Source organism: Chaetodon auriga, chromosome 5 (assembly GCF_051107435.1).
Source record: "Chaetodon auriga isolate fChaAug3 chromosome 5, fChaAug3.hap1, whole genome shotgun sequence".
Lineage (NCBI taxonomy): Eukaryota > Metazoa > Chordata > Actinopteri > Chaetodontiformes > Chaetodontidae > Chaetodon > Chaetodon auriga.
Genome location: NC_135078.1, coordinates 20,285,633 through 20,529,425, shown reverse-complemented (window position 1 = coordinate 20,529,425; position 243,793 = coordinate 20,285,633). Strand labels below are relative to the sequence as shown.

The window sequence follows — 243,793 nt, the reverse complement described above, 5'->3', positions numbered from 1 at the left end:
TACAGCTTTATTTGTGGCAAACCTGCATTTGGTTTCAAAATCGCTTTGTGAGGAGGTGCTGAAGCTAAAATGCCTACATGTTTTTTATACAAAGCCCATAAAGATGCAGGTTCCTCTGCTAACTCTATGGAAGGCTGAAGTTGTTTTTGAGTAGCAGGTGAAAAATGTTGAATGAAGTGGTGCAGTTTTAGTCATAGTTTGAACAGTATTCAACGGTAGCTAAGAGGACAAGAGATCAGACTGAACTGATCAAACATGTACATTAGATGTTTGCAACAACAGGAGCTTGAAACAATTTGTCATCAGGAAGCTCCAGCTATAAACCGTCCGGAGTACCGGAAATCATAGCATTCAAAGCACACATCTGTAGTGTAGTAGTGTAGCACGTAGTGGAGCTAACGTATAAATTTTTAAATACTCAAGTAAAGGCTTAGGGTTAGGGTTAGCACCTTGTATTTGTTCTTAAGTACAGGACTTGACTGTACCTAGTTGTACCTAGTTACATTCTACCACTGGCAACAAGTTTCTTACAGACCCACCTTGGGTGGGGTGTTGCTTGTCTTTCTTATCTATCTTCGTACATGTTCAGTGCAGTAGTCGACTGATTTGGTTACTGTGTTGTCTACTGTACTGCATGATAACCATCATGAGTCATGAAGTCTATATTCTTCACAGAATTCAAGTGACACAAACTGGAGAACGTAGACAACCTCCACCTTTGCATGCTCACTGTCTAGGCTCAGCAACAGTTGTCATGCAGTATTATGCAAACGGGATATGTTTACACAGAGGGAAGTAGCTAGTTAATCATATTCATATCAGTGTGACAATGTAGATCTTGATAAAAACTTTTGTGTGGTTTATTATTTGTTTATATCTGAAATTCTACTCTTCTTGTTCCTTTCCTTTTCGTCCTCATGTTTCTAATAACCATATCTTGGATGACTGCCTGTCCAGTGTAAAGACAAAAACGTAAAAAAAAAAAAAACATGACCTTTGTTTTGTGGTCACTTTCATATTCTACACTATAAGTGACAACAGAACAGGTGTGTTTGTAGCACATCTGTTATCTTTCCAGGGGAAAGGCAACACAGAAGTGTAAGAACTTACATGAAAATTGAACAAAAAACAAAAACACTTGATTAACATTTTATTTTGGTAAAAGTGAAACTACTTGTTTAAAAATCTACTCGACAAGTAGGCTACAAGTACAATTTTAGAGAGGAAAACATATTTCACTTACTTTAGAAGACAAAAAAGTATATTTTACCTTTTGTTTATGTCTAACTCAATCTTTTTTTGTGCTCATGTTTTCAATAATACATTTACATTGCAAAGAGCATTAAATCAATTTTCTACATGGGAAACTACATGTTGCTTTGTGGTCATCTTTGAATGTTATACTTGCCGATTATAATATGTTTGATTAAACAATAGATGTATAGTAAGCCTAACTTTCTGTCTGTCTTTCTTATCTTTCCAGGGGCAATGACATGTGAATGACTAGTCTGTCTGGGTCCATAATAAGAGGAACTTATCTACACATACAGCATTACTCCAAAAAAAAATTTGATTTAATTTTGAGTGTGGAGTTAACTAGAAAATAATGTATAATGTGCCAGACGACTCATTTTTATCTTAGCTTTTAGATTTAAATAAATCTAAATATAACAACTCAGCATCGCACGAACCAGTTTTATTGTAATGACTCAGGGAGGCCTTAATTTTAAACACATAGTGTGTCACAGAGAGAAAAGTAAATCAGTGACTCGATGAAAGGAATTTAAAGGCTAAGTGCAGCTGGAATATTCACAGAAATCACACTGTAAAAGCATCAAAAGCAGTTGAGGTTCCCCTCTCAAATAATGAGGCTGCTGAAACGAGGACACCTGCTGCTGTTGCTGATGCTCACTGTTGTTGTATTGGGATCACTATCGATGCTTAACCTACTCAGTCGGCACAAAAAAAGCTGGGATCCCAACTACATTCTTGGGTACAGCTGGTTGGAGTATACAGATGCTGATGATGGTCGAGAGAACGTATACAACTGTCCAGCAATCATGCAGGGAGAGAAGGCGGCACTGGCGCAGGCTAAACTGCTCTCCATCACGAGAGAGTTCCGCAAGAGTGTTCAGATCCCCAATGAATATTATATCAATGCAACCCAAGACTGCAGGTGTGTTGCTTTAAACTACAGGTGTCTGATGTATTACTCTGAGCCATTATTAAATGCAATGAATTTAACAGAAATCTTAGGCAGTATGCAATTCCCTGTGATATCTGTTCAATATTATGTATTTACAGGAAATTCAGGAAAAGCAGGAAATATATACCATTCCCCTTAAGCCAAGAAGAAGAGGACTTCCCTCTGGCTTACTCTATAGTTGTGCATCATAAGGTACGCACATTCTACATATGAGTTCAAATACACTTTAAAAACAGTGTAGTAGTGGTCTAAACAATTCACTTTAATGATTAGTTAGAAGTGTGAAAACAGCTGTGTAATGGCTTCTGCATTTCAAACTGGAGGTGTGGAGTTTGAAAGAAGTTGGCATTTTGGCGGACAGTGGGTCGAATGAAAACTTCATTATGGGAGATTCTGGAATCTGGCATTTTCAGAACTTGCCCCATGCTGGGAACGAAAAGTCAGGATGTGTCGGCCTCTGCTTCTCCAATTTTTAAATCTTCTTCCAATAGTCCCCCAAATATATGGAAGATCAACATTAATTTTCTGGAGTGCCTCTTTAGATAGCTCCAAAAATAAAGCAAATATATGAAACAATGAATATATGAAAGATACACAGTTAGGATTGAATTCATTTTTCTGTCATTTTCTCTAGGTGCAGACCTTTGAGCGACTGCTGCGAGCCATCTACACACCTCAAAATATTTACTGTGTTCATGTGGACAAAAAATCAGAGGCCTCAGTCTTCTCTGCCATCAGGGCCATTACTTCCTGTTTCCCAAATGTCTTCATGGTCAGTCAGGCTGTGAACGTGGTCTATGCTGCCTGGCCACGTGTCCAGGCTGATCTTAACTGTATGGCTGATCTGTATAACTCCAGCACAAAATGGAAATACTTCATCAACCTTTGTGGCCAGGATTTTCCTCTGAAGACCAACTTGGAGATTGTAAGGATTTTGCGTTTATTGAGGGGCCACAACAGTTTGGAGTCAGAAAAAATGCCTGAAATAAAGAAGTGGAGGGTCTCAAATGTTCACCAGATAGTTAATGGACAAATCCAGGTACTGCTTTTGGAGATTTTCCCCCTGTGTGACTGTTTTGCGAAACATTTCTGTTCAGATTGACCTTAATGATGTCACCATTACATTAATTCTGTATTTCAACTGTCCCAGGGGATAGGGAAGGTAAAGGAGCCACCTCCATTCAACCTGCCTATTCTGTCAGGAAGTGCCTACATTGTGGTTAACCGAGGCTACGTCCGCAGCGTGTTGGAGGACACCAGAATACAGGCACTGATCGAGTGGTCCAAAGATACCTACAGTCCTGATGAGTTCCTCTGGGCAACTATTCAACGAATGCCCGGTGTTCCTGGATCAACGTGGCCTAATCCAAAATATGACATGACTGACATCAATGCAATTGCTCGGCTGGTGAAGTGGCAGTGGCATGAGGGGTCACAGGGTTCGCTGGAGGCGGTGTACCCAGAGTGTCAAGGTAACCATGTCAGGTCAATATGTGTGTATGGTGCTGGAGACCTGCAGTGGATGCTTGAGCAGCACCACCTCTTTGCTAATAAGTTTGACATAGACACAGATCCCATTGCTGTCTACTGCTTGGAGAGGTATCTGAGAGAAAAGGCACTGGCTGAGTTATATTAGATGTATGGGAACATTTTCTGAAGTAAATGATTAAAGTAAAACAAATTTAAAGGTATATTTAAAATCATTTATATTTGCAATATAATAAAAGCCAGAGTGAGAAGATAAACACAAATACAATGACCTATAACATCTCAGTCCTGTTGCTGCTAATCTACCAGTGTATCTGGTAATTTCATAGCTGTCCATCAGGGTCAGTTATATCAATCTTTAAAAAAGCCCAGAAGCATTTCACGTGAAAACAACATCTTATCAGATACCAGCAAAATGCAGGGAAAACCTGCAGTAAAACCTACTGTCACTTTAAGACAAGAGCAACTTTGGAGCAGATCTATGACCGCAAACATAAAGCCATACTACACAGGAATGACTTCAAAACAACAATGTCAATGCGAATGGCCAAAATGACCCTTTGCTCACAGTCCCCATGAAATCTGACAGAGTTTGAGCAGTTGCTTAAAGAAGAACAGGGAAATGTTTAGTGGCCAAATGTGGAGCTGGTATGAACCATTCCACATAGACTAAAGGCATATTTGGCGCTGCAAATGCTCTTAAAGCAGTTAAAACTGTGCTCTTACATTGTGTATTATTAATTTATATTCACTTTGACATTAAAGGGTGTTTTGTTTACTGATCAGTGTCAAAAAACAATTAAATAATTCACTGTGATTCAATGTTATAAAAAGACAAAAGTCAATGTGGATGGGGTACTTTTGATTGCTTTGCAATGTGCAACATGTGCACTGTGTAGTGCACATTTTCATTGCACATTTTGGCCTGCAAGTCCATTTGATGAGGTCCACAAGACAATTCATAAATATAAAAAAAGCAAAAAGTAGTAGGCTAACACGTCCCTCTGGGTGGTCCATGAATGGTAATGTTGATGTCATGTCGACATGCAGCATGGCGATTGTCATGAAAAGTAGAACATTTTTACTTTGGTGCAGTCGGGTGGCAATATCAATAAAGTTGAGTCTGTACTGCTGGTCTGTAAAGTCCACTTAAACTCTGATCAAAAGACCAACTGATACATGGGTCAGCCAATTTTATCAGCCAATAATGACTTGTCACAGTTATGTCTGAGATACATCGGTATCAGTGTGACCAATATGTGCTGATATGAAAACTGTATAGAACATAATGCAGAGAAAAATGGCTGGGGTAATTTATTATTTTAATAATTTGTATAATTTCTAATTGCTGTTCAGTGCACTGATGTAATTTTGGACAATAAAGTTTATTGTTAAACTGTTAAATATTTTTGCCTCATTTACATGTGTTTAGTTCTTGAGTAAATCTTCTAAAACAAAGTATTTGGTTTTGTGTTGGTGGGCTGCCACCTCAAATAAAAAGTACAAGGTTTCCTGACAGACTGTAATCCTTTGGTTATTTTGAAAGCTCACAGTACCACAATGTTCCGTAGGTGATACTGGAGATAATTTATTGCTGAATCTTATTCCCAGATCGTCCAGTACCGACGTGTTGGCCACCGGACCCAAAGTGTCGGCACTGGACGACTTGGAAATGACACTCAACAATCAATTGGCTCTGACTGGTAGTTTATTGTTCTGGGCACAGTGGATTCTTGCAAAAGCTTTTAGGAGCACTAGGAGGAGCCAGAGGGACTAGACTTTTTCACAGATTATCTAGCTCATATGCTACTGTCAGGATATGGTGATAGTTTCACCAAAAATTGCAAAAAGTTATTTTATAAAAGTTACCTGCTGAACCTTTAATGGCAAACAAACCGAATCTGACTCAAGTACACATTCATCTATTTAATACTGATACAGGCTGACTCAAAGTCGCACACATAATCATCTCCATCTCTGGACATCTAGCTGTCTATCACTATTTTCTCTCAGTGTGAGTGACTGAATAACTCTTTCCACTATCAAGTCACATGACCATTTAATTATGGGAAAATCTGTGATGTATGTACACACACACACACACACACACACACACACACACACACACACACACGGAAAAAGAGAGGGGAAGGTTTCCAAAAGAGGGGGCAAGACATCAGATTTACAAAGAGGGTCAAAACAAGTACTGTGATGCAACTACCAATGAGGAAAAAATGAAAAGTGCTGCCTCTCTGTGGTAAAAGACAGTAGTGCAGCTCTTAGGCCTTGGAAAACCTTTGCAGCTCTACTCATGATTGCTCTGTGTTTCACACATTTGCAATGGACAGAAAAGCCCAACAATCATGTTTCAGCTTTTAAGAAAGACCAATGAAAGAAAACCTCGATCTGAAATTACACAGTCCCTATGTTTATGCAGCGATATTGTATAAAAATAATAGTAAGGAAGGCAATGCTGCTACGTTTCATTGACTGTGCTTCATGCTCCAATGAAGTCAAACCCAGGACCTGATTTTTGTCAGAGACTCACTCATAAGCAGGATTATGAAGGTAGATGTCCCAGAAGAATGCAGGAATATTCACCAATCACACACAAACCAAACCTCTAGTATAATTTGAGTTGAGCAAGACCCAAAGAAAGCTGTTAAGAGCAAGCTCGTGTAACCAACCTCAGGCATCCCTCCCCTAAACCACCTGAGGAACTCAGTAAACCTCTGCTGTTATGGAGTGGTCCTTAGCTGAAGAGGCTGAAGGACTTGAGGCTTTTGATGAAGAGACGGAAATGTTTTGGAAGCAGGTGGCACAAGAGAGCCAGAGAACTTAATGGTAAGTATGCAGGTCGGCACTTATGTTCTTCAACTTGAATTTGAGTTCAGTTTCTTCTCAATTAATTGAAGTAAACTGGACAGAATTTATTTGAACTGAAATTATTTCAGTTGCTTTGAGCACAATTTACTGAACTGATTTCATTTGAATTCATTTGAATTGCTCGCCTAGCGCTCTTACAAAGTGTGGGTCTGAGTTTATACATACAAGCCTGTGTGTAAGTGTGTGTCGAGGTAATACCCAAAGTATCAAACGATAAAAGGTCATCCATGTAGCTTCAACTTTATGTTTTAAAGGGTACATATTTATGTCTGTGTTGTTTGTTTGTGTGTAATTACTTTAAAAATATTGCATTTAAGTTTGTGATGTAAAGTATGTGATGTTTACTACTCTCCAGATTATTCCAGACATGTATTACAAGGTGTGGTTTTATATGAAAGAATGGCATGTTGAGTTGTAAAACAGAATCTTTGTGCAGTGCTGCATTTCCTGTCACATTACCACCACCTGTTGATCAGTAGGACAATGGCAAGGATGTATACTATATTGCAAAACTTGCAAGCTCATATGCAGGCATGTGTCCTCATGTGCATTCAAGAGGACAAGTTAAACCGGGACACACTTGTAAAAACATTGCGCTGTAGTGCTACTATGATCAAAAACTCAACAGGATACCTTTAATGTGTACCTCAGATATTTAAAAGTTACCAGTCTATTGAACGAGATGAAAAACTAGCTATAATCCACAATCCAGTTTCAACCACTAGCCATGTGAGACGATGAAGCACAAAGACGAAGCTAAGGAAGAAGCTAAGATAGTAACGTGCCGTGGTAGGACATGACAGGGTGCAGGTGGAAAGGGAGAGAAAAACAGAAGAGCTTGGTGTATCATTGGAAGTCCCCCAACAGTTTAATCCTATAGCGGCATCACTAAGGGTCAAGGCCAGCCTGAGCAAGCCCTAACTGTAACTGTCTGCCTCACACACAAAGACTGGAAGGTGGTTTCACAGGAGAGGAGCTTGACAGCTAAAAGTTCTGACTCTGATTCTGCTTTGGGGACTTTAGGAACCATAAGTAAGCCTGCATTTTGGGAACGCAGTGTTCCAGTGGAGTAATAAGGTACTATGAGCTCTTTATGATAAGATGGTGCCTGACCATTTATGGCTTTATTAGTAAGTAGAAGAATTTTTAATTCTATTCTGAATTTTACAGGAAGCCAGTGCAGAGTGACTAATATAGGAGAAATATGATCTTTTTTCTTTGAACACGTGCTGCAGTGACTTATAGAACTTGAGGTACATCCAGGTAACTATTTTTTTCCCCCCTGTCCATCTGTGTATTTGTGTATGGTGTGGGTGTGGGTGTGGCTTCCCTCCTTCCTCTCCCAGCTCCCTCCTGATTGTGGTTCATTCACCTGACCTGCCCAGCCTGCATATCTGCCTTCCATCAACTCATAAACAGTAGATCTACCTCGGCTTTAGTGGTAGAGACACGCTTCAGGACTCTGGTTAGTGATCTATTCTTTGTGTTTCATTCCTAGATTGTACTAATTGTTGTTTCTTTATACCCAGCACTATTCCTCATCTGTCTGCTTGCTTGCTTGCCTGCTACCTGCTTGCCTGTTAATCCTCTTGCCATTGCAGCCTACCCACCACCGTCACTCCTCTACTCCGAGCAATCTTCTACCAATAAACTTCTCAAACCTCATCTTATCTCCTGTGCCTGTGCCTCCTGCACTTGGAGGTGCACAAAGACAATATCTTTGTCACTCATTCTTATTTTGAGAATGGAGTGTGTATGTGTCAATGTGAAGAACAGCAAGGCTCATTAACTGCCCACACCAAAAAACCCCCATCAGCATTGTACCTTTAAATGAATATTTAGATTTTAATTTTTTGTAAATTGTGGTAACTTCTTTAAAAGTTACTTTTTAACCCTTTCATGTCTCATAATCTTGACCACAGAATTCAGTGCCACTATTTGCTTTTTCCTCTGACACTTGAATTATGTGGCATAATGAATATTACAGCCCTACTTGAGGCATTGTAAGAGCTTTTTTTTTTTTTTTTAAATTTTCCTGTCCATATGCTATTCGACTCCCGTATATACTGGTAAAGTGGGCACAATATTCAGAAAATGGGTTTGGTGTATTGTCCATGTTAGAGCTGATCTTTCTGAGGACACCTTATCTGTCCATTTTATTTAGGACACATGCAAAAACTTTCTGGCAACTATCAATAGCACTAACTATATTCAGAGAGAATGATGTCAATATCAACAGCTAACCACATGTATGTGCGTCCTCGAAACAAAATTCAGATGAGGTGGTATGCACTAATCTATTAGAAAAAATTTGATCAAAAAACAAATGAATACAAATGATGAGAGTCCTGCAGTGTTTTGAAGCCATTGTTTATTTTATTTTAATTATCCATAAAGATTTGAAATCATGAACTTTGTTTCATGGTCACGTTTAGATTTTAAACCTCATAGGTCAAAGAACAGATTTATCATCTTGTTTAGCTGATTACATGGTGCAAGAGCACACCTGCCACTTACACACCCTTATAACTGATGCAAAAGAAATAAAGATGACATGACAATTGAACGAATTTTGATAAGCAACAAACGAAAATACAGAACAAGAAAATGCACTTTTATGATTGATATTTCACTTTGTAAAGGTCTAACTCCTTGTTGAAAAGACAACATGAGTAGTAGACTACGACTACAGTTTTAAAAAGGAAAAACACGTTATTTTAAGAGGACCAAAAGCTGTAGATCCCTTGTGTTTATCTCTAACTCTCAATCTTTGTTCCATTTCCTTTTTTTCAATAATGCATTTTTGATTGCTTTTCCTTTAAAATACAAAGAGCATGAAGTCAGTTCTAGCAACGTAGAAACATGAACTTTGTTTTATGGTCACCATTAAATTTTATACTAGGCAGTTATGTTTGGTTAAACAACGGGTGCACAGTATGCCAACTTCACTTTTCTTATCTTGTTTCCAGGGGCAACAACATACGGAGTGACTGATCTGCCTGGGTCCATATTGAGTGGAACTTATTTACACATACACAGCATTACTCTACACAATTTATAGTCATGCTGATGTGCAGTGAATCACAGAGTGTGGAATTAACTAGAAAATCATCTACATTTTTAGCTTGGCTTTTAGATTTAAATAAATTAAATTTGAACAACTCAGCATTGCATGTACCAATTTTATTGTAATGACTCAGAACGGTCAGGTAAAGACATAGTGTGTCACAGAGAGAAAAATAAATCAGTGACTCAATGAAAGGAATTTAAAAGCAGCTGGAATATTCACAGAAATCACACTGTAAAAGCATCTTAGTTGAAGTCCCCCTCTTAAATAATGAGGCTGCTGAAACAAGGACACGTGCGGCTGTTGCTGATGCTCACTGTTGCTGTACTGGGATTACTATGGATGTTTACCCTACAGAGTTGCCACAAAACAGGCTGGGATCCCACCTACATGCCCAGGTACAGCTGGTTGGAGTATACACATGCTGATTATGGTCGAGAGAACGTGTACAACTGTTCAGCAATCGTGCAGGGAGAGAAGAAGGCACTGGCGCAGGCTAAACTGCTCTCCACCACGAGAGAGTTCAGCAAGAGTGTTCAGATCCCCAATGAATATTATATCAATGCAACCCAAGACTGCAGGTGTGTTGCTTTAAACTACAGGTGTCTGATGTATTACTCTGAGCCATTATTAAATGTACTGAATTTAACAGAAATCTTAGGCAGTATGCAATTCCTGTGATATCTGTTCAATATTATGTATTTACAGGAAATTCAGGAAAAGCAGGAAATACATACCATTCCCCTTAAGCCAAGAAGAAGAGGACTTCCCTCTGGCTTACTCTATAGTTGTGCACCATAAGGTACGCAAATTCTAAATACAAGTTCAAATACACTTTAAAAACAGTGTAGTAGTGGTCTAAACAATTCACTTTAATGATTAATTACAGAAGCATTGCACCAATTTTACACATGAAGTTCAGTTTAAATATCAGCATAAATACTTCTCAGTCTTTTTAAGAGTGTCTCTTGTGAGTCCTGCAAATTAATGGAAGAGCAATTGTTGTGGTTTGGGGTTTTAGTTTGGTTATTTACTGTTATATGTTGAAAGGATTTCTCTTCATGTATTTTGTTTTACTTCCTGCTTTTGCTTGTCTCGCTCTTGTAATTGCAGATTTGTTTCACCTGTCCCTCGTTAGTCTCCTCTCTCGTGTGTTTAGTCAGTGTATTTTCCTTCTGTCAGTTGTCATGTGGCCTGCATTTGTTTTCTGCCTGTGCCTTATTGTTTTTCCAGTTAGTTTGGTAATTTGTATCTCTTTGTTTTTTGGATTTTGCCCCTGCTTGCTCCTGCAGTTGTTGCTTGGTTGTTGGTTTGTTGAGATTCAGCTGTAGTTGATGAGTGTTCTGCATTTTGGTCTTTTTGAACTGCCAAACATGACAGCAATAGGAAATTGCTGGAGTGCCTCTTTAGATAGCTCCAAAATTAAAGCAAATATAGGAAACAATGAATACATGAAATATACACAATTAGGATTGAATTCATTTTTCTGTCATTTTCTCTAGGTGCAGAACTTTGAGCAACTGCTGCGAGCCATCTACGCACCTCAAAATATTTACTGTGTTCATGTGGACAAAAAATCAGAGGCCTCAGTCTTCTCTGTCATCAGGGCCATTACTTCCTGTTTCCCAAATGTCTTCATGGTCAGTCAGGCTGTGGACGTGGTCTATGCTGCCTGGCCACGTGTCCAGGCTGATCTTAACTGTATGGCTGATCTGTATAACGCCAGCACAAAATGGAAATACTTCATCAACCTTTGTGGCCAGGATTTTCCTCTGAAAACCAACTTGGAGATTGTAAGGATGTTGCATTCATTGAGGGGTCGCAACAGCTTGGAGTCAGAAAGAATGGCTGAAACAAAGAAGTGGAGGGTCTCAAATGTCCACCTGATAGTTAATGGAGAAATCAAGGTAGTACTTTCCTCACGTGTCATATGATCAGATTGACCTTAATGATGTCACCATTACATTAATTCTGTATTTCAACTGTCTCAGGGGACAGGGAAGGCAAAGGAGCCACCTCCATTCAACCTGCCTATTCTGTCAGGAAGTGCCTACATTGTGGTTAACCGAGGCTACGTCCGCAGCGTGTTGGAGGACACCAGAATACAGGCACTGATCGAGTGGTCCAAAGATACCTACAGTCCTGATGAGTTCCTCTGGGCAACTATTCAACGAATGCCCGGTGTTCCTGGATCAACGTGGCCCAACCACAAATACGACATGACTGACATGAATGCGATTGCACGACTGGTGAAGTGGCAGTGGCATGAGGGGTCACAGGGTTCGCTGGAGGCGGTGTACCCAGAGTGTCAAGGTAACCACGTCAGGTCAGTATGTGTGTATGGTGCTGGAGACCTGCAGTGGATGCTTGAGCAGCACCACCTCTTTGCTAATAAGTTTGACATAGACACAGATCCCATTGCTGTCCAGTGCTTGGAGAGGTATCTGAGAGAAAAGGCACTGGCTGAGTTACATGAGACGTATGGGAGAATATTCTGCTATTAACATATATTAATATATTTAAAGTGTGATAAAAGCCAAAGTGATAAGAAACACACAAACATAATAACCTGATAAAGTTAATTTAAAAAAATCAGTTTAAGTCCTATTGCTGTTAATCCACCAATATATCTGGTAATTTCATACATGTCCATCAGTCGGTCAATTATACGGATTTGCCAAAAAGACCAGAAGAAAAAATTCTTTGTGCATTTCATGTGAAAACAGCATCTTTTCGGACGGTAGTTAGGTTTTTGGATGTGTGTATGTGCAAAATGCAGGGAATACCTGCAAAAGATCAGCTTGTCATCAAGCTCTGCAGTGGCTTGATAATGAGCCGCTCATTTGAATCAGGTGTGTTGGAGCAGGAAACATCTAAAACATGCAGAGCAGGGGTCCCCGATGACCGGAATTGAGGCCCCGTTTACACGTACAAGGTTAGGTTGAAAAACGGAGACATTTCCCTTCATTTGTGCCCTTCGTTTACACACAAACAGAGAATTCGCTTCTGAAAACGATGCATTGTGGAGTGCAGAGTGGAGATTTTGGAAAACTTCGGTTGCACGTTTGCATGTAAATGGAGAAAAACAGAGTTTTAGGTAGCTGACATCACATTATACGCCAGAACTTGCACCTGCGCCAAAAGTGCGCCCTATGTTTATATTTTCATCTGGCTGTGGTGATCATGGATGCGTTCAGAGTAGCAGTCGCATTTATGTTGATGCAAACCCTTTTCATATGTTTGCATTTGCAAATACAGCTGCTTACAGCTGATTATATCGAGGAGCAGAGACGAATGAGTGTTCGTGGCTTACTGCAGGTATACTGGAGATATATTGGTCTCAGTGTGTGACCAATATGTGCTGATATGAAAACTGTATAGAACATAATGCAGAGAAAAATGCCTGGGATAATTTGTCATTTTAATCATCTTTATTATTTACACTGATCAAGCATAACATTATGACCGCTGAAGTGAATAACACTGATTATCTCTTCATCATGGCACCTGTTAGTGGGTGGGATAAATTAGGCAGCAAGTGAACATTTTGTGTTAGAAGCAAGAAAATGGGCAAGTCTAAGGATTTGAGGATTTGTCAGTATCTACCAAAAGTCGTCCAAAGAAGGAACCGTGGTGAACCGGTGACAGGGTAATGGGCAACCAAGGCTCTTTGAGGCATGTAGGGAGCGAAGGCTGGCCCGTGTGAGCTGATCCAACAGATGAGGTACTGTTGCTCAAATTGCAAAAAAACAGTAATGCTGGTTCTGATAGAAAGGTGTCAGAATACACAGTGCATCGCGGTTTGTTAGGTATGGTGCTGCATAGCCGGAGACCAGTCAGGGTGCCCAGTGCTAAAAAAGGAGCATCAGAATTGGACCACGGAGCAATGAAAGAAGGTGGCCTGGTCTGATGAATCACGTTTTCTTGTACATCATGTGGATGGCCAGGTGCCTGTGCATCGCTTACTTGGGGAACACAGAAGTCAAGCCGGCGGAGGCAGTGTGATGCTTTGGGCAACGTTGTGCTGGGAATCCTTGGGTCCTGCCATTCACGTGGATGTTACTTTGACACGTACCACCTACCTAAGCATTGTTGCATACCATGTACACCCTTTCATGGCTGTGGTCTCTTTCCGCGTGATGCACCGTGCCACAAAGCAAAAATGGCTCAGGAATGGTTTGAGAAGCACAACAATGAGTTTGAGGTGTTGAACTGGCCTCCAATTTCCCCAGACCTCAGTTCAATCAAGCATCTGTGGGATGTGCTGGGTAAACAAGTCCGATCCATGGAGGCCCCACCTTGCAACTTACAGGACTGCTCCTAAAGGCGGATCTGCTCCTAATATTTTGGTGCCAGATACCACAGCACACCTTCAGGGGTCTAGTGGAGTCCATGCCTCAATGGGTCAGGGCTGTTTTGGCAGCAAAAGGGGGACCAACACAATATTAGACAGGTGGTCATAATGTTTTGCTTGATCGTGTATAATTGCTGTTTCAGTGCACTGATGTAATTTAAATAATAAAGTGTTTTTGTGAGTAAATCTTCTATTAGTATTTGGTTTTGTGTTGGTGGGCTGCCACCTCAAATAAATAAGAAGTGCAAGGATTCCTGACAGACTGTAATCATTTGGTTATTTTGAAAGCTCACAATACTACAAGGTTCAGTAGGTGATACTGGAAAAGTATACTTGGAAATGACACTCAACAATCAATTGGCTCTGATTGGTAGTTTATTGGTCCGGGCACATTGGATTCTTTTAAATGCTATTAGGAGTGCAAGGAGGAGCCAGAGGGACTGGACTTTTTCAGATTATCTGGCTCATATGCTACTGCCAGGATAAGTTATTTTAAAAAAGTTACCTGCTGAACCTTTAATGGCAAACAAACTGATTTCAAGCAAGAGGAACATGTCATTGTACAGATAGCATTACTTCCACCTTGTGTGGGCACCAAAAAGTGAAGTGCAGATTAATCTAGTCAATGCTGATACAGGCGGACTCTTTTGACAATGCTGGGTGGAATGTGGACATGGTCCACTGGGATGATGTCTCCAAGCTCCTGCAGACTATTCACATACTTGACTTTACTGCAGAACTTGGAGCTGTAGAAAACAGAAATCATAAAGGTTTGTCTCAGTAATGTGCTCATTCAAGTATTATGGGGTAATTTAGCTCTTTCCGCTGTAATCAGATCGTCTTATTGGAAATAGGACCATAAAGGGTGTTGCATCTAGTTGTCAAGTAGAACAGTATGTACACTCATACATGTGGGTAATGAAATATTGTATCCTAACAACTTTCCAATATGTACTGGCAGAATGCATGTAATTATTGGTAAGAGTTAAGAATATGAAATTATTAGGGCCTACAGTATGTGATGTAAATTCTGTCCTGTGTAATGTGTGCTCTGCAGTTGAGAGTTAATTATTAACTGTCACAGCTGGCAGGTATAAAGTTCACATTAGAATAGGAGCAGAATGCCAACCATAGTGAGATGAAGTGGTTCAGCTCAGTAAGGAGTGAACTACTGGCTGTCTCTGTATAGGGAGTACTGAATGAGTGAGTGATTTCTGACACACACTACATTTACACGTTGCCGGCTTTTTCATAAACGGACATTTCACCCTCTCTGTTTTCAAAAATAACATCACGCACACGTGTCCGTTTTCAGAAAACTTGTCGTTTACACTAACCCGTGTATGTATGCCGTCGATGCTGGCGGTGACGCGGACTGGCTCTTCGTGTTGGAGGGGGGAGAAGTTGACCTTTGAGCACTCATTCGTCTCTGCTCCTCAATATAATAGGGCAGCTGTATTTGCAAATGCAAACATACGAAAAGGGTTTGCACCAACATAAATGCGACTGCTACACTGAATGCATTAATGGTCACCATAGCCAAATGAAAATATAAACATAGGTCGCACTTTTGGCGCAGGTGCAAGTTCTGGTGCATAATGTGATGCAAATCTCGACTCTGGCCAGAGTTTTTAGAATGCATCGTTTTCGGAAGCGAATTCTCCGTTTGTGTGTAAACGAAGGGAAATGTCTCAGTTTTTCAAAATACAAACGTGTAAACGGGGCTACAGTTTATCATCATCAATGACATCATCACAAATGGTAAAACTACTTTCATCACAGACTTGCTGAGCTTTAGAAAAGCATGACCTCATGACCTGACTGCCGCACCCAACCACACACCTGTTCTGACTACCCTCATCTGCTCTGCAGTTGCCTGGACTTCTCAGCATGCTCACCTGTAACTCATTCCACCATCAGACACTCATTAAACTCACTCACTCAATAAATCAACCTAACCTGCACTGGCTCTTGCCATTCAAGGTTTACTTTACCATATTTCCCTGTTCCTTCTGTTGCCACAAGAAGCAAAGAAGAAAATCCCTGATGCATCAGCTAATGAGATGGTGGAGAGGACAGCCAACCAACATGCACGATGAATAGAAATGTTTTTTTTTCTCTTTTTTGGTAACATAAAAATACTCAAGTTACTTTTTTTCTCAATCAGTTATACTGTATAATTCTTAGCAAGGGCAGTAATCTTGTCATTTCATGTAACATGACCCAAACTTAATTTGGTGGGGAAACAAAATGTTTGTGTGTGATAATCCTTACAGTTATATAATAATATACATTACAGTTGCTGTGCACTTGTCTGTGTGACTATTATCTTCCAGCATCTGCATATCCTTTTTGACCTTTATTCAACTGAATTCAGTACAAAGACAAGATATTTAATGTTCGATTTTTATTGTTTTTTGTAAAAAACTTCAACTTTGGCTGCAACATGTTCCAGAAAAGTTGGGATGAGGGCCTGTGTGTTCTGTCACCTCCTCTTTTAACAACATTGAGGAAGAGTTTAGAAACTGAGGACACATATTGTTCAAGTTTTGAAAATTAAATTATTTCCTGTCCTGTCTTGTTATAGGACTTCAGTTGTTCAACAGTGTGGGGCCTGCATTGTCATATCAGTCTACCTCCTCCCAACCAAAGCCGATCTAACAGACTCTGATTGACATAAGGCCGAACAAAAGAGAGAGGCATGACAGACAAACCAGTACACATGAACACAGACACAAAGACTCACACATAATCATCTCTATCTCAGGACATCAAGCTTTCTCTCACTGTCTTCTCTCAGCGTGAGTGATTGAATCACTCTTTCCACTATCAAGTCACATGACCACGTCATTATGGATAGATCTGTCATATACTTACACACACACACACACACACACACACCCACACAGAAAAAGACAAGGGAGGGTTTCCAAAAGAGGGGGCAGGACAGCAGAATTGCAGGAGGGTCAAAACAAGTACTGTGACGCAACTACCAACAAGGAAAAATTAATCTGTAGCTGATTAACACATAATGGTCACAAGATGGGTGTGCAGATTAATGACTCACCCATTATCACCCATTGATCCCTATTGTGCCAGCTACACCTTGACTCATGTGACTCTAATGACAGGCATGATGCTGGGCAGAGCTATGATACTGATACTGAAAAAAGGATCTGTGCTGCCTCTTTGTGGTAAAAGACAGTAGTGTAGCTCTTAGGCTTTGGAAAACCTCTTTTGACAGTTTGACTTGTTCTTTTTGAGTTATTTTGTTATTATTATGACGGGTGCCAGCCAGGTCTCTCTCCTGGCATTTAAGAGTAGTAGGTCAGTTTATAGTTTAGTTGGTCACTTTGGTTTTTCTTTTTCTCAATTTAAAGCAAACCGCACAAAGGATGTACATACATATAATATGACACCCTGCACATTGAATGAGGCAACACAAAACACACAGCCCAACACAGTATATGATGCAAAAAACAGTGAAAATGTATTGAAAAGTGCTGTACACGATCCCCAAAACACAACAAAACAATGCAATATTTACAAGATACCCACAATCCCCGATCCAGTCCACAAACAGCGCAAGGCAATCAACCAAAAACTCCACCCCGGGTTTTCCTTTTGCTCAACCAAAAACGATTCAGTTCATGAAGAAAAACAATAAAGTTCAGTTCAATTCAATTCAGTCCAGTTATTAACAGTCAATCCGAGCAGGAACAGGGAAGAAAGAAAAAAAACCTCTACTGATGATTGCCTCCTGTTTCACACATTTGCAATGGACAGAAACCCCAACAATCATGTTTCAGCTTTTGAGGAAGACCAATACAGTTATTGAGTTGGCTTGAAATAAAGGCATGAATCACCTTTTTTCACACTGAGGCTAGCTTGCAATGTGCATGGGCCTACCAGTCTCTGGAACACTATATTCAGTAATCTGGGAACATCAACTCTGTGGATTAAAACCGAGGTAACAAGTCTGGGTGTTAGATTCAGATGTAAGGTTCTAGTCTCAACATCAACAAGGTGACAAAAACATAAATTTTCCACAACAACCTTAAGTACGACCATTTATAATACAAAAATGCTGAATAAAGGTGATTCATGCCTTTATTTCAAGCCAACTCAGTGACTGTAACACACTATTTACTGTCCAAAAAACAACACTGAGAGACTTCAACTCATTTAAAACTCTGAAGCTCGGCAATTATCCAGAACCAAGAGGAGAGAGCACACGAGTCCAGTCCAGCTCTGCACTGGCTCCCTGCCTTTAAGTAGTTATGACTTCCTGATACCGGCCTGAAATGTTTGTGCTTTGCCTCACACTTTTGCACTGCTACATGTTTTTTGAAATGTTGCATTTCATTGATTTTATACTTTCTTTGTACTCTATTTCTAACTTGATTTTATTTCTATGTATGCATTTGCTTTATTCTATTTTCATTATTATTTTGATCTTATTTTTGAGTAACAGGGTCCTCTAAGGGTATAGTGTAATGTGTGGTGGCACTGGAGGTATTGTTCATCCTGCAGCCTGAGGATCCCTCCTCAACACTTTGTTCCTCAGTTGGACCCCCAGACATTGCTGAACAGCTTTGCGGGTTGTTACGTTTAGTAAATCAAAGTAATTTTGATTTGGACCCAAGAGGCAGAAACAAACAGCATGAGAAACAAGGGAGCCGTTCAAAGACACAAATGGTTTATTACAAACAAACCAAAACCACTAAATTCAACCAAAAAGACCCTAAGTCCAAGAAAACACTAATTCAGCCCTAAACATAAATTCTACTACTCCGTGGCGTGCGGCTAGGAAAGCAGACAAACTCTACAGAAGAACTAACTAATGAAACCACAATGTGGGAACAACAGAAAGACAGTGGGAAGACAGAAAACCAAAACGAGATACGCACACAGGCGACTATGAACAGACAAGAGACAAGGTAGCTATGATACTGTCACTGCACACGGATGAAATGGCTTGAAAGTCAAGGTAAGATGCTTGGACAATCTGGCAGCGAGACAATGCCACCATGCTGCTTAAGTGCAGGGGAAATTAGTGGAGTCAGCCTCAGGTGCATCGTGCCCGCAGCACCGCTGGGCCACACCTCCACTGCAGACAGAGGGAGAAAAAACACACCCAGACAACTAACAGAAAGACAAGACAAAATCATAATCACACACCATAACACGGCTTAGCTTTTGAGCCTCATGGAGGCTCCGTCACTTAAGATGGGGCTCCTTTCAGCTCTGGTGTCAGCCAAGAGTGTGAGGGACCTGTGTTTCTTGTCTGCCCAATCGTCTTTTAAGTTTAGAGAGTGGGTCAGTGGAACTGGGTCTGAATCGCTCTGAAGTGCTTTGGAAACTTTCAGGTAGTCCAACCAGCTGGTCATCTGCCATGATGTGCCATGCTTATATACCCCCACTAAAAACATGCAAGAAGATCACCACCTGACCAATGGTGACGAAAAAAGAACTGGGTCCCCAGGCACCGCTGTCGGCTGGCAGCCCACCGCTCTTAGTCTGCCGCGGAGGAAGGACGGACGATGGATGGGTCAAATGCGGAGAAAATAATTTCACGAAGCATGGCGTGTGCATGTCCTGTGCATGTAGTGTGTGTGATCAAATAAAGTACGTTTCTTCTTCTTCTTCTTCTTCTTTCTTTATTGAATTTTTGGCAATGTTCGGACTATGTTGGTTTGGGCCCAGCTGGGAGTACATCTCATCCAATAGTTAGAGAGCTACACAAAGACTCATAGAACTGGAATTACATCCAGGTAACTAATTTTTTTCCACCGTCCACTGTTCCATCTGTGTATTTGTGTATGGTGTGGGTGTGGCTTCCCTCCTTCCGTAAATTACATGGATTTGCTAAAAAGACCAGAAGAAAAAAAATCTTTGTGCATTTCATGTGAAAACAGCATCTTATCGGACGGTAGTTGGGTTTTTGGATGTGTGTATGTGCAAAATGCAGGGAATACCTGCAGCAAAATCCATTGCAGTGTGCAAGAGAACCGCAACTTATGAGAAGATCTATTTTCCAGTAAAACTATGATCCCAAATGTAAATCCAAGCCTACACAGGAATGACTTCAAAACAACAATGTCAAGGTGAATGGCCAAAATGACTCTTTGCTCACAGTCCCCATGAAACCTGACAGGGTTTGAGCAGTTGCTTAAAGAAGAACAGGGAAAATGTTTAGTGGCCAAATGTGTAGCTGATATGAACCATTCCACATAGACTAAAGGCATATTTGCTGCTGCAAATGCATTAAAAGCAGTTAAAACTGTGCTCTTATATTGTATATTATTAATTTATATTCACGTTGACATTAAAGGGTGTTTTGTTTTGGGTTTGGTGTTTTGTTTGTTCAGTGTCCAAAAAAACAATTCAATAATTCACTATGATTCAATGTTATAAAAAGACAAAAGTCAATGTGGATGGGGTAATTTTGATTACTATGCAATGTGCAACATGTGCACTGTGGCGTACGATATACATCTACGTGCCTCCTACACTCTCTGCTGGCTCTGTCCAATCACCTGCACACCTGCTGCGCATCAGGCTCATCAGACCAGCAGTATATAAGGTTGGCTTTCTGCATCAGTGGTCTGCTTTATTGAGTCCAGTGAAACATTTAAAACATTTTATTTTGGTACAATCAGGTGGTGATATCAATAAAGCCACATAAAATTGTACATTGCCACGTGTCATGGAAAAATCTGTGAGAATATAAATAAAGTCAGAGACCCAAACTGTCTTTGATTTTGATTCTTTTGCAAAAAAAAGATCAAAGTCATTGAGAACAGAGGGTGGTGCAATCTGCAGAGTGAGAGACAAAGGAATATTTGAAGAAGGTTTATTTATAAAGCACACTGTGTGGATATTCAAGGCCAAGAAGGCTACGTGTGCAATAAGCATGAGTCAGGAGTGGTTTCAGTCAGTTCCACACCTTGGAATGGGGCTATAATCACAAAACACTTGACTGCAAACCACAAAGTTGCAAAACAGAGAAAGAGGCTTACATACAAGGTTGTAAAACAATGAAAGGTTGCACTACAACGTAAGTTTTCTATTACTTGGGGTTGATGATTTGGTTTTAGTGTTTGTTACTGGGTACTGATGTTACCAAAATACTACTTTCACTGGGAGATATTAGGCCGCTGCAATTATAACACTGTTGTTTTGCACTATGGGAACATTTTGCTTGCATTTAGGAGACAGTTGAATCTGTACTGCTGGTCTGTAAAGTCCACTGAAAGTCTGATCAAGAGAACGACTGATTCATGGGTCAGCCAATTCTATCAGCCAATAATGGCTTATTGCAGGTATATCGGAGATATACTGGTATCAGTGTGTGACCAGTATGTGCTGATATGAAAACCGTATAGAACATAATGCAGAGAAAAATGCCTGGAGTAATCTGTCATTTTGATTATCTTTGTTATTTACACTGATCAAGCATAACATTATGACCACTGACAGGTGAAGTGAATAACACTGATTATCTCTTCATCATAGCACCTGTTAGTGGGTGGGATAAAGTAGGCAACAAGTGAACACTTCACACCTCAAAGTTGGTGTGTTAGAAGCAGAAAATGGGCAAGTCTAAGGATTTGAGCAATTTTGTTGAAGGCCAAATTGTGATCGCTAGACCACTGGGTCAGAACATCTCCAAAACTGCAGCTCTTGTGGGGTGTTCCCGGTCTGCAGTGGTCAGTATCTACCAAAGGTGGCCCAAAGAAGGAACTGTGGTGAACCGGCGACAGAGTCATGGGCGGCCAAGGCCTATTGAGGCACGTAGGGAGCGAAGGCTGGTCCTTGTGGTCTGATCCAACAGACGAGGTACTGTTACTCAAATTGCAAAAAACGGTAATGCTGATAGAAAGATTCTGATAGAAAGGTGTCAGAATACACAGTGCATCACAGTTTGTTGCGTATGGTGCTGCATAGCTGGAGACCAGTCAGGGTGCCCATGCTGAACCGTGTCCAACGCCGAAAATGCTAAAAAGGGGAGCATCAGAGTTGGACCACGGAGCAATGGAAGAAGGTGGCCTGGGGGGTATTCCAGAAAGCGGGTTATATGAAAACTCAGAGTAAGTTAACCATGAGATGAGGGAAACTCTGATTTATCTGTTCCAGAAAGAGAGGTAACTGATACTCAGTCAGTCACCATGGTAACAGACTCTGTGAACATGACCTGCTCGCTGACAGGTTTTCTATAAGAAACCCTGAGTTTCCTCCTCCCACATGAAGAAAGCTGCTAGAAATGGATTGCCCATTCATTCCCAATTCGATTGATATCTTAGTCCAACTGATTAGAAATGCTTTACGTCGCAAGAGAATCTTCCGACCCAGATTAGATGTCCTGTCATTTCCAGAGGAATATCTGTTTGAACGCTACTGCTTTTCATCACACGGTTTAATTTATCTCAATAACATTCTCCGGCCATACATCACCAACCTCACACAACGTGGACATACACTCACATCACAGCAAATTTTATGCATAGTGCTACATTTATTTTTTTTTTTTTTTGCAAATGGTAGGTTTTTTTTTTTACAACATTGGGGACAGGCAACAGTGTGTAGAGCTGTGAGGAAAGTAACCCTCGCACTGAAACACTTGTTGCCAATGATGGTAGTGTTCCCCGGACACAAACCTGTTAGAAACATCAAAGAGGAATTTCACAGGATTGCAGGTGACTGATGTAGAAATCATATATTCTCTTATTTTAAATTATGATATACATTCTGCTGCGACCTTAGAGTGGGTTCAGTAGCTTAATTAGCTGTCATTTTGCAGGGTTTTCAAATGTGATAGGATGTGCGTGACACAGAAAAAGACAAGGGAGGGTTTCCAAAAGAGGGGACAGGGCAGCAGAATTGCAAGAGGGTCAAAACAAGTACTGTGATGCAACTACCAACGAGGAAAAACTAATCTGTAGCTGATTAACACATAATGGTCACAAGAAGGGTGTGCAGATTAATGACTCACCCATTATCACCCATTGACCCCCACTGTGCCAGCTACACCTTGACTCATGTGACTCTAATGACTGGCATGATGCTGGGCAGAGCTATGATACTGACTCCCCACCAGTCAGTTAGAGCTGAAGAAGCCTTTTGGATGGGTTAGGGTTAGGAAGTCCAGTTTCCTTCGGAAGCACTGAGAAGCTTACAAACACATATGCCCAGTGTTTTTGTATTAATATAAACACACTGAATTTTAATTCCATAACAAGACTTTTGATTTGAAGTTGTCAGTGATGAAGAGCACATCTTGTGTGAGATAATAATGGTAATGTGAAAAAAAAAGATCTGTGCTGCCTCTTTTTGGTAAAAGACAGTAGTGCAGCTCTTAGACTTTGGAAAACCTCTGCAGCTCCACTGATGATTGCTTCCTGTTTCACACATTTGCAATGGACAGAAACCCCAACAATCATGGTTCAGCTTTTAAGGAAGACCAATACAATTATTGAGTTGGCTTGAAATAAAGGCATGAATCACCTTTTTTCACACTGAGGCTAGCTTGCAATGTGCATGGGCCTACCAGTCTCTGGAACACTATATTCAATAATCTGGGAACATCAACTCTGTGGATTAAAACCGAGGTAACAAGTCTGGGTGTTAGATTCAGATGTAAGGTTCTAGTCTCAACATCAACAAGGTGACAAAAACATGCCTGATTCATGCCTTTATTTCAAGCCAACTCAGTGACCGTAACACACTATTTACTGCCCAAAAAATAACACTGAGAGACTTCAGCTTATTTAAAACTCTGAAGCTCGGCAATTATCCAGAACCAAGAGGAGAGAGCACACGAGTCCAGTTTTAGTGGCACTGCACTGGCTCCCTGTCACATTTAGAATTGAATTTAAGGCCTCCTCCTTGTATACAAAGCTCTTAATGGATTAGCTACATCGCTAACTTCCTTGTTTATTATTTGCCGTCAAGAGCACTGCAATCATCTGCTACTGGTTTATTGGAGGTTTCTAGAGAAAATTGGGGATGCAGCTTTTGTCAATTATGCCAGAACACACTACCTATAGATATCAGGGAAGCCAGCTCACTGAATATTTTTAAAAGAATGCTAAAAACTGATCTGTTCACTTTAAATAGTTATGACTTCCTGATACTGGCCTGAAATGTTTGTGCTTTGCCTCACACTTATGCACTGCTGCATGTTTTTTGAAATGTTGCATTTCATTGATTTTATGCTTTCTTTGTACTCTATTTCTAACTTGATTTTATTTCTATGTATGCATTTGCTTTATTCTGTTTTCATTATAGGGTCCTCTAAGGGTATAGTGTAATGTGTGGTGGCACTGGAGGTATTGTTCATCCTGCAGCCTGAGGACCCCTCCTCAACGCATTGTTCTTCAATTGGACCCCCAAACATTGCTGAACAGCTTTGCAGATTAGCTTTTGGGCCTCATAGAGGCTCCTTCACTTAAAACGGGGCTCCTCTTCGCTCTGGTGTTGGCCAAGAGCGTGAGGGACCTGTGTTTCTTGTCTGCTCAATCGTCTTTTAAGTTTAGACAGTGGGTCAGTGGAACTGCACCTGCACACCTTGTGCCCCATGCATGCACTCTGTTGTTATGTAGAGTGCATTGGAAACTTTCAGGTAGTCCAACCAGCTGGTCATCTGCCATGATGTGATCCACAGAGGATCTTTATTAATCTTTACTGATGCTGCTGTATTCTGAAATTTCCCCTCGCGGGACAAATAAAGGAATATTGATCTTGATCTTGATGACACAAAGGGTTGTGATCTTCCGGCAGCCACTAGGGATAACGCATCCTCGACGCCACTTTTCAGGTTTACGTCAGTGGAGGACATTAGTTTGGCCACCTCCTGGTCTTCCATGTCGACCTTTGTGCAGTCATTTCTCAAAGACATGACTGCCAGTTCTGTGCCCCATTTGCTGCTTGGTGAACTATCTTGGGAGAACTCATCTGTTGCACTGAGGTATTTTTTTTATGACATCCAGCTTTTGCTAGTGTTGTTTCAAAGCAGCCATGATAATCTGGCAGTGCCATGCTTATTGAATCTTTGGCAATGTTCGGACTATGTTGGTTTGGGCCCAGCTGGGAGTACATCTCATCCAATAGTTGGAGAGCTACACACAGACTCATAGAACTGAAATTACATCCAGGTAACTAGTTTTTTTCCATTGTCCATCTGCGTACTTGTGTATGGTGTGGGTGTGGCTTCCCTCCTTCCTCTCCCAGCTCCCTCCTGATTGTGGTTCATTCACCTGACCTCCCCAGCCTGCATCTGCCTTCGATCAACCGATCGACAGTAGATCTACTTTGGCGTCAGTGGTTGAGACACGCTTCAGGACTCTGGTTAGTGATCTATTCTTTGTGTTTCATTCCTACATTGTACTAACTGTCTCTTCCTTGTACCCAGCATTATTCCTCATCTGTCTGCTTGCTGCTTGCCTGTTAATCCTCTTGCCATTCCAGCCTACCCACCACCATCGCTCCTCTACCAATAAACCTTTTAAACCTCACTTTATCTCCCTTGCCTGTGTCCTGCACTTGTGTTCACCCTGCAACATTGCCACACTGTTCTCTTATGACATACCAAATCTTGTATGCAAGTATTTTAATCAAAACTTTTATTTCTAAGGAAAAACAGTGTCATGATTGTGAAAGGAGAGCAGGGAATAGAGAATAGCTACAGAAGTGTTTTTGGATCATTGATCAGACACATAGCAATTTATATTTTACACCAATGTTGTCGCCAAATTCAGGTCCCTACGATGTAAATCATTAAATTTTAGGATGAAGACCGGGGTTGAGTTTAGGATAAGGGTTAGAGTTAGGCAAATAGTGGTTTTGGTTATGGTTTGGGTAACTCTCCCGGAAATGAATGGAAGTCCATGTAATATCTCCATAAATGTATGTGTGTGTCAATGTGAGACAGCAAAGGTCATTAACTGCCCAAACCAAAACACCCCCATTAGCACTGTATCTTTAAATGAATACATTGAAGATTGATTACAAAAAAAAAGTTACATTTGTGACAACATTTTTAAAAATTAATTTTTCATTCTGTCATCTTCACAACAGAATTCAGTAACACTATTTGCTGTTTCCTCTTATGTGGTGTAATGGATTTTACAGCCCCACTTGAGGCATTGCTTTGAGCATTTTTTTTTTTTTTTAATTTTCCTGTCCATATGCTATTCAACTCCTGTATATACTGGTAAAGTGGCGGGAAATATTCAGAAATTGGGTTTGGTGTACTGTGCATGTTAGAGCTGATCTTTCTGAGGACACCATATCTGTCTGTTTTATTTAGGACACATGTAAAAACTTTCTAGGAACTATCAATAGCACGAACTACATTCAGAGAGAATGTGGTCAATATCAACAGCTGACCACATGTATGTGCGTCCTCGAAACAAAATTCAAATGAGGTAGTATACACTTATCTATTAGAAAAAAATTAGATCACTTTCACAAAACAGATGAATACAAAAGATGAGAGTCTTGCAGTGTTCTGAACCCATTTTTAATTTTGTTCATTTTTCAATTGTTCATAAGGATAGCTAAAGCTTTAGCTAAAGCTAAAAATCTGAAATGCAAAGGTGAAAAAAATGTGAAATGACAGAGGAATGGATTTAAAATAGATTAGTCGCATTTTACCTCAGTAGAACATTATTTATTTCATTTCAATTAGCCAAATGTATTTATATGCAAATCAGACTTTTTTCCTTTTCGTTCCCCTTTTGTGCTTATATTTTTAATAACGGCGTGTCAAGTTCAGAGATTATTTTTTATCATGAACTCTGTTTCATGGTCACTTTTATATTTTAAACATAGGTCAAAGAACAAATTTATTATCTTGTTTAGCTGATTACATGGTGCAAGAGCACACCTCTGCCGCACACCTGCCACTTTCACACCCTTATAACTGATACAAAAGAAATAAAGATGACATGACAATTGAGCAAATTTTGATAAGCAACAAATGAAAATACAGAACAAGAAAATGCACTTTCATGATTGATATTTCACTTTGTAAAGGTCAAACTCCTTGTTTAAAAGACAACATGAGTAGTAGACTACGACTACAGTTTTAAAAAGGAAAAACACGTTATTTCACTTCACTTACTTAAGAGGACCGAAAGGTTTAGTTTCTCTTGTGTTTATCTCTAACTCGCCATTTCTTTTTCTTTTTTTTTGTGCTCATGTTTTCAATAATGCATATTGATTGCTTTTTTCTTTAAAATACAAAGGGCATTACGACAGTATTTATTACACAGAACCATGAACTTTGCTTTATTGTCACCATTAAATTTTATACTTGGCAGTTCTAATATGTTTGGTTAAACAACTGATTCACAGTATGCCAACATCACTTTTCTTATCTTGTTTCCAGGGGCAATAACATACGGAGTGACTGATCTGCCTGGGTCCATATTGAGTGGAACTTATTTACAAATACACAGCTTTACTCCAGATACACGATTTATACTCATGCGTGGAAATAACAAGATTGAAATAAATCTAAATATAACAACTCAGCATTGCATGTATCAGTTTTATTGTATTGTATTTATTTATTGTCAGGTAAAGACATAGTGTGTCACAGAGAGAAAAATAAATCAGTGACTCAATGAAAGGAATTTAAAGGCTAAGTGCAGCTGGAATATTCACAGAAATCACACTGTAAAAGCATCTTAGTTGAAATCCCCCTCTTAAATAATGAGGCTGCTGAAACAAGGACACCTGCTGCTGTTGCTGATGCTCACTGTTGCTGTACTGGGATCACTATGGATGCTTAACCTACTCAGTCAGCACAAAACAGGCTGGCATCCCACCTACATGCCCAGGTACAGCTGGTTGGAGTATACACATGCTGATTATGGTCGAGAGAACGTGTACAACTGTTCAGCAATCGTGCAGGGAGAGAAGAAGGCACTGGCGCAGGCTAAACTGCTCTCCATCACCAAAGAGTTCCGCAAGAGTGTTCAGATCCCCAATGAATATTATATCAATGCAACCCAAGACTGCAGGTGTGTTGCTTTAAACTACAGGTGTCTGATGTATTACTCTGAGCCATTATTAAATGTACTGAATTTAACAGAAATCTTAGGCAGTATGCAATTCCTGTGATATTTGTTCAATATTATGTATTTACAGGAAATTCAGGAAAAGTAGGAAATATATACCATTCCCCTTAAGCCAAGAAGAAGAGGACTTCCCTCTGGCTTACTCTATAGTTGTGCATCATAAGGTACGCAAATTCTAAATATAAGTTCAAATACACTTTAAAAACAGTGTAGTAGTGGTCTAAACAATTCACTTTAATGATTAATTACAGAAGCATTGCACCAATTTTACACATGAAGTTCAGTTTAAATGTCAGAATGAATACTTCTCAGTCTGTGAAAACAGCTGCATTTCAAACTGGAGGTGTGGAGTTTGATAGAAGTGAGTATTTTAGAGGCAAGGTGGCCTCTGCTGCTTCAATTTTTAACATTTAACATTTAACATTTTAACAGTGTCTCTTGTAAGTCCTGCAAATTAATGGAAGAGCAATTGTTATTAGTTTTTTTTTACCAAACTAATAGTTTGGTAATTTGTATCTCTTTGTTTTTTGGATTTTGCCCCTGCTTGCTCCTGCAGTTGTTGCTTGGTTGTTGGTTTGTTGAGATTCAGCTGTAGTTGATGAGTGTTCTGCATTTTGGTCTTTTTGAACTGCCAAACATGACAGCAATAGGAAATTGCTGGAGTGCCTCTTTAGATAGCTCCAAAATTAAAGCAAATATAGGAAACAATGAATATATGAAATATACACAATTAGGATTGAATTCATTTTTCTGTCATTTTCTCTAGGTGCAGAACTTTGAGCAACTGCTGCGAGCCATCTACGCACCTCAAAATATTTACTGTGTTCATGTGGACAAAAAATCTGAGGCCTCAGTCTTCTCTGCCATCAGGGCCATTACTTCCTGTTTCCCAAATGTCTTCATGGTCAGTCAGGCTGTGAACGTGGTCTATGCTGCCTGGCCACGTGTCCAGGCTGATCTTAACTGTATGGCTGATCTGTATAACTCAAGCACAAAATGGAAATACTTCATCAACCTTTGTGGCCAGGATTTTCCTCTGAAGACCAACTTGGAGATTGTAAGGATGTTGCGTTTATTGAAGGGCCACAACAACTTGGAGTCAGAAAAAATGCCTGAAACAAAGAAGTGGAGGGTCTCAAATGTTCACCTGATAGTTAATGGACAAATCCAGGTACTGCCGTTGGAGATTTTTCTCCTGTGTGACTGTTTTGCGAAACATTTCTGTTCAGATTGACCTTAATGATGTCACCATTACATTAATTCCCTTTTTCAACTGTCTCAGGGGACAGGGAAGGCAAAGAAGCCACCTCCATTCAACCTGCCTATTCTGTCAGGAAGTGCCTACATTGTGGTTAACCGAGGCTACATCCGCAGCGTGTTGGAGGACACCAGAATACAGGCACTGATCGAGTGGGCCAAAGATACCTTCAGTCCTGATGAGTTCCTCTGGGCAACTATTCAACGAATGCCCGGTGTTCCCGGATCAACGTGGCCCAGCCGCAAATATGACATGACTGACATGAATGCAATTGCTCGGTTGGTGAAGTGGGAGGGGCATGAGGGGCCACAAAGTTCGCTGGAGGCGGTGTACCCAGAGTGTCATGGTAACCACGTCAGGACAATATGTGTGTATGGTGCTGGAGACCTGCAGTGGATGCTTGAGCAGCACCACCTCTTTGCTAATAAGTTTGACATAGACACAGATCCCATTGCCGTCTACTGCTTGGAGAGGTATCTGAGAGAAAAGGCACTGGCTGAGTTACATGAGACGTATGGGAGAATATTCTGCTATTAATGACTGAAATAAAACAATTTTCAAAGGAATATTTAAAACTGTATTTGCTGTGTAATAAAAGCCAAAGTGATAAGAAAAACACAAACACAGTAACTTCATAAAGTTAAAGCCAGAAGAAAAAAGTCCTTTGTGCAGTGTGCACAAGAACAGCAACAGGGAGGAGATCTATTTTCTAGTAAAACCATGATTCAAATATAAAGCCAAACCTAAAAAGGAATGACTTCAAAACAATGTCAATTTAAGTAGCTAAGATGACTCTTCACTCACAGTCCCCATGAAACCTGACAGAGTTTGAGCACTTGCATCAAAAAGAATAGTGAAAATGTTTAGTGTCCAAAAGTGTAGCTGATATGAACCATTCGACATAGACTGAAGGCAAAATGACTTAAAGCAAAATGACTAAGGCAGTGATGATTCATTTGTATTCACTTTGATGTTAATGAACATTTGTTTTGCTGTTCAATCTAAAAAAGGGCAAATTAATTCACTGTGATTCAATATTCTAAGTAAAACCAAAAGTCACTGTTGATTGGGTACTTTTCATTACTATGCAGTGTGCATTATAGTGTATGCCATTTTTTTTTTTTTTTTTTTTTTTTGAAGACCTTTGGGGAGGAACACACCTTTAATGAAGTAAAACATTTGACATATTTTACAACAAATGGATGTCTTGCAAGCCACAAACAAATGTATACAGATATCAGAAAAAGCTAATAAAAGTAGACACACCCCTACCTGCACAGTCGGCGCTCTCTATATTGTATCTCTCTAATCATCAGTCACCATATTTCTTCAGAACCCAATGATCAGAGCAATCTCAAACAGTAGCAACTGAAAGCATGCAACACATTACTGCAGCTACTGATAACTTATAATTTACTACCTTTATTATTTTAAGTATTTTCACAGTGATATACAGTGTTAAGAGTCTACTGACAGCCTTTTAATGATTGTATGAGATGGTGACATAATGTAAAAACCCGCTGTGACAGGAGCCGCCTACTCTATTGTATTCAAAAACCAGCTTGGTCAATCTGCTACATGCTATTAAAAATGGAACAGGCTTGTACATTACAATGATTCTTTTGTGTTTGTATTATATTTTTGCAGCTCCTCTGCTCTGGAATAGCCTGCTGGAGGTCGTTAGACAGGCTGAGTCTGTTAATGCTTGGTTTTAAATTGTGTTTAACCCATTTTTATTTTTATCTGATTCCTTGGGTTTTAACCCTTTTGATGTTAATCTTTCTTTTTTTCCCACGTTATGCACTTATATGACTTTATGCTTGTATGTGTATCTGTCTTTGTGACGCACTTATGTGCAAAACTTGTTTGCTTTTAAAGTGCTATATAAATTAAATAAACTGAAATTAATGTTTGACTACCTGCAATTACAGTCTAAATATTGTAGCCCCATTAGCATTCCAGTCTATTGACAGAGCTGCAGTATTTTAGCATCCCAACTTTCCTGGGAACACAGCAGATGGACTATAACACAACTTCTGTTTGCATGTTACTGGTTATTACGTAAGAGTCATGAGCCTTATTATTACCATGGGTTACAGATGGCAAGATTGATGACAGATTGATGCATGAATGTAATCAAGTCAGTAATTCCTCCAAAAAAGAATTACCTAAGAATTAAAGCATTGTTCAAATTAAAGATGAAGAAAAAGAAAAAAAAAAACAAAGCTACTGGATGGGGACACAGTCAAATGCTGTGTAGCGTACAGTAGTACAAAATAAAGCATCTTCCTGTCAGCACAGTGACTGTCCCGGCACCGTAAATGCAGTATTATGCTCAGCACCTTCAGGTTGATACACTCCTCAATGAACAAGCAACTGTCTCTTCCTTGGTACCACAGGATCTTCCTTTCAAGCCCATTGCTAGTTGTTGGTGTAACAACTATGTGCCGTACACATCATGCTGCAGGCTGGCTTATATTCAGGTATGCTGTGGAGTACAGCAAAATGCAAGGAGAAGACAGGCAGCAGCCAGGTATCTTGTCACTGTCAAACAACAGAGCTCCCCTTCTTGTCGGTTCTGATGGGGAGAGAAGACAAGACAGAAGCAATTGCTGTCTGATCCTAAAGCGAATGGCAGTCATTTAGTCATCGGTCAAAATTCTGCATAAGATCACTGGCAGATGATTTTATGAATATAACAGAAATGGGACATGAAATACACCTGCTGACATTCTAGTTATACATTTATTTCTCTTGTCTCTGTGCTGCACTCTTACAATGACAATAAAGTTGAATCTAATCAAATCTAACTGCAACATTGCAGAATCAGCATTTGCTCAGCGGTTACCAGCACCGCTGAGTGGATTCACTGTAGCATTTTAAAAGATGGTTTACTCTGCAAATAATAAATGATGAGTTTTCTGTGCTGAGGGCTGGTAATATGATTATCTCTACAGTCTGCTGTCTTTATCAGTTATCTTTCATTCATTCTTCATTCAACAGATTCACTCACTACAGCAGGCATTATGACTTGTACTGTAATACTATACACTCAGTAGTCAGCTGAGCATTTACCTGCTACCAAAGTCACTGTTAGTCAGGGATTGCCACTTGTTTGCATTTGGAACATCAATTATGTAAATTGAGCCAATAACTCTTCTTAAGGGGGCAAACTTTTCTGCCGGAAATATTCAGCAATCATTGCATTTTTTGTTAAACTCACTCACTGACTACTATGTGTTACTCACTTAGCTGTTGTGTCTTGCAATTCTGTATCCAGTCTGGATTAGCATTGGATTGAAAGGCAGAGAGCAATCGTTAGCGAGAGAGGTAAACAAAAGATTGGGGGGGGGGGGGGGGGGGGGGGGGGGGGGTCAGGGTCAGTACACATGCAGCTGCTTGTGATTAGTAACCTGTTTCCACATTGCCATAGGAGGGTGAATGGAAGGAAAGGAGGACAAGCATCAGTGCTGTAAAGTGGAAGTGTTCAAGGTCAAAGGAGTGAGGCAGAGATGCACTGCAATGCATAGGGTGCAATCATATTCCAACAAAACTCCAATATTCCAATATTCTACACTTAAACATTTAACCACTTTTTATGGAAGCCCATAAGAGGCCAGCTAAAAATGATAATGTGAACTTCAAAATGAAAATGTAATCATTTTGTCACCACAAGAGCAAGGTTAACATGTGAATATAAGTGCAATAGACTGAGGTCATTGTTTTGCTTATTTTCTTATATAAACAGCTAATTTTCATATGGTCATTGAACATTCATAAGAGTATGTGAAAATGGAAATGCAATTTGGATTATTGCATTTTCAGTCAGGTAACACATACAAAATGAAAGATTATAATGCTATTGAGGAATCTTCAAGTTTACATTACCATTTTAATATAGCCCCTTGTGGGCTTCCCTATATTTTGTAGTTTTCAGACTTGATACATGCTCAGTGGCACAAGGCATGAAGACATAAAAGTACAAAAAATGGTCTCTTGGATACTGGTCAGCATTAAAGTTTGAACTTGACAGCATTCAATTTTCCAGTGTCTCCACTCTACACCAAAGCATCAGCAAGTGTGTGCATGTTTTAGGGAGTCTGTGAGCTGAAGACAGACCCTTTTCCCTTTTTTTTGATCTGGATAGAAATGGCACAAAAATGAAAAAATGTAGTCAAAATACTTTGTACTCTTTTACAGTGTGGGCACATTCTGCAGGCAATTATGAAAAGTCCAGTCTGTGCTGCTGCTCTGTACAATCCACTGAAACTCTGAACCATTTGCATGTATTTACACTGACAAACCGAGAGATTTGTGTTTTCCAGTTCGGAGTCTGTCCCCCTATGCATTGCACCTAATTTTCTCAATAACAAACCATCAGACCAGCCAAGTTTTTTGAGTGACTGTGTATATCTGGTTGTTAGTGCAAGCTACCTGAGGGCATATACTGTGTGTTCATTAGCTTTCTACTATAATGTCACAGATGAGAGGTGAAACAAAGCAATTTACAGGGAAAGCCACACCACAGACTGAGAGAAATAAGAAAATCAATATCTGGCTCATTTGTTGTTGGATAAGGAGACAGCCAAAGGTCAGTCAAAGGTTAGTCCCAGCATGAGAAAATTCATAGTAGCTTTGAAGGATTTTTCAGGAAGATTCCACACAACCAACTGATCAATACAGGCAGGTTAGGGGAGTTACCTCAGGCATGCAAATTTATGTATACCCCTCTCCTCGTCATACCTTGGGGCAAAGTGAGAGATGTATAAGCATGCCTGACATAGGCATTTGAAATAAAAGTTTCCATTGTGTTTGTTTCCCTTTTCCAAGAAGAAATTTAGAGTGCAGTTCTTGAGTCAGTCTGCTAAAAAAGTATTTGGCTCTGTGGCATGATGTCAACAGAAACTGCAGTACTTGTCATTAACCATGGCCTCTAACACCTATGAAAGGACACAAAATATCTAGAGACACTTGCAGATCTGAATATAACATAACCACATATACTGTGCGTATTCAGTATATGTGTTTTGAACTTTACGAACAACTGCTGGAAACAAAGGGGTCTACTCTTGGTCATATCTTCTACAAGCTTGGCAAACAATTTTTAATAGCCTCTCATAAACATTTTAAAAGATTTGCAGTGCAGGAGTGGTTGGCAGGGAGGAGCTGAATGGGAAACCATGATGGCGATGATGTCACCTAAAATAATAAAAAAAAAAAGGCCACCACGTTTCCTGGTATTGATTCCATTATTTTGAAAGCTTATGATGCTGTTTAACGGCAAGCAAATTGTTTTCACATAAAGGGAAAATGTCACTGTGTAGATCGTACTGTTTCCACCTTGTGTGGACCTTATATATTTAATATTAATACAGGCTGACTCACTTGACAATGCTGGGTGGAATGTGGACATACTCCATTGGGATGATTTCTCCAAGCTCCTGTAGACTATTCACATATTTGATCTTACTGCTGAACTTGGAGCTGTAGAAAACAGAAATCATAATGGTTTGTCTCAGTAACATGCTCATTCAAGTATTGCTATGGGGCATGTTGGCTCCTGAATTTCAACTGTAATCAAACTGACCTCTTGGAAATAGGACCAGAAAGGGTGTTGCATCTTGATGTGCGGTAGTGTCAAATGCTAACAGGTCAGTAAATATGCTCATAGATGTGAATAATGAAATATTGTATCCTGGAAATAGTTGTGGAATTCCTTTCCAATATGTACTGACAGCATGCAAATAATTGTGATTATTGTGTGATAATATTGTGAATATATTGTGTATGGTTCTCTTATTGTGTTTTTTTATGTCTTTTATATGTATTGTCTTGCTCTTCTCTGGACCATTGAGTCTGTAATAAAGTTTATTATATTATTATTATAGCTGATAGAGTTAAGAGTGTGAAATTATTAGGACCTGTGATGTACATCCTGTCCTGGGTTCTACAATTGAAATATGAAGTACAACAATGAGACCTTATGAAGGGTCTGGTGATTCCCAGCAAAGTCCGTATGAACCATGAAGGATGGACGATGATGAACATCTTAAGGTTTTTCTTCAGTCTGTAGGACGAGAGGAGAGTGGTAGGTGGTGTAGAAAGTATTACTCATTAACTTTTACTGCTGGCAGGTATAAAGTCCACTTTAAAACAAGAATAATAAGACAAAATTACACAAGATAAAAGTTCAAGAATCCCACGCCAGGGAAATTAAATTGTTACAGAGAGCAAAGACGAAAAGAGACATAGAAATGAACGAAAAAGACAGCAAAAAAAAGATTCAGAATAAACTTTATATATGTACCTTCTACACAAGGGCGTAAGAATACTATTACCATAAAAATACTACTGCCATATTCAACTGCTCATGAGTCAGCTATGGACAATAAATTCAGCGTTTTGTACCATTACACAGTAGAAAAATATGTAATATTGCACAAGATATTTGCACAGATGTAATGGATATGGGCGAATGTTAACATAAATAGCAGTGGTGCCGACAGTAGGTTTGTGATGCTGTGATGTGAAACAACATCAACACAGTGTTATGTTAAATAATGCTGGAGTTAAATAGTCTGACAGCTGTTGGACTAAAGGACCTGCGGTGGCGTTCCTGTCAGTGAGCTCATGGTTTTTCACAGTGAAGTTGTTCAGCTTTAAGAGATAAAACCAGCACGGGTAGTAGTCTTGTGATAAAAGATCAAAAAGAGGATGGCTGCACACTAAGATCCAAGGATTTTAGTGTACCACTGACATTATTTACATTTTATTTGTGAGTGAAGTTTATAAAAAATGATGGTTCACAAGTGTGAGAAATCCCAATGCACTGCTCACCACGCAGTCATCCGCTGACTGTATATCACAGACTGTACATTATATTGGGAGCAGCGACTGAGAGAATGAATGAGTGATTATAATAAGTGGCAATATTCAGTAAAAAAGTACACCTGACTTCATCACACACAATCACTGAACTTTAGAAAAAAAGGGGAAAAAAATGTTTATCCAGAAGTAGAAAGAACTTGAGATAAGTATGCCCCCTACTGGCCTCTTTATGATACTGTTGACAAGTAGTGAGGGGACAAACATCCTAACTGGAACAACAATTGCCAACCACGATCTGAGTTATAGTTCTTTCTTGCATGATGGAGAAAACCTACAAGCAGCCTGCCAACAGCAGATAAAATCATTATGTGTTAATATGGGTCTGATTGATCATGCATGATTTCAAGCACATGAACTCTTTTTTTCTTTCCCCATTCCAGGTTGCTTTTCATAGTTTCTTTCTATTTCATCAAATGTGTTTTAAATTCTTTATTATCACCTGCTTTAGATATTCTGCATAATATAACAGTGTAGAATAATGTCATTTAAACTTGACATCTAGGTGATACATAATCAAAACCTTGGCCCTGTGAAATAAGACAGAGAAAAAACAAACTAAAGAGACTAAATGAACACTAATATTATTATTATTATTAGAGACAAATATTTTTTTCTACACTGTTTGAAGTCAAAGATCAACAGTGTTTTGGGAAAAAAGAAAGGTGAAGACAGAGGCTAGATGGAGGAACATGAATGCTCAACATTAAACACTGCAGTTGCTGTGCACTTCATGTGAATATTACCTTCTGTCTATCATTTGGTAGCACTTTTTCATCCAAGTAAAGCCGGGCATCCTCCTGCGAGGTGTCGCGCCATTCAAGTAAACAATCATGTAATCTTCTGCCACCATTAGTTCCAAGGTACTTATTACATATCTACACACACACACACACACACACACACACACACACACACACACACGGACAACAGAAAACATGATATAATTTTAACATATGGACTATAACCAAAAAAAAGTGATTTTCTTGTTAATTGAATGGAATAATATACACAATTAAGTCCAATTCCACATTTAATTGTGGAATTTTGGTCTGGGGCTGTTTTTCATGGTTAAGGTGATTAAGGAAAATCATGATATTTTACTCAAAAGCGTGCTTCCAATTGTGTGGCAACAGTTTTGTGAATGCATAAACAAGGTCCATAAAGAAATTATCCTTATTGGAAATCAGTGGTTGACCTCATGAGTGCTCTTGTAGCCAAAAATGCAAAGTGCAGTTCCCACCAGCCGCCATCTGACTCCACATGACTGGTCAACATGTCCACATATTTTTGATCATGTGGTGCAGCTTTACTTACAGAAAAAGGTTTTCCATTACATAATTGTAGTTGTCACAGTTGCTGTCCGGTAGGAAGCATGCCGCAAACACGATGATGGCATTCTGTTCAGCATAATAACCTGAAAACATGAAACAGGGGTTAAACAACAATTATTTTCTTCTCATATTATTCAGCCAAATAATTACTGCCAGCCACTCGCTCAAGCCCCACCAGTTGTCACACTCTTAACATGGATGCATGTTTCATAGTCAACACATGCAAAAGAGGGAAGTGCAGTTTCAAAACAAGGACCTTTCATTGTAGTATTTTCTAACATTTGGCTGGAGCTGATTTAGAGTTCAGTGATTCAAAGAAACAGGTAGGCGTGGATTTTAAGCAGTTATGATTGTGTACCTCCATGAGAAATGACTCTTTTGTATGGCTCGATGCACTTCATGTCAATGCGATGCTCCTGCTCTCCAATCACCACGCTCCTCCACAGCCGGCGATCCCTGCTCTCCTCAGCTGCTCTGTGTCCTGCCGCACTCGATGCTGCTCCTGCACCCAGATTAGACTCTTCTGAGTCCCCTGTTTGCAACATGAAGACAGCTGATACTGTGAAATTATATTTTTACTAAACTTCTTTTGGATTTATACTCTACAATGTGAGTGCGTTTCTGCCTGACTGGCCTGTGTGCACATGTAGACATGTTTATATTGCATCTTCAAGTGTGTGTCTGACCATGCAAGTCAGCCTCATCAGGCGAGTCCAGGTCATCTAGGTTGACATCCAGGTCATCACCGGTGTCCAAGGCCTCATCCTCTGTGTCCAGGGCATCTTCTGAGAGAAGGGACCCCTCACTGTGGTCTAGTGACACATCCATTGGTGGAGCTGCCAACTTTCTCCTTTGATTGGACCCACCTGACAGATCCGCAGAGGAGGTTGGATCTGCTCAAGGAGAGATTGGTTTACATTTTTTTTAGAGAAAGGTTGTGTAGTCACTGTAATTTCCCTTCATGTGACTATGTTTTAAGAAGCCTTGGTTTTGTCATTATAGATTAAGGAACATGTAGGTCTTGTCTTTAAAAAGAATTTTAGATCCTTCATGACTAATGTGGAAACAAGGGCAAGTCTACATGACATAAATTACATTATATGCCTATAGATTATCATGTAAGTGCATGATTTTATGACAGGGCTCAGAGCAGCAGAGAGGTTTTATATGAAAGCAGGAGTACATTTCCACCAAAGTTAAGCAATTGTATCAATAAATCCAATTAAATATCCTAAATTATTCCTTTAGATGACTAAAATGTTAAAAGTTTCTTTACCTACAAGATGAAACAAAAATCATCAGCACTCATATTCAAATATTTCAAATAACAGGAGCCACATATGTTTATCTTGCTGTTTATTTACCTTCTCTGTTATCCATCTCCTCAGCAGCTTCCTCACCAGAGGCCGTTTTCACCATCATCCCGACTGCATCTTCTCCCTGTTGGGAGTGTCTGTGCAGAGGCACAGAAAGACAATAATGAGCCACAACATAAATTATCATTGCTATCATCACTGCCACCATAGGCACAGCTACGCATAGTATTGGGCCAAACAAGCCAATCATCTACAAAGAAAAAGAATCTAACTTTTCCCATGACATTGAATAAGGACGAGTTTAAAATCTGTTCATTTGACGCCTGACATAAAAGATAACAGAAGTGACAAAGCAGACGGAGAGAAAGCGACTCACTGCTTCATTCCCAGGCTGAACGGGTGGGCTGAGGAAACAATACTGAGCAGTGTTGCTACCTCCCCCCAACCAAAGCCCCTCTAACAGACTCAGACTGATTAACATAAGGCCAAACAATAGAGAGAAGCAATACAGAGAAATCAGTACACATGAACACAGACACAAAGACACACGCACATAACCATCTCTAGCTCAGTACACCTACCTTCCCCTCACTCATGTTTTTCTCTGCATGAGTGAATGAATCACTCTCTCCACTATCAAGTCACATGACCATTAAATTATGGAAAGAACCACCGTGTATGTGCACACACACACACACACAGACAGGGGAGGGTATCCCAAAGAGGAGGCGGGTCATCAGAATTACAAAGTTGGGCAAAACAAGTACCATGATGCAGCTGCTAATCAGGAACAATTAAACTGCAGTGCACACGTGTCATGTATTCACGTACACACTGAATATTGACTCCAGATCATGACTTTTGATTTGGACTTTTCATTGAGAAAAAGTACATCTGTGTACATTATGAGACATAATGTAAAAATTGGCTGCTTTGGTACAAAGGACAAAATCTCACAGTTTTAAACTGGTCTGTGCTGCCTTTTTGTGGCAAAAGACAGTACTGCAGCTCTTTGGCTTTGGAAAACCTGTGAATACCTACTGTTGATGACTCTCTTTCACACTTGTGATGGGCAGAAAACCCCTATAATCATGTTTCAGCTTTTAAGGAAAAACTAAGAAAACTTTATCTGAAATTACACTGTCAAAGGGGACCAGTAATATATATTATTCGATTACAGAGAGCATTAAAAACTTAATTTTTACAAGTGCTCAACTTGTTGAACTTTCTGAGGGGCAAAAATGAAAGCTCACCTTTCCAGGAGAAAGTGAACATATTCCTCCGGCACATACCGCGCATGATCTTCCCTCTCAGGGTGGACATCTGATTGGTAGAATGGCTGTCCATCAAACTGGTAATGAGCATGGTCGGACTCATGCTGACTCTGGCCATCAGCTTGATACTGAGAGCACTGGAGTTCAGAAGCGCACATGGAGTTAGATTCATCTCCATACTGGCTTTCAGCTCCATATTTTAACTCGGAACCTGGATCATCCAAGCAGTACTTGGCATTAACTCCAGACCTGTACTGTACAGCTGTGGCGTCAGTGGTAAACTCAGCATACACATCTGTTGCGTTTTCCTGGCTGTTGGATTTAGCTTCTACGCAGGCTGGGTGGATGCTCTGGTTTTCAGTTCTTTGGTCAATGTGGTGATAGTTGTAGCCATGTTGGGTTTGACCCTGAGTTATATTCTGACTTTCTGTCCACTGGTATGCAGCATTCTCACTGGTTGGCTGGGAGGAAAATTGTGACATCACATCTTGGTGTCTTCTTTTCAGGGAATACGGGAGGGGGGATTAGTGCAGAGGGGAAAAATTCAGAGAGAATTGTAAATACAACTGGTATGCAGTGAACCTCATCCATCTGTGTATTTTTAAAATGTACATATAGGAAACAAACAATCAAACTGCCCAGTATTCTCTCATTACAATTTAGTGGCTTGCAAGATCAAAGTTTCATCGGGCAATTTCTGTTTTTCATCTCGATCAATAGACTGGTGAGTTTAAATATCTGAGGTACACATTAAAGGTATCCTGTGGAGTTTTTGATCATAGCACCAGCATGTTTTTCTGAGTTTATCCTGTTTCATTAGGTCTCCCGAATGCTCGAGGATACACATGCCTGCACATGAGTATGCAAATGTTGCTATTATCCTACTAATCGACAGGTGGTGGTCATGTGCCAGGAAACACAGCACTGCCCCTGTAAAAGCAGGGAAGAAGAGAACTGCTAGCAAGGACAACATAGATGTAAATAATGAAGGGCTGCGCTCAGGCCTCCTTTTTTTTTTTTTTTTTCCTTTTTACTTGTGGTACATGCTGCAGCTGCCATTACAAAGTATGTACTGTTGCGTGCAGTATGTATACAACTGCAATATACTACATAATACTACTAGTGACATTGCGCCTTGAGCTTTTACCCTCTTGCTCATACTTTGACACAGTCCGTTGTGTGAAATTTGAAGTAAAAAGAAAAAATATGCGTTTGGAATGGGTGTCAAGAGTTTGTTTGAATATTGCTCTCGGCAGCTCAGCTGATGTGATGCATCTTCCGCTGTGCAGAGGATTATGGGTCAGACTGAGCAGAAAAGCATACTGACTTGCATACTGCAAAATGTGACCGGATGCAAAAGGACATCATGGTATTTCTGGCATACTCCATTTGACATAGTATGCATTGGGGCATACACAATCTTTTTCTGCCACACTGCCTTACAACAGTATGATAGTATGGGTACTGGAATGCAGCACAGGTTTCAAACATTAGAAACAAATCTGCTGCAAATGTTTTCTGTGAAGGGAAATGCATTCAACACATTTGTTAGTTCTTTAGGACACGCATGTGTTTTGGTAAGTAACACTGAATGTAAAAAGTTTGTTTACAAGAAAACTCCACAGGGTACAATGTTACAATTCACAAAAACAGAATTAAATAAGAATCCATTCCTTCATATAAAGCCATACCATGTAATACGTGTCTCCAGTAATAAGAGTAGTAACCTTCACAAACCTCATGTCACAACTTCACATCAGTATAATTCAAGCAATTACACAAAAACAAACAACACAGACCTTCCTAAACATCAAGTTAAACCTGCATGGATGAACTTTTATTGTCTGATACACTGGGCTTTACCTCAGCACACACTCACACACAGGCTTGCATGTATACACTCACACCCACACCTTGTAAGAGCGCTAGGGGAGCTGTTTCCATTAGCTGTGGTGGGGCTCCAGCTGTAATGAGGCAGGTAATGCATATTTAATGAGGCGTAAACAGATTTATAAACACACACACAGAATTGCAGATCACATGACCACATGAGATGCCCACACACACATGCAGTTTGTTTCTCACACACACGCACACACACACACACACACACACACACATACACAAATAGACATAATCTGTTTCTGTCACACCCCTAATATTCTCACATCCTCTCTGTCAGTCCCAGACTGTCGCTCACCCATACAACATACACAGACACACGCACACACACACACATCATCAGACTCAATTCCTCAGCAGGGCCTTCTAGCTCCATTTCGACAGTCTGTTCAGCGATGTTAATATTTCTCTGATGTACACTCCTTTGAGAAAGCTGTAGAGACTCAAAAACCCAGCAGAAAACTAAGGGGGAGTGAGGGGAGGGGTGGTTGGCACATGTGTGGGTGTATGTGCACAATGGGCACATGTGCACAGGTGTGTTCATTCACCGGCTGCTAGCAGCTTAAGAAAAGAAAGTCTGTCATGAAGTCTGTCATGAATTTCCTGAACTTCCACTCTATTGGGTTGGAAGCAGAAATCTCAGAGACGGATATCTCGGAACCTTGAAAAATCAACCATATCTTCATGGCAAGATATACAGTAGACGCACATGAGAAAATATGTTGAATTAATTCATTTTCATGTTGCTGACTGACTTTTGAATAATTGTAAATGTGACAGAAGTAGTGCATTGCTTACCTTAAAATAGGTGAAGCTTGAGAAGCTTTGTGGTCTCCAATCTGTTGTTCAGTTGCCCATTTATCACGATCAACAGTCCTTATGTGTTGTTCACCATAGTAATCCACTGTATTCTGTAGGAATCTGTCCCTCTTTGGCTCAAACATTTCTAAATCTGTTTGTTGAACTGAAGAACCTTCTGTCAGCTCCTCAGTGAAACTTAGCAGATCAGAAGATCTTAACTGTTGTCCTTCTTCCTTCTCACTCTGTACTTCTGAAGTCCATTTTGGCAGGCGAGTGTGTTCTGTATCAGTTTCCTCCTCCTGCTCTTCTTCATCATTCTCCTCTTCCATTAAATCCCCAGAAAATGGTAATCCAAGTCCTCTTTCGGTAGAAATGCATGATTCACTTAATGGTGTACCAATCAAAGAGCTGGTGTGGGAGACTGAACTGTTGGTAAGTACAGGTGATTGTGGTTCAGATGAGGTTTGAGGCGTGTCCTGTCTCGCTAACTGACCTGTCCAGACTTGAAAGTTGCCCAAAGAAGTCGGACATGGTGAAGGTGCAGAGGGCGATTGCCCACCCTCATCTGAATCTTCCATTGAGATCTGTGAATGAACATACACTTCCTCTCTGGTTTTCAGGAAGTGATCTGATGGATATCTTAATGATGGAGACACACTTCTGGCCACAATGCTTGATTTATCATCATAGTCTCCTTCTTCTACCCGTGTTTGACTGCAATCTGTTGGTCTTGAATCTGACTGATGAAAAGCTTCAGACTTATTTTTTGATTGGCCGGGAGTGATTGTTTCTTGTACCATTTGATGCTCAGTGGAATTATCAAGACTTGTTCGGTAATGAGTGGATAAAACAGCTTGATTCTGGTCTGTATCTGCACTAAGTGCAGTGTCAATACTTCCAATCACTTGGTTTTGCCTACTGAGTTCTGCATTCTCCTGGTGCTCTCTATGTGCAGCTTGGGCCTGGGTTTGCAGTACTGTGGCAGCATAGGAAAGCATGCTAAATGTCTCCATGGACTTTCTTGTTCCTTTTGATAGTGTGTCACCCTGTTTAGGCCTAGAGTGCCAGTCTCTCTCAGCTTCTTTTACTGTGCCAGACACAATGATGTATTCCATTTCTAGGCCTGAGGATGAATCTCCATCAGAACTGGACCTGAGTTCGTCTTGACTTCCTGGGTGAAGGCTGTCGGGACTATACTTCAGTGTGTCTCTCTCCCCCCCAGAGCTTGAGCTCAGAGACATTGTTTCTGTTGTTTTACCCTCAACATTTCCAATGCGCTCAATGTTAAAGCAACCTTGGATTTCAGTGGCAGGCCTATCTTCACTGTGGGCCATCAGCAGATCATGTGATGATGAAGCTGATTCAGAGACATCATGTGTTTTGGAAACAAGATTGTTCCAATTAACATGGCTTGTGGATAATGATTGTTCAGTCTGTACTTGAGCCTCAATATTTTCTCCCGGACTCGAGTGATGATTAACTGAATTGTCCTGAGTGACAGTGGAATAGTCCACCAGAACAAATGGGGAATGATCACTGGGTTGTTCCATCCAATCAGCTTCCTCTGATCCTTCACCACTTTTATTGTCATGCTTACTCTGAATTGAACTTCCCCCACATCCGATCATGTGATCCAACTCACTAGTTCCATCAAATAGGAACACTTGGTTGGCTGGCCGTTCACGGTCTGAAATTACTGTTTTGTATTCAGTCCTCCCCAGAGAATCAGCTATCTGGTATTGATCATGCTTTTCATTTATCTGAATAGGTTTTGTCACAGCTAAAAAAGGGCTAGACTGTCCCTCTAACTGTATCATGTCTACTACAGGGCTGGCATAAGTCTCAGGGGTCGATGTCAAGCTCCAGGTGCCAGTTCCTACATTGTCATATTCTGAAGTGGAAGTGACCATGCCAGGAACAGGCAGGTCCCACATGTCAGTACCATGATAGGAGGAAGTCCCATCTTCTGAATGATCAGATTCCAAGTTCTGCAAGACAGGCCGCTGGGTCTCAACACTCTGGATGCCATCGTCACCCTGTGTATTACCTTCACTCATCTCTATGACTATTTTAACATTGTGCTCATTACCTCTCCTCCCTACATCTTCAAAAGTCTGACTAAACACTTTATGAATATCTCTCCCCTCTGCTATGACTTTTTCTTCCTCCACCTGTTTGCTGGTATGTGACTCAGGAGAATCACTGGCATCCAATGATCCCATGTGACTTAGGTCCTTTCCATTTTCAGGTCCTTCAGGACTTGTTATTGTGGAAGAGCTGTCTTCCTGTATAGTGGTGTTCCACATCACCATTCCACCATCAGAGAATCCTAGTGGACTTTCCACTGATGCGCCAGCCCCAACATTGGGGTTGACCCCACAGAAAGAACCTGAGGTTTCAGACAAGTTGTCAGGGGTTGTGAGAGGTGATAGACTATCATCTCGGATTGTCATATTCCACATATCTAGTGATTCTGGGTAAGATGTGGTGGTTCCACTATCTGATTTGAGAAATCCCTTCTGAGCTGAGTACGTCCAAAAGTCTAGGAGCTCCATCTGTCCATCTCCTTTTTTTCCTTGTGCCCGTTCATCCTCTTCTTTAGATGTGTCTGGGGTCAAAGTGTTTAAGATTGCTTTCTTTCTTGAAAATGAGGATGTTTTTTCTTTCACTCCGATGATACTCCTGCATTTTCCAGTTAAATCATCCTCTGGTGGGGTCAATTGCAGACAAGCCAAAGTGGTGGGGCTCAATTGATCCTTAAGTACAGAATCTGGGTTCCAGTTGTCGTATGATTCAGTCTGCTCAGTGATCAGACTGAGCTGGGGTTCGAGGCTCTTTCCTTTCTGGTGGGCACTCTCTAACTGTAAGATTTCCTCTCTGCTTTCTCGTCCAGTCATATCATCAACTGACTCTTTCTCTCTAACTTCCTCCACAATATTCAGCGGACTTTCAGTTTCTTTAGTCCTATTCCACGCATTATTATCACTTGAGGACAATGCTCCAAGTGTTTCAAAGCCAAGTTCATCCCAGGTCTCTGACAATGATGATGACACACTGTCCTTGTGTTGCAGGCCATTGATCCTTTCAACTACATCTTCTGGAAAGAACCTGACCCCACAACTGCTGGGTGGGCGGCTACCTACCACACTGTTGACTGGAGTTGGAGGAACCACAGTATCAATCATGTTGTTCCCATGGATTTGACCATGGTGGTCAATTGGAGAATTTGAACATTCAAGCCCTCTCAATGAATCGGGAGTAGAAAAATCCAGCAAGCTCAGCTCCTCAAGTTCTGAAAAGCTTGAGCTCTCTGCTCTTTTTTCTCCATCTCCTCTTACTCCAGAATTTGCCAAATCCCCTCCTGTTGGCATAGACTGGTCACTACTATGTAGTGGGTCAAAACTAAACAGGTCAAAGGTGTCACTCTTATTTCTGCCAGAGCGGTGCTTCCTCCTCTCGGGTGGGACAGGAGGTGAGAGGGATGATAATCCCAGGGGAGAGGGGTTTCTCAGGAAGAGTCCTCCTGGCCCTGCTGCTGGCCCTCCTCCTGCTATAACCTCACCGACTGGGCTGTCATCACTGAGGAACACTGAACTCTCCTTGGAGGAGCGACTGCTGCGGATGGTGGTCATACCGCTGTCAGGGCTAACGAGCTCACCGCCAGCACCAACCCCTACACCTCCTGTGTCTTCTTCACCATTTGCCATAACCCTATATACAGAGATAAAACAGCACTCATTGAATCGTGTCAATGTTTCCCTCAAAACCATGAATAAATAATATTCAATCTCATATTTCATGTTTTGATGACTTTCAATGAAACTGGATGAAACAAAATCAAAGGGATGCATTTAATCACCTTGCTATTGCCAATGCATCTCCACTGCCTCCCTCAGCTCTCTCTGTGTCAGAACCATCCATGTCATTGATACCAGACGACCCCTGGGAGAACTCCACGCTGCCTGCCACTCCCTCGGTAGAAGAGGTCCTACTGCTGGGATGGCAAGCTAATACAGAGCTACGCCTGTCAACAAAGTCCTTGAGGAGGCCCTGCATGTCTTCTACCAGCAAAGGAGGAGTACCAGAAGATAAGGAGGTGTTTATAGGAATGTGGTATACCTGTAGACTCTCGCTGGCCTCCACTTCACCACAAGCAGACCAGCTGGAAGACTCTTCCAACTCACTGCAGATCTGCAATGAAAATACTGTTGTATTTTTTTTGTGTGTTTTTTTCTTTTCACTTTGACTATAGTCTGACATTTTGGGAAACATGCTCATTTGCTTTCTTACCAAGAGTGAGATGAGAAGGTTAATAACACAGTTATGTCCATCCATTATATAAGGCTAGAGGCAGCTGGTTAGCTTAGCTTAGTGGGAAACATCTAGAAAGACTCTAAATGTCTAAATGTAACAAAAATCTGCCTTCCAGTTGCCTCTAAAGCTAATCAAATTAAAAGTTTGTTTAATTTGCACAAACCCTGCAGAGTTAAAATGACAAGCTATGATTCAAGGGCCCAACTTGTGCTGCCAGTGAGCATTGTCACCAGAGCTTGTCAAGTTGCTGTTGCAGTCCTTGTTAGTTCAGCAAGGAAAAAATCATATCTCGGGATCCAGGAAAATTGACAATAAGAATCATTACAATGCCTGTTTCCAATTATTCATAGAGTGGTGTCTATCAAAGAATACATACAGACATATTGTACATGGCCATGTCAGTGTTCTTCCATATTATTTACCTGGTTTAGGATATCTGTGTTGTTTGAGTAGACAGCCACCTGCTGGTGGGGATGATGAAGTGTATCACTGAAGGACAAGATAACCACAAGACCATCGTAGCCATGGCGTTCATTGAATAATTTCAGCCCGTCTACATAACTGTGCCAATCCTGGAAGAGAAAAAATACAAAGAAATGAAAAGAAATAAATAAATAAAAGAAAAAGTAGAAAGAGTCAAGATTAGAAATGTGGAAGGCAATCTGCTTGACAGATGCTCACATTTCCAATTTTTTCAAATGATATTATTCATGAACTAGTAATGAAAAAGCAATTATTACATTTTATTATAATCATCTCAAAATGATTAATAAACATTTCTGAACGTTTTGGTTACAGCTGTATGGGAAAGTTTGTTAGACCCCTGCCTTTCATTGCACATATGATTTCATTTTTTTGGAAAACTGAAGTGGTTTGAAATAAACCTTCATCTGTAGCAATGAGAGACGAAGCTGTCAAAGCGCACAGAGGGGTAGAGAGACACTTTGTGATTTATTGTTTGGAAATTAACTGTTTGCTCTTAAAACAGCCACCATGCACAGTTTATGGTAATTCAGTGACAGGCACAATGATTGATGGATGGAAAGTTACATTAATTAATTGTTTTGTTTGTCAAGGGAACTTGCTTTTTCTTTCTTTCTGAAATGATTAACAACAATGTTATGGAAACCATAATTTGCAACGCAGGGTTACACATAAAGTGTGCAAAGTGATACTTCTGAAAACATATTTGCTTGATTAATCTAGAATTCTTGTACAACTGTTTGTTTTGTGAAGTTCTCAAAATTGTTGTTGTGCTTATTTAAGTGGAACTTTTAAACAAAAGAGACACTGTAGTTTTAGTAAAGCTAACAGAGGACTTCTGAGTTTGATATTTGTGTTTGTCTGGTATTCTTGAAAACATATTCTGTTCATGTTGCCTGACTTGTCCAAGTGGTCTATGCTTCTGGTGGACCTTGAAAGTGTGTTTCTATATTTTTTTCTGTATGCTGCGTGTTACAGTGTGTGTGGTCCCTCTCTCTGCTTGAGCCTCTGTGTGTGTGAGCGTATTTGTATGGGTCCACTGAAAGTGATTGATGAGCGCTGCAGGCACTGTATCTGCCCAGGCTGTGTCAATATTAACCTGTGAGGATGAGGGGGCTACAATACTCCCCCCCCCATCGTCCCTCCATCCCATCTTTCTCTCTCTCTCCACAATATGGCTGCTGTCAGACTTAGCCCCATCAATCCTCACACACACACACACACACACACACACACACACACACACACACACACAACTGAACTGTCACTTCACTGACACTGCCATTTCTCAACACTGATATCCTGATGAGTGCAATGAAGCCTCCCAAGATTCGTTAAAACACACATATTCACTCACATAAGTACAAACACACAAGTAAAGGCACAAGAAACAATAACACGTGCAGATACACACATAAATTCGCCTGCAGACGTACTGTAATTTCAGTGTATGAACAAACATGTACCAGTATGTACACATATGAGCTCTGGTAAAGCAATAAAGTCTTCATGATTTACAGTACAATGTATAAAGAAATGCTCAAATGATGCTGATACTCTCAAGCTACTACCCAACTGTGTGCATATGCACACAAAACTGCACACACACATACTCACACACACAGGCAGAGAAATATAGTCAGAAAACGAGGAGAGTGCAAATCTCTGAGATAACACGCAGGGCGACAGTCTGTCTGCCATTTGGCTCTTAACAGAGTAAATTACTACTCATATTGCCTGCCCCTCCTCTTCCTCCCTCTTTCTGCCACCCTCAGATACACAGATTGCCTTTTCTTATAAATTACCAACATATTAGCTATAAAAATCCACTTGCTAACTGTCTTAAAGAACCTTAGCATCCAGATACAGAAACCTATTTCTAATATTTGTTGAGCTTGTTGTAAACCGAGATAATATTCTGCTGCAGCAGATATTTTGAATATTAACTGTTTAAATTCTTAAAAGTTCATCAGAGAAAAGCAGGCTGTTAACAACATTGCAGTTTTGTTATGAAAGTACATCAAATACTATATAATCAAATCAAAAAGCGAGGACTGTTATCACTCAGTATCAGTCAGTATGCTTGTTTTCAGTTGAAGTGTAATTTAAAAATGTTCTAAAAAGATGTAAAAAGAAATTAAATGTAAAAGAATAATGTAAAAAGTTAAGTAGTTGTCGAGGGCATTTATGGGTGGTGATGTTAAGTTTGTACTCAAAAAGACAAACTCTGAAACAACAGCAATCAATCGACAAAAAACAAAAAGGAAATTTAAAATAACTAGAACAAAGAAAATGTGCAAAGCAGCATGGGGAAAGTGGTGATCTCAACTTTTACACCCATGACTGAAGGAAAAATAATCTATTTACTGCTTCTGAGGGTGTTTTTTTAGAGTTATGGGTTTCGGTTAAGAAACCCTGTTGGTCGTGAGGTGTGGTGAGAGCTTCTCTCCTCTGTAGACATTCTTCTCAGCGTTCCAGAGCTGATTTACGATCCTGTTGACCGGCAAGATGCTTCACTGCGATTAGAGCAAAAGTTTCTGCATTAACTTTAAAGTGATGAAGTACAGGATTGAAATAGATGAAGAACAGCATGTGCACCGTCTATCACTGAAAGACAACATTTCACTGTCCACTTCTGAAGACAGAAAAACTTTGTGGAATTACATTTTCTGCCCCAGATCTTTGAGGACAGAACAGTCAAAAGCAGGTTGAACCCATGTTCAACATCTGATGTCATGAGGAGAATTTGTGCATCAAACGTGAATTAATTTCCCTTTAATCTTAAAAATAAACTTTGTGTATTACATCTCCTTTTTTTCCTAATGGCATCCTTTCCTCTCTGTTTCCTTTACCCAAATCTTCTCCGCTTATCTTATTTTTCCCTTCCTTCACCTGTGCACCTGTGTCTCTGTTTTGTTGTCTCACTTTGAGTCTTCGCCTCTTGCTCTCACACTTTGCAGCTTCATCTTTCTCCCACACTAGTCCCCAATCCGCACACACACACACACACACACACACACAAACACACACAGACACACACACACCCTCCCTCTCTTTTTGGTTGTCTTTGCTCCACAGGTAGCAAGTCTTTAGCGGCTGCTTGCAGTTCTCCCAACCTGCCATCATTATGCACAATAGCCTTAGGTACAAAACTCAGGCCTCATAACTCACGCCCCGTGCGCGTAAATTCCCGTGCAAACACAGTCAAAGCAAAAACACATTTCCTGCTGTCGCCAACATCTCCGGCAAAGAATTAATCAAGCGTTCATCCATTTAGGCTCTTTGCATACCCTTTCCGTCAGAACACAGAACGCTAAGAGAGTTGCGAGTTCTTCTCAGGCGATCGTTTCGCCACCCTGATGAATCCATCAAGCGAGGTTTGATTTATACATCTGTCTGTGATCACAGCGGTACAGCTACAGCAAATGGGGTGGCAAGGAGCGAGCTGATACCACCCTGCTCAAACACACACATGCAAATGCGCGCACACATGTGCAACATATAGCACTCACCACACACACATGCACAGCCAAACTCACACACGCATGTGCTCACAAAACCAGCAGCCACGCGCTCTCGTTCAGATTCACGCGTGCACACACACAAGTATTGCTTCTTATGAAGTTTTTCGAGAGGAAGAGAGAAAAAGGGAGGGGGGTAAAAGTTTGCAGAGGAAAAAGCCCAAATGTCTTTCTCTCTGCCTTTTTCATATGGGCCTTCTCCACACGCTTCATTCACTCTGCTCTAAGTGCAGGGATTTGGGGGCCAAGATGCAAGCACTGAGTATATAAATGTTTTGTTTTGTTTATTTGTTTGCCCTCAAAGCCCAAGGAAGCCACAGGGGGAGAATGAAAATGGGGGAAGAGAAAGAATTTTTCAGAAACGATGATGATGAGGAAGAAACATCGGCGCCAGTTACTTAAGATACAGTATGAGTCTTGTGCAGCAGTTTTCTAAACCTGTTTAAATAAATGCCATATTTTTGTGTACAAAACAATTCATACAATGAGTGTTACAGCCAAACAAGTTCCTTGCAAAGTATTTCCATGGAGCAGATCTTTGTACAATCCTTATGAGAGTCTGAATGTATTCCAGACATAAGAGACAGATATAATAAACAGAATAAGGAAATGTATATATGTGCTTTAGTGTCCTAATGGCATCAGCAAATCTCAGGCTTCTATAAATAGGATGTTATGCTTATGCATTTAGATTTCCAATTGGAAGATTTTAATTTCCCCAAAACATAAGTGGCTACAGCAGTATGTACTTTGTGAAAACTCTTGCCAAGAAACACCACCGAGGAGCAAGAAAGAACCGGGAAGTCAGAGAGGGCTAGACAGAGGGGTAGAGGGGCGGGGCAGCCTGACTTCCTGGTCTTCAATCTTAGTCCCTGGGAGGCCCACCCTGCACCTGCTGTCTCCTAGTGCCTCTCATCAGAAAGGCATTTACCGAGCGCCGTGGCTGCGGGCCCCTTCATTAGCAAGCATAATTATTTGTGCAAGTGGCGTAGGGCAAAACTGGCCCTGCATAAACAAACAGAAGGGCCGGAGGACTGTGAACAAACAACACATTAGAGACAATCAACGCCGCCAAAATGAAACCTTAAGCATACCTCAGATGTAGAGATGGACACCTACACACATGCACAGAAAACAACAGAACAAACACATCAACAACATCAAACTTTACAGCAATGAAAACAGAAAAATAGTAATCAGCGTCCAAAATAATGTTAACATATGCAGATACATTATCTTATAAGCACATACTTAGATGTGCACGTCTACACACACACACACACACACACACACACAGAGTCACAATATCCACACTCACACAGAACAAAAGATGATTAATTTTGTTTACCACACAGACAAAACAAACAGCATTACAATTTGAATATCTTGGTGGGATTAACTGAATAAACTGGCCTAACGTGTGTTCACATGAGACAAACTTTTATTACTTTCCCACTTTTCTCCTCTCTAAAGTCTCAACAGCGGAAATAAACTGCAAAAGACAGAAAACAAAGTCCAAATCACACTGTAATACTAAAAAGTCCATATTAACACACACAAAAAATATGTTATTCACATATTTGTGTGTGTGTGTGTGTGTGTGTGTGTGTGCCGCTGTGGGCTCCTGTCCTCCCCACAGTTCATCAACTCCACAGCATGACAGCTCTTTATCCGACCAATGCTTCATCTGCCAGTGCTAATTACTGAGCCATGAAAGCCTCTGATACACAAACACACACTCACTGGCATGAACACGTGAATAATGTGTTTTAGTGTTTGTTCATGTGGGCCTCATGTGAATGTTACACAAAACCTTTCATACAAGCAAGAAAAAGCCTTTCAACTTCTCTATTAGCCGCCATATCTTTTACAGCTACAGGTGATGCGGCACAATGACTGTGTGCCCTTCAGCGAGCCACTTGACCCCTTCTGGCTCCTGCAGAGCTTCCCGTGCTAGTCGACAGCGATGCTACCAAGCCATCAGAAAAAGCACTGTAGCGTACGGTGTGCTCTGTACGCAGGGCCAATTGAAAACTTTTCTACAGCGTGATACCAAGAAACGACAGACACACAGAAAACAAAGAAAATGTTACAATGATTATTCTTTCAGTCAAAACATAAAAGAAACTGCCACACATAAATAAATGTAAGCAATACATAATCATGAGAAATGATTATAAAGATAAACAGACTTTTACCAAGTGCTTTTATTTACTGTATTTGTGTTTCCTAGAAATATTTTAAATACCTAGTCCAAATAAAATTTAAGCAAATATGTAACCTATCAGGGATTTTTTTACATTTTAGTCGTCCCTAAAGTTCCCATTTATACAGAACATGTAAGCGGAAGGAAGTAAGAAGTAAGTTATATGTGAGGCTACAATTACAGGTCTGGGTTTCAGCTATTGAAGCAACAATAAAAACACAGCCTGGGCTTTGAATATGGAAAGACTTGCACAATGAGATGTTTAGTTTATTTCACTCACTAAGATTCAGTAACTTCATAGAGTAATTGTTAGACATACTCTGCTTCTGGAGAAGAGAAATACTCCACACAGGACCTTCAGAAAGTAAACGTGACAACATGCACACACTGTGGAAATGAGGACATGAGCTCAGTACAGCTGCAGCTGTAGCAGGGGCAGAACGAAGACAGAACAGAAAAAAACCTGAAGTATGTGCAGTGTGAACTGAACAGCAAACAAGCAGTTGCTACAGAACAATCTCATTCTGATGGTACAGACAGAGAATTGGCACATTGAACGCAACAATATTCACAATATGCAATAAAGTAAAGCACCATGTTGTATAGGGAATATGTAAGTTGCTGCTTTCACAGCTTTACCTCCTCTGTTCCAATTATATGCAGTCTAACATATTTGATAGAGCTGCTTGAATTAAAATCATACAATTTTTGGTAATTGTGCAGCATCACTAGAAACCATTTTCATGATCGTTCTTGAGCAGCATTTTTTGCTACTGCAGCCAAACGTGGAAATGATATTTGAAAAACTGATAGAAATTTGCCTTTGCGGTTTGAAAAGAAAAAAAAAAAAAGCATTGATGAGCACATCCAAATGACACACATTCAGACAGGCAGTGCGATTTTGAAAGAGTGAAGCTCAGCTCATTTCCACATTTCTCTTCCATAATAGAGGAGCACACAAGCTGACTAATGTATGCTTGTACAATATACAACAATACATTAGTCAGTCTTCACGATGTGTCCATATCATTATACCAAGCACACTGAAGCATTTTCTTCTGCTAACTAGGTAATCACAGCCAGATTTTTTTTTACCCCAAAATCTAACTCTGTCCTCTTTAACTGCTATCAAACACACACACACTCGAACACAAACCCACAGACAAAAAATACACTTTGACAAACACATAAACCATTAAAGACTAATTGAATCTAATTTATTTAGTTTTCTGGAAAGAATCATTTAAGGCAGAACTTCCCTAAGCCCCCTCAATAAATGACACTCTCATACCGTTTTACTCTCTTTTCAAACACAATTAAAAAATAATATATAAATATATACACACTGCAAATGACATGCATATAAGGAGTTCATTTTGGAGCCCGATCTCAGGTCATTAGTAACCCACCATGACGCTGTGGAGTTGGAGGGTCCGCTGGCGACAGAGGCCCCTGGCCATTTATTCTATATTAAGTCTCTAATGGGCCCTCTCTCTCTCTCTCTCTCTCTCTCTCTCTCTCCCTCTCTCGCTCCTGACACACAGCATGTAGGCACAGCGCTGGTAAAATATGCACAGAAAGTCCGGTGCGCGCACACACAGACAAAGCCATTCAAATGAATGGTTATTTATTCGCTAAACGAGGATCTGGGTGTTTAATGTTCCTTGGACGTTAGGTAGTTTTCTGGGGGAGGCAGAGCCATACCCCTACGGCTACAGACATCATTTATTTTACACATAGCCTAATACCGCACGCTAGGCAGCCGCTGAGAAAAATGGGCTTTGGAAGTGAGAAGGAGATATAAAAGAAATAATGAATGATTTTTTGGGGGGGGAGCAGTGGTGGTGGTGGGAGGGGGGTGAAGACATTAGAAGTTGCAGCAGGGAGAAAAGCAAGGGGTAGGCTTAAAGGCTTAAAGCACCCTGTATGTGTATGTGTGTGTGTGTGTGTGTGTGTGTGTGTGTGTGTGTGAAGATGAAGAGACTGAGACTGAAAGATAGGAAAAGTCAACACAAACATTCCACAAATGTGTCGGAAAATGTATGTATGTTTCAGCCTGTGTGCCTGTGTGTGCGTGTGTGTGTGTGTGTGTGTGTGTGTGTGTTGAATTTTAAGATATCAGTGGGGAGGGCCGTGATACCTGGTTGTGTGTGGGGCTCTCAGGCCCCCATCTGCATCTCATCCAAATGCACAACATCACAACAACAGAGGGGCTCCTCTGCTTACAGCACCTCTCCAAAATGACACAGCGCAGGTGTGAAGTATCCATAAAACCAAAGCCATCAAAAGTAACTTTTTAAAAAAGAGAAGCATTGTTTTGTTCTGTTTATTAGCGAAGTCTCTAAGTTTTGTCTCTTCTCTCAGTTAAAAGACAGTGGAAGTTTTCATACGCTTCCTTGAAAACAACTAACAAAGAGAAGTGGACCGCATTATATCCCAATATAATCACCATGATATATTAAAAAGAGCCAGTCAGGCTAATGAGGCCATTAATTGAAGTAATAAGTGTATAAATTAGCTAATATTTCTACATCAAAACATTTATCTTCACATATCACATGTGCAGAATTAATTTGTGGGATTTGTACGGTTTTGATTGTTGTCATGTCGTTAGAAATATCTCATAAAATACTTTTAATCGTGGTGTAAAATGTACACATTTAAAATGTGTTTGTCGAAGTCGTCTTTAAGTGCTACTGGCATGAAATGGTTCTTTAATCCTGAAACTGTCTCCCTGTTAAAACGATTCAACAACCGAGCTTCAGACAAATTAACTCGATCTTTATTGGTTTTTCTGCCTTTCACAGCCTGCTTCAATTTGCCCGAGATAAAACGAGGTCAGTACTGAAATCTTTCCAACATTCAAACATTCAGAAAGCTCATATTTCAAAAGAAGAAAACCCCTAAATTTCATTGGTGAATTGATTTCTATTTATCTTTCAACTGTCTGAACAGAAACTAAATGGAATCCGGCATTTTAAGCTATATTATGATAAAAACTTACCGCCTTATCTGTGGTCACTGAAGAGAGTGCTATGGTCATCTCTCCATCAGAAAACTCCTTCAGCTCCGCAGTCAGCAGCTGCTCCAAGTCTACATCCAGTCAGCACACACAAACAGACTAACAGTTATATAAAACACATACAAAAAGAATACGAAACAATTTCACAACAGACAGGAAAAAACACAAGCGTGAATGCCCTCTCCACAAGAGAGAGGTAATTAAAATGTGCCAGCAAGAAAGAGGAGACACTACAGGGATTACACTGAGCTCATGCAGCATGAGCACTTGCTCATACAGTATAGAGTCCATTCAGATTGAAGAGTAACAGAGATGCACTATGACTGACACCTGTAGTATCTGACCCGATATCTGATCCTAATGCTGTTAACAATGGTGTAAACTGGGAAGACTCTCCTTTCACAAAATAACACAAAAATTTACAAAAGATCATGCCAATAACATTAGACTAATTGATCAAAAAACATTTAGGTCGATGGCTGAAGTGTTATCAGACACTACTAACTCTGAAGCACAAATGGAGAATCTCAGTAAAACAAAGTCTTACCTACATTCACAAAGGATTGGCAGTCGAGTCAAAATATATACTTTAACCTCCTAAAGCTGCCATTTTTCTCAGTTATGTTAATGTTAATGCTTCACCTGTTGATGTAGTGTCTGTTATTTGCTTCATACCATAGTTTTGTGCACCCTGTATGACATGACTATGTGATGAGGATGATAGAGAACTGCACAATAACATAGAATCCAAGAGAGACTGATTGCATGTCATCCACCTCTCTCTTCTGTGTTCACTTAAAGCCCAAACGCTCTGCATGTTCAAATATACACCTTGTAGCTTCATCTCGTCATGCTGGCCCACACTAACATCCCTCCATTGCTCCAAGGATCTCATGAGCTCCTCCAGTTGTGCTGACCGACGGCCACGTTTGCTCCACAACGCTTCACTCTGCAGCCTCAAGGCCTCTGTACACACATAAACACACACGGGCGCATACTCTTGTTAATAAGTTCATGTACATTCAATGGAGGTTCAAGCACAACAAGCATAAGCACAACATGACAGTATATTTGATCAGGTTAGTGACAATTTTCTGACGTTCAGAAACAAATCTACAAGTAACCAGCGATCAGAGAGTAACCAGCACTGCAACACAGTTTGGTCTTAAGTCAAGAAAGTGACCTTTATATTTATGTACATTTCAGGCCAGAATAAGCTCTTCCAGGAACAAACCAATGCAAATCCTTGATTGCCAATACTGATCAATAAAAGTAATTCACTACTGAACGCACTTTTAACCTCTTAATGAATTAGACTCAATAGAGTAGACTGACGCTGTCCTTGCTTGACACTTCTAATTAAGTTACTGAAAAGTATTCTGTCCATGTTCCACCAAATATTTCCCATTGGTCTCATGTACCGCACAGAGAACTCTCACAAAGAAATACTTTACTTTGTTCTTCTCCTCTCACTTCTTCCACCTTAGTTCACTTTGCCCCGTCAGACCATTCTCTGACTGTGTCTGTAAATCACAGCGAGAGACGGCAGAGACCAAAAGCAGCAGAGTGTTATTGAACAGAGATCAGTGATCATGTCTCCTGCCCAACCTTTACACTGCTGCCAAATGGAGTACCTGTTTGGCAAGCTGTTTAACTGACTGATGTGTATTTGTGTGCGTGTACGTGTGTGTGTGTGTGTGTGCGCGTGTGTGTTTTACAACCTGGTGGGGACTTTAAACTGACTGCACTCAAACCAACCTCTCGTCCTGACCAAATTGAGGTCCCCATGGGACCAGACTGTTTTTTAGGGTTAAGCCTTGAAGGGTTAGGGTTAGGCATTTAGTTAGAATTGCATAGGCATATTTTAATTTCCTGGACACTTATCAGAACCATAACCACTACTTGCCTAAACCTAACCTGAACCTTAACCCAAGTCTTCATCATAAAATATAATGATTTACATTGTGGGAACTTGTGTTTTGACCCTTATAAGGAAGGTGAGTCCAATGTGACTGTGTAAACAGATTTATCTCCCAACAACATGGGTGAAACATGGCCACACACACACACACACACACACACACACACACACACACACACACACACACACACACCGTTCTACCTAAGCCAACACAGATACACACATTCTGTAGTGAGACTTCAGAGTTTTCCCAGTCATATATACAGTACACACACAGACACAGTTTTATTCTCTGCCATTTCTACTGTTTACTACTCCTTATATTATTGGCCTCTTATCCCTTTCAACATTTACTGATTTGAACTTTTCTTATTTTAGTGGGAAAATATGACTGCCTGACAAAACAATAACTCAACAGACTAAACTAACTTAAATGAAAAAGAGTCACATTATGGGACCCTGTGTGTGTTTCTGCGCTCTTCCTTACTCACACTCACCGCCCCTCATCTCTCTCTTTCTCCATCTCTCCTGGTGGGTGTTAAGCGAGTCATGTCAGAGGATTTGTGTGTGTCCTCCTTCATCGCCCCATTACTCCCCCTGGGGGGCCGCCTGTGCCTCACTCACCTCCGAGAGTCTCCCTCAGCGCTGCTCCGATGTGCTCTGATGCCTCTTGAAGAATCTCCCTGGCGACTGTTGTCACCGCGGACGATGCCCCATCATCCTCTGCGTCCTGCTGCCCGCCGTGATGGACCACTCGCAGGATGCTGGACTCCAGAGAGTGGTACTCAGAGCTAGGACAGTGAGAAGATTGTGGTGAAGGAGGCATGAATGGCTCCAGGGGAAGGAGTGATGATTGTGAGGGATTTGCATAAATACAACTCCCCTTTGGGTCATAAGTGATGAACACACGCAGGCCTGAGATACACACCCAAACATACTCTCAATCTCATTTTTGCATCAACAAACACAGTCTTCTCAGCCAGAACCCACTGTGTCCACATATGTTTGTGGTCTGCATGTATGTGTGTGTGCGTTTCAGCATCACCCATAAACACATTAATCCAATAAAACACAAAACATCCTAAATTCACTGAACACGCATACAGGTAAGGTTTTAATAACTTCCCTGGAGCAGTTAAAAATTAGCTCAAGTTTTGTCCAAACTGACCTGGTGTGTGTGTGTGTGTGTGTGTGTGCGTGTGTGCATGTGTGTGTCTGCTTTGGTATGATTTGCATATATGAGTGTATCTACCTATCTAGCAGCCCATCTCTCAGCAATGTGAGAGAGAGTTTTCCAGTTTGGTGAAGCTTCTCGAGATCTACATCCAGCCTCCACAGCAGTGAACTCTCACAAATTTTCACCCTCCGCAGATACCTCACCGTCTCCCCGGGCAACACCACGTCACATCGCCGGCCAGACAGCACTGGCACACACACTCCACCTGACGGTTCCTTCTGGGGCACGCAGACACACACAATAAATGAAGCCAGACACACTGAAAAATGCAATGAACAGACTAGGAATCAGGTGATCCCACAAAGTTAAGAAATTAGCAAGTATTATTTGATTTGATTAAAATGTAAAATACAACATGCAGTATGTTGTGAAATTGTTGCATATACACCAAAAAGTACCCAAATCAGAGGGATTACGTCATTATTTTATCACGTGGATTAAATTCTGTTCATTCTGTCTGATATGTGAATGATGCATGAAGACTTTCCTCCCTGCTGCCACTCCACCCTTCAGCATATGATACTGCACATTGGCCAAGGCAGCACTTTCACTGAATGCCAGCTGCTTTTAATTTCTGTATATCCATAAAAGCAGTTGCTCATTGGGCAAACAGCCAGGTAAAGCCATGACAATGTTCCCACTTTTCAAATGATTGCTACTCTGAAAGATGAAGTTTTGGGAAATAATGCAGTACTCTGAAATAAGAAAAGTGCATTTTGCTACTTCTGCACCTGACACATAACACAAATCAAATAACAATGTCCAAGTATGGATTTGTTTGCTGACTTGACAGCCGTAAACATATACTCAAACCACAAAGTATGTGAATGAAATATGGTTGATTTTTGAGTGTGCCATAATTGGACACCATTCTCCCAATGCAATGCACAAAGGAAACTGAGGAGCTGCTCATAGCTGGAAAAAAACTGTGGATGGTTGTGAAACAGATCCAGAAAGATCTACGAACACAGAGAAAAAGAACTTGTGAAGTTTAGTTGGCTGTGACATTCTAAAGTCACAGTCTGGTTGATGTCCAGTGTTGCATTTACTGCATCACTTCCTGTTACCGTAAAAGGTTTAAGTGTGTTGATTTCTTCATATATTAACTACTAAAGCAGTATACTATGACAATCAGTCCTGTGCCTATACAGATGAAACTGGTTTGATTTGATCTGAATCTGAAAAAGTTTATTTTTCACATGTTTTTAAGTAGAAAACACATAAAAAAAACACACGCACACAAACAGACAGCATTCATGTTACCTGGCTGAGGTGCAGTGCTAAGCACAGTGTTGCAGCCACAGTGTCAACATCTGGCTCTGGTCCACCTAAAACAGCATGGATGGGACCCTCTGATGCATCATCCTGGAAAAACACACACAAACACAAAATGCTATTGTGCCTGTGGCTGGGTGGCTCTTTTACATCTTAGTATGCTTGAAAAGACATCATTCAGTGACACTTAATCTCTCTGTTTTCCAACATCTAACAAAGGAAACAGCAAGTGAGAGTTCTGTACATTACTGTTTGATTTGGTAGCTGATACAACTGACTGCAGCATTTTGTAGCCAACAGTATGCATTAATAATGAAATCATGGTGCTGCAAGATTTAGCTCATGTTTGAAAGAGAATATTATTCAACATGCACTGCACTAAAGGCAAAATCAGTTGTGACAACAAAGCAATGGTCTGAATTAGCTAAAGAACTTTTCACCGCTAACTCAGAATAACACGCTTTACCAGAGACGTGATGAGTTCCATTAATTTCACTAAACAATGCAGACAAACAATCCTCATTTAAGTTAAGTGGACATTAATGACAGCTCCATTACTGAGATTAAACATTCATCTCTGGGTGAAGAAGGCAGAAAATTAAGTTTCTCCCTTTTTAATATGGCAGATGTTTTATTAAACCACTCCTACACTTTCATCATTGCTATCGAAGGACAGGTATTTACATAGAGTTACATGGGGGCATACATCCAAAGGTCATTTACTGGACGTCCAACATTTGTCTTTGTGGGAATGTGGAAAAAAACAGTGCCATATTTTTGGTAATTGGGAACAAAATCCCCAGCTTACACTGGGTGTTCTGCATTAATCTGTAATGCTTTATCTAAAACAGATAAGCTGACTCACTGCCCTGCAGCCTGCATCACTCATCATGAAGCAAAATGTGGATACAATGAATATCCCGCCTATCTGTAGCTCATCTTAATGGACTTGTGGGATGCTCTGATGAGAGAGTATGAAGCAGTGGAGGGAAAGAAGCAAGTTGAGACAAATACCGGTAGGAAGCCTTGACTATTCAGGCTTCCTGGGTAGACACTCACAGGTAGCCCTTTGTGGTCATACGCTCAGTTGTGTGTCCTCTAAGCATCTTCTGACCTTAGCAAACACAGAATATACTGGCTTTGTGGCTTGCAAAAAAAAAATTGATGGAAGTTCATCCAAACAGTCTGAGAGGGTATTTGAAGTGACACAATCTGGACAGACATGTTTCAAACAAGTTGGGACAGGAGCACCTAAAGACTGGGAAAGATGTGGAATGCTCCAAAAACACCTGTTTGGAACATTCCACAGGTAAACAGGTTCATTGGTAACAGGTGAGAGTATCATGATTGGTATGAAAGGGGCATCCTGGAAAGGCTCAGTCATTCACAAGCGAGGATGGAGCGAGGTTCACCACTTTGTGAGCACATGATTGTATAAAGGATTACTGCATGGGCTCAGGAACACTTTGTAAAACTGTTAAACCGGTAAACACAGTTTGCTTGAAAATGAGCATTTTACACTGCATCCAAACTTTGTTTGAATCAGGGTTGTACTATACAGACATGAATGGAAGTCGATGGCTGCCTTGAAAGTCAATCAGGAAATCAGTGCACAAACTCAGCAGTAATGTAAATGTGTGGTTAATGGGCTAATGGGTCTTTTGAGCCTCACAGACTGGAGTGACTTTTAAACTTTCATCTAATTGGGCAATCCTGGTTTCTAAAATCATCACCCTGGAAGCTTAGCTAACACATAGCACGTTTGTTGCTATGTCAAAAATATAGTGGAGTCCAGTGATTTAAAGGAGCTTAATACTGGGGATACATGAATAAAGTACCGGTAATAATGCATAAGGAATGAAGCTAGTGCCTTGCTTCTGTTCATAGGGCCTGACCATTGAGGCCAGATGGATAAATGAAATGAGGGGAGAAGAAATGAGAGGCCAAAGCACAGAGAGGGAGAGGAGGAGAGAGGCTAGAGGCTGTTGATTAGACTGAGAATGAGAAAGGAGATTGGAGGAAGGGGGATAATGAGTTCGAAGAGGGCTACGAAAAGGGGGCTGAAATATAGGGAGTATGGGCTGCAGGTTGATAAGTCAGACATGTGGCAGAGGTGGGGGAGAAAGGAACAGCAAAGAACATGGGAGATAGACAGGTGAAAAAATGTGATAAGGGCAGGAGGGGGGAAGAAGGAGGAAGAAATTAGATAAGAGCGAGTGAAAATGTGAGGTAAAGCAGTGGAAAAGGAAGGAGAGATCACTATGAAGAGGGAATTGAGCAGAGGAAAAGAAAGAGGAGAAGGTGTGTGTGTGTGGGGGGGGAGGTCTGCAGCTGGTTCCTTCATAGAAGGGAGCAGGGGAATAAAATCAATATTAGATAGAAAGGAAGCAATGCATTAGCAGGAGAAAAGGCCACTCAGTGTCTGTTATACTGCAGCGAGAGAACGTCGGCGTGTGTGTGTGTGTGCGCGCGCGCGTGCGCGCGTGCATGTGCCTGCGTGTGTGTGTACAAGCATGCATTGGCCATCTGATATCCCTCAATCTGAGTGCTCTCCCTCTGAGCTCTATCTCACTTTCTCACCACATTCAACCCCTCTCCTCTCCTTTCCTCTGACTCTCATTTAGACGCCCAGCTGCCTAAATGTATATTATCGGCCAAATATCACTCTGAAATGAGGAGATTGACTCATTTACGGGAATCATGTATAAAAGCTGTGGGGCAGTTAAGTACAACCTTTAAATGTGTTCTGAAACATCAAATGTTCACAAATGTGATGTTTGGAACCACTGGAGCAACCAGAGCCTGTCTAAGCACATTAGACTGAGGTGAAACACTTTAAACAAGTCGCCCGCCCATCACAAACAGACATCTCTACTAATATCTATGGCAGTATTAATTTCATGCAGACTTCATGTCTCTGGACCGTGAAGCAAAACTGAAGCACCTGGAGGAAACCCTTGCAACACAGGCAGGACACACAAATTGCACACAGGGGGGACCTGGCCTGAGAAGAAGAGGCAAGGTCTTCTTGCTGTGCAGCCACTGAGCCATAATATCACCATCCACATCTAAAAAGTACTAGAAAACTAGAAAAAGTATGCTTATCACTGTGTTCTTTGCACAAAGAAAATATGAAATCTTTTCAGAAAATTTAAAAGGGGGCTCCATTTGCTTAAGATGCCATCAATATTTTGACTCTTTCTTTTGGTTCAGTCATTGTAATAAAAGCTTTTAAAATGATTACAATACCCATAGGCAGCTTTCCTTTTCACAGCAGGAGTGCAAAGAAAGACAGACAGTGAATGCACCTCATTTAGTAGTATGTTTTACATCTCCCCTGTTTTGTGCCATAGTAAACATTTATTGGGATGACTAGTAACAAATGTTAGCACTTTGGAACAATTGGAATGATTAAAATTTTGGCACTAGACATAAAGCCAAAGCCAGAATCAAAGTAGTCCCAAAAACCCTTTTCAGGTATGAAGGACAGATGCTGGAAGCCCATTCAGCACATTGCTATACCAAATGATGGGAGAGTGAAGGAGGGATAGCTGTGGAGCTATACTGAGAAAAACTGAGCAAGAAAGACAGATAGGTTCAGTAAGCACTAAGAGCCAGGCCAATTAGAGGTATGGATGTTCTGGACGGAGGCCATCCAGAGAGTCGAGAGAGAGAGAGAGACAGGGAGAATGACAGAGAGGAGAGTGGTCAGCAAAAGAGCGAATCATCAAAGTTTATATTGGAGAGCTAAGAGAGCTAAAATGTGTCTGTGTGCACGGCCATGTGCACGTGAGAGAGAAAGATTGGTAATCATGACATGTGTTACACTTTATCTGTAACCTCCATGACACTCATCACTTGCCCTTCTTATCGCTCAATTACCCTGCTGTGCTCTGATCTGCGGATTTGCTTCTTTGATCGTTTCCTCTCCTCAGCTTTCCTCACGTTTCTGTGAAGTACATCCAAGATAAAAGCCCTTATCCTCTTTAAATTTCATTCCAGACAGGCTGCTCATATGCATGTTCGTATTGTGATGACAGACACCTGCTTCTATGAATAAACTGAATATTCTGAATACTGTGGCATGGCTGAAAACATAATTAATTAAAAGAATAAAGCAAATATGAGCATGCACCCAGGGATTGACAACAGTGTGTGAAATATCAGAATAATTGTTATCCACATATTTACATTACTGCTGGCCATTTGCCAAAGCACACCATACGTTTGTAGACTGATTTTCTAGTTTCCTGGCATCCATTGGCTTCCACTAATTTCTGTATACTATCAAATCTGCTTAAAAATAGTCAGACCATCACAGATGACATCCTTTGTTTTTAGATGAAACGCTTCTCATGGAACATTCAGTATGACAGCTCGTGTACAAATCAACACATTTTCTTGGTCATGTTTCTGTTCTTCTGTTTTACTATCATCTACTACTACAAAGGGACAACATTTCCTGCAGAGTGGGGACCGCGAAATGGGATAAACTGAATGTGACTGATGATTACATTCTAGGAAATTGACATCCAATTGTAGAAAAATAGCAGTAATTCATGTGTGCATGTGTGGATGTACAAACACATATGAATAAATATTTGTCTCACCTTGTGGGTGTATGTGTATGCTCATGTTTTCACACCCTTTTGCAATGAAAAAACAGGAGCAAGATAACTCAATACCCAGAGCAGAAAAATCCTTAATATTAAGTCACTATATAATAGTGTTTTTGCTCTTTAGCCAACAGAAGCAGGCCGTTATTTCTGATCTGTTCCTGGCCTTAACTGCCTGTGAATGTTCTCATTAGAGAAATTAAATTGAAAACACACAAAAGGTATTAAACTCAGCCAAAATATAAGTGCAAAGATTTCTGAAGTGCAGCAGTGCCAATATCAACTGGACACTGAGTCATCACAAACAGGTGAGAATATATGTGCTCACTGCTCCAAACCTTTGAAAGACACCGTCATGGCCATGCACTGCAAGGGATAACACGGCCATTTAAACAAGCGCATCTAGAAAGAGCAGTTTTAGGAGCTCTACAGCCCAAAGCCTCGAGGCATGTACATCATCCAGGAAAGGCTCCCTGATGTGACCGTCTGTGCAAGTGTTGCAGGGCTCTCCTGGCAGACCCAATATATACAGGCCGAGACTGTAAACAGCCAAAAATCTATAACAATATGCAAGTATGTTTGCCCCCAAAGGCTCCACAGTCATTTAGTCTATATAAATTAGGCAGCTTAGCATTTCCATGAGACTTTTTTTGTGTGTGAACAGATATTCAGTCCTGGATCAAATGCAAATTATGAGTCAGTATCTGCAGAGCAACCAGATAGCAGGGAAGGACAGCCTCTGGCTAAACTTGTTGATGTCACGCCTCCCCCTCATTAGAAATCAGCTCCACATTGAAATTCACACACTGACGCTCCTGTAAACACAACGAGCTTATTGTATGGGGCCAAACACGCCTTCCCTTCCCCCTGTACTGTCATATTGTCGAGCTACAGGTGCTTGGGGGACCGAAAGGACGTGAGAGGCTTTTGCCGTGAGCTTTTTCAGCAACAGGAACGCAGCCTGTAGCGGCATCAGCCTTCCCGTCATGGTCTCATTCATTACAGCCACAACCTGGTTTTTAACGCCGCTGAAGGCTCTCACTCACCCTGAGTCTGCTCTGGACCCTCCGCAAATACTCTTCCATGTCGGCCTGCGTCGCTACGGTGCCGCTGCAGATCTCTCCATAGACCAAGTTTCGACAATAAGGCTGCTGGTGTGTGTGTGTGTGTGTGCGCGCGCGTGTGTGTGTGTATATATGTGTATGTGTTTTCTCTCTGCTCCCGAGTCCCCCGCTGCGCTCACACTGCAGCACTCTCTGCTGCTGTGTGTGTGCCGTCGGTCCTCCCCTTCTCTACGGGGTGAACCCACAACACCGAGCAGTGGGTGTGACGGCAGGAAGCGGAGATCCGACGGAGGCGCGCTCGGTGATTCAACCGCGCTCCCTGCGGACGGGAGCCCCCCCTTCACATACACGCGTACACACCTATCCTATCACACCTATACATAGCCTCAGCATCCACCAATTACAAACGTCGTGAATGATAAACAGCAGCGCTCCAGCATCACGGATAACAGCCTTATATTGGCAGTGGCTGTTGTGCTGCACCGTCACACTTCTGGCGCATCTCGGTGCGCCGCTCGCTATTTCACACATTTTGCTGTTTTGCCGCAATGTGATTAAAACCACCGCCAGAATGAAAGTGAACTGCAACGCTTTGTGTGTGTGTGTGTGTGTGTGTGTGTGTGTGTGTGTGTGTGTGTGTGTGTGTGTGTGTGTGTGGCAGGGAGCACTTTAATTAATCTGAAAGATGGCCTGTGAGTAACAACCAGAGAAAACAGAGAATACCCGAGGATAAGAACTACACACACACACACACACACACACACACACACACACACGCAAAAGAAAGTCGGCCAACGCTGAAACTTTAATATTCAAAATGGACGAGTCATTTATCACTGGGTCAGGGTGCCACTAGATTTATCTTTTTTATATATGTGTTTTAGGCTCTCTCTCTCTCATTCTCTGTCTGTCTGTCTGTCTGTCTGTCTGTCTTTCGTGACCAAAATTAACCAGTAAACATCTGCGACCTTATTTATTCTATTTTTTACCTTGACAGATTTGCAGTCAATCAAATGACCAAAACCCACTGATTTGCAGTGAATCTGGAGCTTTTGGGGCACCTCAGGGTCGGGGACACCTTTTCCATGTTGGTAATCCAGCCTTGTCATGTGTACAACTTGACTACCAAATTTGCAATTATGCAAATTTTGGACTGACCCTTAGTCTGCATGTTGGCACTGGATCAACTAACAGAAAAGGGATGTTACAGCTTTTTTTTTTTTTTACAATTGGTAACACACACTTCTCTATACTGAGTTCAGGTTTTCAAACTGTTCAAACATCTTTACTGACAACACTTAATCTCACACCCAGAATGCACTAATGCAACCAAAACACTTCATACTCTTACACTAGAATGCTGACAACATGTAATTCCAAGCATACAAAATAAGACTAAAGTTATTGTAGTAATGCCTTAGAAAACTTTCCATATTCACTCCACATACTTATATACAATAGCTTCAGATATAGGAATACAGCAGTGCTAGCCAAGCTCTCGTCCACATCACGCCTTCTGTCCTCTCTTCTACAACTGGGAAAGAATCCTTTTGCATGCCTGATCCATCCCTGACAATCTTCAGTAGATATGTACAAACATCCAGCATTCAGCGTGGCCAAGAGGGACAGTTGATCATGTGGGGGAGAATGGAGGGTATAAAAGTGGAAGCAATGGTACATAGGATGGGCTGTAAACCACTTTGTGACGGGGGCTGAACAGTGAAACACAGCATATCACATACAGTTATCTACAATAATATGTAAAAACATGCAAAATGTAGTTTGAATGAATGCCTTTTTGTGTCAAAGCATTGAAAAGTGATCCACAGTTTAGTCCATCGTGCCTGCTGCTGTGCTGACTGTGTGACTAGTTCTGAGTGTTAGCAGTAGTAAAAAACTGTAAACCCCATATCAGAATGGATGAAGATCACTTTCTTATTGGAGGTAACAGAAGGACAAAATGGGAAGTTTTAACGTTGGAACACAAGTTAATACATTACACATACAGTAATACTCAAATATGCATGCTTATAATTGTGTGTGTGTGTGTGTGTGTGTGTGTGTGTGTGTGTGCCCTTTTCACTGTTACTGTATGATTTATAGTTCAGTACCACATTCACTGGAATTCACCGTAGCCCAACTCTTTTTTCTGCAGTAGGCAACGTGAGCATCACTTAAAGACGTCATGGTTTCCTGTTTGTGGTGAAGGCAGCGATCCTCTGGTCTTACAGTAATGGAGGCTGAGTTGGTGCACTATCAATGCAGAGGCACAAAAGGTCTTTGTACTCTTGGACAGAGTCAAGCCAGACATAATCGATATGACTTCCTTTCACAATCTTCAAAATAAAACCCACACTGAATTCTTGAAGTCCCACTCTTCTCAAAAATGTGTTTTTCTCTTGTTCCTACAGCTGAATGTTTCAGCTTCACTGGACACTAGAAGGTTATTTTCCCGTCCATCTGCTGAAAGTTGAAAGTTTCTCTGTGGAAAATTGGTCCAATATTCAATGTACACAAACCTCAAGTGCAGAAACAGTGAGAACAGATTTTTCAGTAAAGTAGGAGATATCTGAAATAGTTAAGCTTTTGAAATTATACATATTTGCATAATCATAGATTCAGGATTTTAATAACAAGAGAGAAGAAGCAGGTGTAATTTTAAGGATTTTAACAAGATGATAGAACGTTTTATATAAAAACCATATCAGAAATACATTATTGGTTAAAGTACAGTGCTTTATATACACCTTAAAACATGTCTGGAGGGCATCTTTAACTAATACAGTGTGTGAATAAGGGGACATCACATATATACCATTTATTTACAAACAATTATTATGAAGAGTATCCAAAACGTGTCTCCACATGATGCACCAGAACAATTAATTCAACTTTTGGTGTGCCTACTTTAGCTTGGTTACTTTCACCTTCAATTTTTAATTAATATCCCAGGACACTTTTGATAAACCCTTAAGAAATAAGCCTGAACATGTTGAATTAAAACTGCCAACACTAGGTCAAGCAGAGAAAGCAGTTGTGATGTTAGTACCTCTTGCAGAGTGAGACGTTTTCCGTTTCAGATGAAGTGAGTCATGCTCCTGATGTGAAACACAATGTGTCCCTTACCTGTGGTTTAATAAATTTTTGTTGATGAGACATCTCTATCTCCTCAGTGTTGACGTACCCTCTGATGAACTTGCACAGAAACCTGAAGTTTGCTGCTGATGTTTGAGATAAAATGTTGAAAATGAAAAACTAATAACAGTAACTGTTGCTGTGCTGATAATATGACACATCTCTTAATTTGCTGTTTGGTCAGTTAAGGATGACAAAAAGAAAAGCACAAAACCAAAGAGTAAACACATGTAGAATTAAAAAAGTCCATTGTCAATCACTATAGCAAAATACCTGAAGAGTTTAAGGTTTAGCATATCTCCGGTTTGAGGTTTTCCTTTGAGATCTGAAGTGAGCTTCTGTATGCATTATGATCTTGATGAATGACTGCTGTCAGCAGTTGACGGCGACTGACGACAGCTGATGGGGAGGAACAGACCTCAGTAAGGTCACTGTGAAGTTTCAGTCTATAGCAACCTTAACGGTGCTCCCTCAGTACCAATGAGATATGAAGAACCCCCTCACAGACTTCAACACAGTGTAGGAAAACCATACAAGGGAACCCACTTCAAGTTTGCTCTTGTGGTTGACAAAAGATAAGAGGGCCTCAGTATGACTATAATGAGAGAAGGTCACCTCAGTGAAGTTCTGTTTAGCAGTTTGTCAGCTGGTGAGAGTCCTTAACAGTCTATGAGCACATCATGAGTACAGACTACAAACCCTTCACATTTGTTACGGCTGTATTCAGTGTGAACACAGGCAATGTGAAAGATACTGTATCTACAGTTAGGGAGCCAGAAAAGGCACTGAAATATGTTCGTATACAAATTATATTGTAATTGTAATTTTTTTTTGCCATTTTCAACTGCAGATGTTGAACCTATCCAACATTTTGTTATCTTCATTTGCTGTATTTATGAAATATTCCTCAATATGAAACTAATTCAGCAGAAAATAAAACTTACTGTCAACAATACTGTCAGGTGTTCCTGTTATTTTGTCCATCCCTGTAACGTTCCCATTAACGATATGTTCTGACCAGACATTGCTCAGATGCTCAGATATGGTGGGCAGTGTGACATTAGTCATTAGATTTGGGTCAAAGAAATGAACAAACCTCATTAACAGTCATTATTCATTTTGTTCTGATGATAGTTTTCTTATTGCTGTCCTGGAAGTTAAAGGTCAGAGAGTTTAGGAAGAATGCAGGACTGAACGTTTCATGCAGAACACTACAAGTTTGCCTCTGTGGTGAATAATGATGACATAGTTTTACCTGAGCTGACTGATTGACTGACTGTTGAAGGCAACAGGCAGACACTCTGCAGCTTTGATCCATTAATGCTCCTGCCTGCTCGCTCTTTTATGGGCAAACGGAATGATGTGCAGTATTTTGCCTCTAAATAATTTCCCATTACACAAGTAAGGCTTACAGCGTCTGCACAACAGTCCTGAACTGGTTTAATTTTCCATTGAAAACAATGGGCCTCGCTAATTGATTTTAATGGCTCTCTCCGCGACGATGCGCCCCTTATGACTTGGAGAGAGGTCTTTAAGATTATTATTATTAGTATAATTGCCATTACCCCCACACTTTCCCTTTGCGAATGGGAGACAGAGAAAGAATATCTTTGCCCTTAAGCTGAACAAATAATTATTAGAGACAGGAAACAAACAGACGACCGTCACTCACACTCTCACACCCACCCACCCACACACACACACACACACACACACACACACACACACTCACACACACACATGCGCGCTCCACCTTAGACTAGACCCCCTCCTGGCGACCCTCATTCCCTCCGCCGCCCTCTTCGTGCAGTGTGCCGCTTGTAATTTATGCAAAATTAATTGATACATCTTTTATAATTGATGTGCTGTAAACTTAATGAGTAATTTATGTAATTAGTCAATTAAGGATAATTCCAGCATATGTTCCCTATGCCCAGAAGGTGTGCTTTACAACTAGTTATTTGTCCAGGAGTTGGGTGCAGGCGAAGACTGCCGTAGACTACCTAATTAATTTTGTTATGCAGATCAGCCACGGTGTCTATTTAACGGCCCCCTTTGTGAAAACAGATTTAATATTGATCTTTCCCGGGCGTTTAAAGAGGATGCTTTTACCCGTGTTGGCCTCTGAGGGCCTCAGAGTTTCAAAACTCATTTTTCAGGCGACAGGAAAACAAGAATGCAAAGAAAACAAAAAAAACAAAAAAAACAAAAAAAACAAGCACAACAACGACTGTCTTTATTTAGCAGTGAATATATAATTGTCCGCTCCTTTTCAAGCGAAGTGGCACTAAAAAGTGATTTCCTTGCAATTACATGATGTTCTTAAAATATGCTCTCCGTCGACACAGTTGACCTTTTGAGTGGGCATGAAGGACTGAGACGTAACGGGAGAGACACAGCGGCTAATTAATTGACACAGTTTTGAATATTCATACCTAATACAGCAAGCTTGCCCTTAATTACATTGTTGGACTTCTCTCCTAGGAGGCTAAATCACGGAAGGCTTAATTATTGTAATGTATTCGGGGGCCCACTGGGGCACCAGGGAAGACAGGAGCCGTCAAGGACCCAGTCATGACACCTGGCTAGAGAAAAAATATATATACAGGAAAGGGAGCAGCTTTTGTTGTTCTCCACTGAACAGAATTCAGAGCAGGGGATGAAGTTTGTTTACATCCTTGTAGGATTCACCGGAGAGTGTTTGAACAGACAGACAGCCGCCGGACTCCCCTCTCAGCAATTAATCAACAACAGCGCCTCTCTCTCTCTCTCTCTCTCTCTCTCTCTCTCTCTCTCTCTCTCTCTCTCTTTGTGTGTGTGTTTGTGTACGTGCGCGTTCGTGTAATTGAGAGCAGAAGAGTGGCGCACTGATGATTGCGCGCAAAGGAAGACATGATTTATTGTTTGCAAAGTCTGAAAGTGCAGTCAAGCAAATTTAACAAAGAGGTTGTATTCATTTATTTCATTCTTTACTATTTATTTCCTCAAGTGAAATTTGAGAAGATGGCAACTCAAATCCACATTCTCTGTCATGGTCGTTTCAATCACATCGTCTCAGCGTCATTGAACATCTTGATTTTAAAAGCAGGCACTATGCTTTTAGTAATGTTTATGACACAGCAAACGAAGCAAAGGCAACAACGCCATAACATGCAGCATGTGGTGAACCCCATTCAAATGATATGTTTTTGACTGGAGAGGTCAAAGGTCAGGGCCAGCTTCTGAGGAGCAGTCATGGAGCTGAAAGACATTTGGGAGAATGGTCCCTCTGAACACAGTTTAGTGGTAAAAATCAAAGAGTGCTATGTACTTAATGCAGGACTCTTTGATTGGCAAACAGGAGATTAGAGGCGAACGCGTGTGTTAAACGCACCACCCACCACTCATTTTTATTCATTTCTTTACCCCATCTCTCTCTCTCTCCCTCTTTCTCTCTCTCTCTCTCTCTCTCTCTCTCTCTCACACACACACACACACACACACACACACACACACACACACACACACACACAGCCCTCTGCTCTCCCCTGACGTGTCCCCTAAGTGTCTGGATAATAGATAATAGAGCCAGAGACCTGCGGGGGTCTTACAAAAACGGCGCTCTGCGAGTGGGAGCATCGCACAAGAGGAGAGGAGCACACACCACACACAGACAGCGGAGCAAACTGGCCCCTCACATCCTTCACCAGCCGCGGAAACAGGGGAAACTGAGAGGACCTCTCAACTTTTACGCACAGCGACTGACTTTTACGCACAACGCCTAGAGCATAATTTGACAGAGGAAAGTCTTCAGGAGAAAGTGTTTTGGGATGCAGAAGCCTCTCAAGGACCTCACCTGACAGCAGCGGGCCTTTAGGCTACACTGTATTAATCGATATAACGAAAATTTACCATCTTCTAATCTGATGGCTCAGAACTTTGGAACAGATCCGTCAGATGGAGACTGAAATGAAGTTAGCTCCTTAAAATACAGTATTTAAAATATAACTCCAAAGGCTATTTAATTTAACAATTCAAGTTCAAGAAGACAGTAAGCAGTCATGCCTCGTCCTGGGAAGAACTCTTACAGCGACCAGAAGCCTCCATACTCCTACATATCACTGACAGCGATGGCTATCCAGAACTCATCCGACAAGATGCTGCCGTTGAGTGACATTTATAAGTTCATCATGGACCGGTTTCCGTATTATCGAGAGAATACCCAGCGGTGGCAGAATTCCCTGCGACACAACCTCTCCTTTAACGACTGCTTCATCAAGATCCCTCGGCGGCCTGACCAGCCAGGCAAAGGCAGCTTCTGGGCTCTGCACCCGGACTGCGGTGACATGTTTGAGAATGGCAGCTTCCTGAGGAGACGGAAGCGCTTCAAGGTGATGCGCCCTGAGCATATGGCCTGCAAGAGCTCCCAGATGATGCATTACTTTCATCACCACCACCACCACCCGGGCAGCAAGCTGGGCACAGCATCCGGCCACCACGACCACTCAGCCGGCCCGGCAAACACCGTCGGTCGGCTCCCTCACTTTCAGGGTTACGGGGGCATTGCCTGCGCACAGCCCGGTGGGTTTAAACATCCCTTCGCCATCGAGAACATTATAGGACGGGACTACAAGGGTGTGATGGCCAGCGGGCTCCCACTCACCTCGGTCATGCACCACTTGGGTTACCCGGTGCCCCCACAGCTCAGCAGCGTGGTCAACTCCATGTGGCCGCACGTCGGTATGCTGTCGGAATCTATGGGTGGCGTGCCCGTTCCTGCATCATCTGAGTACGCGCCTTTCAGTATGTCAGCAAAGGGCCTGTACCACAATGCCAACGGGCAAACCCTGCCCGCCGTTCCCGTGCCAATAAAACCCACTCCATCCATGGGTCCCGTTCCCGGTTTGACGGGTCTGCAGTCCGGCCCGACCCAGCTCTGCTCACCGGCCTCGGTGATGGAGAAAAGTGAGCTGCTAGAGGGGAAAGGCAACCCTCTACACCCGGCCCTCCTGCTGTCCTAACCGGGTAAATTCGGGTCATTTTTGAAAAGTAACGCAAACATGAAGGACATTGTTATTGCATAAAATAAGACAGAATCAGCAAATCTATAGTTTAAGTTAAGTGCAGCTGTAGGAGAGTTGTAAAAAGTAAGGTTAACATTGTGCTGTGTAATGAATTTTTCATTAGACCCATGTTGATTGAAATCATAATTTATTTGCACAATTTGTGAGGGCATTTACCACATACTGTAATGTGGCACTGATGAATACAATCAGAGAAGCAGATACGCTAAACCCAAAGAAAATTTTGTTTTAGGAGACAAACAATTCTTTCCAAATGCAAACCAACAACTCTGTTTATATTTTTTGCTATTCTATTTATTTTATTTGAATCTATGGCAAGCCTATCGGCTAAAGACAAATAGGCCTTCATGCTGTTCAATTAGGCCTGTTGCACTTTTCTGTGTGTTACTTAGCGGTGCATTGCAAACGTCATGCTTGTATTATATGACATTATTTATCTGAGGATATTTATAAAGAACTTAAAACCGAATCTTCTTTGTTGCTGTATTATTTACTCGTTCTAATTCCCACACGTTTTGCAGGGGATCACTGCTGCACACCACAACTGAGTAAAAAAAGAAAGATGAAGTCCTCTGCACTCCGGCATTATTTTACATGAAATTACCTTGAGATTAAATTAATATGGCGCAAAAACTCATACCGCTGTAGCTCAATCTGACTTTCCATTATGCTGATTATAGCGTATTAATTCTCTACACACTTTTTAAATATTTTAAAAAATGTGATCAAATCAGCGTCTATAACAGGAATGATAACAGCGCATGTGTGCATGCTTACCATCAGTTGCTCTATGAAATTCATAATTTATAACTAATCTTATTTTACTTATTTGATACCAGCACTTGTCAAGCCAAACTGATTCCCATTTAAGTGAGAAGGATTTTTTAAAAAACATCTTGCCTGTGACAGTAAAGGGGACACTGAGTAACAATGTTACAGTGATCATGCTGTAATGTGGATATTTGTATTGAATCTGAACATAATGACATGAACATAATTTGAGTTTTTTTGGACTCACCCCTATTCAAGATCTCCCTCCATCTAACTCTGAATGGTCAATGGTATATTGAATATTAAACATTTCAACATAGATGGTGGAAACTTTCTTCAGTTCATAATTTTAAGTTGTGCATTCTGAAAAAAAAAAAAAAGAAAAGCAAACTCTGCCTGAGCAACTTTACTCAGAGAGATGTTTAAATAGAGGTCATGTTATCGTCTCCCATAAATCACAATTATATGCTCGCATTCATGCACAAGTGGGCATCATGGCATGAATCACATCTGGAATGGACATATGTGCTGGTGCATGTTGTATCCAGGAGAGGTGTATGTGATCTTCATAAAATGGATATGAGCAGCCGACACTCTGGGCTGCAGCTTCGCAACTTCAAAAGCAGGCAGGCCGATTGGATCAAGTTTTGCTCTTTTGTTTCCTCTCTTTAAACGTAGCTTTGAAGCCTCTCCTCTCCAGAAGCACAAAGCGCCAGGTTCAGCCCACTGAAAATGACTTATATTCAACCTCCTGCGCCCTGCTTAGCATCCCAAAGGCTCCCACAGCCGACACTATTGTCACACCAGCCTCTGAACAAATAATTGAGATGCACCAGTGGAGGAGAGGCGTGGGAGTGAAGAATTAAAACCTATTTGGGTGTCATTGCTAACGAGCACATAATAGTGATTGCCCTTATCTTCGTCTTCTTCACCCTAACCTTATATTTTATCATCCTGTTCTCTATATTATATCTAATTTTTTGAGACACAGTTCGGCTGACTTGTTTTGCTGACTTTCTATAGTTTTTCCTCTATTGCAGCTACAGTCATCTCTTCTTATCTATTGCTTTCTCTCATCTACAAACGCACACTTTCACACACACTTTCACGGCAGGGTGTCTGTGATTCCTAGTTAAAGGGAACTGCAATTTCAGTGGCATGACAAAAGTGTCTAAGGAAAGTGTGTACCTCTGCTTGTAGGTGTGTGTGTGTATGTGTGTGTGTGTGTGTGTGTGTGAGTGTGAGTGTGTTGCTTTAATTCCCTGATCAGCAGGCCTCAATGTCTTTAATAGCCCTCACTGCATTAGTGTATAATTAAATGCCACTAATTAAGACACAATAAGAGGAGTAATAATGCAGCCATTATTACCCTCCGTGATCCTCTGTCCTCACAGCACCGAAGCTAGATGCCTCTGGAATCATAATACCACATGAGGTCTCCTAATGTGCACATGTGTTTATGCACAGGCTAATAGGCAGTATGAGTGCAGTTTATTTTTATCAGGGTATACACTGCTGGTTGTGTCAAAGCATTTAACAGCATATGTTAAATGATTTTCAGTACGTGTCTTGTTCTTGGAGAGAAGAGGAATTAGTCTTAGATGCTCTTATTGTTGTAGCCGTGTTGGCGTGCAGGTTCCATTACCGTGTTAGATTTCATTCTGCATCTGGCTGCGAGTTTCTGTGGTGTCTCAACGTGAACATTTCGTTTGATATGCTGATAAGAAACATAATCAAGCACGTTCACATGCGCTGTGCATTCTGGACAACTTGTTGAGTTTGTGTTTTAACAAAAAATATCCAAAAATTAAGTAATTCACAAGAACGCTCATACTGCAAGCTTCTCTTCAATCTGAGATAAAAGCAATCAGTCACTTTTATGGCATGTGGCAGACATATGTTTTTAGCAGATATGAATTTGAATCAGGAGATGAATGTCACCATGATGTAAAACATCTTGGAGTATTTACAGCAAATAAAGCTTCAGCGTCACGTCTCACTCCAAAATTAAAATCACAGAAAACTTCAAGTTTGCACTGGCTTAGTAGTCGGTGTGCCAACCTGTAAAATTACTTTCAGTTTGTAAGTTGGTTTTCTAACAAGCTAACTCTTCCGAGGCTGACAGTCATATGACGATAAACAACAACAACGTAAACAACAAATCTAACGTTACACCACATGACAAGCTGTTAGCAGTGATAAAAGTGTAAGGGATATTAATATGAGAGAACTCTATTCATGGCAAAACTGTTCATCATGTGAAATATGAGTTTAAAATGAATAATAGGAGTCTTATGAATGAATAAAACATTTAGGTCAAAGGTGTTTCACTGTGAGCCCCTTAGAATCGAAACGTTACGGTCTTGAATAGATGATGATACATTAGTGGTAATTACCCACACTTCATAGGGGCCAGGGTGGCAAATTCTACATGCGTTTTTCTTAATGACCAGCAAGAGGAGGCCATCATAATGAGCAGCTTAATTCATTGATCTGATCTGCCGTTCGCACTAACTCAAGTACACTGGCACACATTCACACACACGAACATGAACAACCTTCAATATTATTCTTTGTTCCAGCCAGCAGTCTTTTATTCAACGTTGGCAACATCACATAACAGAAATTTCTTCTAATTTCTTTAAACCTATAATTGCCATACAAGGATTCCTTGTTCAGTCACAGCTTGAGTGCTAATGAAAAATATCAGTGGAGCCAATTCAGCAATAAATGGAGGCATAAATCTACATTAAAGCAAATGTTAACTTTGTTGAACAATTTTACCAGAGAACAGAAATCTATCAAATGATGTTCATAAAGCCGTCATTATTAAAAGTTAAAATGCATCAAATTGTTTCGTAATTTACAGAATCAGAATACAGTGAAGGGAGCGCATTAGAAAACTCCCACTATTGGAAAATGGCTCAGGCTTCCTCACTTTTCTGACAGCAACCATGAGAATTGAAAACCAAAGGGGGATGAGAAGAAGCAGAGGAATAGAGGAAAGCAAGACCAAAATAACGCAACAAGAGAAAGAAAGAAGTACAGGAGGGAAGGCAGAAAGGACATTGTGACAGAGAGATGTACAGATGTGCACGGTCAGGAGGTCTTTGTGCGCTCTTACAGAACTAATGAGAGTGTAATATTCTTAAGAGCTTTCTCCAACACTCCAAATTTGTCTTAGATTACAGGAGGACTGCTGACCTCCTGACGCAGTCTGAGGAGATCTGCACACGAGGACCTTGAAACAGACTCAGACAGACAGACAGAGACTTCAGAGAGACAATGGCTAGACCACACAACTTGAACTGAACTGAATTCATTTGAAAGAGACGATAACGAGAAAAGGACATGATGTTGAAATTCCTCTCACATTTTTATGGACCGGCGGTGTGATTTTTAAGAAAACAACATGCATGCGCTCAGAGCTCCAAATACATGCTTTTTCTTTTCAATTTAGGAACTAACATTTCCTTAGACATCAGAATACATTGTAGTGTTTTTAGTAAAATATACATATTATTGTTTTGAATAAAGTGAGATCCAGATAAAATATGAACTGAAGAACTTTCAAAGAATTTTGGGATAGGAAGAACTTAAATGAAGTCAACTGTTTGTCTATTATATCAATGCATTTATGTTTAAATTTACATGTAAACTAATCTCTATGTGTAGATCCATATTTATTCTCCATTTTCACCTGCTGCTGTAATATTTGCTGCAATTATTTATGGAGGCTGAAGTGTAAATTATCAATGACTCGTTGTTAATCAGTTTGCTAATGTGTCAATGAATTATATTCCACCTCACAAATAATTTGTTTTTTGTGATAACAAACATCAAATTCACTGTCATGCACAGTTTAATTAAGACAGTGTATGAAAGTCTTGAACTCCTTTCTATGTGTACTTAAATCTTCTCTTTAGAACAATATGTAATCCATTCACAGTTACAGCTGTCATCAGCCGGGGCCACAGATAAACCCAATTTCATTCTCATCAAAACATGCATCAAATTTTCTATATCCTATATTTAGTCCATCGATCCAAAAACCCTGCTGCAGTATAGGGTCTTAGAGAACCTATTTCATATTATTTGACATCAATTAGACACAATTTTTAAGTGTTGCAGAGAGCATTTATTTCTTTATAGATCACACTCCACAGTTACACACACTCACATCTGGAAGCTGCCGGGACAATCACAGTCTGATGTGCTCACCGCAGAGCAGCTGCGGGTTCAGGGCTTTGCTCAAGGGCGGCCCAGCCAGTCGGGGGATTGAACTTGGAGTTTTCTAGTCACAAGCCTCCTCCCCATATGAATCATCATATTATACCTACTTTTCCCCATGTCTGAAAAATCACACGTGCATTTCCATCTTCACTACCACTTACCGTAGTTCTGGTGTGTAATAACTTATTACAGCAGGATCCTGTATGTGATTCAGTGCAAGCAGGCAGCCGACATACGGCTACATCTGCTCTTATCTTAGAAACGGTTGCCTTGCCATATTCAAAGCCATGCTCTTTAATAGTGGGATGAGGGGACAGTCATCTGGCACATGTCGACAGGAGTCAGCATCAGCCAATGAAAAGGCCATCTGAGTGGAATTAGCATATTGGCATCAGGCCTGGAGACAGAGAGAAGCTGTCAGGGGAGAGGGTCCTAACGACAGGTCACCCTGGACCGCTGCACATTACTATAACTCTTCTGCTCTGTCTTCCCTCCATAATGTACCCTGTTCTCTCTCTCTGTTTTCTCCGTTGTGTCTTAAAGTGCAGCTCACCTGATCCACAGACAATGTTATTCTCATACTTTTTCTCAGTTCACTCCTGTTTTATTCCACCTCTTTTCCACCTATTCTCCAAAACTGTTTCTCATCTCCCATTTCTGACAGTCTCCCTCCCTCCCTCTTTCCCTCTGTCTCCCTCTTTCTCCTTAATAATCAGACAATGATTCACTGATCTGGGGTCAAATTTTATCTGCCCCCTCTGGCTGCAGTCTATTGTCTCTGCGCCGTCCTCGAAGTAAGGTCCTCTGACGCAGCCCATATCATCTTCAATCTGTCATCTATCTTTATTGTCCCAAATTATTACACCTTATTAGCCATTATTACATTTTATTATCAATTCAAAACAGGTCAGTGGTTCAGCCATTCTGGCCTCCTTCCCACTGTTTCTCCTCTCCGACTTCCTCACTTTCTCTTGGGAGCGCAGACCAAGAAGTTCTCTGGCCACAAAACTTCAGCAATTTTATAAGAGGTTAAGTGCTTTGCAAGAGGATGAGTGCCCATATAGGCTCATCTGACTCCTCAATAATAGAGATTAAAGTGAAATGGAAATTAACAAAGTGTATCATCAGCTCTTCCCCTGCTCAGAGTTTGTACTTGGAATTTTAAATCACACCACACAATGTCAAAACATAATAATTGGCAGTGTTACAGAGAAAACCTTATAACAAAGGTTTGGCTTACTAAAACTGCCTTGGATCTAGGCAGGAGCTGTTTGGTTACATGATGCTCTTACAGCTCCGGTCAAACTGTTTGAATCAGGCAAAATCAGTGATTGTGCTGACACATTGCTGCAACACGATAGTGTAATTTAGGACTTTAAAACATATGTTTTATTGTACCTAAATCATGTTGGCCTTTTCAATCCATGTGCGTAAAGTGAGTGTTTACGTGCTAGTTGTGTAACATTGCAGCATTACAAATACACATCTCAAATTACTGTAATGAAAATGATTACGTTTGTTACCCTTTGATATTGTTCAGTGTCATCCTCTTGTCCTTCTGCAGTGCAGTAAATTGGTGGGAGGCACTTTTTTCACACAAAGTTGATTTGTGTCAGTTTTGTTGTGTCTGCTTATTCTTGTCTGTTTTTGCTATGAACTCACAAGTTTAGTCCACGTCTTACTCTGCGTGGACCCGTGGAGGCTTTCTCTTTACTTGTAAACCATATCTTTAAATGATATTACACTACAATAGGTATGCAACTATCATGCAGATTTTACAAATTTTAATGCAATTATTTTATTGTGCCTTTATTACTGTAGTTATATGATTTCACAGTATGGGTGCAAGGTTTTGCCCATCATTGTGCAAAAAGATTACTTAATGAGTCATTAGTTTCAAATGACAATTTAGCAGCATAGGCAGCAAGCATGAAACTGATTTATCCTTTGAAATTGGAGCAAGAGATGCTTTAAACAAAGCCTAACCACATAAAATCGACAAAGACTCATTTGACTGAGCTTTGATCATCAGGCACCAGAGGTCCTTTCTGTCCAGCCCGAAAAAACCACCAGAAAAACGACCTGTCGCTGGTATTCTCCATCATGATATTTGTCATTTTTGGAATAATTAATCTGCCATCTAGTCAGTCGTTTAAGCATGAGGATGTGTTGTCCTGTCCCATTCACGACACTGAACTGAATCACCACAGGCAGGCAGGAGTAATTCCTCTTTGAAAGAGTCAACTTCCATGAAAACAGAGTTTCCAGTGAACCTTCTTTGTGATGAACAGAGGCTAAAAGGTCACTATTAGCTCAGGGCAAGTGGTTAGAAGGATGAAGTTACAGCCTCCAGTTGGGAAAGAAATGTAACACATCAGTTATAATACCTATAATGCAGAGGTGAAGTTTGGATTCAAACAAAGTGGCTGTTTTGCTTATTGGTTTAACTCTCTCCCTTACCAGAAGCTGCTGGTTCATCCCTGCTGCAGCCGGTGTTAAGCAACAGCAGCAAGTCTCATTTATGTAGCTCTAAATAAGGGGACTATGGCATAGACAGTAAATTTAGGTTTGAATTTGAGTTTGGGTTTGTGTTCACGATGCATCAAAGTGAATGTGCAAGATCTTCAAACTTGTTTTGGCCATGCTGGGAAGTATGGCTTTTTTGCATGTAAGTGAGTAGCATAAAAGAGGGACATTGTAAGAGGATATTAAATTACAGAGCACTTCACACAGATTCACTCTACTGTACTTCAGTGGATACTTGGCCTGTAGCCTATTTTAGTGTGTTTTTCACAAGGAAATTGAATTAAACATGATTCAATAAAAGATTATGGTGAAGAAGAAACCACTATTCTAAGGTTCTGAGTCTGAGTCCTACAAAAGTTTTTTCAATGCAAGTTAGGCTGAATAAAATACAACATATTTGAGAAGACCTTTAAAGCATTTTGGCTGATTAGTTAACATAGTATTTTACACAATGAATTACCAAAATGAAGCCCACAAAATAAAGAATAATGAATTATTATTTTAAAAATGAAGAGCTCCAGAACAAAAAGGTTTTAACACTAATGCACTTGACAGCGGTAGTGCATTTGGCAACAATGCACTGTTCTCTCGTTAGCGTTAATTGCAGCTGTGACAGCAGTTAAAGGCAAGGTCCTCCTCTGACTCCCAATCATTTATCTCTCCATTACAGAGAGCACTCTGGGTTTTTATTGGTGTAATAAAGTCGATCTTCACTACCACAAAAAGCCTCCTGACCCCTGGCTGCTCCGGAGGCCCCTGACTCCTCCCCAATGTATTCATCATCCTCATATTCATTCTCTGTCACACACACACACACACACATGCACACACACGCACGCATGCACACACACACGCACACACACACGGCACACAGGCTAGGATGCTGTTTCACACTTGCTGTTTAATTAGAACAATAAGAGAGGATCATTTTAATGAAGCAAGGGACAGGTGTCTTGAGTATGGGTGTGCTTGTCTGTATGGATTTTAAATAAATTTGACTAACTGATGTCCATTTCTTTTGTAATCATCTTTATAGATGTTACACTGCTAATAATGCTACACAAAAGTATTATCTATATCTCACTGATGTCTTAATGAAGATTCACCTAACTTTGAGGTTGCCTGATGTATATATAAACCACGTACGCCCTCTTGTGGCTGAAGAAGTCACATTGTTCAGAGGGCTTCAGCTCAGCTGGCCTCATCTGTGTACAATTTGCGTTTGATGACATGAAACATATTTAATTTCTTCACATGATGATCTTTGGAAAAATCACACCAACAACTCTGAATGACAGATATTCTTAGATAGCAATGACACTGCCTTATGGATTAGTGGATACATATTCAGAGGGCCATGAGGAGTCCTGATCTTGACTAAAGCTTTGATAGAGTAGAAACCACAGAATGTGTCACTTATGATTAGAGCTATTAACACATTATCATAATTCAATTCTATTCAAAATTTGGACTTTAAGGAAGGAGAGGAAAGTCAAATCATGCCAAGAGGGTGAGGGAACAAGTCAAATGCGTGTTATTCAATATAAAATATTTGATTTTAATATGTGGAACTCCCTGATGAATCCCATCAGTACCAATAAAAAGACTATTTGACACCAACCAATAAAAGCAGTAGGACTAATATATGCAGTATGTTACGTAAGCCTATAATTCCAGCAGGAAGTACAGTGACCACATCTGTCATGTCTGAAATGAAAAAAAAAAAAGGACATGTCAAACTAACTATTTCAGGATGAATGCAAAATCACAAAGTGTGTCCTCGATTACTTGAAAATAAGTGTAAACATTTTAAAAATGATGTGTTTATCAGTATACATTTATATTTTGTAATTACCATCAATGTTTAAAAACAGCATAACCCAGATAGTTGTATTCCAGGACTGCCAGCTGTTTAAAGGTCAGTGGTGACGGCGGAGGTGGTGGCTTTGAGGTGGCAGGTGTCGTCTGTAGGCCTGGGGTGTTCCTGTCTTTGAACGAGAGGTCAGATCTCTCAAAAGCAGATTATAGTTATGTCATCATGACCACAAAGACACACAATTCACTGTTTTCTTATGTGTTTTATTCAGCCGTAGAAAAAAAGTTGTCCTCATTTGGATTGACTGTCTTTCTGCCATATATCATACATCATCTAACAGCTGTGTATTATGAATATTAAGACTCAAGATATCTTAAATGTTTCACCTCACATATCAAAATACATTTGATGTTGTATCAAAGTTATCATTTGCACTTTATGTATTTACATTTATTGTAAATTTGCATGGCGTATGATGAAGTGGAATTTAGAGCCTCACATTTAATACTATATGTATGAAAGCATTTTTCAGTGTTGATGTAAATTCCCTCAACGAACTGAAAAGCTGACATCACATCCTCGATGCACAACTAAATACACACCATTGCACCTGTTTCTGATTACCACCCAGCAGGCACAGAGTGACTCCATACACTGTGTCTGTGTGTTCATGTGTCTCTATGTGTGTATGTGCGTGCACAGCCTGGTTTCTGATGCAGGCGGAGGCGGCAGACCAGTGATGCAGAGCCACACAGTCACCTTTAAAATCTGTCATTGGCACATCCGTTACACTCATACAGATCTGTCTTCGGAGAAGGACGTATCAAGACCTCAGCAGGTGAGAAGAAAATATTTGTCATTTCAGCATTTGGAATAAACTTCTTCTTTTTTAGTTGTGAAAGTGTGGTCTGTTTCCTGCATTGTTTGTTTGATTTGCCTAAACTGTATTTTTTTTTTCTTGTTGCCAAAGGAAAATAAAGTTTGGATTTGTGTGCACAGACTTTACATACACGTCTCATTAAATCCTCAGAAGATAACAATGTGGGTCCTTGGAAAAATCAGGGAGAGCATGGAGAGCATTCCTCTAGAGCTGAGTCGCTACATGGGGAAGAGTGAGGAGGATATCCGTCTCTCTTCGAAGGCCAGTCTCTCTCTCAATCTGCACAACAACATCCTTACCCCAGACACAATCCCAGAGTTCTGCCTGCCACCACGGCTTTGCAAGAGGAGCCCTCTGCTGGCATCAGAGACAATGATACCTAACCTGCATGGTCAGAACCACGTACCCAAGAGCAGCACGTCTTCAAACAATACACATGTAAAAGCAAAGGATGTGAAGATGAAGAATGGTGATGCATCAGTGGATTGGAAAACAACAAAGAAACCCTTGCCATTCTCTGCAGAGGGGTATGGCCTGACTGGGATACATGAGAGCCTCAACACTCGAAGAAAAGAGTCTTTGTTCCACTCGAAGTGCCCTAATTACATTTTTGATAGAAGCACTCCTACTAAAGCACCTATGCTGGCAAAGGAGACAAACCGGCCCAAAAAAACTTCTGGGTTTCTTCCTCTGTTTTTATGCAAGAGCCTGTCTGAGACAGAAAGCACAGAAAGTGAAACACCTTCTACCAGTAACTCCTCTCCTGTCAGTTCCCCTTACAGTGCTAAATTCTTGCCCTACGTCCCATCAGGCTGTGGCCGTCTTAAAGGAGCAGCATCCTGTCCTTCATTAATTGACAGCAGGGAGAACAGAGGGAGATGGAAGAGGAGTGTGTTAAATTTGACAACCTCTCCCAGTTGCCCTCCAAGCTTAAAGGGAAGCTCACTCACCTTAGCCCCACCTGCCCTCTCCCCAGTGGATGTTCTGCAGTGCCAGGAGAGACCTCACCGTGAGCATGTCCTCCGTATGCAGGGCCGTGGTGAAGTGCACCTCATCGCTGAGCACACCACATTCTCCACCGACACATCCTCCTCCCTTTCCACGGTCAGAGTTCATGTGATGTCTGTGAAAGGCCTGTGGGATGATACTGACAGACGAACCCTGAACTGTGCAGTGAATCTGTGTCTGACTCCGGGGAAGCTGCAGCGGCAGGAGAGCGCCACCATCAGGAACTGTCGCAGCCCTGTGTTTAATGAAGACTTCTTCTTTACAGAGCTCAGAAGAGAGGACCTCCTGGGACTGCAGCTCAGGTTAAAAGTGGTGGATAAACCTGCATCGGGAACACTGAGAAGAGGGACAGTGATCGGAGTGATCACCAAACCACTGTTTCAGTTACTCCCTCTTAAAAATGGGTAGAAGTATAACTCATTTTGTATAATCTGGAGGAAAGACAGCATCTGAAATATGATATTACAATATGTACAAAAGAAAAGGTTTGAAGACAGGGACATAATAAATAATATAACTTGTGGTGGCAATATGTGCATAGGACAGCTGCTATGTAAATTTTACCAGATGGCAAGAATACTAACCAACAAAGAACATTATCTCAATATGATGCACAAAGTATGCAGTTTTAAATATAAGTACAAATGGTTTAATTGTATGTTTGGTATCCCTTCTTACTCTCTTTAAAGTACACATAAACAGGTCTGGATCTGCAAGTCAATTAGAGACACTCATTGATTATTTGGTCATGACAATGAATAGACAGAGGATCATGTGTGATGTTTCCACCATATTTTTTCTCTCTCTCTCTCTCTCTCTCTCTCTCTCTCTCTCTCTGTGTGTGTGTGTGTGTGTGTGTGTGTGTGTGTGTGTGTGTGTGTGTCATACGACCAAACAAGCAAATAAAAATCAGTGATTGAAGGTTTAAGGTTTTTGAATTGTCATAGAGGTTTGTAGAAGCCAATATAATTGCTGACTATGATTCACTATGTACTTTAAATTCAGCATTGCCACAGCTGATAAGTTGATTAGTTAGAATATAACAGATGTCTGAAATTTTCTGCAACTCAGTCATTTTTTTGGTCCAGAAACAGTTAAACATACTTAATCATGTTTATAAATACAGTTTAATCTCTCAATTGAACCATATGTCACTGAGAAGACCAGAGGACACAAGGATGTCTTTACAAAAAAGCATGAATTCAATTAATTCAATCAGCCAATTTAGCAGCTTTTATACTGTTTGTAAATTCTGTCAATGTACTGTTTGGTTGTACTAACGATTTTGAATTTGTGGACAATTGTGACAGTATTATAATTAAAAGAAGAAACTTTGTTGTCAATTGTGAATCTCGTAAAATATTCCCATTAAAAAGCCCACATGAGGGCACTTAGTATTACTTCCTTCAGTTACCCTCTTTCTCAGCGTTGCAGCAGCGGTTGACATTTCTTTGATGCGCATGCGCCGCAAGCAAGTAATCGTATTGCAGCTACGAGATGACGTCAAAGCCCCGCCCCCAAAGAACGTCCGAAACTGACGTTGAGGGAGCCGAGTCCTCAGAAATGTAAACATGGTGACAGATAGATGAAAGAAACGCCGAAATGGTCTTCGAAAGCGTGGTGGTTGATGTCCTCAACCGATTTTTAGGGGACTACGTTGTCAACCTTGACAGCTCACAGCTACAGCTTGGCATATGGGGAGGTAACTGAACGCGTGTTTGCCAATTTAGTAGACTAGCAGGCTCGCCAAGCTAGCGAGCTAATGCTAACAGACGTTAGCCACCAGTCGTGTGTGACAGGCTCGCTCAGCTGTCAGTGTCACTTTATCGGCTCTTAAATCTAGTTCAGCTGTCCAGTGTGGGCAAGAGGGTGCCGCTAAATGCTAATTTATGGATAGAATAATGAGCATTGTTTATTTCTTCCTCCTTCAGTTGCCGTCTGTTAACGAACCTTATTTGCTACTGCACGCCTGTTGGCTCAATGCATTCACGCAAGTAAGAGAGAGACGAGCAGTTCAGGGTCACACCCTTTTACACAGCCAGGTTGTTATTCGCCACTGTTTCATACTGAGCCCAGGAAGTTTGGTAGTGAGAGCTCTGAAATACTATCCAGTCAAATGGGAGGATTAGGAGAGAGGTTTCCGAGCCACTGCTAAACATGTCCCAACTTGTAAAATTAACCAAATTGTAGAGCGTTTTACCAAACCTTTTCATGAAAGTCTTGAACGATACACATGTGCCCTATTGCCCTGTGTACTGAATTATGTCAATGGACAAAGGCAAAAGACCTCCTCTTTAGATTGGACTGTTTCTATGAGCCCTTTAAGACAATACTAATCTATTTAGTTTATGAGAATGCACTAGTAACAATCAGTAAACACATATTCCTGTCCTCACAGGTGATGCTGTTCTAACAAATCTTGAAATAAAGGAAAATGCCTTGGTAAGTTGCAAGTAAATGCGTAACTAAGCAAAATGAGTCTGTCATTACATTCTAGCATTCACGACAGATTTGTGCTACAATAATTTGCTGTTCTTCTGTTGCAGAGTCAGCTTGACATTCCTTTTAAAGTGAGAGCCGGTCATATAGGTGAGATTACAGTCACTGCCCTCATCTGCCATCTTTACTTTGGTGCAAAAGATTTCTCACATTGTGTTGTTTCTGTTTACAGGACGGCTGGAGCTAAAGATTCCATGGAAGAACCTCTACACCCAATCAGTGGAGGCGACACTGGATGGTGTCTATCTGCTCATAGTCCCCACAGCAAGTAAGTTCACCATCTATGTCCATCTAAATACATAAAAAATGATGAGGCCAAAGTACTCATCTGTAATATACTTTTTAGTGTATACTGTCAATTCCCACCAATAATGGAGATATTTAGTGCTTTTAGGATATTAACCCGCTGCATGTCAGTGTTAAGATGATTAGGCTTCTCATTTTACATGAACATTTTAAAGATTCAAAAACACATTGAAACATTTTTGCATTTTAATGACACGTATTGTTATGAAAAGCAAGCCTTTAAAATATCAGCAGTATCAAGTACAGTCTAATGAATAACCCCTATGATTAGTAGAGTGTAGCACAGTAGTCAGACAAAGGAGGTCTGTTACTTATTCATGACCCCAAAGTACTTGCCAGGACAAATCGGAAACTCAGGTTTATCATTCTGTGTATTTAATAGTTTTCAGAGATGTGCAGACAAATAAACATTTGTACTGACCCCATTCTTTCCAGGTATAAAGTATGACGCAGAGAAGGAGGAGAAGCAGCTACAGGAGGCTCGTCAGAGGGAGCTGCAGCGGATAGAGGAGACAAAACTGAAGGCTGCTGAGCAAGGTGATGATTTTAAGGTCTCTGTGTGTGTAAGTGTGTGAGTCCAGCAAATGCTCTGTGGGTGTGTAACCACAAAAAGTCACAAAAAGCTTTCCATCCCAGCAGGTTTCAAAGACTTTTTAGTCAAGATGTAAGAGAGGAAGTGTCGGAGAAAAAAGATTAAAGTAATTTGGTTGTGAATTGTGTGTTGTTTTTGGATCAGCCAGCAGTTTTTGCACTTCATAGTTTAGCACTGCTGCGTTTTGTGAGCCTGTTGTCAAAATATGACAACACATTTGTTATAAATATGAAGACTACACCTTCCTTCAAAATATACAGATTTTGAGAGAATAAGTTCAGTCTGTCAGATAAGACTCGTTCTCATGTTCTGGATGTTTGTTTGTGTTTGACAGAGAACCCTAAGCTGGAAAAGCAGGACACCTTTGTGGAGAAGCTCGTCACCCAGGTCATCAAAAACCTGCAGGTCAAGATATCTAACATCCACGTACGATATGAAGATGATGTGAGTATTCAAGCTGAGCTACCATAGTGATGTATACATGTACAGCATAACTCAAATGTTTGTTTGAATAGTTCAGTTGAAGCTGTAAGTGATGAACTTACTTATTTCCTGCAGGTCACTAATCCAAACTGTCCTTTGTCATTTGGAGTGTCACTTAAAAACCTCAGCCTTCAGGTAATTGGTTGTAACTTCCCTCCGGTCAGAGTATATCCTGTGTAACATTCAGCAATTAAGGTGTTCTTTGTCATTTTTAATACACTTGCTGAAACATAATTGTATGCGTGTAATATATGTATTTAAAAATGTAAAGTAAGGCTCCCATACCTCACTGCTTCACAGACATCTGATGAGAACTGGAATCCCAGCCTTTTGGATGAGAATTCCAGGCTTTTCTTCAAAGTAAGATATCCAACCACTTAATCTATCAACTCTGCCTGTACTTAAAAACCTATACAACTATATATGATAGGAAGTATTTTTATCCTGTTTTTTGCCATTGCATTTGATTTCTTTGTCCCTTCAGGTTAACTGAAATTTCAATTAACAGTTTTGTCAGCAGTTGTTCTAAGAACCAATTTTATGTCATTGGTCCATGATCCAAACTTCAGAAATCATTGTACACTGTCAGCTCTGTTTTGTTTCAGCTCTGTCAGCTCTGCAGGGCTCTAATTGATTTCTGTTTTCCTTCTCAGTTGGTTCAACTAGACAGCTTGTTTGCCTACTGGAATGTCGACTCAATACTCTTCTCCAATCACAGTGCCGATGAGGCTTTGGTGAGTCACTCTGTTTTTGCTGTGTTGCACCTTGTGTCCGCCAGCCTGGATACAGCTATGTCATTGTTTGTCTCATTCTGCCTTTTTGAGACACAACTTCATTATCGTGTGCACGCAGAATAATCTTAAGTTATCAAGTTATTTAGTCACAATATGAAAGGCCCTTTTCTCAAATCGTTTTGAAGCCTTGCTGTAATTCTCATTGTGACTATTGAAAAAAGGCCTCTGCAAATCCTTCATTGATCACTGCAGATTTTGTTAACCATTCTTGTCGTCCGTCTATGGGTAGATTGCTTATAAATGTGGTGTTGTAATGGTTGACTTCCCCATGTCATCAGGAGGTTAAGCAAATATTGAGCAAAGAAAACGGATAAAACAAAAAGTCAATGAAGCTCTTCTCCCTGTGTCTATAGCGATGTCTCCAGAGCAGCATGGAAATCCACAACTCTCTTTGTTTCAGCCATGACTTCAGTGAGTGTCTCACAGTTTTGTACTGTTATTTCATGTGCTCACTTTAAAATTTTTGATATGTAATGTTTGCACTTACACAGCAGTGCCTGAAAATTGAGTGAATCACACAGTTTGAATCACCACCAACACATTTAACAGATTTTGTTTTGAGCTTCAGTTGTCAGCTCAAGCTCACAGATTTTTGAACGGCTAACCTTGTTAAAGAAAAACATATTCACAATTTTGAAATCCCAGTGAAATACTGGTTAATATTTTGTCCATACAAACATAAAGTCATGTTCAGACCCAAAGTTTATAAACGCATTATTAAATCAAGGTTGACAATTTACTTTAAATAATCTTTTTGGTGGCCCACAGTTTTTCGACCTATCTCAGCGGATGCTAAACTGCGGATGAATCCCAGGTCAGATGTGGATTTCTCTTCTCCCAAAGTCGACCTGATGGTCAATCTCAGTGAGGTGGCCATTGAACTTAACAGACCCCAGGTAGGTGTATGTGTTGTGTCTAAATTTGTCTATGTAAAAGCCTGGTAAAAACAGGGATTTTCAGGAGAGAGAGAGAGAGAGAGAGAAGTTTAAGACAAACAAGGTGGGAGAAAGTGAATTCAGAATTTGAAAGGGTGCATAGTTAAAGACGTTGCTCACCAGCAATAAATGCTCTTCTCTCAGTGCTCAGTGCCAGAGAGTAATTGCTGACTTCCTCTCTCTCCAGTACATTAGCATCTTGGAGCTGCTGGGCTCAGTGGATATGATGTCACGGAACCTGCCGTACAGGAAGTACAGACCCATGGTCCAAGTTCACAAGAATGGACGTATATGGTCAGTAAACACATTTTTAATTTGATTTTGAGTTTTGATTCCATTCAGTGACTATATGCCCTATGACCATATGCTGTGTGACATCATTCCACATTTGCATGTGTTAGTAGTTTTGCACATTGTGAAGCTCACTGTGTGCTTTTATGTTTCTATCTTACAGGTGGAGGTATGTGATCACAGGCATCCTGGAGGTGGATGTGAAGCCGCGTCTCCACATGTGGTCATGGCAGCACATTCGCCGGCACCGGCAGACGGTAAAACGCTACCGGGAGCTCTACAAGACCAAAATCACCAGCAAGAAACCCAGTGAGGAGCTGCTGAAGGCATTAGAGGTGGGACAGGGCTGAACTTTTAGTTTCTTACTTTGATCCTTTTAGATCCTAACATTTGATCCACTGACTGCTTAATGTAATGTTAGAAGGAGGACGAGGGTAAACGCAACATTTTTCATGTTTTTGCCTTTCATTAGCTTTGAGTTCTGAACCTTTTTGGCTAATTTTTGCCTAGTCAAACATATATCTGGAAGGGTGTTACTGCTAGTGCCAGTTAAAGTTCAGAGCAGCTGCTCTGTTTTGTTCTGCTTGATTGTACGCTATCAAATACCTACTGTGCTTGACTACAGTAACCATGATTCATTGCTTACATGAAATGGAATATGCAAGTAGTTGATTACAAAGATATTACCGTCTCAATATCCTTTTCATTACATTACATGTAAAGGCCTTTTTGTCTGTCTCTCCTCTGTTCTGTAATCATCATCTTTTTCCTGATGTGATTGATAATGGACGTTAGTAATAGATGCATCACTGCAGGGAGTAGCAGGAATTTCAGCTAAAAGCTCTAATCAGTTTGTCTTGTATCTATTCTCAGGAGCCTGAGAAGACCTTGGATATTTTTAACATCACGTTGGCCAGACAGCAAGCTGAGGTGGAGGTAAGCTCTCTGTCTCACCCACTTTATAGTGGGAATCTTCACTTTGTATGCTTACTTTGTACTGGATCTCTAGCTTCAATTGTAATGACTGCAAACAAACAACAGCAAACAAGTTCTTCTTTTACTTCCCCAGGCAAGCAAGGCAGGCCTGTGTATTTACCGTCCAGGGATGAAGATGGAGGAAGAGGAGTCTCAGGGTTGGTTCAGCTGGATGTGGAATTGGGGAGGAGAGGCTGATGCACCAACAAAAGAGGTCAAGACTGGAGGTAGGACGTAGAAAATAGAAGTAAGGATACAGAGAAAACAGCAAGACAGCAAGGTGTTAGCTAATGCTGTTCTTCCTATTCCATTTATTGTCTCTGTCTCAGGTTTTGATGAGCTGTTAACCCCCGCGGAGAAGTCTAAGCTCTACACTGCCATCGGATACAGTGAGACCGCTGTTAATCCCAACCTACCAAAAAGTGTGAGTCACTTCCTTCCCTGACACCCACCTGTCAACTAATAATACGCCTCCGTTTGGCTTGCCGTCCACATAAACAGTATTACAACGATCAAAATACAGTGTACAGATACTTTGATTATGGACTATGTTGTCACTTCTTTATAGTTTGAGGACATGAAGGTCAATTTCCACATGGAGAAGCTGTCTGTGTCCATCAAAGACGACAAGGACAAAAATGAGATCATCAAGCTGACTGTGGGAGAGCTCAAGTCCACGCTCACACAGAGACCCGGAGCACAAGCCATCAAGTTTGTCGCAGATTTTTATTTTTTGAGGGGTCTTCCTTAGATTTAATAGTATCCGCACTGTATGTGTTAAAGAGTCTAGTCTCCAGTTCAAGTTTTTCGTTTCTTTTTTTTTTTTTTTTTTTTTTAAAAAAACGTTGAGCCCCAAGCACTTCTGTTTGTGTGTGATTAAAGATTTAACAGAAAAGTTATGAATAAAATATATATGTATGTATATTAAAAAACACTGGGAGTAGCAAATTATCGTTAGAACCAGTGGAACCAGTTTGTAGTTTTATTTTTAGTCAATTAAAAAACACATTAACACCATATGACTGCAGGGGAAATTTGTTTTCACATGTCTACTTCAAAGGAGCAACATTGTAGCTGGTCTTTATTTATTCACCATCCTTTTTGCTCTCAGTACTTGGAGTATATGCCCTCCTTAGTATCCTGCCATGGGTAGCACTGACAGTTTCTTTTTCTCTTTTTATCAGAATCACAGCCCTGCTCAGTTTGTTTGAAGTCACAGGCCTGGCCAGTAACCGGCCTGCACCAATACTCCTGTCATCAAGAAAGGCAGCCACAGGTGTAGGGACCCCTCTGCTTTCCATCCTGTTTGAGACCAACCCGCTAGATGAGAGTGCTAACCAGCGGCTTCATGTGGAATCACAACCCTTGGAAATCATCTATGATGCTGTGAGTGGTGTCTGTCAGTGTGCATGTATGAGCAGGAAAAGAAACATGAAGGGGTTCCATATCAAATGCCTTCTCTGTTTGTGTTTCTGTGCAGATAACAGTGAACAGCATGTCGATGTTCTTCATGCCTCCTGATGACCTGCAGCTGGATGAGCTCACCAACGCAACCCTCATGAAATTGGAGCAGTTTAGAGACCGCACAGCCACTGGTCAGTTTCAAATTCATGTACACACATCGACTATGTATCAGGGGTTGGTTTGCAGCCTGCTCTCAGCCCTCTGATGGGCAGCCTCTGTCCTTGTTTTTGCAGTTTTCTTCATTTTAGCATGTGTTTACACAGCCTGCATGTCAGTCACTTGGATTGTGTTCCTGTTTATTTTCATGAGGCTGATTGTTTCCTGAGATTTTTCCTTTGGGTATCTGGGTATATTCAACAAAGCTCTGTTAAATTAATGTCTCTTTATCACTGACCGGCCCAAAATCTGATATAAAATGAGCAAGTTACTTAATGGCAGCCATTCTATCCAATTAAATTCAATACCTACATCAGTGCTTATTCTAGATCTATGATCATAATCTGAGAGTCCAGTTACAGTAAAATATTTAATTTTCATTATCTTTTTGTGAAATGTAAAAAATTTTACAAAGCAAAGTTGCCCTTAAACACTTTCTTTTCCCCACTGAAACATCAAATATAACCTAATATATCTTTTAAAGAAGCAGAATTAATTTAATATTATATATTGCTGATATCTTCATGCATATTACAAACATTTTTCCTGTTTTGGCCGCAATTGTTCAATTAATGAAATTTTCTTTTTTAGGTCTAATGTATGTGATCGAAACACAAAAAGTTCTCGACCTGAAGGTGAACCTGATGGCCTCCTACGTCATCATTCCACAGACTGGCTTTTACAATGGCACTCAGAACATCCTACTGTTGGACCTTGGACACTTTCAGGTCTGAAAGTGCAAAGCTTGACATCGGGCTGAAAAATCCAACACACATAAAATTATGTCAAAATCCTAAACTAGTTCTGCGTTTGACCATGTTTGTACGGTTTCCCCGAAGATACACTGAAAAAAAAATTGTTTTTTAGTTAGTTTGAAATATTTCATGTGTGAAAACCATTATTTTGTTATCTTTTCAGATGTCCAGTCTAAGCAAGAAGCATCTGCCTCAGCTGTCAGCGGGCACCAGCAACATTGAAGACATCATATCCAGAGCATATGACAGCTTTGATGTACAGCTTAGCAGCCTGCAGTTCCTTTACAGCAAACCAGGTACTCACATGAGAAAATGCACCTGTCATGAGTCAAAGGGTCTTTACTGGGAATGTTTTACAGTGTAACACAATTTCTACAGAGAAACTGGATTGAGAGAATGTCAGTGAGTAGCTAACTTTTGTGGGCCTGTTGACTGTACTGACCCAAGAAAATAATACATAGACATCAGAAGAGATTGTCTCAGAGCTTTTGAGATGTTTCAAGTGGAGGGAAGGATGGCACGCATACATTTCTCTAACAAAAGTGTTTTAAGCGTTCTTAAAATAATCAAAACACCTTCTGTGTGTGCCAGATGGTGACTGGAAAATGGCCCGTAAGCAGAAACAGTCACCGCTTCACATCCTTGAGCCAGTGGATCTAAAAGTTGTGTTCAGCAGGGCGATGGTCGTCAAAGACTCCCGCATGGCAAAGTAAGCTTGTAGTTTTTTTTTCCCCATGTTGTAAGGATTAAAGGTACTGGGCAGACTTACATTAAAGGTCCCACTTTTGTATATGTGTCTTTGTCTTCCACGTTTGCATGTGTGTTTCAGATATAAGATGTCTGGAGAGCTTCCTCTTCTGTCTCTTCGTATTTCTGATGATAAGCTTCGAAGTGTTCTCGAACTGGTGGAAAGTATTCCACTGCCTGAGAGCAGACCTGCTGCACACGGCACTGCTACATCCTCCACAAAGGCAAGAACATCATGATGGCCCCTAGATGAATGAATAAAGAAATATGCATATTAAATGATATATTTGGTGTACTCCAATGATAACACTGTCAGAGTTTAATGAATTCAGTAAGATAATAGTCCTTTGCTATTGTGGCTCATGTTTTGGTTCTCTGTCATCCTCAGCCAAGGCAGTCATTCACCCCGCAGCTCACTCCCAGACGACCTCTGAACTTAGCTGACCAGCGCTCCTCTCTCATATTCGAGTCATGTGAGACCATCAGCATCACCTCACTGGGTAATAACCATGTCCTTTTCGCTCTGCACCCCACATGTAGCCACACATACATAACCATCACACTAAATGCCGTGTTACACTCTATGTGTGTACCTACATTATACCAGATGGGTCATTGTGCGTGTTTTTGTTTTTGTCACCTCTCAGGGTCAGAGGAAGATTTGTTCTACGATGCTCCCAGCTCTCCCATCGGTGAGCGACCCTTCTTCCCAGATAATCCCATGCCGCTGCGCTACGCAGACCTACACAAAAGAAAAAGTCTTGCTAAGGAAGATGCTCAGAAGAACATGACTGACTTCATCATGACGTTTGAAATCAGTGAGGTACAGAGAGGTCTTGTGGAATTAGGTGACAAAAATTGTCTGTGACGCGGTTTTAATTGTCTCATCCCATTATTCTAATCTGTTTTCCTTTTTCCATCTACATGTTCTCTTCCTCTATGTCTCTCACTGCCTCATCTAGTTTTCTGTTCAGTTGTGTCGTCTGTCTGGGGATCAGGAGGTCACGGTGCTCCACTTGGACATCGAGGGTCTGGGCACTGAACTGAAAATACGCACCTTTGACATGACATCTAACACCTACCTACGAGAGATCTGCCTCAAGTGCCCTGAATATATGGGTCAGTAGATGCTTGCAGGACCATTTGTCCCCTCACTTTTATTTCTGTCGCTTCAGGAGACTCTTCATAACTCAAAAATTTGCTAACATTGGTGACTGCAAACATTCAAATAAGCGTTTGCCAATAAAGGTCAGGTGAGTCTTGGCTGCAGTTTTTATATGTCACGATTTATTTGTTTGTTTCTTATATAGATTCTGAAGAGAAGCAGGTTCAGCTGATCACAACGCTAGACAACACAGAGGTTGACCTGCTAACCCTGGAGTACATTAAAGTATGTGTGATGCCATAAATTGAAATTTGTTTACAGCAGTTTCATAAATTGTCAGTATCCTGGATTAATATTTTCCAAATGTTGGTAAAAGCTTTCTCATTGAAGATTATTTGTCTTTTTTAGGCTGATAAAAATGGCCCTGAGTTCAAGTCTCAACACAACAACACAGAGCAGCTCATCAAGGTGAAGGAAACATTAATTAACTAGTAATTAACAACATTAAGTGTAAGAATAAGAACAAATGGTGTGTTGTGCAAAAAAATAGATTTCATTCTTCTTCTCCACCAACATTTTAAGATTTTTGCATTGCATTCCCCATCAGGTGACCTTCTCATCCCTGGATGTGCATCTCCATACAGAGGCTCTACTCAACACCATGAACTTCCTCACCAACCTCCTTCCTCCATCCACAAAGAAAGAGGGGGGGCAGGAGGAGCTCCCTACCATCCCTGAGGAGGACGAGGCAGAGCCAGAGAGGGAGGGAGAGAAGAAGGAGGAAGCTGTTTTAACCAGGAAAAAAAGTAACTGACCCTAATAAACCCTCTCTCCAAAGCCATCATTCTTCTGTGGTCATCTTCACCACATGCCTTTTTTTCCACAGGTTCAAAGAGCTCAAAGTTCGCAGATGTGGTGAATCTGCATATCAGAGCTGATCTCCGCTGTCTTAAGGTTTTCATTCGTGGACAGAAAGCCAGGATCTCTGAGATTAGTATTGAAGGTATGGAAGTGATGTGGCATCTCCTGCTCCATGAATGGTGTTGCATGTGTTCCACCGATGCCTCTCGCAGAAAGACTGCTACCACCCAAAGGTCCTAACTGACAGTGGTCTAATGCAAATAAATGCTGTCTCACTGTCTCACTCTCTGAACCATCCAGGTCTGGTTTCTGAGGTTCTAATGAGGAAGAAGGAGATGGAGGTTCTGGCCAACCTGAAGAGCATTGTGATCCTAGACTGCGACAAAGATGCGCTTTACAAGAAGGTACGATCAGCATGTGGCTTTCCTTCACAGATGTGAAGACTCTAATAATTGATAATTATAATCTATTTTGCGTCTTTTTTTGTGTTTAACTACTTGTATTTGTGACATTCATAAATGTTGACGACTAACTATGAGTCACTCGATAAGAATTGTATCTGACTGTTGTTGTTTCCTGTAAAGCTCTGATCATTTGAATTCTTCTGATTTGTCTCTCATTCATTTCTTAGGCTGTATCTATAGCGGATAAGGAAGTGTTTGCCTTCCGCATGGTGAACTACACAGATGCAACAGAAGGAGACGCCTATCTGGACATGTCTAAAGTCGACACCTTTGTCACACTGACCGTGGGATGCATCCAGGTCATCTTCCTCAACAAGTTTGTCTCCTCCATATTGGTAAGCAGTTAGTGGTTCCTTCAGCAATAAGTTTTTTCTGCATTCCACCACCAACTCCTATTAATTTCTCTCCTATACTCTTTCATCCTCCCAGGCATTCATCAACAACTTCCAGGAGGCTAAAGAGGCCCTGGCTGAGGTGACAGTCCAGGCTGCAGAAAAGGCGGCATCAGGTGTGAAGGAGCTCGCAGAGCGGAGCACTCGGATTGCCCTGAATGTCCACTTCAATGCACCTGTCATCTTCCTGCCCCAGTCCTCCTCCTCCACCAATGTGATTGTAGCTGACCTTGGTCTGCTGTCTGTCAAGAACCGTTTTGCCAAGCAGCCCTTTAAAAGTGATGCTAAGATCCCGCCTGTGGTGGATATAATGACTGTGAGACTGACTGATCTCAAGATGTACAGGTCAGAGACCAGCTATCCTTAGGATGATAAACACTGAACTGTCATTAAACGTTCATCTGCTGAAAGAAGATGTTTTGCAGAGTACTAAAACATGATTGGTTGATATTTCCAATAATCATACATTCTTCTTGATAACTTCTCTCATTACTGAGTGTTGTTGTTGCTTTCAGGACCTCATACATAAATGAAGGTTTTCAGGGAGAGATCCAGGTGCTGAAGCCAGTCAGCCTGGACTTGGAAATCCAGAGAAATCTTTCATCGAACTGGTACCACAACATACCTGACATAGAGATCACTGCTCATCTCAAACCAATGAGTGTAAGTAGTGCTGTAAAAAATGACCAGTCCAGGTGTTTTTTTTCATTTATTAGTGTTGTAAAATCTTGTGTCTGTTCCCAACAGCTGATCCTCAGCCAGGATGACATGACAGTGGTCCTGAGGACGCTCAGTGAGAACTTGTCAGAGAAGTCTGATGCTGTTCCACCTCCAGTTTGTCCGCCCACAACTGACCCCTCCTCTGACTCTGTGTCTAACAAAGAGTCACAAGGCTCTGGAACCACTGGACCTGCCAGCAGTAAGGATGTTTATGTTATGTTTTTTTGTATTCATGTGTATGTAGTGGTTTTAAACAGAAGAAAAATAGACAAGGGATCTTAATGGGCAGATGAGTACATTTTTGTCAGTCTACAAAATGAAAGTGGACTATTGACCATTTGAGATGAGCCAGCTACAGGTTTTCCAGCACCACGACAATCCTGGAATCTGAAATGTGTTTGTGCTGTGATGACTCCGCAGGTAACACAGTAGTGACGGCTGCTGTCGTGGAGACACAGAAAAACAACCAGCTGAAGAACACACTGAAATTAGACTTCAAGTTTGACTCAATGACGCTGGTCTTATATAGCCCTCATGAGAATGTGGTAATGCATACACACACGCACCCATATACACAGACAATATGCCACTCACAAGTGATGTGTAAACATAAAATGAGGCGTGTACCTCTTCATTTTACAAGACATGCGTCACTAGCACAGTCTAACTCAGTGTATATGTCATTATCCAGATGCAGCTGTTGGATTCACATGATGAGCAGCTGAAGTTGGCGGAGTTTACTCTGGGCACCATCTCCACCTCCGTCCACATGTTCTCCGACAGCTCCATGAAGGCCTCGGTCCGTCTGGCTGCCTGTCTTCTAGATGACAAGAGACCCAGGATCAAGATGGTCACCCCGAGGTATATGCACACAGACATATGAACATATTTGCCTGTATATATACTGCATATACACTTTGCTTTACACTTTTACACGCAGTCGCACATGCATTGTCTGTGCACATCCAGACAGAGATGTATGTATTTGTACACTTGCCTATCAAACCATGAAAAAGCTGACAAAAAATATTGAATTAAAATTTACAACACACCAACAGTGTACAATATGCTACTTTAAATTACAGTATGTCCTAGCTTGATTGATGAGATATTCTTGTTGTCTGTCCTCAGATGCTGTTTTAGCTGTTGTAATACAGTGTGAGTGTGAGTTTACTGACAGATGTAGAAACTCAGTAAAAGTGGAATACAAAGAAAATAGGATCTGCTGTCCCACCATGTAACGCATCAATATCATGCTCAAAAATATCATGTAGGACAAATTCCATTAAATGTTTGGTTTCTGTTCTCTCCTCTGGAGGTAATATTGTAATCATCACTCATTCTTTACTCTCTCAGTCCCTCTTTTATGTCCCCCTTTGTCTCTGACTATGTCTGATATTTATACTTTCACTTTTTTCTCTCCTCCATATCCCTCTTGTTCATATCTCTAACACTGTTAAATAACACTGTTAACGTCTTCTCCAGGATGATGGCAATGCGTCCCGGTGCAGAGCAGAACATGATGGTGGAGGTGAACTACCGTCAGGGCCGTGATGGCACCATTTTGGACACAGTGGTGCAGGATGTGTACCTGTGTGCCAGCATGGAGTTCCTGCTCACGGTGGCAGATATCTTTCTCAAAGCCACCCAGGAGGGTTTTTCTCAAGTACCACAACCAAAGAGCAGCACTGGAGCGGGAGATAAAAAGAACATTAACTCCTCTGTCACATCTAAAGAGTCAAGTGAGTTAATCATATTCCTTTCTATTTAGTTTTAGACTTTTTGTGTGTCTGTGGTAACACAATGACTCATATACTGTGCATTAGAATTGTGAGTAGAGTTGAATTAAATTAGTCTTCCATAATTTGTTCCCTGTTGTCTGAACTGATGTTTTCCTCTGATTAGCTGCAGCTCCAGCCACAGTGTCGAAGACGGAGATGAATGTTTTGGTGCGAAACCCGGAAATTGTGTTTGTGGCTGACCTGACGCGTGCTGACGCTCCTGCCCTGGTGATGACCACAGAGTGTGAACTAGTGATGAAAAGTGGCGCAGAGGGATCACAGATGACTGCGGCTATCAAGGACCTCAAGGTTTGTATTGCCACTGCAATATAACTCGGAAAAGGCACAAAATAATAAAAAAAAAGTTATCTTGCATGCAACAGCAACCAATATACAAGTTTGTCTTAATAATGGTTGTTATTGTAGGTAGTGGCGTGTCCCTTCTTGACGGAGAAGAGGAAAAACAATGTGACCACAGTGCTGCAGCCGTGTCAGGTGTTCTTCCAGAGCACTCAGTCCCCAACATCCCCTCAGGCTATGGAGGTCTCCATCAATGCTCTCACACTGAAGGTAGTTGTTTTATTATTATTATTACACATTCTGAGTCCAGGAATGAAATCAATAAAATCAACTGGATCAAGAAGCAAGAAAAATTGATTTCAAGTGGCTCCAATATGTGCCATGGCTTGAAGCTGATGGTTAGCGCACCAAAATGAGGTGATAGATATGTCGTTTTCATCCACATCTAGCAAACAAAACAGGTCCCTTTTATACATCCTGAATTATTCATTATCTGATGAACATCTGTTGTCTTTGAAAATACTCCACAATAAAAACATCTGAAAGAAGAAGGTTCACTATTTGTATGATTAGAAATTGAAATTTAGCTTTGAACTATGAAATTGGTGTGAAACAGTTTTATGTCTCTCTGCCCAGGTATCTCCTATCATCATCAACACAGTGATCACCATCCAGTCGGCACTCACTCCCACAGCAGAGACCCCCGAGGAGCTGGAAAGTCCTGTTCCTGTGGACCTGTGGGAGAAAAGGGGCTGGAAGGAGCTCAAACTCTGGTTCCTAGAAGAGGATGGGGATGAAGACACAGCATCACTGGCCCCACTGATACCACAGGGAGAGTCATTACAGGTATTTATCTGCATTGTGACTCAACTGATTATAGAGTGTGGCTGATTGCAAGCTATAATACCATTTCAGTTCTGATCTGTTTTGCAGTTTTTATATGTACACTTTGTTCACTTTTATATCACAAACCCTTGATCTGTTTTGCTGTCATATTTTATTCTATACACATAATAAAACACATTCCAGTTTGCTTCATAAAAAAAAACTGGTTGTGTAATTTCATTGGCTCTTCCCTGCAGGTGACAATCAAATCCATCTGTCTGACTCTGGAGGCTGGAGTCGGGCACCGCACTATCCCCATGCTTCTGGCCAAGTCCTCCTTCCATGGAGATGTGACAAACTGGTCCACACTCATTAACTTGCGCAGTGAGCTCATCCTGGAGGTAACACACACACTGCATTAATTTCCAAACCTTAATCCCAGACGCTTTCACTGTGAAATAACCCTCCAGTTGTTTTCCATGTTTTTAGATCAGTCAAATATGAGGAATTCACATATTTTTTTAAGAAGATATGTTTTCACACTTTACATAGACTGAGTGATTGTAATATATCGATATTCACCAAAATAATTGCAATTATGATTTGTGGCATAATCGAGCAGCCCGACTGTGAAGGTTACTGAAGTTTTCTTGTTGAATTGGCTTTAGGTTCACTATTACAATGAGGTGGTGGGAGTGTGGGAACCACTACTGGAGCCCTTAGAAGATGAGACAAGAGATGGTTTCAGACCATGGAGTCTTGAACTGAAGGTACTGAGGTGTATGACACATGCACATTTATAGAGTATATGTATACTCACATATGCAGACACATACACACACACACTGTTTCTCTTTTTACCATCCTATAACCAGATGAAGAAGAAGCCAATGAATCACACAGGTTTATCAGATGAAGTGGATTACAATGTCCCAGACTATAAAACGGTCATCATCATTAGCAGTAAAGACCAGCTCAACATCACCCTCTCCAAATGTGGACTGGCCATGCTGAGTAACCTGGGCACGGTAAGAGAAGGGCTGTAATCATTTTTTAACAGGAAGTCTAAAGATGGACAGTCATCTGTAACATTCATCTTCTTGCCTTTTCTCAGGCATTTGCAGAGGCTGCCAAACAGACGGCTGATTCCTTCCAGAAAGATGAAGCTCCCTTTGTAGTGAAAAACCGCCTGGGCTTGCCAGTGTCCGTCCGCCACAGTGAGATGTTTTGTCCCATCGGCCAGCAGAGCACCAACTACACTGTGAAGCTGCAGGATGGGGAAACCCTCGGGATGGATTATTCAGCCACAACAGACTCAGACCAGTTCTCAGCCATGATCTCCTTGAGCACAAAGGACTACTTCATACAGCCTAGTAAGTTAACCTGTATACATAAATATACTGTATATGCACATGCAAGACTATCAATGGTTGTTTCAGTATCACCCGCCTGCACATTACTGCCAACACTATTTAGTTATACACACATCTTACAGTTTACTCAGTTTCATCATCTAATATAAGAAAAATGTCAACATGTCACATATGAACTGCTCTTATGTCCTCTGCCTTCTCCAGCTCCAATGGGCCACACCTCAACCAGCGTGATCCCCCTGATCAAGGTGGGCAGGGGGATGTACAGCGTCATGCACAAAGACTCAGGAGTCACTCGTTTCCTGGTCTGTCAGATTTACTCTGTGGAGGGCAGCAAGTACATCAAGATCCGATCTCCTTTCCAGGTAATTAACTGATTATCTTATACATGTCATCTTTCCTTTTCCATCTTTCCATCTCTTTTGTATATCAAGACATGAGTGCAAAAAGTTGAATTCCTTTCAAAATTAAGACAATAAGCAGCCGTCCCTGAGGTAGCTCTTAATGTATTAAATAGAATAGGATTACAGATCAAATTCAAAATACAAGAATTTAAATCTCTACGTCTTCGTTTCTTTTCTCTCCTTTCTTGCAGATCATCAATCATTTCTCATTCCCATTCAACGTGTTTGAAGGATCAACATGTCTTGGTACAGCTCTCCCTACCGAGGAGTTCTGTGTGCCTCTGGACTCATACAGGTGAGGGCAAACACATGAACACACATCTTCATACAGTCTCTTTTTTGTCTCCTTTTCTCTCTCTTTCAAACTTCTTCACCACTTCTACTCTCTGCTGCCCCCCTCAGGTCTGAGCTCAGCCTTCAGCCGATAATAGAGGGCAACGGTGACGGTCAGGGTGAGCAGTTTGAGTGTTCAGAGGGCTTCAGTTACGAAGACGTCAGCAACCAGCAGCCCGAGACACACCTCCAGCAGACCTGCCGTCGCTGTGGAGATGAGGGTGGTGTGCTGATAGTCAATATCGTGCCAGTAAAAGACGCTGTGACATGCAAACACACCGGAGGTGTTGGGGAGAATTTTGATGTGCCCTTTGTGCTTCACCTGTGGCCCACCGTCCTGCTACGCAACCTGCTGCCTTACCCCATCTCGTACAAACTAAAGGTACGATGTTTCTGGTAATTACTACTCAGGTCGGCCTTGTAGGTTGAAAATATACTATAAATCTGATAATCCAGCTCCACTGTTGTACTCAGTGTCCTTCTGTGCCTCCTGCTTAACAGGACAGTGGAGTCTCTGCCCCTGAGGCCACTCTGAACCCAGGCTACTCTGCCCAGCTTCACACTGCAGTCATCAACCAGTCAAGTCTTGATCTCTGTCTGCTGAACTACTTGGCTCAGGACTGGTCTTCTGAGTACAGGTTTGACATCAATTTCATTTATAGTTGATATTTTACTTTCCCATCATTATTGTGTCCTTGTTTTCTATATATTGGTCATAACTAACAATTGAAAAAGCAGTTCTGTTCATAGGTGGACCATAGTTGCCACGTAGTATGTTTTTAAGAACACGGCAGATGAAGGGATACATATTAATCATCATCTTTATTGTACAGTCTCCGCAGTGATCAGGAAGAAATCACCTTCATAGTGTTCCAGTCTCTGCGAGAGAATGACGAAGATGACGGCGACGGGACGGAGAGGAAGAGGGCTGAGTTGGACATAGCAGTGCATGTTAAATACGACGCGGGACAAACGGTGGTTGCTATCCACTCTCCATATTGGATGGTGAACAAGACAGGCAGGCTGCTGCAGTACAAGGCCGACGATATCCACCGCAAACACCCCCTGGACTATGACATGCCCCTGCTCTTCTCCTTCAAGCCCCGCCACTTCCTGAGAAACAATAAGGTTAAGAGTTTCATTCATGTTTTCTCACATGTATTAGTACAACACTGAAATATCTTGTTTGTTTTTGATGAGGACCAAAAAAAAAAAAAGAAAACTACAGCAATTTGTTCAGACAATGTGGCAACTTGGTATCTGAAATTACTATTATTACAAAAAGATTTTCTGCATTTATTTATTGCCTTTTTTCAAGTCAATCACTGAATGAATTAGTCAAAGAAATTCTGTCGCTGTTAATAAACTAAGAAACTAAGTAGTTTAGTTGCGCACAGCCCTCTAGTACTGTAGTTCTTAGGCCAGCTTGAAGTCAGTTTTTCTTTGCTTGTACATGTACATATGTAATATTTAGTACAGTACGGTAAAGCACACAATTCAATAGGCAGGTCCAAAGATCCATCTCAATAACCTCTTGCTGTTTCTTATTGTATTTCTTATTGTATATGAATGTCATTTTTTTTTCATCTCTCAGGTTCGTCTTATGATCTCAGACAGTGAACTTTCCGACGATTTCTCCCTGGACACAGTTGGTAGCCATGGAGATGTCAAATGTAAAGGCCGATACAAAGATTACCTGGTAAGATTTTGACACAGAGGCTGATACTGAGATATGAATTAATTCAGACTTACTGTCACAAAAGCTTGATTTAAAAAGTCAGCTGTTTTGGGTGAAGTTTTAAAGTACTTTTGTATGTGACTGAGGAAGGTTTTGTTGTTGAGAAAGTACGTAATTGTCATCTTTGTGACGTCTGTCTGACCTCAGCTTGGTGTGAAGATTGACGCGAGCAGTTTCAGTCTAACCCGCATCGTGAGCTTTGTGCCGTTTTACATGCTGGTCAACAGAACCAAGCACAGCGTCTTCATATGTGAAGAGGGGCAGGACAACTGGACGGAGGCTCAGCCAGAACAGGTCAGAGTCAATATATTAATTCTTAAAATGTTAAACATTTCAATTAATGCCTGGATCTGGAAGATATGTTACTGATTATAGATGTGCAGTATATAGATGTACAGGATGTTGAAGACATCAGCTTTAACTTTCTGAAATTGCTTAAATGTTCTAAATCAAAGTAGAGTCAGATTTTTATATTGCTTAGATTTGGCAGAATCTGCAAAGTAAGACCTTTGAGGGCTAAATGTACGTTTTTTACTGTGTAACATTGGCAGATGAAATCCTGACTGTGCTGTGTCATTAAAGGTTTTGTGGTTTTGTTTTATTCCACCTTTAGTCAGCCATTCCCTTCTGGCCTGAGAACGACACCAAGCGGCTAAAGATCAAAGTAGCAGGTTGTTTGTTACCTCCACAGACTATTGACTTCACACGGCCAGAAAACTGCCTTTTGCTGCATCTGGACAACTCAGTAAGTAGAAGATAAGTGTTGTCTCTTCATGTTAAGTGATTTATTACAAGGTGTGCTGTTTTCATCTGTGATAAAAGTTTGTGTTTCTTGTTTGTCTAGTCCTAATGAAATATACTCACAGTGGCTTCAGAGCATTTAATAAACCCGTATACTATATACCAGTATGTAGACTTGTTATTTTTCTGCAGGTGGGTGGGATCATTGTAGATGTGAACCTGTCAGAGCACTCGGCAACAATCCGATTCTCTGAATACCATGACGGCGCGGCCCCTTTCCTGATTATCAACCACACGAAAGACCAAACTCTGCAGTTCCATCAGAGGTGAGAAAAGACACAAAAACATGCTGTTTTGTGTCAGCACTAAATACTTACTGGGAAGCATGTGCTTGTAAATAGGCACATGCCTCGTCCACATGTTTACGGGAATTATTGAAAACAGTTTTTCCCCTCACCTTCTCAAAAAATGTAAATAGAAAATATGATATACTGTTTTAATGCCAAAACATATAGAAAAGCCATGTTTTAGACAGAACCTGTGTACATGTGGGTGAGGAGGAAGGATAGAAGTTAGATAGGAAACATGATGGAGATAAATTATGTCACCATGGTTCATCATCACAAACACAGGAAGGGAGTGGATGAGAGAGTGAAATGTGGGTGAAATATTTGCTGAGGATGGATTACTGAAAAATTACTGAAGGAAGTTCTATTTGTTTGGAACATGTCATCTTCTGTTAAAGGGTTAGTTAAAAATGTTCCTGTCGTAACATTTTATACTGTTTAATAACGTAATATTACAGCGTTTCTTTGGTCTAAGTGTTTCAAAGTGCTTTAAGTTTCATTTGAGTTATGTTGTTGATGTGCCACACTCACAGTAAGATGAGGAAGTGCACAAGTGTAAACAGGAAATCTCTTAAAAATTCAAAGTCGGTTGCCAGTTGTGCCATGCTTTTCCATTCAGCTTCTGTATTTTCTATCAGGTTTTCTGCTCATTTTTATCTCAGTAATTTTTCTTATGCTTCCACACCAGCAACAGCCGTGCCCCGAGGAGTTATGTTTTTGGGTTGTGCGTCTGTCTGTCTGTTCCACTCTTGTAAATGCATTATGTCAGGAATGCCTTGAGGGAATTTCCTCAGATATGGCACAAATGTCCACTTGGGCTCAAGGATGAACTGACAAGATTTTGGTGGTCAAAGGTCACCAGGACCACACTAAAGATAAAATGATGAGATGATGACATTTTGTATTTAAAAGGTCAAAGGTCAACTTCACTGTAACATCATATGTAATGTTTTGCAGAAACATTTTACCAACGAAGTCGTAGTTCTTCATACGCAACATTTACATTTGCATTCTTTTGACTTTTTGCATGTTTGTTGAATGAATGAATGACAGTACTCTTTTCTCCTTGTTCCAACAGCCTTAAACCGTTTGTTAATGATGAACTGACAGTGCTTTTGTTTTTGCTGATAGTGATTTATGTTTTGTGTGTTGTGGGTCATGCAGCGCCAGGACAGAATCCACGTGGGTGGCTGACGAGCTGCTCGACCTCTCCTTCTCAGTGGAGGAGGACAGGTAGAAAAATTTGAAAAGGGGAAACTCTTTTGACACACTCTAAACTCAGGAAAGGACTGAGAATTGAGAATGGGAGGGGAGAATAAGAACAAATGAGGATCTGAACGGATCATCTGAAAGTGCTGCATTAGTTGTTTGTTGCTGTCGCTCTTTATGTAGGTGCCAAATGATTTTTACTTGTTGGGAAAAGAAAATAGGGAAGTTGAGTTGCCAGTTCTCTCCTTCACAAGAAAATATATGTAGAATGTATGTCATGATAATATACATACAGTTTGGGAATTTAGTCTTCTGCTCTCACTGTGTGTAGGTGAACAGCTGTGACACGAGCTAAACACACGTCCAGTAAAGGTTGTGGACAGGAGTTGGTTTTTCAGTGGAAGCAAACGAGTTATTTACAATGTTTTATAAGCAACACATTAACCTTAGAAACTGTAGTTAGTACAACACCTAGCTTCTGCAAAATGAGCAGTTGAGGATGACACCAGTTGGATGAATGAAGTACAGCATAAAAACCCAATTTACAAGACAGGCAAGAGGGCAGAAACACACAAATGGTGCAGCACGTACATGTGAAGTGGTGTAACATTAAAAGGCAACTGCCACGGTCACTTAAATGTGACAGCACCCCTGAGTGCAGAGTGTGTTCAGATGAAGAGTGCAGGTAAAAGATAAGTAGAAGAAGACCGCTTCAACTGTGATCCTGGTTTGTCTGTGTAGTCTGCTCCTAACCCTCACCAATGTGTAGACCATGCAGAAATTATACTGTGTGACACAAACTTTTGAAATATCTTACAAATATGTGTATCATGAACTACTTTTGCTAAATATTTCAAGCCTCAAAACAACGACATCCACTTTGTGCACTCTTTCCTAAATTGTTTATTTAAAAATTACCTACTTTAATACCCCCCCTATCTTGATCTAAAGTGTTTCAGGACCATTGGTGGAGAGTAAAAGGAGCAGGTTAGACATGTAAACCCATTTACTCATTGATTACTGTGTTTTTCTATCAAGTATTAATCATCTTTACTTGTAGAAATACTAGTTTTGAATGCTGCTGACTGGATGGGATTCTGCCAGCGGAATCAAACCTCCTGCTTCTTTCAGTCCTTCTGTTGCATCGTATTCTCTTGTTTTTCACCTCCATCTGTAGATTATGGCTTCTTTCATTTTCTTATGTCTGCTTCGTCTCGTCCGAATCAAGATCAGTATCAAAGTCTACATGCATACTTAAACCTTCTCTCTCCAGGAGAGGTCTTGGGTACTTTGGCTGTCGTACTGTCATATATACGGTCATATTTCTGTCTGTTTATGGGAGTGTTTTGTGTCTTCTGTCAGACAGGTACTTTGGATTGGATGGTTATCATGGCGGTATAGATTCTTGGTGGCTGGGCTCTGTTGTATCACTGTACTGCCATCTGTCATTATTTGCTTCCTGTCAGATCAGTGGAATATTTTATGATTTTTAGTAGTTTGAAGCAGTGTTGCTGATGTATACAGTATGTGTGTGACTGGGTGGATGTCGTGTGTGTGCAGCTCGCAGAAGGAGGCGGAGCAGGAGGAGCTGGAGCCTGGAAAAGCTGTGCACTACACCTGGACTGAACCCACTGGCTCCCGAGAGCTTTGCTGGAAGTGTGGTGCTTACAGCGGGAAGCTGAAGAGTGAGGAGGTACTGCACTGTACCTGAGACACTGTACTGTTTGTGGTTGAGCAGTGATACAGTATTTATTCATTTACCTTAACTTCTCACCTTGTCGAAGTAAAGGTGCTTTGCCTCTCCAGCTGATGACCTTGTAGACATCATACTCAGTATTTTGACAATGTGTACTTTTAAAATTAGAGTTGGTCTTGATCATCCATTTTTCTGCCTCTCTTAGGAACGAATAATGGTGTATTGCATATAATGTTAATTGTCAACACAGTTTGTTGTGTTTTAGATGTGAACACAGTTGTCAGATGAGATCCTGTGATGTGTGTTTTAACAGTATGTGCCTTTGTCTGCTCCTGCATCTTTAGGACCTGCTTAAGGACATGAACAATGAGGGAAAACTGTTTGTGATCTCTTTCTATGAAGGTAAAGTACACGGAGTAATTTGCTCCTCAGACCACTTCAGTATATTCTGTAACTTTGTTTTACACAGTCATACATTCACTGATTCGCCTGGAGTGAAGGGGACAGGGATAGGGAGAATTCTACTCTGGAATAAGTAAAGTTTTGAATCAGTATTGTTTGGGTTTGTTGTTGATCCAAAGGTCTCCAGCGCGTTGTGCTGTTCACTGAGGAGCAGCGTATCTACAAGCTGCTCTGTGAGAGCGAGAAGGCGCAGCTGGCTGAGCAGGAAATCATCTTGTCCCTACAGAACGTGGGCGTGTCTCTGATTAACAACAGCAGCAGCCAGGAGGTCTCCTTTATTGGGATCACAAGGTAGATAACCAGCAAGACACACGTTTACACATACGCACATACAATTCAAAGCACAAAACCTGACCAGCACTGACCATGCACTGCCAGTTCAGTGCATCAAAATGTGTTTCAGAAGAGGTTGCAATGCTAAATGTTTGCACTGTGGAATGCAGTTGAATGCATGAGGTTTGGCCTTTGCTGCAGCTATGTGACATGTCAAGATTTTACTCTCTCTTGTTTGTCTTGTCATAGCTCTGATGTGGTTTGGGAATTAAAGCCTAAGAAGAAGAGTCGGTGGAAGACGCTGAGCACTAAAGAAGCTGAGATGCTGGAGAACAGCTTCAGAGAGTACATTGAATCTGGACCTGTAGACCACAGCATCGTCGACCTGGAAAACGGCTTCCAGGTAAGAGAATGAATGCATGTACAATCAGCTTTCCTGATTTCAAACGGTAGCAGTTGCAGGTGGTTAATTGATAATGAAAGCAGTCATTAGTCGCGGGCTCCTATTTGTTCAACTGTGTGACGTAATTGTCTTTCAGGTGTGCTTTACTCCCAATGGCGTGGATATGCGGATGCTGCAGCCGTGTGAGGCTCCTCTCAGGAGGCACTTCCTGCCTGGGGTGAAGGTGGAGTACAGTGTCTCACCGCGACAGAGAGCCTACCGTGTCCAAATCCACCGCATTCAGGTGAAAAGAAGTCATATAAACAAAATGAATCTGAAGTCTGTATTACAGTATTACAAATTACCTTCCTCAGCATTTGTTTATTAATGCATTTTGAATCCATCCTTACTTTGTTCCTATCCGCTGGTTTTAAGTATACATCCTTTTTTGTCCTACAGATCCAGAATCAGCTGCCAGGAGCCATCTTCCCATATGTTTTTTACCCTGTAAAACTGCCAAAATCTATCACCATGGACCATGGTCTGTTAATCCACGTTTTATGTCATGTTTAATTCAGCATTTTGTGCTGTTTATTTGCAGTATTTCAGAGCGTAATATGATTTTATTTTTCTTACAGAACCCAAACCTCTGACTGATATCAGCATTGTTACCAGAACAGCAGGGCACTCTGACATCTCTCGCATCAAGTAATTGTTTTTCCTTTGAGTCTGTCTGTTGTGATGCCCTGAAATGTATTTTTGCAATGTTTTCCATTGTCTAATTGATTTTTCCTACCTTCAGAAGGCACGAGTTGTACTTTGATTCTGATTCTGAGCCATTTGTATTCGAAATGCTTTCCATTTCAGCCACATGCTGGCATAGACTTTCTGCATCAACTGTTTTCTCAGTTTTGCCTCCAAATGGTGACGGGAATGTCTGTCTACCTCAGGTACTTCAAAGTGCTGATTCAAGAGATGGATCTGAAGCTCGATCTGGGCTTCCTGTATGCCATCCTGGACATGTTCACTCCTGAGAATGCCAGCATCATGAGCTCAGAACAGGAGGTCAGATACTCACATGTCACACCTCTGCGTTTCGATCAGAATCTGTGTCTTTCGCGACTTGAAGTGTTGAGATCCTGCTGTTTTTGTGCCTGTACATTTACATTCCTCTAGGTGGAGCTGTTCGAGAAGGACATAGAGTATATGAAGACAGAGCTAAATGATGTCTCTGCTGCTGACACCTCTCCCATCAGCCTCTATGAGTACTTCCACATTTCTCCCATCAAGGTTTGTGCAGTGTGTTTGTAGGTGGTGCAAAAATGATGACGAACAATTAAGCAGCAAAGTTCTTACAACCCTGATTCCAAGAAAACAAAGGAACTGTGAGAACACAGGGTCCTAACTTTTTTGGAATTGGCGTTGTAATTGAGTCCAATTAGTTTGTCTTCTTCATCTCTGCAACAACAGCACGAATTTAAAAATTTTGAATGGGGAAAAGCACAAATAAAACAGTAGCAAAATATTTTCACAAGGCACAGATACAGTGCACATTTTTGTCGTGAGTTTAGCACCGGAAACAGCCACGCTTAGTCGTGTTTTTGTTTACGCAGCTGCACCTGAGTTTCTCTCTGAGCACCGGAGGAGAAGACGGCCTGAAGGAGGTGAGAGAAACCGAACTCATTCCCGTCCAGTCCCTCAACCTGCTGCTGAAGAGCATCGGCGCCACACTCACTGATGCGCAGGACGTCGTCTTCAAGTACGAACGCATGCGAAGGCCCAAATAGAAAACACATATTTATTAACCTCTGTGTGACTTGTTTATGTAGGAATTTCTGCTACTTGACGCATTCTGTCATTTATTTCAGGCTGGCGTTCTTTGAGTTGACCTTCCAGTTTTGTACCACCCAGCAGCTACAGTGGGAGGTCATCCGCCATTATTCCAAGCAGGTAACACATACACACGCTTTACTGACAAAGACATAGTAACTTAGAAACTGCAGTAGTGGAGTATTTTCCATGTATTACACATTTATGTACTAATTATGAAAAATTGTGCATAATTAAACCAAAACCAACCAGGGCCTGGCTAAGAGTCGGCTTACCAGTTTCTATCCATCATCCTTCAGGCTATTAAACAGATGTATGTGCTGGTGCTGGGCCTGGATGTACTTGGAAATCCTTTTGGGCTGATCAGAGGTCTGTCGGAGGGAGTGGAAGCCTTCTTCTATGAGCCCTATCAGGTAGAAAAGTAGTGCAAGTACCGATGAGTGTTACCATAATGTATCAATGTTGTGGCATTTAAATTGTTAAGTTTATTTAAGGTGAACATTTACATGACACACTGTGAGTATATTTTACTCCAGTAATTGTGAACAGCTATTAAAAAGAAAACATTAGGTTTATGTTAACATTTACACCCGTGCAGACTTTACATGTTCCTTGTGTTTAGCTCTTATCTGTGGTCCTCTAGGGAGCCATCCAGGGGCCTGAGGAGTTTGTTGAAGGAATGGCTCTCGGGGTGAAGGCTCTGGTGGGAGGAGCTGTAGGTAAGCATGGGCCTCATGGAAGAATGATATCTCTAAAAAGGTGTTTGATACCTTGAGTATGACTGTGTTATATAGATACAAGTAAATACACTTTATTCCTCCTTTTGTTGGGCTTTAGTTTAGGTTTTTGTGTTTTATATTAGAGCTATGTTATTCTTACATGTGCCTGTGGTTCGTCAATTTCTTAGTACAATAAGACAGAAGAACATAGTAAAGAGTTTCTACTGCAAACAACTTTAACAAGAAATAAACATATTAAAGAGTTTTGTATCTGGAAATACTCTTCCAGGGGGTATAGCAGGTGCGGCCTCCAGGATCACAGGTGCCATGGCAAAGGGTGTCGCTGCCATAACAATGGATGAGGAATACCAGCAGAAGAGACGAGAGACTATGAACAAACAACCCAGTAGCCTGAGAGAGGGGCTGACCAGAGGTGGAAAGGGATTAGTGTCTGTACGTACTCAAACTTGTGTTTGTCGGAAGAAAATGTACCTTTGCCACATGTTTTTAAGTGTAAGAATGTAGAATAATGGCCTGAATTAAGTTGTCTGTTGCAACTCTCATTCAATCATTTAACAGATTAACTAGTAAGTAAGTAACTAGTAAGAATAAAAATAAAAAGAGGGTCTGCCACTAGGAGTTCTGCTATAGTGAATGTCTACTCTCTGGTAATATTGTTGTGTTTTCCTTCCAGGGATTTGTCAGTGGGATCACAGGGATTGTTACCAAACCTATTAAAGGTCTGTTGAATTGGACCCTCGTACAGATTGTAGTCATAACATTTGAAACTTTTATGGTCAAAATAATATAACAGTATGTCCTATATGCTGTAATTGTGTGCCCAGCTTTGTTTGGATGTTTGATGATGTGTTATTTTTGCAGGAGCCCAGAAGGAGGGCGCAGCAGGCTTTTTTAAAGGTGTTGGGAAAGGTCTGGTTGGTGCAGTAGCCAGACCGACTGGAGGCATTATTGACATGGCCAGCAGCACTTTCCAAGGGATCAAGAGGTACGTTCTTTTCTGTGTGCATGCACTCCATGGACGTGCTGCAGTGTCCATGTGCTTACAGCACCAGTGAGTTTACAGATAAGTGGCGTATATGTTTGCACACTCGTCTGGCCTCTACACAGTGCTTATTTTTTGCAATTTGCCAGTTTTAGAACATACAATTCATGTTAAGCTCCAAGGATATATGCAAAAATACTTGCATAGTATGAGTAAGACGATAATTATTTGTAGAAAAGTGTGTTTTCAGAAATAAATCATGCACTGTAAATATACAAAGAATAACCAGCTGTTTAGCACAGCTGGTCGTTGAGCCGTGGCAGAAGCTATTTGGCAGAATATACTCCTGTTTTGTTTGTGCATGAAGTACACATTTGTGTGCCTTGTCTCCTTTTTAGGGCAGCAGAGACTTCACAAGATGTTCAGTCGCTGCGTCCTCCTCGTTTCATCCACGAGGATGGTGTCATACGACCGTATAAGGAGAGGGAGGGCCTCGGCAGTCAGATGCTCCAGGTAGGACAAAAATCTCTGCATCATCAGCTCTCCATTGTCAGACCTGGGCAAATAACTTTTCATTAGTATTCTTTAAGTGATACATCCGTCATGCAATCTAAACAATTTGCCCTGGTTTGTAAGTTGAGTTGTGTGTTCATGCAGGCACACAGACATTAATTTCTAACAGTAAAACCTCTTTTTTTAACCATCCTCCCTTCAGTCTGCTTTATTTTAATTATCGTTAAACCACTTCTGTATTTTAGCGATTGCTTTGGCCTTTCTCGTTTATAGATCCTCAGAAAGCAGTTCAGCTCAGTTCTCAGTGATTCATTCACCTCTGTGTCTGTGTGTAAGAAGGTAAAAATACTTTTACAACCAAAATGAAGACATCTTCAGTTCCAAAGCAGCGACTGCAGTTACCATGTGTCTGCTGAAATAACATGATTGGTTTAGTGCCTTGTGATGTAGAACACTGATTTGTTTGGCAAATTTTGCTGCATCTGGACCAAAGGGTCCTCAAGGTTTTAGCAAAAGTATTCCTTGCAGCTATTTGACTGAACATATTAGCACACTACTCTGAATGTGGCTCAGTCAGTCAGCAGCATGGGTTTCTCATATTTGTAGATTTTAGTGTAGCTTCAAAGTGTTTTTTGTTTTTTTTTGTAATGATATTAGCTGTCGTGCTGGATGGACTGGGTTGAAGTTTCCGCTCATGAGTCTCAGGTCAGAGCTGCACTATTTGGCTGATAGTAAAGATGTCTTTTGTAGGATTACCCCCACAATTTACAGATAAGTGACAAATTAAAGTGCACTAGTGAGGCAAATCTTGAGTTCTAGGCAAGGAATTAACACCATTCGTCCTAAAGATACTCCCTCATGTGGTGTTTTGGTGGTGGTGGTGGAGAGCGTGTCCAAAACATCCACCCAGAATCTTCCAGGTTGTTCCGTTTGGTGGAGGTCTGGTGACTGTGAAGGCCATAGCATACGATTCACTTTCATTCTCATCATATCTCATCTCATCCCCTGTATAGAAGCATCTGCATTCATCATTTTTTTTGTTGTGTTTTCTTTTGTTCAGGTTTTTCCTTTCATTTGTCACCTATCTGTATCACCAGCTTTAGACTCAGGCTAGCTTTGTGTGTAAATTGATCCTTTAGATTACAGACAGATTCATGTAAAATTATGACTAATGACAAGAATAACACAACTACAAATCACCGTGGATACCTCATCTCAGGCCTGCTTTTGTGTTTCTGCTGTAGTTGGTTAGGTTGGCATGAGATGCATTGTGACTGACTTAAACTGACTTTATACTTCAGGTGAAACTCGAATAATTAACTTACCACATGAAGGTTTTAAGCTTCATCCCATTTAAAGGCTGTTACATTTTGACAAGCATGCAGGAGCTTTGATGCTTTTTGGAGCAATTCCACATCAGATATTTCATAATTACTTAACTTTGAGGAAAATGAAAGAATGATTGTTGGCCGATGCCGTCAGATTGTGGATGCATGATATATTTTAGGCCAATAAATTAGGGTACGAGTTTTAATCTTATATAATGAGTCAGTTAGATCTGGTCAGGTCAGAGCTATGGGTTATTAAATCATCAGCCTTTGCTCACTGAATCTCAGCCTTTGCACAAACTACAGGTTCTTTTTAAAATACAAAATGTCCATATCATGCATCCCTAAATCAGATTATGTATTTCCTTGTCTATCGCTCAAAGCCCTGCTGACCTCACTCCACACGTCGCAGTGAGCCTCTGCAGTACAGTGGCCCTCTGGGTAGAGACAGGCTTTTGACTGTCCGTGCTCTGACCTTCACTCTTCTCTCTTGTCATGTCCACAGAGGAGATTGGGCTACAGTGAATGGTGTAGAAGTGGCTCAGAGGATGAGGGTGATGAGGAAAAGTGACAGCCGTAGTGTAGCGTTGGTGTTGTCTGTCAGGAGTTCGCTGTTGCAGATTTTGAACAAACCAAAGAAATGAGTGCGAGTAGTTTAAGAAATGTGTTTTTATGTATTTTTAGCTGTTCATGAACTTCATGTGTGTTTTCTTTATTGTGTTAGTGTCTTTCAGTATCATTTCATTATCATCACCTCCTACTTTATACCTTATACTCTTTTCTTTCCTCATTTTCTCACAAGCCACTAAAGAAACCTTTCTTTGTTTGGATTTCCTTCATTGTCATTCACTGCCTCGATTCACTGTCCTCTTGTTCTCAATAAAAGACTCAACTTTTAAACTTCCACCTGTCGTTGTCTTTGTTTCATCTTTCCTCAACACCCCACAACATTTCCCAGTTTCATTAGAGGAAGCTTTATTCATCACTCCTTTTGCAGCTCCTGCTTATTTATAGTGTGCAGTTGTTTTTGAGGCACTTATGTAGAAACTGTCCTGGAACGTAGACGTCTGGGCTTCACTTTGTTTTTCAGTCCCGCTGTTTGTGTTAATATTCACATACTTTCTTTCTCCTTTCAGAAAATTGAGAATGGACGTTTTGCCAAGTACAGATACTTTGCGCATGCCAAGGTCAATGACTCCGACTTCCTCATGATCACAAAGAGGTGAGTGGCTTTGGTCTCCATCTGATGTGCTGCTCATCACTATTTGGAGTCCTCACAGATGCACGATATGCTGCTTCTTTCTAGCCTTTTTATTTGTTGTTGTTTCTTTTCCAGGGGAATATTTTTCGTGACCAAAGGCACATTTGGCCAGCTGACCTGTGAGTGGCAGTACCTGTTTGAAGAGTTCACCAAGGATCCAATGATTGTAGAGAACCGCCGACTTCGCATTGAGGCCAAGGTACAAAAACAGAAGATTCCTTTTTCCCCCTCGAAGGCTGCTGTTTTTACAAATACGTTACAGATTTTAAACATTTATTTAGCAGGTTATTGCTCTAATTGCCTTATTTTGTGTTCTGCAGGAGAGAGTAAAGTCTGTCTTCCATGCCAAGGAGTTTGGGAAGATCATAAACTTTAAAACTCCTGAGATAGCCAAGGTGAGTTTATGACTTGACAATAAGAGGCTCCACTTGAAATGTTTTATTGTCTTTCAGTTGTGTAAAAAATGCCTGACTGTCATATGTCGTCTATATATAATCAAAATGAGCAGATTTGTTTTACTCGTGTTTCCGTGTGTCATCCAGGCCGAAGCCTGCAGTCTCAGTCAATGACTGCACTAAAATTTGCTCTACCTTTGGTTTATTTCAGTGGGTTCTTGCCAAATTGGAGGACGCAAGAGAGAGTTTACCCAAATACTAACCCATGAAGAAGACCAAGAAAAGCTAAAAATATAAAGAAGAAGAGAAGAAAACATGCACAAAGTCTGTGCGTGTCAGTGCCTTTGTTCCTCACTGCATGCTACGTTTGTTTACCTCCATGTGTGAGTAGTGGTAAAAACACGAAATCGATGCTGTATGTTGACTGTTAGTGTGTGTCGGGGGCGAAAGACTGAGTGAGTGGTTTGTATGTGTGCACGTCTGTAAGAGTGCTATAAATGACTCGCATTCATCTCCCACAGAAGCTCAGAATGCATTGAACCAAGCCACTCATCCTTTTGTGCACATGCTGCGGTGTTGATTTTTAATGATTGATTCTTATATGAAAACTAATGTGGAGTCTGGAGTTTCAAACACACCTCGTCGCAGTGTGTTTGTGTCCAAAATGCTGCTGAAATTGTAGGATTTTCAGTCGGCCTTTGTTTCCAGTTCTCAACCTAAGACACATGAACTCACTAATTTCATCCAGTTTGATTTTTATTGAACATATTTCAGGCTGTGTTTGTTTGGCTGTTCTGGTGCAACGGCTTAGAGATGTGGTAGAACACAGCTTGTGTAACACTGATGCCAAATCAACCATAACTGTAGCACATTTAATGTCGTACACTGTTTATTTCACCAGATCATTTAAAAGGGAAACGAATTGAAATCCTGCATATGGCTTTACAACACGTGTTCAGAATGTGCTGTCTTTCCACCGTCTCTTTTCTTTTACTCTCTTACTTTCCTCCTTTTATTTTATACATTTCTGCAGTTGAAGACTGTTCAGTGTGTGATTTCTAGACGCATGCTATTTTTATACTGTACTTACACGATCAATCCACTGTATATTGATATAATATAGTATTCTATCTGTATATATCCATCCTCACACAATAGTCTGTATTACAGAGTTACGGATTGTAATTTTGTTATTTTTATGTTTTTATACCACACATATGCAATGCCAACGATGTTGATGATTTATGCAGAGAAAAGTATATTTAAATGAAGTGAATGCTAACTATTACAGCTGCTGTTTACTCTGGTGTGTATTTTATAGGTTTACTTTTGGTTTGGGGTGCATCGCAGTTTAATACGACTAAATATTGCTGTTGCCATTAGTGATTGTCATTTATGTCATCGGGGAGCAAAATGTTCACTGCAGTGGCTTCATGTTATGTTCAGTTTTCAAAAAAAATAAAATATGTGTTTCAAATTTCCTCTTCCTTTATTTCTTCTACCAAAACACACAAATTACACTCTTTTTTTAAGTAACTATAATAGTTTATTGAAAATTACTATAAATATAATTTCCATTTCAACTTGGACTATTTACATCTAAAACAAACTCAGCGGCTGCGCTGACTGTCCTGAGTCAGTATGGCATGGCAGGCACAGGTGGCTCAGTGTTAGAAAAGGTAATATTAAATCACTAAACTCAGCTAATGCATCAGCAGAAAGTGTGTATCAGTTAAAGCTCTCATATTTTAAGAAGTTGAAAAACAAGTAGCCCACACAGTAGATCAATGATATTACTTACACTAAATCTCACATTCTAACAAATACACACAGTAAACAGACAGCAGTAGTTTGGGTATGTGTCTCATACGTTCATATTTTCTTTGGCTGGACTTTTACAGGCACAATAGATTGAAATAAAACCAAGAATCAGCGGTTGTGTAAACAGGGAGGAACTTGGTAAAATCTAACTGTTCTCTGTTTAGACGGCCAAGGAAGAGCTGAGTAAAGATTTGTTTCCTCGCGTCCTCCTCACGCCTTTCGTTGCACCCTCTCGCGTCCCTCTGCTTCCTCTCCTGTCCTGCTGCTCCTCTTCACACCAGATTGAACTCCTTCAGGTTGTGTCTGAGGATGGTGTCTTTGACGGCCACGAAGACGAAGCGGATGTTTTCCGTGTCTGTGGCGCAGGTAAAGTGAGGGTACAGCGTCTTGTCCCTGTCCGGGTTTTGCTCTTGGTACATTTTCAGGATGAATTCTTGAGCTGCTGTAGCATCCTGCTCAGGTCCTGCAAGTCAGGGTTGATAATATTTGCTTAAATGCTTGTTTATCACACGGTCTGTTTATAGTACCTCTGGTCTCTGCTTCCTGTGGTGATTGCATAAATGAAAGACTTAAAGAAACAGTATGTGACTTTTCCTGTTTTAGTTTTTGTGCCCTTTCTCATGCATTTTCTTTCTTCTGTCTTTCAGACCCAAATGCATTAACAGTCTCACCAGTGAGACACTGAAGACAGAAAATGTGCAAAGGCTGCTCACTTCAGATCAGACAGGGCTTCTAATCACACCATAAATGACCTGCCTGTGTATGACTTTTCAAACAAACTAACTAACCTGTGAATTCTGGGAAGTAGGAGGCTACATGAGAGTACATGATCTTCTCCTTGAGGATGTCGGTCTTGTTGAGGAAAAGTATGACGGAAGAGCGCTGGAACCAGGGATAGGTGATGATGGTTTTGAACAGGGCCTTGCTCTCCTCCATACGGTTCTGAAATGAAATTGCAGCTTGGAAATGAAGGCACATTTTAAAGGATCAAAGTCAAGAAGATGATCTGCTGTCAAGTCGAATTCGCACCTCGTTGTCGCACTCAGCCAGGACCTGGTCATACTCACTGAGCGCCACCAGGAAGATGATGGAGGTGACGTTCTCAAAGCAGTGGATCCACTTCCTCCTCTCTGACCTCTGACCCCCCACATCCACCATCCTGCCATAACAGCCAACCCAACAACAAGCGAAAGGGTGCAACGTCACCTGTGCTGCCGACTGCATGATCAGATCCACAGCAGCATACTTGAGCCATTACCTGTCATACTGGTGTTATATCTCACCTGAAGATGACATTCTCCATGTCAAAGGGGTATTCGATGATACCCGTGGTCGGCACACGGACTCTGAGGATATCCTGCAGGTCAGGTATGTAAGAGGGTTGTGCAATTCGATCCAGGTCGGTGAGATAGCTGAAAAGGGAGAGGAAATATGAAGAAAAATAACAGAATTGAGAGAATTTTGTGGCTATTAAAACAGTTAGTTGCGATATGAGAAACCTGATTTTTCTTACCATACAATGGTAAGACTGCAGGTTCTAGTAACTATTGCCATTGAATTTGTGAGTGCTGGTAAGCGATGTGTTAAGATTTGGTGCTGTAAACTCCCTACAAATTGATAAAACCACCATATTTACAGGAATCAGCACTGAGACCAGTGTCTTCAATTGTAGCAGTATATTATCTGAAGCATTCAGTATTTGGCAGTGCTGAAGGGAGTAGAAGCTCTGTGTGCATATTACATGTCGTATGTCTCATGCTCACTATTTGGTGGAGTCGGACAGCTGGTATTCCCTGCGTCGGTCGTAGCACTCTTGTATTCCCGCATCTTTCCACAGACTCCTAACAGCCACCACCAGGCTTTGATCTAACTCCTCCACTTTGTCCACTTCCACCTCCAGGACTGAGTCTGCATGACTCTGTGGACACACAGACAGCCGTGAAGACAGTGAGAAAAAGGTCCAGCCGGCATGACCCTAAACGTCTCTTACTTTGTGTAAAAAGGACCAAGGAGAGGAAAAGAAGCAGGAAACTAGTTTGGATTTTGAATTTCTAGATTTAAGTGCAAGGAAATGTAGACATGATTTGTAGACGTGTTTGCAGAGCAGCAGATTCTCTCTGTACTCTGCACTGAAGCTGAGCCTGTCTATTGGTCCGTGAATACAGGAGCATGTTTAACACATATCATGTAGAGACAAACTGAGAAAACCACAAAGAAGTTGAAATTGCTGATATCCTCACTGATAGCTACAGGAGCCATCTTGAGTCTGTCTGTACCTGGTTCTGGGGATTAGAGAAAGATACGCTGAGTGCCTCCATGGCTCGGATCATGGCCTGCATGGACGTGTAGATGTTCTGGTAGACCAGCTTGGCGTAGCTCTTCTTGTCCTCATCTGTGTATCCTCCTCCATGGATAATCCTCATCTGTTTGATAAAGGTGCTCTTTCCACTCTCTCCAGTGCCTGTTGGGTACAGTGAGGTTTCAATCCATGCATATGTTTTTCTACTTTTACAATTACATCTTAACATGCTACAAACAGTGGTGAAGGAAACTTCTGCTGGTGGGGAGGCAGGAATGAAAGGTGCTTAATCTTCATCTGTAATCTACCCAGTGAAAGAAATGATAAGTACAATAAGTACATCTGAAGTGCAGAAGTATAAAGTAACACAAAATGTAAATTCTCAAGTAAAGAACAAGTAACTGAAAATTGAGTTTACAGTATTTGCACAGTACAGTACTATGCTCCACTGAAAACACTACACAATATAATTTTACTTCATCAACTTCATTGATTTTTGTAAATGCATGCTTATTATGAATTTGATGCCCCAACATGTTTCAAACAAGTTGGGACAGGAGCAACAAAAGGCTGGGAGAGCTGCTGAACGCTCCAAAAACACCTGTTTGGAACATTCCACAGGTAATCAGGTTGATTGGTAACAGGTGATAGTATCATGATTGGGTAAGAAAGGGGCATCCTGGAAAGGCTCAGTCGTTCACAAGCAAGGATGGAGTGAGGTTCACCACTTAATGAACACATGATTGGATAAAATTACTACATGAGCTGAGGAGCATGCATTGTTTTTATTTAGGTTTTATACAGAGCCCCGTCTTTTTTGGAATCAGTGTTGCATATGTGAGCTGCCAGTTGACGATCAGCCAAATTCCAACACTCAACTGTTTCTGTGCAGCTCGTAGTCAAGCTGAATCAAATACTACTGTAAAGACTCAGCTGTTAGTTTATGTCGTAGGTAAAACAGAAACATGTGTCATTAGAAAGCAATAGATCTACCTGCTGTACCTGATAAATGAGCAAATGTTCATTAACTGTCTTAGTTCAACACAGACGGCCACACACACACACACACACACACACACACACACACGCACAGAGTCTCTGTCACGTTCCTCTTCAGTTCCCCTCATTTTCTCATTCAGACCACATGATGCACAATCGATTTGTTTAACAAATGTGTGTTTGTTAACAGACCTGGATAAGTTGCCTTGTCTGTGTGTGTGCTCATGCCATGCGTGTGTGTGTGTGTGTGTGTGTGTGTGTGTGTGTGTGTGTGTGTGTGTGTGTGTGTGTGTGTGTGTGAGAAAATACTCCTGCCCCTGTATCCTGGCCTCTCAGCAAAGTGTGTTAAAGCTCGGCGATGAGCCTGAGTGGTGCCAGCAGTTTTGCATGGCACGGGGAATTCTTGCATCTTTACATCTTAGCAAACAAGGCTCAGACAAATTGCCTGCATTTGAATGCATCTTGTTTACAAGTCAAGTTTCTTGGAGATGAGGGGGATTTGGGCAAGACAGCCAGGTAAACCCTGAGATGGAGGCAAATCACGATCCTGCACGAGTCGGTCTTAAATGAGCTCAGAGGCCTCAGACTTTCATCAGTGTGTGCACAAACTGGGGACACTGATGGAGTCTGAAGTTTACCAGCCAAGGAAGGTCTAACAAGTAGATGCTATGAAGTTGCATATCAGGAAGTGCGACATTTAATAACCTTTTTTTTATTTGTGTATCCTTGAGTGATTTCCCATGACACATCACATATACATATTTGACCTCAAACACAACCTCACACCTACACACACCTGTGGCAGGTGTGATTGTGGTGATGAGACAAGGTGACGTGTGTTTGAATGAATGTGGCAGTAATGTGGCAGATGTAAGAACTACTATCACCTGCCACACTCTACTCTCCTTCCTTTTGTTTTGTGCGGCTTTGTGAGGCTTTGTAGGAAAATGTACGTTACCGTTTAGACTTTCTTTATTGTCTTGGATTAAGGGAAATGCGGCATGAAAATCCACGTGGTGGTTTGGGAAATTCTGCTGTTTTCTTTGCTGTATTTTCGTGTGCTGCGGAGAGGTTTGGGGCTTGGTTCCTGTGTGTTTCCTGTGGTTCTCCAGGTGGCTTGGGATCTGGCTCCAACACACCTGGGACTCATCGTAATCAAACACAGCATAAAGGCTGGACTACAGAGGACTCGTTGCCAGATTGTTTCTGCTGCGTAGTGGTAGGGTTGGGTGTTTACTAGAGCTACCTGCGAGTAGAAGTTTACAGTTTTTGTTTCTCTCGTGTCGATAACCACTACTTGACCTCTTGTAGCTTTTTCTTTATGCTCAGTGAGTTCTCCACCCGCCTCGAGCCTCTAGTCCACAACCATCACCACCTAGTTTCATATGTGCCTCCACCACCACGTGCCCTCAACGCTGTACTCACACCACCTGAGCTCTGTGCACTCCAGCGTTTCTCTGAGCTGCTCTCCACCTCAGTGCCTCACCTGCTATTCTCAGGACTTCCCCGCTATGAGTTTCCCGCATACCTGAAGTCTCCAGCCTACCTCCATCCACAGCCGTTGATCATCTATCATCTCAATAAATTCCTATTTTACACAACAAATCAAACAATGAAAGGAAGACAGCATGTAATAATCAGGGGGGTAGGACTGTGGGGGAAAAGGGGAACGAGTAAACAGGGGCCTCGTGTGTGGAGGGCTCACAGATACTAGAAAGAACAGCTGTGGATTTGGGGAGGGGCCCATGGAGAACATCAATGTGCAGGTTCCAGAGCTGTGTGCCACGCTCCTGATAATAAGAACACTAAATAACGTGGCTGCAGACAAGAAATGAATCTCTTTTTTGAGAAGAGCCACTGGTCATACCTCAATCCACTTTATTCTTGCTTCTCTGGGTTCTGTCGTCCTAAAATGGATAATCAGCTCCATCTGGTTTCCTCCTCATCTTTGTGTGTTTTGTGCTTCCATTAGTTTGTTAATATTTAATACTGATACCGCATCTATTCAGATGTGCATGCCTACATGGTTTATGGTCCTGCTTTCTTTTACATTTTATATGTTTATTCTTTTGTTCCTGCATTCGTCCAGCACTTGTAGTGAAATTGCAGCTGAACTAAATGACCAGTACTTGTACTTTGTGCTGTATAGAGGAGTGTTGACGTGTGTGCGTTGTCCTACAGCTTTTCATGGTCGGCCCCTGAATCGACAGAGGAGGCAGAATGTGTACGTGCTGATCTCTCGTTCTGCTTCACTCCCACTCGTCCTCTCCAGGGACCTGACTGTGACCATCCTAATGAAATCCTCTGGGAGCTCTGAGTCACTCTGATCAGGTAAATGAATGTTATTGTTAAAGCACTTCCCTTGTGATAACCTGGAATCATTTATTTTGAGTCATCTTTTTTCTGGTGACCTGTTCAACCTGTTTCTGCTCATCAGACAGTTTAGCCTTTGTTCAGCCATTTCAACAGCCCAATGACTTATTTCTGTGTATTTCATCCACATAAACTGCTCAAAACTTTGCCGCAGCTGACAGTAACTTTGTCATCCTGAACAGTGATGTAGCACGCTCTGTGCCAGAATCCATGTAATAGTTTTTTAATGTCTACCACCTTTTTAAGGTCTCATCCATCAATAATGCACAATGAAAAAGTAAGCTGAGATAAGGACTTTCACAAAAAAAGAGGGATTTATGATGAATTTAGGCATTGTGGGCAGAAACCTGACACTCTCTGAGAGAAAGCCCTTTCTCAGAGAGCAGTGGAGGCAAACCTACAGCTCACATCCTGTGCGGGACTGGATTTGCATGACATTTGCATGAGGTGCGCCAGTAGCAGCTAGTTATGGCTTTCAGACACACCACTGACAGAGGTCTTGACAGTGACTCCCATGCCTGACATGCTACGGCACTGCTGCGGTAAAGTGGGCTGTGTCCAGAGCGCTCAAAGAGTCATGGAGGCTCTTTGGATGCCAGGTAGCAACACCCTGTTTCCACGTTCACTGGATCTATTAAAGCTACACAAGTGCATGGGGAAAAAATGGGTTCAAGCCTCAAGTCGTCTCTCTCAGCTGGCATCAAACCTGCTGAGGATGAACACGGAGATCGACCACCACCTGCCCTTCGCACAACATGCATGCAGGGTCTACAAAAAGGCCCAACAGCACACGTTTCTCCAGAGGAAGCTGAAAGGTTTAAACATCAGACAGCACACTTTAACAGCAGAACGTCACCCCTCAACTCAGCCCTCACAGTTTAACACTGCACCTCACAGAGAAAGAAAAACAAAAAACTTTGAAACACTTTCACTCCTACTGTAATATCCATTTTAAACAAGGCCAAACAGATGTGAAGACTTTTTAATGCAGCTTCCACACCTGCTCTTATTTAGTTGAGAAATAGTTTGTGTTTACACACAATTTTATGTGACTAATTCATGGATATATGTTTTAATGTTCTTTGTGAGCTCCTGGGATATTTTTCTATCATTATGTGATGAAGTTTATGAATCTTGAATCCTTGAAGCGCCCTTGGACAAATCAGTGAGCTCATACCAGGAAGTGTACGTCCCTCCTTCACATTACTGACACCTCCATAAAAGATCCAATGTTTAAACATCACAAGCATGAAGCAACACAACTGCCTCTCACACTGTCTGTGTTTCTGACACAATGCACTGATAACTGACTCCTGGACATCACATTCATACTTTCCCCTCACTATTTTGTTCTTCACTCCCTTTTCACACTAAGAGGAAACTGCAGTTCAACCCAACAGAGGAATGAAAACGGCCACATTTGTCCACTCCAGCAGCTCTGTGAAGGAATTTAACTGACAAAGAATGGATGCGCCAAGTTTCGGTTTCCATACACACTTGGACTGGAAACGCGCTCAAGTCAAAACACAATATCGTCTTAAACTGTCAAATCTCTCTGTGCGTGAGACTGTTTTAAGTATTTCTATGGGAACATTTGAATCCAGTAGGCAAATGGATCAAGGCTAAAAAAAAAAATTCGATAGTGCGTAAAATGAACGGTGCGGCTAAGGCGCGCAGCTACTCACACTCTAACTGTTGGGGCTTAGCCAGAGCGCACTGCACCACATCCGGAGACCAGAGCGAGGGGAGTGGAGACAGGACATGTAGAGAACAGTTAGATATGAAGTATACAGTATAGCTGGTCACACTATTCATGACTTGGTTGCTTTACGCACAGTCACGTCTATCCAGAACATCTTAACACACAGAGCATGGATATATTTTACGAAGTGTTTATTCCTGTATTTATCATACTTAAAATTTAATTTAGTTTTATAGTCTGCTGAGTGCTGACCCACCCGCCATGATACCTGCATGCCCAGGTGTGGTCAGGAAGCAGTGAAGTGATGGGAAATGTAAAGCTCTCCTTGATGACTCACTGACCTCCCATAATTGGCACCGGGGAGATATACCACAGAACCCAAAACAGCAAAACGACAAGTAATTATTCCATCCCAGGAACATTTTAAGAGCTTTGAAAGGTTGATTTTGACTGGAAATGGACAGAAAAGTTAAGGATGGGGTTACGCGCCATCAGTTTCATAATTCAGTGTCACTTTGGGTTAAAAACCACCAAGAATGTGTGAGAAGGACGTCAGCCATTCTGTACAAACTCAGTTACCCTCCAGGCTCAGCGTTGCTCACCTAACAGCAGCAGTTTCAGCTCCCTGCGAGAGTCCTTCTTGTCTCTGCGCAGCTGCTTCTCGATCTCCTCGTTGATCCTCTGGTTCTCTCTCTCCTCCGCTGACACGCAACATCCAGCCATCGTTCAAACGGAGCAGCTCGTCCTCCGCTGAGCCCTCTGCTGTCGACGAGAAAAATGCTGAAGGCGGTTGGGGATGTCAGCCGCGTCTTCTCCGCTCGTTCCACCTCTCTCGCCTCACAGATTCAGAGGGGAAAAGGCGCAGAGCATCATTGAAAGTGATGCTTTCTTCTGCCTCTCAACTGAGAAAAGCAGTTTATTGAAGAAAATGAGGAGGCTAAAATAGAGAATTCCTGGTCTAAAGGGAAAATTCAGAGATCTTTTTTTTTTTTTAAGGACTCAAAGGCTCTGACCCTCTTTGATAAGGTGCTGCGGTTGGTGTGAGGCTGGACACTTGTTGAACTTTACCCACTCGACTGTGGAGGGCGTGGCACTAGCTGCAAATAGAAAAGGATAAAATGGGAAGTTAACATCCTCAGCAGGCAGAGAGCGTTCCCTTCATCCCAGAGATCATATGAAACATAAGCAATAACTAAGAATGGTGGAGTATGGCTGCTGTGTAGGCTTTAATTAAAGAAAGAAAAGGCCGATGAATGCAGGAGCTATAGGCCTGTCTTAAATATGTGTGCGTAAACTGGCGTTGGAAACATGGTTGCCAGCTGCAAGTAGCTGTCTTGGTCATTTTTCATACATCAGACATGTATTATAATCGGGTTATAAGGGGTTGAGGGCGTGAAACAGCCTCCACAGTTAAGCTGCACTGCAAGGAGAGGGGAAGTGAAGGATCGTGCCTCAGTGCGTCCTCTGACACTGCCATGTCTCCGTATGACCGCTAGGGGTCAGCAAGGCCAGCTGGGATACGGTGTAGCAGCCGATGGTTATAGAAGTTCCGAGTTGCGGTCTTTGTGCATTGGGTCATTTTATGTAATGAGTGACTGACCGAGAGAAGGGCAGGTGCAAGGGAGCAGGAGAGGTTTTAGAAGACAAGGAAGACCGAGGGGGAAGGTAAAGGAAGGAAATTCATGTTCCTACACTGCCTTATCTGAGTCATGTTCCTGTTCTTATATTCAGATTTGTGTCATGTCTCCACATTTATTTTCACTTTGTCAGTTTCTATTTTGTAATATTTATTTTTCTTTCTCATGCGTTTATTTGTGATACTGTTCCAATAAAACATATTTGCAAGAGAAATAAATACTGGGTTCATGAGACACTTATATATATCACAAGAGATGAAAAGGTGTTACATGTTTTTAGAACTAAATACATATGACCCTGAAGGAATAATATGGTGACTGTCCTTTAGATTTGGGGGTAAACTCTAGGTCTAGAAAGAAAGCATCTTTTATTGATATCATGAATGCACAAATATCAAACAGTGACAGACCTGTAGTAACCAGCAGTCACCTGTTTAAATAAAAAAAACAACCACACATTAAAATACAGAAAACAGTGAAAAGACAAGCAGTTGGTGGTTTTAAGGGAATTAGATCATAAGATGAATGTGAGGATGACAGACAGTAAACGTGAATGTGCCCTGACTTTAACCAGTCCCCATCATTCACACATTAAAAGACAGAAATTAGGATTGTTGAATGTTGGGTCCAGCTAACCTTAACAAAATAACCATGAGCAGCCTTTGGGCCTTTTTTGTGCAGTTCACTCTGATTATCCACACTTTGGCCTCAATACAGACATTTTCGAGAAGTCCAGACTACTCTGCCTCATCATGATTGCCTTGCATCAAGAACGACTGATCGTGTTACGATCAGCAGGAACAGTTAAGTACTTAAGAACTTGGTTTACATCCAAATAAACTTTATTTATGGTGGTTTTGTGAGCTTAAAACCAGAATGTAAACAAAGCCAACTCCCTGCCAGCCAGGTTTTCATATCCTTCTCAATGTATTTTGTTGTCTCCCTTCATATTGGGGGGGTTTGCATGTAAAAAATAAAAAATATCGAAGATGACAGGGGAAATGAGAACTAAACTAACCTCTAAGAGGCTGCCTCACCCAACTTGTTGGCAGGATGCTTGGGGCACATTCTATTGAACTTTATAGAGTAACAAGAATCACATCTGTGTCCACTTTAACTAAGCTTTCAGAGCTTGACAGAGGTTTGTAATTCAAATTGGAGTTCAAATACATATGGCGAGGACGTGTGGCAAAGCACTATGCTCACAGACACACGGTGAGGAATAATGACTTAGATTTAAAGGCATTGAATGAATCACACCGTAGAAATGAGCCGCGTCACTAAAAGATAGGAAAATAAAAATCAGAGTCCACATACTTTTGAAAAGAAACGTGACTTCATTCAGAAACATGTTGAAGGAGTGCGAATTTATGGATACAGGAAACATTTTACACATTGTGATTGGAGATCGTCATAATAGCACTATTTCAAAATGAGTCATTAAACTTCATGTCTTCATGATTTGGAGAAGGTAAGACTTGACTTTGACTTGAGTTTATGGGAAGTTGATTTCCCCGAACTTGACCCCACTTCACGTAATTCACCATATACTGTATGTAACACTGAGCTGCTCTCGAACACACTGCATGAAATTCGAACCGCGGCACAGGTTTCCAAACCATGTGTGCGAGTCAACACCAGCTGGAGTCTGTGCTCTCTTAAAGGGAAAATCCAGCCTGAATATAAGTCACATGAGCTCCCTCAGAGCGATGACGTGAACATGAAGTCATTCACAAAGCTTGGAGGCTTGTGGCTCGATCAAAATCCAATTAGAATTTGTATCTTTACCAGTACAATATGGTGTTTTTTTGTAATCTACCTTCATCATTGTGTAAGAAAGCGAAACCAAAACATTAATCTAAGATTCACTGTCAGTTGACACACTCCAGGTTTTATCACTTCAGCTTTTTGAATTACTCTTTGAGGCTCACAAACATGGATGGATGGTGTCCGCTCAGTGGGTTGAAAGCAGTAAGAGAATTGTTTAAACAAGGATTTTCCCTTTAAGTGACAAGAACAGTGTAAACAGCCACTTTACAACAGCAGGGACACAAGTTACTGATTACTGCAACTCTACAAGTTATCGTCAGCACTGACCGGTTGAAACTTTCATCTAGCTTCAAAACATCTCCTCTGGCAGCAAGCAGAGTCACATTAACACCATTTTAACAATCAGCAAAATGTGTGACGAGCTGGCCCCCAGTTTTTCCTATTGGGCCCTGCTGTTGGTGAGTGGTTATTGTAACATCTTCATTTGCTTCAAGTACACTGTGAACTGGACTGGAAATTAACGTGCTGAAGTGAGTGTTGCCTGCCAAAATCAACCATCCTTGTAAGCAATTTCACCAGCCAGCTGAAATATCTGAAAACAACAGGACCTCCAGGTGAGGGCTGGTTACCTGCCAAAGTGGCTGGTAGATGCCAAACCACAGCCAAATGTCGCAAAAACACTCCGCAGGTGGCTGGTGGTAATTTGGAGTCCAGATTCTGACACCTTGCAAGCACGTCAGGCAGTTTTAATGCATTACAATGCACTGCGGCACAGGTTTTAAGACATGAATCTGATGTGACAGCATTATGAAATCAGTAATAATGTAATCAATGATTACAATTCACTCATGGTGTTCTTATAATGGCCTGTAATGATGTCATATTAGCTACATGAGCTACACTTCAAAGCTGTTCCCAGGTCTTCTTATAGCACAGAATAACAGAGCGACCGCCAAGCCGAAACCAAACAACCTTCCAGCTGCACAAAGGGACATTATTGGCTGCACTAGCTTCACTTCTCATAAAAACACAGGTGCCTTGCATGGGACTTCAGAGGCACGGCTTATTCAATAAGGCAATATGTACATGTGAACTGTGTGTATTTTCCTATGCTGTCATTTCATAAGTCTAAAATAATACTGTACATTCTAATGAAATGGTGGTAATCAAGCTGGAAATGAAGTCAAAAATAACAATAAAGCACCTGTAAATGTACCAACCTAATTAGGCCAAATGGTTGAGTTGTCATTATTTTGCATGGTCAGTCACACTGACTCTACAATACAGTTTCTATCAGGGTGGAGGTTCGTTTGAGGGGTTTAAAGGGCGATGGCATTCCCATCTGTGAGCACAAACAGATAGTTACATCGCCTCCTTAACAACATCTTTATACTGTAGATTAAGAAATCCCAAAGTGAATCAATACTTATTAAGAAGCTGTGTCATAAAGAAATTAAATATAAAAAAAATCAGGAATCAATGAGGAATGTGATTACGGCTATATGGCAAGTGCTCTGTTCCTGAAGCCAGATAAGAACTAAACTTTACAATTAGCCCTGTAGGTTGGATTCAGTCTGTAGTTTGTCAAATAAAAGTCAATTCAACAGACCGGCTACTAGAAGTACTGGCATACCAATCGATCAGCTGCTGGATGATAATATTCCTCTTTATGCAGTTCTGAAGCTGAACAATGTTTCTGTGCTGAGAAATTGAAGTAACACGAAATAAAACACAAAATTTACATTCTCCTCTTAAAAAAAGGGAACAAAAACGAACATGTAAATAATGTTTTTTTTTCTTCCAAAAATGAATTAGCCATGAGACATACAATACAATTACATAGATACATATTTTCAATACTGCACATTCAATCTGCCAAAAAAGTAATGATTACAAAGCCAACAAAGATGCTGCCATATATATAGAGAGATGTATGTACAATGATTATAGCATTCATAATTGCACTATGCCTCAATAAATGTAAATTACAGGCTTATGTTCTTGGGACTTGTTACAAAAAAATACTTGGAAGTAATCCGGGAATGAGGAATTGCAAATCAGAGGTGCCAATCAGAAACAAGAAGGGCTTACTTTGGTACAAACTGAACAATCTGCCCTTATATGCAGGAATTCACCAAATTTATCCTCCACTGCTACTGAACTACAACAGTCAGAACAGCCGGGCTGCGATTGGACAATTATAAAGACACAGCTAACATGTGACTGGCTTATCTGCAGGTCAGACGGAGGGGTTTACAGCCGGGCGCAAGGTTGCGATTGGACAGTTCGAGCAGTTTCGCACATTAGGTGGCGTCCTCCTCTCTGATTGCCTGCTAACTAACTATAGCTACAGTCAGTCCAAGCTGTGTGTGTGTTTGCTGGAGGGGGGGTACCATTGTTTAATACTTCAAAAACTGTAGAATCAGTTGGTGGGTCAATAAGTCAGTCTGCGCTCATTAGCCCTGCTTTTTTCCTGTCCTCAACACTTTTCATTTAAATAGTAAACAGCGCAAAGTGGAGTCTGGTGCTTGAGTTGTTTTGGCATTGGCAATAAATACACATATTACCATAATAAAAAGCGTTATGTGGCACAGTTGAACATAATCTTTTAATAACATTGTCTCATAAATTACTACCTCCTCAGCTCCCTTCAGTCTGAGTAAAACAACCAGCAGCGTCACGGTTTTCATGACAGAGCAGAAGTCCCCGTGTGCCTCCTCAGCCGGTCGCCTCAAAGCTCAGAAAGCACTTCAAGGCCAATCTCGCTCACACTTCTGAACTTCAACGGTCATGTCGATGCCGGAGAACTGACACGTGACTGTCACTCAGCGCACGACTTGGACGACGTCCCCTCAAAACGTTGGGGGTGCACTGCCACGCTGACGCATGCTTAACTCATCAGATGATGCCAGAGTCAATGCAATGCAATAAGTATAATGACTGAAGTCAATCGATACCAAATCAGTATGAAATAATTTAAAAATCACAGTCTGTGCCTATTTGTCGAGAGACGAGCCAATCAGTCCTCTGAAGGAAAAAGGTCTCTCTGTCAATGAGAGATCTGTTGGGCAAACACGTAAACGGCCAGGACGAAGCTTCAGAACGAACCGACAGGGAAGGAGGGAGGGTTAAAAAAAACAACAAAAAAAAAGCAATGAAAACTTGTTTTTTTTCTTCTTCTTGCTTATAAAAAAAGGCAGGAGGGCGGGAGCGCATTGTGTTCATTCCTGCTCAGCTGTATCAGACTGACGAGGCCCCGAACCTCGAGTGCACAAAGAAGGAGCTCCTCTCTTTCTGGCAAAGAAAAAAAAAAACTTCACAATGCGCAAAGCCTAGAAATGAGGATCACTGCTGTACATACTCAACAGCAAATCCCTCCCCGACCCTTCAGAATATCTTGCCCGCCCCCCGCATTTCATTAACTCCTTAAATAGCGAGATAACATTTACTCTGCTCACCTCTCGGGGACCAAGAGATCAACAGATGGCAAATAAATTAGTACTAAGCAACCATTAGATTTTTTTTCTCTGATTTTCTTTTCATGTGTGTGTATACGATGCATCTTTTCACAGATTGCGTCAGTCAGTGTGTGTTGACGGCCTCCTGCTGGGCGGCCCCGCTCCGCTCTACACCAGGTTGTACTCCTTGAGGTTGAGCTGCAGGATGGTGTCTTTGACGGCGGCGAAGACGAAACGGATGTTCTCTGTGTCAGTGGCGCAGGTGAAGTGAGAGTAGATGATCTTATCGCTGTCTGGATTCAGGTCCACAAACATCTTGAGGATAAACTCTCGGCCTGCTTGGGCATCCCTCTGGGGACCTGGAGAGGAAGGCGACAGTCATCACTTTACTTCCTCATGCAGGTTTGCGTATTTCGAGATGCAGAATTCTGAAAATAAATAGTAACTGATACTTGTGCAGATCTGATCAAAAGTCGACTTTCTACTCAGAAGTTTATAAAGCACTGCTTTTTTGGTACTTTTATTTACTTGGGTGTAGGCTTTAGGGGAATCTATTGACAGAAATGTGTTATAATACTCATAATTACATTTTCATCAGTGTATAATCACATGAAAATCAGAATTAGAATGAGCCCTTTATATCTACAGAGAGAGTCGGCCATGTTGCACAGCCGGCACTCTACAGCAGCCCATAGCGGACAAACTTAACACTGGCTGTGGAGAGGGGCTTTCACTTTTTTGTGACCACCGAATGGGAAGGAGAGGCGAGGGGGATTCAGTTGGTTGTAATCTGCAACCTCACTGCTAGATGCCACTAAATCGAACACACTGGTCCTTAAACGCAACACAGTTTCTGCATTCACTCAAGAAAATGATCACAAATTCCTCTGACAATTTTAAACATCTTCGTTTGTGCATTTTTCAACTTCGGGGGATCACTGAAAGCCTTCCTGTCAGGTGCTGATCAAACACTGTTTATGCATCAGGCAGAATCTTGACTGACAGTATATATATGATACTGACAGTATCATTCAGCCTCATCATCTAACAAAAATAACAGAGTAGTATAACTGTTGGTGTTTAGGCCTTTAGGTGTGATGATTGCCAGCATAATTAGCTTAGATGTAGATCTATTGTTTATTTATAATACAGTTTATCTATTATGGACAAAGACACACAATCAGCATAAGACAATAACACTTTTAAAAAAGTATATCAGTACTGGTCCAATAATATTCTCATGGCTGAAGAAGAGCAGAGAAGAAGAGCTTTGTGCTCAGATTTTTTTTTTTTTTTTATTTGGGCTGCTGCTGTCACTCACCGTCATACTCTGGAAAGTAGTCAACCAGATGAGAGTACATGATCTTCTCCTCCAACAGGTCCTTCTTGTTGAGGAAGAGAATGACGGAGGAGTTTTGGAACCAGGGGTATGTGATTATTGTCCTAAACAGAGCTTTACTCTCCTCCATCCGGTTCTACAGACAGTGGGTGTGTGTGTGTGTGTGTGTGTGTGTGTGTGTGTGTGTGTGGAGAGAGGGGAGAGGTAAAACGAGGGGGAGAGAGACATAAAGAGAGACAGAGAAGGAGAGTTAATCACTTAATTAAACTACAGTCTTTCATACTCATTAAGTACAGATTTTAATAAACGTCTACCGCACCAGAGGGAGAGCAGTAAAGATGAGAGAAGGGCGGCCACGCCGCCTTCAAGACTTTAATTTCTCCTCTTGCACTTAATTTCAGTGTTTGACTGAACAAAACAACCACAGTGAAAGCAAACCTTAGCCACCACGCCGCCAGCGCTGCAGAGTGCGAAACAGAATATCTCCTGTATATTAGAAAAACTAATGGAATGGCGTCAGAATACAAAGGACGTGCAGCTGCTCCGTCTCCTCTTTCTGCAGTTTGCAGCAACAAAGGAAGGAAAGCACACAAACGCACAAAGACAAGATGACACACACACATATGAACACGCACCTGCTCATTAATATACTTTAACAAACTGACACACATGCTATATTCTCTTAAGGAGACGTGACCCGAGGCGGTATTCAAAACAGCTGGCTGATCATTTACAAATGCTTTCCAAGGGAAAAAAAAAAAGGTGGAGCACGGCCAGGCAGGGGGAGAGTCTGATTTCCATTGTTTAAAATAAGGAATAGCTTCTCATCTTCAGAGCCAACTCATCTTCCACATCACATGAAATAATAAAGGCTTTCAATGGGCCAAACTGTGGAGTGTGAAACAAGTGAAACAAAACATCACACGGACAATACACTCGTTTTGTTTGGTCTTTAAATTGACTCGCTGTTTAAAACAAATCAAATTTATCAGTCACCTCATTGTCCGATTCCACCAAAACTTGGTCGTACTCGCTGAGCGCGACCAGGAACATGATGGATGTGACGTTCTCAAAGCAGTGGATCCACTTCCTCCTCTCCGACCTCTGACCTCCAACATCCACCATCCTGTCAAGCAGCAGCAGCGTCGAGGTGAGAGAAAACAGTCACTACAAGCGCTGAAAATGTTGGCAAGTCTGTCTCAATCACTTCTGGACTGAGGGGTCGACACGTTTCGAGAGGTCAAAGATGAAACGTGATTATTCTGTTGATCTTTCGATGTGACGGCTAGCGGAGTATTAACATTGTGACTATGACTACTACTGCTATCATTATTCCACCAAAGTCAGACTAAGGACAAGGGGAATTTGCTGAAAAATACACTGAAGAAACAAAAGTGAAACTGCATACTTGGGTTAATAAAGTCTATATGCCAAGCACAAGTAAAAAAAAAGTTTGCCATTGTTAGATTTACTGGACTTCAGAGACAGTGAAAGCATCATTAAAAGCATTCTTCAATTCATTCTCCTTTGGGTCAAGTCAGTGGTCGTAGCTGATGATAACTGTTATTCTACTCTTATAAGAATGGCTCTGAGGTCTAAAGCAAAGTGTTTTCTTTTAACTAGCTGGCAAAATCAGTTTCATCTTTTAAATCCCTTCTAAAAACACACTTTTATAAACAGGCTTTCATGTGAATCCCTCCCTATGTGCTGCATTCAGGAGCCTGGAGCCACTGACTGCTCCTTGTATTCCCTGTGTTTCTCTCGTATTACCCTCTTCCTCCTCCTTTTTCTAACCTGCACAGCTGTATAGACAAAACAGCAAAGCAGTTATAAGCTGTGAGTATTTACAATGATGCTTCTTACGTTTTTCTGAACCTGAATATACGTCTTTACTCACCTGAATATGACACTCTGCAGGTCGAACGGGTATTCAATGATGCCCGTGGTGGGGACTCGAACCCTCAACACATCCTGCTGGGTGGGAAGGTAAGCTGGCTCAGCGATCCGGTCCAATGCGTTCAGGTAACTACAGACACAGAGGGAGGAAATGAACCAGGACAGTGGGTTCGTATAGTACCTTCTGGAAAGTCTTGTATTTCAGATATTTAGAAAAGATGTCTTATAAGCCTGAGCTCATACTTTAAGAGTCTGATTTTGACATCTGCGATGTGTTGTCTCCACTCTACTCACTATTTAGTGGAGTCTGAGAGTTGGTATTCCCTCCTTCGATCGTAGCACTCCTGGATGCCCGGGTCATTCCATAAGCTCTTGATTGCATCTACATAAGGATTCTCGAACATGCTGACCTTCTCTACGTCCACCTCTCTTACAACGTTGGCGTTGCCCTAAAGGGAAGAGACAAAGAGAAAAACTTCCTTTACACATCTTTATTTAACAACAAGCAAAAAGTAATACTGAAGTCATTAAAACTTTCATGCTTTTCTGATCGTCTAAAAACACAGTTACTACGAAAGCTAATCAACGTACAGGTTATGCAGCCCTAATTATCACTGGCTTATTTTCTCCCTCACTCACGTATTCTATATCCAGAAATTTCTTTACACCTCCAGGCTCAGCATGGACCTAATATCTGAAACTCAAATCCCGCTGGGCCTATTAAGGGGAAAGTTTTGCTGTCCCAGATTCCCATTAAAACTCTCCTGTGTCCCATGACGAAAGATCAACATGTGCCTGGATGTTAAACTGTCCTATTACCTTAAAACAGACAGATATTGTCTCACAACTATTTTCATTGTTGGGCTTCATTAGCCAACAAGGCTACAAAATGCCGGGACAGCCAGTGGGCACAAGATCGACAGGTTTCATTTTCACTTCCTTTTTGATCTTCGTGAGCTCCTGTGTCAAAGGTATAATAGTTCCCGTTTTGGCCGCATGCATATGAGAGCTCAGGGATGTTGTACACAACGTAAGACAAGTAATCAGTAGTTCTGTTTTTAGTTTTTCATTGTGCACTTCGATTTCATTACACACACAGAGGGTGCCTTGGCCTGGAATCAAACCTGGGCCACTGTTGTGCTGGGAGCTCCCATCCTGAAGTACCTTCAGGATGGGAGAAAACTTTTAATACAAAAGGATTACGGGGCACTATTTTTACTCAGTATATTTGAGGGATGTAGTTAGTTTTTACTGTGTTCAAAGTGGGTGAAACGAGAGTGAAAGCGGTGAGCTTAAACAGCACATTCAGTTTCATTCTTCATGAGCACGGGGGAAGCGAAAGCACACACGGAGAATGACGATCCGCCACAAGAGCACAGATTCAAAAGGCTCGAGTTCAATCCAAGCTGTGGTGCCATTTTAAATCTCTCCATTTACACTAAGTGTTACCTAATGCACACCTGGTAGACAGGTGAGCATTAGGTGAGATATGGGTGTGTCAGAATTCAACCCTTTCTTAAACAAAATCTCAAAGTTACGACTAAAAGCTGCCTCTAAACCGTCACATAAGGTCAGATAAAAAGCAACAGAAATGCAGCCAACATGTGGTGGCATCTGTTATGTGGCATCCTGTTGCTTTATTTGGCCAACAGCCTTCAGAAATCTGCCTATAAAGTCTATTCAGAAATACATGACGAAATTCTTTCTTCAAGACAACATCTGACTCCTGGTGTAAATCATCATTGAGTGCATCAGTCAAATGTTCTGCACTCTCCAGACCACTCAATAAGCAAACCCTGAAGCAGCCCTTTTGGAGGTCTATGCAAATGTTCTTATCAAATGCAATGAATGGGAGCCAATGGCAACTGGTGTACCTGTTGACGCATGTTTACAGGTACAGTTTTTAATTTGCATTTCATACAGCATCCCATTTTTTTCTTTTTTTTTTTTGGAATCGGGTTTGTACATATGCACGGAAGCACACAAGCAAACACAAATACACGCAGGCTGTGATGGAGGGCTGGAGTGTTTTCAGGACGCAGGAAATGTCAAAAAGGGACAGGAAACCATTATGGATGGCTGTTACAAATAAGATAGACAACAGTCTAAAAATACACAAGGACGCTGTGGCTGCTTTGTAGCGTCTTTCCCTCTTTTTCTCCAACTGTGAGTCACCCTACGTGGCAGTTGTAACTGAAGAATTTGAAATGGCTTGAGTGAAAAGATCTCATTTACCTTGTTGTGCTCATATTTGTAGGGGATCTTGAGCGTCTCCATGGCTCGGATCATCGCCTGCATGGCTGTGAAGATGTTCTGATAGACCAGTTTGGTGAAACCCCTTTTGTCCTCGTCTGAGTAACCGGTGCCGTGGATAATCCTCATCTGTTTGATGAATGTGCTCTTCCCGCTTTCCCCAGTGCCTGAGAAAGTAGACAGGGAAAGAGGACAAAAGAACAGAGTTTATTTATTTTGTATGTTTGCGCAGGGTTTCATTTAACTAGACAACGCATTTAATTTCCTGTGTCAGCAACCAGGCTCCTTAAATGGACATTTTGCAGATAAGAGTCCAATCAGAGACCTAGTTCCATGGTTGTACATTGGGGTGGACTTGCTAGTGAGAAATTCTAACACTCACCATTCGATTCTGACAGTTATGTGGATATGAAGTTCATTTAATAGGTTCACATAGGTTGACACTGCTGAGGAGAACGGTCTCTCTCAGATTAGATGAAACTATTCTCGCCTTGTGGTGCTACCGGGGCTGAAAAAAATAAAAACCCTCGAACAACCACAATCCTAGTCTGAACAGCAGGATGACTAAGTGAATATAGGTGAAAATGCTTTAAATGCAGCGGTGAGCAAATAAAAATTAGAGGTCCTTTTCTTTTGGGAGCACACTAGAAAATATTCACGTGCTTAAATGTTCAAAAAACCTTATTTTCCACATGCTGTCCATTGCAGCAGCACCTCACTTCACCCTCTGTCTGAAATGCTCCCTGTCACTTTAAGGCCTCCCTCCCTCCCAAAAAGCCCAGTCTGCTCTGATTGGTCAGCTCTCACAGGCCTGAGCAGTCACCGCCCACCATGATTCCGCATCAGCTCTGCTCGTGTTTTTTCAACTGCGGCTGGGCTGGGGGCGTGGCTGAGGGCGGTGACTGTACGGTCGTGACATCACAACCTTACAGACCTTTAAACAAGAGTCCCATCTTTACATCCTGTCATCCAAAGCTTGTGCACTGATGGATATTATAAAACAGGGAGCAGACTTCTCTCTCAAATAACATTAAACGATGAAATTGATGTGGAAATGAATCAGTGGATTCACTGTGACAGGCGGGAGGAGGTGTCCCTCGCACTCACGATGATCATTCATTACTGTTTCAAAAGTAAAGAGAAGTATTAAAATCCATCAGTAACACAGTGAACATAAAACACTCCTCGTTATTGTACCATCTTTAAATCACCACCGCTCTCTCTCTCTCTTGCCCGCTCCCTCTTGTGCATCAGGTGCCAAATATCACGAGTACGCAGCTCTTTCCATAAATGTGCTGTCATGTCTGAATGAAGCCGTAAGAAAACATTAACATGTCTGAATGACAAAATGACATCACTTTCACGGACATGAGGCCAGAAATGTTATGTATTCCGCTTCTTTCTTGGGCACCAGAAAACCAAAACACTGATCCTAAACCAGCTAAAAGGCTCCACAGGGCCTGGGTGATAATTCTCTGTGGGTTTGTCACTAAGAACAACCCTTTCACATTGCACAGTGAGTCATTTGATCCGTTGTTAATACAGAAATATTGACTAATGCAGCTAAGTGCACACAAAGCAAAGCAAACCCTGAAGACTTGACTGTATTTGGATGAAAACCATTCTACAAACATCTAAAGACGTAAATGTGCATGAGGATTTTTCCTCAGGGGAAAAAAAAAAAAGCTGAATCATGGCTCTTTGTAACACAACATGCTATCTTGGAAGAACCATGTCCACATGCATTTCTACATGCAGACATAGCGTACATGCACACACAGATACAGTGTGTGCTCACACACTCATGCACTCAGCCAGTCACGCATTTAATATTATGTGCTGGCTACTTTCCTCTCAGCCTGTTTGCTTGGTCTGGTGACAGACCAAGAACAACATCTCTCTCCTCTCAGTGGTGACAGGGACTATTTGGGTGTGAAGAGCTGGGGGTGTAGTTTCTCTTTGGTTCATTGAGAATCTTGGCAGACCAACAGAACAGTCTAACTTTACCTCACCGCTAACTCTTGAATAACTCTGGCAGGAGGGAGTGGATGTGTGTGTGTGTTGTGTGTGTGTGTGTGTGTGTGTGTGCGTGTGTGTGTGTGTGTGTTTGCACGGCAGCGGCCAAGAGACGTGTGCTGCATTCCAGTGTAACCTACAGACTCTGTTATAAAAGTCTGGATGTGTTACACTCCTTTGTACTGTATAATATAAACTCTATTTTAGCCAAATTAGCCTCTCGACTGTGAGCCCACAGCACAGACTAAGCACTTAACAAACCAAGCTACAGACTAAACTATGGCTGAAATATTATAACCTCTCTAGGGTTGTCGATTTAGAAGCCTGGAATGAGCAGGGAAGGCTGTAATGACAAAACTGGAGTTAGCACAATTACCCTTGAAGCCAGCAGCCTGGCTCTGTCCGAAGGCAAGAAAATTCACCGACCAGCACCTCTAAAGCTCACTAATTAACACTTTATACTGTATTTCTTGGCCAGTGTTCAGGCAACCAGTGGAGTACAATGCTAAGCTAACTGTCTCCTGGGTGTGCTCAAACACTCTAGAAATCCTATTTATGAATTCATTTTGTGAAGTGCATGAAGCATTGAGGAAATGCAACCGTGCACACAAAGCATTCGTTCTCACGCAGCTTCTTCCCACTGAAGGTTGGTTGAGGTGGCTCTGAAATATGAAAGTATGGCTACACTACTTTTAGCCACTTATGATGCTAATTTGTTTTAACATAATAAGTTGCACTAAACCTAAGTGTACTTCATCCCCCTGTACATAGATCCCTCTAAAACAGACCAAAGGGAAAGTTCATACATGCTCATGCTATTTGATTTTGAGTGGATTAGATTTTCAATTACTTCTTAGTGCAACATGCTAAAGCCACACAACTACTGTTGCATTATCCTTTAGTGCACTTTGAAGTATTCACCTTGGAGCACCAAAGGGTGGGTGGGACTTGTCACCACCTGCTTTCCACCCACACACTCCAGAAATCAACCATTACATTAACCTCAGCAACAAGTCGTAGCTGTTGCGGACCACAATAGTGTTGCACAAGAGTTAATGCCTTACAGGATCCACCCTAAAAATAGACATTCTATTTTTTAAACAGGCAAAGTGGAACAGTGAGTAATCTCAAAAACTTAAATTAACTGTGCCAGTGGGCTTTGGATTTGTAAAGGCAAAAAGGATCCCAGTTGCTCTTGTGCGGCGCAGTTCTAATCCCTTCATGGCTGTTCAAACACAGAAAAGAACCCGATGTCCTCACACAAGAAGAAGAAGAATGTGAGTGATTCATAAGTTCGTCCGTAGACAGAAACCCTTATGATTATAGCCGGCTTTAATTTAAGTCTAACCTGATAAATTGGTGCTGAGATGCTGCAATTTTGTTTTATGTTACAAAAATGGAATTCCATGAATTTCAAGACAGCTGAGTCTACTATTTAAGGCTGAATGTGTAGAGTGAATGTTTCCTCTGGAGATCCACCCATTCAAGAAAATGTTCCTCACAAACTTAATTCATAAGCTACGATCCTAAAAGGCTGCAGTATTTTACACAGGTTACCTTCGGTTAGAGAAAAATGTGAATGCTATCCAGCATTGTATAACCAGCAGCTGTATGAATAATAAGAAAAATGATTCAGAAGCTTTAAGTTTTGATGAAAACGATCTCTCCAAAATAATTCAGGATTGCTTGTCAACATCTGAGTCCTAATGGATTTTCTTTATTATACCAACAAGAGACACTGAAAACGATAGAGACAGTGAGCATGAGGAGGTATGGGCCTCCGCTGACCATTACAGGCTGCTGAGTCACCTTTCAAACCAATGCAGGGACCTGGGATGAAGCTGAATGTTTGAGGTTGGTGAATGGATGGATATTACATCAGAGGTGAGTATGTCTGATCCAGATCCACGTCCGGAGGCCAAGCCACCCAGGACTCGAGAAAGCAGTCACACTCAAAACGAATGCAACTTGACTGTGAGCTGCCAAATGTTAAAAACCTCTGCTGTCACAAACTTAAAGTGGCTAAACTAACAATTAGCACACATTAACATCGAAAGGATGTGAATTTGGCAGCTTCCTCCATGAACAAGACAAGCCTTGGATGTTGCATATTCCTACAACCCCTGAATGCATCAGTGTCACCTATACACAGAAACGCCTGCAGTTGACTCAAAGAGGGAGCTCGAGTCTGCTGTCTCTCAATGTTCAATGCCAACACATGGCTCTTCTTCATATGGTGTATGTGTATTATTAAATTATTACTAAGCTTATAGTATAATAAACGCCTCAGTTTAGATTCACCCTTCCTCAACAAGCATTATTGGACTCTTACTAGCATTTAATGCGGGACTGACACTGCTTGGCGCTGATTTGAAAGGAAGAACTATAGAATTATTGTACAGCTTTAATGACCTGAAAGTAGACAGCTCTGTTTTAATAACTCACAATATACAAGTCCAGGTATGAATCTGTGGTGAAGCGGTGTTACAGGTGCAGTGATTCACCCCCGTTCAACAGTCTCGATCGAATGATAAATCCCACGGAATAAAAATTATCTTGCATTGAGCAGCTACTGAGCAGATACTCTCGAATGATGTTCATAGAAATGATCCGAGGAGCCGGCTTTGTTTTTCGCTTTCACAGAAAAACTCACTGCTGTGGGTGTCAAAATCGATTCAGTGTTAATGGCAGGCGGCCTTAAGGCAGCACCAGCAAATCTCTAGGCAAAACACAAGACAGAGACACGAATTCAATAAGAAATACTGCAGCGTACCCGCAAAGCTTACTAGACAGCATTCTGATTTTCTCCACCAGCATTCACAGTGTGGATATCTACATGTGAGTTATTTTAGTTTGGGACAGCTGGATGTCAATGAGCACAATTATAAGTGAGAAGAAGCTGCATGTCAAAGACATGCAAGACCTGCATTATACTGGAGACAATGCTGATACTGTGTCAAGTATTTAACTGCATTACAGTAGATACAGTAAAATGGTTAATGGTCAATAAAAATGGTTTTCGTTCTGCGCTTTCTATTGCTGCACTGTTAACTTGGCTGCATTCATACAAGAGTCATATGATTCTTCAGTGCTTCCTCTCACAATTACAAGCATGTGTTTGTTAAAAGCTTGTAAAACGTTTGCAGTGGACTTTGTTCAGTCGAAGCCTTGAAAAAGTTCCCACAGCTTTCATTTGTCCGATAAAAGCAGCCGACAGTGATTGCGAAGATCAACACTTTCTGCAAATGCTTCTGACAGGCGAAATGCAAAAACTGAGTGCAAAGGAGCAGATGACACATGTTGTAATGCTGCAATGATTTAAAAGCAGTTCAGCTGTGCAAACTTTCCACACAGCTCATTTTCAGCTGTTTTCTGTGATTCTATGATCGAAGCTGCTCATAACTGCACCTTTTACCTTCAGTCACCCCACCTGCCTATGGTTTGCTCTGTGTGTGTGTGCGCATGTGTGTAAAGGGGGACAGGCATCATAAACTAGGTCCAATGGCCTCTTGAGGATTCGAGCTGGGCTGTGCCACTTTTGTAATTGAGCAATTCCAAATCAATTTAGCAGATGGAGACAAGTCTGATAATTATTCACGTTTAACCCTTTTGGCTGTCAGCTGATACTTGAGACCTCAATGCTCAGTATATAGAGGACAGATGTGTGTAATACATGCAGAAAAGCAACATGAAGTACTATGCAGCAATTATATACACTAAAAATTTAAGGCACTGGTTAGTTTTTAATTTTTGATGGATGCAATCATTATTTACTCAATCATTTTGATTAGAAAATGTCAGAAAATTGTGACAAATTGACAGTAAAATTTACCAGAGCCCACAGTGACATACAGCTTCTTCTAACTCAACAAAAGATATTAAGTTTACTATCATACAAAGGATCATGGGAATTGGGTTAGTTGATCATGGGAGTTAAAAGTAACTGTTCTGCAGCTGACTTTTGAGTCTCAGATGTCAAAGTCAGAGTTTTCATAACATCCGTGCTCACAGCTGCAGCACCATGCTTTCATAAAAAAATAGCATGCAGTTTTGAATGTTGTCCCGTCCACCATGCTGCACTATAAGCTCACCAAAACAAGTCCTAATGACTTAGAAATAACTCAGCTTAATGAAAATGGCTATGATTGATTAGCAGCCATCTCCAGAGAGTCACTGTTAGCTGAAAAGACAGCAGCCTGGAAGGTAGAAAACCACTCCTAAAACATACATTTGGAGAATGGTCAGCAGCAACATACACACAATATGTGGCTTATGTGCTAAAATGCTCTTTTTAAAACCAAAATGTGTTGAGATCTATTTCAGAAAGTGTCCTAATTGTCTAACATAGGCAAATATCCCATTCCCTTCACACAGATGTCCCTCCAGACTCCAGCCACCAGTCCCCCGGCTAAGTTGCTGCTTTCCTCTCTCCTCCATTCATTTTGAACTTCCCATGACTGCACAAGTTTGGAATCTCAGCTAATGCAATGGAGCCATGGTTTCTAGCGTCACTGGCCTGTCGCTTTACATTTCTCTGGGCCTGAAGTCTTGCTTAAAGAAGAGAATTTTACTCTCCTCAAAGATAAAGACAAGAGAAGTCTGGAGGTGTTCAGCATTTTCATCATCATTTAACATGTAATTCCCCTCAAACAAGGTTGTTTTAACCTAAATGCTCCCACGCCAGCGCGCAGTCACAGGGATGACAGCAGCATTAAAGGCTGAGTTGGAAAGTGAGGAAGTGCTCCTCTTTAACTCAACCACTACTGAAGTGTCCTCTAAAGCTTTGTCCACTGCTCCTCCAGTGCGGCAGCCCAGTCAATGAGCCTTGATTGGAAAACAAGAGTTCACTTGTTCACTTCTAAATACGCAGACTTCACCTACTCGATTTTTGCCGGGTTGTCAGTGGGAGGGTCTCAGATGTATTCTGTGCCCACAGCAGACTCATTTCTCTAAAGCTGTGGATGATACAGCGACATATTGATGCTGTGTAAATGATAAACAGAATGTTGCAACAGAATTTTTTTTTTTTTTTTTTTACATATACTCAATCAAAGGCAATACATTCACTGTTTTATCTCATCAAGTTTTTTCAAACATCTGCTTATTCTAAATTTGATGCTGCAACATGTTTCAAACAAGTTGGCACAGGAGAAACTAAAGACTGGGAAAGATGAGGAATGCTCCAAAAACACCTGTTTGGAACATTCCACAGGTAAACAGGCTCATTGGTGGAAGTGGAAGTGGAGAAAAAAAAAGGATATCTGCGTTTTCTTTCCTTGTGAATGATACGAGCTATGAGCTGTTCTAACGAAATATGACAGTGATTTCATTTCACGTGTTTACACTCATTACACGTATTGCTATAAGAGATCAATTTCAGTTGCTTCTTGCCGCGGTGCCCCACCTCTTCGTTCTTCTGCTTCGGAGGACATCGATTTTTACTGGACTTTTCCTGAGTCACCGATCTTAGTGAAGCCTTTAGCATCTCTGACTCATTAGCTGGCTTTAAACTATCTGTGTGCCAGACAGCTCCTAAGTGTTACACTAGCAAACCCCCTCCTCCTCCTCCCCACGCTGCATCAACTCCTCCACTCTGCTGCTAGTTATGTATTCTTGGTAATCTGCCCAGGTTAAATGAGTGTTAATTTTGGTACATCTCCCTGTATTAGTTTACAATGCCTTAATGGATATTAGTTGCACAAGGAGAATGGATTAAATGCTTTCAATGTTGTTGTTGTTTTTTTTTTAAACTTGCTCATTTGTTGTGTTGTGCGGGCTTCAATGTGCACAGTCCCTGTGGATATAAAGCAATTAGTGGGTTTGAAAGACTAAAAGTGAAGCTGAAAAGCCAAGATGATTTGTGAAAAAACAAGCGATGGACATTTTGAAACACTGAGAAACTTCTAACTCAGCTGGAGAGTTTCGTGCTGGATCCCACGGGACATTAAGCAATTAGTGAGTTTAGACCCATAATACACTGATAGCATATGGATTAATACAGCTGCACAGAGCACGCGCAACTTCCTCCGGTTAACTCTACCACTGTAAGCGGGAGTGGTGGAGTCCGTACGAAACACACACACAAACGCTTTCAGCTCATACTGTTAATGAGCTCTAGTCTCACAGAAAAAAAAAGGCTGTTTTAAGCCAGAATTGTTGTGTGAGCTCAGATGTTGGTGTATGAGCGTCTCTTCTGCCCATGATGGTCAGTTATCCTGAGTAAGCCTCGACCATCACATTTCCTGTTTAGACTCCTTTCAGCCTCTTAATGCCGTCACTTAAATCGTCCCTACAACCTTCTTCATGTAGAATAGAACTGTCTGATTATAGAAAAGTCCTAAATGTTATTTGTGTTTGTTCGAGCCAAATCACACTTATCATCCATCATTACAGGAAACTTTTTACTCTGCTGCTTAATGGATCGAATCTTCCCTACAACTCGAAGACATTAATTGTACGCATCCTGTCATTAGAGGCGTGCTATTAACCCACTCTGAAACATAATAGCCTATATTGATAGGACCTACTGATAAGCAGCTACCACAAAAAAAAATATTGAACATGAGTCATAATCATTCATACTTTGGTTAGTATCACATGAGAACAGTGACTAATCATTGAATAAATACCATATACTGTCTTATGAGGAATACAGCGACAACCTCAAACTTCAGCGCTTTTTGGTGTGGGTCATTGGTTGTTTGTGTGTTTGCATAATGGGCGAATTGTTGGGTATTAAAAGGGATTAGAGTGCAACAACACCACAATTATGTTTCCATAGTTAACAAAGGAGGTGGCAGCCAGCTCCTTCAAATCCCATTCAGGGGGATTCATTTCCTCATTCTGTGCTAACGCGAGGGCAAAGGGGAAACCTCTCTCCTTCAACTTCTAGTAAAACGTCCCTCAAGCGGCAAAAACCTCTACATGCCTTCATTAAAAAGTAGCCTGGATGATGTGATCTCAAGTCCCGGCCTGTTCCACCACCTTCTCCCCTGTGTATTGTCCGAGGAGCTGAGAGAGGAGGGCACTGGATGAGGAAGAGAGGTTTCTGGCACCACTCACCACGGCCATCACAACTAATGGGCTTTTTGTTGAAATCTAATTAAAAACGGGATGGTGAGTAGATGACTTGTTTTCCTCAAATTTCTCCAGGATGACTAACGCTTCTCGACAGGATTGCCGCCCCCCCGCACTCACATTTCACAACCCCACACTGTAAAGAAGCACAGGTTCTGCGTGTTATTAACAAAAGTTTTAAGCTCTTTCGGCACCGTTATTTTATGGTTACGTGTCGAGACCTTGACGGCTGAAAAAGTAGCACTAGATAAATAATCTACCTCAGCTCATTGTGGCTCTGCTGCGAGGAATGATTCTCATGCATTTATGTATATAAAGGCTGGCATACCGTCACACAAGCTTCTATACCTGATTGGACAGCACGCTTCCAAACTTGCTCCACAGACTTGACACCTGTGATATAATCACTGGCCAGGTGAAGCTGCAACACTATCTTGATTACCCCAATAAAACGTTAGACTTTGGCCCAGCTGATGTCTGACACACCACCTGGATGGGCCCTCTAGGTTGCAGGCAGGGTGAGTGAATGCATGGAGAGGAACAGGTAAGCTTTGTAACCATTGGGGAGCATTTGTTTCCAAACTGCTGGCAGTTATTCACATCAGGCAGGTTTTTTTCCACACCGGGAGCCCTGTAGGCCTGGCTGGGCATCACCTCCTCCCTCTGCTGACCTGCCAATCTGTGCACTCGACTCTCAACACCGACATATTTCAACCACCCACTCCCCAACTTCACTCAGGTGGGAAGTCCCACTAACAGACCCCCACCTCCATCTACCTTCCCCACCCCTGCCTGACAAAAGGTATTTGTGGTGACAGGAATCTGGGCTTTGCAACCCCCCCCAACACACACACACACACACACACACACACACACGCACACCTCCCGTGTTTCTCCCTGTCGAGCTTACCGAGAAGCAACAGTTTCAGCTCCCGGCGTGCGTCCCTCTTATCCCGGCGGAGCTGCCTTTCGATCTCGTCGTTGATCCGCCTGGCTTCTTTCGCCTCCTCGCTGAGGCAACACGCCATTATGGATTCCAGGGTCATTCTCGCTCCTTTTTGTTCCCCCCCAACCCCAAACAAAAACACGCTTGTCTGATTTTCTCCTGCTTTACTGATTCATTCAGATTTCAGCTTCGTCGGAGTAAAAAAAAAAAAAAAGGGAAAAAAGAAAGAAAAACAGAGGCCTGTGAATGCCAAACAGCGTCCTCATACAGGCCTGGTTGTGGTGAAATAACGCGTGGACGCCCTTATAATGAGTCTGACCAGCGCACAGATTGTGCTGGAAAGGAAAATTAGATATTTGAGAAATTATTGACCCCCCTCCCCCCTGTTTCGGTTCGCTTTCTGGGCCTCCCGACAGCTTCAAAATAGTGTCCAAAGCGGTTTGACTTGAATATCTGTGCAATCTTAATTGGTGTAATCTGCTTTTCCTACTCAATATGATCAACAGATCCTTTTAAGACACATCCTCCGTGCAGCTCTGTGTGTGATCTCGTTAAGCGTTGCCATCCGTGCCCGGACACCCTCTCTTCAAAGTCTTCAATGTTGCTATTTTTCAATCAGCCAGATCCCTTATGTTCAACTTATCGTCCGTGGGTGCGGGCAACGGGAAAAACACATGAGTAAAGCTGTCGCTTTATTTTCCAATGGCTCGACTCCCGGGCGTGGTAAGGCAGAATATGGCGGACTTTCACTCCAATCCGCTAGGCTGGGATACAGTACAGTTATCTCTATCCGTCTGCTCAAAAAACCAAGAAAGCCACACATAACATAGCATTTCAGCCGGAGCCCTCGATGCCGCAGCGGAAATATATCCCCGTCTGTGTTCAGAGGCGTTCACGGCCGCGGCCGAGTAGCGGGCTGTGGAGAAAGGAATAAACGCGGTGTTGTTGCCGTTTTTCCCCCGGACCAATCTTCTCCTTTTCCTCAATTCTCTTCATGTATTTTTATTACAGAGGCCATCCACTCCTCCGCTGGCAGGGTGACGTCGGCCTCCCATCGACTCGGGGGGAGTGTCACGTCAAACAAACGCCGCACAAGTATTTATACCCCCCAACCTGTGGCTCAGAAAATGTGCATGAATGGAGACGCTGAGCTCATATCTCTGTGGGTATGTGTGCAATAGACAGCAGATCCACTTAAATTCTGTTATTGTGTTGGCTTAGTCGGAGAGTCGTCACAGGCACACCTCTGTATGTCAGCAAATGTGGGGTTTTTTATGGAAAGCAACGTATGACTGTGCTGTGACAGTCTGTGACTGCTTCAAAATGCCCTATGGTTGATTTTTTTTTTTCTTTCACAAATCATCACTTAATATCCACAAGGACTGGGCACATTGAAGCCCACACAACACAACAAATGAGCAAGTTTAAAGAAACTGAAAGCATTTAATGCGTCCCCCTTATGCATTTAGTATCCATTGAGACATTGTAATGAACAGTGTGTACACCTGCAAATATCCCCTTTGAGGATAAGTTCTATTTTTGTTAAAAATAAGAAGTGTGCACATTGCAGCGTTGTTGTTTCTGGTAGCTTGATGTTGTGGGGACATCTTCAAAACATAGAACTGAATCTCTGTCTCAAAAAAGTCATAAAAAGATATGTTCCATAAATGTGTTATTTATTGCATGCCAGTTATATTGCACCAGTGTGCTTTAAACCGTATCCACCCTGTGTAAATGCAATATGTTTTTCACCTGTTCCATGTGTCTTTAACAAAGTGAAGAGGTATACAGCAGTTGTTAGTCACATTATACTAACAATAGGCCCACACACTTACAGACTGATGAAATGATAAGTGGATGGATGGCTAGATGGATGGATGTTCGAGGCCATATCATGTATCCACAGTTGTTCCATTACAGTCATCCCTGCTGTTCTTGTCTGTGCCAAGTTACCAATGGTTTAGCCTTGTACTACGGCCTTTTCCACAACCAGACACCTAGCTATCATCACCCACACATTAATGGAAGGACAGTCAGTCATCATAAGTCAACACATTATTGTGTGAGTGGTTTTGTTTTGGGTTTGGGGCTCTAGCTGGGTCTTGTGGCTACAGTGGACTTCTCTGGGCCTTCCCAATAAGAACAGCAATGAGCTTGGATGCCAAGAGGCACATTGAATTTCTCACTTGGATACCAGTCAGACTCATATCCAGAGTCACGGCTGTAGAATGAGTGCCGACCTGTTTCTGTAATGGTTTAACAGCATTTTGTATTTAAGGCCTGGATGAAAACTTACTGGTTTTGTTTCTCGGTGGGTCACGTGCTGTTTCACCTGTAATTCTGACTCTGTTCCAAATAATGTCTTTGCACAGCTCTGCTTTGATTTGCCTCTTATTTTAGGAAACACTCAGGCTCCACTAGCATTATCTAAAACCTTCGATTGGAAACACATTAGTCAAATTAGAAGATGGCCATTTCAGGGCAAAGTTCAGGACTGCATTGTAAAAGATATACAGAACTACAGTAAACTTTCAGCAGCCTGTGACATAAATCTCTAGTCCTCGTGACAGTGTGGATGAAGCAAATGGTCTTGCAACATCAAGTCACAGATAGGGATTATAATGAAGTGAGATCATTTTTCTTCATGAGCTGCTTTTGTTTTGCCTTACTACATAATAAAGTGAGTGAAGCACTGTGCATGTAAGTCAAGGCAAGTGGAGGAATGGAAGCAAGTCAAGGCACATTATACCAGGGAATCTCAAACATATGATTTTAACAGACCCTTCAGCAGACAAACATGAGGCCACAGACTGTTGTTGTACCTGGACAAGGACATGTAGGTCAACTTTTGTGTTACTGACTCCACTGTGCGTACAAAGAAAATACTTCTAGTCAAACAGTGGAATAGTCATACAGACTCTAATTTAGAAACTACGTGTTGAAATAACATTTTGTCTTTGTAATACAGTTAGTTGATTCTAATCAACCTTACTTTGCTGTAAAATGCCTAACAAAACTAATCTGAGATTTTAAATTGAGTCATACTCTCTTAAACCATTTGCTGCAAACAAAGTTAGAATTGAGGTCATCTCACATAGGTATTGAGCAGTGTTGATTGTAACCTAACTAAGTGGCCTATTTAGACCATTTAAATGGGAACATCTCAGTAACTCAGTGCCTAATTGCATGCAATGCATTTGTTTGAATCCAATGAAGCCAAAGCCTTTCTTATCTTTCCTGACTTTATCTTCTGAGCAGGCAAAAATCTGAGGTATAATAAAGCACATGAGAACCTGACATATAAAGAAAAACCGTGAAGTGGTTGTGGTAGAATTAATGTTAGCTGCTCAGGGACCTGTCTGATTTATGCCAGATTTCCACCTTGGGGAGCCATTCAACCTGTGCCTGTAATGAAGGTCAACCAACCAGCTCTCTAGAGGGACACGCAGCCACAGGTAGGTAACATTTTAACCTGTCATGTGTTGTTCTGCCTGTGTTGTTTAAGGTCGAGATTCCCCTTTAAACAAACACATCTTGTTCCTGGCTGAAAAACCATACTACCCCAGTTTATTTTTCATCAACTAGAAAACCATGTAAATTTGAAATCTTGTACTTTATTGGCCAAGTGTATTGTTCAAACACTGCATAATCTTTACTCTAGATTTACAGTTCAAGCAAAGAAAAGAACATGAAACTTTGTGTCAGATTAGACAAGGCTTATTCAATATACTATGTGTGCAGATAAAGTCAATGTATAATGTCTAAAAGAATGGAGCCAAAGATGGATTATCAGCTGTGCAAATCAGACAACTGCCTCAGGGCCCACACCCCCAGGGCACCAAACTGCCATATGACAGCTGCTTTGTGGTACTTGAGATTTTTGTTAAGGAACATAGGAATATGAGTCCTGATTTATCTTGAGGTCCTATTTTAAAAAAGCTACCTCTGTCAAAATTTGGTTTTAAGGACTTTATTTTATCTGATATTGTACTCACATGGTGCATATTTGTGAACTGTGTTTCATCATTTATACTGGAGACAATGCACAGGTAATAGGAGGGGAGCCTGGCAGCAAATTTTTGCCCCTGTGCCCATTGGCAGGTTAATCCAGCCATGGACTTAGATGTGCCAATGGAGGACAAAAATAAAAAAATAACCTCATCAAATACCCTGTTCACATTAATGGACATTAACTTTTGACATATGGCCGGAAAGTCTATGCACATGCAGCACCCAGCCAGAAATCGCATACTAAAGCTTAAATAGTGCATCCGACTTTTATTTTGTAAGGCAAAAACTGACTTCCTGTTCCATGTCACGTGACACCAGCCCTCGCCTAGATACGAGAAAGCGTCGCTCCATGGTCGCTATGGAGAGAGGGATGGGTCCGTGTAGTTAAAAGACACTTCTGTGTACTTTACCGTGTAGTTAGGACAACTTACTGCCATGGCAGCCTGCGAGAAACGCTTCTCGGTCGTTTCGACAACGACTCTACCAAGTTTTAACGTTTGTACATGCACGTTTCGGTGCTACTAGTGCATTGGTGTATCTTGGCATGACAGATAAAGATTAGTTAGCATGCTAGCGAGCTAGCCACACTGCCTCAGCATCGCACAGCGACCACACCTGCCAGTGACAGGTAAGAAATCTTGCTTCACTAGTCTTCCATCAGTCATGAACCGTTTTTCACCATTAGTAACTGAACTCAAAATCCCTTGGCGATGTTGCGTAATGATTGGCAGCGCGGTTCATAGCAGGTGTTTTCGAGTGACCAGCTAATTCCTTGTGACAGTAATGATGCGGCTCTAATAGGATTTGAGCCCTCTCCTTCCTGTCGATTGCTTGAGGAGTACGCCAAGATAACGAGGAGTGTGCGTGTGTGAGAAAGCAGTGTTTTCCTGGGCACTTGTTGCTTAATCTCACCTTGCAGACGGGTCTGTCTTACCCTTATGCAAGATATTTCGCAAGAAGACTCTATCTCCTTAAGTAGGGATGTGTGATTATATCATACTGAATGCAATTGTCAGTGAATTGAAAATAATTAGTACACGATTCTAACAGTGTACTCTACGATGATACATTTACAGCAAACAGAGACTTTTAGGCTCTCAAGTCAAAGCATTAAAGTTTCAACATTCAGTGTGCTGTTGTTTTCTTCGTGCTTGATGTGATTGTCGCTGTTGTGAGGTAGTATTTCCCTTCCTGAGGTTTTGAACTGTCCCTCATCATCACCGCTCATTAAGGGAAGGATAGATATGGACGCAGCTGTGATTACCAAGGTTTTATGGTGTTTCTCTCTCTGTGTCAGTGTGGCTGCAGGTTCCTAGCAGACATGGGCAAACTCCAGAGCAAGTTTCGGAAGAGGTCTGAGCTCTACAGGTGAGACAAGTGCACTACTAAACAGTTTCTGTGTCCTTTTATGCACTACGTACCAATTATAACCAGGATTTCAGTATATAGTCCGTTCACACTATGGAAAAATAAAAACAAACGAACATAAAAAATGTTGGCATGCATAAGGAAGGCCCTCAGTTTTTGGGGTGTGGTTTTGGTGATAATTGTCCACAATCCAGTACACTATGGAAATGAAGGAGTCAAAATTTTAAAAAATCATTCACAATTTAATGTTGGGAGTATTAGACACCAGTACCATGGAGATAAGTGTATTGCATGTTGTGTAAAGATGATTTCAGTACCTAAAGTGACATATTCAATTCAGGATGTTGTTGCATACATTTGCTGAGGATTGTTTTGAGCTCAAGAATTCATCTTCAGCAGAAGAGTTTTAGCAGTGCAGCCTGTAAAACATAGTATGAGAATAATGCAGAGATAGATGTAAGCGAAAATCAGGTACCCTCACCAGCATTAATATTGATGAAAATAGTGGCTGAATATGTTTTTTGTTTTTTTAATTGTGTGTGTGTGTCCAGGGCGTCTCAAGGGGAGAAAGCAGACAGTACCTTCGACAGCCAGGTGGTGCAGTATGAACCTGCGCATCAAGGGTCCATCAACACTGTCACCAATCTCAGCCCAGATCTGTGTGTCTCTGGTGGGAGTGACCAGGTAAATTGATCTATGGACTATGGATCTATAGAATTTAAAGGTGTAATGAATCTAAAAATACATGAAAATATCTCAAATGACTAAAGTAAGAATGTGAAATGAAATGATTTTCTGTGGAAAATCCATAAATATGCAGTGATAATTGTGTGTGTGTGTGTGTGTGTGTGTGTGTGTGTGTGTGTGTGTGTGTGCGCCCGTAGGCTGTGGTGGTGTATGACTGGAAACAAGGCCGCATGTGTCAGTCCTTCCAGGGTCACACCCGAGAGGTTACCAAGGTACCGTCAATACTGTGTGTGCGCAAACTGCTAAAAGGTGTGACGCTGATCAGAGCTGTTACACATTTCACATATGCGTATTTTCGGTCTTGTCTGCTCTGAATTCTGCCTCCATCTATCTGCCAGACGGTGTGTTATCCAGGCAGTACATGGATCTTTAGCGCCTCACGGGACAAGACTGTTCTGATGTGGGACCTAAACCAGGGGGATGAACCTATTCAGGAATTCTGTGGGCACGAGTTGGTGGTCAATGGAGTAGCTATCAGCCCTGGTACACTCACACATACACACACACACACACACACACACACACCCAGTGAGTCTACTCACTAATGAGAAAGTCACCAGTCATTAATTAAGAGGGTGTCACGGTGCATGCTTAAAGTCAAGGTTATCATACCAAATGTATTCTGCTTTGTCTTTGTGCCAATAGCATCTTATTTAGCCCAAAATATAGCTTACTATCAAAATCAATTCATAGCTATACATTTTCTCAGTTCCTTGCATGGTGGTTGGTTTGGTATTCGATAAGTCTGTTCTTGAATATTAAACAAAAAGCAGATCAACAGAGCCATTTACCAAACATCTCCTTCTTTTATGGAAAACAGAAACATCCGCAGACCTGGTTAAATATCACTACAGTCACTACAGCACTAAATATACAAAAGTAGTGTAAAGACAAGACTCCAGGCGTAACTGGATGACAATTCCAAACACAACATTTACCTGAGTGTTTGCCATCAGGCCTCCTGAGTATACATCCAATTATGAGATGCGACAGAGACTTCTCAACGTGCTGCGTAGTGTTGACAGCTCAGGGAATATCTCTGGACTGATCTCATGTCTCATGTCAAGATGCTGCTACAGTAATACGTGAAATTGCCACCTGTCATGAATGCAAGTGGCAAATATTAAATCTATTATCAACTTTGACTAGATTATATGTTTATTATCTCAGCTGTTTTAGTTACTAAGGAAACAGATAAGGTAGATTTCCTTTGGATTCTTCGGTTTAGCAATGGAAGAAATGTTTTCATGTTTATTTTTATATATATTTGAGCTTTTGAGCCTTATGCCTGTCATTGTGCTTTAGTCATCTTATGCACACTGTCATTCATTTCACATGATTGATCTGCGCTGAACATATGGATCTGTTTTCCTTGTGGTTTGTAGATGGGAGAAAGCTGTGCACCGGCTCTCGTGACAACTGGATGTGCCTGTGGGATATTGAATCTGCAAAATGTGAACAGAGACACAACATTTCTAGAAACCTGGTGAGAATAATAGTGTGTGCTTTTTTTGTGCACACAGCCTTGTACAAAGAATTGTTTCAAGCATGCTGGATAGCCTTAGGTGTATGCCTGACCATGTAAGAAAAAGAATCAAATCAATAAGCCATTCAGTCTTTACTTCCTGGGTTCATGCCCTGCAGGCTTTAAACTTTTGCACTCTCCCTTCTTCTCTGTCCAGGTTACTCATGTTTGTTGGGTGCCAGGCAGCTCCTCTGTAGTCCAGACCTCTGAGGATAAGACCATAAGGTACAGAAAGATTTGCTACTGCATCTGTATTGCTGTAGCATAGCAAGACAATTGAAATTCAGTACAAGTTCACCTTGTTTACAGTTGGTAATGTGAAATGTTTATACTTCATAGAGAAATACACAGCAAAAAGGGTGTTGTGGTGTGTGATACCACTGCTATGCTACAATAATATGATGACGAATTGTCTGTGTTTCTCCCTTCTGGAGGTCAAAACATTAAATGAACAAGTCACCAAGTCTTTTTAAAGCTAAAATCAAGTGTACACAGAGTTGCACAGTGGTTAATTTGTAAATGATGAGTTTCCGCAACATGTGATGGTGATGGCTCTGGAAATGAATAGTGCTGTTATGCTGACAATCAAAGAGGCCTGTCATTGAACACTACAATGCACAATTTAATGAAAATAAAATTCATATCATGCCCATTTTTACTGAAGAGCACAGATCTTCACTGGCCTTTAATAATGTTAAACTCAGAGATAGTTAGTTTAGTTTATTGTCCTTTTGGAAGTTTATTCTGTGCCCATACATACTTGCTACTTGCATACGAGCTGCTTTCTGTCTTAGTGTATGCTGTACCTATGGTAGCTAATTAGAATTCTACAGATGGTATTAAGTTATGGGATTGTACCTATATGAGAATGGAGAAAAGTCTCTTGAATCATTACCTGTAGATGCATGTGATATGAAGTATGTAATTTTAGTTAGTAAACTGGCAGGTCAACACAGTTGTGGCTGACGGCAGCTACCTGAACATTAGCATCTGGGAGAATGTAGTGATTTCACGTCTTTGCACTCAGCCTAACAGCTCCAGTTCGGTGTGGGTTTTGCACACTGTAATACTGACATTTTACTGTTGTCTCTCTTGTGATTAATCACACACTGTCACTTTATTTTTTGTCTCCAAATGTACTTATTCTTTATAATGTCTGTCCTTGTGCTGCTATAACAAACAAATTTCCCCAGTGGGAAACAATGCTGGTTTATCTTATCTAATCTTTATAGAGATAGATGTTTTCTTGTTCTATAAATGTGATCACCATCAGATGATACTACTACTACCGATAAAACTGTAAGCATGTTTGGTTTATTACTTTATTTCTCTTTATTACTTTTTATTATAGGTGGAGGATAGATTTTGCTCTGTGTTTAAGCAATATGTCCTCCCCATTTCCACCTACTAAGTGGCATAATCTAACAGAGTTTTATATATGCAAGTAATTCTCATCACTTGTGATGAAACAAATATGGAGAAGCACCTGACAACAGCCTGAGCTAATTCAGTATTACAGTAAAGTGATGATGATTTTCAGTATCCTTGTAATATGTCAGGATGACAGTCGGCTCTCAGTTTGTTTCTACAGCAATGTTTCGGTGCATATGTACAGGGTGTGGGACAGCCGTGCGTGGCAGGTGACCAATACTTTTCCAGCCAAGCAATACATCCAGACCCACTGTGATATTTCTGCAAATGGAAACTACTTGGTGTCCAGCAGCAACGGCTTTGGAGGCCAGGGCTGTGAATCCACGGTGAGAGCACTGGAGGTGTTTTTGTGGTTGTAGGCTGTATAGGTGTAGATGTAGAGGTGGTGACAGGTCAAGGCTATCAGCAGGTTACCTATTACCAGGGTAAAGTCGATACTAGACAAACACCAACTAGAATAAATGCATTTTGTGCAGTTAGCAGTGTGAAATCATGCACTGATAAAGCAGGAAGGCCAGTGGCTACTCGGTTAATGCCAGTTCTTTTTAGTTTTTTTCTCAAACAACAGTTGCTAGACATTGCTATTGTACCAATGACCTCTGAATGTTTCCCTTGTGGGTTTGAGTCCCCCAGCTTGCGGCTTGCACCCATAGCTTGACCAGTTTCTAATCTGTATCATCTAAATCTGTATCATCGAACAAAGATGAGAGTTAAATATGGAGAAGTTAATCCGATGCCAGACCACCTATTTGACTAATTACCAGTGGTCCTGGAGGACAATCAGGTCTAGTAAAAAGTATCTTAAAAAGATTTGCTGCTCCTCCTTTGGGCACACCTTGTTTCCTACAGAGCCTTGAAATCGCTGATGTGTCCACAGTCTTGTGCAGATAGTTCTGAAACCTCTGACATTGTTATTTGTTCTCAGTGGAGTTGTGTCTGTGTTATTAGCTCTGGGACCTGCGTCAGCCTGGCTGTAAGGTCGTGGAGTACAGAGGCCACCTCCAGACCACAGCATGCTGTATGTTTCTGCCTACGCCTCCTGGTGGCACAGCTAGGGTAGCAACATCCTCCCATGACAGCTCCGTCAAAATCTGGGATCAGAACACAGCAGGTAACATTCACTCATGGATGCAAACAAATACAAACGCACACATGGGCACACACAGACTGTCTGTTTTAGCCTTTTTTCACTAACTCCTCTCCAACCCCCCCCTCTGCCATCCTCTGTTCAGTCTGTTTAGCAACATTGTCTCTGGATGGTGCTGGTCCACTGGTTTCTCTGTCTCCCACTGACTCCACCAGTCTGCTGTGTGCCAGCTTCAACTCGGGCCTCCACCATATCCAGGTGGGCCAGGGATCAAACCAGGCTCAGGGTTCTGGGGCAGGCTCAGGTGGAGCTGGTGGCCTTGACATAAAAGTTGTGGCACGCTTCTGACCCCTAAGAAGAGCCTGCTGTGACTCGAAAGCCTGACCTGTGAACAGCCAGCCATCCATCACTGGACATGGACATCATGACTGTTCTTTTTTTTATATAATTTTCCATATTTCTATAGACCTTTTTGCTTTGCTAGACTGCCATATAGCGAAGAATGATGAAGGAGATCAGCAAGAAAATGAAAGGGTGACAGTGACGGGAATGGAGGATGCACCTTTTGTCCAGCAGAACCACCTGGACGTCCACCATCACCGCTCTTCTACTCCGTAAGTCACATCACACATTAACTGATGAGACCAAAGACACCAAAATGATCCTGCTTGGATTGCTGCCTTTTTGGACCAAGTCAGAATAACTGGGGATGACTCTGAGTTTGTACACTGCTGGTGGACTCAATGAGGTGCTTCATGCATGTATTGGTTTTATTTGTGGAGGACATCTTAATGTGGCAGGAGTGGTGTTAAGAAAAGAATATTGGATGTAGCAGGAAAATATATGGTGTTAATTCTGAGTCTGATAGAAAAATGGAAGCCAAATAGAATTTCATACTAAAAGTATGTAATTAGTTTTTTCCTGGATAAAATTTAGTTGGTGCAGTCAGACTTGCGGTCTTGTTTCTTGAGCACTTTGTGAAAAGTTGCTTTTCTCACCAAAACAGAGTAATGAGGAACATGTATATGTTAATAATACTGTAACCATTGATTAGTTTGTACTGTAGCTTTAAGCATTGGACCAAATGAATGCTGACTGTATAAAGATGCTTTGTTTTTAGGTGGAACTCAATCGATAAAGGTTTTTAAAGATACAGATTCTGATATTTTTGAGCTGAAGCTGTTTGGTGCCGAAATCCAATATATTTAAATTTGAAAACTACTATGCAAAATACCAGAGTAATTACCATTTTTACTAAAGCATTGTTGAAACGAACAAATGGGAATAAAGGCATTACAAATGCAGAAGAAAGCTGTTCTGTGACCTGTCAATATTAAACCTGCTACTAGTGTGATCAGTTTTTTTAAATATGGTGTGGCTTCTATGTTACAACCATTTTGATAGAATTAGCAATCCAGGCTCATGTAGGTTAGCCAGCAAATGCTAATGTTAACATTAGCAGCCTTCAGTGACTGAATTTGGCCACACATACATTCCTATCTGAACTGATTGGTCAGGAGTCATGAGTTGCAACACTCGACATAAATGAGCTTTGGTTTGTAGATGTCCAGGTGAGCATCGCCCCCAAAGACAGTGAGTGCTGTATCATCCAATTCCAGTTTAGAGAATTATCTGCAACTAGAGGAACACAATGGACAGGCCAGGAGCTGGATCAGAGTAATCAGTTTAGAGGTAATGTACTCTCAGGTGATTCCAAACGCACTAATAAGGATATTAATCTAAAAGTATATGTTGATTTAGTACCTACTGAACATCAGTTTGTTCCTGGCAGGCGAGACACAGTAACAAAAGATTGCAGGTTACAGTGAAAACTTGAGAGTTGCAATAATACAACTCATCAACAAGAGTGGGAAAGAGTAAAATTTGTAAAATTTAGGGAACACTAAAAGCAGTTGGTAACCAAAGGTGATCAGATATTTAATTCTCTGAGAATATACTGCATTTGATCCGTTTGATGCGCTACGATTAACCAATAAATGCGATATTTTATAATGTCTGAGGAGTAAATCTTGGTTGAAACTCTAACAGCTGAGATTTTTAACTCGGTCGCAGACTTGTTTAATATGCCACTTGCATACTTGTCATGAAATATGAATGCTTTCTTCATCTCTTTCAGTAGGATACTAGTGAAATCATTCATGGTACACCAGCTCACTCTGAGAGATGTGTCCCAATACAAAACCATCATATGTACCTTGTGCCTCCTGTGAGAAAAGATCTAGCAGAAATGGGAAAAGAGTGACCTTTTTTTCCAGTAGCATACCTGATGATAATGGTTAACTGTGACATTACTGGCATGTTCCAGCAGGTTTGCGCCTGAAAGCTGCTACATTCAACTTAATGCTCTGTTACCAGCCACACACTGGCCACTTTTCACTGGATCTGATTGGAGTTAGTTGTTTTTCACCATGACAACCTGTTTCTAATCTTTAATTCATGGTTAAAAGAATATTCCTGCCTGCTGTATGAGCCATAACAGAGCTATGGAGTGTGTTTTTGAGCACACTTTCTTACATGATGAGGATCAGCTAATATTATCAGGAGTACATGCCTTTTCAGTGCAACACTCATGGCACAGCTGACACTCATTTAATTCCTTTTTACACTCCAAAATCACCATGAGCTATTAGGAAACAGCGCCACCTAGTGCCAGAAATGTCCTTGGTAGAAAGTTATCAAATACTGCATCTAAGAAAATAGAAGTGTATTATAAAGCGATTAAAGGAATAAAAGGGGAAAAGGGACATCTGCGCAAAATTATAATGAATCAGAAAGTAGAGTTTGTCATACTGTGGTGTTTAATTTATTCAAATCTGGACCTCATTTTCACTTTTTACACAAAAAAGTACCATTTAGCCATCAGCAGGTTTTGATAAAGACACACTCGCACAAAGTAGACATCAGCACGCAGAACAGTTTGGTGCTTGCCACATCACTGAAGAACAGAAATGCTCTGATTAAAAAGAAGGTCTAAAAATATTGATGAAATGAAAAAACAAACAAAAAAAAAACACCATCTAAACAAATACAAACAATTGCCTGAAAGAAAAATATACATTATTGGCACGGAATGTTATAAAAAGCAGGCTACATGGAGTAACAGGAATATGGAGGATACAGTACTTAAAATTAATGGAATTACTAGTCGGTCAACAGGCAGAATAAATATAATCTGAACGTAGCATTCAATCCAGTACTGAGAGCTGCCAGCAGAAAGATCCACTGGCATCTTTCAACATCCGAGTGGCAATGTTGAGTGGTACATGAGTAGGTCTCTACAGCTAGTGGCAACTCGAAGTATTCAGTGTCTCTTCTGTGATATTTGAAAGGAAGGTTTAAGCCTCCCTCTTGCAGCCTCTCGAGTGTTTTCAGGCCTTTTTTTTTGTCTCAGAAACTGACATTTTTGTGGTGCTAGAAAGAGTAAACCTGTGAGAGAACTTGTGCACAATTGGAAGAGAAACAATTTCACTCCTTGTTCTTTTTTCTCTCGCAGTTTTAAGTGTCTAAAATACAAGACATGATAAGAACCCCTCAAAATCCTCAATCTCTTCAAGTCCCGAAGCGACTTAAGTACAGTATCACATGTCTGAGACTGTATTCCATACAATTATAAATGAGAACCTGACCCTTAACATCACTTGACTCCAACTTTAGTATTTGTAAACTGGATAAAACTTTCCTCAGTGACATTCATGATCATTACAATTCAATTAACACCTTCATAATTCATACATGGTTTCATTAATACAACATACAAGTCACAGACTGAGATCACAAGATAAGACAGAATGGCTGCGATGATGAAAAAAGAGGAAAATTCAGAGGGCTTGTATCCAGTTTAGTCCTGTATCATGAAACAGGCCTCGCACGTGTGTTAATTTGGTCTATACAGTACAGTCATAAGTGCAAATGTTGACCGTAATAGTACAGAAAATAAGACTCGTTATAATACAAATCTCTAACATAATAATCACATCACATCACATTTTGGAAGGATTCCCTACCTAGGCAGTCAACAACGTGTACATAATTTAACAGAACATTATAGGCATAAAAACAGCATGCAAGAAAATCCCAGATTATGGCTATATGGGCTGCCTGGGGGTGGGGGGGGTTTACTGCAGAGATGAACTGGGTGTGTTTGAGGAAAAGGAGGACGTCTTTTAAAACTGAGAGATTTTCAAACGATACACAGTAAGTTAATAGTTCAACGTAATCATCATGTATTCAGTCCAGCTAATTTTGTTACAATTTGGTGGCACCCAGCTTTCATTCCCAGATGAAGATAAAAGGCAAGACAAACGGTTCTACAAAGAATATGTGGATCCAGGCATAGTACTGAGTACATGAAAAACCACATGCACAGATTCCATGTGTCTGTACCTGGTGGTACTGTGATGAAACACCTCACTACACTGAGAAACATTAGGAGTGGGGCAAAAAATGCATCCCAAGGCATCTCATTAAATTAACAGTTGCTAAGGAGTCTGAAATCTAAGCATCATGGGTAAAAGTACAGGTTGGTTCTTTGGCCTCCGTAGTGTCATCAACTGTAAGAGCCATCTGATCAAGTCAACCATCCTGCAACATTACTGACTTCTTTACTCAGTGTTTCTCATTAGACAAAGCAACATTTCACCCAAAAAATTTGCACAGCATTAGGGTCGTTTGTATAAAAACAAGTGTCTACAGAGTCCAGATTCTAGAAATTTAAATTACAAAAGACTGTGCCAAGGGGAATATGAATAGATGAAGACATATGTGTTAAGCATAGAGGAGCATGGCAGGGGAGTTCTGTTACGACAGTACATGATGAGAAATATAAAAAAAAAAATTGGCAGAAATAATAAAGATATAAAAAGCCCTGTCAAACTAAAGTTGGCTACAGTGATGCACACCAAGCATGTGTCCAAAGCACACTTTGTATTAATTAGGCTGGTTGTAGGTCTCTCATTAAGTGACTGATGAGCGCTATTATCACATACTAACATGAAACTATGTAGCTTCAAGTCTGCCTTTTCCAGTGCAGGTGCAGGGTCAAATGGGCTTGTGCAGTACAAGCTTTTATTGTTGCCACAGGATCAAAGGCACTAGACCTAATTTAATCTGTAACCACGTTGAGAAATTGATCCCATTTACTCTGCTCCACTAAAAATCCTCATTGTACGAGATGTGTTAAGACATGCTAGGAGCCAGCCTGACGTGACACTAAACCACTTTTGTGCAGAATCTGTTTGTGCATTCACACATTTAAAAATGTTTTTTCTCGATTTAAACGTTAGAACCACTAACTGCTGTTCAATAAATCCACGCTGGTATCAAAGTGAAGAATGAAAGTCAAACTTCAGTTTCAACATGATGAAAGAACAGAGACTGTGGGGCCATTTATCGATAAGTATTCTACGTTATCGAGACAGATTCCAAAGCATATCTGAAAAACCGTGAAGTGACTCAAAGAGACCAAGACATGATTTTAATAGACTTGATGTCTCTTTTCCAATTCTATATGTGTGTTGGTTGAGTCCCTGAGATATTGCTGCCTGTCTGCGTTTTCTCCCAGTCAGATGGTGACTTTTAGATACAGTGCTTTTTCTTTTCACAAGCTTGAAACACACACGCACGCACACATACACACAGACGCATTTGCACACACATTCGAGTAGGCCACCCGGATGCATTTGCTCATGCTTTTGCGCACACACACACGCACACACACAATGAAAAAGAGGTCCTGATGTCAATCTACTGCCACAATGGAACGGTGACTACATGATCTACATGATTTCAACATTTTGGATGGAAAATGGAATAAATAAATGTCACTATGAACAACTATCCAACATGTTGAGGATTTTTACATATTAGAAATACAATGTTTGCATCATCCCCTGCATCAGGCACCCAACCCCCTTCCTACTTCAATAGTTTCAAAAAGGGGAAAAAAATATTTGTGGGCAAACCTGTGTAAGAATCACATCCCCCAGTTCAGTCTATTCACACGGACAGAAATAGACAAAGATACATCAAATTATGCTTATTCGTTTGCCACAAGCATTGACAATGCTTATCCAAACACCCAAATTCAAACCCCAACTTGGGAGTTTCTCAAAAGTAGCTGAGGAGTAGAATTAGGCCAGCATTCAGAAAACCATGGACATCTCTCTGATAACTTCCTCACAGATGTAGCAAAAACCTTTCAAAACCTCGACACAAAAAGAAAATGAAAACTTGTTTGGTTGATTTGCGTAAGCTCCGAGTCAACTGTCCACACCTCTGAGGATTTTTAGGTACTCTGTGACTAAAATCAGCTCAAGCAGTTAAAATACTGTTTCAAATCTAGTTTTGTCCCCCATCTGACAATAGAGTTGTAAATACCCAGTAGTTGTGTAGTTGCAGATGTGTACAGGAAACAGCATTCTGACATCAACTGCAGCTGGTTCTTATTATCCCCACCCTCCCCCCCATCCTCGCTGCCACCTACTGCTCGCCGGGGCGCTCCAGGCTGTCTATGACGCGGCTCAGCCTGATGTTAAGCAGCCTGATCTGAGTGTCCAGGTGGTCGATTTTCTCTTCCAGGGAACCTGCCCCGCCTCCCCGACGCCAGTACGCTCCCACTGGGCCCGTCATGAAGTACACCGCCATGATGAAGCACAGCGGCAGCACTGCACGCTCAGGGTCACCCTCAAACTTCTGCAGGATGTAGAGGCAGGACAGAGCGAAGAGCGTGACACGCGCCAGCCAGAAAAAGCGGCCAAACACAGCGTGCAGCAGGTAAAAGAAGCCCCCCAGGAACATGGAGAGAAACCAGTAGGCCAGGAGAACAGCGGCCACCAGGAGAAGGGCCCGTGCTGGAGAGTTGGTGAGAGATGTGGGGCTGAAGTAGTGGCTGAGGTTTGAGGCTACAGAGAGAAGAAAGAGAGAGAGAAGAGGAAGTTGATAAACACAAAAAAACGTACATTCTTACTGTAAATCTTACAACATGCTCCTTTCTTTGTGAGCATCTTTCTTTGATAACTTTAAAACTTACAGTCGATGCCCATCACATCCAGCAAATCTGACCAAATCTTCCAGATGGTGTCGAGAAACGAGTCGACTCCATGGACAAACCGCTCCGTCGTCTTGGAGAAAAACTACAGAACCAAAGAAAGTGCAGAGAGAAAATTATGTTTAATTTCTAGTCCTGACCCAGTGTATATACAGAAGAATAATTCAGAACACTGTAATGTTAAAACAGTGAAAAACAACAGTTTAAGGAACAAGACTGTAACTGTAAACATGAACTGATAGTGCAGAAGAAGATGAAATATTGTAGTGTACGTCCATACAGTTGTGCCTGTCAGCCAAAGGGTTTTATTAGCATTGACCACATGTAATTTCACAGCTATTCCCGACATGGCTGCTACTCATTTTGTGCGGTCCTCTGAAATCTACAACATAGACTGCATTGAAACCCGACACCACAGATTTGGGGAAGTGACAGAACAGCTTTTGGTCTTGAGGTTTTCTAACAGCTTAGCAAATCTGAAAAAGCACAAGTATAATTACTGACATGCTCCATTTTGATGTGTGCGAGGAAGCGACAGCACAGTATGAGAGTTGTGCTCTGGGATGTTCACCTTGAGTGCAACCTTATATAAGCTACACCTGTATTTGACACCATTTCCCTCGCCACAAAGGTCTACTTAGTGTCACTTGGAAGTCAAAGATGATGTCTCTGCTGATCCTCTCAGCCTTGACTGGACTTTCACAAGAGGAGCAGTCTGGTGCCACAGTTATTGTCTGCAACTGATCCATAACTTTGATCAGTCACTCTCTGGTCTCATGTGATCAGTTAAGCATTCAAACTGAGACACAGGGCTTTCATTGTACATCGTCCACTAAGAGAATATGTGTTGTAAATGGGGTAATTTTGACATTTTCGGAAATAGCTGAAGCAGCTCTGTGCAGTCACACGGTGCATGATCACGTGATTAGCCCAACATGTCACTTCGGCTGGCTTTGGCGGGTCCAAGCAGGAAATAACATGAGACTTCAAAATGCAGGAAGTGGTGCTGGACCAGTGAGAGCACACAAGCTAACGTGTTTCCTTATCAAGAGCAGCTTTTTCCGATCATGTGTGGATGAAGTCGACGTACGGAAGCAGGTGCTCTGGCCTGGACCAATGGGGTCCAACCATCCGTGCGGTGACATTAGATGCACTTGCTGATGGACTCAGCACAATGAATGACAATACTGGTTACACGACAAAATACAAACTTTTAAGTGTTACTGCTTGAAAACAGACCTCAGTTTATTGTTTGCGGCGACGCTACCTCACCTGACATCGTCGAGAGGTGGATAAAACATAGAATGAAGGCTAATTTTTCAAAATGGCATCCGTAAAATTGGTGACCAGGCCTAAGCGCGCTTGTTTCCTGTTCGACATTCTCACACCACAAAACCGCCTTGGCGGCCAGCTTCTACAAACCAGAGCCAAAGCGATGCGTTACCCTGACTATAAATGTTCTATACTCACCTTGTATAACCCTCTAATGTTGTCCTCCCCGAAAACACTGCTCAGAGTCTGGTAGATGCCATTAGCTGCCCGTCGGAAGCTGTTCTGGTTGCTGGTCCTGCTTCTGGCCGCTTCGGTTGTGCACAGCAGGGACGCGGAAAGCACCAAGAAAACCACGAAAAAACTGATTCCCTTCATGGCATCAAATGCCCCGAGATGTCAAGCAGAAATGTGTATCAAAATAGCTGAATAAAACGCAAGGTAGAATAGATAGTTAGCTGCCTAAACTGACACCTTGCTGGGGGGTGGCTGACTGGCTGTGATGGTGGTGATAACTCGTGTTGCCTTCAGGATACCTCGTAAAATTCTTACCTCCGCGCCCTGAAGAGGCTTGTGCTTTTAAACGGAAGTGACAAAAGCACTCGATTGCTTCATCTTTTCGGTCAAATGGCGATTATATACTCTTCTGCACATTGTTAACACGATATCGGTAAGTATCCTCATTGGTGTTTGAAATGGTTCATTTGCGAAACATAGTATACGTGTGTCTTCCTTTAAACGTTGAAAAAGACTGACAGCTGCGAAAAAAACTCATACGCGTCAACACTATTTAGAATACCTAATTATAAACACATATTTAATTTGTGTATTTTCCATCCCATTTACCTCTCTTGGTGTCGTACCTCTGTGATTACGATATTTCCGATGATTTTAAAGGCATCAGTTGTCTTCATGTGAATTTAGGGAAGGATAGACTCATCAGAAGCTAGCTGCTGCCCTCTAGTGATGAAGAGGTGGTGGTAGTCTCAGTGCCCCCCTCTGATTGTTGTTTCCATCCAGCCCATCCAGATCTCTGTTCTGGTTTCCTGGACATCATGACAAAGATTTGTCTCCACATGTGTGTCTGCAGCTACACAATTAAATTACTACCCAAAATAATGGGTAATTTAATAAACTCAAAGTCTAAGTGATCGAATTTTGATGGGCATAATCAGTTAGACACATGATTACTGTCTGCAATTAAACCTGATTTGGTGCAGTTTTAGTAAAAGTTTTCTGCTGTGTGCTGATATAAAAGTGAGGAAAGTCTTAGGTGATAAATTGTAATGCAAGTTTTCAGACAGTAGGATGTCACTTGGAGCAAATGGATGACTGATTAACATTTTAGCTTGTGATGAAATGATAGACTTTCACGTTATCTCTGTTGCACTGATCATTGTAATTTAGTGCACCAGTGACAAGTTGTCCAGTACAGTTACAGTTATCATGTCATTGAAAATGCAATATTTGTCTCCACTGTATATGTATAATTATTACTGTTGTTATTGTGTTATTGGATGGCCTGGTGTCTGACTAGGTTTTCCTCTTGGGGATTAATAACATTTGTTAAATCAAATACAAGTGCACAGCCCAAACCTCTGGCTTATGAGACATGACAGGATGCTCAAATAAAGATGCAGTTCACTGCTGTTCCAGAGAGGCACTTATTACTTGGATGGCCTTCCCCTGAGTTCTCATTATCCAAATCTTGACTACATTTTGGGGCAGGCTAATGGTGCAGGAGGAAGTAGGTCAAGACTGCAAATAATGATAACGGGAGTGGTGACAAGAGTGGTACAATAGGGCCAAAAGCAGGAACAGTTGTTTTTACGACAGAAATGAGCAAGCAGTGTTGCAGAAATGTCTTTAATCACAGAAACATGAGTGTTTAGTTCTCTTTAAATGAACATTAACTGGCTCATTTTAGAGAAAGATGAATATACAGTCGCAGTCACCCACTAGATGGGAGGATTGGATGATGGCTGCACTTACCATTAAAATATACATGAGATAAATGTTTAATAACCTAATTGTAAGATGGTTTGCAGTAGGTGAAAATTTATTCTGGTATGTTTTCACAAATATATGAGCAAAACCATTTATGGTAATAATAGTAGCCCATTTTATTAGTTACAAAAATGTTCAGGTGATACAGGTGGTAGAGAATATATAGGGATATCCTGTGGGCCTAAATTTTTGTACCTCACTTTACTCAGCGATGGAAAGTAACTAAGTAAGTTCTCAAGTACTCTACTTTTTAAACTTTTAATGTGCTTGTACAGGACATCACCATTTTATTTATATTTCCATTATGTAGTATTTCCATTTTCCATTGCTTTATACTTTTACTCAGCTGCATTTTAGAGGAAAATGCTGTTACTCCACTACATTTCTTTCAAAGCTTTAGTTGCTAGATACTTTGCAGGTTCAGACTGTTGATACAAAATATAATTAGCAAGTAAATGATAATATATTATTATAGATTAAGCTGCATAAAGCCATTAAAACGAGCTCCACATTTTAGTGATGATCACATTAATGCATCAATAATTATAATCCAATAGTTCTGTACATGTTAATCTGAAATGGGTCATGATTCTGCATAATGAGTACTTTTACTTTTGGTATTTTGATGCTAATACTTTTTAACTTTTAGTCACGTCAACTTATGAATGCAGCTCTTTCACTTGTACCCGAGTATTTCTACACTATGGTATTAATGTTTTTACTCTAAGGTCTGAGTACTGACCTCACTTAGTTTTCTTGTTTTCTGACACCAGTCGCTGTGTCATGATGCGTAGTATCCAAGCAACGACGCACGCTAAGCAACGCTGAGTGCATATGGGACGGTACGTAAACAGAGCAGTGAAGGAATGTTTAACATAAGGGGAGACTAATACGGTAAAGAATGAACTGTATTTAATTTTTGTGCCGTTTAGTTAAGCTTGCAGTCTGTTTAAGGCGGGGTAAGATAAAATGTATGACCGAGCTCCAAGAGTGACCTTCATGACACCAACCGGCACCTCACCTGCGGTTGGCCCCGGATCGTACGATGTCACCCAGCGCAAGTCTAAAATATCAGGTAGGAATCAGTTAATTACAAGTGTGGCTTGGATGACAAACTTTTAGTTTACCCGAGAAATCCGCCTGTTACTTTTTCTTTCCTTTTTGTCTCCAGAGAAAATTGGCCAAAATGTAATGTAACGTTAAATGTTATCTAACGTACACTATTCAAATCAACCTAGCTAGCTATGCTGGATGTCAAAATGCTAACGCTAACGTTAGCTGGAAAACAGCAAGTTCAGCTAACGTGAGTTCTTAAAGTTATACAGTCAAAATGTAGATTATTTAGTAGCTAATTTCCTAGAAAGATGACAGCAGTCAAACTTTATAATGTATAGGTAGGTGTAGATTATGTAGCCTACAGATGAATCACAAAATAAAACAGGCCAGGTTTATAAATGTCATGTTCCTGTTATTTTGTCCATTTGCTGCAGTGTTTACAAACCACTACTGCAGCTTGTATATTCACCTTTCTAAGATTTTTCCGTATTGCAGATGGCTATGCTCCCTTCCTGTCCTTGACCAGCAGACAGTCAGTAGTCAACGAGTCCAGTGAGAGGACACCAGCACCTGGACACTATGAGTCTTCACCTGTCAAGGTACTGTAGGTCAGAGACAGCCTTTTGCTTCATGCAGTTAAGTCAAGACTTGGGCGTAAATGAGAGCCATATACAGAGTAAGGCGAGGCTGGATTTCTTACTAGAATGCTAGGTCAGACTAAGGGAAGAAAGAAAGAAAGAAATATAGATATATAGAATATGGAAATATTGTGAATATTTAATGATGGTGGTGGTCTGGCTGTTTGCTGCTTCACCCATATAAAACACTAGTTATCAACAGAGAAGAGACAATCAATATTGTGATAAGGCTGTTTGCATAACAAGTAATTTGTACCCAGCAACTCTTGTTAAAATAAAGAAAACTATTATTTAGGAGGGCAGGGGATGCAGCCTACAATATGTCTGCTTGTCTCAATGTTGAACCCATGTCCCTTCAGCTGAACATCCATGGTGGCCGCAGTCTCCAGAACCGCTCCAAGCGTTTTGAGGAGGTGGTGTCGACGGTTCCGGGCCCCGGGGCCTACAATGTGCTGCCTGCTTCAGGAAACACGCTCGGGGCTGTGATGGCTGATGCGGGAAAGGCTGAGACGCTTGGCAGGAAAATGGTTGGCATATGGGTGAAGTTACGGGGACAGAGTTAAGAGTCAAACTACAGAAAGTTATTTATCATTAATTTTCTCCTTTCATCCTATTTATGTTGCATAAAAGCCACAGTATGTCGTCTGTATAGATAAGGTATACATGTGGAAAACTCTTACTTTGACCTGGTCAAGATCCAATATGGATCAAAAAGTCATTTAATGCTTAAAGTGAAGATAGGCATCAAGTCTAGGTTTGCAGCCTAGTTAGTTTGTGTATCTCTGCTCTTAACAATCAAATACTTTTGTCCTGTGTATTATCAGCCTGACACTCAACCCAAATATTCCTCAGTGCTATTGAGAGGTCACCCTTTTCCCTCTGGTCCCATCTAACCAGGGCAGTGCCTCATGTTCTGTTAGCACTACACGTACACACATAGTTCACAACTTATATTTTCATACATACAAAAACAATTCAACAACTTGTGAAACTCTCCTCAGCACTGTGAACTGTGGTGTGCTGGGTTTATGCCATTTCTCAAATGAAGCATAAGAATAGCAGCGCCTCCTCCAAACGTGGTCTCTGCCAATACATGCAGACAGCACCTTGCCAGTACCTTATCCCTTAACACCAATCTATGAGAATTAGAAGCTGATATTTCAAAACCTTTGAGGGAAACAGTTTTTCTAGACTTTTGTCAAAGCAGTCACTTCTCTGTTCTTATAAAAAGAACACCATCTGGTGTTTTTGCTCTAACATTTGAAAATGTATCGCTTTCAGTTAGGCGTACTTTGAATGTGGAGGATGAAGCAAAGGAAAGATAGAATATGACAACTTTTGTCCTTCGTAAGTCAGACATTCTTTCGCTTCCTACAATGTAAAGCCTCTCATATGCACCACAGTCGTTTATGCTGCTCAGGGACAAATTCGCGATTCGTGAAGAGACCATGGGGATTAAAACTGTAATGATGCCAAATGGAGAGAGTCTTGCAGGGACATGTAAACTTGATTTTAACTTTGACAATCACCTTTGTCTCGAATATGGAAATGTTAAATACATGGATCATTGCTATTCATCAGACTGAACAAACAGGAGAGCCCTGTGGCTTTGTAAACCCAAGGTTGGCAGCGAACCTCCCTCTTGTTTGCTTTGAAAGATAATGTCTCAGGTGAGTTGAGAATTTAAGACAAAGCACTTACAAAGCTGGCAAAAAATAATTTAGGGCACTAAATACCTTAAATACCTGAATTTTGGACATTGTGGCATGTCAAGTCGCCTCCAGCTTCATCAGCTGTGATGCTATAGTACTGAAACATAATAAATTCAACCTCGCAGGGAACTGAGATGATATTAAGTTGCTCTTTCCATTTGCCCGCTATGTTAAATATATACCCAGCGTATGCACACATAGTCAAGCTTTTAGTTAACACTGAGCTCAGGGCTTTTATCTGATCTAGACTGATACCAATGATTGGCTCACTTTGTACCATGAGTAGAGCATGTGAAACACTGAAACCTGACCAGTCATGAAAGAGAGAGATTATGCTCACACTTTCCACCTTCTCTGCTCGCTGTAATTATCTGAAGAGCACACAAACATGCATGCATGCACGTACACACACACACACACACACACACACGCACACACACGCACACACACACCATACTTCCAGCTATAGAAAGTTAATAGACAGCTTTCATGCATTTTGACTGAGATGGCCTTCATTGCCTGTTCCCTCAGCAGATATTGTTCATTTTCCTCCACTTCGGATGTCTGTCCTTTCTGTCTTTCTTTCTCCTTTTCTCTTTTCCTTTTTTGTGTCTTATCGTTTGCCTCCCTTCGCTCCTTCTCTCTCTGTCCCTCCCTCAGTCTCACGCTCCGTTGGCTCCAGGCAGTGGCCAGCTACTTTGTAATCCAGGGCATCCTTTCCATCGCAAACCCTGACTTCTCGCTCCACTCTCCCTGTCTTTCTGTGCTCCCGGTGGCTGCAGGCTAAAAGTCTCCGGCTGGTTCGTCAGTCAGATATCCCATCCATTCCCTCCCCGGGCCAAGCCTATGGCTACGAGGAGGACGCCCTGGGTGTACTCAGCAAGCAACAGCCCCCTCCCAGGGACACAACCCTGGGGCCAGCATACTACAGTCCACTGTCGGTAAGGACAGATACACACACACACACACACACGTGCACACTCGTGTTGAGGTTTCAATGTACATCCATCTGACAATGTGAAGTGTTCATTTGTGAGTGCATGTGTGCTTTCATTAGTCTGTACGAGTGTGTGTCTGAGTGTACTTACTCTGCCCGCGAGGCGAGGTCCATTAGCGTGAGGCAGATCTGATGCACCACTGAACCCCCGCCCCATCCCATTCAGTTGGCCCAAAACCCATTTCCATAGCTAATGAATGCAGCTCCACTTTAAAAAAGCCACAGCGCACCAACGCTCATCCATTTTACATGCCAACAAAGAGAGCCATTAGTAATTATTCTTCAAGCTATATTACAATATTCACTTAAAATAATGCACACGCCTGCTGGTCTGGCTCTCAATTAAGTCATTTTTCATCTGTTAATGACCACAGGAAGTCAACAGCGTCCTTGAGTGTTGGCCGAGGTTGTGTCAACACACCGGCGCATGCACAGAGGCCCGCTGTGATTTAGGGCTATCAGCAGTGCATCCATCCACGGCTCTTTTTTCCATCTCAACTTCTGTTGCTCTCCCTTTGAAAGTTCAGCCTCCATTTCTGTCTGCCTTCTTCCCCCCATCTACCCATCTGACACACTCATTTCTTTAAACTCAAACGCTTCTCCCGGCCCATGCACCGACTGAGTTCAAAAGTGTGGAGAGGCGGAATTAAGCGCTTGTCTGAGGACGTTACTTCAAAGTGGCTGGGCCGGCCTTTGAATGATAAGGCATTAGACAGAAATCAAAAGAGCATGTTACAGAGAAAAACAAAAACATCTTAATCGGTTTTATCCACTGACCCTAAACTTATGACTCACATCTGTGCGACGGAACAATTGCTTAACTGCATCGACTGATACTTACAACTTAGTGCACAGAACTAGAGACACACTAATATGTTTGACTAGTGAGTAGTTTTTGGCAGATACAGATTTATCACAGAAATATTGCTGCATTCATGTATGATGACTGATACATAAAAAATACTGTGAATAATGCAATGAAAAACACAATTTAGAAACAGTATCACCAAGAGATATATTGTTCAGACTGTGTACTATTAGATTGGGTTATTATCATAACACAGCTGGCCAGATGGTGATATGGAGCCCAGATAGTGTTAGTATGAAGGAGACAGAGGACCTGAATCAGTTTAGAAAGACACACACCAAAATCTGCTGTAGGAATCACATGTTTGTTACCATCATCTTTCTGCTGTGCACTGCATGCTCAACATGTCGAGTGTGGTTTGTGAGGCTGGGGTTGGCAATGATGCAGAGAAAAAACAAAGCAAGGTTTCCCAGTTCACGTGTCGCTGGCAAAATATGATATGTAAGTGATAAAATGCGTTCCAGAATTTGGAAGCGCCTTCATTTGTTTTGTTTCTTCACCCATGTCTGCAGGTTTTCCCTTTAATTTGTTAACCATATGTCAGCCACAAAGTTTGTTTTCCTAATAATGAGTCTATGTTAATAATAACTTCATTCCCATCCCCAGAAATCTAGTATTAGACTGGAAATGGAATTGGACACATGAGCAAGACTGTCCTCTCCATCGAACCTGAATCTGATTCAAACCCATACTGTGTTGTGTTTATGTTATGTAGGAAATCAGTTTCAGCCTGCAGGATCCTGCCCATGCACGAGCCCGCTGACATAAACTTTTATTTATGGTCGACTTTTTTCTTCTCATTTAAATAATAAATAGCCTGCCATTCCATTTTATCAAAGCTGAATGAATATGTTTATACCCAGTCGCTGTGTTTTTGTTTGCTTTTAAAAGCTCTCCTGGACATAAATAGGCAATTTGTGAACGTGAACTCAGTGCCAGCTGCGATACCATCACGGTGCTTGTATGCGTCTGCGTGCCAAGCAGAACAGTTATGTTTTTCTTTTTAACTTGAAGCATCTGAACATCCTTGTTTCCTTTCTACCCTCCTCAAAACTGGATTGGTAGATCACAGGGGACAGAACCTCAGATCTTGTCCTCCAGTCACTGCTGAAGTTGAGATAAGGAGACAGACACCACATGGAGTGAGAAACTTTTTCAGACTCCCTGCCCGTCCTATCTTGGCCTGCGCCACAGAATAGACACAGACAGTTTGGGTCAAGGAAAAGTTAGAAATGAAAGGGAAGGATTTAAGATGCTTTGATTTCTGACTCAGTAAGAGAACTTGTAAATGTCTCATTTTAGTACAGGTGTTTTCATCTTGGAGTGAAAGGCAGCAGACTTCTTTCAGTGTCAGGAATGTGAATGGAAGTCAATTGAGAGCCGAACTGTTAAGTGGAAGCCCTCCAAGAAAAACATTTTAGTTATCCTAGTTTCAAGTTTCAATTCATATTTACCCCATATACCTCTCTCTGCTGTGTGTAGCATACTAGTGGCATAGCTCTAGAACAGGGCAGTGTCTTGATCCTGACAGGCCGAGGCCGAAAGACTGAAGTTATCCCCTGACTTTTCCTGTAGCGCTGTTATGTGTGGAAATTCATAAAGTACCTGCAGAACTAATGGAGGCTGTCCTGACGTGTTAAGTGCTAATTAGCAAATGGCATGCTAGCACAATAAATGATATCTTAGCATCTTTGTAAACCTTATATCTGCAATGCTAGAATAGTTTTTTTTTGAGCATGCTGACTTAAGCATTCAGCTCAAAGCACCATTGTGTCTGAGAACAGCCTCACTGACTCACTAGCATGGCTAAAGGCTAAGTTACATGTTCCAAAGAGAGATTAGAAGATTCAAAGTCCAGTAGTCGTGCTTACTTTTTTTATTTCTTAGCAGCACCATTGCAATATATTTTTGAGAAAATCTCACACCTAATATCTTTAAAATGTGTTTGGCGACAGCTGGCCAATTTATTTCCAGACGTAGCCTCTCTCTGTTGTTAAGCTGCACAGTGAGCTGGTCCTATCTGAAAGGCCGGAGGCAGGGGAAGCAGGCTGTAAAACTCATAGAGATAAGAAAGGACGGAGGGTCTCCCCTAGATCTCTGACATACTCTGACATTTGGCTGGACTCCACATTTCATTCAGTCCTAACTCCATGAGCCCCGACTGGAAGGGAAACCAGATAAGTGTGAATGAGTTCGTTCTGTTTTCTTCTTCTTTGTTCATGCATTTATCCTCCTGTTATCTCATTGTCTCCCTCCTCCTGTCATCTTCTTTTTCTCATCCTTGCTCCCCTCACTCTTTCTCTTTCTGTAGTCAGCGATGAGTTCTGCACAGAAGTATAAAGGAGTCCACTTTGGCAGCATGAAAGGGAAGAGAGGTGAGGTGATGGTGGAGGAGGGACCGGGTCCAGGACACTATGACCCTCAGATGTGAGTATCACATGACATGGTACAGTATTGAATAAATATTTGGTGGCAGTGGCATCTGAACAACAGTGCTGACCTAACAGTGGCCCCAGCAGCGGTGTTAAATGTTAAAGAAACACTTTGACATCTTGAGTTTGATGAAAAGGCTGATACCTTGCTCAGATTTGTCTGGTAAATATAACAGCTTGTAAGACCGTTAGCTAGCTCTGTCTTTGGTTGTATGGGATGCTAAGCTAACCAGCGGCTGGCTGTAGTCTTATACAACTGTATTTACCCTCCAGACATCAGAGTGGTATTGATATTTGCATCTGACCCTTAGCAAGAAATTGAATAAACATATTGCCCACAGTGTCAAACCATTGCTCTAGACTGTCACTTTCACTTTTGAATTTGATTTAATTTAAACCATTTGGGGACAACAGCATTATTTCATTATCGAACAAAGTAATGGTTGCCATTTAAGCTCACTACAGGAACTGCTGAAGTTAGCAGTACCTTAGCAACTTTCCTAACTTAACAAGAATGTGGCATCATCTGTGATGCTGGGATATTGATATTGATAACCAATGCATGTATTTGAAATAAAAACCGTAATGAATTCACATTTTGAAGCATGGGTTAAGAGTCAAAAGGTCAGTTCTCCAGGGCATCTAATCTTAGCATTTCACTGCTTTTGAGCTCTTACTGAGATCCGTGCTGAACAGAAGCTGTTTCACCAATGTGAAATATTACTTTGATCATACAGCCGGGGCATTATGTTTGACATTTCTCACATAGCATTTCTATTGATGGCCTCAGAGAATGGGCCTTACTAAGCACTTCTACATCTGTGGGCACACATCCAGCCCAGCCACAGTATTCATAAAGGAATGGACAGAGTAATAGCGTTCGTGTGAAAGTGCTCATGTGAGCAGGCAGACTGTATACGCGTAAGTGGAGGCAGACATTAACATGCCAACGCAGATATGTTTTTCATACACGTGATTATTTGAATCATTTCAAATTGACTGAAAATGCCGTGTTTACTCCTGTTGCAGTTGCTGACAGAATAATTTTTTCACTCCTCCGCCTCTAATTCATTTATTCTTTCTCTGGGCCTCTACTCCCATCTGTCTTTGCTTTATCTCTTCCTATTCACTGTTCCATCACACGAATCTCCTCCCCTCTTATTCAATATATTCTACGTCCCCATTCCTCTTACTTTGTTCTCTTATATTTTGCATGCCCCCCCCCCCCCTTATTTTTATCTCGTCAGTGTGCTTGTCTGTGTCTTCTTGTCTCAAAGACGTTGCTGTTGTCTTTGTCTGTCTCAGAAACCTTAAAACGCGCTATGAGAATGTGAATCTTCAAAAGCAGCAGAAAGACAGAGCTGAGCTAATCATCCCTCGCTACCATGAGCTGCTGCCCAAGCAAGAGGAAAAGAAGGCGAGTATGCGCTTGTGTTGGTGGGTGTTTGTGTCCATGTTGCGCTATACATGCTAAGCTTAGATGAAGGCAAAGTGTAAGAGATAAAAACTTTAGCGGACTGGGATCAGCGTCAAGCTCTGCCCCTGTGGGGGACATAGTCCTTTGAAGTGAGCCTATGTAACTGTTGCCGCTGTGGCAGCAAGTGGCAATTAAAAACTGCATTATTGGATTTTTTTGGGGACTTGGGGCAGCACAACAAGCTACAAAGACAGCATTGACATATTATCTCCTTATTAAAGTTGATATGGAGAACGTGTAAGAAAACTGTTGCAGCAGTAATAACAGCAATAATAGCATTCATTTGGAGTCATTCTGCCCACCTGATGAATGTGAGTCCGATATTCACTCTCCTCCTCATTCTTTTTTGCCCTCTATCACTCCTGAGGTAAATATTTGGCTCGATGTTCATTAGCTAGTCTCGAACTTTGTCTGTCTGGTGTTGGGAACATAGTGTTAGTGGGTTTATCTGTGCTTTTTTGCTTCTTTCTGTCGCAGAGAGAGCCAGGAAACTCTGAGAACCTGTCATTAGTTTGTAGTTAGTATATTCAGAAATATCTGAATATGTTGTCAGTCTTGGGGTCTTGAAATGTAAGAGCAAGAGATGTAACTCAACGCTTGTAACGCTTAATTTGAAGTACACTGTGGGTTATTACAACCACATTATGAATCAGTAATGTTGTACTTCATGTACAATGTTTGCTCGCATGCTCCTGCCAGTTACTGAAACCGTCATGTGTTAACAATTTCTGTCCATTTTAACGTGTGGTGGTTACAGTAAGCCATTCAAAGTTAAATTGTGAGTATTTTTTGCCTAAGCAGACATCATTTCTCTTTGGCAGCTAAACATCTTGTCTTCCTTCTTCACCACACTTTGACTCAGATAAAATATTAACACAATGGGATTTGAAAACTGCCGATTGAGAATGAATCATAATAGATCACTGTGATTTACAGTGAGAACAGAGTCAAGGTAAGTACTTTGGATTTATTCTGGATTTACTCAAGTACAGTCGATTTAAGATGAAATGATTCAACCCCTCCTCCCTCTCTTGTTTTAAGTCATCAGTTCATCTGTTTGCCCATAGAGGGCAGTAGAACATAAGCTCTAATCACACTCTGGCAGCCGCACACACATACAAACACACATTGCTACGCTGGAGCCAGTTGAGTTGAGGGGAGTTACTCACCTGCATATGAACTTGAGTGTGCTGCCAGAGTAATGCTTTGTGATGCCTTATTCCTGCGGTCGGGGGGTTAGAGTGGGCGAGGCAGAGTCTGAAAAATGTGGGACTGGATTTGTGGAGAGAAAGGTGAACGTATCCCTCCTGTCAAGGACTCGCAACTTCGCCTGTACATCTTGGTGTCCTGTCGTTCTTTGTACATTTTGCTCTGCTGCCTCTCCTTTATGTTTTAGTTCTTTTATTTTTGCTTTGTTCATTATACATTGTGTTTTATTGCATTTGTTTTACCTCTGTTTGTAGAATGCATGGCTAGTAAAATGGGCTATAAATACCAATGAGTGAAAAGACAATAATTCATCCTGTGACTTTGAGTCAACAACTTTGCCTTCTGTGTATGGTTGTATGTGTACACCATGCTGTATTTGGACCCCCTACCGTGATGGCTCCACCCCCATCCGTCATCATTAGTACCTGACACCTCAACTCGCATGTACTCCCACACACACATCCACTGACCAGATGGGTCATTACCCACAGCGGGGACACTCAGGACAAACACCTTTACTTCCTAGAGATCAGCAGACAGTCTGCCTCTAATGGCTTGGGGCTGCTGGCATCCCATAGAGTTTAAGAGTCTGTGTGTGGGATTTTCCCATTAGATAGACATTCTGACATGGCAAGGGCAAGAACTGAACAAACCACTTTAACAAACCATTATCGTGTCCCTGCAATCAAAAGAAAAACAGAAAAATGTCTAACATTACCCTGAAAATGTGAAGTTCACTGTCAGTTCATCTTTAAAATGCTGCGAATTCCACGTTAACATCATCATGGATGATGCTGTTATGTTTGCAGCACTTGTTATTCTTAGAAAAGGGGAAGCTCCCACAGGGGAAAAAAGAAGAAAAAAAGAACTTGGCACAACTGTCTAACACTGGATCTCGGATTACCTGCCTTAAAGCTGAGCAAACCACTGAGATGTATTTGTTGTACAGTATGTTCAGTTAAATCTATTGGGTCTATGCTGTGTTTGCACAGCCTTAAATAAGGGTCATTATGTGTTTGAGCTTGTAAAAAGGTGTTCAGAGATAATGTCAAAGCCTGAGGTTGTGTCACCCTTAGAACAAGATATGTGGTTGTAGAACAGCTAAAATATATCAACATAGATGCTTTTGTGAACAATCAGTGCAAATACTAAGCAGAAACCTGTGTGTGTGAAACACATGAGAACACATTTAAGTTTTCCAGAATTTAGCTAGCTTAAAATCGTAATGACCTTTATTTGACACCAACCAGGTCGAGCACAGAGCTGAAGCAGCATATGTGGTGTTGCACTCTGCGTCTTTATCCCAGAAATCTGTTACATTTTGTCTTAAGAAAAGTCAGTGGCAGCTTTATGGTACATCAACATGCTGTTTTTCTGTATGTGACATTTCAGATTCGGAGGACAGGAACCTTGTGTCTGGCAAGAACACATTGCAGTCAATGTTCATGAATAAAAATTGAGCTGTCCTAAGGCGTGGGGAAGACATTTTGTGCTGAAATTCCACACTGTTCCCCCTCAAGATTCGGGTGTAACTGCTAACAATCTCCACAGAAATCCGTGCTGTTTTACTGCAGACCTAGTTAAAGCACCTCTGGCCCGGCAACCTTGTGGGTTTACCACAAATGCTGAAATGTCCTGGCCCTAGACTAAGGAATGTGTGTTTCCGTGCCTCTCACTGTCAGCACCTCTGTGACTGTGAGGTCTGCTGTTGTTAACTGCTTTGCGAGATACAATAATTACTGGTGCAGCAGTCTTGAGTTGGCACATGACATGATTGTTTCCTATGGCTTTGAATGGAGCAAACATGCACACACGCTCCTCTCCCGCTCGCTGTCTGTTTTTTAAATGTAAATGACTTCATTGCAGAGCAGAGAAAGAAAAGGGCTTTTTCTTGGCTATGCTTTTTCTGTGTTTTCACAAGTTGCTCAATCATCTGCCATTTCTTCATTTTTCTCTGCTGTGTCTTTCATTCAACTCATCTTCATAATAGTATTTCCACTTCCTCCTCTCCTCACCTCCAGGTTCCCTTCAATTACCTTGAAGACAAAAAGAAATCAAAGCAACTGTCTGTCTTCTTCACCTCTTTGCTGTCAGTGACTCTCTTTTGCTTCCTCAGGCTTGCTTCTTTATCACTTGTCATGCAGTTGTGTCAATAAGAAGATATTACCAAAACAAAGGATGTAACTAAAGATATTATCATCTATATGTGTATTTCTTGTTTTCTGCTTCCCTTCAGGGAGTTCCTGGTCCAGGTCAGTATCACATCAGGAGTCAGTTTGAGAAGCCTGTGATGTCCGGTGGGAACCCGTCCAAGTTCTCCTGCCCCTTCCTCTCTCAGACTGAGGTACCAACCAAACAGAACTAGATGCAGTTCACAGTAAAGTCATTCAGGCCTTTGTGTGCAGGCCTGTGGGTGCATTTTCAGGTGAATTAGGTTGTATAATATAGAGCAGGTTCTTTCTCTTGCAACCATGGCACTGCTTTTGTCCACCGGGGCCTATTTCAATTTTTGTGTTTTTGCTTTCACCCTCCTATTGTATTGATTCAATGTCTGCATGCATTCAACAGTAGACTCCAGAACTACAGTGATCTGTTCCTAGGAAGTATAATTTTGGTCATTCCACTGTCACCATCTGGTTCTGCCAGATTTGATAATGACATCCAGAGTGCATTGATATATACAAAAAACAGTAGAAATTAATAAAAAACAGAAAAAGATAACATATTAAATATTATTTAAAATTGTTATTTTTTTGTTTTAGTTGTGTGGACACTGATTCTGGGTTCAGACTACATGATATCAGCCCGATAATAGCCCGACCCCACAGACACCGGCCGTCTTATCGCTGACGTTTTCTGCGTACCATTTGGTGCTGAGTAAGAAGTGTACAGTGGGTTTATCGGAGCAACACCTGTCACCTTGCACATAGTCATTTGATCCCTATTTAATATAAAAATATTGATTAGTGCTGCTTGAAGAACAGCAGTAACTTGTACTGTTTGTAACGAGTAGCTGTGTAACTTCATGAAGCTATGTATAGCTAAAACTAATCTAACATCTTTTTCTTGTACATTTGCTGTAATAATACAGATCAGGCCCCATTCTGCACAAATGTTGATTTTACCGACTAAGATAAACACATTTAGAGCCATAAATTTAGTGGTGTTGCTCTGCATAATTCACTAAACACAGAGAAAACAATCAGACCTTATTGAAAAGACTCCTCACACATAATCTATGGGAGGCTAATATATTCACTTTACAATTTCTCAAAGGAGACTGGATTTTAATATGGAATATGTAAGATTAAGCTACAGATCCAAGACACTGAGTCGGGCTTTGCTTGTTTAATTGATGCGCTGAGAGTGGAGGGTTTCTTCAGATGGGGGTGAAGATGAGTTTATTAAGAGGCTCAGAGGACTGGAGATGAAGGATGTGAAAATGTGTAGTTTTACGTCTCAGGAATAGCTGAACTCCTCTGTGGCACTGCCCCACTGATTCACTCCGGTGAAACTCTCTGAATGATGTTTTAATCACCACTCTGACACACAGGCACAATGTGACAGCGTATGCTCACACACACACACACACACACACACACACACACACACACACACATACACATAGAACAGCCAGATATACACATAGACACAAAACAGATATTTCCACGAGTGCTGCTGACATGAAAATGCCATGTCAAATGAACACACCCACATTTTCATACACGTGTATACACACACACACACACACACACACACACACACACACACAGATGACATTCAAACTGTAAGAGTTATTATATATATTACCCATTTGTTGGAAACTTGCCAATCATTGATTTGCACTTTCCATTTAAACAAGATTCAGCCTATGTAAAATTAGTTATGAGGTAATGAAAAATGTTGGTAATGCACAGTTGAATTATTGAGCTTTTAGTCGAAAAGGAGAAATGAGAGGAAGGGAAGAAGACGTAAAGCGGTGTAGCTGGAGGAGGAAATGGAGAGCTGAGAGGAAAACTGACTGAGAGAAGTGTTTGAGTTGGAAAGTGAGTGAGCATTTGAAGAGACGGGAAGGAGTTACAAGACTTGCTGTTTCAAGGCCAAAACAAACCGTGTTCATTCAAAGTCAGCTGTAGAACTGGTCTTTGTGTCCAACTGTCAATCCAACATTGCCCTACTGGCTTTGATAAAGCCTTATTCATGGACGCATCTGTTTGTCTATAGAACTCACTGACTTAGATTGATGCATCATCTATTTTAAAGGTGGATTTTTTTTGTTATGCTTCCTGTTGTTCCATTTCCAAACACACATACAAACACACATACAAACACAAATACTTAACATTCAAGGAAAATCATGGCCAAAGCAAACATGTTATCCATGCAAGACGCCTCTTTGGGCACCTCACTGACAAAAGGTCTTAATGTCTGTTAATGTGGATTAATGAGGCCAGAGAGTGATGGAACAACAGAAATAGCAGAAGTGCCCTCGTGTCCAACCAAACAAAGCCTCAGTTCCACTGTTTAGCTGAGGTGAGACTAAGTGTGAAGAGAAATTTACAGGCAGTGTGCGTAAGTCAATGCGAAGGCACAAATCCACCCTGGACTGCACAAAAAGGCAAAGATGCATCCCCACTGGTTGAAAAAGTTTCAGCTTGAGCAAAAGATTTTGTATGACTGCAGTTTCTTTGTGTGGTCTCATGCTGTGTTAGTGTGACAATCCTGTAACATTATCACTGAGGAATGTGAGTGTGTGTGTGTGTGTGTGTGTGTGTGTGTGTGTGTGTGTGTGTGTGTGTGTGTGTGTGTGCGCGCGCATGCAGGTCAATTGATAACAATAACATGAATAATAATTTGTTGTATTTGTAAAGCTCTCTACATCTAAAGTGCCAACAGACAGTGATACAAACTAGTACAGATAGTGATACAGAAAAACTGTCTGGCCGATTTTGATCAGGTGTTGAAAAAAGTGTGCTATAAGTAGTTTCTATAAGCTGTTTAGACTGGGTTCAATCCTGAGCTCTTCATGCAGAGCCTTCCACATAGTCTGGGGCCTCTGTTGCCCATGGTTTTGAGCGGGGTTGGTGGAGAATGGGTAGGCTACTTCAGCACAGAGGGCGCAGGGTGTGCACGTCTGAGTGAGGTCACAGAGATAATAGAGATCCATGACCAGCTTCGTAGGTTAATGTGAGGATTTAATACTCAAAGCGCGAGTGAACAGGAAGCCAGTGTCAGTTAAGTCAAATTAGACTTGTGTGTTGATGTAGGGAGATGCATGTTAGAATATGGCCAACGCGGTTTTGAGCATACTGAAGTGATGGGAATCAGACGAGAGAGGGTGGAGATACTGCAGGGCTGTCAGTAGATTTAGGTTGCTTGCTTTATTTATAGCTGAGATAGTGCCAGTGTCACAGTATATAATATATAGTAATCAATTTGCTCAACATTTCACTCAAGTCCTCAGCTTCATGTTTTGGCAACCTGCATTCATGAATAAAAATTAGAAAATCCACAGCACATGATTTTTATTAAAAATGTGCGGCTTTTAACATTTACTCCCAAATTATAAATTAAAATGATTTTTTTATATATATGTACTTACAAAAGGTTGTGGAGCACTAATAGGGAAGATGGTCTCCAGGGACACAAGGGACTCAAGGATGAATCAACATATGAATAGAAAGGATGGAGTAGAGATAAAAATATCCATAAATGAGGAGAAAGAAGAAGGAAACGGCAACAGGAGTAGAGGGAAGGGAAATCGAATGATAAATGAGGGAAATAGAAGAGTCTTGTAACCTTAAAAAATATCAAGAATAAAAGAGATAATAGAGTAGGAGCTAATGAAGAAATGGAAAGGAGGGAACAAAAAGGCAAATGGGGAACGAGTGGGGGAGCAAGGGCAAGGAGAGTCGAGGAAAATGCATGTTTTCACAAAGTGTCATATTAATGCTTTGATACTGGGAAATTGGGAAGTCAAAGGGAGGGGAAGAGGCAAGAACTGGAAGATTCCAGCTGTTCCTCTTATCTCCCCCTCCCTCCCTCCTTCCCTCGCTCCCTCGTTTCCTCTTCATCCCTCCGCAGGGTAACAGTGTCAGATGGAACCGGACTCACAGGGAGACGAAGATCTAAGAAAACTGTCGCTCTCAGTTCTGCATCGGAGATGACTTGTGACACATGTGCGTGCGTGTACACACACACACACACACAGTTCCTTGGTGGGTGTCAGTGACGACATCACAGGGTCGACGCACGAACACAGCATGTGGCCAGGGAAATTAGGTCAGAGCCAACTATGACACACACGCACATTCGTGCACACACACACACACGCACGCATGCATATCAAATGAACTTGAGAATCTTGCATCAGTTGTTCTCAGGAAACTAACAAATTATTTCATGTTTCAGACGTTCTTAAGGTAACTTTAGGAATCCGTTAACTCAGTCACATTGTGGGGACTCGAATTCCTTATGGGGACAAAATGCAACTCCCCATGATGTTAATCAGAGTGAAGACTTGGGTTAAGGTTAGGATGAGGGTCATGGTTATGGTTAGGGGAAATTTCCAGGGAATGAATGTAAGTCTGTGCAATACACCCAGAAGTGATGGAAACACAAGTGTGTATGTGCGTGGGTGTGTGTGAATATGTGTGTGTGGCCAAGTATTCTTCGCGTTGTGGGGCCATAAATCTGTTCGCACACTCACATTGTGGGGACTCACCTTCCTTACAAAACACAAGTCTCCATAATGTAAATCATTAAATTTTAGGATGAAGACCTGGGTTCAGGTCAGGGTTAGGCAAGTAGTGCTTATGGTTATGGTTAGGATAAGTCTCCAGGAAATGTGAATGTAAGTCTATGTAATGTCCCCAGAACTGATGGAAGCACAACAGTGTGCATGTGTTTCTGTGTGTGTGTGTGTGTGTGTGTGTGTGTGTGTGTGTGTGTGTGTGTGTGTGTGTGTGTGTGTGTGTGTGTGTGTGTCGGGGGAGGGGAGCATAGTGTTGTTAATGTGGACATGCTGGTATTTGTAGGAATCAAGTTCTTTTTATTCCTCTGGTGTGTTCAGTAACAACCCGCTGAATGGTTCAGTCGTGAGAGGCTGCAGAGAAGTGTAGAGCTACATTGAAACGCAGTTCACCTTCAGTTATTTTGACTGAAAAGGCAACTTATCTGCTTCGGTTCCTTGATTGCCTGTGTTGTTACAATAGGCTATCAGATAAACACATTTATACCCTGGAAGTGAAGCTGCCAAGCAGTTACAGCACTGAATCAGCTCTGATATCAGCAAAACATTCAAAGAACATTATATACCTGATAGTGTGCATCATTATTTTGGAGTTGCAGATGCTGTTTACGCCATCTCATTTTCTCTGTCCTCATCTCACCACTTTGTTCTGGCTGTATGCATTTTATTCTCTTTTATTCTTTGTTTCATACAGCTATTTCTTTTTCTTTTTTCTTTTTTCTCGTCGGTTCTTTCTTTTTTGTGCTTTCTGCTTTCTCTCAGTTCACTGTTTTGGTTTTCAAGTTTATGCATGCAATTGGGATTGCAAAGCAGCAGCAAGTGGCATGAATGGCAAAATCAGTCTGTTGGAAAGATGGATGATCGGTCCATCACTTTAGTCCAGACTGAAATATCAAAGAATTGTGAAAGAGTTTTCTCTTGAATCCAGACTTTTCAAAACACTGTGCCAAGTTCACAAAGCCAAACTCAACAATCTGTCATGTCATGAAATTTGATACAGATGCTGATGATGATTCAATGCTAACACAGTTTGAAAATGCATATCGTTTTTTACCACCACTCTAGAAACCCAAGCCATAAACATTTCTCAGCTGATTATTGTCCATTCTCCTTGCACAGCCGCTATTAGTAAGAAAGGCAGATGCTATGAATACCCGTCTAGTGATTATATTACCATGGGAATCTTTTCCGTTGCTGCCATTCATCCTATGTGACCTGAACAGAGCAGGGGTAGAGCTTGAAAAGAGCGCCTTAGACTGATCAAACCTGAGCTAGCTCTGACAATGTCAGGCTGAACCTACAGACAAACACTTTGATTCAAATACCTCAAAGTTGTAGCTCCAGTTTTCATCTGTCCACCAACTGTGCTTTCTGCTATGTAATGAGCAGTAAACCCTCCCAATGCTGATGGTGTGGTTACAGACTTTTTGTCTTGTCTGCATGTGGGCAGTTAGTCTATATTCGGTCGGGTTATGTTTCTGCTTGATGTCTCTGACTGTGAAGAGATACACTGCTCTGCCATGTTTTGTTCCTGTGGATAAGGCAGATATTCACAGTTGGATTAATTGTTTTGTTCCAGATGAGCACGGGTTAGTGAGAATTAATGGGGTGCTTGTCATCTTCAAACAGTGCTGATCTGAGTGTCATCATCAACAGAAAGTGCTATTAATTGTCTGCTTGGGACTTCAGATGCATTTTTCCAAGTCTCTGTCCTCCTTCATGTTCTCTCACACTCATATTCTAACCAAACCTTCATCTGTCTCATTACCATTTATGTCCCTTTACTAGAGGTTTAGCCATGCGAAAGAAGTGACGCCCCCTGTTGGTGTATATAATGACCCGCGCTGTGCCCTGGAGCTGCTGAAGAAGACCACAGGAGTGAAGAAAAGCCCATTTGGCATCACCGCAGTCCGATTCACTCCCAAAAAATGCTCCACACCAGGTCAGTATGCATGTCATCAGCATGTGTGGTTGTGTGTGTGCCGGTCTGTGCTGTGTTCAATATGGATGCTATTCAAAATGATATTCCCCTACTGCACCTCCAATGCTTACATCCTTGTACAGAGCTCTCTTTTATGTGCACATAAATAAATGGTTAAAATGTGTGTATGTGTGTGTATGCTCGTATTGTCCCAGGAGTGAACCATTATGTTGTAGAGGTATGAGTCAAACATCCAGTCTTGCATCTCACCTTTGAAATTCCAGTGGAAGCAAAAGCCTACAGTTCATTTAAAATGAGTCTTTGTTTCATCGTTACTATGCATTTTAATCATACACATTATGTGCAAAAACTTCAGTTGAAAAAAAATTAAATTTTTATGAAATCCAAACTGGACGTCTTCTGTTGTTTCTCATTTGTTTTGCCTTGCATATTGTTGCATTTCTATGTTTACTTGTGTTTTCCATCGTCGTATCTATATGTATGTGTCTTTCAATTGAGTGTTTTCTTAAGGTGCAGTACACAGGCCTTTCTCTGACACTGCATTATTAGATATGGAGAACCATTCTTCAGTGTTTTTGAGCATTTTCTTTTCAAGCTGTCACCAAAGCAGGCGCACTGCTGAGAAGACAACAATTAAAATAGCAGAAACACACAAGTGTCTCCGTATGAAATTCTGTGAGGCGCAGGTGTAGTGCATGTGTTATTTTCAGCGTAAGTCAACACTGTATGAAGTCTGCACACACTGCCAAAAATGAAAGACACAAAGCCAAAGTTACACCTACGCTGCATGTGTCTGATGTCTTGTGTCCTCTGTGTGGATTGCTTTGCATCACAATGGAGGTTTGGACAGAATTGATAGGTATTAGGGAAAATAAGCACTTCAAGATCTTGTCTTGAACTATTTCATTTCAGGACAGTGAAAGGACTATTTAAACACATACTCTGCACAAATACCCACAATAACCCCACTTTTCTGTGCCCTGTGCAGGTCCAGGGTCCTACAATGTGTTCGAGCATGGATTAGCCCGGGAGAGTTTTAAAAAGGCATTTTTAGAGAGGACCAGGAAGGGAGGCTTTGGCTCCACTGCCCAACGCAGCTGCATCTTCCACAACAAGGAATCCATAGATGCCCCAAGTCCAGGACAGTATGAGGTAGTAAGATGCATTTATATAGTTGCTCTTTCTTTTTTAAAAAAAGTCCTGATCATAATACAGCTCAAGTATAAAGCTTGAGGGTCTAAGGACAGAGGGTGAGCTATGCTGTATGGATTGTAAAGACCCTTTAGGGCAAATGGTGATTTGCAATTCTGGGCTGCATAAGTAAATATTGAGTTGATATAAAGTTCTGTTATTATTTGACAGAAAACTTTCAAATCCTAATTGTAATGTGTGTGCACATGTCTGGGAATGCTGTTTGCGTTCAGGCAGAAAAGAAGACCGAGGAGCACTACAAAAAGCAGAACACAGCGGTTTTCAAATCAGCCACAGAACGTCTGGCATTATCACAACTGGCTAAAGTAAGTGTCTTTCCCCCTACTCCCTCTGGCTCTTTGGCTCCCAGTTTCCCTTACAGTTGTCTTTGTCTCAGTTGTTCTTATCCTCACAACATGTTTCTGTTGTAAAGCTGTTGAATCCTGCTTAACGGAAGAGTCTAAGATGGAGTAAAACAGCATTACATGCCAAGTTCTTACTTTCATAAATGGGCCATCGCAGTGGTCGCATCTGACCCACTATGCCAAGGGTCCTGTTTTTCCAGCAGCTAATTTTCTTTGACTGCTTCTTTCCTTCTTTTCCTCTTCCTCTTAATGCTTATTTATGCTGAAGAAAACAGGTCACAATTCATGATAATTAGTTTCTCTTTCCTAACCCATGTTCCTTTCCCTTATGCTGCCGTCTTTCTTGCTCTTTTTTCTTGCACACTTTCCCAACTTCATTCCTCTCAATCTGATATTAATATGAACCTAATACAGACTCTTTCCACTTCTAAGTATAGCTTCATTGAATTGTATTTCAAAATAATTATTTCCCTTTTTTATTCAATCACTGGCTAAAACTAAAGAGATATTCTGTAAAGATATTGTTTTTTTTATTTATCAATATCGCAAATAGTAAAAAGAAAGAAAAAATCTGAGTATTTCTGGTACCGCTGGGCATCAGTCTTAAGGCAATGATACGCAAGAGTGCCTCACAGAGACTCATTTATCTAAACCTCAGAAGTCTGCCGACTTCTTCAGAGTAACTTTCCTTCAGTGACCTGAATTTCAACAATGTTTGTCAAAGAAGTGAAGATTGACAGATCTTTATGGAATTACAATTGTTTCGATATTATTCCACCAAATCACTCAAGTGTCAAATGAAATAAATGTAATGGAGAGAGAATAAAAATATTTTGAAACCAAAACAACAGCCAAACCTACACTTTATCATAAAAAGTGCCCCTTGGGACTACAATGTTATCCACTTTCATTTCACTCCTTAAAGTTTCTATTTTGCAATCATTTTTATTCATGTATGCTGCTGAAAGTTTCAGTTTCACTTCTGATACAGTTTGTATCAATTTTTGCACTTACAGGCCTTTGACCTGTTACTCTGAAAGTTTTTGGCCAATGGGGAATTTTTCCCAGAACTGAAACTGTATTGTAAAATGCAAAATCGCACAAACTGTGTAAACAAAAACATGAAAGCGAAAAACAAACGTCAGTGGTTACAATGAAAGTGGAGGTTGTTGCAATCAAAATAGACACTTTGATTCATGATTCATGTATAGTTGTTTGGTTTCATATTGTGTATATTTAGCTTCATAATAGTGAAACAATTTTAATTCCATAGTATACAAACATAATTGGAGGCTCAGTGTAAATTAAAGGAGCTTTCAGTATCTTATCTGTTAGCTCATCTTCAGTGACATCCAAAGATCAAATGCTGCTGTTTGAGTGAATCACTTTCAGACTGCTAGACCTGTGTTTTATATATATATATTTAATATTTATATATTTATATTTCAGCAATTAATAACTGCAACAATGCTGCTACATTTGAAAAAGTGACCATGTTTGAATTGTGAAAGCTGGATTTCTTTTCCCTGTGTGACACAGGGTGGTGTTTACTCGCATATGAATAATGTGCTAATGAAGAAAGACAGAGAAGCTGGATATGAGGGTTAGCGATTGAATCTTACCGACTCCAGTATTGAAAAAAATATTCCAGGTGTACGCTCCAGCATTTTAATATTCAAGATACACAATGTGTATTTTCAAGTACCCTTCTGGGAACCAGCTGGTGTTTACTCTGATTAACTCCAAAGGTTAGAAGTGTTATCTAAATCTTGAGGCAAAGGTCTCCAGAACTGATCTTAACACTGCAAACTACACTGCTCCCTAGAAGGACAGAGTTGAAAGGGTAATTCGGTACTTATCACAGAGGGCAGCAAAAGGTTGGTGTAGTGCTCCACATTACTGGGTTTAGTTTGTCATCTTGTAGCTTTCATGCATATCTCTCGCTCAATTCTACACTATGCTAACTAACTTCCTCACACTAGCATCATTGCAGGTGTTTTCACTCACATGCGCTCAAGAAAGTAGGCAAGTGTGGAACACATTCCCTGCAACCATATTGTGTGTGTGTGTGTGTGTGTGTGTGTGTGTGTGTGTGTGTGGCCATGTATTACTCATGTTGTGGGGACATAAATCTGTTTACACAGTCCCATTTTGGGGACTCACCTTCTTTATGGGAAAATACAAGTCCCTGTAATTAAATCATTACATTTTAGGGTGAAGACTTGGGTTAAGGGTCTTAGTCCATTAAGCACTTTGTAAACAAGGAGAAGGACCTTAAAGTCAATCAAAACTGGACTGATAACTTACTGATGAATGGAAGATGAGCAAGTGATTTCTTTAGTAATAGTTTTACAACAGCTGTTTTAAATGCGTTGGGGAGGATGCCTGTCTACAGAGATGTCTTTACAATCTGGACACACTTGTCAAACACTGGCTTTATAAATGCTGTAGGTACAGGGTCATCACAGGAGGTGACAGTCTGACAGAGCTCAGTAAATGTAATGCAGGTGACTTTTCCCATGGTTACATCTTTTCTACAGGGTTTATTGAGCTCATCTGTGTCGACCTCAGCAGCACCACTGGATCTGACTGAGGCTATTTTGTTATTGAGGAACGATGCAAGTTCTTCACAGTTTGATGTAGAGAACAGTGGACAGATGGGGGCAGTGCTTAGTAGCTGGCCAATAGTGGAGAGTAATATTCTAGAGATCCGAACATTCTGTAATAGTCTTGGAAAAGTAAGTCTTGTCTTGCCAGACTACTGCTTTGTTATTGACAGTCGTGGCTTCTTTGTACATATTACAGTGAACTGCGAGCTCTTTGTTCCTTCATATTCTTTCAGCTGCTTGACAGATCTTCTTGCTCTCATTAACACTGCTGTTGTTTAACCATGAGGAGATTCTGACAGTTCACCTCTTTTAAACCCTTATTGGAGCAGCAGTATTGAAAACAGATGACATAGTGTTGTTGAAATGTTCAACCATGTCATTGAAAGAGCAGTCAGCAGTGTATGACTCAAATGATGAACTTGTTATTACCAAGTCCAGGATGTTACCATGCTGATGAGTGGCTTTGTAAGCTCTTTTGGAGCTTTGGAGTCATTCTTTTTGCTGACATGAATATTCAGGTCTCCATTCAGGATTAATCTCGTATCTACTGATACCAAGTGCAGTCGGCTCTGAGAATTCCTGCATAAACAGCGATGAATATCTTTGTGGCCGATACCGTATTATGATGAGCACTGATAATTCTGCTTTGAGCTTAAGAGCAAGATATTCAAAGCACAGCTTTTCCAACCAATCAACGTATTTATCAATCTACAGAAGAGGCTATGGGCTCTCAGAAACCTGGTGATGTATATACTGTACGTGGATAGGAAATCAGCTTTCTCCAAGACAAATCTAACTGAGCAAATCAAATTTCTCCTCTCCCCCACCATGAAAATGGAAAACAGATTTCTAATTTAACCACAAAAGAGAGAAGGAGGAGGAGATTTTCCACCCTGTATTGAATGATCTATAAACTGTTACATCCACGAGAAATGCTGTTATTTAAGAGTCTTGCTAATAAAAAAAAGTATTTGTGAAAATGATGTTTCAAAAGTTATAAAAGCTTAGGTCTCACCAAGCCCGGTAGTTATCAGTCCTCACTGTCCGCACGGCAAGCCCTGCTGGTTTTCATTCCTGCTGTCTAATCAGGGCGTGATTTACATCTCGGACACCAAGTGAATGCAATTAACTACCTGGTAGGACATAAAACCAGGAGGACTCTGGGTGTAGAGTAGCGGGATTGAGGACTACTGCACCAGTGCATTAGGATGGGAGCCTGTGTACAGATTTTACATTACATGCATTACAAGGTGAGCATACTCATATTAAAGGACATCGGCAATCTCTTAAATTCCCTTGCCGTCTTATGCAGTGAGGTCAGAGGTCAGGGTCAGCTTCATCTGGGGGAGGGACGGTCACTTCATTCCCTGTGCTGTCCTGCTGTGCCCAGCCTAGTCAAAACACAGTGTTATAAAATGATCTTCATAGTGAAGAATATCAGTTTTGCAGGGCAGAGCACTAATCTGTCACAGTTTTGACCCTAGTTTTACTTTTTTATACGGCAGTTTTGACAAACTTAGTCACCAACTTTTGTGTATTTATACATTTACATTGTTGTTAGTATTACATAGTTTATGCATTCAGATAATGTGAATCACTCACATTTTGTGCATATCACAAATGAACCTAGGCGAGTGTGATGAGTCTCATTAGATAAACTCAGAATTTTGGTACTGATCGCCTCTGTAATAGTCTCAACCTCATATATCTGTCTGCGCTGTTTGCCATTTTTCATGACAATGGCTCCGTGTAGTTTTCTGTCAGGCTGCAGTATATTATGCTGATGGATGATCTGGCTCTCTCAGAACTCTTGGTGTGCTAAATCCTAATGTAGACAGTGGAAAACTTGACAGCCATACTATACACAGTCCATGTAAGGTTTGTGTTTCACATTGTCTTGCAGTGATACAGTGTAACTGCAGTATAGATCTGGATGTTGGAGGGCTGCAAGTTCAAATGATCAGTGGTAGACTTTCATTATATGCCAGACACACAGTGTAATTAAATATTTAACAATGGCTTTAACTTGGCTCAATTCCCAGTAGCAGTACCTCCAGCTTGGTTTTGTGTTCCCACAAACATAATTGGCCGCAATCACAGGTGGGGAGCTGGCGAGGTCGAGGTGAAAAGAAGCGGCTGGTGGCACCATGTGTCACGGAGGTAGCACATGTCTGCCTGTAGCCCTCCTCGGGCAAACAGCAGGGTTAGCATTCATGAGGACTGAGGCAGGGCTTGGACTTGCTAAATTTGGAAAAAAAATGGGCAAAAAATGCAAAAAGCTGAAAAGCAAACAACAACTAATGTAACTGTTCTTCAGAGAGGCAATATTGCCTCCATATTTCCCTCCCTGTCTCACTCTTTTTTCCTTTCTGGTAGTACCTCTGAGTGCTCTGTGGAGAAGATCTGAGGCCACTTGTAATGGCTCCACACAGAGCCTCCTTTATGACCAGTTAATGAAAAATCACCCGGGGACGTCTTAGCTGTAACAGTTAGCCACATGCCGTGCTGCAGCCTAGGCTGTATCCCTGGTAACAGCCTCCCACTGGGACCGATATTAAAACTGTCTAATCAGGAAACAATCACTATCATGAGAGGGGAGTAAGACAAGAAAGAAGAGAAAAAGAATAAAGTCAGAACGCATGTCTTATTATTAGTTTCATGTTTGGACATTTATGTCTTCTGTACTTTGACATAAAAGCTTCATCCAGCAGTAGAGGTCGACATTTGGTGGAGAAATTATTCACACTGCATAACTTTTGAAATCAGCAGTGTGAAAGATGTACCATGTCAGTTGAAATGCCAGAATCTGTCTTGTGGGGTGCATCAAACGCAACGGGGAGACCTGTTATCTGCCTAGCAGAGGGGATTTATTACATTATTTGCTCTGTCTTTGCTAATAGCTGCTCTGCTTTTTATTTTCCAGATCTTTTCTTTCTTGCTGTTTGTTCTGTTTTGAGGCAGGATAGTTTCTTTATTTATTCTATTGAAACTGTGAATTTCAAATCTGTCCATTCCCAAGCCCACTGTACAGTAAAAGGATTAGATTGCCAAACAGCAGTTAAATACATATTGAATAACAGGCATGGCGTGACTTATTTAGGTTGATTTTTCTTATCTTGTGGCGTGCCGTCTTTCAAAGGATTTTTACATTTCTGACAGTCTTAATCAAACACACATCAACTAGTTCAAATATTTGAAGCTATGTCAGATCTGTACTTCAGCTACAGGTCTGGATCTGATAGGAGTTGATTACCTGTCTGTGGAGAAGAAAGAATCAGACACATTGTTAAGAAATGATAGATCTGAAAGGAGCGATGATTATAAGTAGAGTGTGTCTTAAATGCGACTTCTGTAATCCAGTGCTCTTTTCCAGCATTATTTCTCCTGATCCCTGGCTTTCTTCGTCTTGTTCTGCTCTCTCTCTTTCTCTTCTTTTCCTTTCATCCCTCTTTTCTTCCTCCTCTTACTCCACAATCCTTCCTGTCCTTCTCCTGCCTTCTCCTCCTTCTTCCTGGCCAAGCCTTCCTGATACTGACCTTTGTGTTGTGGAGGTCGTGGGATACCCTCAGGCAGCGCAGGGAGAGGATAAGTATGGAATTTAATTTGGACCTATGTTTTACCCGGAGGCAGTGGAATTCCTCTCTCATCTATACATCAGTCAAATATTGCCCTGTCCCTTGAAACGACAGGAGAGAGGTTTGACGGGGCATTTTGTCTGTCTGTCAGTCAGTTTTTACTAATACCTGTCTGCCTTTCGTCATCTCAGTCGATTTTGTTCTTTTGCCAATTGTGTCGAGATTAATCGAGGTCTTGATGGAGGGCTATTGTTATACTCGGTGAGATTGAAGGATTGTGAATGGCAAGGGCCTTGGTTCGATAATGAGGTGTTACCAATGGTGAATGGTGGGCAGTGGGTTAAATTTGCAATATAACCTGTTGAAATACTGTGCTGAAATGATTTGGATCCTTTGGTTCAGAGGATTGGCATGTTAAACATATATAGAAAGAAAAATACAGAATATTAATAAATTCAACCGCTGCTTCAGACTCGCTATATTGCACCAACAAGGCAGGTATTGAAGAAGAAGCAGAGACACAGGTTCCTCTATCAACAGCAGCCTCACTTCCCTACAAAAGTACTTTAAGGCAGAGAGGGGTTGGCGCCGCCACTGTTGTTTCCATCACAACCGTGACTGGAGGCGTTCTGCTGACGTGGGTAACGGTGGCGAGGAGAGAGAGTGCGGTGCTACCCTCTGAGTTCATTATGGTGAGACTTCTGTTTAAACTTGCCGCTGCTGCTTGCTGTGTGACCATGGCAACCAAAAAAAAAAAAAAAAAAAACACAGAGGAAAAGGATGCAGCCTTCTGCATTATGCTTGAATAAATATACCAATCAACAGAGACTGTCTGAGAGTAACATGAAGTATGAGTTTCTAAAACTGGACCCTGATGTCGCGCAGGGCAGCAGAGAATCACAGACAATTACATACAAAAATTGTCTCATGCTCATAAAGTCTTTTCCTGTGTAGTTGTAGTGGATTTACATACCCACAGTTCACATGTGATTGATGAAAATGCAAGGAATCAGCAATGGTGTGCAAAGAAGGGTTGAGGTAATGTCACAGTGAACAGTTTCATAGTGTCAGAGTATCCAAAAATGAACTCGATCAAAACACAGTACAGGTTTTCATATTAGTTTGGTAAGCAATGCTTTTTAAATATCTCATAGGAGCTTCAATAACATCAGTTTTTTTCTGATACAAAAGCAAAATATTTGACAATATAGAATTCTTTTTCAAGCAGATCTGTTCACTCCATGCAAGACATTTTAAACTGATGTAACCAAGCAATAATGTCTCTGCCAGTCAAACAACTTCCAGCTTATCTGCATTAATATCTGTTAGGCTGACAATGAACAACACTTCGTAATTCTCCTTCCTCAATGTGTAACTGGCTTGATGGAATCAGGCGGACAATATTAAAACATGGCTTTTATTACATTTACCACTGATAGTGATTGGAAGCGGGATTCATAATACACCAAGAGTGTGAAAATAATAACGAAAACAAATAGAAAAAGGAGGCAGCCCACAACTGGAGACATTTCCATCCTTCACTTGGCAACTCTCGCTGTTGTTTGTGGAGGTTATACAAAGACTTTCAGTGCCATGTCAATATGAAAGATGTTTTTACAGTTACTCATTATACACTTACTTGCACTTTGTCATTTTTCACAAATTTGGCAGGGAATAAGGCGCAAGTGCCAGAATTACAGCAATTTCTTTGGGAAAATGGTTAACTGTGAAGGCTGGATTATGCATCTGTGTCAGGTGTTGCTATATGTGAAGCAGCTCTATAGGTACACAGAGGGTCCAGCTATTGTTATTGTGTATCTCCGAGAAAATATAACTTCAGTACGAGCTGTGTGGGCTATGTGGAGACTGGACTGTTTTCCCTCCTATTAGTTTCTAGTGCCAGTTGTATTCGTGAAAGTCATATACAATATAAAAATCATATTCTGTAGCCACTGTATTGTATTTCTGGTCAAGCGTCACAGACAGACACCATTCATAAGGCCTGACGCAGTCAAGGAAAGCCTCATTAATGTCATTTACAAATAGAAAAAAACACATAGCTCTCAGAAACAGATACCACACACAATGGGCCTGAGGAAGACAGAGAAAGAGAGGAGAGATGAAACTGAATGGAAGAAGCAGTGGGAGGGAATGAAGGAGAGACAAAGAGAATGAGAGAGAGAGCGCCTCTGTGTATAATGTGTAATTATCTATCCTATTAGCTCTGGTTGAGATAATTAGAGTGTTTGCTAAACATACATTTATCAAACTGAAGAGCAGCATCACCTCCCTGCTCTGCAGAATGAACTGAACTACAAAAATCCAGGAGGTGAAATTATAGTTAGAATGAAAGGGGGTGAGACAGAGGGGTGAAGGATTAAAGGACAGACAGAAAGAGAGGCTGATAACAGAGAGAAGAACATAATGTAGACAAAGACAGAAAGGAAGACGGAAGCAATAAGAAGAAGTGAGACGTTTCTATCTCTCTAGAGAGGTAAAGATGATAAATAAATAAAAGCCATTTGAGTGAGGCAACAAGTATGAGAGCTGCATGGAAGGTAATGCCATGGGCAAGATACTCTTGAAGTATCTGGAATTGGAAAATATGCAGTGGCCCAGTCTTTGTCACTTATTGACTTTTTGTCTCTGTGTTTCATTGCATTTTTATGATATATCCGTGGACAGCTAATGGCATGTCATGGTGCAGCCTCTATTAATGGGAGACAAGGGAGTCGGGTGATGAAAGAAAGGAACAAAAACAGGAAAATGGAGTTATAGATTTGATATGGATTTTACTGTCAGCTGTCAGGGTAATGATAATGATGTGAGTCCCTGTGAGTATTTGAGTGCGGTCACATGCATACACCAGCGCACATACAGAGACGGTGACCCACTCAAAATCTGCCCATACACACAAATATAGGTATATTTATGCAACAATACCCAGAATGTACATACAGGAAACATATATGCATGCGTCCAGTTGCAGCGTGCATATGACTACACATATATTGTAGTACCACATACATGGGAGACACACATGCACAATTAAGTGACCGAACGAGAAGTGTTTAGTGACACTTCCACCCCGAGGCTTCAGACAGGCTCCCATCATGCTCTGCTCAATATTCGCCTGAACAATTCATAAACATGATGGATAGAGAGATTTGAAGGTGGGAGGGAAGAGCAGAGGAGTGGTGCTGTCAAATCCACTTGCTGGACTGACTAGTCTTTCTGACAAGAGCTTTTTACTCCCATTGTCTTTCTTTTTGTTTTTCCTTCACTCTGCTCACTCTCAGCTGTAGAGAATAAATGCAATGCAGCAGTGCTTCTGATTTTGTGCACACCAGTCGGTCAATTTCCTAATGTATAAAAGTGACCACTTGCCTCTCTGTCAGCTGATTTTCCCATCTAGCTACCTATCATCACTTGCCTCAAAATATAAAGTCAGTGAAACTGTATTTAAATTAGTTTAACTCTGCATTTTAAGATGATATTTAGATCTTTGTTGAGATATGGACTCATTCACTGGGAGTTGAACTGGGGGTTTTGTATTGAACACTGACGCCTCTGTGGTGGAGGTCTGAAAGCATTCACTAGTTATGTATCTAGTTATCTTTACAGAATTTCCATGTTTTTAGGAGTCTGTGCACACTGATATAATAACATTAATTTGTAAGACAGAGAAAATATTGAACAATGATAGGCTAAGTAGCCCTAATGTTTTTTCAGTAGCCCCCACAGTGACCTTGGACAATTGTAGATGAGGACCCTGATTCTCCTTCACAGCTTGTGAGGCAGAGGAGGGAGGCAATCAAACAAAATGCTCTTAATGTTAAACACTTGAGCCAGAAAGTGCTTGCTGACTTGTGGCAGTAATGCTGTTTCGACCCAGTACTTTCACTCCATGTGTCCATTTTGTATAGTTGAAAAAGGACTCAACTCCACCAGATAAAAACTGATGAACTGAGAAGCCATGCAACAAGTTGTTGTCTGTAAAAATGTCGTCCATAAAATACATCATATTTGAATAATTTATGAACATTGTTCTGCGTATTTTAACCTATGTGTCTCCAGTCGGTGTCTCAGAATGAATTATGAGTATGGAAGTGTTAGAAGTAAAAACTGCAAGTACAGTGCTTTGGCCCGATCTACTGTATGTCTCCCTTTTACTTGTAGACATATTATTGATGGCCTATTTTAAGCCATTGCCTAGTCTCTTAAGTACCTCTGTCTGGGCTTATATTCTCTTTTCCTGCTTTTCAGTTAAATTGTCGTTAAATTGCTGTCCATTAAAAGATGTGCAAGTGTCTGTCTGGTCAGAAAAACGTCTGTAATTCAAACAGTTTTTTGGATCTAATTGACATCTGATGCTCGGATCGTGTAATGGCCTGATCATCAAACAGAGACGACAAAAAGCCTGTGTGATAGATGACGATTGGCAGAGAGGTAAAGGGACACGTTCTGCCAGTGACTTCTAGAGGCTGCAGTATTCATTACCCTTACACCATATTAAAGAACTGCTCACAACAAATAGCATACAAGTAATTTTTCTACTCTCAACTAATTCTCATATTGATGGTGGTGCTCAGAAAACATAAGTCATCATTAAAATCAAAGCAGAGTATCCCCTTTGGGGCTTTAATAAAGTCAAATAATTATACAGTTTGGAGACAACAGCGTCAGTTATTTCAGCAAATGCCCCAAACGACATTTGCTTACGTCCAAGTGATAAAGGCCTCTGGCAGGTATAGTAATTTCTCTTTTCACTGAGGAGCAAAGGAGGAAGTAGAGTCAATTTGTTATAGAGCCACAAAATCTGGATGGGTCAACAAAACATCAGACTTTATCACAGATATGAGTATTAATCTTTTCCAAGATTTTTAATTTGCCACTTGCTAATGACTGTTGCTCACTTCTGACTTCACCTTTCCTCTAATTAAGTTGTGGTAAGCTTAATTTCCTGCCTTGAGTGGGAAAGATACATATTAAGTGAGTCATATCTAATGAAAATATACTGTTGACATCTTTTAATAGAAGTAATACGTTGTTTTAAATCTTTCTTGATTTACAACGACGCCATAGGGAGAGGGAGGGCGGTACAGTCAGAGATGGCTGAAAGTAGAGAGCGTCTGTACAGTAAAAGGAGAGCTTCAGCAACTGAAATAAATGAGGATGCATGCATGAGCAACAGCGGAAAAGACAGAAAAGAGAGAGCAGAACAAGTGAGTCTTAAAATGTGTGATAGGGCACAGATGGAGAACTTGTCTGTGTAGCACTTTCAGATTTTATGATGTGTGGATGCTCTCTAAGTTATTGCTCGGAGGAAAAGATCGCATACGCTCGGTGAAGTTCTTTTTCTCTCTTTCCTCCTCTTCCTCTCTTGCTGTGAAGTCCTGGTTATTGTTACCTCCCTTCTGTCTTGCTGTTATAAAACAAGCCAACTGAAAAACAGCCCTTCCTCAAAAACAGCGGTTGACTCAAAATAAAAGACTTTTTACAAGTGAAGGTAGATAAACACGACATGATTTCTCGCAAATTCGCACTACTCCAGAGCCAGCCTTTGTAGAGTCGTGTACTGTATGCTTCATTAGTTTGGGGTATCCATTTATGTGGTAAATGACTGCATTTCTATCATGCTTTTACTCAAAGCACTTTACTGTACGTCTCATTCGTCCATGCATACACACGCTTACACAACAGTTTGACCATCGGGAGAAATTTGAGGGTGCAGGTCAAGATCAATCATAGTTATGGTTGAAGTAAGCATTTGGTTAAGTTTGGGGAAAGACCATGGTCATAGTTCAAGTTGTTTGTGGGTAGGAGAAGAGAAGCCTCAAGAGGTTGCCTTGGCAGAAAAACCCAAGCATACATTGTTTGGCCGATGTATCTCTACTCAGTGTAGACAAATGATAACTGAAGCTCAGAAAAAAGCTTCGGTTTCCAAAGTGAGGAAAAAAACTTAGGCTTAAAAACACAAGTTGTTGTATTTGAACAAAAACCCACCGACTGCTTTCCTGTTTCAGCACCACAAAGAAAAAAAATCCACATTTGGGTCAGTGCATACTGTATTTATTGTTCTGAGTGAGCTAAACTGATTTTTTAGTTCTTTTTTTCTCTCTGGAAAAAGCTGGCACATGCACTCAAGAGATAATGTCCTCTTTCATGTGTTGTCTGTCTCTCACGGTCTTAAATCCAGTGTTGTGTTCAAGAAAACAGAGTAACACAAAGAGGCTCATTAAAAATACAGTCAGGTAGCAGCTTGTATAGAGTACTTGATGTAAAATAACATCATTTTGATAAATTTCAGATGCACCTTTTCTGTCTAGTGTCAGAATCAGCCACGTGCTCCATCTGTCAAATTTCATTTGTATCGACCTGCTTTTGAAAATCTTCAGTAGTATGTGAGAGATTGGATCCCACTTGTATTTATTTATCTGAGAATAATGGAATCGTCAGCAGATACCTGTGGACCTGTGGCACTGCCCAGAATAGAGATCAGTATTTAAACAAATTAAAAACTTGAGATTGGATTAGAGGAAGTGAAATGTGACCGGGCCTAGTCCTTTAATTTGATACTGCCTATGTTTATTATCAGGCTTGAATTGTATTTCTGCTGCCAATTTTCTCAACTTCATTTGTTTTTTTTTTGTTTTTTTTGCGTTGGCACTTTGTCTTTTCTCTCTTCATCTTATTGTACTTCTAATTTTCTTTCCCTGTATTTTCTTGTCATCTTGTTCCATATCTTTATTTTCTCTCTCCCTCTCAGTTAATCTCTCTCTCTCTCTGTCTGTCTTTCTCTTCACCCCACCCTTCATGTGGATAATGGCGGCACATGTGGTAAGCAGCTGTGTCCGGTGTGTGCATGTGCATGTCTACATGTACATCTCATTGTCCAAAGTATGGGACACCAGCTGTGGGCAGCAGCTGTGTAGTGTATTGTGTGTGTGTGTGTGTGTGTGTGTGTGTGTGTGTGTGTGTGTGTATGCGCACACACCCATATGCAGGTGTGGGCACGTAACCATTTTATGCAGCAGCTGTGTGTTTTGGGTGTGTTTGGTTATGGACAGCTGTTTTGTAGCAAGTGATGATTTTAGGAGCCAAGGAGACAGCCAGGCAGGTGGCCTGGGGGACAAGAGGGAAAGCTAAGCCCGCTGTGATGTAAGGAGGTCCTGAGCTGGGTGTTAACTCAGCCGGGCCTTCTGGACCTCTGCTGCATGGCTAGTGGTTCAGGAAGGACCCCAGCTGTGGGTGTCAGTGTGTATACAGGCCACTAAACCTCTCAGACTCCACAGAAAGCTTATTGACGACTACTGTACATAAATCACAGGGAGACAGCTACACTGATTCTTGGCTTAAAGCAGTCTGGGTTTAAACTGACTGTGGTTCAGATGTCCCTCAAAATCAGATTAGCTGTTCAGGTCTGTGTGCAAATACCAAATGAAATATAAGGAAATGAGAGAACTGAGGCTATTAGATTAAAATAGACAAAATGAGCACTTGTAAGATAAAGAGAGAGATTAAGCAATAAAAAAAACAAGACGGCAGAGATACAGTTGATATCATAGACGTAAAGGAGGATGGAGTTTTTGAATTGATAGGAGAAGAGAAGTGAAAAAGATAGAGAAAAAGTGGAGCAGTAGGCATCAAAAGATGATGGACAGAGGAAAAAGACAAAAAGAGATGAGAAGGCAGTTATAAGCAAATAAAGCAAGGATGAAAAGAAATGAAGGAGAAAGCAAGATATGCAAGACTACAAAACATGGCAGAAAACTAGCTGTCAGCAAATTGTTAGACTAACTGCTGCCTATAAAGTGTGAATAGGAAGTGAATGGGGCCCATATGGGTTCCTTCTGTCATTCCATCTATATTGAAGACCTGTCTAGAACCTCATTAAGGCCTTATGACACCAGCCATACCTCCACTACTAAAATCAGACAGATGGTTATCAAGCTCTATGATGAGACACCAGCTGTGCTTATGACACAGAATGACATAGATCGTCTATTCTGGGAGGAAAACAAGCAAACAAATGCTGTGTTCACTTTTCATTTAAATACTAGCAATCCATTTCGTTACATAACATAAAGCAACACAAACTGAAAATTAAGCGTAAAACTTCCATTTAAGAGAAATGGTGCCATTCAACAGACTTTTTCCAATGTCATGCTTGTAGTAGGTTTGGTAACCACTGTATGGCTAAGTTTAAGGACAATAGCTTATCTTAAAAACTTTTGAGAGGATGGAGAAAGAGAATTCCTAACCAGTAAAAAAACAAAAAAAAAAAAATTGGCAAAGTAGTCACAGAGATGTTAGTATTGATAAGCTCTTCTATGTCTAGCATCAGTTAGTATATTTTGGCACATGAGGAGTGGCTTTGATTTAGGCAAATGATTGTAAAGAGGAAGCAGCATTTACGGAAGCTCCCATAAACGCAAAAGTGAAACTGAAAAGGAGAGAATACTCACAGATATGTGTGTTGGGACCTCACCATGTGGATGAGCAAAGACAGGCCTGCATGTCAAACCAAAGTCCAAAGACAGTGTGTTACTGTACTGTGAAGTTAACGGACCGCCGAGCTCGTTGAGATGCCTCAATCATTGTGCTTCCTGCTTGTGTCTTTCATTTAGCACATTATATTGATTGTGTGTCCCGCGCTGTCAGGTTTGGTTTTGTGTTCGTTTTCTGCTACTGTGTTAAAGCTGATAAGCTGCACTTTATCAGTTAAAAGACCAGTGCCACGGCTGACGAACTCTGAGCTGAGTTCTCATGCTGGATTTCTGTGTGATAAAAAGACAGTTATTGTGTCTTTCTGTGGCAATTACAATCTCTTCTGCTTTGCTTTGAGCATATTTCCCTCTGTCTCTCTTTTCCTAACTACACACACATTCATGTGTCTTTACAGGCATTCTCACATACCTTGAATACACAGATAGCAGTATAGCAGTAGTATAACTCATCTGTGCTCCCTCCATCTGTTAGAGACATGTAAACACGTCCTCCATTGTGCTTCTCATTTCGCTTTGTTAAGCCTCCTGATCTTGAACCTCGCGTCATTGAGCCACATGATCACGTCTGCCATCTTGCCTTCTCTCTCTTTCTCTCCTCCCTCTCACATGCTCGCACAAACACGCACACACCTACACACACAAACATTTACATGTGGAACACACCTGCTTGCTGCCTTTACACTTGTGATTGTAGTTGCTTGTATGTTGTATATTAATTGAAGAATAATATTTGTTCATCAGTATAGTTGAAGCTAAATGAACGTTTTTGTACATTTAAAGAGCAGTTGTCTGATTATTTGTGCATATGTGTTGTGGTAACAGCTGGTTGTGGAGGTCAGTGCTCAGATTCAACCCTTCACCTGATAAATGTAAAATGGGATTTTTAACATTTCCATTTGAAGTGAACAGTGGTTATTGGTCCCTGATATCATGATGGTGCCCTGTTAATTCATATTAATAATTTTATTGATAATGCTGTTAATGAAATCAGTTACTATCCTTAATATCTGCTACCATATCCCAACACGTGTATGCTTGGTTGCCTGATACATCAAGCTGTAATGAGTTTAGGTGTGTAGTATTTGTGCACAGTTTTTAACATGGTGCACCCCTTGCCTGCCAGCAAGTTTCACTCTTAAGAGGAACGAATAAACCTCACATGACACTGTGGATTTAAGAGGCAGAGCCTAAGTAACCATTATTATTTATTAGACTCTAAATGGGGATATCCAACCAACCTGTTCATTATCTGCATAGCATGCTAACAAGACTGATGACAAAATACGTAGTTGGTACAATGGGCAGTTCAAGGATGTGTGGCTTTTAAAACAGAAACTGTCTGCACATTTTGTTGCACATGGAAATACAACAAAGTAAGTTTAATTCAAAGGTCCAATGTGTAGCATTTAGGGGCATCTATTGGCAGAAATTGAATAAAATGTTCATCAGTATGTTTTCATTAGTGTATGATCACCTGAAAATAAGAATTGTTGTGTTTGGAACAATCCCATTGACTTCTTGTTGAGGGAACTAGGGTAACGCTAACTTCCCGGCTGGACAACAAAAATACATCATCCCTCCAGTACTCTATTCAGTTGATTGCAATCTGCAATCTCACAGCTAGATGCCACTAAATCCTACACACTGGTCTTTTAAAGTCTGCAGACATGTCTGTAGACATGGAGCATCAAGTACAAAATAGTTCCAAAAAAATTCGTAACCGAGCCTCAGACTAGTTTCAGCATTTGAAAAGTTCAGTGATTAACATTGTATCACACAAACTACCAAATTAAATTTAACCTAAGAATATAACATGTATGACAAGAATGAGATAAAAGTTAATAAGAGCCATCACTCGTGAATATGTCGAGTGTGTTTGTGTACTGTCCATAGTGTAGCTGTGTCACGCATATACAGTACATAGGCATGCATGTACACGCAGACGTACATGCTTTAGCATACATACACACTGAGAATATATATATTCTAGTGCAATGATATGAAATATGAAAATACAGTCTGAAAATAGCAATTTGCTCTGTGAGGATGAAAGGTTTAAGAATAATGAGAGGATGAAGAATGGGATGTGGTGGTAGCACACTCCCACTCTCTCTCTCACATACACACACACACACACACACACACACACTCACACAAACACATGTACACACTCGCACACATCTCATGTGTCATGCCTGGCCATTAGTCAAAACTGTCATCGTATATACGGCACTAAGCCAAATCATTAGTATGGCGGTTGTCAGATGTTCTTGAGTAGCCATTAGTGTAGGAGAACATGGTATGGCCATAAGATAACAAGTAACATCTGACTTTGTGTTTGCATTGTGTTTAGACTCTTCTGAGGCTGGCCAAGTAACTGATAATATGCTTTATACTTTCTGTTTCATGTCAAGGATGCTACAGTGTGTGTTTCCTCTCCTGCAAGATGTCTTAAATTTGGCTTTTCTAGGACTTTCCAAAAGGAGTACACAAACCTTGATTTAACCACCAAACACTTGAGCTTTCAGCAGCCATGAAAAGCTTCTGAGGATAAAACATTTTTTAAACAAACAGTTAAGCAATTGGGAAAATCCTTCCTGTACATTCAGTGTGCCCACTGTGCTTGGTCAAGGAACTGGCTTTGAGTCGCGTACACTTCACACTTTGGATAAACTCTCGAAGGAGAAATTTTGCTGCTGTGTACTGCTCAGGGAACCCCATTATTATGACAGTGGGGATTGTACAGCTGCACTGTTTTGTGAGTACAAGGTTTTTTTTTTTCAAGCACCAACAGTGATCTGACACTGGACAGGGATTATCAGTTTTTATCAATTTTAAAAAAAGTCCTTCAACAATGTCAGATCCAACCGACGAAATCTGTCCCAAAGAAGGACATCCTTTCATCCAGGTCGATCAGCCTTCAAGGAGAAGATCATTGGCATTGTCCATGAGCCACTTTATGGTCAGCTTTGTTGTTTTGTTTGAATAGATGAAATTTTAATTCACAAGCCCCTTCTTTGACCTAAGCCTTGAAGTGTCTGCATAGTCATATCTAGGATTTATAAGAATGTTTTCTTTGACAGATGACAGGCTTTGACAGCATCTGTATGTAAGGCAGCATCGACCCTTGCAGTATCAAATTCAGGACATGTTGTATACAGGTCATGGATGGACTTCTGCTGCCTCTCATTGTACACTTTTACTTAATTTAGTATTTACCTGTTCATTTATTTAGTATTTACCATGACTTCATGATTTAATGAATTCCCACAGCATGCTTCATCAGTTGTTCTGTGGAGTCCTGATTAACTCGATTTATGACTTGAAGTTTATATGCAGCATTTTGCATGCATCAACAATTTAAAGTTATCATTTTTGTTGATTTTTCTTGCTCCACTTTTATGGAAAATACTGTCAGGCCTGACAATCTGTCTTGGTGCTAGCATCACATCAATATTCTGTTTCAAAGCCTGCCTGCCACAAACATGTACATCTTCCCTATATGCACTCTGAGATATTTTTCAGACAGTCAAGGGCATTGTGACACAATCATTAGGAAAATGTGTGTATGTGTGTGTGTGTGTGTGTGTGTGTGTGTGTGTGTGTGTGTGTGTGTGTTTCTATCTGTGTGTATGTAGGAAGAGATAAGTATTGAGCTGTCTAAATGTTGAGGGTGTGTAATTAAAGACAACCTGAGTGCTGTCAATAGGTGATGACTGCTGCTGTGAACAGTGGTTTGCTCCATATTCAGGTATAATTACAGACCATAGGACCCCTCGACAGGTGTGTGTGTGCACATTATGTTTCAGAGGTTGGAGGATTATTGTTCTGCACCGTTAGATAGATCCATGACAGATGTGTGCCCACAGGTGCATGTGTGGTACTGTGGGGGCGTGTGTGTGTGTGTGTGTGTGTATCAAATCCGCATTGAGACATACTCCAAACCAAACCATGGGATACAGTAGAAAATTTTCCTCACCATCATGCAGTTCATCTTATTTTTCAACAGTGCCACAGTGGCTTTCAACATCACACAGAATCTTGTTTGTGTCTCTGTGTGTGTGTGCCTGTAAATTGACTGTCTCTGCGTGTGTGCAAGGTTGCATTGTCGTGCACATGGTGTGCTTGCCTCCCTTTCCTCCCACTGTGTCTATAATGAAAAGCTAAATGGCCTGGGTTAGCAATGATTAAAGATGGACGACTACCTAGGTGGAGAAGGAGAAAACAGCGGTCGGGAAATGACAGTTTGAGGTAAATGACAGCTCCGCTATGTTTAGGATAAATGGATCGTGCAGCTATATTCAGCCTTCGCCATCAATTATTCAACGACCCACCGACAAGACAAATCCCCAGTAACTCAGACTCCTCTGCAGTGGTGGTCATGAAAGTTTCTAACCAGGTGACATGATTCACCCGGTTCCAATTTCTACAACTGGGTCCATTACATGTTCATATCAGCAAGGTGCCTCTGTGAATTTGTTCCTAATTATTAGCAATTCATTCATGACTAAGAATGTAATGCCCTTGTTATGGAAGCTATTTGTCTGGAATTTACCTGTGACATGTTGGAAATGTCACCCATGTTTCATCATCATTGTTCCTCCCTCTCTGGAGAAGCAGCATAATGACAGTTGTGACCACTCATTACTCTGTGTGTGTGTGTGTGTGTGTGTGTGTGTGTGTGTGTGTGTGTGTGTGTGTTTGTCTTCATTTGCATGTAGATGATGTGACATGTACTGTATGTCAGTGTGCCTGCACACTGACATTCATGCATGAATGTGTGTACATGGGTGATATTGTACCAAGTTTGGCAGTGTGTTCTGATGACAGATGGGTGAGTGGGTCATTTGTTGTTCATTATGCATGTGCGTCCGTTATACAGTGGACTGGTCAGTTGCGTAATCTAATAAGGGGGCTCCAGAAACACCATATTTTTGTGTCTAATTGTCTGTTACATTGTCAGACAGAGTGTCATTCAGTTCTGTCCAGTATGTAGAAATGATGAACAAACTCTGTGTTTTTAGTCTACTGATTTTGGTCTCGTCTTTTTCCCCATTACAGCAACACGGTTAACATTTTTTGTTTTTTTACTGAAATGTTTTGATGGATTTCCAGTAAATTTGGAACAGATATCCATGGAGTTCAGGGAATGAATCCAAATGAGCGATCTTCTGACTTGTTATCCAGTGCCACCAGCAGGTCAAAGTTTGCATTTATCCAGTGAAATATCTCAACATATACTACAAGAATTAGCACAAAATTTAGTCTAATCCTCCGAAAATGTATCCTAATGACTTTGGCCATCCTCTGACTTTTATTTTAGTGCTAAACTATTCAATTGCTTATTAGTTTAATGCTAATTAGCAAATATTAGCATGTTAACACGTGAAACTAAAATGATGAATAGTGTGAACATTGTACCTGCTAAACATTTGCATGTTAGCGTTGTCATTTTGAGCATGTTCACATGCTGATGTTAGCATTCAGCTATCCTCTCCTCTCTCTGTAGGATTCTCCTCCACCCAACAGTTATAATGTGAGTCAAACATTTGAGAAAGCTAATGGCCACTCTTACTTACCACCCCGAAGTGAAGGAGCTAAGAGACGTCAGACCTGTTTCCTCTCTGCTGCACCGCGGGATACTTTCTTCTTGCCATATGACCCCAGTATACCAGGTATCACACATGCACACACACACACATACGCACATACTGAACAGCATCACACAGGAAAACTGATCTATCTATCTATCTATCTATCTATCTATCTATCTATCTATCTATCTAAATGCTTAACATTTGGAAACCATACAGCTCCACCCTTTCACCATCATGCAGTCCAATTAGCTCCATCTCTGTGGGCCTCTAACCTAATATTTACCTCAATTACACTCCCATTGAAAAATGTTGTTTCAAAATTGATAGATTCATGACTTACTTGGATAATTTATGACTAGCCCCATTTCACCAAGGGACTCAACCCATGAGGCACCCCAAACCGTTTAACCAAAATCCAATTTGCATATAAATAGATTTGGACTGTTTGCAATAGTGTTTCTTCTTCATACACACACACACACACACACACACACACACACCAAAGCAGATATGCAGACACAAGAATGTTGACACTCATACACACATACAGACTCACATTGGGACACACATTGATATGTGCACAGTAACACACACATACAATCATTTTGCCCATTACTGAATTTGCATTTATGAATAGGCCTACAGTATATGGAACATTAGAGACATTATATTCCTCATCATGCTGGGTCCCTTGCATTTTACTAATGGTAAGATCATCTTAATCATTCAACATTTTCACACACACACACACACACACACACACACACACACAAAGTCCCAGAATGTCCCAAAATGTCCCAAAATGTCCGGAATGACAGTGTTTGTTGTTCCTGTAACACTCTGTGATATTAACATTGGCTCAAGGTGTTTGTGATACACATGTAGTTTTTTGGGTATTTATTAAAAATAGTGTTAATTTCGCCAATGAAAACTATGACTTTATCAATGACCTATTGTTTTCATGACTAAGATGAGACAGTGATGACAATACAATTAAACACTTTGACTATAACAATGCATTATTTTTGATGAAAAAAGACAAGATTAAAATGTATTTTGAAAAATCCTAAACTTCAACATAAGCTCTCTTTATTTTCATTAACAAAAGAAGGGATGAAATATGACACATACCAGGACTTCACCAGCAGCACACACCATGAGCAGAGTCAGGACTGTGTGTGTGTGTGTGTGTGTGTGTGTGTGTGTGTGTGTGTGTGTGTGTGTGTTTGTGTGTGCGTGCATGCGCGCGCTCCTGTGTTATATGCAGGGCCATGCTGACATGAAACTTGCTGTGCAAACTGTCTGGAAGTGCTGATGTTTCAGTGAGATTGCAGGTTCCTTTAAAGCAGCAGTAAGAGCATCAGTCTAAAAGTAGCGAGCTAAATAGCTAAAAGCCACACGCCTGTATGCCTTGTGATCATAAACAACAGCCCAGTGTGCACCTAACATCTGAGCAGAACTTAGTAACGGATGTACTTCAAATTACCACCAATATGAATCGGAATATTTTACATTGATACCATCAGACCACTAGACCAGACACTTTCTGAAAAGCTGCACTCTTAATCAGTCCTCATCTATCAGCCTGTGAGTTTCACTAGATTTGATAAAATTAGTCAACAAAAACTAAAACAGGATGAGGTTAACTATATATGTAATTATATATATAAAACTAACGAGGACATTTGACACAGAAGTAAGACTTAGATAAACAGAAAAATAGTTGACAAAATTAACACTAGTTAAAATATCACTCTATAGCCTCTTAACTCTGCAGTGGATTAAGCTAAGTTTTGCCCCTTGTCCTGTGCGATGATGACATTTTTTAACTTTGGATGATGGCACGTAAATATTGCCTGATATTATACAGAATCATCAACTCATTGCTGCACATTTCCATCTCATCACCATCTTCTCATGAAGAAAACTTGTCTGCTGGCATTGGGAAATGAATCAATCGCCTGTTTTTAGCATTTTAGCATACTTTTGTTGTTATAGTAGTATATTTGTCAGTCATATATATGGTGATTGTGTAATCTTATCAGTGTAATTATGTCTATATGTACATGCGTCTCTGTACATCTGCTTGTGTGTTTGTCTCATAGTGCATTCTTAACATGGGCACTGTTTCCAAAGGAGCAAAAAAGAATTTCTAATACCTGCAGAGTTTTTGGTCTCCACCTCATCTTGGTGTTGGACAGCAGGGTGGTTCAGTTTTCTAAAAACCTGAGCTTTGATCATAGTATAGACAGTTACATGAAAAAAAGCAAGCGTACCCTGGTGACTCAATTCATACTTATACTGTCTACGCCATTCTGCTGTGACTTTCTTGTCCAGTATAGATGAAAAGAGCAAAACAACCAGGAAGGCCTCTTACATAAGAGAGAACATGATCAAAACCTTCTATTAACCATGAGCAAATTAGTTTATTAATGCTATGGCCGATTCAAATAAACAGCACCGCTACATTATCTGCCACAGCAGCTTTCCTGTATACCTCCTAGCATTGCCGAGGGCAGAATGTGCTGAAAATTACAGATTTCAGCTTCAACCAGAATGTTTTAACCTGCCTTAGCCCCCCAAAAATGTAACACTTAAAAGTTCAATAAAAAGCTGTGGTAGAAATGCTGTATTAGACAAGAATACAAATTTGAAACATCCATCCATCCATTAGCTTTACCTGCTTATCCTTTAAGGGGTCACGGGAGGCTAGAGATGATCCGAGCTGACATCGGGGGGCGAGAGAGAGGCGAGGTGCACCCTGGACAGGTCGCCGCACATAGAGACTCATGTTCACACCTGCGGGCAGTTTTAGAGTCACTAATTAACCTAACCTGCATGTATAGGGGCTGTGGGAGGATTTGGATTATTAGTGGTAATATCTTAAAAATATGCTCTGTAGGATATGATACTCAAACCTCATCTCTTTGCAAGTTTGTGGGGATACACCAGTCTTACGTGCCTCTGTTAAAGCTCCTATGTAAGAACTGATTTATTGAGCTGTGGATTATGTGTGCATGTGTCCATCAGGCCCTGGCCAGTATAGCGTCAGTGTGAAGTCCTTCCCACAAAAGGCTCTGATCTCCTCCAGAGAAGATCGATTCAAAGTCTCCATGAACACCAATCCTGGACCTGGTGCTTATCAGGTAAACATGCTGTTAAAGTTACATTTAATTCTCATGAAACATTCTTAGCTGCCAGCACGTTCCCGTTCTACATGAGCAGCCAACATTCAGTGAAAGTGCACTAACATCAGTCTACCTACAGATGTGTGTGTGTGTGTGTGTGTGTGTGTGTGTGTGTGTGTGTGTGTGTGTGTGTCCTTGGATTTTAGTGTGTTTCTGTGCAACCAAGAGTGAGAGTATGATGAGATATGAGACCCTGTTTGTGTGTCTGATGTATGCAGTGAGGCCACAAACATGCTATATGTCTGACATCATCTCATATTGTGATCCTCGGAGAAGATTTCAGATTTCTTCCTGTGACCTTGAAGCGCACAGGAGAAATTGATTGCTTTGTAAAAAAAAAAAAAAAATCCAAACTTCAGTAAGTTGCTGTGGTTTCGAACAATCTCCACTGATTCAGCACAAGGGTGAATGATGTGGTTTCCCGCTCAAGGCGGCTTTTCACTTTGGGAGGGAATTGCTCTTAATTAGCCTGCCTGGTGAAATTAAACTGGTAAAAGTGAGTGCATTTTTATGAAGTGTAATGTCTAATTCAGCCACCTTAGTCTGCTGACAGAGACAAATGCACTTTATGGTTGAGACATACTGTAATACAGTTGTAATGAAACCTAACCAGGTCCTAATCTCTCTCTGCTCCATTTCGCTGTGTTTTAATAGGAATTGCAGCTTTGGGTTACAGCAGCTGGTGAACGTGTGTGTGTGTGTGAGATGATTGAAAGAGCTAATGTTGCTTCCAGTCCCTGCTGACATTGAGTGGTGAACATCAAAGACAAAACCGCTGCGTTTGATTTAAACCTCGCTACACAGTTCATCATCATGTTCATGTCCATGGGTGTAATGTTATCACAGGGCTCTTTCTTCTCTTTCTCTCTGTCTGCATGTCTCCCAGTCTGTCTGCTGTGTCTGTGTGGATTTAGCTCCTCAAATTGTGCCTCTCTTCTCTTCTGCAGTTCACTTCGTCTGTCGCTCCTCTCGCTGTTTTGCCTGTTTCCTCCTCTCTGTCCCTTTCATCCTGTTCTCCCCCATTCCCTGTGGTCGTTTTGTGAAAAAGTTCAGTGCGACTGTCACAACCAGTCTTGGTCAGTTATTGTCGACAGTCGACAGATAAAATCACACTGTGTACGGGGCTGAATGATTGTCTTCTGATCCACTTCCTGCCCATCGTTCTCATTGAGATTGTTGTAAACATTTTTACTTTTATGAGGGGAAATGAGGCTAAAATGCTGTCATGGGAGAAATAATAATCACAGATGGCAAGCAAGAGGCAATCAAGTTGTAAGAGACACGTCGAGGAATTGACATTTAATAGGAAATGGTTTCACAGTCAGATTTGCCAGAAAAGGCACGAAGCTCACAAAGAACCAGAGCAGCAATGAGGATTCTGCTTGGAGAACAAAACCAGCCTTAATGAAAAACATGAACCTGAACTCAACATGAACTCAAATTGCCAAAAGAAAAAAAAATCAAAAATCTCACAAGGAAGATAATGGAGGTGGAGAGAGCTGAGGCGGCAAACGATATTGACATGAGCCTATCAGCGCAATAACTGAGAGAGATGTCAGGTTATAACTGCCACGCTGGACACACTTCTTGAAGATGATTAGACAGGTGGTTGCCAAACAGCAAATGAATGAAGCAGCTATTGCCAATCAGGTGATGCAAGCGTAGTGCTTAAGTGCTGTTTGAACATACAAGTTTATCTATTTCCAGCTCTCTCTGCAGAATCTACGCTCTTTCATCCAAATATAGCATATTCCTCCATTTCTATGCAAATTCATAAATTAGCAAGGCAAACTGTTTTTGATGGATGTCCACTTTGGTACAGGAACATGTGAGAATTTGCAGGATTTGATTGCTTGAATATGATTGGACGTGACTAGTCAGCTGGTAGCCAAGCAGCTGATGAATAAGCCAGGGATTGTGAAGCATGAGCAAAGCAGCTCATGCTAACACCACTTCATTGCCCAGTCTAACTGAACGCCATCCTCTGTTCCAGTTCATCAGGTTTCAGTTCAGAGCCGAGATCCACCTCAGTCTTGTGAAATTCATTCTTCTTCAGTTCTCTTTTCTGCACAGTATCCAAACTTTGTTGCCTGCATCTCTCCATCCAGCGTCAACTGAATTTAGCATTTTTTTCTACATTTCTTTGTCTTTTCGATGCAAATGTAAGCATTTAACTGTTTTTGGATGCCCATTTCTATTTTGGGACAGGAACATGACAAGAAGTTGTGTTCTCACTGGGTTTTGGGGGTTACTAAGCATTATTCAGTTCAGCTAATTGTTGTTTTCTGTGGATGTTGCAAAAGTCATGTATGTATATGTGGGCTACATGTTTCGTCTTTGTTGGTCTCAATGCTCTTAATGTTAAACAGTATGTCCCAGTGTTTGCATCACTTTGTACATGCTAAACCTCAGTAACACAGGCAGAGTACAGTGCATAATTTTTCCACATACATTTTAATAACCTCTGTCTCCCTATGCAGATGTATGCTTGTGGATGTTCTTTCATCATCGTATGCTGTGTTTTTCCTCTCTTTATCTGCTCTCCCCATCCCTCTCTGCCTTTCACCCTGTCTCTCTGCTCCATTTCTCTCTGTTAGAAGGGAAAACTGCAGGAATTTTTACACTAGTAACCAGTAAAGCTGTTGAAGTATCTCATATGATCCTCCTCTACTCTTTTCTCTCGCCTCTCCTCGCCCATTCGCCCATCTAAAGGTAAAAAAAAAAAATGCATCAACTAAGGCGTTAAATTAAAAGTATAATCAAAATCCTCAATTTTGGCTAGTCAAGTGTTTGTCTACCGCCACTTTAGTCAAACCAGAGTTAATGTTGGAAGATAATTGGCTGAAAGTAAAAATGGGTTTGGCAAACTTGAAATAACACGATTAGATCTTCCATACCAACGATAATCAGACCAATAACTAAGTCATGGGTTTGACTCCACTTTGTGAAGAGTTTGCATGTCCCTTTGGTCCTTGCATGGGCTTCATGTGGGTGCACCAGTTTGCACCCATAATCCAAAGACATGCAGCTTAGGTGAATTGGAAACTGACTAGCACAAGAATAGACACACAGCCAAGAATAAGGACAACAAATGCTCAACAAATAAAGGTCAGTCAGGACAGCAATGTATGCTAGTAAAGATGGCTGTACATGTCAAGTGTGCAAAGGTTGTAAACAATTTAGTGTAAAGACATTACAAATAGTGCAGAGAAATATTGAATGGATGTGCATACATGGAGCGGATGATTAAGTCTGCATGTATACATGTCTCTATACATTTTGTACAGCGTGCAGGATTTATATTGACAGTGAAAGTGCATGATGATTTGCAGTACAGGGTTCAGTAGTGCCTCCAGAGGGCAGAAGTTGGAACAGGTTGTGGCCAGGATGTGATGGACCTGCAGTAGGATAGATAGAGTACTGTACAGATTCGGGGTAGTGATACAGTAAACTGTTCATTTTGATATAATTTTGTGACATGTTCATGTCTTTTTTAAGGATGTCAACCCCTTGCAACATTTAGATGTGCTTGTTAATGTTTCAAGTAGCGTACGCTCTCAGGCACACTATCAAAAAAAAAAAAAAAAAGATATCTGCCATGAGAAGTACTACAAACTGTAGGTACTGCATGTATAAAGTCACTATACAAAACATATTGTGATTTGTGCCTTATAGAGATTTATGCATTTGTTAGAGAGACATTTCATGAGTCAGGTTAGCTTCAGGAGGTTCAGTTCTTTTTTCTTTCAGTGGAATGCATGTCTAAGCTCTTGTCTCAGTAATTAGCTGTGTGACTGCGAATCTATACGACACCACAGGCCATACAGAGTTAAAGATGGTGTGAAGTGGTGCAGAGAGGAAGAGAGAGATAAAAGAGCGTTGAAGACAAGCAGGCAGAGAGAGTGGGATGATAGCGATGAGAGAGAGGTAGGGATGGGTGAGAGAGAAAGAGGAGACAGGGGTGAGACAGCAACGGAAAGGTGGTGGAAAAGCGTAGAGGAAGAGAAGCAGAGAGATATACAGCAGCAAATGGAGCAGCTGAAGAGGGTAGTTAAATTCAACAGCTGAAAATGTGTTCGGAGGGCCTGCAGTCTGAAGCAGACGGCTGTGTAATGGAAAAGTATCTATTTAAGCATCAGTGTGTGCGTATGTGCATCCATCCATACATGTGCCTGTAATGCCACAAAGCTCTTCTTTCAACTAAATCTACCTGAGTGGCATTAGGTCACAGTGTGGGCTCATTTAGTGTTTCTATTAAGTGCACCATGTTAGGCACCTACTTCTAGAAATTACGCTCGATAACCTTTCTTATACATGACACTTGTCTTATTGGTTGAGCTTAATTTATCAGAGAAGGGAGTGAGGATGGAGCACAGGGATATAAAAAGACACTGGGAGCAGACGTCAAGCAGACACAAATATTAATTAAACGTTGTGATCTTTGCTGATGCATGAGCCTGCCAAATGCAAAGCACATGCAGAGCCAGAAAGAAGAAGCTGAAGTTTATTTGATATTTATTTTGAGTCAGAACAGAAGGTGTCCTAAACACAGCTGACATTTCATCAAACCGTCCTCGGGGTGTGTTGTTTATGTCTCTACATGTGTGAGAGTTTTTATACTTCTACTTTTAAAGCTTCCACATGGGAAGCACTGCCACCTGATACCATCTAATCATGTTCCCATTTTCTCTGAAGAGGGCAGTGAGATAATATTCTTTATGATTTAAAATGCAGACATGTCCCACCATTGCTGCTTTTCGACCTGTCACACTCAAACAGACTGTGTTTGTTTGCTATTGTCTTTTCACGTGAAGTTTGCATGTTGTTTGGAGAGCTGGGAACTTGCATGTCTATACTGTGTGTGTGTGTGTGTGTGTGTGTGTGTGTGTAAGTCCAAAACACACAAGGTAATCTGCTGGAATAGCCATTATGGTTCACTGCCTGGGGATCTACAGCTAGATCAACTTGCTGGTCAACCTAACTGCCCTGCCATATTCCTCCATGCATTCTGCTGCCTTCTTTTCACAGTGGTCACATTTAAGGGAAATAAAAGGTTGACAAGTACCAGAAATTTCCTGTAAATGAAGAGACACCTCAAGCTAGTTCAAATGTCCAACTCGAGTTAATCACCGTACTCAAATTGGCTACTCTTTTCACTGCAACATATATCCAACGCACCCTTTTTATCACAGGGTACTCAAACCATCCGTACTCTGCTGCTCTGATCACCTGAAAGCCATGCTGTCACTCCTTTTGATAGAGCGTTTCTGAACCCCCCCCCCCCCGCAGCATCCACTTGCAGTGCAGGCGAGGCAAGGAAATTATTGTTGTCGCTCCTTGATGTGCTGTGCTTGATGTTTGGGGAGTGATGACATCAGGGCCTAACATCATTGCTGTGCATCGTCTACATTCACGTAATAACCTACAGTGAGTTGGCTGACTGAAGCGCTGATGAAAACAGGCTGTCTGTTTCTGAAAGGTGTTTTTATCATTATCGCATCAGCATCGGTTGATTGTCCAAACGCTTGAAGTCACCCATGTTTACACCTCTTTAGTCCTCTTTCTAAGATGGGTCATTTGTCAAGGACTCGAGATCGTTCATTCGCTTGATGTTAGTGGATCGCTGTGATTTAGTCCCAGTAGTTGTAGCTTATATTGTTGGTAGATGTTCCTTTATGTTTTGCTCAACAGAATTGAGCTCAAGGGTCATTTTCTTTGGATTTTCCAAAGAGGAGAGATGTCACAGTGTTCACGGTCATCTTCCAAACTGTCTTGTCGGCAGCATCTTGTCGGAGGAGGCTATCGCTCGCTTCTTCTTCACTGTTAGCTTGATGTTGTTGTTGCTGCTGTTTGTGTCCTCTTCTGCAGGCCATGTTCTTAATTGCATTTGTTCGATTATGAAGAGTGTTTTCATGCCAATTAAAGTGGGTTTAAAGCAAACTTAAAAGACTGAAACAGGAGAGCATGCTTGGGACATGTCTCACTCCATGGACGCCATTTACGAAAGCCCTCTTATCCCATCTTCTACCTACAATCAGCAGTGGGTTTGTTTTAACAATGCCTATCAGTTAACCAGGTCTTACCCATAGAGGTGGCAGATCAGACAGAACGCTCTTACAAATCATTGTAACAACACTCTCAAACATACCATTTTGTTGTTTGTGTGTGTGTAGCAGCATAAAGGCACCTCCTTGTGTGTGGTGAACGTACATATTCCTGCATGCTCCACAGGCACAGTCTTTGTTTTGCTGCCATGAGTGCATGTGTGTGTGGGATAATGCTTGTGTTGCTCGTCTGTGTCGTGTACTGTGTGTGTGTTGTGGGAAAGACTTTGCATCCAGCACTTTTTTCTCCTGCGCTTGTGTGCACATTTGTACACGTCTGCATACATACTGAGCAACATCATCACCAACTCCCTGCATAGATCCCCTTTCCCTTCTCCCCTCTGTGACCTAGTGAAACATCCCATAATCTCCCTCATCATTGCCATGCCGGTGGTGTTGTCACTTCCAAGGGCTCTTCCTCATCTCCTCGACCTCCTGGGCAACCCTGAGGGTGACCTGGAGTTGAACCCACAACCCTTTTCCCATTAGGATCAATACTGAGATCTGAGCAGCCCCGCCAATGTGCCTAAATCCTACTATATTACCTCTGGCATACTGATGTGTGTATGTGTGCTGGGAGGTTAGGGGAGGAGTTGGGGTGGAGAGAGAGACAGAGAGAGAGAGAGAGAGATTTGATAGCATAGAGGCAGATTCCTCAGGATGTATCTGGGTGGGAAGGATGGCAGGTCAAGTGGGTGTGTGCATACAACATTCATATAACTCTCTATAATGTTTCATTCTCTACATGCAGTATCAAGAGTTGAACAGAGACAAAGATGAAAATCGCCGACACTTCTCAGTCAAAAATAATATGCTTCACACTACACTTACACCCATTTACGCTGAGTGGTAGAATTCTGTATCCTGATATGTTATCTGGATAATACATGATCCCATCTTGCTTTGTGTTTAGATCTGGTATTTTCAATGCATTCTGCACATTCTCATTGAGATCTGATGTCTGTCCTCCAGAGCAAACCAGCCCTAGACTACCTTAAGAAATCACAGAGGTTTGTGAGTTGTCCAGTAAGGGAGAACTTTCTAAACTTTGTGAGATGCCTCTTGTAAAAATTGTATAAAAAATATTGCCTGAGTTTGCTCCACTTTGTTACAATACTGTGTTGGCTACTCTGTGACTAGGTAAATTTTATGCCTTGTTAATAGCAGATCAGCTGCACAGTTAAGCACGCTATCGCAGACACAGTTATTTTTTACTGTTTTTTATTTATTTCCCACCCGCAATGCTTTCATTTTTCACGCAGTTCTGTTGAATAACAATCTTTTGGCGCTTTCATGGCACAGAAATGACGTATAATCAGTAATTAGGCGTGTCTCTTTCAGTCTTCTCACTTGCTTGTTCTCTAAATTTGAACATTTTGTGTTGTCTAAAAACACATATCTGTGTGTTGTGTAGCCTACGGAGGCAAGCATGTTGTACAGATTGCATTTACTCCTACCTAAGATCTGAACACAGTGTGAGCCAGACTACGTCCAAATGTAGTCAGACAGATCCGCATTCCTATCATGACACATTTACGCCTTGCATTAACATGCGTTTTTCCTTATCCCGATAACATGTCAGCTGCAGATTGCATTTTCATACCAGGTGTAAATGGGGTCGTAGATAACTCCTCAGTTCTGTCAGGATAGTCATGTCAAGGCTTCAACCTTTTTTTCTGCAAGAATAAGCATTTTAATGGCTCTGCTCATGTGATGGAACCAACAGCAGCTTGACACACACAGCTGATGAACATGAACTTATATTAAATATAACACGTGAAGAGGCTGTTGAGGTAGAGGATGCACAGCTCAGCGTTGTTTTATACAGACTGACAGAGCAGCAGATGTTTATATGGACCACCTGCTGTAAGAGATGAGGTTGTGGACACATTTGATTGGATGGTGTGGAACATGTGACTGTAAAATGACCTCCATACCTGCCTGAACCACCGTGAGCCTCCATCCTTCAAAGAGTTCTGTCTTTTTATGGCTTGTCCATTTCTTGGAAGACACTGTAAAGCTGCTTCTTATGAGGCTGTTGGCTTTAGTAAACAGGTTCATACACTGTCAAGGGATACAGTTTATGTGAAGTTTTATTAGAGTGTTAAATGCAGTAAAAACCAGGGAGTTTGGTGGAAAATGCCAAGAACTGTTGATTACTCCTGTTTTAAAGACAGAGGACAACCATCCATCACTTCTCACTTCATCATACTGGCCTCCATTCACTCATCCTTCTATATTTATGTGTCTTTATTGCCATAGATCAGGGGTCACCAACTACAATTGTCCAAGGGCCAGAAATTTCCAAGCACACACTGTGAGGGGCTTTACTTTCAGATAAGAAAATACAATTTATTTAGGTCTAACTAGCCAATGATTGTTTAATATTTTCGCTTTTTTACAAATTGATATTATTCCCATGAGCGTGTATTAGTGTGAACAGACTCCTAAAAAACATGGAAAATTAATAATGATAACTAGATACTTTTAGAGCTCCACCAAGGAGGCAGTCAGTGCTCAGTGCAAAACCCACAATTCAACTCCCAATGAATGAGTCCCTGTCTCAACAAAAAACTGCTGTTCACGATCCCAGAAAGCTACAAAAATACTCATTTTGAGACTCCCAAGTAAATAAACCCACCCTCTTGCATCTAATAGACAAGCCTTGTGAATCTCCACCAGAGTTACCGACCATAGTCCAGCCAATGCGCTACGGTTGGCTCCAAGGAATGGTCAGACTGGGAGTCGAGCAGTTTGATGGTGGGACCACAAGTGGAGAAGATAGAATCGGAGAATAATCCAATTCTGTGGAGCAGGTGAACTATGAATTATGGACTTCTTTGCTTGTTGTCAGGGGTTGGCAAGCTAATCGCAGCTCATTCTCTCAGGATAGACTGGGCCTCTTTCACTGGTGAGTAACTAGATATGCGCATTTTCTGAATTCATTACTATTCTGTGGGCCGGAGGGGAAAGCTTTGGTGGGCCTTCAGGCCGCCAGTTGTCGATCAGTATGTTCTGTTAGCTGAAAAAGTCTGTTTACAATTTTTTGATATTGTAAATGAATATTTTTTTTTCATACTTATTTTCACTGGCTTGTTTTCAGAGTTTAACATCAGCCTGTTGTCCGGATCGTTGATGTTGGTGTTTTATACCCACATATTTCACACAAACACACTCTGTTACTCTTATTTTACCTCCATGATCACACCTCATCTCTGTCCTGTTTGTGTCTCTGCAGTTGAGTCCAGCTACCATGAACACAGTAATGAAAGGCACCTTCAATGTGACACTCAACAACCCTCTGGGTCCCTGCTGTTCCCCCCGTGTGGCCCCTGGCCCTTTATCAAACCACACGACCGTTAATGCTGTCGAACCCAACACCTTCATCGCCACCAGCACTTCTTAGAGCTCTTTGTGGGTCAAAGTTGAGAGGTGAAAGGTGAGTGGAGTGAAAGGGCAATCTTAAGGTCACACATTTCAATTCATATTCTGGGCAAAGCTGATTTTTCATGAATATTTATGGTTCTATCCATAATGAGTGATCTTATTTTCAGTTATTGAATGGTATCTGGTATAGAAGCTTTTCGATTAAACGAACAGAAATGTGGTGAGATCAAAATATTGCAATCATAATAATACATACTGCTATTCATAATAAATCTTGAGGAGGTTTTCTAAACAAGCTGTTTTTGGATGAATTGTAATAATCATCAATCATCACTTTTTGGCTTGTTTGAGTGACTTTCTGTTGCCATTATTTCTACTCCCTGCCACCTCTTGAAAGCTTACTGAAGCAGTCTGTCCAATCTTTGTTTGTTTTGCTCTGTGTGTGTGTGTGTGTGTGTGTGTGTGTGTGTGTGTCTGTAAGCCCAAAAATCAAATAACAGCACACAGTGGAGAGCTGTTGTTTTGCTAATAGTCTACAGTTTTTCAAGTGTTAGAAATTGCTGTCATAGTTCATTTCACACTTAATTTACAAATTAGAGCAGCAAATAAGTTTTTCAAACCTAAAATTTGTCATTTTTTTATTGTTTCAGGCAGCAGTTGGGAGGAAGATACCTTTTCTTTATTCAGTATCGCAAAGTGAAATACCTACGATGGACCCTGCATCTCGTCCTGATGGTTCTCTCATTCTGGACTCGCAGTAAAAACAAGCTTGACACACTGAATCAGCTGTTTTTGTGCATCGGTTCCCTCCGTATAAACCACTTTGTTAATCAATAACAATTAAAAAGCTATTAATATGAATATCGCCTGAGGTCTTTTGAGACCCTGTTCCTCTTTAAGAGGACGTCTTGTCCGTAGGGCACTTTGGTTTCTTGAAGCAGCAGTCAAAAGATCCAATATGACACAAATAAGACAAAGATTAAAAATGATGGGAGGGTGGGGGGTGGGTGGGCTTTGATTTTAACTCACACATTCTGCAACTTCCAGGATTGTCAGAAATCATGTTTTATTTAATGACAATGAACTGGGACGTGAGACAATTTGAACAAAAAAAAAAAAAAAAAGCCCTTAGTATTCCTAAAGATTCGTAGCCCTATGTCATTGCTTGGCATGCATAAATGATGAAACCGTTCATTGTGTCTTTGGTGTGAAAGTCATATAGAAGACTCATATCTTATGTTTTAGTTTTGTTGTACATTAATAAATGTTGGTCATAAATCAAAAAAGCCTCCCTTTTTGTTGCCCAACACACAGTACACACAGCCGATCCAAATGAGGCAACTCCATGTCAAAGTTCATGAGTTTTAGGTGCGATAGCGTGTCTCTTGTGGCATTATTTGGTGCTTTTGACTTTGCTTTAACTCAGCATGCAGAGGAGAGATCTGATGTGCGACTACAGTATGAAATATTGAGTATACAACACTTGGATCCTTTGAAATGCCCTGCAAGAGGAGAGAGGCTGGAGAGTCAAGAAGAGAAGTGAGAGGAAAGTTGTGTGTAGCAGCGATGGAAGAAACTATGCCTTAAAGGAATAGTACATCATTTTGGGAAATATGCTTATTTGCTTTCTTGCCGATAGAAGAAAAAGATCGATATGACTCTCACGTCTCATACGTCTCAAATATGAAGCTTCAGTCAGCAGCCAGAAACCTGGGGGGAGTGTCTGCTGATTTCCTGGCAACTTAACAGTGACGGCTGTTGCTGTTGCTGACACAACCCAAAGTACAACAACTTGTTTTTTTTCCACTTTTTGTATGGATTGAACAAACAGCCTTGTTAATTATTGAGCATTTGAGGTGCTGATTTTGTTACCTTCAGACAGAGCCAGGCTAACTTTCCTCCCTGTTTCCAGTTTTTATGCTAAGCTAAACTGCTTGCTGCTGTAGCTTCAAGTATGCCTCACTGTAACATGTGATATGTCTTTTTTCTTTTTAATTGAGTTAAAAAACCACATAAGAAAAGGGCAAAACACAAGGGCAGACTTAGTTTTTCAGGTGATTGAAAGTAGGGATATTTTTTTTCAAATCAAGGACATTAATGCACTGTATGTGTTGCAAAGTCAAGCATGCAAAGTTAAAAGAAGATACACGGGGAGGGCAGGCAAGTTGCTTCAGGAAAGCATCGGCGAGAACATCAGAACGGTGAAGGAGAAAAAGTTCCTGACCTTGTACATCTGCTATCAAAGAGGCAGAGATGGCTGGCTGGGACGAGGTGATGCAGGCGGTTCAGAGTGTCAGCTAAACCACTTTTACTGGCCGTTACCACTGGAGAGTGTAGATTTATGCTCCTCTTCTCTGCTGATCACTCACCATAAATCAGCTATTCATGGCTGTGTGCGAATGTGTGTGTTGAAGACAGAACGAAAAGCAGGAAGACGTGTTCAAGCTGACACCGTGCAGGTAGATGTTGTTGTCAGAATGCAGTTTGGTCATATCTGATTTGAAATAACCTTTCCATTGAATGACTCACTCCACCCCCTTCCCACTTCCTGTGTTGGATCCTTCCGTGTCCCACTGTGTACAAAATATCTCTGTGAGCGTTCAGAGTAACAGGTTCGACAGAGTACAATGTCTCTGATTGCTCCTGTGGGCCTTTTAACCTAATGAGGTGTTTACCCCCTATCATTATTCAGCTGGGAGCAGAGCAGAGGGAGAAGGAGAGGGAGGGAGGGAGGGATGGAGGGAGGGAAGGGGAGACACGGGTGGGGGTAGAGAGAGGATGGTAAGATATAGAGCAAAATGGAGACAGAGGCAAGCTAAGGAAAAAGGGGGTGTGGAAAAAAGAAGCCAGTGGAAGATGGAGAAAAAATGGGATTGTACATGGGCAGAAGAAAGATCAGACAGCTGAAAGAAAACGAGAGGCAGAGGAGGAAAGAAAGGCAGAGAGGAAGAGGAAAGAGCCTGGTGTTATTTATGCCTCCCCCGGCACTCGTCTTTACCTTTTTTTCCCTGCGAGCTGTTTTACATCGACGATCTAATTAAATCAAATAAATCACAGTGCACACACGCACGCACAGCCACAACAGCCGCTCCTGATTCTGGGATTGTGAAAATCTCCTCCCCCTGCCCCCTCCACCCCAGATTGAATAAATCTCGATTATGGTGCATTACACGGCACATCATTCATGTTGTTTATAGGTCTAAAATATGCAAACAGACCGGGGGCATAAAAGTGATCGATGCTCAAATGGGTCCTTTTCCAGTTCTGGTCTCATCTCTCACACAGCACCGTCACTTACAGATGTTGTGTTTTGTCCTTACATTGTCCCCTCATGATGGCTATTTTCATTGTCTTTGCATCCAGGCATCAGAAAGGCATTTTTATTACCTCATTCACTAAGCGCCCTGTCTCTGCTTTTGAGCCATTATTAAATCTAATTAGCTGTGCCAAACCTTGAAGCTGTCCCTGAGAGATCTCATGATAATTGTAAAATAGAGGTAAGCTGATCAGTGTTTTCATTATAGTGCAACTCTGACATGAAACACATGCAAACTACTCGCAGCTGCTAAAGCTGCAGTTTGTTTCCAGGGAATAACTGCTTCTGGGAGGTGATTGTTTGGCCATATGTTGTCCAAATATGTTGTTAGGAAATGTGTAATTTTTTGGCCAAACCAGGCATGAAATTAATATTCATGTTCCGTGATAGACATAGTTTGGTAAATGGTTTACTGTGTAAATTCATGATTGCGATGGGTTTATTTGATTCTTTCTTTTACAATATCTACTGTATTTCCTCTTGATCGGGAAACGTAAAGTTTGATTTTACCAGCAAAGAGATTTCAGTGGATTAACATTTGTTTCAAATTATCCAGTGCTTTTTAAATGGTCTCCCATGACAACTGTCTGCGACGAAGACAGCTGATGAGGTCGAGGTCATCTCAAATCAGTATTTCAAATTATTTTGGAGATTTTGTTTGATGTCAGCAGTGTAGGCCTTGTTTGCCTTTAAAATATGTTTGTGCATGTTTTAAATCACATAAAATGTAGGTTTTGTTCTGGTTAGGGTTGCATTTCCAGTAACTTGTAACCGAGCTTCAGAATCCAAAACACTGTGATGCACAACTGTGCCCTTTTTAAATATTTTAAGATATGATAAGACATTTCGTCCATGTTATTCCACTTTTCCACTTATTTCAGCAGGCTTTTAAAGATGGCTTAGCTCACATGCTTAATTGGGAGCAGGAGGCGGTTGCTCTAATGTGCACAAGCCATGTCAAAGATTGAGATGAGAGCAGTATATTTAATTGCATTTTGAGTATCTGTGCTTGGTTGGAACATACTGATTGTGTAGATGGATAGTGGAAGTACGTATTATGTCACAGGAGTGGTGGTACTTTTGTTCCATTGTGAATGAGGCCAAGTCATTGTGAACAACAATATTTCTACGGTAGAGAGAGAAAGTAGAGAAAGTCATTGGGGAAACTGACCAGAGGTCAAACTAGTTTTGTCAGTCCTCTGCTGACCTTATAACACATTTTGTCAATACATGTAAATGTAAAGTGCTATATTTAGCCACGATCATTTTGAGATGACAGCTTCACGCTCTCAAATACAGCTCGGTGAAAGCCAGATTAGCCGGTGTCTTTAATTAAAGGAGATGTATAGTAGTGCAGAAGAATCAATGCAGAGGTTAACAAGTGCTGACAAGGGCAGAACAGACGGCAAGGCTTCATTTAGATACAGTGAGAAGAACGAGACGGGGTTACACTCATGGGCAGCCACTGCTGAACTCCTCCCTTCATCAATCCACCTTTAGGCCTGGAGCTGCTGTGGATAATTCTTTCCTTAATGTAGTGCACAAGGGCATTATGAGTACTTCATGTTTTGGATTTTGCCAGGCAGCTGTTTGGGGCTTCTGTAGAAATGAGATTCACCAAACAATAACTCAGCTTCTTGAGAGTAAAGCTTTTAAAATACATGTTTGCTGTACTGTATATTACATGGAGACTACTACTTGAGGAGCCAGCGGTCTAAGTCTGAGACGCAGACCATCTAACTGTGATGTCCTGGTTTGATTGAGGTCACAGACTTAAGATGCTTCTTGTGCTTCCTGTCATCCTCTGCCGTCATCTGTCTAAGAGAAAACTCTTGTTATGCTTTCTAAAAGTGTTGTTGTTGCAGGTGCATGGAGCGATCTTCTGATTAATTAAAAAGTTAAAAATGCAGACCCATTTCACACACTGCCAAACACTAGCTGGGCAACAAATCTCAAAGTATAAATATATTTTATACACTTGGCTGCACGACTTCAACTTTCTTCTCCTTCCGTTTCACAAACATAAATGCACACACACATTATCTCGGCATTATTTCATCAACATCTTTTTTCTGTTTTTCTTTCACCCATACTCTTGCCCCATCCTGCCCCCTCTTTCTTCATTTTCCACTATAGCTGCAAGTTACTGATGAATTATTAAAATCTTGTCTGAGACAGACCGTCTCCCTCATTAAGACATTTTTAAATCTTGTCCAATAAATTTTGTCTGCTGACCTCAGAATTGGAGGGCAGTACTTTCAAAAGGCTGAAACAGTATATTTTCACATTCACTGTTCATATTTTTATACTATGAATACATTTTATTGCATACTATTGTCACCACAGTAGTAGTGACACATTTACCATTGATGCTCCTATAAGCAAACATGATGGCAGTAAGGGTTTACAGTAGTGTGTCAACATTACTAGTACCTTCTTTTTCCTCTATTTAGTCCAGGAAAAGGTAAATGTGGCCACTTCCTCTCAGGATGCATTTCAGTTGTGTTGCTCAGCTAGAACAACTAACATCTTCTGACCCCAGATGGCCTCTGTGCTGCTCAGCTGGACTGTTTGGGGACTACACTAGTCACAGCAGTCAGTCAGGAAGGAAAGGAAAGGAAAGGAAACATGATTAATTCATTCATTTTGCCCACTCACACTTTTACAACTCATCCTGGAATTCAAACCAGCGAATTAAAGACAGTATATTTTATAATCAAGCCTGCCATAAAGGCCAGTGATAGCCCTGGAAGTGCTTTTCTGTCCATTTAAGTAGGATTTCTAATGCATGGCTTCTCTTCTTCTTTTTTTTTTCTTTCTTGCAGTAGGCTATGTCATCAGATGTGTCAAGTTAGCTTATGTTGATGTGACACCACAACAATAAGCCATGTCTCCACTGGCATAATTATCTTAATTATTATCAACACTACCGCGACGTGTTGTAACAGTAGATACATTAATTCATTGTGGCAGAACTTACATGCATACAGTCTACATCCTTATGTGTATGAAGTGTCAGTTAACATTTGTGAGACAGTAAGTGATTATGACTGTAAACATATTGATGCTCTGAGACATTTATCATGTGAGATTCAACTTTATATTTTAAGATGAATATTTTCTATAAATGATCTGAATGTTTGATATTTATTGTTTGGTCAAAGACAGCTCAATTTTCAACACATTCACATTTTAGAGCAGTTCAGCGATCTCATTGTCCAAAATCACCCGTTAATTTACTAAAAAAAAAAAAAAAAATGTATTCCCCGGTTTTGATCGTTGACTCCAATGTGGGAAACAGCGCCTCTCTGGATTGTAACGCCTGCTTAATGTTTACTAATGTGTGTGGTCAAAGACGGTGTTGCAGCCTTGCCGACAGGTGAAATTGGCGTCAGTTGATTGAAAATATGTGGCGAGGTAAATAATTTAATGCCGTTAGTATCACACAGTTTCGAAACTGATTTGACTGGAAAAGAAACGATGACTTGATCTTATTTTGAAGCCAATTATACTCTGGAATAACACAAGCAGACAAGAGAAAGTTAACATTTTAATGAAACAAACAATTTACAGCCAGCTAGCTAGCTTGTTTTCCAGCGTTGCCAAGGATAGCGGCTAGCTACCGTGTTTAAGACTAGTTAGCTAGCACAGTTAGCTAGCAGCAAAAAAGAGGAAACAAGAACTTTTGTTGGCAAAGAAGCAAAATGACCATCGCAGGGTTAAGTGGAACTGGACATTATATGGATTTGGACCACTTTGATTTCATATGGACCTCTTCACGAAGAACTGGAAGAAGGACTTCGACGTCAAACAACCTGAGTGAGATGCATCATCTGTAAGTCCCTTTCTGTCTTTATTCGCTGGTTTCTTTGCTGGTGCCCTCTGTGGTTTTGTGATTTAACTTCGCTGTACTGAACATGCAGCTCATGTGTTGCGTTATAGCTGCTGTCCGCCAACGCTTCAAGTTTGCTTGTATTGGTTGTGCAGTCACCTGTTGACTGTGTGCTGTGTTTGGTTTGTGTGCTGCTTGTTGCTTCTGAGTATTCGTTCTTGCTTTTAAGATGTGCTATGATTTAAAAATAGAAGTACACAGTCCTTGCAGGCTTTCTTTTGTATGGTAAGAATATAGACAACACAGTAAGTCATTAATGTGATACATGGACTTCATTAATGTTGAGGTGTTACTAATGTTTTGGTCACCTCATCTACAAACGTGTGGGCGAGACAATACACGTGATCATACAGTTCAGTTCTACTCCACTGAAAACTGCAACCACCATAATAAACACACAGTTAAATTAATACCTCCCTGACTGTCTTAATCACATCTTATTGTCTTTAAAGGAAGAGTTTATGGTTGAGCTGTGGTGTTAGATTTAGTATGCCTGCCTTGTTCAGGCCATAACAGAGAATGGAGGTCCACACAGTAACAACTTAATTAAGCAAGTAATTAATTACAAGGGTAACTTCAAATAAGTTAAAGGGTGATGTGTGAAGTCAGCAGTCAGTGGTGAAGTGTGGGTGCTGGATGCTGTGAAGCTGTTAGTGCTGAGCTTAGTCTGCATTTGGCATAATAAACAAGGAAACACAGTGAACCCAAACAAAGCCAAGTCGAGTGCCTGAAAAGTACCACACTTTGAGGGAGGGAGGGAGAGTGCCATCTTGGAAGCACAAGTCAATGGCAGTCAATCAGGGAGGACCTGAAAGAGGGAAGCATGAAAAAACAGGTACTGTCATACGGCCCAGGGCGACACTGATTGCATTTAACAGGTGTACCTAATAAAGTGGGCAGAGTGTAAATCTGTTGGCTGAAAGTTTATTAATTGAGCATTATGTAGTTTGCCATATTGAACCAAAGTGAAATTGAATTACAAATCTCAATTTGTCAGCTTAGTGGGTAAAATGACGCATTGTTGTCCTCTAAGCTTCATTTCTCTGGTGACCTGTCTGACTTCTCTGAACCTCTCCAGGGAATATTAATTGATTGAACTGGACTCTCAGCTGGCCCCTCAGACTCTGTATTTTATTTAAAACCTTGTGTGTTTGTGCAGCTTTCTGTGTTTATTCATATTCATGAATGCCTTGGTGCATATGTGGGAGAAGATGAGAAGGTATGGCGTCTTCTGTTTTTTGCACATTGGCAGACACTGCTGGGATGTGTTCTTGTGTTTGCAACCACACACACACCAGGATTTGTCCACGTGTGTCTGGGAGTGTCGGCGCATGTGTATGTTATTGTGACATATTGAATCCATCCCTAAGCTCTGTTCGCTCCAGTGCAGCGGGGGCCTCGGGGACACTCATCTATCTTCCTGGTCTTTGCTGTTGGGCACAGCTACGGTGATCCTGATTGGCAGTCATTACCGAACCCCCGGTGGGAGGACACACCTCATTGGTTCAGAGCAGATTTGAGGGTGGGTTGAAGTGAAGGATAAAGAAGTGTGTGTGCGTGTGTGGATTTTATTGATGAGCCTAAGGTGTACTGCGGCGACTGTGTCACTTTGGTATGATTCATGGACATACAGGGATGTTTAAAGAAATGACGCATGCACTTACAAACATATACACACAGTCTGCATTCAGATTTTGAGTAAACTGTGTGTAGTTTTGTGTTGTTTGTTTACATGTGTTTGCATTACTGTATGTGCCCGTGCATCAGTGTGGCTATATGTAGAAGCCCACATATGTGAGTGTATGTGTGTGTGTGCGCATGTGTGTGTGGTCTGGGTGTGCCTCTCTTCATGCCTTTTTAAGCTGCAAGGCACTTTAAATGGAAATGTACTTGACATTTAGGAGGAGATGTAATCAGCGCCCATTAGAAAGCAGCTGATTTCCTCTTCAGAGCTCCCTCACCGCCCTCCCTCTCCCGCTGCCTCCCCTTGCTTCTCTCTTTTTTCCATCTTACCACAGTATATCATTTCTTTTTCACACTTTTGATTTATTTCTATTTCTTCCACATTCTGCTGCCAGGCCTTCTCTCTCCCTTTCAATCTAATTTACCTGTGCACACTCTTCCTTTCTCTCCTCTCCCTCCCACCCGTCCTCCTCCCCTGTCTTTTCCCATCAGGGCATTGTAGTTCAAGAATAGATGTCTGATTTCATTTCCACATTTTGCTGCGCTCATCTGGGTGTCATTATCAGGGCTTATTCTCAAACAGATAGCAGGAGTGTTGTATAATGGCAAATCATGCAAAGTAGTGAATCATTGGAGGGACATTCTGTTTGTATGTTTAAGGTTGAGATAGCAGCAAAACAACATATAAACAAATCTGCATGATTATGAAAACTGCTGCTCTGTCTCTCATCATTAGTCAGGACATTACTGTAAAATGTAATATTAACAACTGCTCACAACTACATTAATACCCATGCACATGAGGGTAGTTTTCATGTTGTTTTGTAGAACATATGATAGAAAAAGTAGTTTTTGTTTCAGTTCTTTTAAACACCTTTGGCATTACTGTGCATCAGCTCAGTTAACTCTATTGACGTGTTTTTTTCAGGAGTGGTTTAATATTTTTTGAGGAATTATGCTCCACTTTCTAAGATGCATCCTCTAAATGTACAGTCTCCCTAAGGACAAGCTATTTATAAGGTAAATATGAAGTGAGAAGAACATAATGCCTGACAGCCTTGTTATCAAGTAATTTCTGCAGCAGCTGAGCAAAACTATTAAACTAAATACAGTCGGGATGTGCACAGCACGTGCGTAGGGCTGCAGCCCATAATTATTTCCATTACTGATTGACCAGTAATCCCAAACCCAATGATAGTCAGTTTCAAAAGATACAGAACAGTTGAATGCAGCAAGTCCTCATGTTTGAGAAGCTGCGACCTGAGGATCAAAATTGTCCAATTTCAGCACAAGTTCATTTCTTTCTCACTTGGCAACAAGTGATTTAATAAACCAGTCATGTTTTTCATGTTCTGTTACTTTAATAATGTGCGTATGAAGTGTGTACGTCTCCTCTTGTTGTCACTTTACATACTTCCTGCTGTAATTCACTCTCTCAGACCGTATGATGAACGTCGTGAGCAGCGGTCTGTTTTTCCCATTGTATTCGTCACTCCTGCTTCTCTCGGTCCGTCTTTACTCATCAGGAGACTGTTGTTAAAGAATAGAGGTCTGATTTCATTTGCACAGCCTTCTATATTCATCTCAATGTGATTATGAAAACCTCTTATCAAACAGATTGTACCAGGGTTGTGCTGCAGAAAGGAATAACAAAAACAGTATCCTGATTTACATATACTGATTAGTGTTTGCTTTGAATATCCTGAAAACTTTTCACCCAATTCTCCACAGAAACAAGACCAACTTCCGTATCATCAGTTCGCTGCTCACTGACGCAAACATGTCCTTTATTTTGGAAGGACTGGTAAAAGTCAAATGTCTAATTTTTTTGAATAGAACTGTGCGCATGTGGTTTTGAAGTTTAGGATATGTGGATTCTTTTTTCAACATGACTTTCATCCAGCATTCAGATAAAAAGCTCTTTTTAGACTCTTTCAAGTCAGATAGGTGACAGATGGAACTCTTGAGAGAGAAACCAAGTTCATTTTAGTTCACGCATGGAGTCAAAACAACAAACACCAGGCGCGCTATTTGCTGAGAGATGCTCAAAAGAATGTTTGAATAATAGAAATGATGGAAACAGGTGGGAGAACAAATCATATTAATTAATGATAAACAGCAGAGAGGTGAGCGTGTGTCAGCGTAGCGCAGATGCCTTAGTGAGAGTGTGGATACATTGTTTGATTTCAGATCACAGGGTCTGAAAGAGTCTAATGGAAAGAGATCCGGAATATGAGTAGGTGTAAAGAAATCAACAAGGGCAGGTGCACAAGGGTAAAGGACAATAAAAAAAAGAAGCATCAAATATCTGCAAAGTCGGGTCGGCTGAATCTGTAGCTCGAGAGGAGAGAAAGCATCTCTTTCAGCCTCTGTAATGATGAGACTGAACCAGAGGATAACACTGTTATGTCTGAAGACGAGACGAGGAAGCAATTCTGCAGAGAAACCTTATTTTCCTGTAACACTTTATATTAAGGTGCACATGTTCATTATTAACAAGTTGCTTATTAGCATGCATATTAGGAGCATATTGGGTCTTTATTAATCATTGTTGGCACTTATTAATGCCTTTTCTGGGCACTGGAGTTATTCAAGGTTAGGTCATTAAGTTTGCAATTCATGTACACCTACTTCCTTACTTACTATCAAAAAGCAGTAATTAGGATGCTATTGAGGGAAAACTCTTAGCTAATAGCCTAGTATTTGTAGAATATGGTCATGCAGAATTAGGCATTAATAGGTACCTTATAATGACGAATAAAGAGCCAATATGCATGCTAATAAGCAGCTAAAGTTGAATGTGCGTACCTTAATATAGTGTTGCTGTATGTGGACTACCAGCAAAAGATTGACCTGGTTTCCTATTCTATGTGCATCTTGTTGTGAGATTGTGTCCAAAAGTGACTATAATGTCATTTTGTGAAGCTTGAGGCAGATTGGCAGATAATAATGTTCCTGTGGAAACACAAAGCAGCATGTACTTGAAAAGAAATATGAAGTTAATCCATTTCTGTATCTCTCCATGTGAGATTGATGGACAGAGATGGCACGAGGGGCTTCAAGGCACCAAACAGATTGAAGGTCAAGTAGATTTCATTATTTCACATCCAAGCAATGTGGGAGATGTGATTTTCTTTTCTTTCTCTCTGATTATTTAATTTTTGCTGTCAGCAATCAGAATATTTTTTTTTTCCTACTTCCAGCTGCACTTGGATTTTATCTGTGAATGTGTTTGTATGTGTATGTTCTGGTGCAATCATGTGTGAGGACGACTGCAGGATTAACAGTAAATGAACACTGCCTTTGTGACGGTAATTATGAAGCCAGAAGTACTGACACGAGCTGCTACATAATTTACATCAGTGTCACAACAATGCACTTTCTAAACCGTGATTTTTGGCAGATGGCATTTCTTTTTGAAACATTTTTCATTTCAGTCACTCTGGATCCAGAATTGATGTGCCGCCACCCAGTGATTTTTGGCTGCTCTCGTGACAGAGAAGAGATGAATGCTGATCAAGTTGTGACTTTCATCTTGGGAAAATAAATGAATCAGTAAAAATCTGATAAAATAATGAAAGCATTGAATTGTAACAACTCGGACAAAGTTTCACACTGATTTTGTGATATTACACCGTGTTTAATTCCTATAGTTTTTAACATTTTATAAACTAATGATGTGCTGGTAGGAATGCTCTTGCTTTGTTGGATGCTCGGTTAACTGGTGGTTACTAAGGAATACAGTAAACTTCAAAGTCTTTCACCTTTGCTCTGTATGCGTGTTTGTTAGCGGGGACTGTACATTCTGTGGTACAAAGACATTCGAGTTAATTAGGTTGAGAGTTGCTCGATGAATACAGTATAAGCATCCTGTGTGATCAATCAGGATTGATACCTCTGATACATTAGTTGGTGATCTTGGATTCCAGCTCCATTATTAAGGAAGAGTCTCTATGTGTATGTTGAATGCAAGAAGAGCACGTTATTTGTGATGTTAAACCTACATTGACTGATTTTTCTGGGCCACTTGGAGGCAATGGGAACAAGCTGTGAACACAAGGCTGACATCACTTTTTAATTTGACATAGTGAGCGTGTTAGGAAACAGTTGCTTATTTACAAAGCCGACAGATGTAGAGCAACATCAGTATTCGTTTGGAGTCTTATCTCTGGTCACCTGACAAATGAAGAGCCAATATTCACTCTTCTTTTAGCTTTGGTTTGATCTCCGCCAACTCCTGAGCGAAATGTCTCACTAAAAAGCGTTGTCCCAGCTGTGTTTGGCTGCGTTCATCACTTTTTAGTGTCCGCTGGAAACAGTTTCCATACTTGTGTGTGCCACTTGCAGCGTTTCTGCACATGGTCGTGTTTTCTGTTTTTACACCGTGTTTCTTGTTTGTTTATATCACTTTGAATTCTTGATAAATGCGGTGCATGTGTGAGAAATTGGTCAGTGATTTCTTAATTCGCTGGTGTTTTGTCTGTTTGCACATGCTTTCTGAAATTACAGTGTGTCGAGCTCTCAGGGCCACCATACGTGTCTTCGTTTGAGACGTGAAACAGTTCAGAAAACAAGGGTTTCCATTTGAAAAAAATTGGTGCCGGTCCACATGTCCTGGAGGATTTTAATGTCCCGCACAAATGGGAGAAATTCCAGTCAAATATCGTCTGTGTTTATGGACCTTGTTTTCCCATGTTTTTCTGTCAAAATGACTAATAGGGACCACAATTTTTGAAATTGGCCCAGTATTGAGCGAGAGTGGTGCAGTCGGCGGCCTCCAAACGGACTGCAATGCAATCCCTCTGTTTGCGCGCTGTCAATGTACATCCATTAAAAGTGTTTGTTTTTGCTGCTGACAGGCAAAGCTTGTTATTCTAAGTGTCTGACAACATCATGGAAATGTTCCCGTTTTTTTGTAAGATTAAGATCCTTTTTGTTTAACCTATATCCTCTCGTCAAAGCCGCCAGACTCCATTTACAGAGGCCGTAACTTTATGATCGTAAAACTCACTTCAATCAAAGTCAACAGGAAACTCATCAAAACCTTCTTGGTTTGTCTTACACTGTTCCAACAATCACCACCAACTCTGGTTTGGGCAAAATAAACCCTTAATTCACAGATTTAGGTGTGGAACAGGGGTGGACATCCGAGAAGCAGTGGGGGGGTAATGCTGTGTAGAGCCGGAATATTTTAATATAGAACTTGGGAATTATTTTCATTGGATATTATGACTGGAGGAATTTCAGTATGCTGGACTTCAACTGATTTCTCCAGTGAAAAACCGTAATTACCAGATAACAGAAACTCTGCAGAAAACATTATCCTCATTTTTCCTGCCATCACAAATCATTATTTCTAGACAGCGAAATTTGATGTTTGACTCATCTACAACATGCACAGGATAATTACTAACATGACAGGTTTGTCAGAGGAATATTCCTTTTAACAGCTGTAAAATTCTGAAGACTTTTTAACACCTGGTAACGCATACAAAGCTAATCTGCAGTTCAACAGACGCACAACGTGACTTAATTAAGCTAAATTTCACTCTTAGAATCAAGCTGGAAATGAAAAAAGATAATGATGTCTCAAAAGTGAAACTAGAAAAAGTTTGTTTGTGGTGTGAATGTGTTAGTGTTGTAATCAGTCAATCCAGCAGAATAACAACAGCTGATAGAACTGAGACAGAAAATGAGGCCTCAAAAATAGAAAGACTTCAAAGAGCAACAATCAGCAATGTCAGTCAAAATCAGCACGAACGCAAACAATAATGAAAAATATGATTTAATTAAAGACAACGTGGTTTTAGACATAATGAATTGGAAAAACTTTTATCATAACCACAGTCATCATTTGGCTGACTGCGACATTTATTTAGCTAACAAGACAAGGTATTGACTGAGTATTGACAGCTCATGTATCATCTCTAAGACTGGACTAAGAATCATGGACAGGTGTGTGTGTGTGTGTGTGTGTGTGTGTGTGTGTGTGTGTGTGTGTGTGTGTGTGTGTGTGTTTCTATGCTCCTCTGTTTCTGTTCATGGAACAGTGCGTCAAAATGCAGTATGAGCAGTGTATGCAAGCTGTACACACACTGATATTGTGTATACTGCTGTATATTGAGCAGTGTGTGTTCATATGCGCATATACTCACTTTCTGGCTGCGGTACACAGAGTACATAAGATGCTCTATTTTTCTCTCTCTCTCACACACATTAAACTTTCATGTCTTAGCTCCGTTAAGCAACATGTTCTTGATTGAGATTTTAGAGGAAATGTGCCAATAATTTGTGGCAGCTACATTTACTAACATTGTTCATGACAAATGCAAACACTGCAAAGCACTAGTGAGAAGTGAAGCTGTGTGTTTATCTTTTTTTTTTTTTTGGCACAATTTGGCATTCTGGATGTTGGGAACATACTGTGAGCATAAGGATGAACGGCAGAGAAGTGGGTTATGCTTCAGGAGTGGTCTGAGAATTTTCAGTGGACATGTTCACATATGGAATCTGGGTCACCGATCTGTTGTGGATCCAAGCCGACTACTGCTGCTGCAAACTTTTCACAGTCACCTTTCAAGCTCACATGGGGGTGAGGGTCTGATACTCAAAACACAGGTTTTACTGAGAGAGAGAATTCATTTCAAGCACCCACTGTTTTTGATACTGTACAAAAATACATGAAAGACAAAGTGATGCATTGCATGAGTAGTTTAGAGTGTGCTGTGTGAACTCAAGCCCCATGTGATCAGCAGCATTTAGGGGTGTTAAAAACATCTGGCGTGATGTAAAAATTAACTGCGGTAACAGTCTACAAAGCAATCAAATATGGAGTGGAGAGACGCTTTCCACACGATGGGATAAGCCTTTCATACTGGGGACGCACCAGGCCCAGATCTGTCCCATTGCAGCGAATGCAATGTCTGCATTCATCTGCTATAAGTGGAAGAAGTGAAAATGCAGCGAACAGGACAGCATGGATGTGATCTTACTGAAGAGCTGCATATGGTCTAAAGTGGAGCAGGATACTCTGTTAAAAGCTTTCATTCACCGAGTAGATACTTCTGGTATCTTGCCAAAGAACTCTGGTAAAAGCATAATCTGTCAAATAGCATCACTACTGCGTGAGGACAGAGATAGGCCTGTCTGTGATGGCGGTGTAGAGATAGGCCTGTTTCTTATGGTTGTATCAAACCATGCAGCGCTTATTGGAATAACAGCACTGCACCCCCAGGTCGGTTCAGACACTGATATTTTGGATGAATGGTGGTTACTGGCCCGGGTGCTTGGCTGCTAAACGATTGCTGGAGGAACAGACTGTGCAGTGTCACTGTGGACAAGGGACATGTTTCATACACAAGATAAATATTTATTCTAATGTGCCATGATGGGAATGGTACAGCAAAGTTTTTCAGGCACTAGATGAGGCCAGTTTTGCTTCTCGCTTTGGACAGAATTTAATTACTTGAAACCATCGCAGTAGAATCGAGGTACAGTAAATACCAACACAAACCTTTGATTAGAGGATTGTACATTCTGTCAGTTTTGGCATATTGTCACGTTATTGTCACAGTTAGTGGCAATGACTTCTAATAGAACCCTAAGGGACCTGTAAAATGTTTCATGCCTCAAAGACATTTAGAAAAGTGTTAATTAATTTAGTAGAATACCGAACTGTTCCATATTAATTTAACATACAGCATATGTGGACGATCACAGTTGATGATCTTATCCAAAGCACCTCACAGTGCTGTGGTTGCATACAGTTTATTCAAAGCACGGGTGTCCAAAGTGGAAGCAAAATCAACTAAACCTAGATAGCAATAATACTACTCTACTTACTGAACTATATGGTTTCACCATGTGCAAGCAATACAATGATACAGTATGTATGTTTTTATATCATCCCTGACCATCTATTCAATTTTACTGTGCAATCTGCAGCTGTAAGCTAGGACTTATGGCATTTGCCTTACTGGCTTGTGAACCAACCACTTGGCTCTGTCTGGCATCCAAATTGCTGATACCCAACTGCTCCCATTAGTAATGTTGCCGGGCAGAACGCAGTATTCCAGCCCCTCAGAGTTTTAGGCTGATTTTCATTCATTCCAAGAAGCAAAAGTTGCATCACTGGAGGCTTAAAGTCACAGATGCTCACACTGCCACAACTTTGCCTCAGACGAGCATTGTCTGCATTCATTCAATAGAGCATTTTAGCCTAAAACAGGAGGGCGGGGGGAAAAGGTGGTGTTTATCTTGATGATATCTTGGAGGTCTGCCAAAGCAGAAATAAGCACATATCGCATGCAGCTTTTAACATAACCTGTTAATTTCTGCCTGCGTCTCTTTTTATTATTCCTTCCTTCCAACAGAACTGACCGCCTAGTCGCTAGCCTCAAGTTAGCAGTTCCACGTATCAGCTTCCAGTGAATTGCAGTTGGAAATCTTTGCAGATCAAAACAAATCTCTAACCTGCAGTTCTTTGTTGCTTTTTCTTTTGTTTGCTGCATAACTGTATATGTTGAGCCGATCAGTTTACGAGAACAAAAGTTCTGCACAAGGTTCAACCCTGATACTCTATGAAGCATAGGTATGATATCGAGCGTCAGCAGACTTATCTCATAATATGGTGTGTAAATGCATACAATCAATGCACAGCTCCTTTGCACAGTACACAACCAGTGGAAAAATACAGGTTTTTGTCTCTGACAAGTTGGTTTTTGCTGAAGAGGTACTTGACAGTTGTAAATAGTTTTCCTCCTTTGTGGCCCAAATTTACTGAGCATCTTTGGAATAATAGAGTTGGTGGCTGTTTCTCTAAAAAGTGCTCAGTAATCATGGCATTATTCAGAGTACAATAGCATTCCTTTAAATAGAGGCGGCATGTGAGTAGCATTCACTGATGGAGGGGCTGTGATTAGGGAGAAGAAGAATGTGATTTTCTTCATTAGAAAGGACAGTTTTGTTGCTTTGCAAAGTTTTTCATTCCTAAAAGCCTATGCATCAGAAGATGGAGAGAAAGATAATGAGACAGAAGGGGGTGGTGGTAGAAAGAGCTTTTACCAGAAGCCTGAGACACAGAATGGGAGAACAATCAAAAATGAGAAGTGAATGAGAGACTGACAGTAAGAGAAGGAGGGAGACACTAACTCTCATTCGTCAGGTCATTTGTGAAGATTTCTCCGTATGAAAGACCAAAGAAAGAAACAGAAAAACAATGATCTGCTCTCCATGAGCTGCTTGTTACTTTATTACAGCTCGCGGAACCGATTAATCAACATAATGCATTTAACCAATTATGCTAGATTTGATCTGGCCGCAGAGCTAATTCAATAGAGATCCTTGGTGATTTACGAGGGCCAGTTTATTGTTGTGGCGGGTTGGGAGGTCCGACGTTCCACTGGGAGATGAATAAAGGCCTGTAAGGAGACCTCAGGAAACATCTGACCTGACATCTCTCAACAGAAGACAACAGAAAACAACTCTACAAATATCTGACAGCCTTTCGTAAAATCTTTCTTTTCTTTTCTTTTCTTTTCCCAGAGACCAAAATGATCTTATTCTATTAAAAGAAGTTATGGTGTAATGGAAATGCTGTTCCTATAACGTACCAAAGACAAAGTGAGATAAAGGCAGGGATGAGAAGAACTTTTTGTGAAACAGGGCCACAAGTTTTTCCCAAAAGCTCTGTTAGTATTTGGTTCTTCAAGAATTTGAAGAGATTTTATTAAATGTTAACTGCCTTATGTATCTGTTGCAGTGTTAATGGAGCCAACCGAGAAAGCAAATGCTAACTCGCTAACGTATGAACTGTTTAGACTGAAGAGTAAAGGAAGTAATCTTTCATAAAAATGACATAATATACCTCAATTTACAAAACATGCTAATCATGTAAGACTAAATGCCACAATAGCATTGGTTAGGTTAGCATCAATATCTTTGTTCTGAAACAGAAGGGGAGGTAGGTTTAATATATCCCTTTTTTTTTTTTTGTCACGTTACACCCCGCCTCTTCGGTCCCTCTCACCTGTGATGTCTTTTGTTTTAATTACTGTGAGCAGCGCTTTCCAGATGGTTTCCTGTAATATTCTGTATAGTGTCCCATGGTAATTAGTCTGCAGTCCTATTGATCTGTTGTGGCAGGAAGGTTTGGACTAGATTCAGACAGCCTCTCTAACATGAACAAAATATAGTTCTAATCTAGCTTTCTCAGCAGCACTTAAAAAGGATGGTTTTGTTGTGAGTGACGACTGTTTCCAGTCAGTGCAGTTACACTGATGGCTAAAGCAGCCTATGTTTTTTAAATATACTGTTTTCATACTGTCATTGTTTCACTGACAGAATGCCTTACTGTATGGTTCTGTCAGGATGTGATTTACCATTATGAAAGTCTTTGCACCATAATGCTGTGGTTTTATTGGCTAAATTATGAATGCAATGATGTAAATGCATGAATAAATCAAAGAAATCACATCGCATAGAGAGAATATTGTGAATCTTGCATAAAAGATCATGATGCAACAGCCTCATACAAAATTTAACTACATCAGTTTCTCCCTGAATTTCATCCAACAATGTATATACATCTGAATATCAACAGAATTTATTTTTTTTGTCCATTATTGTTTTCAATAGTTAATGAACACATAAAAAAGAAAAATCAGATGTCTGTCCAAGAAGTTTCCTCTGCTGTAAAAACTGCCTGTAACAAGGATTTGATTTTGTGCAACATACAGGTGCAGCATAACTAACAGGCAGACAGGCCTATTCTGTGAGAGGAGGCCTAATCAGACACA

At 41.1% G+C, this 243,793-nt stretch overlaps 11 protein-coding genes and 1 pseudogene across 19 annotated transcripts; 8 read left to right on the top strand and 4 right to left on the bottom strand.

Moving 5' to 3' along the window:
* The first annotated feature begins 1,850 nt into the window (after window positions 1–1,850).
* On the top strand, window positions 1,851–3,842 carry LOC143321256 (beta-1,3-galactosyl-O-glycosyl-glycoprotein beta-1,6-N-acetylglucosaminyltransferase-like). Its single transcript, XM_076731486.1, has 4 exons — window positions 1,851–2,176; window positions 2,305–2,398; window positions 2,841–3,245; window positions 3,357–3,842. Exons 1-4 carry the CDS (start codon window positions 1,866–1,868, stop codon window positions 3,840–3,842), a joined length of 1,296 nt encoding a protein of 431 aa, XP_076587601.1. The 5' UTR covers window positions 1,851–1,865.
* A 6,060-nt stretch (window positions 3,843–9,902) lies between these two features.
* LOC143320690 (beta-1,3-galactosyl-O-glycosyl-glycoprotein beta-1,6-N-acetylglucosaminyltransferase-like) lies at window positions 9,903–12,151 on the top strand. Its single transcript, XM_076730544.1, has 4 exons — window positions 9,903–10,228; window positions 10,356–10,449; window positions 11,150–11,554; window positions 11,639–12,151. Exons 1-4 carry the CDS (start codon window positions 9,918–9,920, stop codon window positions 12,149–12,151), a joined length of 1,323 nt encoding a protein of 440 aa, XP_076586659.1. The 5' UTR covers window positions 9,903–9,917.
* A 1,658-nt stretch (window positions 12,152–13,809) lies between these two features.
* LOC143320689 (beta-1,3-galactosyl-O-glycosyl-glycoprotein beta-1,6-N-acetylglucosaminyltransferase-like) lies at window positions 13,810–29,883 on the top strand (annotated as a pseudogene).
* Window positions 29,884–30,482: 599 nt separating this feature from the next.
* On the bottom strand, window positions 30,483–66,838 carry LOC143320604 (uncharacterized). 6 transcript variants are annotated; one of them, XM_076730412.1, is made up of 20 exons: window positions 66,500–66,838; window positions 60,826–60,927; window positions 59,578–59,780; window positions 58,950–59,116; window positions 57,236–57,370; window positions 56,387–56,475; window positions 47,595–47,744; window positions 46,718–47,049; window positions 42,856–46,569; window positions 40,135–40,653; window positions 38,930–39,018; window positions 38,252–38,458; window positions 37,924–38,097; window positions 37,549–37,648; window positions 36,978–37,109; window positions 35,327–35,413; window positions 34,732–34,830; window positions 34,048–34,089; window positions 32,595–32,627; window positions 30,483–31,924 (listed from the first exon to the last, which is right to left on the bottom strand). In XM_076730412.1, exons 1-20 carry the CDS (start codon window positions 66,536–66,538, stop codon window positions 31,894–31,896), a joined length of 6,444 nt encoding a protein of 2,147 aa, XP_076586527.1. In that variant the 5' UTR covers window positions 66,539–66,838; the 3' UTR covers window positions 30,483–31,893. The 6 variants fall into 6 exon arrangements, with proteins under 6 accessions (XP_076586527.1, XP_076586529.1, XP_076586528.1 ...); XM_076730414.1 differs by having other exon boundaries at window positions 37,924–38,067; XM_076730413.1 differs by having other exon boundaries at window positions 40,135–40,650.
* A 6,854-nt stretch (window positions 66,839–73,692) lies between these two features.
* Window positions 73,693–74,910, top strand: foxb2 (forkhead box B2). The gene has a single exon (XM_076731590.1). It carries the CDS (start codon window positions 73,693–73,695, stop codon window positions 74,650–74,652), a length of 960 nt encoding a protein of 319 aa, XP_076587705.1. The 3' UTR covers window positions 74,653–74,910.
* Window positions 74,911–85,100: 10,190 nt separating this feature from the next.
* Window positions 85,101–86,357, top strand: LOC143320688 (C2 calcium-dependent domain-containing protein 4C). Its single transcript, XM_076730543.1, has one exon. It carries the CDS (start codon window positions 85,101–85,103, stop codon window positions 86,355–86,357), a length of 1,257 nt encoding a protein of 418 aa, XP_076586658.1.
* Window positions 86,358–87,451: 1,094 nt separating this feature from the next.
* Window positions 87,452–119,882, top strand: vps13a (vacuolar protein sorting 13 homolog A). Of its 3 annotated transcripts, XM_076730158.1 has the most exons (76): window positions 87,452–87,651; window positions 88,348–88,391; window positions 88,496–88,538; window positions 88,621–88,716; window positions 89,190–89,291; window positions 89,681–89,790; window positions 89,905–89,964; window positions 90,130–90,189; window positions 90,483–90,563; window positions 90,977–91,034; window positions 91,392–91,519; window positions 91,746–91,852; window positions 92,013–92,184; window positions 92,723–92,785; window positions 92,919–93,051; window positions 93,154–93,248; window positions 93,393–93,535; window positions 94,009–94,210; window positions 94,305–94,419; window positions 95,036–95,172; window positions 95,363–95,495; window positions 95,791–95,908; window positions 96,029–96,170; window positions 96,335–96,446; window positions 96,594–96,769; window positions 96,909–97,065; window positions 97,257–97,336; window positions 97,460–97,519; window positions 97,659–97,857; window positions 97,938–98,054; window positions 98,213–98,316; window positions 98,544–98,711; window positions 98,806–99,113; window positions 99,284–99,431; window positions 99,516–99,687; window positions 99,909–100,033; window positions 100,180–100,349; window positions 100,974–101,230; window positions 101,394–101,578; window positions 101,696–101,839; window positions 102,206–102,415; window positions 102,652–102,795; window positions 103,063–103,164; window positions 103,270–103,422; window positions 103,509–103,767; window positions 103,972–104,132; window positions 104,363–104,466; window positions 104,574–104,886; window positions 105,006–105,142; window positions 105,338–105,632; window positions 106,099–106,203; window positions 106,390–106,536; window positions 106,856–106,987; window positions 107,176–107,309; window positions 108,495–108,563; window positions 110,100–110,232; window positions 110,580–110,637; window positions 110,817–110,988; window positions 111,220–111,373; window positions 111,510–111,656; window positions 111,812–111,893; window positions 111,991–112,060; window positions 112,303–112,417; window positions 112,529–112,642; window positions 112,966–113,111; window positions 113,221–113,302; window positions 113,482–113,595; window positions 113,826–113,901; window positions 114,191–114,354; window positions 114,596–114,641; window positions 114,784–114,907; window positions 115,303–115,417; window positions 117,882–117,967; window positions 118,082–118,205; window positions 118,327–118,401; window positions 118,613–119,882. In XM_076730158.1, the coding sequence occupies exons 1-76, from the start codon at window positions 87,552–87,554 to the stop codon at window positions 118,661–118,663; spliced, it is 9,837 nt and encodes a 3,278-aa protein (XP_076586273.1). In that variant the 5' UTR covers window positions 87,452–87,551; the 3' UTR covers window positions 118,664–119,882. The 3 variants fall into 3 exon arrangements, with proteins under 3 accessions (XP_076586273.1, XP_076586274.1, XP_076586275.1); XM_076730159.1 differs by lacking the exon at window positions 108,495–108,563; XM_076730160.1 differs by lacking the exons at window positions 117,882–117,967; window positions 118,082–118,205; window positions 118,327–118,401; window positions 118,613–119,882 and adding an exon at window positions 117,251–117,871.
* Window positions 119,883–120,295: 413 nt separating this feature from the next.
* Window positions 120,296–128,384, bottom strand: LOC143321191 (guanine nucleotide-binding protein subunit alpha-14-like). Its single transcript, XM_076731378.1, has 7 exons — window positions 128,198–128,384; window positions 122,499–122,683; window positions 121,986–122,140; window positions 121,506–121,634; window positions 121,252–121,381; window positions 121,011–121,164; window positions 120,296–120,685 (listed from the first exon to the last, which is right to left on the bottom strand). The coding sequence occupies exons 1-7, from the start codon at window positions 128,316–128,318 to the stop codon at window positions 120,495–120,497; spliced, it is 1,065 nt and encodes a 354-aa protein (XP_076587493.1). The 5' UTR covers window positions 128,319–128,384; the 3' UTR covers window positions 120,296–120,494.
* Window positions 128,385–130,549: 2,165 nt separating this feature from the next.
* LOC143321498 (guanine nucleotide-binding protein G(q) subunit alpha) lies at window positions 130,550–151,155 on the bottom strand. The gene is made up of 7 exons (XM_076731893.1): window positions 149,952–151,155; window positions 139,931–140,115; window positions 137,990–138,144; window positions 137,697–137,825; window positions 136,796–136,925; window positions 135,782–135,935; window positions 130,550–134,819 (listed from the first exon to the last, which is right to left on the bottom strand). The coding sequence occupies exons 1-7, from the start codon at window positions 150,085–150,087 to the stop codon at window positions 134,629–134,631; spliced, it is 1,080 nt and encodes a 359-aa protein (XP_076588008.1). The 5' UTR covers window positions 150,088–151,155; the 3' UTR covers window positions 130,550–134,628.
* A 2,204-nt stretch (window positions 151,156–153,359) lies between these two features.
* On the top strand, window positions 153,360–161,467 carry wdr31 (WD repeat domain 31). Of its 2 annotated transcripts, none has more exons than XM_076731892.1 (10): window positions 153,360–153,442; window positions 155,296–155,366; window positions 155,918–156,050; window positions 156,251–156,325; window positions 156,452–156,596; window positions 157,499–157,599; window positions 157,796–157,863; window positions 159,254–159,395; window positions 160,018–160,180; window positions 160,302–161,467. In XM_076731892.1, exons 2-10 carry the CDS (start codon window positions 155,320–155,322, stop codon window positions 160,502–160,504), a joined length of 1,077 nt encoding a protein of 358 aa, XP_076588007.1. In that variant the 5' UTR covers window positions 153,360–153,442; window positions 155,296–155,319; the 3' UTR covers window positions 160,505–161,467. The 2 variants fall into 2 exon arrangements, with proteins under 2 accessions (XP_076588007.1, XP_076588006.1); XM_076731891.1 differs by lacking the exon at window positions 153,360–153,442 and adding an exon at window positions 154,309–154,626.
* A 1,497-nt stretch (window positions 161,468–162,964) lies between these two features.
* On the bottom strand, window positions 162,965–169,011 carry bri3bp (bri3 binding protein). Its single transcript, XM_076730959.1, has 3 exons — window positions 168,693–169,011; window positions 167,205–167,307; window positions 162,965–167,076 (listed from the first exon to the last, which is right to left on the bottom strand). Exons 1-3 carry the CDS (start codon window positions 168,867–168,869, stop codon window positions 166,655–166,657), a joined length of 702 nt encoding a protein of 233 aa, XP_076587074.1. The 5' UTR covers window positions 168,870–169,011; the 3' UTR covers window positions 162,965–166,654.
* Window positions 169,012–171,467: 2,456 nt separating this feature from the next.
* stpg2 (sperm-tail PG-rich repeat containing 2) lies at window positions 171,468–225,067 on the top strand. Its single transcript, XM_076731631.1, has 14 exons — window positions 171,468–171,573; window positions 172,050–172,153; window positions 172,552–172,719; window positions 174,687–174,845; window positions 178,081–178,196; window positions 179,507–179,618; window positions 183,124–183,231; window positions 189,427–189,580; window positions 190,569–190,732; window positions 191,005–191,097; window positions 211,340–211,505; window positions 214,458–214,573; window positions 223,958–224,158; window positions 224,757–225,067. The coding sequence occupies exons 1-13, from the start codon at window positions 171,468–171,470 to the stop codon at window positions 224,123–224,125; spliced, it is 1,734 nt and encodes a 577-aa protein (XP_076587746.1). The 3' UTR covers window positions 224,126–224,158; window positions 224,757–225,067.
* The last annotated feature ends 18,726 nt before the right edge of the window (window positions 225,068–243,793 follow it).

Coding starts and splice junctions, on each gene's coding strand:
- LOC143321256 (XM_076731486.1), top strand. CDS start 1,866: ATGAGGCTGCTGAAACGAGGACACCTGCTGCTGTTGCTGATGCTCACT. Junction 2,177..2,304: donor AATGCAACCCAAGACTGCAG/GTGTGTTGCTTT, acceptor ATGTATTTACAG/GAAATTCAGGAAAAGCAGGA. Junction 2,399..2,840: donor CTATAGTTGTGCATCATAAG/GTACGCACATTC, acceptor CATTTTCTCTAG/GTGCAGACCTTTGAGCGACT.
- LOC143320690 (XM_076730544.1), top strand. CDS start 9,918: ATGAGGCTGCTGAAACAAGGACACGTGCGGCTGTTGCTGATGCTCACT. Junction 10,229..10,355: donor AATGCAACCCAAGACTGCAG/GTGTGTTGCTTT, acceptor ATGTATTTACAG/GAAATTCAGGAAAAGCAGGA. Junction 10,450..11,149: donor CTATAGTTGTGCACCATAAG/GTACGCAAATTC, acceptor CATTTTCTCTAG/GTGCAGAACTTTGAGCAACT.
- LOC143320604 (XM_076730412.1), bottom strand. CDS start 66,538: ATGGAAGAGTATTTGCGGAGGGTCCAGAGCAGACTCAGG. Junction 39,019..40,134: donor GTTCACTTTCTCCTGGAAAG/GTGAGCTTTCAT, acceptor GCCTCTGCACAG/ACACTCCCAACAGGGAGAAG. Junction 37,110..37,548: donor GTAATGGAAAACCTTTTTCT/GTAAGTAAAGCT, acceptor GTGTGTGTGTAG/ATATGTAATAAGTACCTTGG.
- foxb2 (XM_076731590.1), top strand. CDS start 73,693: ATGCCTCGTCCTGGGAAGAACTCTTACAGCGACCAGAAGCCTCCATAC.
- LOC143320688 (XM_076730543.1), top strand. CDS start 85,101: ATGTGGGTCCTTGGAAAAATCAGGGAGAGCATGGAGAGCATTCCTCTA.
- vps13a (XM_076730158.1), top strand. CDS start 87,552: ATGGTCTTCGAAAGCGTGGTGGTTGATGTCCTCAACCGATTTTTAGGG. Junction 91,520..91,745: donor TTGAACTTAACAGACCCCAG/GTAGGTGTATGT, acceptor CTCTCTCTCCAG/TACATTAGCATCTTGGAGCT. Junction 103,423..103,508: donor TGCTGAGTAACCTGGGCACG/GTAAGAGAAGGG, acceptor GCCTTTTCTCAG/GCATTTGCAGAGGCTGCCAA.
- LOC143321191 (XM_076731378.1), bottom strand. CDS start 128,318: ATGGCTGGATGTTGCGTGTCAGCGGAGGAGAGAGAGAACCAGAGGATC. Junction 122,141..122,498: donor TCTCTAATCCCCAGAACCAG/GTACAGACAGAC, acceptor GTGTGTCCACAG/AGTCATGCAGACTCAGTCCT. Junction 121,635..121,985: donor CTGTCCGACTCCACCAAATA/GTGAGCATGAGA, acceptor CTCCCTTTTCAG/CTATCTCACCGACCTGGATC.
- LOC143321498 (XM_076731893.1), bottom strand. CDS start 150,087: ATGACCCTGGAATCCATAATGGCGTGTTGCCTCAGCGAGGAGGCGAAA. Junction 137,826..137,989: donor CTCTCAGACTCCACTAAATA/GTGAGTAGAGTG, acceptor CTGTGTCTGTAG/TTACCTGAACGCATTGGACC. Junction 135,936..136,795: donor TGGTGGAATCGGACAATGAG/GTGACTGATAAA, acceptor CACTGTCTGTAG/AACCGGATGGAGGAGAGTAA.
- wdr31 (XM_076731892.1), top strand. CDS start 155,320: ATGGGCAAACTCCAGAGCAAGTTTCGGAAGAGGTCTGAGCTCTACAG. Junction 155,367..155,917: donor AAGAGGTCTGAGCTCTACAG/GTGAGACAAGTG, acceptor GTGTGTGTCCAG/GGCGTCTCAAGGGGAGAAAG. Junction 157,600..157,795: donor ACAACATTTCTAGAAACCTG/GTGAGAATAATA, acceptor TTCTCTGTCCAG/GTTACTCATGTTTGTTGGGT.
- bri3bp (XM_076730959.1), bottom strand. CDS start 168,869: ATGAAGGGAATCAGTTTTTTCGTGGTTTTCTTGGTGCTTTCCGCGTCC. Junction 167,308..168,692: donor ACATTAGAGGGTTATACAAG/GTGAGTATAGAA, acceptor TTGGTTCTGTAG/TTTTTCTCCAAGACGACGGA. Junction 167,077..167,204: donor GGATGTGATGGGCATCGACT/GTAAGTTTTAAA, acceptor TTCTCTCTGTAG/CCTCAAACCTCAGCCACTAC.
- stpg2 (XM_076731631.1), top strand. CDS start 171,468: ATGTATGACCGAGCTCCAAGAGTGACCTTCATGACACCAACCGGCACC. Junction 178,197..179,506: donor GGACACTATGACCCTCAGAT/GTGAGTATCACA, acceptor TGTCTGTCTCAG/AAACCTTAAAACGCGCTATG. Junction 189,581..190,568: donor CAAAAAATGCTCCACACCAG/GTCAGTATGCAT, acceptor TGCCCTGTGCAG/GTCCAGGGTCCTACAATGTG.